This window comes from Lepus europaeus, chromosome 3 (assembly GCF_033115175.1).
Source record: "Lepus europaeus isolate LE1 chromosome 3, mLepTim1.pri, whole genome shotgun sequence".
In the NCBI taxonomy this organism is placed as follows: domain Eukaryota; kingdom Metazoa; phylum Chordata; class Mammalia; order Lagomorpha; family Leporidae; genus Lepus; species Lepus europaeus.
In genome coordinates, this window is record NC_084829.1 from 11,902,680 (window position 1) to 12,190,162 (window position 287,483).

At 47.2% G+C, this 287,483-nt stretch overlaps 2 protein-coding genes across 7 annotated transcripts in view; both read left to right on the forward strand.

The window, feature by feature from the left end:
* The first annotated feature begins 22,278 nt into the window (after positions 1 to 22,278).
* Positions 22,279 to 168,512, forward strand: HIVEP1 (HIVEP zinc finger 1). Of its 6 annotated transcripts, XM_062184604.1 has the most exons (10): positions 25,395 to 25,472; positions 28,421 to 28,560; positions 106,906 to 106,959; positions 132,665 to 137,973; positions 138,070 to 138,468; positions 141,399 to 141,532; positions 142,228 to 142,403; positions 147,321 to 147,422; positions 164,881 to 165,368; positions 166,968 to 168,512. In XM_062184604.1, the coding sequence occupies exons 2-10, from the start codon at positions 28,521 to 28,523 to the stop codon at positions 167,991 to 167,993; spliced, it is 7,728 nt and encodes a 2,575-aa protein (XP_062040588.1). In that variant the 5' UTR covers positions 25,395 to 25,472; positions 28,421 to 28,520; the 3' UTR covers positions 167,994 to 168,512. The 6 variants fall into 6 exon arrangements, with proteins under 6 accessions (XP_062040585.1, XP_062040588.1, XP_062040584.1 ...); XM_062184601.1 differs by lacking the exon at positions 25,395 to 25,472 and adding an exon at positions 22,279 to 22,365 and having other exon boundaries at positions 132,665 to 138,468; XM_062184600.1 differs by having other exon boundaries at positions 132,665 to 138,468.
* A 113,486-nt stretch (positions 168,513 to 281,998) lies between these two features.
* EDN1 (endothelin 1) overlaps positions 281,999 to 287,483 on the forward strand; it is a 5,643-nt gene continuing 158 nt past the window's right edge. Inside the window, exons 1-5 of the mRNA XM_062184606.1 lie at positions 281,999 to 282,251; positions 283,738 to 283,906; positions 285,105 to 285,263; positions 285,410 to 285,523; positions 286,475 to 287,483. The exon at positions 286,475 to 287,483 is cut by the window's right edge and continues 158 nt beyond it. Coding sequence (XP_062040590.1) covers positions 282,188 to 282,251; positions 283,738 to 283,906; positions 285,105 to 285,263; positions 285,410 to 285,523; positions 286,475 to 286,577 — 609 coding nt within the window. The 5' untranslated portion in view covers positions 281,999 to 282,187 and the 3' untranslated portion in view covers positions 286,578 to 287,483. The remainder of the gene's footprint in view (positions 282,252 to 283,737; positions 283,907 to 285,104; positions 285,264 to 285,409; positions 285,524 to 286,474) is intronic.

A 287,483-nucleotide genomic window follows, 5' to 3' on the forward strand; every position in this document is an offset into this window, starting at 1 on the left:
TTTTTTCTACTGTGAATTGATCAGCTAGGACATTTACTTCAAGATGGCAGATTGAGCATGAGCATTTTGCTAACTTCTACCACTCAAATGACAATAATTTTTTGAAAGACACAAACCTACAAAGACTAAATAAATAAGGAGACAACAGCAACAAAAGCTAGGGAGCTGGGAGCAGATCTGTGCAAGCTATATTCTCAGCCCATTGTGGAGAGAGCTGAGAAGTAGCTTGATTAGTTTTGCAAATCTTCAAATAAAGGTCTAGGAAGTGGGTGAGTATTGGGCACAACAGTTAAGATACCATTTGCAACATATGGAGAGCCTGGATTCAAATCCCAGCTCCCATGCGGATCCCAGCTTCCTGCTAGATGCACCTGGGAGGTAGTAGTGCAGGTTCAAGTAGTTGGGTTCCTGCCACCCTTGGAGAGACCTGGGTTGATTTCCAGGCTCCCACCTTTGGCCTGGCCCAGCCCTGACTATTGTAGCCATTTAGGGAATGGACAAGAGGATAGGACATCTGTTTCTCTGTGTGTCTTTCAAACAAATTAGTAAGTAATTGAAAAAAGGAAGGCCCAGGAAGGGACCTCATCAGTACTTTTGGAGGTCCTGTGGCAGCTAGTGTTGGTTAAGAAGCCCCAGGACCTCCAGGTCTCCTCCCTCAGGCCACTGTAACAAGTTGACCGCTGACCCCAGCAGAATAACTGAGATCTATTTCCTGGGAACAGACGCCCAGAGGCTACAGCACTGAAGACAAGGGCACTGCCCTTGAATGCTAAGTGCTAACACTGGCATTATTCCCTGCCCACTTGTGGCCTGGAACACTGGTTGCCATGTACACACCCCCCAGGCTGGTGATCTGCAGGTTTCTCAGGGAAATTAGACTGCCCAAGAGAAAAGATCTGACAATGCTGATTCTGAGAGCTCGACAAGGAAGAACGAGCTCAGGTCAGCAGACACGGAAGTCCCTGGTCAACGAAACAGAACCACACATTCCTCTTGCAATCAGGTTTGAGAGTGCCATTGGGAGCAGGACGAGGATCGCTCATCCCTGATTCCAGTGAGAGACTGAATATAAAAATATAAAAACTGAGAATAAAGCTCAAGTACTAGGATTAAAACATTCAAATAAGAAAAAGATGCTGGTTTAGAAAAAAAATAATATTGTGGAGGAAAAGAACCCTTATAAAGACAGAGTCGCAGAAATGAAAAACTCCATAGAACAATTGGAAGAAAAATGAATTTTCCAAAAGAGGAGAAAAAATAGAAAATTGGGGATAAAAGATAAGAAAAACAGAGAACATGCTCAGGAGGTCCAGCAGCCTAGGAATTCTACAAAGACAGAAAATGAGAGGACATCATCAATAGAATAACTCAACAATGTTTTCCCAAATGACAGGAAATCATCAATGGAATAACAACAATATTTTACCAAATGACAGGACATGAATTTTTAGATCAAATTAAACCACCAAGAGGCCAGTACCAGCAATAATAATTTAAAAAATTAACATCATTGTGAAATTCCAAAGCTCTGACATAGAGAGAATGTGCTGTGACCTTCTAGAAAAAAGAGATTTTGTGAAAGAATCAAAATTCAGGGTGGGATAAAATTAATCAATAGCAATGCTGGAAGCTAGAAAAATTAATTTAATGCCTTCAAAATTCTGTGGACAAAATCTTTCCAATCTATAATTCTCTAGCCAGCCAAGCTATAAACGAAGTGTGAAGGTAGAATAAAGGCATTCTCATGTGTACAATTTCTCAAATAATTTTTGTTTCCCATAACTCTTTCTTAGTTCTTCTCTGGACTATCTGAAATGGCACTCCTGAAATGAGGGGGCAAACACAGACAGAGGAAGCCATGGGATCCAGGAAACGGTGTCCCATGTGAGAAACAAGGGGAAGGCAACCCCCAGGAACACGGTGAACGCGACCTCATGAAAAAGGACAAGTCAGGCCTAGCATGTGACTCCTGAGGCTGTAGATCAAAAAGCGCTGAGAGAGCAGTTCCATAAGACAAAATTCATTCTGTATCGAATGAGTTTGAGTGTAATGGTGAAATTTATCCATCTGGGGTTGAATTAATAAGTTTGTAGAAGGCCAAGCAAATATACAAACCAAGCAATTATTTTCCCTGGGGAAATGCAAAAGGGGAAAATGATCAGAGTATACTACATGGCTTAGCTATGAGTCCTGTCCCTAATAGCACACACAGTCATAGTGACAACGTACCCAGCAAAATCTACATGCTCCACAGGCTCATTGGGGGATGGGCAATGGAAAGGGGCACGGAGGGAGTAGTGATGAAAGAGGGCCAGTGTCTTGTGTTCAGAGTCAGGAGTCAATGGAGCCTGTCTAAAATCGTAGTCAAGTTAGCAACACACATACTCATGGTAGTTAGACATAAAAATGTAACCAGTAAAGAACTGGTACAAAGACTTGCAAATACTTTCATCTAGGAAATGAGAAAAGAATGAACGTGGCAAGAAATTTTGTTTTCCTTAACATGCCTTATCACCATCTGGCACTTTAAACTTTCATTTTAAAAATTATACATCCATTTAAAATACACACACAAGCTCAGGTAAAAATGATATACTCCTGTGGTGGGCATTGGGTCTACAGGTTAAGAAATGGGTTATCTCTCAGCAAGACACATCAGCATACCTGGGTTTGAATCCCGGCTCCGCTCCTGACTCCAGCTCCCTGCTGATGTGCACCCTGGGAGGCAGCAGGTGACGGCTCAGGTGTTGTGTCTTTGCCACCCAGATGGGAGACCTGGATTGAGTTTGTGAATTTGGCTGAGCCTCAGCCCTTGTAGGCATTTGAGGAATGGGCCAGCGACGCCAAGCACATGCACTCTCTCTCTCTCTCAAATAAACAAAAATAAATAGACAATTTTTTAAGAAAAGATTTATTCCAAAAATCTTCGGGAAAAAAACATTTCAAGTGATATGGCTAAGGTGGATAATTTATTTGTCAATGATTATATCTTTCTACTTCTCAGTTCATTCACATAGCAATACAGTGAATGAACTTCAATTAAACAACCACTATGTGCAAAGTTCCACGAGAAAGGTGAATAGGGATGGATACACCATGACATTCATCCTTCAGTTACTTACTAATGAGCATGAAAGATAGGAAAGACATGCTCTTACACCTTTCTAGGAATAAATGAAAAAAAGGACTTGCGTAGAGCTAAAGAATCTAAACATGACGGTATATTGGGAAAAAATGGATCAAAAAAATTCTCCTGTTGAGTGTGGCAATTTGAATTGAGCACTGAAAAAGAGGTATACCAGATAGCCAGATAGTTGAGACGAATGTGAAAAAAATCATAGTTTCGAAGGTGGCAAATCTTTCAATAAACTAGAGGACAAGGAATGAAAATGCTAACTCCAAGAGAAACAGGAATCTTGAGGGCCTTGTTCATACATGTATTCCCAGCCCCCAGAACATTCCCTGACATGTAAAAGATACGCAATAAACATTGGCCCAATGAATGGATTGGTAATAGCAGAGAGGTAAATTAGAAGCTGACAGATGGCCTTGAACTTCGTGTGAAGAAATTTAGAATTCACAGGTAAATAGGAAACTATTTCACAGAGGATTGCCATGGTTGCAGTTTTGAAGGTTGATTTCAGAATAAATGGAAAACATGAGAAATATCAGATCTTTTAGAAAGAAATGAAAAACAAAGGTCTGAATTTTACCCCAGCCCCTAAATTAGAAAGAAAGAGACATAGGCCAGCTATTGTGGAAATTCCATGATTTTGTGGAAATGTACTAAATTTGGGGTTGGAAAATCTGAATTTAAATCCTGTATCTATCACTTAATGGTTGTCATCATCTGAACCCCTTTTATGAACGCCAGTTTCCTCATACTAAGATCAGAAATTTTTTAAAAATATTTTGCCTGTGGTCAAAAGGGTATCAGATAACTCAAGGATATGTAAATACAAAAAGGCATTCTGAATTAAAGTGAGAACAAAAGAGGAACATAAAGCATTTGTCGGAAGGAAACTAGCAGTCCAGGATCCTGCACACAGTCAGGTGGAGGCCTTTGTGAACTATGAAGAGATGAATAAGCATTGGGTATAGTTGACCTCTGACATTTGTGACTCAGCGGAAACTTGAAAGACTTTGCCACCAGTGAGAGGAGAAGGCTTCATGCTGACACAGAAGGAATGGCTGTAGATTAAGCTTTTACGCAGGTTGGTGGTCGAGAGAAAACTAGAAACAGGACAGGTTGAGAATACTGCCTCTGAAATGCTTGAGACCAGAAGCGTTCTGGATTTCAGAGTTTTTCCAGCTTCAGGAAGATGGTGAGGTATCTTGGGGATGGGACCCAAGTCTAAATCTGAATTCATTTATTTTTGATATACACTTACACATAACACATATAATCTGGAGGTAATGTTATGCAATATTTTTAGTGTGTTTGAATTTTGACGGGGACCCATCACGTGTGGAATTTTCTACTTGTAGCATCATGTCAGCACTCAAAAAGTTTCAGATTCTGGAACATTTCAGATCTTGGATATTCAGATTGGGGATTTTAAACCTGTATTTATTGGGCTAGGAAACCAAGTTTAAGAGAAGTTCTATTGAATCTAGGTGGACTTAAGCAAGTATCAAGTAGGCGAAACAAGACTCTATGGAGTAAGAGAGAGGGAGAATAAAGAGAGCAGAAAATGCGTGGATAAGGCCCTGGGAGAGACAAAAGGCCACACACCTGAGGAAGAGGGAGTTGGCCTCAGTGGAGAACAGATCCCACTCCAAGAGCAGGAGAGCAAAGGGAGGGACAGCGAAGTGAAGTAACTGTGGCATCAGGGAGTTAGGGAATTTCTATGCGCAATAGCGTATTAGTCTGTTTTCTGTTACTAACAACACAATACTATAGATTGTGTAAGTTTGAGGGATGAGAGGTGTATTTTGGTTCACAGCTCTGACGTCCAAGGTCGAGGGGACACAGATGGGGCAGAGAGCATGTGAATGTGTCTGTGTGGTCTCTCTCCCTCTTCTTATAAAGTGCCTGGGATTTAATCAGGGGTCCAGGGGGCTCCATCTGAATGATATATTTCAAGGTCAGAGATAGAGTCAACCAGAATGAGAATGACCATCAGATACAAATTTCCCCAACTCACTGAGAGCAAAGAAACACATTAATAGATCACAGTTATCACACGCATAATACATTATTCTTGTTGAGTAGTTGGTCATATAATTTATTCAATGTTTTAAATTTTTGATGAATACCAAAAGCTTGTACATTTTTAAGGGGAACAGTGGTGATATTGAGCATTTTATTCATGTGTTTCTTGGCGTTTGTATTTCTTCTTCTGGGAAATGTCAGATCCCTTCTCTTTTTTAATATAGACATCTTTTTAAAAAATTTCTCAGGGGACAATGCTGTGGCATAATAAGCTAAACCTCTGCCTTCAATACCAGCATCCCATATGGGCACTGGTTCAAGTCCCAGCTGCTCCAATTCTGATCCAGCTCTCTGCTAGGGCCTGGGAAAGCAGTAGAGGATGGCCCAAGCCCTTGGGCCCCTGTACCCATGTGGGAGACCTGGAAGAAGCTCCTGGCTCCTGGTTTCAAATTTTCCCAGCTCTAGATGTTATGGCCATTTGGGGAGTGAACCAGTGGATAGAAGATCTTTCTCTCTCTGGAACGCTGCCTCTCAAATAAATAAATAAAATCTTCTTTTAAAAAAGATGTTTCTATTATTTCCTTAAAAAATGTTTATTTGGGATTGCATTGTAGCTCAGCCTGCAATGTTCAGCAAGTCTTACTGGAGTGCTGGTTAGAGTCCCAGCTGCTCCACTTCCCATACAGCTTCCTACAAATGTGCCTAGGAAGGCAGTTGATGATGACCCAAGTGCTTGAGCCCCTGCTGCCCATGTGGGAGAACCGGATAGAATCCTGTCCTCCTGGCTTTGGCCTGGCCCAGAATTGGCTATTATGGTCATTTACAGCGTGGACTGGTAGGTGGAAGGTTGATCTCCCTCTCTCTGCCTCTCATGCTCTGCCTTTCAAATACATAAATAGATCTTTAAAAATACTTTTTTTTATTTTTATCTACCCAAAAATCAGAGAGACAGAGAGATTTTTCCATTGGCTGGTTCACTCCCTAAATGCCTACAACACTGAGGCCTAGGCCAGGCTGAAGCCAGGAGCCTGGAAGTCCATTTGGGTCCCACATGGGTGGCAGGGATTCAAGCACTGACCCAACAAATTCGGCCTCCCAGGATGCATTAGTAGGGAGCTGGATCAGAAGGAGAGGTGCCAGGACTCAAACCAGTACTTTAGTGTGGAAACCCAGGCATCCCAAGTGCCCATTTAACCCATGGTGCAGCAACGCCTGTCTCCCTTTGCACAGCACTTAACTGAAATGCTTGTTTTTGGTGTTTGTTGCTGTTTTTCAGTTTCTTATACATTCTGGATATTAATCCTTTGTCAGATGCATAGTATGCAAATATTTTCTCTCGTTCTGTTGGCTGAGTGTCACATCACTTTGTTGGCTGTTTCTTTCACTGTGCAGATGCTTCTTGGTTTTGTATAATCACATTTGTCTATTTTTGCTTTCATTGCCCATGCTTTTGGGGCCTTATGGGAAAAAAGTCATTGCCTGTGTGATGTCTTTAAATGATTTCCCTGTTTTCTTCTAGTAGTTTCACAGTTTTAGGTCTTACATTTGGATCTTTGATACATTTTGAGCTTATTTCTATACAGAGAGATAGTTAAGGGTCAATAGATAGCCAGTTTTCTTCCATCAATATTTGCTGAAGAAACTTCTCTTTACCCAGTAAATGCCCTTTCTCCGGAATATGTTTTTGGCACCTTTGTCAAAGACCATTTGTCTGTAGATCTATGTGTATTAATTTATAATAAATCTATTATTGAAGAGTTGTGATTTAAAATATATGATCTCACTAGTCTTTATACACTATCACTGTATTACAAATGAGGAAGTTGAAGCCAAGAAAGAAATACGTTGCCCAAGATGACGGGGCAGGTAGGTTCTTATCTTGCAAACTAAGAAGTTTAAGAATCGTCTTTGGTCAGTAGGGAAAGGACATCACGTTATTTCACTTATGAAATAGGTATTCTTTCTTGGATAGTTTGTTGGACATCAACAAAGCTAAAAGTTTTGCAGGGCTGACATAAAATCAAATTGTCCAAAATAAAGTTTGGGTTTGTAGTATAACATGTCTACCTTGCAATGAATGAATGTAAGCTTCTAGCAATTGGATAGAAAAAACTTTTTCTAAAGAGACTGTACTGGGGCCAGTGCTGTGGTATAGTGGGATAAAGCCATGGCCTGAAGAGCTGGCATCCCATATGGGCACCGTTTCTAGTCCCAGTTGCTTCTCTTCCAATCAAGCTCTCTGCTATAGCCTGGGAAAGCAGTAGAAGTTGGCCCAAGTTCTTGGGCCCCTGCACCTGCATGGGAAACCCCGAAGAAGCTCCTGGCTCCTGGCTTTGGATCAGCACAGCTCTGGCCACTGCAGCCATTGGGGAGTGAACCAGTGGATGGAAGACCTCTCTCTCTGTCTCTACCTCTCTCTGTAACTCCATCTTTAAAATAAATAAAATAAATCTAAAAAAAAGAGAGAGACCTTACTAACACCAATTAAGTATTAAACATATTTAAAACATGTTTTTCTGTTGGCACGTAGCTGGGACTCAAACCAGCACTCCAATAAGAGTTGCTGGACATTGCAGGCTGAGCTATAGTGCGACCCCAAATCTTTACAGGAATCACAGGGTAAAAGTGCATTGAGGAGGCAATGATTTCATATATGGCATATACAATATAAAATAGGATACAAAACTTCTTAAAAAAATAGACTGACATGTACTCTATAGAATACTGTACAGCAGTCATAAACAATGAAACCCGTTCATTTGCAACAAAATGGAGTAATCTGGAAAACATCATGCTGAGTGAATTAAGCCAGTCCCAAAGGGACAAATATCATATGTTCTCCCTGATCGGTGACAACTGACCAACCACAAAAAAGGAAACCTGTTGAAGTGAAAGGACACTATGAGAAACAGTGACTTGATCAGCTCTTGTCCTGACTGTTGATGTACAATGTAATACTTTATCCCTTTTAGTATTTTTTTGTTCTAGTTAATACTATTGGTTGAACTCTGTAATTAACACACATTTATTCTTAGGTGTTGAAATTTAACTGAAAAGTGATCCCTGTTAAATATGAGAGTGGGAATAAGAGAGGGGAGAGATGTACAATTTGGGACATGCTCAATTGGACTTGCCCCAAATGGTGGAGTTAGAAACATGCCAGGGGATTCCAATACAATCCCATCAAGGTTGCATGTACCAATGCCATCTCACTAGACCAAGTGTTCAATTTCAGTTCATAATTGATCACACTGAGAGGTCTAAGAGTCAAAGGGATCACACAAACAAGACAAGTGTCTGCTAATACTAACTGATAGAATAAAAAAGGGAGAGAAGGATCCAACATGGGAAGTGTGATACACAGCAGACTCATAGAATGGCAGATGTCCTAAACAGCACTCTGGCCTCAGAATCAGCCCTTAAGGTACTTGGATCTGGCTGAAGAGCCTATGAGAGTATTTTAGGCATGGAAAGCCAAGACACTCTGGAAAAAAAAAAGAGACCTAAATGAAAGATCTCTGCGAGTGAGATCCCAGTAGAAAGAATGGGCCATCAAAAAAGAAGGTACCTTTCTCTGAAGGGAGGAGAGAACTTCCACTTTGACTAGGACCCTGTCAGAATAAGATCGAAGTCGGTGAACTCAAAAGGCTTCCATAGCCTTGGAAACTCATGACTAGAGCCTAGGGAGATTACTGACGCCATAAACAAGAGTGTCAAATTGTTAAGTCAACAACAGGAGTCACTGTGTACTTACTTCTCATGTGGGATCTGTCCTTAATGTGTTGTCCAATGTAAAGTAATGCTATAACTAGTACTGAAACAGTATTTTACACTTTGTGTTTCTGTGTGGGTGCAAACTGATGAAATCTTTACTTAATATATACTAAATCGATCTTCTGTATATAGAGAATTGAAAATGAATCTTGATGTGAATGGAATGGGAGAGGGAGCGGGAGACGGGAGGGGTGCAAGTGGGAGGGAAGTTATGGAGGGGGAAAAAGCCATTGTAATCCATAAACTGTACTTTGGAAAATTATATTTACTAAATAAAAGTTTAAAAAAAGAAAAAAATAGAATTAGGTTTACAGGAAAGATCCCAAGAGCTCCCTCTGGCAGCTCTCACTGAATGTTTTTACACCTGTGTGGAACATTTGTTACCCTGAGGTCCATGGGTCACATTAGACTTTACTCCTTGAGCTGCACAGTTCCGTGGAACCCACTGCCTTTTTAATTGCATCACCCTGAAAATTATTTTGATTTCCTGGCTTATAAATTGAAGAACACATTCAAAGGACTAAGTAATCATTTAGATTTTGGATTTGTGGAACTGTGTCTAGCCAGGATTGCTAATAAATCATAGATAAATTCCTGGGCTGGTGTTGTGGCACAGTGGGTAAAGCTGCTGCCTGCAATGCTGGCATCCCATATTGGAGTGCCGGTTCAGGTCCCAACTGTTCCACTTCCAATCCAGCTCCTTGGTAATGCACCTAAGAAGGCACTGGAAAATGGCTCAAATGCTTGTATGCCTGCCACCCACGTGGAAGACCCGGGTGGAGTTCCTGGCTCCTGGCTTCAGCCTGACCTAGCCCCTAACTTTGTGGCCATTTGGGAAGTGAGCCAGCAGATGGAAGATCTCTTTCTATGTCTTTTACCTCTCTCTCTGCCACTCTGCCTTTCAAATAAATAAAAATAATTCTTAATAAATAAATAAAGATAAAAGCAGTTTGTGTGTTTTACACTACTTTTTGAAAATGTACCAATCAGTAGCCTCTAGTCATATCCCAGTATGCCCTCAGAAAAGCAATATAAGAAAATGTTTTCATTTTAATTGTTACTGTAGTCCATGCAGTAAGGTTTTGGGGCAAGTGAAACATGATTCTGGGAGACATAGCAAAAATTATATAACACAGAGGGAGAGCACAAAATGCACAGATTGATGTTTCAAATTGATAGTGTCCAGTAAATGCAAGGACCTCAAACATGTTATCTCAGGCTGAAAAGAGTCTAGAATTTATCATCCGAATGTTGTAGCTGAAGATTGCTGAGGTTGGGGTCAGAAATAAGAAGGGATTTTGGGCAGGCTGTCTCGGGGAGGTCAGAATGAAAAGAAACAGCAGGAGGAAGCCCATGGAAAGAGAATGCACTTCAAGGGGAGAAAGCGTGAGAGTGAAGGGGTTTATGTCTTCTATTATCACCAAGGACCAGAGTGGAAAACTCAACCAGTCTCTGAAGCAGGACCAGCAAAATCACAGGTATTTTAGCACAGCATGGACTTCAGTGAGCCATCCCAGCACATTCACTTCACAGGTAGGAACCAAAACACAAGGAGGTGTCAATGCGGGTGGCAGATGGCTCACTTATATTTCTCACTCAAGCCAGAACGAAGCAAAAGCAAAAGTAAACTATGTACAACAATTAACAGACCATGAAGCTCATTTCCCTGGAGTGAGGGTTCACGGGTAACATCCAGAGTTGGTATTAATTAATGATGGAGACTTGGGGTGGGGGGCTATATAGTATACTAAGACAGAGTTGTCTGTCCTAACCAGTCTACACCAGAAGATAGAAAAAGTGTAAAAAAAAAAAAAAAGGCAGCATTTAAAGAGAAGGACATGAGTAATGAGCTAACAGAGTATTCCAGTTTTATCTTAGGTACAATTTTATATTAGGTACAGGATGGGGAGGGGCAGGGAGAGTAAAAGCAGGCCATGATTAGAACGGGAGCAGGGGGAACAGAAGCACAGACTGACTGTGTGCACAGTGGGTGCAGCCCTGAGGCAGGAGTGGAGGCCGCACTGGGGGAAGCAGCCGAAGGCAACGCTGGGACTGCAGACTCTGCTCTCATTGAGACTTGAGCGTCAGCTGGGGAACGCAAACTTCACCTCCGAGTCAGGGCAGAGCTACTGCGTCTTTTCCGGAAGGGAGTTATGTGATGGGAGCATTGTTTTTAGGAGATAATTGGGCCGGCCTGACTGATTAAAAGGTGCCAGGATGCTTGGACTTTTGTCAAGTTCATGTCATGGTGGACAACTGTGCTCTCCCCAGACCCCTTCGATGTTTTTTTTTTTTTTTAATTTTTTTTATTTAGTAAATATAAATTTCAAAAGTACAGTTTATGGATTACAATGGCTCCCCCCCCCATAATTTCCCTCCCACTCGCACCCCTCCCATCTCCTGCTCCCTCTCCCATTCCATTCACATCAAGATTCATTTTCAATTATCTTTATATACAGAAGATCGATTCAGTATATACTAAGTAAAGATTTCATCAGTTTGCACCCACACAGAAACACAAAGTGTAAAATACTGTTTCAGTACTAGTTATAGCATTACTTTACATTGGACAACACATTAAGGACAGATCCCACATGAGACGTAAGTACACAGTGACTCCTGTTGTTGACTTAACAATTTGACACTCTTGTTTATGGCGTCAGTAATCTCCCTAGGCTCTAGTCATGAGTTTCCAAGGCTATGGAAGCCTCTTGAGTTCACTGACTTTGATCTTATTCTGACAGGGTCCTAGTCAAAGTGGAAGTTCTCTCCTCCATTCAGAGAAAGGTACCTTCTTCTTTGATGGCCCATTCTTTCTACTGGGATCTCACTCGCAGAGATCTTTCATTTAGGTCTCTTTTTTTTTTCCAGAGTGTCTTGGCTCTCCATGCCTAAAATACTCTCATGGGCACTTCAGCCATAACCAAAAGCCTTAAGGGCTGATTCTGAGGCCAGAGTGCTGTTTAGGACATCTGCATTTCTATGAGACTCCTTTGATGTTAACACTGGCAGAGCTCAGCTGCCCCTGGGGCCATCTGTGGAGCAGTTATTGGGAAATGGGAAATGGGACATACTCATAGACTTGCTTTCCATCTTTGGCAAATCTTTTGAAGAGGAGTGAGGAAAAATTTTTTAAAATGTCTCGCACTAGTCCTCCACATCCTAGAAAAATAATAATGAAATCTCAAATATTCCAAATGTGAGAAAAAGGCAGTTGGAGCTGAGTAAACAGCAGGATGGTGTTGGCTAAGAGAAAACCTGAGAGAATTAGAAAGGATGCTGTTGAGAATGATGTCAGAACTGTGGGCTACACGTGCTTGGAAAGGGATGGTTCTGATTTTAATCAGAGACTCAGTTCAAGAAGGGACAACAGAAACTAGTAGGAGAGAGATGGCGTAGTAGTCTCCATCCAAATAACTCAATGCAAACGTAAATGTTAATGAAAGTCAGCAAAAGTGAATTTGAGAGGGCACATGTGCCAATCACCATGTCCACAGAACTTTAAAAAATTGTCCTATGTTTAAGAATAGGCTGTTCATTTCAAAGTAAGAAAGAAAGAAAGAAGAGAAAAGAAAGCAGACCAGTAGAATGGCAAGGAGTTTCAAGTATGGAAATGACTGCTTACTTAAAAGCATCCAATTCCATGCAAGTGAGGGAAGGCTGGAGGCTACGGTGTGAAGAGACATAGAAGCAAGAGGTAAAGGAGATACCATTCATGGGAGGAGGGTAGAGAAAGGAGCTACTTGGTTACATATGTACAGATGTATATACTTCCTAAGCACTCATGGCTCTCTATCAGGCTTCCCTAGGAAGTAGATGGTCATTTTCACCCATATTACAAATAAGGACACTGTAAAATGTCCCTTAGTGATTTTACCACATTAAGCTTATGCTGCTAATTAGCAATATATCTATGTTGGAACTTGGCCATCGTAAGAAGCAGTAGCATTTCTTTCTTTTTTTCCCAGAACCTTTAATTTAACCTAACATAATGATTTCTTTGATTTAACTACGACACAATTGTTCAATACAGCTTGATAATTTCTCAGTATGGCCAAGTATTTGGATTACCAGATAAAAATCCAGAAGCTGCAAGGAAATAGGAGCAACAGGAAATGCATGGGACTGGTGCTGTGGTGCAAGAGGCTAAGCATCCATCTGCAGCACCAGCATTCCTTAAGGACACTGGTTCGAGTCCTAGCTGCTCCACTTCCAATCCAGCTCCTTGCTAATGCACCTGGGAAAGCAGTGGAAGATGGACCAAGTGCTTGGGGCCCTGCACCCAAGTGGGAGACCTGGAAGAAGCTCCTGGCTCCAGGCTCTGGACTGATCCAACCCTGGCTGTTGCAGCCATTTAAGGAGTGAACCAGAGGGTAGAAGATTCTCATTTCTCTCTCTCTCTCTCTCTCTCTCTCTCTCTCTCTCTCTTCCTCTCTCTCTACAATTTTTTCAAATAAATAAATAAACCTTAAAAAAAAGAAATCCATACTCTTCAACAGATGCTAATATTTCTGCTCCACCCTAGATTTTCTCATTTACATACTGCCCAATCTTATTTTGTGGTTCTTTGAATTTATAAGAACAGACACAAGAAAATACTGTGTTGTGATTTACTGCAGACCAGTGGATTGACCTTTTAAGAATATGAATCATGGACCATTGTCATAAAATAACATGTTTGGAACCTTTTCTTTTTGTACAATAATTGGCTTGGAGTAAGTCCTCTTATTCTTAATAAGAAAACAGGAGTTCTTATAATAAATTTCACTAGAGATTTGAATGAGAGGTGTAAATTTGTTTACAGTATGTCCAAATGGATACAAGATCACCAGTTGTTTTGAATTTATTTCTGAAATGGTTACTGAGACAGTTAAAGAATAGATCTGAGGAAAGTTTGCAAGCTCACCATCCTCCTCCTCTGACTCAAACTCTAGGTAGCAGAAAACTACGCTTCTAGAAGAATAGAAATAGTAGGAAAATGTCTGCTCTACCTTCCTGGAAATCGCTTTGTTTTGTTCCAGAAACAAGAAGGGTGGACTGTGGAACTTTCTGGAGAACATGGTTACAGAACTGTTGTGTGATCAGAACCCAGAAGGGAGGGACTGTTTTGACTCCCTTGTTACTATGTGAGGGATGGAATTTTGCAACCAGAAGGTTCCACAACAGTTGGGAATGACAGTTGTATGAGTAGCAAACAAAAGACAAATGTGTGTGTCCTGTTACTCCTGCTCTGAATGCTACAGAGCTCAACTGTGCCAAGATTTCCTGCTTGCATCAATATTTTTTATAATTACCAAAGCTCGTGTGTGTAATCCATTAACAGGAAAAAAAAATCTTAGAAGTGTGCTCCGCACTGTCTTTAGGTTAGGCAACCATCTGGCTAGCTGATGTACTCTGCACACACACACACACACACAGAGAATCTTCTTTAAATGCCTTATTGTAACCTTTGCCCCACTTTCAATCATCTGTCATACATCAAGCTCCACCTCCTCTTGCAGAAATGCAAATAGCTAAAATTTGAAATGCAGTCAAATGTGTTCAAGCTCACCCTCAGCAATTATTGTCCCGTCACGGGCGAGGGGCGTGCTCTGATCTTTTTGTTCTCTCGCTGCTCCTTTTACTTGTGAATGAATATTCCTTTTCATCTTCCTTGTGTCTGTGACGGCCGTTCTGTGGACTGCTCTTTCTCCAGCTTCCTCCAGCTTGGACTTGGACTGTGCTGGCTTGGGTCCCTTTCTACGGATCCCCCTGGACATTTGGGCACAACAGCGCCTATCCTGAAAAAACAAGATGCTTGTTAAGTTCAAAATTTGCAAATTTAACCACGGGCTTTTACAAACAGAAAATTAGATGAAACAGCTTCGTACAGCACAGAATGTAGGGAAGGGATGGATGGAGGACTTCAGAATTGTTTACCAAAAGCCCAGAGCTTACAAAACCTCTCAGTTGCAAAATCTGATTCCATGAGCAGTCATCTGGGGAAAGTTGCTTGGAGCCCCACAACACACTCAGAGAGGGAGTGGCTGGTGAGTCCGGGGCATGGCAAGGTTTGGGGAAGCAGAAACCCGAATGTAGGAAGTAGACACTGGGAGTGATGAGGTTGCAAACTGTAGTCACATCTAAAGCTGATGGAGCTGAGTGGTGGAGTTGACAGTTGATTGACAGGGAGGAAAGCAATGTTGTAGAAGGAAAACTCAAAATACTTTCATGTTCCACTGACACCTGTTGCCTGCTCCACACACCTGACGAATCACCTGCTGATACTAAAACTCTATCAATATGGATACTGACCCCATTAGGCTAAAAATATGCCCAGGAGAAGATCTCCTTTATGTATGCTTTGATATTTCAAATATTGGTGGAAACCTCTTTGGAACCCAGGCAGTTTTTTCATGATACACATTTTTCCAGGAACTTTTTAAAGGTCTATTTAGGAGTTGATTTCAAAATATTTTTGCACAAAAAAATGAATCTCTTATTTCCATTTTCCACAAGCTTTTTGAAGTATCCTCATATATGCAGATTTATATTAAAATATGTAACACACATATATTTGTATACATACATAGTTACATATATTGTGGATGTATATATTTTTTAAAATGTATTTATTTATTTGAAAAGCAGAGTTACAGAGAGAGGGAGAGAGAGAAAGATGATGGAAAGAGAGAGAGAGAGAGAGAGAATGAGAGAGAGAGTCTTCCATCAGCTGGTTCACTCCCCAAATTGCTGAAATAGCTGGGGCTGGCCAGGCCAAAACCAGGAGCCTGGAACTCCATCCTGGTATCCCACACAGGTGCAGGGGACCAAGTCCTTGATCCATCTTCAGCTGCCTTCCCAGGCGCATTAGCAGGGAGCTGGATCAGAAGTGGAGCAGCTGATAGTGGCCCTGGTGCCCCTAAGGGATGCCAGCATCGCAGGCAGAGGATTAACTCACTGAGCCACAATGTCAGACCCAAGTCTATTTTTCATGTGCATATAGACATATAAATATAATTTTTTAAACTAGAGATACCATCAAGGAGAGAATTAAATCCTAAAGAAAAGAAGGGGAATTTAAAGAAAAACACTATGTGCTTCATAACTGTGTTCAGGCCCCACCTGCCTTCCCAGATCCTATCCTGCTACAGATGGGAATATAAAGAGAATCTCAGACTCACCGGGAGGCAGGATGGCCTGGGGGGTTAGGCCATGGGCTCCTCTGCAGACTGTCAGGTCCCGGTGAGGCCATTTCTGGTTATACCTCGGTCCTGACACTTAATTTCTCACATCCTGAGTTCCTTCAACAGTAAGACATGGATTATATCAGCACCTGTGTTAGTAGGCTATTGTTTCTTAAAACAAGCTTCCTTTTGGAATAATTTTACGTGTACAGAAAAATTTCAACGATTGTACAGAGAGCTCCATATATCCTCTTTCCCTCATTGTTAACATCTTACGGTACCGCGAGACATCTGTCAAAAATGAGAACCTGACACTGGCCTGTTATTATTAACTGGACTCCAGACTTTATTTGGATGTTGCCCATTTTTTCCATTAGCTTCCCATCCAGGGTACATGTGTTACATGGATTTGTCAGGCGTCCCCTGGATAAGTCCCTGGAGACTTCTTTCAAGGCTTAAATGGCAACAAATGTGTAACACTCTTAGCAGACTGCAGGGCATGGAATAAGGGGTTGGTCAGCACGCAGCCATGCAGTCACAACCGTGCAACACACGCTGTTTTAATCACACTTCTGCAGCATCAGCTCAGCGTATCATGGCAACCCCGTTAAGATCCCAGGTGCATGGCCGGCACCGTGGCTCACTGGGCTGATCCTCCGCCTTGCGGCGCCGGCACACCAGGTTCTAGTCCCGGTTGGGGTGCCGGATTCTGTCCCGGTTGCCCCTCTTCCAGGCCAGCTCTCTGCTGTGGCCCGGGAGTGCAGTGGAGGATGGCCCGAGTGCTTGGGCCCTGCACCCGCATGGGAGACCAGGAGAAGCGCCTGGCTCCTGGCTTTGGATCAGCGCGGTGCGCCTACCGCGGCAGCCATTGGAGGGTGAACCAACGGCAGAGGAAGACCTTTCTCTCTCTCTCTCTCTCTCACTGTCCACTCTGCCTGTCAAAAAAAAAAAAAAAAAATCCCAGGTGCATTCATTTCAGAGATGAGAACATTGAGGCACAGGAAAGTCCGAAGCATTTGTCCAAGATTATGCGGCTGGCAGAGCTAGGCTGCCACCCAGGCCCGCCGGCCCCTGAGTGCTCGCTTTGATCACTGTGGTACCTCGCGGTAAATGCTGACACTCTGCCACGGATGAGCTATCTCCAGGCCAGTGGGGATACCACTAACTAGTTGTTTGCTGGTGCCACCGCCTACTGAGCACATGCCTGCCTTTTTTTTTAATTAAAGATTTATCTTTATTTATTTGAAAGACAGAGTTACAGAGAGAGGTAGAGACAGGGAGAGAGAGGTCTTCCATCTGCTGGTTCACTCCCCAAATGGCTGTAATGGCCAGAACTGAGCTGATCCGAAGTCAGGAGCCAGGAGCTTCTTCTGGGTCTCCCACGTGGGTGCAGGAGCCCAAGCACTTGGGCCATCATCTACTGCTATCCCAGGCCATAGCAGAAAGCTGGATCGGAAGTTGAGCAGCTGGGACTTGAACTGGCGCCCATATGGGATGCCGGCACTGCAGGCCAGGGCTTTAACCCACTGCACCACAGCACTGACTCCATGCCTGCTTTTTACCCTCTTTCATTCAACAATTTTAGCAACACGGGGTGAAAAAAAAATAAGGTAAAGAATTTGCCCTGCATTAGCCAGGAGCACTTGGCGCATTGCTTTTCTTATAGACTACTTTTTTTTTTTTTTTTTTTTGACAGGCAGAGTTAGACAGTGAGAGAGAGAGAGAGAGAGGTCTTCCTTTTCCGTTGGTTCACCCCACAAATGGCTGCTACGGCCAGCGTGTTGCGGCTGGCGCACTGCACCGATCCAAAGCCAGGAGCCAGGTGCCTCCTCCTGGTCTCCCCTGGGGTGCAGGGCCCAAGCACTTGGGCCATCCTCCACTGCCTTCCCAGGCCACAGCAGAGAGCTGGCCTGGAAGAGGAGCAACTGGGACAGAATCCGGCGCCCTGACCGGGACTAGAACCCAGGGTGCTTATAGATCACCTTTTAACACTTACATTGCCTTATTTGTTCCCAGTTACATTGTTCCCACCCTCCCTGCCTTTGACCCTTCCTTTCTGCCTTCCACATAAAATGCTGAAGCCAGGAAACCTCCACAAACCGCAGCAGAGGAGAAACTTTGTTCACACTAGGAAGGAAGATTAACAGCAAGCAAAGGGCAGGGCAGTTGTTGCTGAGAATCAGGGGAGGACATTAAAAAGGAAAAAGATTTGGGGGCAGCAAGAAGGGGAGAGGAGGATGCCCTGGGTATTCTCTGGCGCAGCTCTGCCAGCAGCCAGCCGGAGGCATTGTACAATACACGTGACTGCTCCGGTCCACAACACGAGCAGTTCGTTTTTCATGATGCTGTCTGATGATAGGTAACTTCTAGGCCAAAAATGTCAAATAAGGGGTTTAATGAAACAACGTGAAATCAAGGAAACAGTGCACATGAAATCAAGTGGATATGAAAAGCGTAGGAACTAAACTGAAAAGTGAGTAGGATGCAGAGTCCAACATTCATTCAACAAACATTTATTTCAACACTGTTCTAGAGGGGTTGGGACACAGAGGGGAAGAAAACAAGGCCCCTCTTCTCATGGCTCTCATACTCTACTTGAGCAATAAGAAACATGGAAACCAATAAAACCAGTCCAGCTCTCTGCTGTGGTCCGGGAGGCAGGCAGTGGAGGATGGTCCAAGTGCTTGGGCACCTGCACCCGCGTGGGAGACCAGAAAAGTCATGGACAATGAGAATCACGAAAAAGCTATGTTTAGATTTCCAAAAATTTGCATCAAAAGAAGCTTATTTTTTTTTTTTTATTTGACAGGTAGAGTTATAGACAGTGAGAGAGACAGAGAGAAAGGGGCCTTTCTTTTGGAAACTCCTGGATGTAAATTAACTATTATCTTGTCTAATGTGTGGATTTCCTCTCCCCGCCCCATACTGTCTGTCTCATCACCCCGGTAATTTCCTTTATAACATCTAACACCCTACAATTTTTATTGGTTTCCAGGAAGAAGCACCTGGCTCCTGGCTTCAGATCGGCGCGGTGCAGGCCGTAGTGGCCATTTGGGGGGGGTCTTCCTTCTGTTGGTTCACACCCCCCACCCGGACCACAGCAGAGAGCTGGACTGGAAGAGGAGCAACCAGGACTAGAACCTGGCACCCATATGGGATGCCAGCGCCGCAGGTGGAGGATTAACCAAGTGAGCCATGGCGCCGGACCCCAAAAGCACCTTATTTTTAAACTCCACTTTGCCAGAAACTTTTTGAAGTGTTTTGGTATATTCCAATTGTGAGTATAACGGGGAACTGGAGACCCTTAAATCCTTCAGTAATCAATAAAATGGCTGTATTTACGGCACAACAAATGTATACACCAAGATGGCTTTGCACAGGAGGTTTGAGAACCATTAAGAAGGAATGTTAAGGAATAGAGCACGCAACAATATTTTAAGATGCCTGTAGGATTAATTCTAAGGGGAATCAGAGAGACTAGAATGAATTCCTTTTGGAACTCCAAACACCTGACCAAGCCCCTCTCCTAGGGTGGCATCAACACCACCTGTAATTCCATGAAAAATACTGTTTGCCCTGGATTGAACTGCTCCACCAGCCCTCCCTTCTCTGACACAGGCTCATATGCAGAAGCCCTAACTCCTTACGTGACCATACCTGGAGTTGGCATCCAAAGAGGTAATTAAGGTTAAATGAGGTCGACAAGGCAGAGGCCTGATTCCATAGAATTAGTGCCCTTACAAGAAGAGAGCTACCAAGGAGCTACCCCCTCTATCTTTCTCTGTCCGCAAACACACCCCACACCCAGGAACTGCCAAGCGAAGACCCAGTGAGAAAGCAGTCAATCTGCAGACCTGGGAGAGAGCCCTGGCCAGAAACTCCACCTGCTGAAAACTTCATCTAGGACTTCCCCCGAAGTGAGGGGAACAGGTGTCTGCAGTTTGAGCCCCCGTCGGTGGTGTCGGCTCTGCCATGGGCGCTGACGAGCGGGCTGTTGCACACTGCTGCATTGTCCCACAGCACTGGGTCACGGGAAAAGCTGGAGTTTTTCCTGCATGCTGCTTGCTCCCCAGGAGGCTACATGAGGACGTGGCTTACAAGGAATTCTTTGAGGAACTGTATGTGTCACTTCCATCAGCCAGGTCCAGTCTCTTCCTCCTCACCAAATCGTACTCACGTGGCTTGGAACTAGGTGCTTTCCCATGAAGCGGGAACGCCCAGGCTCCCCGAACAGCTAAGGCTAACAGTATTAGCACTGGCATGCACATGGCTACATCTTCCTACTTCACAGTACCCATGGTTCTTGAAGTCAGTCTCACTGCCCCAACATCCTATTTTCATGACGCAGTTCTCAAAACTCAAAACTGTGAACTTTTAAACAAACTCCTTTTCCCTCCTTTTGTCCCACAGTCGCGGGATGTTGGAAAGTGATTGTAGCCGTTTTTTTCACCCAGGAAGTTTCAAGCCGGCCATCTGGATTCCAGTCACCGATGCACCCTGTACTAGCTCTGTGGCTTCTGGCACACAGTTGAAGCTTTTAGAAACGTGAACCAATTTCAACCTCTGCTTCTTCATCTGTCCTGTGGGTTTATGATGAGGATGAAATGAGTTCACAAGGAAAGCAGACCGCAAGCTCTGGGTAAGCGCTGATCGACGCCCATCGCCACTGCTAACACAACACTACTACGGCTTTGGAGCCAGCTCCCACAGCTATCTGAATTCATGAGCGACAATGACTTTCCTTAAAAAGACCATTCTCAGTCCAGATGTCTCCAAATGCCTACCAACTGTTTGCACCAGGATGCCTTCATGCCTTCCAAATGATGAGGGACTGGGGGCTCTTCTCTGGTTGCCTGTGGCTGCCTGTTGTGCCTTCGTGGCTTGTGGCCCGACAGCCCACTGTCCCTGTCAGCCTGGGCCAGCCCAGGTATACAAGGACATCTCCGGTGTCTGCATAGCTTTTCCGTAGCCGCCTTTTCACTCTCAGAAGCACCGTGGTTTGAGCGTCACTTGTTTCGCTTGGACTTTCTGCTCTAGGCAGTAAACCCACCACCCGCAGTTCCCTTGCTCTGACCTTCCAACTCTGCCCCCCAGGAATGCTGTCCTCAGAGCATTGCCAAAGCCCCGAACTTTCTCTCCTCCCAAATCCGACTGAGAACTCAGCCCCAGGAGGGAACTTCTCTGATAATCCTGCCCTCCACCCAACCAGAACCTTTTCAGCAACCATGTAAATAACCCTGTATAACTTTAATTGGCTCTGTTTATAAGCTGCTTCTTGTATCTTTTTCCCCCCCTCTAGGTATTTTTCCATGTGTTAATCCTGTCTCTATTAATTTGTAAACTCCCAGAGGGCAAGGCCTGAACCCAGGCTGGTGTTGGCATCAACTGGATAGACGGGTACAGCTGAACTGAAGACAGGGCCATCCCTCTTGGCTACTAACCTGCTTTTTTTTTTTTTTTTAATATTTATTTTTTTTAAAGCAGCCTTTGTTAGCATTTTGTCAGTGTTGGTCCTCAGACTGCTAACCCAGCGCAAACACACAACCAGTTTCTATTAAGGTCCAAACAGGATCAAACCCACAGCTCCAAGGTCTCCACGCTGTTAGGGGGAGGGTGTGCGACTCATGCCAACCCACCTGGGGGGTCTCAGCCTGTCGGTGTGCAGCTCACTCGTCCCTTCTAGGCTGCTCTGAGACGGGACTAAGGCTCACTTTCAACACCGAGATCTGAAAGCCGAACAAAGCCCTCGGAAGCAGGCACCACCACCATATTCTAAGTTTGTGGTGTGAGTGAGGCGCGGCGGGGGCTGGGGAAGATGACTTTAAGCTCATTTTTCAGTCCTAACACATGGCACAGGGGCCCGCTCCGCAGGGCCAGGAGCTGGGCGGAGAGTCCACTTGCATCGCAGGTAACAAAGGCGAGCCAGGCGGCCGCGGCCGGGTCCCCGCGGCGGCAGGGGCTCGCGCCCCGGGGCCACCTGCTCTCCGCGCGCGGGGCGCGGGCGGGCTGCGAGCTCGGCTGCCGGCGCCGAGCCCCAGGTAGAAACCCGCGTAGGCGGTGCGCGCGATAAGATCAAAGCCCCGGGCCGGGGCCGGCGAGCGAGCGGGGGCCGGGGCCGGCGAGCGGGCAGGCGGGCGAGGCGCCTCCCCCGAGCGCTTCCTCTCACGCCCACTTCCAGCCGAGGGGAGGCTTCGGGTGTCTGCTTTTGTTGTTTTTAAAAAATTAAAAGTTGAAGCCTCGGAGGAGAGACTTTGGCTGTGGCCGTTGTGGGTAAGTTCTGGTCCCCGTTCTTTTGTCTGGCGCCGAGCTGGGCAGGAGCCCGGGCGTGGCGGGGGGCAGAGCGGGCAGCGCGTGCGGGGATGGTTTCTGTCGCCAGGTCGCCCGGGGGAGGGGGGAGGAGGGGGAGGAGGGAGGGGAGGAGCAGGGGGGAAGGAGGAGGAGGGGAGGAGGAGAGGAGGGGAAGAGGAGCTGGAGGGGAGGAGGGGAGGGGAGGACGGAGGGGAGGAGGGAGAGGAGAACGGAGGGGAGGAAGGAGGGAGGGGAGGAGGGAGAGGAGGAGGGGAGGAAGGAGGGAGGGGAGGAGGGAGAGGAGGAGAAGGAGGGAGGAGGGAGAGGAGGAGAAAGGAGGAGGGAGAGGAGGAGGAGGGGAGGAGAAGGGAGGAGGGAGGGGAGGAGGAAGAGGAGGGAGGGGAGGAGAGGAGGAAGAGGAGGGAGAGGAGAAGGGAGAGGAGGAGAAGGAGGGAGGAGGGAGAGGAGGAGAGAAAAGAGGAGGAGGGAGAGGAGGGGAGGAGGGGAGGAGGGGAGGAGGAGGAGGAGGAGGGGAGGGGACTCGGCCGCCGGACGGGGAAGCCCAGCGTGCGCCCTGGCTGCAGGGCGCAGGGCCGAGGGGAGGGCCGGGCGGCGTGACCCGGCGGCGGCCGGCGGGGAGGAACCTCCGGGATCTCCGCTTGGCGGCGGCGGCGGCGGGCGGGCGCTGCGGGGCCGCGCGCTGGGCGGAGGGCCGGGGCCGCGGGGCCGCGCCAGGGGGGAGCCCGAGAGGAGCCCGGGCCGGCCGCCGCGTGGGAACCCAGGCCGCGGGGCGGGCGCGGACGTGCTGCCCACCGACTGCCCTCCGCAGCCCCCTCACCCCAGCGGGGGCGGGCAGGGGTGGAGCCCTGGGAGCCCCCGGAGCGGTCCCTGGTCACCTGCATTGTTCCCCGGGTTTTGACAGTTCGGATGGCCGTCGCCCATTCACTTGTCCACTGCGGTTCCAATGACGTCTTCACATTCCGCGTGTTTTGGGGAGGCTCCGCTGCTTTACCAGGAAGTCCATACAAGCTACTTTATAACCTAGCTGGGCAGTTTTTCTTTCCTGACACTTACGCATTGAGAGTTGTAGAATTAAGAAAATAAATTGCATTTAGAAAATTAGAAGGCGTCCTAGGAGGCTGTTCAGCGGTGTGTGTGCATTGCAAAGCCACAACTTGAACGTGGGCTTGCTGCCCAGGAGAACGAACTGGGGTGGCGAAATGAACCTCTGATAATTCGAAACTGTACGTGTGGGTTGCTAAGAACTTCAGGGCAGTGCCCAGTCTCTAATAAACACGGTGCTTACGGTGGGTATCTGTGTGGTGCCGGGCAAGGCTGGATCGGTTTGCGTTGTTAACCTCCCAGATGACCAGCTCGCCTCTCTATCCGGATTCCCCACCCCGACTGCCAGGCGGCACGTTCTCATTTGAGAGCATGGCTGTTTTGGGATTCAAACCGCCCAGGTGGGAAGGTGCCCTAGTCTGCTATCGCATGGAAAATTAAAACGGCACATTTCACGGTAGGCTCAGAGCATCTAGAGGTCATTTAAAACTGACTCATGTGGACGGTCCTCGCTCCTACCAGCAAGTCTACTTTTTTTTCTTTAGCAAGCACATTTCTCCTTTTCCGTAACATCCATTGTGGCTACAAGATCGCCCATTACTGAGTATTCCATTTTTAATCACCCCCCCACTCCGGCGCTCTGAGCTTTCCTTAGGATTTCCCTGGTCAGCCTTTGCAGGAAAGAACCTAGACGCCTTTGTGGAAGCCCAGGGGAGCGCAGATGGCCCGGCTGCTTTAGTGGCTGTATGGCCGTCAGCGTTTTTTAATTCCTTAAAAGGGGAAAACAGTTTGGTTATTACTTTTTTTTTTTTTTTTAAGCATCCAATTTTCTGCTTTACCACCATTGCTGCTAGGTTCGGGGCGGCTGGCTGAGCCACTTTTGCCTGCGTCTTTGGGTGTAGCGTGGGGGTCTCTGAGCCCCAGACTCCTAGCATTCTTTGGGTCTGAACCCCGAAAACCGGCTTCGCTAGCCGCCTCTCGCAGAGGTCCCCCACGGCGCTCCTGCAGCCGGGGTCCCCAGCGCTGGTTCCTCGGAAGGGCTCCTCGCTGCCCTCCCTGGAGCTGCGCGCGCGGCTCTCCGGCCCCCGAGGTCCGCGCCACCGCGCGCCCCCAGCCCGCCCGGGCCGGCAGGGGTTAAGCGCGCTCGCAGCGCCGGCCCCGGGAAGCACCCGCGGGCCCGGGAGCGGCCTGTGGAATAACCTTGGCTTTCCTCTCTCTTTTAATAGAACATCCGCCACCCCGGCGCGGTTTCGGTTCAGGGTGAAGCGCACGCCGCCGTTCCACCCTCGACACCGGCTCCCCGCCCCCTCCCGCTCTGTGTGTGTGTTTTTTTTTTCCTCTTAAAGTTGTTTTTCAAAGTTAATGAGTTTCGAGTTTCACAATGATTTTCCCCAACCCTCCACGCGTTGCTGAGGAAACCCCCTTGGGGTCCCCCCCCCCGCCTCCCCATCCCCCGGGCCTCCCCCTCCCCCAGTCGGCCCGGGCGAGGGGCGGGGCTGGGAGACCCCATGACGTCACCGGGCCGGCCCACATCCTGCTTCCGAAAGTAGAGAGACGGTAAAGAGAAACTACGGCCCCGCCCGGCCCCGCCCCCCGCCCGGCCCAACCGCCCCCCGCCCGCGCGGCCCCCCGCCCGCGCCAGTCCCCCCGGCGGCGGCGGCGGCGCGACCCCGGCTCCCGCCCCTCCCCCGCGGGCCCCCCTCCGGTCCCTGCGGCGGGTGGGCGGCCGGGGGCCGGCCCCGCCGCCGCCGGGGAGACCCGGGACCCCCGGCTTGCACGCCCGGCCCCCCCCCCCCGCCCCGGGGCCGAGCGAGCGAGCGGCCGCGCCCGCCCAGCGGGGTGTTCCCCGCCCCTCCCCGCCCCGCGAAGCCCCCTCCCCGCCTCCGCCCCCGGGGATCCCCTGCCGCCCCGCCCACCCGCGGGAAAGCCTCCGACCTTCGCCCTGCCTCCCCCGCGCCGCCGGGCCCGCGCGCCTCCCGCCGCCCCCCGGAGACGCTGAAGGCGCCCTGCTGTGCCCCCGGGGAGAGGTAAAGCCCGCGCCCGCGCGCCCCCCGCCCCGGCCCGCGCCCCGGCTCGGGGTTTCGGCGGCGGGCGGTGCGAGCGCCGGTCGCCGGCCTTCGGCGTGGCCTGTGCCGGGCGGGCGGCGGCCGCGCGCGGGGAGGGGCCGCGGCGGGGCCGGGGGGAGCCCGCCGCAGCCCGCGGAGGTCCTGCTTGGGTTTGGGGTTGTCCAGCGAAGCCGGGCGCGCGGCGCGGGGGTCGCGGAGGTCCCGAGCCGCGGCTGCCGCCATCAGCGGCGCAGCCCCGGGGCCGGCTGCAGCGGCCGCGGCTCCGCCGGGCGTCCGGGCAGCAGGTTGGGTGCGGGCTCCGCGGCCAGGGGCGCTGCAGCCGGGGCGGGCGGGCGGGGGGCTCGCGCGCGCGTGCGTGTGTGCGTGTGTGTGTGTGTGCAGCCGCCGACCTTGCAGAGGGGATGCGTGCGTGCGTGCGGCGGGCACTTGCCACTTCTGCGGCCCGGGCTGCGGTCCTGCGAGCCGAGCAGGTAACGGGGGGCACCCAGCCTCCCCGGGCCCCCTTCCCCAGCCGCAGCCGCGTTGTGCAAGGGTGTGTGCGCGCGGGGTGGGGGGGCGGTGTGCGGGAGAGACCAGGCCTCGGCTGCCCAAACCTCTCGATTTGGTGGTGGCTCGCTTTCCCTTTCGTTCCTTTTTTTTTTTTTTTTTTTGCTCGCAGTGCCTGTGCAGTCCCGGCCACCTGGGGTAGTTTCTTTCCGGGTTGGGAGCGCGCGCCTGCAGCTGTTGGGGCCGGGGGCGGCGGGGCGCGGCGCGGGGCCGCGGTCCCCGCCCGCGCCCACCCGCGCCCCGCAGCCCGCTCGGGGGCTGCTTCCCGAGCCGGCACCTCCATCCCCCCCTCCTCCTAGCAGGCGCCGCGCTTTGTTCCGCGCAGCGTCGCGAGGGGTTTTCCCAGGCTCCGCCCTCCACATTCATTCATGTTTTTCCTCCCCGCGACTGTCTTGATCGTGCCATGGTTTTGCTCCTCGCAGCGTGTGCGTGTGCGTGTGCCGGGGAGCGGGCCGGCCGCCTCGGGGCTGCGGGCTCTGGAAGCGCCCACTTGCCCGCGCCAGGGTGGGCAGCGGCGGCCCGTGACGGATCGGGGATTTGCATATTTTACGCGTGTGCCCCGGATCCCGGGCGGTCACGTGCCCGGGCTGCAGTCGGAGTTCACGCTTTGGAAACTTGGGCTCGCCGTGGTCGGGGGTGCGCTCAGCTCGCGCGGGCCTCGGGTGCCTGCCTTCGCCGTAGCACCAGGGTCTCTCTGGATGCGGTAGCGGATGTTTTTCTGCAGGAGCCACCGCTTCTCCGCGGTGCTGGATGAGCGGCGTAGTTATTGGACCGTCATTTTTCATATGCAGTTTAAAAAAAAAAAAACGCGTGCAGTTAGAAATGCAAATATTTGCTTGCCGCGCTGACAGGGAGCCCTATCAGGAATCAAATACAGAGGTTGACGGTGGCCTGATTGCCTCCTGTTTGGTTGCTGTAATGGAACTCGCTGTAGCATAGGAGATGCCTTCCTGGCCCTGGAGGCTCTCCTAAGGAGAATCGATCCGTCCGCACTCCGCACTCCTGTGTGGCAGGCGAAAACACCCACGCCGGGGTAGTTTGCTCCTCCCAACAGCCTTCTGAGAGGTGGCTAGCGTTTCCTGGTTGAGAAATCGGATCTTCGGAGAGGTTAGGTATCCTGAACAAGGCCACAAAGCCTGGCTTTGAACCCCGGCTGATTTGACACCAAAATATGTTGTCCTGGCTTGTGGCGGGCAGTGTTGGGGCAGCCTCTTGGAAAAACCCCTGGGAGGAGGCAGGCTCTTTCATCATCTCCAGTGAGGAAGCAGTTCTGGGAGTCCCTGGGGCAGGGGGCCTGAGCTTAGATGTGGCCTCTCCCGTGTTGTCTTCTTTTTTAATTTACAAAACAGGCACAGGATAGCTGCCTTCTCAGCTCTTGTCAGAATGAACATAGGTAACCCCCGGGGGAAGTACTTAGACCCAGAGTAAGAGCTCAGTGTCATCTCTGTTGGCTTCTACAGTTGCTTCTGCTTTTTCACAAAAGTCCTGAAGAAGCATTTCTCTTCCATTCCCGTGTTTGCTTAGTGATTAAACATTGTTTCGTGTTTAAAGTCAACTTCATGGGCTTTGCTTATGCTTATCGGCTTTATTGCAGGAAGTTAAAAACTAAAATTGAGACATTTGAAAGCTGACTTGGGAGTGGGTGATTTCTTTTCCTTTTTTCTTTTTTAACGTGTAAGCCAGGACAGATGAGGGTGTGCTATAGTGACAAAACAGTGAAGTCTGTTCTTTCTTCTGCTGCGTGGCCATCTGGGGTTAAGGGGGCCCACTCCGCGATGCTGATGATGGGCAGTGCCGGTGCCACACATGCAAAGGGGGAGGGGAGCTCCAAGGATTTTGCTTCCACGACGGAAGTCTCCAGGCCACCGGCCAGGCTGGTCTCTGCCACTTAGTGAGGCACAGGAAGGCAGAATGTGGGGTCCTCCCTTGAGCCCACAGGGGAGAGCTGGGGAAGCCACGGAGCAGCCGGAACAGCGGCCACTCTATTAACTGAACTCAGAAACCGGGAGAGCCGGCTCCGGCCCCTGGGCTTGTGAATGGGCAGGTGCGCCTGAGACAGCGGGGTCTTACTTTCATCCTAACTGGTAGTGTGATTTGAAAATACAAAGTGAATTCTTTCACTCGCATCTCAGGAAGGTGGTGATTTTTGTTTTCTGTATTCTCAGCGAGAAGGGCCGCCTTTTGGGAGCTGAGCTCTTTGCTGTTTAATTGAAAGTTAATAAACTTTTGAAGCCGCCTTAACTTGGATACTTTTGCTTGAGTTTCCATAAGGCTGTGTTAAGTTGTAACTGTTAATGTGTCTTTTTTCTTTGAAGTTGGTAAAATATGTTTCCTGTTTTTTTTTTTTTTTCTTTTCTTTTCAGCGCATGGATTAATTGATGTACAAAGTTTATGGAGCCATCTTTTGTAACCCACTCTTGCTACAGTTTGTAAACACAACAAGGAGCCCCTGAATCAAAGAAGATGCCTCGAACAAAACAGATTCACCCCAGAAATCTACGAGGTAAGGCTGGGAGTCAGCGTTTGATGGAGAGGCTTTTTGGGACAGGAATGGCAGCTTGCTGGACATTGACCCTGCTTCCTGGCCAGCCCTCCCTCTCTCTCGTTCATGTTCACTTGCCCTGCACGCGTCCTGTCACTTAGGAGATACTCAGGGAGGGTCTGTTGAATGAATGAATTAAATTTGACAGAATTATAGCGCCTTCCCAACCACTCAATGTGAGTAGTAAAGGCAGAGAGAGACTTGAGTGTTTCCTTGCCAGGAAAGATGTTTGGATCAAGGAATCGGAAGTGAATTGTTGCAAGTCTGTGCCAGTTGGATACCAGGAACCTGGTGGGTTTTTTTTACCTCCACCCACACATACTTCTTTGGAGATTTGTGTCTGGACTGCTTTATAAGTTAAATCAACAAGACAAGAAGTGGAGAGAGTTGTAAGTGACATTTACTCAGGTCATTGTGTGCAGAACTCGGAGGCAAACTGAGAAAGCAGTCGGTCAGAAACATGTGAATAATGTACATTTCAGACAAAGACCGAAACGGAAGTGTTTCCCTCTGAGCTGGGAAGAGGTGTCTTCATATTAGAAAAGTAAACATACTAGCTTGTTTGTTGAAAAAGATTTGAATTGTTCTCAAGCGTTTTATCAACTGGGAGTAGCAATTATCTTTTACATGTAACTTGAGTAGATAAGCATGTAGCAGTGCTAAGCAAAGAATTATTGAAGCAAATTATTTCAAACTGATAAAGTCATTTATGAACTGCGGCCACATGTTGCCTAATGACAGGGCTGCATTCTGTGCAGACATTGTGGAGTGCACTTGCACAGACATGGGTGGGTGGCACAGAGCCCTCCCTGCACCAGGTGGCGTGTCACTATACAGAGTACCTGAGGCAGTTGTGACACAGTGGTGTTCAGTGTCTGTATGGACTAAAAGTGCAGAAGCAATACCGTGTGAAAGGTAGGCCATGGGACACCTGTGTGGGGGCGCTTACCGTGCATGGGGCTTGCAGGACTGGAAGCTGCTCTGACTGAGTGAGTGGACGTGACGGCCTAGGCCACGCCTGGTCCCTGCTGTAAACTTTATAAACACTGCACACTGAGTCCACACCACATTTATGAAAGTCTTTCTTCAATAATAAGGTTTCCTTAGCTTACTCTTAAGGTTTTTTTAAGATTTATTTATTTATTTGAGAGGTGGAGTTAGAGAGAGAGAGGGAGAGACAGAGAGAGCGGTCTTCCATCTGTCGGTTCACTCCCCAAATAGCTGCAACACCCAGAGCAAGGCTGATCCAAGGCCAGGAACTTCTTCTAGGTCTCCCACATGGGTACAGGGGCCATCTCCTGTGGCTTTCTCAGGCCTTAGCAGAGAGCTGGATTGGAAGAGGAGCAGCCCGGACACAAACCAGCGCCCGTATGGAATGTTGATGCTGCAGGCGGAGGCTCAGCCTACTGTGCCCTGGTGCTGGCCCCACTGTTAAGTTTTTAACTCTTGTAATAACACTGAGCTTAAAATGAAATGCATTGTATAGCTGGACAAAAATATTTTCTTTATAGCATTATTCTTTAAACATTTTTCTGTATAAGCACTTGTTTATTTCCTTACTTGAAAGGCAGAGTTGCAGAGAGGAGGAGTGAGAGCAAGCATTTTTCTATCCGCTGATTCACTCCCCAAATGATTGCAACCACCAGGGCTGAGCCAGGCCAAAACCAGGAGCCCAGAATTTCATCCGGATCTCCCACCTAGGTAGCGGTAGTGCAAGTACTTGAACCATCTTCCACTTCTTCCCTGGGCACATTAGCAGGGAGCCAACTCAGAAGTAGAGCAGACCGGACTCGAACCAGTGCCTGTTTGGGATGCTGACGTTGCAGGCGATGTCTTAGCCCGCTGTGTCACAATGCCAGCCCCAATTTAAGCATTTTTAAAAATGTTTAACTATTTTTGCTATAAAACTGAGACACAAACACGCACATTAGCCTAGATGTACATGAGATGCAGATCGTCAGTCAATATTGCTGTCTTCCACCTCTGCATCTTGTTCCACTACAAGGGCTCCGGGGCAGGTGGCCCATGGAGCTGCCATCTCCTGTGTTGGCACTGCCTTCTTCTAGAATGCTCCTGGAGGACCTGTCTCAGGCCATTTTGCGGTGATTTTTTTTTTTTTTTTTTTTGTAAATAGAAGGAATGCATGCTAAGATAATGATTAAAGTGTGTAGTATAGCGAGCGTACAAATCAGTAAGAGAGTTACTCATAATCATCCAGTATTACGTACTGTAAGCGATTGCACATGCATAGCGTAGTATCACTGGCAGGGTGGTAGGGCTGTGTGCACCAGCCTGACAAAGCTGGACACATGTAATTGCACAGTGCTGCAGTGGTCGGGTGGCTCTTGTGTCACTAGCATAGCATTTGTCCAGCCTATTCTAATCTTTGGAGACCTCCATCATGTTGTGTGGCCTTTTGTTGCCTGGCATGTTGTTACGTGCCGCAAGACTTTTCACTTTTAGAAATTTTTTCCAGGGGCCAGTGCCGTGGCTCACTTGGTTAGTCCTCCGCCTGCGGCGCCGGCATCACATATGGGCGCTGGGTTCTGTCCCGGTTGATCTTCCAGTCCAGCTCTCTGCTGAGGCCCGGGAAGGCAGTGGAGGATGGCCCATGTGGTTGGGCCCTGCACCCGCATGGGAGACCAGGAGGAAGCACCTGGCTCCTGGCTTCGGATCAGCACCATGTGCCAGCCGCAGCGCGCCGGCTGCAGCGACCATTGGGGGGTGAACCAACGGCAAAGGAAGACCTTTCTCTCTGTCTCTCTCTCACTGTCCACTCTGCCTATCAAAAGAAATTAAAAAAAAAAAAAAAATCCTCCACATCTCAAAGTGCCAGCGGAGCCCTGGGCGCTGATTTTGCAGCTCATCCGTCCAGGGCAGGGGTCCTGTTCCGGTTTGCACAAAATGCAGCAAGCAGGCGGACAGCTGCTCGAGCCAGCTAATGCGAGCCCAAATATTTGTTGAAGTAACGAACACAGGTTTGACCTGAAAGTATTACTCATTAAGTCGTGGAGGGCAAACACTTTGCGTATTTGAAACATATGCCGTGTCGTGGGGTGCATCGCGTACAGGCGCACTTGCCGTCGCGTCCCAGGTCTGCGCTCCGTTCAGCCTTCTGCGCTCTGGGAGCCGGCAGGCGGTGGTTCGGGTGGCTGGATCCCGCCACCCTTGTGGGAAGCCTGGATTGGGTTCCCCGCTCCTGAGTTTGGGCTGCCCAGCCCTGGTCGCTATGGTCATTTAGCAGGCGAGAGATCTCTGTCTTTGTTTGCCTTTCAAATAAAATTTTTAAAAGTTTGTAAGAAATAGAAATAGATAGATAGATAGAAAGATATATGTTCTTTAATATTGTAAGTAAAATGGCTGTCCTGAGAAATACCCGTTGTCAAACCAGAGCGTCTGCTTTTGGTATCAGATGTCCAAGTCGGCAGACATTTGCTGGATGTGTTTATACTCCGCTGTTCTAGGTGGCAGGGATACAGTAACAAAGCACAGACCTTGGAGGAGTAGGGGTCGGGGAGGGTGCGGGTAAACAGGTGAGCCTCAGGGCAGAGGTACTGAAAGCCCAGGCACAGGGGGTGGGGGATCATTTCTTGTCCACTCTGTGGTGGCTGGGAGAAGGAGAAGTGGCATCTGAGCTGGGCTCGTAACGCTGGGAAACGATCCCAGGCTCTGAGTAGCCAGACGGAGCATGTTTCACCCCGGGCTGGGGCTGGGGCTGGGGCTGCAAGGGCCTGGGTACTCCCGGCTGCTCTGCTCAGCCCACCGTGGGGGCATCAGAAGTTCTGTCCAGGGAGAGACAGGGGCAGGGGCTTGGAGTAGGAGAGTCAGGAGGAACCTGATCATGAGTGGTCCATAAACTATGAGTCTACATTTAGGATGAGGAATTCAACTTTTTGTTTGTTTGTTTGTTTAAAGATTTTATTTACTTAGTTGAGAGATAGAGTTACAGACAGTGAGAGGGAGAGGCAGAGAGAGAGGTCTTCCTTCTGTTGGTTCACTCCTGTTGGCCGCAATGGCTGGAGCTGCGCCGATCTGAAGCCAGGAGCCAGGAGCTTCTTCCTGGTCTCCCATGCGGGTGCAGGGGCCCAAGGACATGGGCCATCCTCCACTGCTTTCCCAGGCCATAGCAGAGAGCTGGATGGGAAGAGGGGCAACAAGGACTAAAATCGGCGTCCATATGGGATGCCGGCGCCGCAGGCGGAGGATTAACCTACTGCGTCATGGCGCTGGCCCCGAATTCAACGTTTTAATAGGAAAAGCTGCTGTTATCAGGAGAAATTTGGAATAAATTGGGTTCTAGCCCTTCAGTGAGAGTCCTCAAAGTTGCTTGACTATGGCACTTAACGGGCGGTTAGCCCTTAAAGAAAAGGTCAGAGTAGGTGGGCTCTACAGGCAGACTGAGGCTGGGTCAGTTGGGAGCAGGGACCGCCCATGGGGAAGTGAGGAGGACTTCCTGAAAGAGGGGGTCTCTGAGCCACTTGAACTCACTCAGTGGGAGTGAAGCTTCTGGCTCCAGCTGGGCAAATCTGGATCAGCAGAGGCAAGCAGGAGAAGGTGTGAAGGTGTAGAACCTTCAAGTTGCCACTCAGGGTCTGTAAGTGTGGGCGAGGGTGCTGTCCGGGAGGAGTTTGAGGGGAGAGAGGGCAGGTGAATGCTGGCTGGGGAAGCCAGTGCCTCAGCACAGCGTTTCCATCGCCCTGTGAGCATGTGCAGTACCAGGTTGGTTTTCTCTCCCTGTGCCTGCTGCCTGGGCCTGACGAAGACATCCTTCATACGCTCACATGTGAAATGGGGAGAGAGGAATCAGACAGGCAAGCAGGGGCCCGAGGCAGCCTGCTCACTCTGCCGCCGCCTTAACAGGTTCCACAAAACCCATCACTGCTTTTTTTTTTTTTTTTTTAAGATTTATTTATTTGAAAGGCCAAGCTACAGAGAGGTAGAGGCTGGGGACCAAGAGAGAGGTTGGTCTTCCATCCACTGGTTCACTCCCACAGTGGATGCAGTGGCCAGAACTATGCCTATCTGAACCCAGGAGCCAGGAGCTTCTTCCAGGTCTCCCATGCGGGTGCAGGCACCCAAGGACTTGGGCCATCTTCTACTGCTTTCCCAGGCCATAGCAGAGAGCTGGGTCAGAAGTGGAACAGCTGGGACTTGAACCAGCGCCCATATGGGATACCGGCATTTCAGGCAGCGGCTTTACCCACTGTGTCACAGCGCCTTCCCCCATCACTGCTTCTTCTTCTTCTTCTTTTTTTTCTTTTCTTTTTTTGACAGGCAGAGTTAGTGAGAGAGAGAGACAGAGAGAAAGGTCTTCCTTCTGTTGGTTCACCTCACAAATGGCCGCTACGATCGGCACTGCACTGATCCGAAGCCAGAGCCAGGTGCTTCCTCCTGGTCTCCCATGCGGGTGCAGGGCCCAAGCACCTGGGCCATGCTCCACTGCCTTCCCGGGCCACAGCAGAGAGCTGGACTGGAAGAGGAGCAACCGGGACAGAACCTGGCGCCCCGACCGGAACTAGAACTGGGGTTCCAGCGCCACAGGTGGAGGATTAGCCCAGTGAGCCACGGCGCTGGCCCCCCCGCATCACTGCTTCTTAAGCTCCCTTAGAAAATAGCGTGAGCGTTACGTGTCCTGTGCTTGACAATGAAATCATCATTAAACAAAACTGGTATCTTACAAAAAACCTCAAATGATATGTTCATTGTGCTTGCACGGCAGTTTTAACTCTTGAAATACCACCTTGGGATGGTGTGTGGTAGATCATTCCACTGGAGCGGGTCTGCAGAGTGGGGGATAAGCAGCCGTCTCTGTGCGTGGTGTGAATGTTCCACAGGGGAACGTGTGTGGACACAGGCACGTGTGGCTATGTGTGTATATATGCACGTTAGAACACTGGGTGTAACATGTCCCAGTCTTGGGGTCTGTCATAGAAGAGTATAAAGTTCATGTGGATTGCAGGCTGTGCCCCAGAGGGGAGTGGGATTTGTGCTTCCTGCTCTTAAGAGGTTCCTAAGTAGAATAGTAGGAGGAGTAGAATGGGAGGAGAGGAAATCAGTTTGGGGCATGCCTGAGGCAGAGTTACGCTTTGGGGGGGCCTGGCATTCCGTTCAGTCTCTCCTTGGCCGTGGAACTGGGAGAGGACCATTGTCTTTGATTCCTGTGTCGCATTTGCATGGTGCAGGTGGGTGGAGTGTGAAGGCTGAGCTATCCTTGTGTAAGGTCAAAGCAGAGTTCTGGACAAGCACAAAGAAAGGCGTTCGTGTTGGGCTGTATTTCTGGTCACTTGTGCCCAACACCGAGGCCCAGTGCACGCGTGGTCTTGGAGGACTGAGAGCAGGTGCCATCCTGCCCAGTGGTGGGCCAATGGGATACCTGCCAGCTGCACTGTGTGTGAGCGTGCACACGCATGTGCACGCATGTGTGCCTCTGTGTGTGTGTGTGTGTGAGTGTGTTTGGGGGATGTCCTCAGCACTTTCTCAGGCCCTTGCTTGGACTGCTGCACGGAATGGAGGCCCCACGATGTGCAGGGCCCCTGCCAGTCCTCTTGGTACAGGGCTGTTCTTGTGTTAGGCCGGTCATTATTCTGAGTAGGTTTCAAAGTTTGGGAAAGAAAGGTGTTCCCTGTTGCAGTTGTATTTGAGTCTAAGGTTTCACAGCTCAACTACTTCAAGATTTAAGTCCATGTGGAAAATGCTCATATTAACCTCTTGCAAAACGTATTTGGAGAATTGGACATAGCTGGTTTGGGTTGTATTGGTTGCATGTAGGAGGGTGGTGCGGTCTGGCCACGTGGGGCCTGTGGGTGTCCCTCGGCTGCCCGCCCTGGTGTGAGCGGGGTCTTGAGCATCTTGGGAGCCTTCCCACTGCGGGGCTTCTTGCCTCTCTGGTCTAGGGAGCAGGCAGGCAGGCGGCCTTTTTGTGATTCTTTCTGGAAGGTAGCCCGTCCTCTCCGTCCCGGTTTTCCCCCTGGGTGTAGGAGAGGTCGCTGCCAAAGAAGCTCGCGCCTCTCCCTGGAGTGTTTTCCAACTCTCTGCTTATCTTCTCCGCTTGCCAAGACCCCTGCCTTCAGTCACCTAACACCCGCTCCATCGCATGCCCGCGTCCACCTCGAGTGGGTAATGTTTCCAAGAGTCGGTCGCCTCTGATTAAAAACTTTGCAATAGTGTAGCTTTGTAATTGCCCGTGCAGATGAACCAAGTGGCTCTGAGTCATGTTTGTTCTTTCTGAGTGTCACCATGGGATTTCTGGGGTGTATGCCTTGGGTCCATTGAATTACCACCAAGGCACGGGTTTGGCCCCCTGCTCCGAGTGACAGGCTGTGTGATCTTGGGCAGGCTCCTGGTGTGGGTTTCCTCATGCGTAGAATGGAAGTGAGGATCGGGCACGTGGAAGTGTTGTCCCAGTGCCTGGCACGGGGCTGGCACTCCTGGAGAGCAGTGTCTGTGCATGGCTCACCCTGGGGCCCCGTGTGTTCCCTACACACGGGAATGCCTATGTAGAACCTTGCCCTGACTCTCATGCCTGTGGGAAGCCACACCTGTGTGCTCAGCAGGCATCTCCATGTGTCCCCTTGCTGTCCCCACTTCCCCAGGCTGAGAGGTCAGTACAGAAGATCCGGGAAAGAAGAGACTTGCCCAGCGTGCCCAACGTGCCTAGGGTGCTGCCGCCTTGGTTCTTCCACTGGAACTCATTTGCACCTTGCCTCATTTTCTGACAGTTTAAAATGAGGTTAAACAGAATGTGTGTCTTCAGCTCATATTCAGGAAACTGATCGCTAAAACAGATTTTTAAATATTTTAAATATTTATTTATTTATTTGACAGGCAGAGTTACATAGAGAGAAGGAAAGAGAGAGAGAGAGAGAGAGAGGTCTTCCATCTGCTGGTTCACTCCCCAATGGCCAGGGTTGGGTCAGGTCAGAGCGAGGAGCCAGCAGCTTCATCCAGTTCTCCACATGGGTACACCTGCACTGCCTTCCCAGGCGCATCTGCAGGGGGCTGGATTGGAAGTGGTACAGCTGGGACATGAACTGGCACTCAAGTGGGCTACGCAGGTTGCAAGCGGCTTAACCTGCTGCGTTAGCTCTAGTCTCAGTCTGGTTTGTTGCAGTGCGTGTAAAGGGCCGCATGAGATTGAAGCGAGGTGTTCTGTCTGGGTTCTGAGATGGGCGCCATCTTTGTCCCCCGTTCGGCGGGATGCAAGAAAGCTACCTAGGTTCTGGGGATTAATCTCATTAAATGAATGTTTCTTACCAGTGTGTGGGCCTGCTCAGAGATTGTTTTACAAAATCTGCCATGAATAACATTTACTTGTTGTGCAGGGATTAGCTTGTGGCTGATAAGTAAGAAGCGGTTTAATTTTGCTGATTTTCGTGTGGAAGTCCAGCTGCTTTTGCACCGGTTTTCACGTTTGAATGTTAGATCAGCAGTTCTAAGATGACAGCCTTAGGATTTGGGAAGTCAGGAATCGTACAGGGAAAACAGCTTCCTGGCTTGTGTTTTTTTTTTTTTTTTTTTTTTTTTTTTCCCAGAAGAAATTCTTTCTATAACTGTAGCTAAAAAGGGCGTAAGTAATAATTTAAAAAAATAGTTTTTGCTGATTCAGGTGAAAAAGCCGTTGGAGTTACTGGGAGCTGTCTTGTGAATAGCTGACGTTACCTAGTTTGACTAGGATAAAAATATGAGAATAGATTTAATGTAGCAAGCTTCCCTTTTTTTCAGATAATTACTGTTCAGCTTGTGATGAGAACTTATTTGATGCTTTTGAATGCTTATTATACATTGACAAATGATTTTTTAAAAATAAATACAAAATGTAATAATATGATTAACCAGAGTAGTGACTTTATTTTAGAATAGCTTTGCACAAAATATGTTCTGATGAGGTGTAATTTTGTCTTAGCATAGAATAGAAAAATACATACTGTACATTAAATCTCCTGTCACACACAAACATTTTAAGCTCCACATTGGGAATATAATAATTTGAACAAGGCTAAGATTGGTTCTTGTGTCATGTGGGGGAATATTTTGTGAATCAGCTAAGTGCTTTGTTTCTTTTTTTTCTTCATGTGTTTCTTTAAAAGCTGATTAGCTGTATTCTTCTGCATATTAATTAGCAGTACTCTTTTGCATACTAACTGTATTGTGGCTACAAGAAATGCCAAGGTGTTCTTTCAAAGCGCCTGGTTTCCTGATCCCTGTTAGCTGTTGCTCAGGGTCCCACATAGAATTCCAGCCAAGCAGGGCCGTCCCTGTCAGTGCCTCCGTCATTCTTTCAAGAAGATCTTTCTGACCATTGGGCTGTTGGCTTATACTGGTGGCAACATTGCATTGCTTTGGGCTTTTTTCTTTCTTATGACTTCAAAAGGAAAGGTTCTTACAAGTTTTCCATGTTGAATTTTGTTCTGGAAAGTATTCTAAGGCTGTGCTGCTTTGCAAAAGTACTAGAATCAATGAATAAAGTGATCGCACAGTACGTTGGCTGCTGCGTAATGAAGTAGAGGAGCTGCCCCGAGCGGGAAGTGAAGGCGTGCAGCGTGAGGTCTGCGGACTTCCTCCACAGAGTGCGGCCGCTCTATGCGCTCGGCGTTCCCGTGCACGGCGTCCCTGTGGGCCTGCACGCCCGGAGTATGAATTTAACCACACACACGGATCGAATTGCACCTGTGTGTATTATTGTCCAGCTCTGTAGATTTGCCAGTGAAGATCAGATCAGCATATAACTGAGTAAGAGCAACCCCGATAGAAGTAGGTGAAGTGTGCACTCGGGACAGCATTTGTTAGTTTCCAGGTAAATGGAAAGGAAAAATGAGCTGAGTGATGCACAGGGACCTAGCAGCCGGTGCCAGGCTGCTGGGGAACCCAGGGCATTCTCCTCGATGCGGCTTGTTTCTCGTGGGCTCTCCACAGGAAGCACACGAGCAGGCACTAGAAAGTTCTGCAGCTTGGGATGATTGGCCTCGCATTAAGATGCACTGGCCCGTGTTGTAGGCCTGGGCTCAGGGCTCAGCTCTGGTGCCTCAGTCCAGCTTCTTGCTGATTCAGACGCTGGGAGGCACCAGTAACGGCACAAGCGGTTTGGCTCCTGTGCCCCACGTGAGTGATCTGGATTGACTTCCAGCTCCTGGCTTCGGCCTCAGCTGCAGCCCAGTTACGGGCATTGTGGAGTAGATCAGAAGATGAGAGCTCCCTCTTTCAGTTCTCTCTCTTTCTCTCTAACATGGAATTAAAACAAGTTCATTTTGATGCAAATATTTTTTTATTTTTTATTTTTTTAAGATTTATTTATTTGAAAGTCAGAATTACACAGAGAGAGGAGAGGCGGGGGGGGGGGGCGGAATCTTCCATCTGATGGTTCACTCCCTAATTGGCTGCAACGGCCGGAGCTGTGCCGATCCGAAGCCAGGAGCCAGAAGCTTCCTCCAGGTCTCCCACGTGGGGGCCCGAGGACTCAGGCCATCTCCCACTACTATCCCAGGCCACAGCAGAGAGCTGGACCGGAAGAGGAGCAGCCAGGACTAGAACCGGCGCCCATTTGGGATGCCGGCACTTCAGGCCAGGGTGTTAACCCACTGTGCCACAGCACCGGCCCCTGATGCACATAATTTTGAAATCCACACGTAGATTTCTGATGAGAGGAGATGCCCTTCCTGCAGACCTGTGTGGTAGCTTGGTTCAGAGCGCTTCCTTCGTGTTTGCTCGTCTCCTCCCTACAACCATGTGAGTCGGGTCCTGTTACCGCCCCGTGTTATCTGCATGGGAAGGAGACACGTAACACAGAGGTCACGCAGCTCGGCACCTGTGTCTCCAGCCCCTGTGCTTCTGATGGTCTTGCTTCCACTCACCCATGAGTACCACGTGTAGTTTCGGTCTTTCCCAGGTACCAAGCGAGGCTTGCAACGTGTGCCGTGCGGAGCTGAAGTGGCTGAGGAGGCCATCATTTGAAGCAGGCTTTTTTTTCCCCTTATGATTCTTTAATTGTTGCAAATCCGTTCCATGTGTATACGACTGCAATTCAGTTTGGTGCCTCAGTCAAGGATGTTTCCAGGCGCTTCAAGAGAGAACGAATTGTGGTTCCATCGGAGGTGTTCGCTTACGGAACTTGCCTAGTTGTGTGTCGTGGAGAGTAGAGACATCTTAAACGTGGAGAATGTCAGTATTTAAATGAGAGTTTCACCATCAGAGTTGAAATTTAAGGCATGAAGGCCTGGAAGATATTTCTGGAGGCACTAATGTGAAAATGTTAAAAGTTTAAGCAAAATGTGGCAGGTGAAAGCCAATAAAACTTGTTCATGCAGTATATACAGCAGAAGAGAGAAAAATCTTCCTCCCAAGTGTCTGGGCTCTTCCACAATGCAGATGTGGCAAAACGACTTCCACAGGATCAGTTGCAAAGGAGAATTGATTAGTTTTCATTTTAATTCTAGCAATAGTGAAATCGGTAGTAGACCATGCCTGGAAATGAACCGTGGTGCCCGGCTTGTCAGAGTTTTATATAATATGCCTTCAAGCACAGGGAGAAGATCCGAGAGTAATGTAAAGCAACAGGTAGGATTTCAGGATCACGTGGAATTCCCAAAGGAAACGAGCAGAAACAGCAGCAGCAAACCTCAGTGGAGTAAGGCAGATAGCGTCTCCGTGAGAATCCGAGGGAGGAGGGGTTTTGCCAAAGGGCGGGGGAGATCGGCCGAGAAGTTGATTTGTGTTGAGGCTGTGGTAGGAGAAAGTCGCGGCGTGACTGTTGGTCTGGTGTGCTTGGCGGTAGGAGCAGTTTTCTATGAACTTGAAACTTTAAGGAACGGAAGAAGAAAGGAGGCTGCTGCTTCTTCTTTTTTTAATAGAAAGCTTATATTTGGTAAATACAAATTTCATACGAACAACTTCTGGATTACAGCGGTTCTTCCCCACATACCCACCCTCCCACCCCAAACCATCCCACCTCCTTCCTACTCCCTCTCCCTTCCCATTCTTCATTAGATTCATGTTTAATTATCTTTATATACAGAAGATCAACACTATACTAAGTAAAGATTTCAACAGACCGCACCCACACAGACACACAAAGTGTAAAGTACTGTTTGAAGACTAGTTTTACCGTTAATTCTCATAGTACAACACATGAAAGACAGAGATCCTACATGGGGAGCAGGTGCACAGTGACTCCTGTTGTTGATTTAACAATTGACACTCAGTGATCACGGGAGGCTCTTGTCATGAACTGCCAAGGCTATGGAAGCCTCTTGAGTCTACAGACTCTGACCTTATTTAGACAGGGCCATAGTTAAAGTAGAAGTTCTCTCCTCCCTTTTGAGAAAGGTACCAAGGAGGCGTCTTAGATTCTGCGTGTGTAGTTTCTATTTATAGTAATTATAAAATACCCATGTCCTTCTGTACTGTCAGGTGGGTGATGAATATTTAACGACGATAAACAGGTAAAGAAGCTGAGAAGGTAGATACCACCCTGGAATACAGATGTTTCTCAACTTGTGATGGGGTCCCATCCCGGGAAACCCTGTGTAAGCTGAGTGTATTCTAAATCTAAAGGGCATTTAATGCCCCGACATCCCACACATTCCAGCCCAGCAGCCCAAGGCCGAGCCTCGTCGGGGGCTCCTCCCCCGAGACCCTGGGGCTGGCTGGGAACTGTGCTCGCTGCCCATCGTTGCCTGAGAGGATCAGGGCTCACTCAACACTGTTCGCCTGGGAAAGATCCAAGTTCAGCGTACCAAGAATGGGTTCTACCGAACACATACCACTTTAGCACTTCCTGTAAAATCAAAAACTCATACGTCACCACTGTAAGCTGGGGACAGTCAGTCCTTTAAAATGCAACCCCCACCTGGCCTCAGCATCATTGTCGACACAGGAAGCAGGATGGCAGGTGAAAAGCATGAGACGGCCATTTTAGATGTTCTTGCTGTTTCAGGAAATCATCACACATGAACCGGTCAGCAGAAGAGCCATACGTGTCCATAAGCAAATGACTTTTAGCTGCTTCTTTCCGAACAGCGAATGGGTGTGGCCAGGGGCCGGTGGGGGCGATGTTTACTTTCTGGTTCTGAAGAGCTGTTGGTCTAGGGCAGGGGTCAGTCTAGGGCCACCGTCTGCTGGCCAGATCTAATCCTCCACCTGATTCTGTAAATAAACTTTTATTGGGCCATAGCTCTGTGTTCTCATTTCCATACTGAGTGTGACTGCTTCCCTGTAGTAGTGGCGGAGCGGAGTCTGGGGCAGGGGCAGGGAGCGCCTGGCCCACGGGCCACTCGAGGCCTGCAGCAGCATCCGCTTGGGCCCTGCCAAGGCAGCTGCAGGCAGGACTCGAAATTCAGCCTCCAGCAGGCTAATTTTTACGTCGATAGCTTTGTGTGGCCTGCAAGTGATGTCATAGATACCCAGGTGGCCCTTTCGATAGCTTTGTGTGGCCCGCAAGTGATGTCGTAGATACCCAGGTGGCCCTTGGCAGAAGAAAGCTCCCCCACCCTCGGTCCCGTGTAGTGTAGTGGCTCTTTAACCCTTCACAGAGAGTCTTCTCAGCTGTGTCTAGGAAACAGAGAACTGACTGACTTATAAAGCTCTTTGGGGATAAATGAGAGTGCTCCAGCTTCCTGTAGGCTGCTGCCATGGAAATGAATTACCGGAGAACCTAGAGATGCTGTTTCAGCCTAGGCACCTGCCACCTGCCAGGCAGGGTGCGGGGATTCACGCTTGTGGGGAACAAGCCCTTTTAGTTGCTTCTAAAGTGAAGGGGGGCATAGAAATTGAGTTGATCTTATAAAAAAAAAAAAAATCCTCAGTGATTCTTGATTTGATGCCACACTCGTGGTGTCCACCTCCAAGGCCGGGCTTTGTGGCAGGTGGAGGACGGTCCTCTTCCCAACTGCGCCGGCGCTGCCGCCGTTCGTCTCCTCTGTATTCAGCTCGAGGGTGGGAAGCTCCTGGAAGCCACCATGCCCAGTGCCTGGGCCAGGCGTCGTGAGAAGGTTGATCTCCTGCAGAACGGAGCCGACTTTACCAGCGGCACCTCCTGAACAGTCGACTTTGCCAGCGGTACCTCCTGAACAGTGAGGCCCGACCGGGAGTTCTCCCTTCTGCGTGGAGGGCCCGAGGGTGGCAGCAGCGCAGCTGAGGGGTCCTTGCGTTAGGCTCTGGAATTCGGCCCTCAGTTTGCGGGAAGGCAGTCTGACTTGCGGCGTGCCTGACGTCTCACTGCTCCCCACGACAGTTTCTTCAGTGTCCTGAAAACCCTCGACTCCTCACGGTGTCAGGGCAGCGGGTTGAGAGGAGGTGGCGAGACTTATTTTTGTGTCCTGGTTTTGTTGGACTTTATCTCACTTGTGTTTGAAAACGTGATGCGTAGGGGTAGTCTCATTGAGGTTAACTATTTCAGTAGGGTGAAGTACTTTGCAAAGCAATGCCGATTCTCCAGAGACAAGTTGGGTCCACAGCCTCTTTATTTTGGTTCATGCTCATGCAGCCCATGGCTCAGGAACAGTGTGAGAATCAGCACCTGCTACCAGGCCTGGTTTCTCAGCGACAGGAAGGGCCTGTAGTGGCTGCGATGTGTGCCAGGAACTAACGGCCACCCGGGCCACCGTCGTGCGGAAGCTCCTGTCTGGTTCCCGTGGCCCTGCTGAGTCGTGGAGTTCGGCAGATCTGCCCCTGTCTTCTAGGAAGTTTATAGTTGAAGGCATAAAGACCATAATGGCTTACACATGCAAGTCCAGACACCTGACGAGTGAACAGACACGTAAACGTTCCGTGAACATGCGTGGAAGTGCACGGCCGCATAGCCGAGGGATGAAGCGTGTCACTTGGCGTTCTGTATGTCGCTAGTCTACGTTGGTCAAATTGATGTCATATGTGTGCCTAGCTACGTGTTCAACGTTCACGTTAACATGCTGGAGGGGCTAGGGTTGGCGGTAGGTTAGTGTTTGACAATATAGTCTTTCTTAGAAAGATTACCTTGTTTTACTCTCCAAAGTCGAAGTTTACTGCTCCAGTCGTATACTTTATACTTTTTTTACGGCTTTACTAAGATACAGTTTATGCAATAGAAGTCACCTATCGCAAGTATGCAGTTCAGTGATAACGTGGTAAATCTGCAGAGCCGGGCAACCCTTACCGCAGCTCGGTTTCAGAATACGCCCGTCACTCCCAGTCCCGGGCAGCTGCTGGCCTGCTTTTGGGCTCTTTACATTTGTATTTTCTGAATGTTTAATAAATGGAATCATGTAACATGGTTTCTACACTTTGCTTCTTTCATTTTGCATAACATGTTTTGTTGTAGCATGTACCAGGATTTTAATCTTTTATAGCTAAGCACTGTATGAATAAACCGTACAACGTTTACTTATCCATGCACTAGTTGATTGTTTTCAGTGTTTGGCTACTGTGAACCGTGTTCCTGTAGGCAATCTTGCACAGTCCTGCAGTTAGGTGGAGTGTTGTGGAAACCTTGGCTCAGGTTGGTGGATAGCACCTGCTTTGCCTGCTGTTACTCGAGAGACAGGAGCTCTCTTAGGGTTAGGGTTCTGTGTGATGTGTTTCCTATCCTTTTACTCTGAATCTTGTTTCTTTGAGACTGAGGTGTATATCTTGTGGATATGAGTGCATGGCTTTTTTTTTTTTTTTAACATTTATTTATTTATTTGAAAGGCAGAGTTACACAGAGAGAGAAGGAGAGGCAGAGAGAGAGAGAGAGGTCTTCCATCTGCTGGTTCACTCCCCAGTTGGCCGCAACACCCGGAGCTGTGCCAATCCGAAGCTAGGAGTCAGGAGCCAGGAGCTTCTTCCAGGTCTCCCACACGGGTGCAGGGGCCCAAGGACTTGGCCATCTTCTACTGTTTTCCCAGGCCACAGCAGAGAGCTGGATCGGAAGTGGAGCAGCTGGGACTCGAACCGGCGCCTGTATGGGATGCCGGCACTGCAGCAGGCGGCAGCTTTACCTGCTATGCCACAGCGCTGGCCCCGTGCCAGGGCTTTTTAAAAAGCCCACTCTGGAAACGCGCCTGCTGGATGGGTGCCTCACGTCTGCATTTTGCCTCTGCTTTTCTACCAGCCTCAAACCTTTCTTCCTCTGTGCCTCCTTCATCCCCTTCTTCCATGTGAAAAAAACACACATGCCTTTTTTTTAGTATAAGATTTTAATTTTTTTTTTAAACTAGACTTTTGAAGAATGTTCTTCGTTACGACTCTAGAGTTCAGTCAGTGGTTTAGATGTAACGGTGTCAACTCCGGAGTAATTCTTCCTGAAATACGGGAACTTTGTTTCAGACCTCACCCTTCCTTCTTTCCTGCTGTTACCATCCTATGTTACGAAATGGTTATTCAGGACTAAATTAGTGCATTGTACAAAAAATTTGTACAAATCAGGCAATCTTAGGTTTTTGAAAGAATACAGAAAGGAGAAAAAGACTGTTTTTTTTTATTGAGTTTCGTATCAACCCACATATTTATCATTCCTGGCACTCTTCACTTGTTGCTGTGGATTTGAGTTGGCGTATATCTTGCTTGCAGTCAGCCTGAAGGATTGTATATCACATTTCTTATAAAGCAGGTCTTCGAGCTGGGAAGTCTCTTTTTAAAAAATTCATGGAATGTACAGTTATGAAGAATAGTTTTCTGAACATATAGAATTCTTCTTGTGTCAGGTTTTTTGGGTTGGTTTTAATTTCTTCTGTGCTTTGTCCATTCCATCACCCCCTGAACTGTTATTTCTCATGAGAAGTCAGCTGTTTATCTTAGCTTTCGTTTTTTTTTGTTTGTTTGTTTTGTTTTGTTTTGTTTACAAATCTTTGTGAGATGAATTGTTTGTTTGGCAGTACTTTTGGTTTTTTTTCTCTTTGTCTTCCAACAGTTTGAATATGATGTTGTTAGGTGTGGAGCTCTTTGTATTTATCCTGTTTGGAGTTTTGTTGAGCTTCTTGGATATATAGATTAATGTGTTTCTTTTTATCAAAGTTAGGAGGTTTTTGACTATTACATCTTCAGATATTTTTTTCTGCCCCACCTCTTTATGGAGTTATCCCTTGGTCTGTGTGCATGATTGATTCCAGGACCTACCCACCCCTCTCCTGTAGCTAACCAAAATCAGCAGACGCTCAAGTGTCTTATATAAAATGGCATAGATTTGCATGTAGCCTGGGCCCATCTTCCCATATCCTTTAAGTCATCTCCAGATTTCTCATAACACCTGATGTAAAGTGAATTCTATGTAAATAGTTCTTTATTGCTTAGACAACAGTGACAAGAAAAAACACACATGATCAGTATAGAGGCAGGCTCTTAAAATAATATTTTTTGGGACTGGCACTGTGGTGTAGCAGGTCAAGCTGCTGCCTGCAATGCTGGCATCCCATTTCCGCTGCTCCACTTCTGATCCAGCTCCCTGCTAATCCACCTGGGAAAGCAGAAGAAGATGGCCCAAGTGCTTGGGCCCCAGCACTCATGTGGGAGACTTGGATGGAGTTTCAGGCTCCTGACTTGGCCTGGTCCTTGCTATTGCAGGCCTCTGGGGAGTGAAACAGTGGATGGAAGATATTGCGCGCGCGCGCTCTCTCTCTCTCTCTCTCTCTCTCTCTTTCTCTCTCTTTCCCTTTCCCTCACTCCCTCCCCTCCCCCCCATAACTCTGCCTTTCAAATAAATAAATAACAAATCTTAAAAAAATACTTTCTACCTGCAGTTGCTTGAAGCCGTGGATGTAGAACTTGCAAATAATGAGGACTGGCTGGGTCTGTGTTTGATGTTTCACAGGTCCTGTTCTTTCTCCTCTGTGTTCCTCTCATCAAGGTGTCTCTAAATGTGTGACTCTTGCTTGTGATAGTTGGAATTTGTGGTTGAGCCCCCCCCCCCCCAGTATAGCTTCCATAAATTGTTTTTGTTATTGTGTAACTTGTCCATATTAAAACCCATTTCTGCAAAACCCATTTCCCCCACGTTTTGGGGCTGCTTCTGACGCTCAAATTTGTTTTTCCCTGTTTGTTGATTGTTTTCCCTTTAAAACCCGGGTTCCTGTCACCCTGCGCAGTTGTGTGTTCAGAGGCTGTGAGTCAGCAGAGCTCTCCCTCTGCAGTGCTGGATCTGTGTGTTGGCAGGGAACACTGTCAAGCTACTCACAGCCCCACGTGTGCCCTGGCTCCTGCTTTCAGCCAGGCGCCCTTCACGTCATTGTGTGCGTGAGTGGCGGGTGTTCCCTCTGGGGAGGTGCAGTCTTTGTCAGCCTGCAGCATGGCGGAGACTTTGTTACATGCACCACGCAGCATGTCACAGCTCCCAGAACCCCCTGGCTGATGGCTGGGAACCTGCTGGTCTCTCACTGTCTTGAATAGGACCTCAGCCTCAGGCCAGCACAGCTTCTGACCTCCCAAGTTCTCTTGCTGATGGGACTGACGCTTAAGTGACCGTGCCCTGTGAGCCTGGCAGCACAGCTGCCAGTTTTTTTTTTTTTTTTTTTTTTTAACTCTCTCTCTCGCTTTCATTCTCTCATCTATTTATTTGAGAGAGAGAGAGAGAGAGAGAGAGGGATCGATCTTCCATCTACTGGTTCTCTCCTCAGAAGGCTGCAGCAGCCACGGCTGGGCCAGGAGCCAGGAGTTTCATGCAGGTCTCCCACATGGGTGCAGGGGCCCAGGCACTTGGGTCATCTTTTGCTGCTTTGCCCAGGCCGTTAGCAGGGAGCTTAATTTGAAGTAGAGCAGCCAGGACAAGAACTGGGGCCCAGGTGGCAGCTTAACCCCCTGCTCCATCAGGTGGGCCCCGCCGCTGCTGCTTGTGCAACCTGCCCCTCCTGGTTGAATTATGGCACTGAGAGAGTTGGCACAGATGGCCAGGAGCAGCCCCAGGCAAAATCGCCACAGGCTCCTGCAGGTGCTGGTGTCACTTGGGTTTGAAACCTTCCACCAAGAAGTACTTCCCAGTGTGGGAAACGCCCTGCTTGATTTCCACAGCACCAACAGTGGCTGCTTGTGAGGTTTGTTTATTTTCCCAAAGCTTTAAGGTTGTGATTTGGGTAGAGAATTGGTCCCCTCTTCACTTTGTCCTTGCTGCATTTCCTATGAACGTGTCCTGAGCATCCCCCGGGGACAGGCAACATCAGGGCCTGAGAACATCAGATTGTTACAGTGTATCCAAGACTGCTTCTAGAGACCCATTTGAAAGATAAGAAGAGTGAGGCCATGGCACTTGTACTTGCACTATTTGGAGGCCCTGTGGGTATTTAAAATCCATACCAGTGCAGATATTAACCCACTTTTACATTTAAGCTTTTTCAGTTGTGGGGGAGAGGGAAGCAGGATTTTGGAGTTGTGGGATAAGACTTGAATTCTTCTCTGTGCCCCATGAAATGCTCTCAGTCTCTCCAAGCCCCTGTGTTTTCACCTTCAAATGAGGCTAGTAATGCATATTTTCTGGGTTATCTTGAAGACTAGTTATTGCATAGGTAAACATCTGGCACTTAGTAGGCACAGTTGTTCCTCAGTACCCCGGACCTCCAGCCCCCACCACGGATACGCACATCCAGAGATACCCAAGTCCTTCCGTAAATAGCGTGGTGTTTGCATATAACCTCCACGCAGCTCCTCTGTGCCTTTGTCCTCTCTGGATCACCTGTGAAACCTGACACCCTGTACGTGCAGTGCGGTTTAGGGAACAGTGACAGAGGAGAAAGCTGTCCATGTTCAGCACTGCTGTGTCCCTCCCGAGGTCATGGCTCGTGGCTGGTGGAATCCGTGGATAAGGGGCTCGCAGAGGGTCAGCTGTGTGCAAACACGTGTCAGCCTGCCCAGCCAGCTGATCCACCTCCTCCCTGTGCGACCTCCCTTGCTTCTAGAGCTTTCTCCCCTACTTAGAATATTTGTGTTATCTATGCAATAATTGAAGCATAACAAAGTATTTTTCTGAGAGTACGTTTTGGGTTGGATGATCTTTTCAGATACTCAAATGTTCCCAATGTTTCATAGTGATTTCCTTTCTAATGTCTAAATTTTATGCGCTTCTAAGTGACAATGAAACTTTTTACTGCCACTTTGTGGTGAATGAGTGTGTGTGTGTGTGTGTATGTCTCTGTATAAAGAGCATCCAGTGGGGAGGATTATCCAGCAAAAGAAAACAAAATCATCATCCAGACATTTGCAGGACCTTGTTGGGAGGGGAAAGGCAAGGTCTGCAAAAGAGATGGTGAAAGGATTTACCATGAGATGTCCTTGGGTCGCACTGGCCCGGGGCCCACTCTGTGGCACTCTCAGGCCCTCTCCTGGGCTGTGTGAGCTAATGTGGAGGAAGGGGTGACTTTGCTGACATCGGGGCTTGGTGGCGTCTATGGTTTTGGGGAGCCCATGAATTGGATTCTGGCACAGCCAGATGCTCGTAGGAGTAGCCATATTTTCATAGAATTCTTAGAAGTAATAGGTTAGCTCCTCCTCCTAGTCTACTTAACTCTGGTAGAGAGCACTTATTGCAGAGTGTTTTCTAATGATTTTCATTGCATTTTTAAAAATTAAATTTCTGGGCACTGCCTTTTCCTTGGAAGCCTTTAATTTTCTTCTGAGGAGAGTATTTGTTTTGGAAAGGGTCATCGAGAGTGATTATTGAAAATAAAGTACTGGGGTAGGTCTGAATTTTGCAATAGGGACATTGAGAAACTTGGACAAATAGGAAATGAGGATTAGAGCTCATTCACATTCAAGGGGAGTCAGGAAACCACAGGTTAAAGCCGGGATGAGATCACGCGATGTTTATGGGCAGTCGCCTCACCCTTGGAAGCGCAGCCCCGTCCTGTCTGGGGTGAGGTCAGATTTAACAACTCACACATGCCCGTAACATACATGAGACGGCCGAAGTGCTGTGGCTTAATCATGGATTTCATAAACATTAAATGGTCTTTTAGCACTTGGATTTGTTGCCAAGAATCAAGTGTGGAGTTATCCATACGCTTGTCGGTCTGAGTACTTCTACTAGACACGGATATAAATGTATCTTTTCAGACAGTTCTAGAACAGGTTTATAAAAATGATTATCCTTTCTCCCTCAGGCTTTAAAAATCCATATTTTTGGCAACAATGTCTATGATAAAAATTTTAGGAGTTCTATTAAGTGAAGCAAACATTTAAATTCTCTGGTCTTTGTAGATTGGATATTTTTTTCTTCTGCGCTCAGCAAATGTTTGGTACATAGCCCTGCAAGGCGCTGTGCCCATCAAGGGCTGTGGCGGATACCAGAGTGGCCCTGGCATGAACCAGAGCCTCAGCCATCGTAGTGTGTTTAGTGGGAGAGAGAACAAGGGCCCTGGACTATAACAACGAGTACCAAGTGATCTGTGCCCTGGAGAGGCTGGAAGGGGAGACAGAGTTTTCTGATTCGAGGGGAAAGCTATCCGTTCTACCCCAAATATAGAGAGTTTCTTGAACCAATTCTTCAAGTCCCAGTTTCAAAAAACCTGTAAGCTTCTGAGCTCCCCCCACTGTGGGCACCCAAGAGAGATGGAAGAGGAATTCTGAGGGTGGGAGATTTGGTAGGTGTAGGTTCTTGACTTGTACACTGGACCAAGTTACAGGGTGCTGCACGTAGCATCTTGACCTGACATCACACTGGAGCAGCCTGGCAGTGAACATGTAATGGAAAAAATACCTCGGGTAAGCGTGGTGCTGAGAACACGTTCAGTTTGGGGGAAGTAGCATTTGTATGAATCAAGCCCTTGGTACCAAATGTTTGAAGAGCTACTGACACCTCATGGGTGTGGATGTTATTATTTTTGGTGATAGAAAGTGTGTGAATGCAGCAGAGTTTGCACGCGGGTAAATCTATGCGCACACGCGTGTGGTCTGAATCACATCCAGCCCTGGGCTTGGTCTTTGACAGCGAGAGCTCTGCAGTGCCCCCTCCAGTGAGTTGAGAGAATAACGTGGAGGACATCTCTTCCGTGGCATCACTGACGGATCCTTCTCAAGGAGGGGTGGCGTTTACACGGTGCGTTGTCCATTTCAGCTGTACGCATGCTGCTGTTTTAGGAAGCGTCACGGCCATGCTTTTCTCTTTGAAATGAAAGGATAGTGTTTGAGAAGTGGGTTACGAGGAGGACCAGCTGACAGTAGACATCTGACGTCAGGGAAGAAAGTCTCAATTTCAGTGAAGACTTGCACGTGGGACATTTTGCTTCTCGTGTGTCCCTTGTTCAGTGGACATGGGTTGTTTCCAAAATCTATTTCTGAAGTGAATTTTACTTCCTAATGTTTGCGCTTTTAAGATGATTCTTATTCCCACATGAACGTACACATGCAGACAGGGTGGATCTCTCAGGAGTGATGTGATGGATGGAGTGGGCGTTTGGAGGTGAAGGAATCGAAATATTTTCCCACGGATCAACGTACATTTTAAAAAGGGGGCATACAGTAAATCAAAATATCGAGGAGCATTTTGACCTCTGGAGAGATTACATTCTCAGGTTTAGAGAAGTAGAACTCACAATTAGAGACCTTGTTGTGGCTCAGGGGCTTAAGCTGCTGCCTGCCACACTGGCTTTCCTTGTGAGCACTGGTTCAAGTCCTGGCTGCTCCATTTCCTATTCAACTTCCTGCTTGTGCGCCTGGGAAAGTGCTGGAAGGTGGTCCAAGTCCTTGGGCCCCTGCCACTCATGTGGGAGACCCGGATGGAGTTCCAGACCCCTAGCTTCAGCCTGGCCCAGCCCTGGCCATTGCAGCCATTTGGGGGGAGTGAACGAGCAGATAGATGATCTCTTTCTCTTTCTCTCTCCTTTTCCCCTCTCCCTCCCTCTCTCTCACCTTCTCCTTTTCTGTCTCTCTCTGTAACTGCCTTTCAAATAAAGTAAATCTGAAAAAAATTACCAAGAACTCACAAAACACAACATATGTAAAGTATTTCAAACTGACAAAGTTAAAGTTAAAGGTGCTTATTCTGATATGTAAGAAAAGATACCAGGTAAATGGACAAAGGAAGTTACCAATGATAAAGTAAATATGGCAAAATAATTATTCTTGGTAAAGAAACGTGAACATGGGAACAATGTGGAGCTCATTTTTATTTACCAGTGCTTTTTGAAGAAAGCACACCCAGGGCTGCCGAGGTTGTAGGGAACAGGAATGCTCACGTGTTGCTGACAACAAAGTCGACCTTGAACAGGGTTTACGCTGGGTCTGTGACGCCTTTCCCCAGATGTTCCATTTTTTGAAATTAACCCCAAGTAAATAATTCAACAGAGACAAAAAGATACTTTCTCAATAGAGCTCTGTTTTGGTGACGTCTTGCATAGCAAAATGCTGCGAATGCTGTGGAGACCAGTCAACTGATCTTTTGCACTGCAGACATACAGACAAGACCATGATCACTTGAGAGTCTGGAAGCATGAAAACCGCTTGCCCTATGTACAAGGACATATGGGAATGTAATACAGGATATACGTTTGTGTGGGCTTTTTTTTTTTTTTTTTTTTTTTTGACAGGCAGAGTGGACAGTGAGAGAGAGACAGAGAGAAAGGTCTTCCTTTGCCGTCTGTTCACCCTCCAATGGCCACTGTGGCCGGCGCACCACGCTGATCCGAAGCCAGGAGCCAGGTGCTTCTCCTGGTCTCCCATGGGGTGCAGGGCCCAAGCACTTGGGCCATCCTCCACTGCACTCCTGGGCCACAGCAGAGAGCTGGCCTGGAAGAGGGGCAACCAGGACAGAATCCGGTGCCCCGACCGGGACTAGAACCCGGTGTGCCGGTGCCGCAAGGTGGAGGATTAGCCTGTTGAGCCACGGCACTGGCCTGGGCTTTTTTTTATTTAAAGATATATTTGTTTGTTTGAAAGGCAAAGTGAGAGAGGGAGAGAGGGAGAGAGGGGGAGAGGGGGAGAGCGGGAGGGGGGGGGAGGAGGAGGAGAGAGAGAGAGAGAGAGAGAGAGAGAGAGAGGAAGATTGATTTATCTTCCATACGCTGGTTCACTCCTCAAATGGCTGCAACAGCTGGAGCTGGGCTGATCTGAAGCCAGAGGCTTCTTCCTGGTCTCTCACGTGGGTTTAGGGGCCCAAGCACTTGGGCCATCTTCCACTGCTTTCCCAGGCCGTTAGCAGGGAACTGGATCAGAAGTGGAGCAGCTAGGGTATGCACATGGATTCATATGGGATGCCGGCACTGCAGGTGGCAGATTTACTTGCTAAGTCACAACACTGGCCCCGCTTGTGTGGTTATGTACAAAGGCATACAAAGATGCAGGGTGGAATATATGATTATATGGGCTTGGTAGAATGTTTTTGTTAGGGTGGCAGCAATATGAAAATGTTTGGTTATTTCATCTGTGGATTGAGCACTGGCTATGTAACTTCATTTCATCAATCTGTATCCGGCATTGCAGTTGAACCTGGGAACGCCAGGCTCCCTTGGTGATGTCATGAGGTTCTGTAAATGGGCACAAAAACAGCTAAGAATAGTGCTTAAAAGGGTGGCTTTGGGGTGGGTGTTTGGCATAGCAGTTGAGTTGCCACTTGCAATGCCCGCGTTCCATATTGGACTACCTGGGTTCAAGTCCGGCTTCTGCTTCTGCTTCTGCTTCCAGCTTCCTGCCAGTGCACACCCTGGCCGGCAACAGCTGGTGGCTCACGTAGTTGGGTTTCTGCCATCTGCCTGGGAGGCTCAGATTGAGTTTCTCACTCCTGGCTTTAGCCTGCACAGCCTCTGCCATTGTGAGCATTTGGAAATGAAGCAGTGGCTGGGAGATTTCTGTCTGTCTGTCTTCCTCTCCCATTTTCTCTGTCTTTCCAATACTTGTTTTTTCTTTTAAGTGTAGCTATCCAGAGAAGATGGAAACAGAGTTTTGGAGATGGAGAATGAGCAGAAGTTGGCCAGCAAATGACGAGTGATATGGGAGACAGGGATGTGTGTGTGTGTGTGTGCGCGCGCGCACATTTACCAGGACCAGCTCGTGTCTCGGGTGGATCTCATCGTGAGGAGTAGCAGTGGAGGGACGGGGTGGGGAGGACCATGTCACAGAGTGGGGTGTGTGTCGTATGTGGGACAGAAGAGGACTGCCTCATTGTCATTCTTTGCAACTCTTTCATCTTTCAGAGTAGAGTAAGCATCATCTTGTGAGTGATGCCCCATTCTAGTTGTTGAGCACCTCTGGTTAGGTTAACAAGTATTTGTGACAGTGTCTTTGTGTGTATTTGCTATTGTGGTAATTTATGTACTGATTAATGATTCTTGAGCCCGTACATGGATCAGTGACAAAAACTAGATTTCCCAACTCTTGATCCATGAAACCATGTGCTTTTCTACAATTTGTTGTTGAGCTGTGGGTTATGCTGAATATAAACAGATTTGTGGATAACATAGTTTTCTGTGGTTAGGAAACATGTGATAGGGAAAGAATTTTATATATGAAATAGCTAGTAGTGGTGTCTTGTCATTGTTTTAAAATATTCTTCAACACGAAGAATGAGGTCTAAATGATAAATTCTCCAGTTTATTGTTTTTCTTTTTTTTTTTTTTAAAGCATTCTGTGTAGGAACAAAACTAAGGAACATAATCTATCTTTTAGACGCTAATATTGTGCAGATCCCCTGTGTTTTAATGTTTGGATCTATTCATGCCCTTTCTATTGAAAGCAAATCACAGCTCAGATCTCACTGGGTGCGTTCAGAAACACAGATATTGCCATTTCTCAAATGTGTTTAAGTATTTGAGAGCTGTATGTTGGTGTAATTGTTTGCCTTTAATCCAGTGTGTTGTATGCATTTGGAAACATTTTAAAGATGGCCGTCTGTAGATTTCACAAACTGCAAGGAATTCGTAGCCCATAGAAAAGGATAATTAGCCCCAGACCCCGGAGCCCCCACATGAGGTCTTGCGTCTCTGCCTTTGGGAGCTCTGTAGATGGACATCAGTCTGTTACACAGTTATTACAGTGCGTCCATCCCCTTTGCGATGAGGAGGAAAGCTGACATTCGGTGTCACGCCCACGCGCTGGGTCGGGTCGCTGTCACATGGAATCAGCGCTGTTACCCCTGGTCTTGACTCTTATTGGGCAGTAGCTCCGTGTCCTTGAGCGAACTGCTCATCTTTTCTTGATCTTTGCGATGTATTTCCCTACCAGGATTTAGATTTGTCTCTTTCTACTTCAACTAGAAAAAATAAATGAATAAATAAGTAAATAAAGCCATGTGGTGGCTTCAGAAGCCGGGATTGCCTGCTTCCACTGGAAGGCTGGGTCAGCGAGTGGCAGGAGTGTTGGTGTGCCTGCCCTTGTGTGGCGCACCCCCAGGGAAGAAGACGTACACCTAGACATGCGTCCAGGATGAGATCCCTTACCTGAACTGCCTGGGAACAGAAGCCTTTGAGATTCTGTATTTCCTTTGGGTTTTGGAATAATTGACTTTCCGGGTTGAGCATCTTGGATCTGGAAATCTGAACCCCAAATGCTCCAGAACCCAAACCCGTTTGAGCTCCGTTTGTGTTTTAGGGGAGTTAAGTGGGCGTGCTCTTCTGTTCCTCTGTACCTGGTGTTTCTGCTCCAGTCTCCTTTCATTAAATGTTCCCCCGGCACCTTGCGTTGAAGCCATGCCATTTATCAACTCACAATGTAAAGCAAAGCACAGTTTATCTTGTCTCAAAACCAGCCACTCCTGTGGAAGCTATCCCTGTGACCGCTTTTTGGGGCCGGATCGCAGGAATCCTGCTTCAGTTCTATTAGAACTGGTAATTCTTGCCTTCTGGGGACAGATCATTGTCTCCCCTCGACTCCACTCCCAGGGGCAGCACTTCAAACCGCGTTGGTTCCACAGATGCCCAGTTGGTCGGTAAGCCGTGGGACCGGCTTATGTTGGGGAGGAGGTGGTGGAGGCTTGGACAGCGGAGGTGGAGTGTGGTCAGGGTCCAGGACTGCAAAGAGCACAAGCAGATTCTTGTCCCCAGGAAGGATCCTGCAGGGAATCAGGTTGCTGACAGAATTCCCCGCTGCGGGAGAATTTCTGTGACTGGAAGAAGACAGCTAGGAACAGGGCAGTCTGCAAGCCAGAACCTACGAGATCACCACCCAGGAGCAGCCTGGAACCCCGGAGGGCCCCTCAGTACCTGGCCAGGTGCAGAGAGGGTGAGCCGCTGGCCTGGTTGCAGCAGACTCTCCCCGGCTCTGGCGCGAGGATTCTGGTGCTGGGCAGGCAGGGGGCTGGGAGCCCACAGACGGACGTGGTTTCTGGTGGCGCGTCCGGAGCTGTGATCCCGCTTCCATCTGCGTGTGGGCGTGGGCGTGGGAGTACCCGGGTGTGCACGTGTGTGTGTGCCCGCTTTTGGACAGGAGGTGAGCCTGGCTTTCATCAGTAAGGGCCTTGGATCCCAAGGGAGTTAAGAAACGCTCTGTAATAGATTTCACTGTGCTTGGAGCTTTGCTTTTTCCACCAGGTGGTGCAAATCTTTTATGATGTTCACAGAAGTTAAATTCTCTTAGAAAGACGAGGAAAATTTAAAACAGAATCGTTTTTTCCCTTTAGAGTTTAATTCTGCCTCACTGCAAGGAGGCATTGTTGGCCTGCTTCTTGCTTTCTTCCTGTCTTTAATGAAGAATATATGTATACGTTTGCAAACACTGACTATAGGTCTAAATACTTTGTAGGTTTTTGAGGCTATGTTATTTTGTTCTTTGTAGAAAGAGGCTATAACAGCTAAAAAAAAAAATTCGTTATTTCATGCTCCCTCATGGAATTAGAAATACTCAGTTTTTTTAAAACTTTCATGATGAAGAAATTCGTGTGATTAAATGATTTGAGTTAGGAGTGATGTCACGACATCTTCGCTGCCTAGCGTGTGGCTCTGGGGCAGGTGGGCTGTGATCGGGCGGCAGGAAGGGGGGCCGCTAAGTGAGCAGGTCCGTTGGTGAGCGTGTGCAGTGCGGTGGGCTGTGACGGTGGAGATCTGGTCCTTGGGAGGCGAGGAGAACTACGTCACGGGCAGGATAAAGTCATTTTGCGTTCAACTGCATCTTAGAATTATCTCAGAAACTTGGAAGTTTTTCACTTTGGGCATGCTCTGAATATTTTTGGGAAAAATATTTGAATACACTTGCTAAATTTAGTTAAATACTACGTACACATAAGCAGAGTTGCTTAAAACATGCAATGCTAAAATTAGCCTTTAACAGTTCAGTAGTAGTTTCCCATTCAGATTCAGCTGTTTGTTGCTCAGGGTGTTTATGCCCGTGCTTAGCTAGCGACAGCTGGAACTTAGACCTGAAAACAGTTGAAATGTTCCAGGTTGGAAAGAGAGCCTCCCAGGCAAGGCGCGAGCAGTTTAGGTGAGAACCTGGGAAATCAGGGTGCTCTGATGGCCCCGCACACTCTACAGGTACCCGGACCATGGGTTCCCAAACTGCTTTCATTACCGCCCCCTCGGAGAAGAAAAAATTAACTATTAGTTTAAGATTAAATTAAATTTCCTCCTGATGGGAAGAGTGAGACTTGGAGGAATAAGATTTTGATCACAGGGCTGCACACATGGTCAGAGCTTGGAGGTCTTCTGTCCCTGAGCCTCTGCCCAGACCAGTTTTCTCCCTTGTTGGGGCGACACTGCCTGTGCAGAGCAAGCACGCGCGGCCCCAGCTCGGCCGCACTAACGCCAGCGCTGAGCGTGGGCCTGCTCTGCACTAAGCCAGCGGCGTGGCTGCTGCCCAGGCGTGGCCAGCAGGGTGCTCGCAGGGTGCGTGTGTTTCAGGGCCTGGCCCTGCAGTCCACTTTTCCCTTGAACCCAGAGAGTGCTGGTGACGGCCTGAGTTTCCCCGATCCAAAACCTGAACGCTGCCTTGAATGGTTTTATGTTTTGGATAAACTTTCTCAGGTGGGATAGAGATGGGTGAATGAGTTCCTGTGGTTTTCATCGCCATTTTGAGTATCGTCCTTGAACTTGTGTGTAGAACAAAACCATAGAAGCAGCGGGGAAAGGTTCTACTTCTTTTCCAGCTTTAAGAACAAGTAGAGTAGAATATTGAAAATGGACCATGTAATCCAGCGTTCTTTCTCTTTTTTTTTAAAGATTCATTTTTGATTGATTTTGAATGACATAGTTAGATCTTCCATCTGCTGATTCGCTCCCCTAATGGCCACAATGGCCAGGGGAGCTGGAGCTGCTTCTTTGGGCCATCTTCCACTGCTTTCCCAGGCACATTAGCAGGGAGCTGGATTGGAAGTGGAGCAGCCAGGGTCTCGAACCAGCGCCTGTAGGGGATCCCTGCGTGGCAGGCGGAGGCTTAAGCTGCTGCACCACAGTGCCAGCCCCAGCGTTCTCATTTTAAATATGACTCCAAAAGATAGAACTCGGAGCAAGAGAAGGGTTCTTGGTTCTAAATGTTAGACACGGGAAGGCTTGAGGAGGACTGGCTCCTTTGGAAGCAGAAAAGGAATTCTGATTTTATTTGTTTGAAGCAACAATCGAACCGACAGGTTCTTGATCTGTAGTCGGTTGGTCGGTGGTTCTGTTGTCCTCTCTGGGCCGCTGGCTGCCTGCTGTATCTCCTTCTACATCTCTCTGTTGCTAGAAATACGAGTACATAGCCAGAGAGAAAGTGCATTGCTGACTTTTTTTTAATTTTTTATTTTATTTATTTATTTATTTTTTTGACAGGCAGAGTGGATAGTGAGAGAGAGAGAGAGAGAGAAAGGTCTTCCTTTTTGCCGTCCGTTCACTCTCCAATGGCCGCTGTGGCCGGCGCATCTCACTGATCCGAAGCCAGGAGCCAGGTGCTTCTCCTGGTCTCCCATGCGAGTGCAGGGCCCAAGGACTTGGGCCATCCTCCACTGCCTTCCCGGGCCATAGCAGAGAGCTGGCCTGGAAGAGGGGCAATCGGGATAGAATCCGGCGCTCCAACCGGGACTAGAACCTGGTGTGCCGGCGGAGGATTAGCCTGTTAAGCCACGGCGCCGGCCATGCATTGCTGACTTTTAATTTATGTTTTTAGCAAAAGGATGAGCTGCTGTATATGTGACACTGCAGCCCGCTTTTTCCTCACAGCAGAGTTTGGTGTAGACGCTGTTCAGTCTACATATCTGAATGCCTTTTGAAATTAGTGATGTCATTTATAATATGAATGTAGCTAATTTATTCAGTTATTTCTTTGCTATAACTACTTGGGTCTTTTTTTAAAAAAAAAGATTTATTTGTTTATTTAAAAGTCAGACTTACAGAGAGGCAGAGGCAGAGAGAGAAAGAAGGGGAGGGGGGTCTTCCATCCACTGGTTCACTCCCCAAGTGGCCTCAATGGCTGGAGCTGCGCTGATCTGAAGCCAGGAGGCAGGATCCCAGCAGCTTCCTCGGGGTCTCCCACACAGGTGCAGGGGCCCAAGGACTTGGGCCATCTTCTGCTGCTTTCCCAGGCCACAGCAGAGAGCTGGATTGGAAGAGGAGCAGCTGGGACTTGAACTGGCGCTCATACGGTTTGCTGGCACTGCAGGTGGTGGCTTTACCCGCTGCACCACAGCCACAGCTCCTGCCCCTTGGATCTGTTTTTACCTTTTTTTCATTTTTGTCATTACACACTAGAGCAGTAAAGATCCTCAGTAAGTAATTCTGTGGATTGGTATTTTTACGGCAGTATTTTTAGAGGGTAGACTCGCCACGTTGCCGCCACGGAGCTGAAGCAGGCGCACACTGTTGGATTCTCGCAGGTTCTGCTGTTTCTTGCTGGGCGGTGCGCATCATCACTCAGTCTGTTCTCTGCCCCAGAAGAGGGGACACCTCAGCTTCCTGTGTGAGGGCCTCTGCCCTGATGTGCTCTGTGTTGTCTCTCCAAGGCCTGTACTCAGGGTCCCTGGAGTGTTGTCCTTTTCGCATGCATCCCCGGGGGTCCTTCTCCCTGGGAAGGGGGTACCGGATGGTGTTAATGCTGAGTTGGGATGGTGTTAATGCTGGCTTGGTGTTGATGCTGAGTCCGTGGTGCTATTCACAGGGATCCTACTGTGCTGTGTTTCAGTCCTGTTGCTGGTGCCTGTTCATCCTCCAGAATGTTAAAACTTCATTATGTTATATAATCGAGTCTGTTAACATTTTTCTTATCTTAACCTGCAGTTACAGAAATAGCATCGTAAAGTTTCTTCTCATGGAAATAGGCTTAGATTATCAAACAATATTTTATCAATCCAAATGGCTGGTATTTTTTCTTAAACACTTTCATATCTCTGAGTTTCTTTATCATGGCTTAGCCAGTAGTATCTTTTGTTTCAGTTCTATGTAAAATAATAATTTGTGTTACAGCTGGTGCCTTAAATTCTGTGTAACTGGCATTTCATGCATTTCCATTTTTAATACTTTTCTTTGTATTTTTGTGTATATTTTGAGCCAGGGAGCCTATTTTTTCCCCCAGAAATGAAACCGGCTGTCCAGGTTTGTTTATGAAATGAAGAATCCTTTTCTCACAGAATTTCTGTAAAGTAACTTCCTGTAAATACATGAACTCCTGGCCCGGCCCCCTTGTCTGTTCCTGTGCAAATATGAGCATTGTGCCATGAGTGCGTTGGTCACGGAAGTTTTTTTAAATGACTTCCAAATTCCAGAGGGGTGAACCCAGGTTCACTCTCCTTTAAAGAAAAATGAAGTTGTAATGTTTACCTTCAGCCTCACTTTTGATTCTGAAGCCTCCGTCTTGACCTGTTCACTCTCCTCACAGCCTCAGTTTTGTGTCGGACCTGCAGGTGGCCACGCTCACCGTGGACAGGGATCCCCATTGTCCCCCGGGTGTGCTCTGGTGCTGTGGGCGGCAGAAGTTCTCACAGTGCCACACCTGGCTCGCCAGCACCCCCTCCTGCCTGGGAGAGGCATTTCTAGAACGTGGCCTGGGCCTCCTGGGATTTCCGGCCCATCTGCTGTCTGTCCTCGAAGCAGCGGTGGCAGCCCCAGGGGTGCTGCAGAATCTGGGGTGTTTCCAAGGGGCGGAGGGGGTGTGGTCCCTGCCGGGGGCAGTGAAAATGTGAACACAGGGTCACGCTGGCCCCTCCACTTCCGTATACACTGGAGAGCTTCCAGTGCCTGTGAGTGGTGTAGCCCGTCAGTGGGCTGGCCCCGGCTGAGGCCACTGTTCCCCACCTGTTCACACTAGCCACAGAGAAGGCGTTTGTGGCTTCCTAAATAATGGTTCTGTGACTCCTCCTAATTGGATTCTATATTAAAATTTTATTATTTGGGAGGGCAAATATGTGGACTTCTATGGGCTCGTCAGGACTAAGCAAATATGTGGTTTTTTTTCCTAAGGGAAAATGTGAAGTTACTTCAAAAAGTTTGCGGCAGTGGAATTGAAAGATAAGTTTGTGGGGCTGGCTGTGCTGCTGCATCACCGGCATCCCATATCAGAGTGCTGCCTTGAGTGCCCGCTGTTCCAGTCCAGCTCCCTGCTAACGTGCCTGGGAGGGCAGCAGAAGATGGCCCAGGTGCCCTGCTACCCATGTGGGAGACCCGGATGGAGTTCCATGCTCCTGGCTTTGGCCTGGCTCAGCCCTGGCTGTTGCAGCCATGTGTGGAGTGAACCAGCAGATGGAAGATATCTCTTTCTCTTTCTCTCTCTCTCTCTCTCTCTCTCTCTCTCTCTCTCCTCCCTCCCTTCCTGTCCATCTCTCAATCTCTGTTAACTCTGTGTTTCAAATAAATAAATCCTTTTGCACCCAAATAAACATTTTTAAATTGCATTTTCTACAAACTTTTTGATGTACCCTCACGTATTAGAATTTCTCAACAAAGATTTAGAGTTGGGCATTAAAACAACAGCTTTTTAATGAGGGACTCAGTGAGGTGGGGGCGCCAGGTGTACCTCGGGAACCTGTGTCACTCCCCATCCCAGCACCCTGCTGGCTCTCCTCCCAGTGCTCAGAGCCAAGTTGCCCGTGCACAGCCGGGTGCTCTGCCCGCTCCCCGTGCAGGTCGGGCCTCAGCCCCTGCTCCTCTGCTCCCCGGGCAAACTCACCGCGCAGCCCTCTCGGAGGGGCCTTTCGGAGCCTGTGCTGCAACGCTTGCCTGTAATCCGACCGTAGCGCTAAGTTAAATTTGCTTTGTCAGAAGGTTCGTGTTTATTTGCTAGTTCTCCGGCCTCTGTGGCTATCTTAGATAAGCCGTTGAGGACAGAAGGCTCATGAGGTCACAGGGTGACGAAACGTTGTGTGGCTCTTGGCTTGCTGTCAGCACGCTCAGCTCTGTGCCTGACCCTATTCATCTGCTGGGTGTTGTGTTCACGGGGTCGCTCAGAGGTTGAATTGATGAAGAGTGCGAGGGGACCCAGCGCGGCCACCGTCTACCTCAGAGCAGCCCCCGGGGTCTCCTGGATTGCTCAGTGGATGGAGGGGCAGGACAGCGCTGTTCCACGTTGAGCACCGATGTCTGGGACGGCAGGCTAATCCAAAAGGAAGACAGAGTTTCTGGGCTGTGTGCTGGCATGTCAGGGCTGATTGAGTTGTTTGTATAGTTTCTTTAACCCGTCATGAGTTGGGTACATTTTTAAAGATGCTGTCAGGGCCACTCTGCTGCCACTTCTAGCATGCAGAGTAAATGGTTTCCCCTGGGCTCAACCCAGCCCATTAATTTCTTCAGTAAATTTAGTTAATGCTTGGTAAGGAAGCGTACCCCTCCTGTGTTAAGGGCACCTTTGTTAGTGGAAATTGTCTTAGAGAATTTGTTAGCGTAGTTGTGGCATATAAACGCCTTTTTATCACAAACTTCAAACCTAACTTATTAGGTTACAGTTGCACGGTAGCAGGCGGTGAGCCCTGTGGGTGAGGTGCCTGTGTCCCTCATGGAAGAGCTTGGGTTTGAGTCTCAGCTCTGGCTGCAGCTCCTTGTTCCAGATGCCCGCTGCTGCAGACCTGGGAGGTGGCAGTGATAACTCAGGTGACTGGGTGCCTGCCTCTCACATGGGAGACCTGGATCGAGTTCCCAGCTTCCAGATCTGGTCCTGAGCCAGCCCTGGCCATGGCAGGCGTTAGGGTAGCGAGCCATTTCAGTGGATTAGAACTCTTTCTGTCTGTCTCTCTCTGCGTCTCAAATAAATAAAAACATAAAATGAAACTGTGCTGTAATTTTACTAGTACACGTTTATTAGAATACTCCATCTGTAGTGCATACACGCTAAGAAAAATTTGATAATCCTACTTCTAGATATTTAGAAGCCATGCTTTATAATTATCCTTTAAATTCAACCCACTTGAGATTGGCAGTAAATTTGTATTCTTAGCCTATGGAATTCCTTCCTATGAATGAATGTGACTTTCAGAACAGTGAATGTCCTCTATGAAACATCAAGATAAGAGATGAAGTACGTTTCTAATAGTAGGGGTGATGGCCAACACTCACGGGCTTCTCACGGCATTTCTGGACGTATCCTAACCTCAGTTCCTCATCTGATCCTGCAAGAACTCCTGTGGAACCTTCATTGTACCTGTTTTAGGGAGAGGAAAATTGAGGCCTGTAGGAGTCAGAAGCTGCAGGCCCTATAAGAAGTGAACCTCAGAGCAGAGATGGAGCAGGAGTTCGGGTCTGCCTTGTCTAGAGCCTGATGCTTCATCTCATTCTGTTGCTGTTAAAGGCATGAAATGCTGTCCCGATACTATTTAGCGATAGCGTGTTAATGAGGTCAGAGTGACGTCATTCTGAATACCTGCCAAGTGTGTGTAAATCTTCGTAAGAAGACATTCTGGGGACGTGCCAGTGCAAAGGCTCGCCCTTCTGCAGGGGTACACCAAGCTGCTGAAAGACCGCGCTGTGTTAATTCTTAGAGCACTTTGCCAGAATCGCTGTGGGAGGAAGCAGGAAGTTGCTCAGTTGCCCAGCAGGAGTTTGTGGAAGGTGTCTCTGGGAAACCACCTTGCAGGAAGGCTCACTTTGCCCCAGGCCTTGTACCCAGTGATGTCATGGCTGGGGAGAAGGGTTCAGAATCCCCCCAGGCAGCTAGGAAACTTAGCCAAGGCCGCATGCCCTGGGGCAGCACCGTGCCTCAGAAGCAGGTCTGCTACTGCAGACATACCTGTGCACACAGGTTCGCTGCCCTTGCTCTGCGGCTGGGTGGGCTTGGCTGAGGGTGCAGACGTGAGCCTTTGTTCTCACCCTTCGGTTCTCCAGGTCGTTGTGCGCAGGCCACCTGATTCCTAGGGGCGCACCTCTAGTGTCTCCACTGCCGGAGGTCTCCTGCACACAGGAGCATGTTTGCTTTTTTCTGCAAGCCACTGGGAGGGCCTTTCAGGGCTTGTTTTGGGTCCCTGACACTTGACTTCAGGACTGTACACTCCTTGCTTTTCAAACCCGAGTCCTGAGCGGGTAGTGTAGCTTGGGGCGTGGCCATGGAGACCCTCACTTAACCGTTCACTTAATTGAACGGGGTGCTGACTCCTGTGGTTCCCAGGTAGGAGTTAGGATGTGCCTGGACCCTCCTTTGCTTCACTGGCTGTGTGCCCTCAGCACTTCCTGCCTTTTCTGGGCTTTCTGTTCATCAGTCGTCTCCATCTGGGCCAGTTCTTTGTGCTGGGTGGCAAGTCAGGAGTTCTGGATGTCAGGACTTCGGGGTGTCAGGAGCAGAGGACTGCGGCACAGGGTAGGGCTGCCCACACAAAGGCCTCTCAACACTGAGAACAGCACATTGCAGAACCGGCTCAGTTCTGCTCAGTTCAAGCCAAAAACCAAACCCAGAGCCAACATTTCCTGCTCCTCCTGGTAAGAGAGGGAAACTGCCTGAACGGACAGTGATGCTTGGAAGCACGGATTTGGTCCAGCAGCTGCTCTGCCGTGCCCTGCGTCCCGATGTCTGGTTTCCAGTCTCAGCTCGGGCTCCTGATTCCAGCTCCCTGCTAGTGAAGACCCTGAGAGGCAGTGGTGTTGGCCTAAGCAGTTGGATTCCTGCAACCCGTGTGGGAGAACCGGATTGAGTTCCCAGTTCCTGGCTTGTGTCTTGGCCGAACCCCAGCTGTGGCAGGCATTTGGGTAATGGGCGGGCAATTAGGAGGCTGATAAGTCTGTCTGTCTCTCATTCTGTGTGTCTCTCTTCCTCTCAAATGAATAATAAAAACTTTTATAAAACAATTACATTTTTGGGTCCAGTGCCATGGCGTAGTGGGTAAAGCTGCCATCTGCGGTGCCAGCATCCCATATGGGCACTGGTTCGAGACCCAGCTGCTCCACTTCCAATCCAGCTCTCTGCTATGGCCTGGGAAAGCAGTGGAAGATGGCCCAAGGCCTTGGGCCCCTGCACCCACGTGGGAGATCCAGAAGAAGCTCCTAGCTCCTGGCTTCAGATCTGCGCAGCTCCAGCCGTTGCAGCCATTTGGGGAGTCAACCAGTGGATGGAAGATTCTCTCTCTCTCTCTCTCTCTCTCTCTCTCTCTGCCTCTCTGCCTCTCTGTAACTCTGCCTTTCAAATAAATAAATAAATAAATATTTTTTAAAAATCACATTTTTCTGAACTTTTGTCACCCAAACACTAAATGATCATCATTTAAGATTGAGAAGAGATGACATACATTTTTGCCTTCCAACCAAAAATACCTAGCACCCCTCCCCAAAATCTTGCTTCTGTTTTCCCTCAAGTAATCAGGTGTTCCTGGTGACCCACAGAGTATTTGAGAGCAGACATGAGCGGTCTTTGTCAGTGACATCTGGATACACTCTCTGAAAATTCAATAGTGGGGTCCAAGGTGGAGTGCTTATTTAAAAAAAAAAAAAAAAAAAAAAGCAAAGGCCAGGCTTTCTCCCTCTTAGTATTATTTAACAGAAGAGGTCCTCAGAGCTCAGGAAGCTGAGCCGCAGGTGGATTTTGTTTGTGGTGTTTTCTTCCCAGGCGCCAGCTCACCTTTGAGCAAAACGATGAAGCTGTTTTTCTCTGCTCCGTAATCTGTGTTATTATTTTCTCAAAAGTTCTCTGCTCCATTCAAACCGAAAGTCAGACTGCAAAGTGTTTCTGTGTCTCTCCTGAGCACACTCGGCTGCTTAATTCCTTGCAAGGCGAATGCTAGTAAACAAAAGTGTTCGATCGCTGTGAGGCCTCAGGTTCAGCCAAGCCCTGCCCACCCACGAGAGCCTGCAGAGCCGTGTGGAGGGGGGTCCTCGCGGACCCTTCACAGCCGTGGCATTCACTGCGGGGTCTCAGGTGTCAGATGATAGGAGCATCCTTGAGATGTCTGGCTTAGGATATTGAGAGGAATGGTGCGTATCATAGTGGCCCTCAATAAGGTCATTTAAGGTGAAAGATAAGTTTTTTAAAGTTTATGTATTTATTTATTTGAGAGGCAGAGTTACAGAGAGGGAGAGACAGAGAGAGAGGGGGCTTCCACCCACTGATTCTCTCCCCAGTTGGCCGCAACGGCTGGAACTGTGCTGAACTGAAGCCAGAAGCTTCTTCCGGGTCTCCCATGTGGGTGCAGGGGCCCAAGGACTTGGGTATCTCCTACTGCTTTCTCAGGCCATGGCAGAGAGCTGGATTGGAAGTGGAGCAGCCGCATCTCAACCGGCGCCCATATGAAATGCCAGCACTGCAGGCGGCGGCTTTACCCGCTCCGCCATAGCACTAGCCCCACAAAGAAGGCTTTTAATACCTAAACTTTACCTAGTTCTCTGCGAATGAGCACAGATAGCCAAAAATCTTGTTTTGTCTACTTGCTTGGGTCATAAACACTATGGATTCATGGAAAGAGAGACAGAAGGGTGACCCACCACTGATTGGGGACTCCCTAGAAACCCGTAATTTGCAGATTTCCAGCAAAGAAGTTCCTACTTTGCTGCAAGTGTGAGTGGTTCCATTAAGTGAGCGTCGTGTTTCTACAGTAGCTTATCTGGGACATCAGTACTCTGTTAGGTAATGAGGGAGTATTGTGAAATTTTGCTTCCTTTTTAGATGTAACTGCTGTTAGGAGAAAGGGAGTTGGACTTTGATGAACTGGTTCCTAACAGGAACATGGAGAGGAGCAGTAATCCGGGATGCACGGGGGGGAGGGGGGGGGGGAGGGATCCGGGATGCACAGGGAGATCTGGGATGCACGGGGAGATCTGGGATGCACGGGAGATCCTGGATGCGCGGGGAGATCTGGGATGCGCAGGGAGATCCCAGATGCTCAGGGAGAATGCTTGTGCCTGCGGTGATGCTGGGTCCACTAGGCGCTGATGAGGGTATAGATTGGTCTCCGAGAAAATGGGAGCTCTGCCTGGCACCTTCTGTCCTGTCCTTATGTCCCTGCCACTGTCCCAGACTCCAAGCCATCCTTCCTAGCAGCCCAGTGGCACAATGGAGCCGCTGCACACCCCAGACCCTGCATGGGAGCCCTGTGCTGCTGTGACCGGGAGCTGGGAGTGCTGGGGCTGCAAGCCCCTCCAGGGTGGGTTGCACTGGACCAGGGGATGATCACTGTCCTGGGCAGGAGGGAGGGGCTGGCTGGAGGTTTCATAAGGCTGCTCAGAACACTGAGCAATCGAAAAGTTGCATTTCTGGAACTTCTTGTTTAATGTTTCTGGACTGCAGTTGACTGCGGGCAACTGAAACTTCAGAAAGTGAAACTGTGGATAAGAGGATGCCTGCTGTTTTAGGAAGCCCTGAGGGGCTTAGAATCCTGTGTGTGCTAGATAAGCCTGAACTTCCGCATGTGCAAATGAGGAGGGAGGCGGTGCCTGCTGCTCCTGGTGCTGGACACAGGGAGCCAGCCCCAGGGCCATGCACTTGCTCCCAGAATCTCTGTCCCGGGCCCTCCAGCCTCTGGTTGGGTGGGCCATTTGCGCATCTGAATGGCGCAGGCAGGCGTGTGTCTTCTTGCTTTCCCTCTTTGCTCCTACCCTTGCTGCCAGATTTGCTCCTGCTCTCAGCCTCTGTCTGTTGGTGAAGTTAGAAATGGTGGGGGCGGCCAGCGCCATGGCTTAACAGGCTAATCCTCCGCCTTTCAGCGCCAGCACACCGGGTTCTAGTCCCGGTTAGGGCGCCGGATTCTGTCCCGGTTGCCCCTCTTCCAGGCCAGCTCTCTGCTGTGGCCCGGGAGTGCAGTGGAGGATGGCCCAAGTGCTTGGGCCCTGCACCCCATGGGAGACCAGGAGAAGCACCTGGCTCCTGGCTTTGGATCAGCGCGGTGCGCCGGCCACAGTGGCCATTGGAGGGTGAACCAACGGCAAAAAGGAAGACCTTTCTCTCTGTCTCTCTCTCTATCCACTCTGCCTGTCCAAAAAAAAAAAAAAAAAAAAAAAAGGTGGGGGCAAGGCACCTGGGAACCACAAGCCAGACACTTAGGTGTATCCCTGGCCAGTGGATGGACACCATTTCTAGGCTACTCAGTGAGTGTGTGTGTGTGTGTGTGTTTTATTTCGCCTCTTTGATCTTACCTTTATTGTTGATCGGTGTTCCCAGTGACTCCACGAATGATAGGATTACATACTTGCTCCATCCCGAGACACATGCACATCAATTTCCACCCAACACCACCATCAGCATTTTTCTGCATTTCCTTTGATCTTTTGCATGTGTCCCCCTAAGGCTAGAGTAAATTGATGGGATTTAATACCACCCTGCTCCTCTCTGTGTGGTTGTGCCCCAATTCAGTACATACTGAAATCCATTGGCCATATTTTATTTTTTGATCTTTAGAGATTGTTTTTATTTTATGATTATGCAAATTTAGTTAGTCCCAGAGGGAAATCTAGAAATACTGTCAAAGAAGTCTACCTTCTCTCTCTGTTCTCCAATAAGAAACAATTTTAAAATATCATATTATCTTTCCAAAATATCATATTGTCTTACTATGTGTATGTGTAACATATAAGCTATATGTTACATAGATCTATATTGCTGCATGATTTTTAGGTGAGATATAAGCCTGTAAGTATGAGTGTGTATATTGACTGATAGTTTATATTCCCAAAGGATAGAATCTGGCGCAGTTGCCATTTATGTACCAACAAGCAGATTCTAACCATTTTTACCAGTGGGAAGGAGGCTGTGGGGGAGTCTGGAGCATGAACGAGTGTTACCAAGTTACTTTTTTGGATGGACTGCAGTGTTCATTCGTTAGTTGTGAACCTTCATAAGTTCATATTCACTTTGCTTCTCTACTTTTGTGTAGTTAGCATCTCGATCTGTAGTTACACTTCAGCAGTTTCGGGAGAGAGCCTCCGTGGCTTTCTGAAGAGCTGTTACTTTATATGAACTGGCCCAGATGAGTTACAGGAGGAACTGAGCTCTCTGCTTTCAAAATGAGTTCAGGCAGGGCGAGGGGACTTTCCAAATGAGTAAGGCATGCGGTGGTGGTGTGTGGTGAGCCAGTCCAGCTCGTGGGGACGACGACAGCGGGCGCTAGCTCGTGAACCGTGCCTTTAGGTTGAGGGCAGTCTGGAAACTCTCCGGCTTCGGCTTCCATTTGCACATAGCTGCCGATGAGTAGAGAGATGTCTTTAGATGGCACCAAAGCCGTGGTGCGTCATGCAGACGGCGGATGTGGAGTGGTTGCTCTCTTGGGTTAGCATGTGTTGACCTGGCAAGCACACAGTTCTACATAACGTAGGGCAGCTGTGGGAAACACCTGAAGGGGGCAGATACATATTTTACACCCAGGGAGCGCTTGGTGTTTGTGTTAACTTATTTTATGCCTTAAGTACTATTTTTTAAAAGCCATGCTGCCTGTAGTGCATGAAGCGGTTGCACTCATTTCTGCCCGTTGAGTGTGTAAAGTAGGCACTGACCTGCCTGCTTCCCGCGTCAGAGCTCCGTGGGTCAGTCCCTGGCTCTGTCCCTGACTCCAGCTTCCTGCTGCCACAGACCTGGGACGCAGAGTAATGGCTCAGGGTATTGGGTGCTTCTCTCCCACATGGATGGAGCGCCTGGCTCCTGGCCTGGGCCCGGCCCTGGCTGGTGTCAGCATTGTGAGACTGAACCGGCGGATGGGGTCTCCTTTGTGCACGTTCTCCCTCTCTCTCTCTCTCTCTCTCTCTCTCTCTCTCTCTTTCTCCACACTGCCCAATACATTTTAAAAATTTTAATTCATTTGGCCTGTTTAAAAATCTGTGATGATGACTATGAGTGCTAACATACTTTGACTATTGACTATCTGGTATATTAAATCCGTTATCTCTCTCAGGAATTAAAACCATCTTGGGAGGCAGATGGTACCATTTAAATTTCTTTCTTCCTTTCTTTTTTGGGAAGGAAAAAACTGAGATGAGAGATAGTCACTTGCCTCATATCTTGCATCTGGTAAATGACAGAACCAGGAATCGAGCCTCAGTTTCTCCGAGAGCCAGAGTGAGAGCGAGAGGGAGAAGTGCCTACTAAATCCAGCGCACTGTGTTGCCACACATTACTTTCTTTTCTTGTCCTAAAATGGAAAGCAAGGAACTCATGTCAGCAGAGGAAGACCAGGTAACAATTTTTATACACTAGGAATTTTAGTTGATAGGACAATTGTTCCTATGCTTTGAAAATGCATACTAAAATGGTTAGGAAATGTTACCTTTGGAAGACTTGCTTGGAAAGCAATTTCGTGGAGTGAAGGTGGAGATTCTTATCACTGCAGTTGTTTAAATAATTTGATTTTCATGATTGGAAAAGCTGTGTAGTCCTGTAATTGACCATGCGCCGTTACACCTCACAACTGTGATTTTCCCTCCCAGCAGAAGACCGCTCTCTGACGCTGCTTTAATTTACATTTCTTTCCTGGGGAAAACCTAAAATGCTGCGTGTCCATAGCGTGCGGTGCTCGAGAATGAAGGTTTGCAGGAGACGAAGCATGACGTTATTGTGAAATTTTCCTAACGGACCAGGGTGTTCTGGATGCAGGCGTGTTCTGTGGCCTGCCCGGCTGTGGTGAGCGTTGAGCGATCCTGACTGTCCATTATGGTTTGTTTAAAAAGAAGGGTGGGGTTTGCTTCCAGGCAAAAGAAAAGCCTCAGATTTCCAAAGGTGACAAATAAGAGAAGCAGATAGAAATGTGTCGTGAGCCTCCGGAAAATGATTTATCACAAGAAACATCATTAATTGTAAAGCAACCTGAATGTTAGGATGTAGCAAAAAACATAGAGATCACAGTTTCAGGGGACAGCATTCCCCTGGGAATACTCCAAGGCCTTGGCGGGGCGTGGTGGGGCGCACTCAGGGCTGGGTTCGGGCAGCAGGGGTTCCCTGTCCTGACCCACATGGGGGTGGGGCTGGGACGACAGGCTGCTTCAGCCAGGCTGGGTGTGGAGAGGAAAGCAGACACCCATTGCCTTCTCCCAGCCCTGACAGCTCCCCACGCAAACAAGGAGTGACGTGGAAACAAGAGGGAGAAGGGCGTGGCAGCTTCGGTTCTTCTCCAGAGCGGCTCTGTTACAGGATGAGCGTCCGGGGGTGCGGTGCTGGCTGTGTGTCTGAGGTCATGATTTGTCTAGTCCGGAATCTCACAGGTGGGGTCACAGAAAGACAGTGCACATTTGCATCATCCGCTGTGTGGAGATAGGGGCTGCGGCTGGACAGCAGCGGACACGCGGGTCCGCCTTCCCGGGTCCACTCGGGTAGGGTCTGTGCGTAGCTCGAAGCTCTCAGCAAGGCGGAGTGCCAGCCCTGTATGCATTTACTTTCATCTAGCCGTTGTGATGCAGTCTGAGGTGTTTGCCTGGAAACTGCATAAATAATTGGATTGATAGCCATGATTTACATTTTGGAATGGTTATATTGCGCATCTCTTGCTCCACCTCTAAATGTACATTTCCAAGAAAACGTGTTTTTTTTAACACACATATATATAGCAGAAAAAAATTGTGTGTGTATGTGTGTGTGTGTGTGTGTGTTTATAAATAAGAAATTTTGGAAGGTCCACACTCATAGAAATTATACTCACTTGTAATGCTACCAATAAGAGTAGCTATTAATTTGATGTATTGCATTTATAGCTATATCTGTTTGTGTATACACACACACACACACACAGAGGTGTCTAAGCCTGCCAATTTATGTACCTGTACGTATGCACATATAATTGGACTTGTATAAATTTTAAAACAGTTGGTACATGCTGCATAACTGCCCCAGTGTTGCCCATCACTGGTATTTCTCAGTGTCATTAAAATTTCTTATAGACACCAATTTCAGGTAACTTCACAGTATTGCTTTATGTGAGTTTACTAGCTAACATTCTTTTGCTGTTACATGATTAGTTGTTTTCATTCTGTCTAATGGTTATGTCATGGAATCTTTTAACTTTTCTAATGAAGTTAAGGTATGTGATTTGCTGGCATGGCATATTACTTGGTCAAAACTGTTCTGCTTCACTGTGTTCTTAAATTTGTATTTATGAAATGCATGGAGTTTGTATGCCTTAAATAAAAGGTTTAAAGGGTAAAAAAAAAAGAAAGCAAACTGTAATGCTTGTTATTCACTAAGAGTCTGAACATTTCCTGAGGACTAATATCAGGATTGTAATATTCCATTTTTATAGTTATTCTGCAATAATTTTAAGAAAAAATTCTCTACACTCTAATTCAAAAAGTTTCTGGAAAAATAGAATTAAAATGTTTATTTTGGTATAAGAAAGCCTAAAGTCTGTGTATAATTTGTTCATAATATGCATTTTCCACGAACTCTTTGAAGACCCCTCCTCACATCCATGGGTTGCAGCATTCTTTTGCAACAACATAAACTCACCTTGTAATTCCATTTCCCATGGCCTTGTCAGCAGTCTGCAGTGTTAGCTTTGTTAACCCTGGTTGGCCTCAGCCTGATCTTTCAGGAGCTGTAGGTGGAGCTGCTTCCTGCTCTCAGAACAGGGCAGACCAGCCCCACTCCGTAAGGCCACCTGCTTCCTGAGCAGGCGTTAAAGTGAGCGCTGAGGATCGTACTTAACAAGGCGCGTGCACTGGAGAGAAAAGGAAATTCTTCAGTTAAAATCGTCCTCATGAACTCTGTGATCTTTTGGAGTTTCTGTTTAAAATAGTAAACCTCACTACTTGATTGGAGGAGCTGCTGTACCCCAGGAGAAAGAGCGTGGGCACTGTATTTATATTTTTCTCTCACCAACAACTCGTATGCAATCTAGAAGGGAAGAAATCATCAATCTTTTTGGTTGACTATTTGATTTCTGAACTGGAAATTTTTCTGAGCTAGCACATTTCAGACTATAAATTGAATTATTTCTGGCAGCATCCTGGATTTGATGCAGGAGATCTCATCACCGTGATTAAAAAGCCTATCTCTGCTCACAAAGCCCAGTTAAACAAAATAAGCAAAATGATACAGATAAATATACTTAGGTCATAAAGCCCAAGGCAAGCATCCTATTAAGCCAATGCTGCTTATAAAGCAGGTGCGGTGAGATATGGAAGGGTGTTGGTGCACCCTTTTGGGGAGCTGTACCCTGTGGAGTATTGATGCAGAAGATGAACTGTTGTGCACTCCTTGCTTATACATGTGATTGCTCAACAGCCTCGTTAGAAGTCATGTTCTATGGGTCTAGATTAGATTTAACCGTGATCTGGGACCGAGTTTGGAATAAAAGCTGAGGTGGAAAGGGATTAGCTGGTGAAGAACTGGAAGTGAAGAATCCAGAGCAGAAAACAAGTTGAATACGCTCGGGCTTTGTGAATCCATGAAGGTGAAATGGCATTGAGAAGCTGCTGGGGAGAGCCAGGCACTACGGGGCTCTCCAGAGGGAGAAGCATCTTGAATTGCCTTATTTTGCTGTGTGGAGCCTTCTACTGAAGGGGATGTGATTTTTTTTTTCTTTTTTTTAGGATTTATATATTTATTTGAGAGGCAGAGTTACAGACGGAGAGGGAGAGACAGAGAGAAAGGTCTTCCATCCGCTGGTTCACTCCCCAAATGGCCATAGCAGCCAGAGCTGAGCTGATCCGACGCCAGGAGCCAGGAGCTTCTTTCCAGGTCTCTCACGTGTGTGCTAGGGCCCAAACACCTGGGCCATCTTCCATTGCTTTCTGAGGCCACTGGAAGGGACCTGGATCGGAAGAAGAGTAGCTGGGACTTGAACCAGTGCCCATATGGGATGCAGGTACAGGCAGAGACCTAACCTACTGCGCCACAGCGCCAGCTCCAAGTGTGGGGTTCCTGCAGGTTAAAAGAATAAATGAATCCTCGTGTTTCCTTTACTTAAATTCACAGCCATGAACATCTCGCCCACTTGCCTTATCTGTGCTAGTTTTGTTCTGTGGTATGTTTTAAAGTACGTTAAAGCGGTTGATTTTTGTAAGTGACTCCCTTACTCCATTCTAATTAATTCCTAGTTATTCAGTTGATTTTCTTGGATTTCTCTACTTAGGTTGTCATGCCAGCTGCAGATCAAATGATTGTGTTTCTTACTTCACGGTTTTTCTACATCTTTTGCCTTTTTTCTTGTTTTATTGTACTGCTCAGGCCCTCTAGTGAGTTATTCAATACAAGTAGAGAATCACTTACCTGAAATGCTTGGAACTAGAGTGTTCTGGATCTAGAATTTTTTTAAGAAAAATTTCGTAGTATGTTATCTTGGGGATGGGACCCAAGTGTCTAAGCAGAAAATCCATTTATTTCACATAGACGGAAGGTAATTTTATGCATCATTTTTGATTGTTTTGTATGTGGAACAAAAGTTCGATGGTGTGGAGTTTTCCCGTTGTGGCATTGTATCAGACGTGGTTTCAGGTTTCGGTGGGTTTCCAGTTTTCGGATTAGGGATGCTCAGCCTGTAGTGTCAGGGGAGAAATGCTGACGTTAACGGGAATGCATCTGATTGTTTACAGTTAATTAGGATGATTGCAGTTAATTATTTGTGTTTATTGCTTATATAGCTTTAGAAATTACCTTTTAATTGTTAACTTTCTGAATATTCCACTAAGAAGAGGTATGGGGAGTGTCTATCACTGTTTTGGTTAGATATGTCTATACAGTGAATTATAAGAATATGTTTTTTTCTGATGTCAAACTGTCCTTCCATTCTTGATAGATCTGAACTGGTGGTATTTGCATCATCTTCTGTATCTTGTTTCTACCGTATTTTAGATGCTGTTGTGACTGATGAAGTGCAGGTGCATTTAAAAGTATCACTCATTCTATCATTCTTAAGCCAACAGATGGTAAAAGTACAACTGTTGTCACCTGGTGTACTATACAATTCTTTATTTAGAAAGGTCCTCGTTGCTTGAAATGGTGGTGGATCAGCAATCTAGGTACTTAAACAGACCTCATGCCCACCTCCACCTCTTTGTGGTAGCTTTGCATGTGATTCTGTTGTCTAGGAGATGATATTGATGTTTGCCTGTGTAAACATAAAGCAAACTGGAAGAGGTTATCTCAGCCATCCCTCTGTTAAGCAGACGTTTGTAAAGATGATTGTGTTACAGCCTCCTGGAGTAACGGGTTCGAAAGCCTCACCTCCCAGGGCACAGCTTCCGACTTGAGTACCCTGGGCTGTTCCAGGTTGCTCCCTGGTAAGCTCAGGATGGGTTCAGATGCTTGCCTCTTCCTTGAATATTTGATATTACAGTTCTTCCCAAATAGGTTAGAATGGCAGCTAGAAAGCTTAATAATTCTTTGGAAAGTACTAGGGGAGTTAGCGTTTGTTCAGAACCTCTGCTAGATATCAGTCATCAAGATAGTAATTTTGAGAGATGCAGACAGGTAGGGTTAGAATGTTACGACCCCGAAAGCAACCTGTTGGATCCTCCCATCTCCCCGGCGTGTGTGGGAAGGAAGGAGTCCTGGTGATGAGGCTCATGCTGGTAACCAGGGCATCTGTTTTGCATTGTGCCTCCCTCTATGTTTTTGGGAGGTCTGGCTGTATGCCTTCCTTCCTCTTACAGAATCCACAAGAGAGTGTGTGTGCATTCTAGAAAGAAACTTCCAAACCGAGATGCTGCTGTAACATAAGGGGCTTGGATCTAAGAGCATTTGCCCCATGTCAGCATTCTCAGTGACGTGCAGCATGTGGAAGTTTTATGTATGCTGTGTATTAAGTGTACAGCGGTAATTATGAAAGTGGTAGTTTTTTGAAAATACCATTCACTCCCTCATGTGTTTGGAGAAAGAGAAATATTCAAAGTTAAAGAAAGCTGTTAAGGATGTCTCACTTTAGGGCCGTTCCCAAGTTGACTGGCTTCTTTGATGTCAACTTACAGAATCTTGGAATCATTATCTTGCTGCTGAACGGAGCCTGGCGGACAGTCACTGACAGCATGTTGCAGCCTTTCTGATGGAGCGAGTATTGTGCTGGATGCCGGGGACAAGCGAGTGCACGCAGCGTGCTCTTGCTGCGGAGTCTGCCTTGGGAAACAGATGACCTGGAAGTAAAACCTTACTTCAGGGTTCTCAGCTCCGGAAGAGGCCCTCCAGGAGGGGGTAGACTCCGTGTTCGGAGGTGTGGCAGGCAGCACAGGTGCACCCAGTGTTGTATTGGTGGTGGTGCTGCTGGGACCAGTTACGTGGCCTCTTGGCACCAGTCACACAGGGTTGGCCCATTACGTACTGAAGGAGAGAATTTTGCCTAGCAGGTGTGTATGTGCGTATGTAGATACATGTGAAGTTAGTAGCTTGCTCTGAGCCATTGGCAGTTGTTCGAGATACATGGGGATTCCTACGTTCTTAGCCTATGCTTTTTTGTGTAGGGGTGAGGTAGGGATTCCCACCATACATTTAGAACCAAAAGCAATGAATAATTTCAGTAATTTTTTAAATTTCTGTATTTTTTTTTTTTTTTAATTTGAAAGGCAGCAAGGAAAGGAGACAAAGAGACAGATGGAGAGAGATCTTTCAGCCATGGCTCTGGGTCACTGCTCAAAGGCCTGAAACTGCTGGAGCCGAGCCGGGCTGACGACAGGTTTGGGAACTCAGTTTGGGTCTCCCACGTGGCAGGGACCCGAGTACTTGAGCCATCAACTCCCTTCCCAGGAGTGCATTAACAGGAAGGTGGGTTGGAAGAACAGTGGGTGGGGCTAGAATCAGGCACTTGATGTAGGATGTGGATGACCCAAGAGGTGACCACCCCTGCACCATGTGCATGTCCTATACTTTTAAGTCCAGTTGTGTCCCTGGGTTACCTAAAATTCTGTGCCACAACCCTAGGCCTCAGGATGAGGCTTAGAGCTGTGGCATTGCCCACCCCTCCCACCACATGCTTCCCAGGGCTCCCTACCTCGCACTTAACCTTCAGACATGCTTCTTGTCTCTCACAGGGCGATTCTAGCCGGCACGCTTTGCCCTGCTTCTCCTGACCCTGTTGGGAGGTGCTACAGAACTGTGTGCTGAACAATTAAATGAAAGATTAATCGGCAGTTTTTAAATTGCCCTTGTTTGTGTTATCATTAACCAAGCATGTCCCTACACTTTCATATGTTTTTAAAGATGTGCTGTTTGTTCCATTGTATTTTCACACAAACCCAACTTTTGGATTCCCGTTTTTGTTTTGTTTTTGGAGAAAGCATCCTTCAGAGCTAGCACATGCCTGGTGCTCACCAGCCGCTGTCAGGAGCTTGCTGTTTTGAGTGGAATTCCTACTAAACAACACGTTGGAAAACAGTTTGCAGAATTTGATGTTTTGGTGAAACTCATGGATTAAAACATTTACAGTATTTATTTTATCTATGCAAACTTCCATTATTACGTGGCTGCTGTCAGTCACGGTGTTCTGGCTGGGGAGTAGGCGTGTTCCATCTCTGTGAAGTGTACGCAGGTCACTGACTCTGCTTTTTTAAATATGTGAGAAGTGAACCTCAAAGAACTGCAAGCCAAGCTAAACCTGGTAACCGTAAAAGCATAATCTGTTCAGTTTTTTTCTCCCCTGAAGGATTATTAATTGAAAATTGAATATTTGGTTCCAAAGTTAAAAGAAATAACCTTGACTTTTTCAAATAAATGAAATCTGTGATAGAAACAGTGTGTATTGAATAGTGATTATTTCTTGATAATCATAATGGATTCTTCCTCTCTCTCTCTCTCTCAAACCAAATCCAGGATCCTCATTATCTTAAAGGACTCTTATCTAGAATGCCAGGCACCAAGGGGGGTTGCTGTGATACTGGGTGGGTAAATAAAACGGCAGATCGCATCGGCTTGGGTTCCATTAGGTTATGTAAGTGGACACACGATGGATTTTTAACTCTGATTTTCCTACGCTGCTTTCCTGATCCTTAGAAGGTTGGGAAGGTGTTCTCAAATGCAGAATCGGGAGAACGCACCACTGTGACTTTAAGAAGGAGACTAAGCAGGGAGGGAGAGGGGGTTGTTGTGGCTGCTGACATTTGTGGCCTGCTTTCATTTGCGTAAGAGGTGGCCGGGCTTCTCTGGGCTGCGGTTGCCATGGAGAGGTAGTGGGGGAGGACTCCCAGGACCGCAGCTGAGAGTGAGGCCGCCGCTCACCCACCCGAGCTGCTTGGAATGTGAGTGTGCCCAGCAGGGCCAGGAGCTCAGGTGCACCGCCGGCACACAGATCAGGGATGGCTGACCCGCCACGGCTGGTAACCCCGCTGCGCACCCACCCCTGGGTGTGCCGCCTGTTTGTGCAAGTGCCTGTGGATTCTCTGTCTGTGCAAGGACTGTCACGTTGTATGTGTCCCCACCCTTCCGTGTGATTTCCTACACTTGGTGTTATTCGATGAGAAGAGTTTAAACAATTAAACCAAATGCACACCCTGGTTATCATAATAAACTAACTTCAGTCGGCGTGGCGTGTTTGCACCTAGATAAACGACAGCAATAAGAAGTCAAATAAATTATGATGAGACTAATACACTCAGAAAATCTAATATGGCAGGTTAAACTGTAACCAGAAACGAATGTGTTACCAACCTGGAATCATTAATAAAGCCACGCTAATACGGCAGCGTAGCGAGCTAGCTAATGTAAGAAAAATGGAACAATGAAACTTGTGAAATTTTTTTCTGCATAGCATTTAGCAGAAAACTAGTTGAATGTTTTATAGATAAATAAGTTTGCATCTTAAGAGATGCATTCTGAGAATTTTTATGGTTGCTATTAATATTTTTATTGGGAGTACTTTTATATCAAAGAGAAGCTTGTCAATGAGTTTGTGGTATGCTTGGTCATTTGATGGCCTTAGTCTTGTTTTCTTTACATTAATGGTGAATAGAATACAATGATTATGTTAGTCTTCTTCTTGTGGATGATGCCATTTTTTTTAAAAGACAAATGTGAATGGTAATTTTAACATAAACTGAGCTATGGCTTAAGAAAATTCTTCTAAGTAAATATATATTTTTCTTGAGGAAATCATATCATGTGTTAAATTTAGTGGATTTGAAGAAATTTATTTGACTTTTCAATTTTCTGATGAGATCTGAGAGCTGAATATTAATAGTGCTTATAGTAGTAGGATCGGAAATGAAAGAATACATTATGAGATTGTTACAGTCAATTCCTGCCTTATACATATTGCAGCTTATTTTATTTTAGGAATTCTAACTAGTGGCTAATTTAATCCATGAAAGAAGTACCAAACCAAGTTTTCTTTTTTAAATAAAGATAGTGTTACGTGAAATTGAGGCGGTTACTTTATGTAGAACCACTGGAAAGATATTTATTTGGGAAGTATTATTTTAGGTTAAAGTATTTCACAAATTCTACAATAAGTATTAGAGATTTTACATATGCAAACTATCCCTTTAATAATAACTCTTTTGGTTTGCTGAAAACTCCTTTTGTGTTTAAGATATTGCATGTAAGTTTACTTTTTCAAAATAATATCTCAATGTATAAACATTTATGAGTTATTAGATGCAGATTTTTTTTTTTTTTGACAGAGTGATAGTGAGAGAGAGAGAGAGACAGAGAGAAAGGTCCACCTTTGCTGTTGGTTCACCCTCCAATGGCCGCTGCGGCCAGCGCATCTCGCTGATCCGAAGCCAGGAGCCAGGTGCTTCTCCTGGTCTCCCATGCGAGTGCAGGGCCCAAGCACTTGGGCCATCCTCCACTGCCTTCCGGGCCACAGCAGAGAGCTGGCCTGGAAGAGGGGCAACCGGGATAGAATCCGGCGCCCCAACCAGGACTAGAACCCGGTGTGCCAGCGCCGCAAGGCGGAGGATTAGCCTGTTAAGCCACAGTGCCGGCCTAGATGCAGATTTTTAAAATATATTTTTTTTATTTGAAGGGAAGAGTGAGGGGGGCAGGGTGAGGGTGGAAATCTGTTTGCTGGTTCACTCCCCAGAAGGCTACAGCAGCCAGGTCTGTGCCAGGCTGATGCCAGGAGTCCACCACATGGGTGACCAGGATCCAAGCACCCAATTGCTCTTTATTGTTTTTCAAGGTGCATTAGCAGGGAGCTGGATCAGAAGCAGAGTGGCTGAGACCTTAACTGTTACAAAATAGGATGCCGGTGTAGCAGTGTAGCCCCACTGTGCCAGAACACTGGCCTCTTCAATACAGACAGTGATGAAGTTGATGTTTTCATTATTTTTTTAATTTTCACATTAATTTCAAGTTGCACCTATTCAGCAAAATGCCAGAATTAGTTTTCTGGGTTACTCATGCAAGTCAAAATTCTGTGAGGCATAAAATGTTTGAGTATTTGTTAGATAGTAGTAATCTGTAATTAGTGATGACTACATGCTGAGTACTATTCCAAACATGCTTGTTGCCTTTTCTGAATCTCACACAGCTTTGTTTTCTTAACCCTTTTACAGGTGATTACACTGAGGTTTAGAGGGTAAAATAATCTCCAATGTCACGCTGATAAGACATGAGCCAGAGTTTGGCCCCTAGGAAGTTCTTTACCAATGCACTTTACTGTCTGCGTATGTTAGAAGCATAGTGCAGTCCAATAGAGTGGGAAAAGCTCTTTTTCTCAGGTATTCTGGGATGGAATCCCAACTTTCTGTGTTTTAGCCAAGTGACATAACAGAGGTTATTCTTCTTTATGTCTCAGTTTTCCTTTGAAGACCCCTCCTATACATGGATTTCAAAAATTTTGGCACCCAAACAGGTGTATGTTGTAATTCCGTTTTCCACAAACTTTCTGTGGGACCCTCATGCATGGGATGGTGGTGCTCAGTGCCAGCCCCGAGGGCAGTGGCTGTTGCCAATGCGTGTGACTGCGCATGATGATAAAATGCTCTCAAGACGATAATCCAGACTATGCTCTATTGCTCCATTTGGAAGCAGTTAATAGAAAAAGAGGAGGAATAAAAGGGATGTGATTGAAATGATGTTGAGTCCCTCTTTGGGTAGCATTCAAATATCTATCAGTTTTGTAGCAAGGTTTTCGACTTCAGCTGTGTTGATGATTGTTGGGCTGGGTGTCCTAGGGTGCTGAGCAGAATCTCTGGGCCTGCACCCACCGGGTGTGAGTTGCTGCCACCCTTCTCCCTTAGTTGTAGCAACGTAAATGTCTTCAGTCATTGCCAAGTGCCCTTGGGGTCAGAGGGCCGAGTCAACCCTGGCTAAAACCCCTGATAGTGTTAGGTAGGAATTAAGCAAGCAAATCTACACTCTGCGATTACAGATAGAGGTGACGATGCTGATGGAAAGGATGATGGTGCAGATGCTGTAAGAAAGGGGAGGGTGAGCGCAGGTGCTGGCTTCTGCAGCAGGTGTGGCTGCGCGGGGAACCTGGGATGGGAGGCCCAGAGAGGCCTGGGTGAGCAGACTGGAGAGGTTATGGAGGGTGAATCAGAGGTGTGTGCTAGCGGTGCACTCCCGACAGGGAAGGTTTGAGAAGTGGATAGTGGGCAGTTAGCAAGGCTGGCTCCCCGAACCAGGGAAGCCTCTCATGTGCCAGCCTGGCCGCACCCAGGAGCCACTTGTGTTCCTGGGTGACACCAGGAACACTGAGTGTCCCAGACCTTGAGACATTTGGCAGACCCTTGGTCCCAAGTCTGCTACTGCCGTGTGACCGCCATGGTGATTTGCCTTGCGTTACAGGTCCGCTGTGATGCTGGGGAATGAGAGATCTTGCATTTTGGCAAGGAGCTTGCCTCAGTGTACCCTCTCCTGCCTGCATTCCTGCCCTCGCCCCCTGCCCCATCCCCTGGCTTCTGTCCTGGGCCCCAGAGCGGTCTCCTCCAAGGCACCCACTTCTACAGGACATCGTTCGCTGGGCATCAGAGAATGCTTTTGTTTTCAGGTCACAAATTTCGGGTCGAGAGGGTTTCCAGACAGTGTGTCTCTGGTGGGCAGTGTCAGGCCCTCCCAGACCCTTTGTGTGACAAGGCGTTCAGGAAGCCAGCGGCATGTCTCCCTTAGCAGATTGCCTCAGATGTCCCCAGAAGGTCACAAGCAGAGCCCAGGGAGCTTCACGATCCCTTGCTAGCAGCAGTGGGTAACCTCGCCGAGAGCTGTGACTGCCGCCAAACGCAGGTGCCAGAAGCATTTTTACTGCCACTCGCTTCAGCAGTGCTGACTACGTTTTCCCCCTACGGAATTGTGTCGGTGGCGCGGCGTGTATCTGAGTGTCTGTCTGCGATTTCCTCCGTGGTGATGTGGAAGTCCATTTCTGAGCCAGAACCCAGGCCTCCTCATCCGGAAGTGTCGCCCGGGGGAGACGCACAGGCAGGAGAGGCCCGCCCTGATGTCTTCCTCCCCCTCTCCCTCTGCATTTCCACACGCGAGTGTCCACTCCTGTCCATCAGCGAGATCCTCTGGGAAAGGAATTGTTCCGTGTGTTTTTGCATCCTGGGTCTTCTTCCCAGGGGGCCTTCCTGTAGCAGTCAGGAGACAGATTGGTTCTGTCTCATCTTTAGGCAGCTTAAAACGTCTTCGAGATGGCAAAGGGATCCACACAGAACAGCAAGCGGGAGGCAGCTGTGGGCACGTGGGGTGCGGTAAATACCAGGAGGAACAGGTGAGGTTGTGCGCAGAGTGGGGAAAGGCGAGCTGTTGCTTTTCTGGGAGGTAGGGGGGTGTCAAGCTTTGTCAGGCCCCAAGGCTGTAGGTAGGGTTCTTGATCGATCCTGACGTGGAGTGGGTGGGACAGACCTGGACCCAGTACCATCACGCGTGGGCACAAGATGGAAGGAGTGTGCCGCTGCTGCTGTTGCTGCTGCCCACCGTGGTGTCGCAGGCTGGGGTCAGCAAGGCACCGTCGGAGTACGGGGTATAGAAGCTCACGCGTGGGCAGTGAGGCGTCGGCAGGCCAGGTGGGCGTCCAGGGATGTCCACAGAGCTGGGGGTAAGGCACCGACATCCACGTCGGGGGCTGTCCAGCCCTGAGGGCAGCTCCCGTGTGCCCCAGTTGGGTCCTCTGGAAAGTGGACAGCAGGGTATGTGTGAGTGTGAGTGTGTGTGTGTGTAGTGTGTGTGTATGGTGTGTGTGTGTAGTGTGTGTGTGAGAGAGAGAGAGGATGGAGTGAGTTAATGAAGACCTGAGAATAGTACCCAGCACACAGTAAGCATTTGTATATGAGTTGTTGGAGGTGGCTGCCCACGCCCAGGGGCAGGGCTGCTCACATGGGTGGGGGCCCTCCCAGGGAGGTGCTCAGGGGGAGGGACTTGCTGAGCAGAGCCGGAAGCAGGCCCCCCAACCCCGAGGGGCTGTGGGGAATCCCTTCATGGCAGTGCCTACACACCAGAGCAGGGTTTCCTAGCCAGCATTCTTGGGATGGCAGAAACACAAGTGTGCATGTATGTTCTGTTTGGCTGGTGTGTTTAATATGTATCTTGGGGAGTTGAAGAAACAGTTAACCTGATTAACTTTCCAGAATAATCACATCACGGCTGTCCCTCATGATGTAATATAATAACCATCCATGGTATTACAGCTGCGAAGCACTCTGACCTCTCCTGGGTCCGTTTCCTTTTCGGCTTGTTTGCACCGTGGTTTGTCTAACTCGGGCTCTCTGATGCACGTAGTCTCTCCAGCGAATGGCAGTAGCTGATAAATGATCAGAAAGCTATTTTTGGGTTGACCAGGACAGATCCATATGTATAAAGTTACAAACCTATTAGCTAATAAATTTGCCCAGAGTCCTGGATGGTGTTAGCCCAATGTTTCCCCCATGGAAAACAAAAGGAAACTTGTTCCCTGATTCACATGTGCTGATTTCTTGAAGTGTGTGAGTTTTCTTGTGTATTTAGCTTATGAAGATTTAGGTTGGGAATTTAATGCATTGCAAATGTTATCATAAATATATTTCCAGAATCACTTAAGAATTAAATAGCATCATTTTCTTCTATGAGCTGTTATGTCAAAATAACAGTGAAGACAAATAAATGAGCATGTTTGTATATGTTTAATGGGATGTGGGTGTATTTCGAAGATGTACACAGTATATATATGTGTATCTGTGTGTGTGTGTGTGTGTATAGGAGGCTATATATACACATACAAAATGTATGAACTGTTATTGATTGTTTCTGGGCTAGTAGCTCTGAACAATAATGTGAATAGGTCCCATGTTTTTAAAAACATAATTTTGGGCCGGCGCCGCGGCTCACTAGGCTAATCCTCCGCCTTTCGGCGCCAGCACACTGGGTTCTAGTCCCGGTCGGGGCACCAATCCTGTCCCGGTTGCCCCTCTTCCAGGCCAGCTCTCTGCTGTGGCCAGGGAGTGCAGTGGAGGATGGCCCGAGTGCTTGGGCCCTGCACCCCATGGGAGACCAGGATAAGCACCTGGCTCCTGCCATCGGATCAGCATGGTGCGCTGGCCGCAGCGCGCCTATCGCGGCGGCCATTGTAGGGTGAACCAACGGCAAAAGGAAGACCTTTCTCTCTGTCTCTCTCTCACTGTCCACTCTGCCTGTCAAAAAATAAATTAAAAAAAAAAAGAAAGAAAATATTAAAACAAAACAAAACAAAACAAAAACCACATAATTTTGGGGCCAGTGCTGTGGTGTAGTGGATAAAGCTGCCACCTGAAGCGCTGGCATCCTATATGGGTGCTGGTTCAAGTCCCGGCTGCTCCATTTCTGATCCAGCTCTCTGTTACGGCCTGAGAAAGCAGTAGAAGATGATCCAAGTCCTTGGGTCGCTGTACCCACGAGGGAGACCCGGAAGAAGCTCCTGGCTCCTGGCTTTGATTGACCAGGTTTGGCTATTGTGGCCATCTGGGGAGTGAGCCAGTGCATGGAAGACCTCTCTCTTTCTGTCTGCCTTTGCCTCTCTTTAACTCTGCCTTTCAAATAAATAAATAAATCTTTAAAAAACTATCATTTTATATATTTTAATCATATTTGGCAATGTGTTTTATAAATATTGGTCATTTGAGAATCAGTATAGGAATTTATCCCTGAATGTGTTGGCTGGCCGTAAAAAACTAACTTTTAAATTGATGATTAGCCATTAATATTATGGATCACACAGTTGACTATTTATAAATTGCTACTTATTACCATTTTCTGTTTTTAATGAAATATATAACTTTGTAGTTAATCATTTACATTTAAAATTACAGCATAAAATTAGTAATTGGATGTATTTATGCATTTAACCTACTTTTATTTATCTCTGAAACTGAAAAATTTCTGAACTTTTAATCATATGGGCTCTTTTTTTTTTAAAGATTTATTTGCTTATCTGAAAGGCAGAAAGAGAGAGAGAGAGATAGGTCTTCCATCTGCTAGTTCACCCCCCAAATGTCTGCAATGGCCAGAGCTGAGCTGATCTGGAGCCAGGAGCTCCTTCCAGGTCTCCCACGTGGGTGCAGGGGCCCAGCACTTGGGCCATCTTCTACTGCTTTCCTAGGTGCACTAGCAGGGAGCTGGCTCTGAGCGGGAACATTCAGAATTTGAACCAGTGCCCACATTTGCACTGTCTAACCCTCTGCGCCATAGCGCCAGCCCCTCAGTGGGTTCTTGAATGGAGTTTTCAGTAGCCATTTGCTCATTCATCATACAGAAAAGGTAATACTGCTTGTCATTAATTTTAAACGTCTTGAGATCGGATATTTTAAAGGTACGTGTGTTTTGTGGTTATGAAGCTTTAGTTCTTTCCTGCTTTTGAGTAGCTTCAGGCCATATAGAATGGCTAGAATGGATTGCATTTGTCTGATGCCAGCTTCAGGAGTGTTGGACACCCCACCTCCTCAGTCCAGCACTGCTCAGGACAGAGGTGGGCAGCACCTGTCTTGTCTTCTGTGGTCTCTCACCGGAAAAGGAGACGGCCATGAGGGGTGGGTGAAGGGTGAGAGTGGGTGCTGTGGGAGCATCTGTCCGTGCCCAGCTCCCCCTGCTGAGGCGTCCCTGTCAGGGAGTTTTGGTGCGTTTTGATCGTAATTTCCCACGTAAGATCCTTCTGTAGTGGTGACTAAAACTGCTAGGCTTTGTCTATTGTTTTCACTTTATTTTCTCCCCTCTACCACCTACTTGTCAGTTTTCACTTCCTTTTAAGCTTGGATTCTTTTTGGTGAGGGAGTTATCCTTTGGAAGAAATGAAAGATCAGCCTGACCTCAGAAATGTTGGGTTAAGTTAAAGGAATGTGAAATGGTAGGAAATGCTAATTGTAATATTTATAATGTAGTTATTGTTAGTAAGTATTAAAGTATCCTCAATTTAGAAAGAGGAAACAGGCATCAAATGATTTGGAAGCATAGAATACTGTATCGAGTTTTAAAGGAGAATGCTAAAAAGAATGTTAGTATGTAAATATATTGACATGTGTACATAAATACATGGATGTGTTTATACATGCATGGGTACATGTTTATACTTCAAGCAATTCATGGAAATGGAATTAAAATAGAGTTGTTTTGCTGCAAAAACTTTGAAATCCACGTATGTGAGAAGTCTTCAAAAAGTTTACGAAAAAGAGCTGTGCATGGATTTCAGTTTTTTTCTGCACCAAAAATGAATTTATCTTGACTTACATTTTCCACTGACATTTTAAAATATGCTTGTATGTATTTTCAGCAGGTAGGTGAGTAAGCATTTACGTGCTTTAAGGAGGAGGCCGTTTGTTTTTTGTCTATAATTGCAGTTACTTACATGTATATATTATACATGTCTATATTTAAGTGAATAATATATTTTCTGTAACATGAGTAATGCATGCACTTACGTCTTTTTTTGGAAATCTGCTAGTACAGAAATATATACAAAAAAATTGAACATTTTCCCCTTTTCTTGCTTTGGCTCTTTACCCTGCTACATAACCATATCAATTTCTTGTCATTTCTTTCCCCAGAAATGCTGGTGAGATATGACCATATCAGTTCTTTAAAGCATCGGGTTAAATAATGTATAGTGATCTGTGCCTGTATTACTTTTAAACTTTTGAATTGTCGTACTCAAAAAGTCATTACCCAAATCCTCGCTGTTTTGATCTTCACTTAAAAGTAAAAGCCATCCCAGTAGGAAAACCTCTGTTAGTGACCTGAATGCTTCCAAAATTTGGCCACCGTCAAGCCTCCCGCATGATTTTCCACTCACGCTTATTCCCACATCTGGTCGGTGTCGGTCATTTTCTTGCTGACTTTTTTCTCACTCGAGGTAGTTGTTTATAGAATGCGCATTTGACATAGTCTGAGAACAGATCGCTCTCAGTTTTCTCTAGAGACCAAACAGGGAGGAGCACGAAGCGGAATCTATTCAGATAGGAGGTCTACACTCTGAATTCCCAGTTGGGATCGTGTGCCCAGCCTTGGTCAATCTTCGCTTCTACACCAGCTTCTTCTTGCAGTGTCTCTCTTGGAACAAGCCTCCATTCCCTTGTTTTCATGTTCCAAGGTCGTCGTCATGTCTAAAAATTGACTTCCCAGCCTTCACAAACCACTTCTGGGTCATCATTCTTTTGTCCATTTAGTGATTCCCCTAGAATTCCAAATGCTTCTGGTGGTCCACCTCCCCACCCCCACCATCCACGGGGCATGCACTCCAGAACCCCCAGTGAATGCCTAAAACCATGAAAAATGCTGAACCCTGTACATAGTGTGCTTTTTTTCCATATCCATACATGCTTATAAAACAGCTTAAATTTACAAATAAGGCGTTCTATGAGGTTAATAATAACAACAATAGAACAGGTGTGACAGGATGTGATGATAGAAGTTATGTAAAACTTAGAACCTGTTTCTAGAATTTTCACACTGAGTTTGTGCAGGCCGTGGTTGACTCAGGGCAGGTGGTCTCGTTGCTCCCCGGTTCTGTGTACTCCTCCTACTCTATCCCTTTCTGCACATTCTTTCCCCACAGAAGCTGATCCCACCTTCCTGGAGCTTACATCAGCTCTCGGGCTTTGCCAGTATTTAACAGTGAGTAAATAATTTATTGAAAAGCATTTCAAAAAGAAGATGCATTAGTAGGCATCTGGAGGCAGGAGCGGGAGCCCGGACCTGAGCCCAGGCGCTCTAGTGGGGAATGCGGGAGTCCTAAGTGCTCAGCCCAATGCCCAGCCCAACGCCCAGCCCAAGTCCATGGTTTTGTTGTTGTTTTGTTTTCAGCTTTCTCCTGGCTGAGCTTTGGTTGACCTGCTGACCTGTCTTAATTGTTTCTTCCCACAGCATCGCACCTGCTATTCCTCTCATTCAGTGCATTTTTTATTTCGAGCGCTATACATGTCCGTGGTGGTATTTTCATGTTTAGAATTTCTGTGTCTTTTCCAGATCCTCTATTCTGCATCCTTTACCCTGTCCACCTTTTCACCCAGAAACCCTTGCGCCCTCAGTCTTCCCTGCTGACTCCAACACCTCTGTCGTCTTCAGGTCCAGTTTAGTTTTCTTGTAGTGTTTCTCTTTATTCATGCGTCATGGTTACATTGTGCACATGCCCAGCGATTTTTATTAACATTAATATGTAGAGGACAGCGTCGATGAAAGGTTTTACAGGCTGCCGATGCCGGGTTCTGCCTCTGAAGATCAGGTGGTTACCCCAGCTCGTCTCCGGCGGCTGGAGCCCTCAAGCTGAGGCCTTTAAGGTGGAGGTCTGTGGGCTTTGTCCTAAGGCGTGGCCTCCAAAGGGCCCAGTGGGAAGACAGGAGTTGGCCTCGCCGCCCTGCCTGGCCGCATCCCCCGAGGACTGGCTGCTTGGTTTCGCTCCGTCCTTTCAGCCTCCCTTTGTCTTGCCTTGGAGTCTCAGCCGGCACCCATGCATTCCAGAAACTAAACAAGGATTTGTGAGTTTGATCGCATATTCTAGAATCCCTCCTCTGGGCTCCCTCTTTTCCGGGACGTCCCCCCTCAACTTCCAGCTGTCTCATCTCAGCCTCCTCAGCTGAGCGGGGCCGCTGCTCTCTGCTTGAGCTGTGTTTTCCTTGGACTGGCATTTGACCTTAGGAAAAGGCTGTTTAGAGGTGATCTCACCTCCTTGCATCTCCTCATTAAGAGTCAACCCATCCAGTTTCTGGTGGAATTTAAAGCTCACTTTCGAGCACCCTCATTTTTTTTTTAATATTTTGTCCAGAGTTTTATTGTTATTGTTATATGGGAAAAGTTAATTCCATTTAAGCTACTTGTGGTTATCAGAATCCTAAGTCTTAATTTTTGGGAGAGCCTGTGCCTCCAGATTTTCATCATATTAAATAGATAGTTCTCTAGAGGGCTCAGGTAGAAGTATAAGGTGGATCCCAAGTCCTTCTGGGTCATGAGTTTGGCCGTGATACCCTGGGCTGGGGCAGCAGGGCAGCCGTGGGGAGCTCTCCACACTGCAGAACTCTCCATGGTGCTGCTGTCTGACCCGGGCAGGTTGGTTGCAGAGGGCGGGCTGCTGGAGAGCTTGGCCTCATTGTTCCTGTTCCTCTTGCTGGGGTAGAAGGTGTCACTGTTTACTACGAAGTGTAGAAACCTGCATATTACCATATCCGATTAGCATATTTTCATCTCTGCCAGAGCCCAGGTTCTCAAGGGAGGACACACTGTGGCTCCGAGCTTTGTGCAGATGTTGGCAGCGTCGTGCAGGTCTCTACCAGAGACTGTTGATCCAGGTCTAGAGGTCTCCATGGCGTGCTGTAAACTGAGGAGGAGGCACTGTGGCTTAGTGGGTTAAGTCGCTGCCTGTGACTCCGGTGTCCCATGTGGGTGCTGGTTCGTGTCCCAGATACTCCACTTCTGATCCAGCTCTCTGCTATGGCCTGGGAAAGCAGCAGAGGATGGCCCAAGCACTTGGGCCCCTGCACCTGTGTGGGAGACCTGGAAGAAGCTCCTGGCTTCAGTCTGGCCCAGCTCTGGCCGTTTCAGCTGTCTGCAGAGGGAGCCAGCAGATGGAAGATACTTCTTTCTCTGTCTCTTTGTCTCTGTCTCTCTCTGTCTTTCTCTCTCTCTCTCTAACTCTGCTTTTCAAATTTAAATTATTTTTTAAAAAAGAAAAGACTGCTGTAACCCCTGAAATCGTATGCAAAAGTGTGTGTGTGTATGTGGTGTGTGTGTGTGTGTGTGTCTCAGACTTCCTGGGAGAAGAACCATACTGATGATATTTTTAATGGACATATTTTGAAGTTCCATTTCATTCTCTTCTTTAGTGAGAGCTTTTTAAATTGAAGAAGTGATATGGATCACCACTAGGATTAAGATGTTATGATTCTTAAAACAAAACCAGGATAATGTATCCATATATTTCTGTTTTTAAAAGATTTATAGTTGTTTAATTACTTATTTGAACAGAGTAACAGAGATAAAGGGAGAGACAGAGAAATCTTTCCTCCACTGGTTCTCTGCCCAGATGGCTGCAGCAGCTAGAACTGGGCCAGGCTGAGCGCAAAAACCAGGAGCCCAGGACTCCAGCTGTGTCTTCCATGTGGATAGTAAGGACCACGTACTTGGGCCATCACCTGCCTTCCCAGGCACATTTAGTTATTGTGCCATTTTATTTAAAAAAAAAAAAAAAAAGCGTGTCTGGGCGTATACATATGTACATACATCCACACATGAAAAATAACCTGGAAAGTAAAATGACCACATGTTAAGCAGTGGTTAATTTGAGTTGGAACATTTTCTTCTTGTTTTGTATATTGTTCAAATTCAGAAACTAAAATCTCACCAAATTAACAGAGAAGTCAGGAAAAGCCCAATGGAATACACTTCTCTCCTGGCCCCCTTTCCCTAGGGGGGACAGTGAGCACCAGCCCCAGTGACGTGTGTGCCCTTTGTACACACACATGTACACTCTGGTACTTTTTGATACCAATGGAGGTAGACTGTATCCCAGGGTGCTCATGGAGTGGCCTGTACAGCAGGTTAAGCCCCGTACCCCATGACTGGCATCGCGTGCTGGAGCACTGGTTCCAGCTGCCGTGCTTCTGAGCCAGCTCCCTGGAAAGGCAGCAGAAGATGGCTGAGTGGGAGACCCGGATGGAAATTCTGGCTCTGGCTTTAGCCTGGCCCAGCTCTGGGTGTTGTGGTCATTTGGGACTTAAACCAGCAGATGGAAGATCTCTTTCTCTCTCTGACACTCTGCCTTTTAAATAAATAAATCTTTGGGGGGAAAAGCTCATGTAAAAGTAAAAAAAAAATTATTATTATTTTAAAATTTAAGATATAGAGAAAGCTCCCATTCATTGATCACTATGCAAATGCTTGCAGTGGGTGTGGGCCAAAGCCTGGAGCTGGATACTCAATCCAGGTCTCCCATATGGAAGGCAGGAAACCAGTCACTTGACTACATCCTCCACAAACTTTGGAAGCACCCTTGTTTTTTTGTTCTCTGTTTTTGCTTCTTTTTTTTTTTTTTTTTAATAATTTTGTATCTTGGATGGATTTCTGGTCTTCAAATTCTTTTTTTTTTTTTTTTTTTTTTGACAGGCAGAATGGATAGTGAGAGAGAGAGACAGAGAGAAAGGTCTTCCTTTTTGCCGTTGGTTCACCCTCCAATGGCCGCCAAGGCCGGCGCATCTCGCCGATCTGAAGCCAGGAGCCAGGTGCTTCTCCTGGTCTCCCATGCGGGTGCAGGGCCCAAGGACCTGGGCCATCCTCCACTGCCTTCCCGGGCCATAGCAGAGAGCTGGCCTGGAAGAGGGGCAACCGGGATAGAATCCGGCGCCCCGACCGGGACTAGAACCCGGTGTGCCAGCACCGCAAGGTGGAGGATTAGCCTGTTTAGCCACGGCGCCGGCCTGATCTTCAAATTCTTAAAGGGAGTCCTGCAGTGACCCCCACCCCACCAAAAGGGTTAAGAACGGGGGAGGGGGAGGGGTATCATATTTCTAGAAACACCTTCCTGTTCTGTGCTCCTGTTCAGCTTTGGCGTGTACAAACCTGACTCCTGGTGGCCATGCAGGGATGTTCCCTTTCCTCTTAGGGGCAGTGACCCTCAGGGACCCCTACCCACGGCGGGCTGGCCTTTGAGACGACTGTGCTGTGCTGGCTGACCGTGACGAACACTGTGACAGGATGCTGCTAATACCTTGGTAATGTCTCTTAGCTTCCTTCTGAGTTTCAGATTGGGCTCGTTTCTTTGGTAAACCTTGGCCTTGGAAGTTTTATAGTAATTAAGCCCCCGTTTACCGGGCTCATCCTGTAATCTGGCCCTCAGGCCACAGTTGCTCCTAGTAATGGGGGTGTCGCGTGGCCTGCCTCAGCAGGTGACTCTGTTATAACTGGTGGTGCTGGCTAGCTCATCCTGTGAATGTGGTGCCGTGGTGTCCCAAGGGACAGTTTGTTCAGTGGCCCAACTCGAGACACCGAGAGCGGTGTTCCCGTACCATGGAGCCTGGGCGGATGCTGTGCATCCCCCACACTTGTCACCTTTCCCGGCACGCATGGGGAAGCCGGGGCTTCCAGAGAGAGGGCATCTCCTGGACTGGGGATATGGTGATAAACCCAGGCTTGCTGCTCCAGGCCCCCAGTCGCTGCTGCCTGCTGGCCCATGGTGGAAGAGGGAAGCAGCGTGCTGCGTAGCTCAGGCTGCCTTGCTCCAGGTCCGAGCTCCCGAGGCCACGGCACAGCAGTCTCCGTGTCCCCCAGAGCCTGGCTCCCAGAAGGGCCCTGGGTAGTGACTTCGCCTCCCTCTCACATTTCCAACCTTCCTCCTCCCTGCCTTAGAGAATCTGGGTGTGTTTGTGTCTGTGATCCTTAGAGATCATGGACATGGTGAGTAAGAGGCCGGACCTCGCCCACTGCCCGGTCCGCACATGCCCTGCACCGACTGTTCAGGGAAGAAGGCGATGGAGAGGAGTATGGATGTCCCTTTAAGGGACGAGTGCTGATGCCCCAGCGCCCCTAGAGCAGGGCGGGGAAAGAGGCTGGGTGCAGCGCTGGTGGGGCAGGCGATGAGGGAGAGGCAGGGGGTCACGGTGTGCTGGCAGGCGCACTCCCTCCCCATGTGGCTCTGGGGCCCGAGGCCCTCCCCAAGCCCAGCAGAGCCCCCTTTTCTCCAACTGTTCTTGTTCCAGCAAGACCAGAGATGGGAGAGATCATAGATACTTTAGGCCAAGCCACGGGGCAGCTCCTTGGCACACTGTGAGCACAGCACTGTTTCCCAGGATGAGCCTTGGCCAGGGGCTTTGCAGGTCAGAAGGAAGAGGCTGACCAGAAGAGTCCTGGTCACTGGAGCTGGTCTGACGGCAGAGGTCACTGCACTTGGGTGCCATGTTTTTGCCCTGGTTGATAACAGCACCCTTTCCCCAACATTTTATTATAGGGGAAATTGATGTATTATTTGCCGACAGGGGGCAGCGTGGACAGCCAGCCTGAAAAGCCAGAGGGGCATGCTAGTGAGGTTTTGTAATCTTGAGGGCCACCCCTCCAAGGTCCCTCCCGGCCAGCTGTCCCGCTGCCCCCTCAGCCCTGCAGTCCGGGTGCAGGCGAGCACAGACCGGCTGTGCGTGTGGGAATCCATCACTGGGTTAGTAACCCAGGTTCAGTGGGGCCCGGCACTCAGCGTGTCGCTGGAGGAACACTCTGTCTTCCCGTCTACCCTAGTTACCATGACTACCTCCTCGCATCCGCTACATCAGAGATCATCAAAAATGGGACAAGGAAACCAGTGTTGTCATCGTCTAATAATAATAGCTAACCTGCAGTGAGCAAAGTATTTTGTTGTGACTGGTAGAAACTGTATTAGAAATGTGTATCAGAAAACATGTCAATTCCAGCATCTTGACACAATAGTTTGTTACGTTTAAATAATTTGTTTGTGTTTTCAAACACTGAATTTTCAGCTGGAAAATTGTTTTCTGGTTTAGGGCTGACACGAGTGCAGGTTATTAGCTCTCCTTGTGGTTACTCCTCGTCAGGGTGGGTGGTTTAGAGGGGAAGTGTAATTGGCCGTGCACAGCTGTGACCCGGAGCTTCCCTCCCTTATCTTCCTTAGCCTCCCCAGTCCAGGAGCATCCGCAGCTCCTTAATAAGGTAGCCAGATGCTGCTGCCGCCGCCCGGCACCCAATAAAACCCTGCCTCCTTTCCCCCAACCATTTCCATATAAGACAGTTGTGGATCCTGACCTGATAATATCTATAATTTAGAAAGCATGGCTTCTCCAGGTGGGGTGCGTGTTGGAATCGTCTGGGGAGCTTTACAATGCCAATTGAATGGGTGTGGGGTGCCTCCTGACCGTGACTCTGGGGCTAAGTGACTCCAATATGCAGCAAGTCTGGGTGGTGTTTTGGGGAATGTGTAAAGGAGCATTAAGTTCATGGAAGAGCGGTGCCAAGGGAATCAGCCTTGGGCAGAGCTGCTTGGGCATCTGGGTAAAGACCACCTGTCTGACGCGGTGCATGGCCCGCGGCTGGGCTCCTGTGAGCTCCAAAACAGCAGGATTTGGGGGACGAGACCTTCGCTGTGTTTTTGTTTCTTAGGAAATACGTCCTAATCATAAAAGCCAGTGGTCTTCCTGGCATCCTCTAGGGGTAAATCAACTCAGACCTCCTCGGCCCCTCCTTGCAAGGGCGTGGCCCCACGGGGCTCTCAGCCCTGCGCATCAAGGCTTTCGGCCGAACCCAGCTGCTTGAGACATGTTTGTATGATTACGTGCTTTCACAGACTTTGGGTATATTATTAAGGGACAGAGAGTAGAGATCTTAAGTGGCTCAATGTGACCCACTCATTATGTGTCGATAGATTATTTTCCTGGGCAGTTTTGCTACGAAGATGATCTTCTTAGTGAAGAATCAGCATTTCATTGATCCCTAATTTTAAAGCCTGCTAGAGCTTCTGTTTCCTTTGTGTTACTTCACTTTTTTGTTAGTTTCGTGGTGGACGCATGGTTTGGGAAAAGAATGAGTGAGCACTCTTGTGGGGGTGGGTCATGCGAACAGCCAGGTTAGGCGTTTGGTATTTTAGATGTTATCATGGCAGGTTGAGTTCATTGTTACTTTTCCTGTGCCACCACTCACTGTCGCTCTAGAATGGACTTGGTTTACGTCCAGTTAACCTTTTCCTCTAGCCCACTTTCCTCTAGTAATTCTGGATCTTTTAGAAACCCTTGAGCCGTTCACTAGAGATTAACCCCGACCTCGGGCCTCAGCGTCCCTGTGGCCCCCGGACTCCCAGCTGCCCTCCTGTGCAGCCATCTGCCCGGGGCGCCCGGTCTCCCTTTTCACTTCCAGCCCACCGCCTGCCCCTCCCATGAACTGCGCCCCAGCACCGCCATCTCCCCGAGCTCTTGTCCTTCTACCGGGGAGCCTCCAGCTGTGGCTTCCCTTCCTCACTGCCTCATCCAGGTGGCCAAGCTTTGTGGGCCAAGCACGAGGGGCACAGCGGTGAGGATTGGAGCCCCCAGAGATTCACGGACTTCCGAGCTCAGAGAGGCCTGGTTGCTCTGAGGCAGCGCTTTGACTTGTCCTTGACATCAGTCAGCTCATCCGTCTCCATCAACGGCTTTTCCTTACGTTCACCATTCCCAGGCCCTGTGTACACGCGCTGAACTCCCTTCGCCAGACTTTTTATCTGGCTTACCTCCCTTCCTCCCTTGGTCTCTCCTGTTCCAAACCTGCCCTCTGCCTGTCCTAGAGCCTTGCTCCGTATGGTCCCCATTCCCCCTCCCTGCCGTCTCCGCTCTGCCTTTGTTGGTTCTGTAAACATTGTGGAAGAAGAACACAAGCACTCTCACTCTCCATCACCCTGGGTTTCTCTCTGGCCTTGGTTCGGCCTCTTCTGCTCAGTGTTTTGGGAGGCAGCTCCTCCTCTTCTCTCCCTTCCCCTCACTTCCTCAGCCCGCTGCCCTCTGGCCTTCCCACTTCCCCACAGTGGCCGTTTCATGGCTGACTCCATTGGAGGCCACCTCGGTCCTTACCGTGTCCGCTGATTTGACGCTGAAGCCCTGTTCTCCTGACTGACGCGGCTTTAACCCTTTCTGCTTCTAATTATGTTCAGTCAGTCTCTTTTGCCCCTTTCTTGGGTTTTTCCTCTACTTGCTCCTTAAAAGCTGAGGCAACCTTCTTTCCCACCAGTTATTCCACCTGGACCAGGTGACCTCAAAATTGCTTATCAGAACATTTAAATGTTATGCAGTCTGGTCTGATTTAATGAGTCCTTCTAGAAACCTACAATATAATAGTTCTGTGGTACCGTATCATATGGAGGCACCGTCATTTATTTAATTGGGTGCTGTTGATTCTTTAGCTTATTTCTGTTCTGAAAGGCACTGTGATAAGAAGCATCTACTCCTCTCCTTTCGTGGTCTCAGTATAGATTTCCAGAAGTTGTATTTCTCTAATGAAGGCCCATCTCGGTGGTATGTAGGGTCAGATGACTTCATAGAAATGTGATATTTTTGCTTCCACAAGCTTTATGGTATGGTTTTAACTGTCAGTGATGGAGGGACGTGGCTCCCAAATTCTGTATCTCTAGGTTTGTATGTGGAAATGGCTCTGAGTTCCCAGCAAGCTCTTGTTCCCTGCCCTACGTCCTAATGCCCCTCTTCTGAGGGCCTCCACCCTGTGGGTGTGGTCACACACCTCCTGCACGGGAGCCGCCGCACCTGTTCATTTCTCTAGGGTCCTGCATGTGGGGTTGCTCATCTCTGGTGGAATTCCCTAGGTATCAGCACATCGGAGCTGGTGAGGCCTATGTTCAGAGCCGGATAAACTGTCTTGTTTACAGGCTGAGTGGCTTGAAGGTCTTCAGATTTCAGAATATTTGCATCAACGTTACGGGTTGATCATCCCATGTTTGGGTTGGAGTTGCCCAACTCGCAGTGTTTTCACGTGTTAGAAGTCTTTCATGTGATCTGGAAATTGGGAATTTAGAGTCTACAGCCAACATTTCTTTAAAGCATAGTGTAGCACATTGTCAGGATTTATTTCCACTAAAATTAGGTGACATTTTTATATGAAGGTATTTATTCATTGTAGGTAATTTAATAATTGAAGAAAATGTAGACGGTAACATGAAAACTTCCTACTCTGTGATACCATTCACAGTGTAGCCTACTTCTTCACAGACCTACTAGTGTATATACTTGTGTGTTTGTTTCATGTGAATACATACATCTCCATAGTATAAAATGTTGGGAACTGTGCTTTTTAAGAAATATGCCTTGAGCATTCTTTCCACCAACAAGTATATTTTTAAGACATTATACTTGACCAAATAATATACTACTATATGGAAGGAAATATTTAGCCAGTCCTCTGTGGTTTTTCCCCCTGTCATTGTTAACACAGATGCGGCAGTAAATATCGCAATAGCGTTTGTTAGACTGGTGTTGCGGGTCTTTGCACTGTGTTGAATGAGAAAAAGGAAGACCTTTCTCTCTGTCTCTCTCTCACTATCCACTCTGTCTGTCAAAAAAATAAATAAAGAGGTTTCATGAGGAACACAAGCAGCAGGCAGCCTTTGCTGCTGGGGAAAATGCTGCTCTGGGGTAAGCGGTTCAGACGAGGGCCAGCCTGCACGGGAGCTGCTGGGGAGCCATCGGCGTGGCTCCTTGTTTGGGGGGAGTTAATAGCAGAGCCTGTGGTCAGTCTCATGAAGAGTATCCTTTCCTATTGCGTTTTGAGGGTCTTTTTTCAACACTGAAGGTGGATGTGATACAGTCAGTGCGTTCTGAGTATTACTAAATTTCTCCCTCGTGCTGGTGCTGCTACGAGTCATGGTAACTGGCTTTCAGATACTGAAGTATCTTTGCATAACTGGAGGTGGTTTTCTAACCTGTGAGTGCACTTCTTGATACAGTTTGTCAAACCCTTACTCCTGTAGGACATGTCTGTAGAGTTGGTTTTTCTCCCTCCTTTGGAGACGTTTTGCTTTTTTTTTTTTTTTTTTAAAGATTTATTTATTTGTTTGAAAGGCAGAGTTACAGAGCAAGAGGGAAAGACAGGGAGAGGGAGGTCTTCCATCCCCTGGTTCACTCCCCCAATGGCTGCAGTGGCCAGGGCTGGGCCAGGCTGAAGCTGGGAGCCTGGAACTCCATCCAGGTCTCCCATGTGGGCGCAGGGGCCCAAGCACGTGGGTCATTTTTCCACTACTTGCCCAAGTGCATTAGCAGGGAGCTGGGTCAGTAGTGGAGCAGCGGAGACTCAGACCCATGCTCAGATGGGATGCTGGCATCACTGGTGGCAGCTGAACCTGCTGAGCCGCAGTGCTGGCCCCTTGGTGAGGTTTTGATACCCGGGTCTGTCTGCGGCCATACCACCCTGAGCGCGCCGGATCTCGTCTGATACCCGGGTCACACCAGCATTGTGATGTGCTGCGGGCACCTCCTGTGTTGTATGGAGGCTTTGGAACCCTTTAGGAAATGCTTCATCCTTTAGAATTGGAAAGAATTTCAGTGGAACTGACTGGGCCTGGAACCTTTAGAAAAACTGTATGTTTTCCTGCTTCATCCATGCAGTAACCATGATGGTCTTTCCTCTGCCTGGACCAGTTTGGATAACTGCATGTTCTCCTGGAAGTTTTACTGGTTTGTTGGAGTTTTCCAGTTGGTCGGTGCAGAGTTGAGACTCATTTTTTTTTCTTTTTCTTTTTTAATTTCAGACAGCGTTTTTCCGTTTGAGACACTGATAGTCCAGACTATCATTTATGGCCCCAGTGGTGATAGGGGGAGCCTGGATAAGTAGTTGTGTGCACTGGATGCAATATTTACATTAATCATAGTGAAATAGCTCTAGCAGTTAATCCTACCAGTAAAGAACTTGACCTGATGTTTAATGAGAAGGCGTAGGAGTTGTGCTCTATTCAGTAGTAAAAACAGCTGAGTCGCAGGTGGTGATCCTTTTCAATCAAATGGTACCACCTTTCACAGTTCATTAGAATTGACTTCCTAACGGTATACTAACTTGTATTTAAACATTGCTTTGGGTTGCCACATAATATTTATACCATTTTTAAAGTATAATGGGATGTTTTTGATTCATCTGTATCCTGAGTGATGATCAAGTCAGGGTAATTAGCACATCCATCACCTTGAACTTCTTACCAGCTTGTGTTTTTAAGGCTCAGTGAAGAGCGAGTCTGTCTGTCACCTAGTGAACTGCCAGAGAAGGCTAAGCCCATGGGGCTAGAGGCAGAAGCCGTTTGCGTCTTGTGAGCTGAGCCCAGGGAGCTACAGACAGAAGCCGTTGGTATCTTGGGGACTGGATAGAGTAGTACTTGATCTGAAGGCTGCATTAGCTTTTTTTTTTTTTTTTTTTTGACAGGCAGAGTGGACAGTAGAGAGAGAGACAGAGAGAAAGGTCTTCCTTTGCCGTTGTTTCACCCTCCAATGGCCGCCGCGGTAGGCGCGCTGCGGCCGGCACACCACACTGATCTGATGGCAGGAGCCAGGTGCTTCTCCTGGTCTCCCATGGGGTACAGGGCCCAAGCACTTGGGCCATCCTCCACTGCACTCCCTGGCCACAGCAGAGAGCTGGCCTGGAAGAGGGGCAACCGGGACAGGATCGGTGCCCCGACTGGGACTAGAACCCGGTGTGCCGGCGCCGCAAGGCGGAGGATTAGCCTACTGAGCCATGGCGCCGGCTGCATTAGCTTTTCATTATTAGAATGGAATAGCCTAGAAAAGCAACAGGGTTATTCTTGGCTGATGGTTCTGGGGATTCCCAGTCCAAGACTGGGGTACCCTTTGGCTGGCTGTGGGATGAGTCCAGTGGTTGGCAATGTTGGAGGTTTCTTAGAGGAGGGATCCTGTGGTGGGCCTCGCTCAGGCCTCCTTTATAACCAGTCCTCTGGGGAGAGCTCTCTTCTCGTCCCAGCCCTCCAGCTAGGCTCAGCTCCTGATCACTGTGAGTAGAGTAAGTTCCCACCCTTTGGAGTTTTCTGTCCTCACGAGTGTGTGCAAACCACGGCAAGTGCTCTCAATGTGCGCACTGAGTTGCCCGACTGTGGAAGTCTTTCCTAGTGCTAAAGATGACAACTTGCAAGGCTCTCAGGTGAAGCCACCACTGCCAGTTCTCAGTGTGTGTGCAGGTTCGCCTTTTCGGAGCACCGTCACGCTTGTGTGGTCTCCTGGGCAGGCCGTCATCAGTGTTTGCAGCATCAGCAAGTCACACAGCTCTATCTTCTCACCGTTTTACTAACAGTCATAAGATGCATAGCCGGCGCCGCGGCTCACTAGGCCAATCCTCCGCCTTGCGGCGCCGGCACACCGGGTTCTAGTCCCGGTCGGGGTGCCGGTTCTGTCCCGGTCGCCCCTCTTCCAGGCCAGCTCTCTGCTGTGGCCAGGGAGTGCAGTGGAGGATGGCCCAAGTGCTTGGGCCCTGCACCCGAATGGGAGACCAGGAGAAGCACCTGGCTCCTGGCTTCGGATCAGCGCGGTGCGCCAGCCGCGGTGGCCATTGGAGGGTGAACCAACGGCAAAGGAAAACCTTTCTCTCTGTCTCTCTCTCTCACTGTCCACTCTGCCTGTCAAAAAAAAAAAAAAAAAAAGATGGCGTAACTGTAGGAAGCAGGGCTCTCCCGGCAAGGTTGAGTGTGGCACGGAGGATGGAGTGACAGACCGCGAATGAGTCCTGCAGCCTGGGAGGAAAGAGCTGCCCTTATAGCCCAGGGATCTGGTAGAGCCTGGCTTTGGGGGTGGGGGCGCTGAGCCTGAAGGGAGGAAGGCAGTGGGGAAGGGGGAAGAGGTAACCAGATCACCAAGAGCATTGTGGGCCCTGCCGGGGAATTTGGGCTTTATTGACCTCAAATTGATGCTAACATGGTGGTTTGAAGGATCTGCTAGACTGAGCCGCTCCAGGAGGGCCGTGCTGTTTTCTTTGTCCCTCTACGGACTGAGCATTCCTGGTGTGGAAATCCTGAATCAAAAATACTGCAAAACCAGAAGCTTTGTGAATGCTGAGATGATACTGCCGTGGGCTGTTCCACACCCGACTTCGTGTGACAGGTCACCGTAAACGTGCAGGTGCACTGGAAGTACCGTGTGGGAGTCTTTCCTTCAAGCTGCGTGTGTCAGGCGTGTGTGGAGCACAGCTGAGCTTCATGTTTAGACTGTTCTCCTCGCCAAGATGTTGTGTCACGTGTGTGCAGGTGTGCCAGGGGCTGAAGCACATCTGACCTCAAGCTCTCGAGATCAGGAACCCACAGCTGTACCTCTCCCCACCGTGCCTGACCCAGGGCAGGCGTGAGATACTGCGAGGGCACACAGCTCTCCTTCAGCCAAGGCCTAACAGTTGAGTGCTGGTGCTGAGGCGGGAGGGTCCCTTGTCTGTGATGTGCCAGACCCCAGGGCACCTGAGGAGCTGCTGGGGCAGCTGAGGTGAGGGGCGAGGCCCCCCCAACCCCCAGCAAGGCTGAAGGTGGGTATGGCAGGGACTTACTATAGAAGACTGCTTTTTTTTTTTTTTAAAAGATTTTATTTATTTATTTGAGAGGTAAAGTTACAGACAATGAGAGGGAGAGACGGAGAGATGGAGAAAAAGGTCTTCCATCCACTGGTTCACTCCCCAAATGGCCACAATGGCCGGAGCTGAGCTGATCCAAAGCCAGGAGCCCGGAGCTTCTTCGAGGTCTCCCACGTAGGTGCAGGTGCCCAAGGACTTGGGCCATCTTCTACTGCTTTCCCAGGCCACAGCAGAGAGGTGGATTGGAAGTGGAGCAGCCAGGACTTGAACTGGCGCCCATATGGTTGCCGGTGCCACAGGCAGAGGATTAATCTACTGCGCCACAGCACCAGCCCCTGCTTGATTTTTATAAAGGATTTGGTTTTGTCTTCAATGTTTCACTCTCTTTCCAAGAACTCTGAAAGAAGGGTGGTTTATATACGGTTCTAGGACTGTGTTTATCTGAAGGGGGGAGGCTGGAAATAGGAGAGAGGAGAGAGGTAGAGAGATCCTCTGTTGGTTCACGCCATAAATCTTTTCTTTCTTTTTGCTCAGTGGTTTCAGATTTTGTTTCACAAATAGATGTTTCTTTATAATTAGTTGTCAATGATTTAAATAGATTTCTTTAAAATTTTTTATTTAGGGGCCGGCACTGTGTCGCAGTGGGTTAATGCCCTGGCCTGAAACGCCAGCATCGCATATGGGCACCGGTTCTAGTCCCAGCTGCTCCTCTTCCGATCCAGCTCTCTGCTAAGGCCTGGGAAAACAGTAGAAGATGGCCCAAGTCCTTGGGCCCCTGCACCCACGTGGGAGGCCCGGAAGAAGCTCCTGGCTCCTGGCTTTGGATCAGTGCAGCTCTGGCCATTGCGGCCCACTGGGGAGTGAACCAGCGGATGGAGGACCTCTCTCTCTCTCTCTCTCTGCCTCTCCTCTCTATGTGTAACTCTGACTCTCCAGTAAAAAATAAAGCAATCTTTTAAAAAATTTTATTTATTCATTTGAAAGACAGAGACAGAGGGAGAGATCTTCCATCTGCTGTTTTATTCCCCAAATGACTGCAAAAACCAGAGGTGGCCCAGGCTGAAGCCAGGAAGCAGGAGCTCCACCTGAGTCTTCCACAAGGCTGGCAGAGGTCCAAGTACTGGGGCGTCACCTGCTGCTTTCCCAAGTGCATTAGCAGGCAGCTGGATCAGAAGCAGAGCAGCCAGGACTTACACTCCAATGTGGGATGCCAGCATCACAAGCAGCCCTCAAAGAAGATGTCTTTGCATTGTTTTCTAGAAAAAATACTTATGTATGACATCATACAACATAGGTCTTAACCTTTTCATTAACAACGTCTGTGTTTTAAAGAAGAAAGAACAAGTATAAAAAGTATCCATTTGTAATAGTTGCAGAATGAGAATAGAATGAATACTGTGAATAGCACCTCTCTTGGCCTGCTGTCCACACAGCCTGGCCCCTTTGGATCTTAGGAAGATCCCAGACCCACTCCTGTGTCGCTGGGGGTTGTTTCCAGCTCTGTGTGTTTAGTGAAGTATGTTAGCGTCACAGCTTTGTTTAAACATAGTAAGAATTCCTCATAGTAAGAATGCATTGCTTGAAATTTAGTAACATGCTGTGAATGTCTGCTTTGTTTGTATGTCTATTTTTAAAAATTTATTTATTTGAAAGTGTTACACAGGGGGCCCAGCTTAGCTCTGGCCATTGTGGCCATGTGGAGAGCGAACCAACTGATGGAAGACTTCTTTCTCTCTCTCTCTCTCTTTCTCTCTCTGCCTCTCTGTAACTCTGCCTTTCAAATAAAAAAATAAATCTTTAAAAAAAGAGCTATACAGAGAGGAGAAGAAGAGACAAAAAGAAAGAAAAAGAGAGATCTTTCATCCACTGGTTCACTACCCAAATGGCTGCAGTGGCCGGGACTGGACCAGGCCAAAGCCAGGAGCTTCTTCCAGGTTTCCCAAGTGGGTAGCAGGGTCCCAAGCACTTGGGCCATCCTCTGCTGCTTTCCCAGGTGTGTTAGCAGGGAGCCGGATTGGAGGTGGAGCAGCTGGGACTCCAACTGGCGCCTACATGGCAATGCTGTATCCACCACACCACAACAGCTGCCCCGTGTATATTTAAGTAAATGAGAAGCCATTATTTATTTCTAAATGCGTGGTTCTTTGAGAAATTTTTTCTCAGATCACAATGCGAGGGAGGGCATACTGTCTCAGCATCTAAGACCCCATCCCTCCCCTCACGCGCCCCTGCCCCACAGAGAGGTGTCCCTGCTGCTCGGGGTGGCCCGGGGCCGGGGGTGGGGAGAATGCGGTGACCAAGATTCAGCTCCCAGCTTGCCAGTCCAGCAGCGAGTCCTGCAGTTGCTGTAGTCAGGAGATGGTAATGTTTGCCATTTTTAATAGGAAAGGATAGAAAACGGAGAGCAGCTAAGTCCCTTTCTGAACTGGGCATCCCTGTAATACGTCAGGAAATGTGTGATGGGGCAGAGCGTGGAAGAATATCTCTTGTTCCCGATAAGTATTGCCAGAAATATCAGTGAATGTTCTTGTATGCACCGGCTACGTGTGTGAAAAAGTACTGCTTTCTCTGTGATGCTGGAGTGTGTCTTCAAACCACTTCTTATTTTTTTAAAAGATTTATTTATTTATTTGAGAGGCAGAGTTACAGAGAGGCAGAGAGAGAGAGAGAGAGAGAGAGAGATCTTCCCTCACTTGTTCACTCCTCAAATGGCCATAGTGGCTGGGGCTGAGCTGATCCGAAGCCAGGAGCCAGGAGCTTCTTCCAGGTCTCCCACGTAGGTGCAGAGGCCCAAGGTCTTAGGCCATCTTCTACTGCTTTCCCAGGCCATAGCAGAGAGCAGGATCGGAAGTGGAGCAGCCAGGACTTGAACCAGCACCCACATGGGAAGCCAGTGCTGCCGGTGAAGGCTTTACCCACTATGCCACAGTGCCGGCCCCAACCACATTGTATTTACCAGGAGAATTATAAAACACAAATTACATGTAAACAGAATTTTTTTAAATAAAAATTGACTCCAGCAAAAGCTTTTAATGATGGCTCTTACAAGCTCTCTAATTGATGATTGTGTTTACCTATTGAACTGGAGCTGTGGGTAAAGCATTTGTTAGATGCTTATTATAATATCTAATGTGGTAGCTGCCTAAATTGCTAGTCCCAATTTGTGTAGTGTTATTATTAGGACAGAAAGGTAACTTAATTTTCAGTATTTTGTAAGCAAATATACACTGAAGTCATTTTTATTAGCATTTTGTTATGAGAAGGAACTAACAGAAGGTGGCCAGACTTCCATTTACTGAATAGTACTTATTCTTTAAGTTTGTAAAATCATGAGGTTTTGTTGCTTTGGATCCCAAGTGATTTTATTAACAAAAAGTTGCTTTTATTATATAATGCTGAATTATGTGCACCTAAACTCTATTAAGCATCACCATTGGTACTGTGAATATATATAATACATACTTGTATTATTTTTGATTCTTAAGTTTGGGTGAACTGCTGGCATAGAAATCATAGTGCTTTGGTAATCAGACTCCTTTTTATGTTTCTCAAGGGTTGTGTGTTGACGGGTTTTGTGTATTTACAGTTTGAATATCTACAAGGAACCTCGTGTGTTTCAGTTGAACAAATGTAGGCTTTCCTCGTCCGTTACTTCCGTTCATGCAGATTTCATCCGTGCGTTCGGTCTTTCTCTCCTTGGAGTAAAACCACCGCTGACTGCGGGATCCAGTTTCTGCATCTGATGCGAGACCTCCACTGCCCACCAGACTGGCTGCTGCGGCTCCCCTATTTCACAAGAAATCACTCATGTTTGTAAATTAGAGGAACTGCCTTCTTTCCCAAGGATGTCTGCTCCTCGGATGGTTTTCTGGATCTGATGATTAGCAGGAAGGACGCACAGGGGGTCACTTCTGACCACTGCAGAGATGAGCGTGCCTCCTGTCGCAACACCCGCCCTGCCTTAATGTGTCAAGCTGGTGGATCAACATGAAATTGAAGGACATTTGGTCAAGAAAATGAAGGTTCTCTGAATTTCTGGGCTTCCTGGCAAAACGGGCAGGGAGGCAGGAGAGCTTGAGGCCCCGTGGAGGGGTGTGTGCCTTCGTTTACTTAGAGTGCGGGCGATGTGGAGGTGTCCTCTGCGTGGCCGGCAGTGGTGGATCTGGCGTTGGGGACAGTTTCTGGGGCCGATGGTGCTTATCAGAAGGCAGGGGCTGAATACCTGCCCAGAACAGGACTTTAGCTGCATTTATCTAAAGTGTACGAGGGTGTGAAAAATGTTATGCAATTATTGGTATCGTATCCAGCTTAGTACAAAATACCACTCTGGGAAGTTTAGACCCTTTACCGAGACAGTGTGTGTGCGTGTGTGGAACAATGGGTTAAATTTGGGATTGATTGCTCTTAGTCATCAAATACAAATATCCTCATGAAATGCAAGGTCATCGTCACCAAAGTAGATCCTGCACGTCTTTACAAACTCCAGATGTGCCCGAGAGCCTCAAGTCGAAGAAGAGCGGGCTCTGGGCTTGTCCACTGCCGAGGCAGCCCTCCTGGCCTGGTCAGGACTGCTGCTGGCTTCCACCTGCCTTCCCAGGCTGTGCGCGTAAACTGCAGCTCTGTGGCAGCTTTGTTTCTAGCAGGTCTTCCCGCTTCATTGACACTGAGCTGCGGTCCGGGCAGACACCGCTCTGCCCGCTCCTCCCGGCTCGCCACTGTTCCGTCCTGCGTCCTGTATCTCCTGGGTCCATGCTAGGTCTTAGGCCACCTGTGTTGGGCAGCTTTTCGCCACTTGAGCTAAAACACCCGAGAGGGACCTGTTGGCCAATAAGAAGCCTTGGCCGGGCTCACACATGACACCAGGCAGCTGCTGAGGCTGCTGGGTGGCGGAAGGCCAGTCCCATGATGAGCAGGGGAAGTAGAGAGACACAGGGAGCATGCTCTCCCTCCGCCCGGTGAGGCCTCTCCTTATAAAGCCATCTCCAGGCTCCCAGGACCTCCGCCTCGAGCCTAATCCTATCCAGTGACTTCTCAAGACCCCACCTTCAGACTCCAGGATTGGCGCCTGCCTCTACCCTAACCTGTCAGCCATTCCATGAGACTGTGGGGTTTAAAGGTGTGTGTCAGTTTGGGGGCTCAAATCCTGTTAAAACTGTACCACCATCCATGAACTTTGCTTAGTCTTATTTCTAAGCCAGTAGGTGTTTATTTTAGCGCTTGATAAAAATCCCTACTGGGCACTTTATAAGTAAGAAAAAGTACTATTTTAAATATATTTATTAGAAAACTAAACATTTTTTTTACTTGTGGGCTAGTGAAGGGCACACGCGCTTGCATTATTGGAATAATCATTGCAAGTGGTCTTTGTGGGGCGTAGTTGGTAAGCTGCTGCCTGTGACTCCTGCATCCCATACGGGGGCTACTCCAGCTCCACTCCAGCTCCCTGCTAATGCGCCTGGGAAAGCAGTGGAGGATGGCCCGGGTACCTGGGCCCCTGCACCCACGTGGGAGACCCAGATGAAGCTTGTGGCTCCTGTGTTCTGTCTGGCCCAGCCTCGGGCTATTGCGGACATTTGAGGAGTGAACCAGCTGATGGGCAATCTCTCTCTCTCTGTAACTCTGCCTTGCAAATCAGTATAAATAAATCTTTAAAAAAGAGAAAGTGATCTTTGTGACTAAGAAATAAATTATAAATGTAAAGGGGAGTGTATTCTTACTTGAACAGTTTAAACACAGTTGTTTCATAAATCGTTCAACAACTATTATTATGCATCTGGTGCTGTTCGTAGTAGGTTTGCTTTACTGTGTTCTTGTCTACGATGAATTTACTTACACTAATTTCTTTGTGTTTCTTAGACAAAATTGAAGAAGCACAAAAAGAACTGAACGGGGCAGAAGTTTCAAAAAAAGGTAATGAAAGCATTCTGCATGCAGACATCGTTTTGTGCACAGGTTCTTTAGCATTTCAATTCTGCTAAATAAATCGGCGCAGACATATCATAAGATTAGACATCATTTCAAACGAGTCGGTACCAAAATTTTGTGAACTTTGCCTCATGTGATAGTTTAGGGGCCCAGCATGTTCTGTGGCTGTTTGCCCAGACGTGAGTGCAGGGCTGGTAGGATTGTGAGATACTGCTGCAGCTCTTCAGCAAGTCCCATCTGTAAGCCCATCCCGCAGCCACAAGACCATCGGAATCATGAATACAAGCGGCTATGCTCATGCGTGGGTGCGTGTGCTCACCTGGCGAGGTGTTCTTTTAAAATGATGAAAGTGTAAGACACCCTGAGTGCCCGCTAGTGGGAAAATAGTTGAATAAATTGTAAACAGCATTCCTATTTGGGGTATCATGCAGCTTTAAAAAAAGAGTTAATGACTTCAATTGACAATGACTTATTTTTAAGAGAACCAGAATTAGGGTGTAGCACGTGAAACACAGTCCCTTCCGTAGAACAGATAACAAATTCAAGTATATCTGCTTGTGTACACACACACACACACACGTATGCACAGTTTAAAGGATTTATACACATATATCATGGTGGGAGAAGAGGGACAAGGGAAGATAACTCTCATTTATGTCTTCTTTTTGGTTCACCAGTTATATATTGAGTATGATTTTGTACAAAAAAAGTCAAAACACTAAGCGTGTTGGTTATCCTTCCGAGGACCTGAAGAGGACAAGAGCTTCAGCACCTGGCGGTGCTGCTAGGCAGGGGGACAGCAGAGCTCCAGGCTCTTCCAGAGCAAGACGCATGGCGTGCTTCTCGTAGTGCAGGGGAATGAAGTTGTCTTCATGCCATTCATATGTCACGATTTGTTATTGTTTTTATTTGTTATCTTCTAATTGCAATGGGATACTTTAACAAAATGGTTTAGGGTTCCAGTTGAAAGTCTTTTTTGTTTTATTTATTTAAATATTTTTGTCTTTCTTTTTTTTTAAAAAAAAAGCTTTAATTATTTATTTGAAAGGCAGTTACAGAGGTAGACAGAGAAAGAGAGAGAGAGAGTGAGGTCCTCCATCCTCTGGTTCACTCTCCATATGGCACAATGGCTAGAGCTGGACTGATCCAAAACTAGGAGCCAGGAGCTTCCTCCAGGTCTCCCACACAGGTGCAGGGGCCCAAAGACTGGGGCCATCTTCTACTGCTTTCCCAGGCCATAGCAGAGAGCTGGATCAGAAGTGGAGCAGCCGGGACTCCAACTGTCGCCCATATGGGATGCCGGCACTGCAGGTGATGGCTTTACCCGCTACGTCATAGCCCTGACCCTTTTGTTTGTTTTAAATCTAATTTGATTGCTGACTAAGTTTTCAATGGGAAGAGTAATTTCTTCCATCCACTGCTCCCTCCTTTGGAGCAGCCACAAGCCTCCAAGATTATAGTGTGGGATCCGTCTTCCTAATTATGTGCTGTGGCCTAGCGAGTAAAGCTGCCATGTGCTGTGCTGGCATCCTGTATGGGTGCCGGTTCAAGACCCGGCTGCTCCACTTCTGATCCAGCTCTCTGCTGCGGCCTGGGAAAGCAGTGGAAGATGGCCCAACTCCTTGGGCTCCTGAACCTGTGTGGGAGACCTGGAAGAAGCTCCTGGCTCATGGCTTCGAATCAGCACAGCTCCAGCCATTACGGCCAATTGGGGAGTGAACCAGCGGATGGAAAACCTCCTTCCCTCCCTCCCTCTCTCCCTCCCTCCCTCTCTCTCTCTCTCTCTGCCTCTCCCTCTCTGTAATTCTGTCTTTCAATTAAATAAATAAGTCTGTAAAAAAAAAAAAAATATTGACGTGATCCTGTGCAGTGCCTTAAAGTGTCTTCCTTCTGCATTCTGGATGACCTGTGTGGAATCTGACCCTTTGATGGCATTCCTGCAGCGAAGCCAGGCTTCGGAGGGTAGAGAAGCCTGCACAGCCATGTTGACCCTGGAAAGACTGACCACGGACCCTCCCACACTGCTGTACCCATGGAGCATTTGGGACACTCACATTCTAGGAGCTCTTTTTTTTTTCTTAAGGATTTATTTTATTTATTTAAAGGTAGTGTGACAGAGCGAGAGAGGGAGAGACAGAGAGATCTTCCATCCGCTGGTTTGCTCCCCAAATGGCCAAAAAGGCCTGGGCTGGGCCAGGCTGGAGCCAGGAGCTTTATCTGCGTCTCCTACGTGGGTGGCAGAGGCCCAAGCACTTGGGCCATCTTCCGCTGCTGTCCCAGGCGCATTACGGACCTTGAACCAGCACCCAAAAGCAGTGCTGGTATTGCAGGTGGTGGCTTAACCTGCTATGCCACAAGAGACCTTATTTTTTAACTTCTGTATTCAGTCTTTTCGCATCTGCTAATGGCTTAGAAGTAGCAAAATAAGTGTGAGTTTCTCTTCTTTTCTTTCTCCTGTGGCAAAGCTGTCTCTGAAAGTGAACTAAGTGCCTGAGAGGATGAAGGAAATGGAACAGAAGTTCTGGAGAATTGGATAATGAGGTTCAGAGTAGTGGAGTGGACTACAGCTGGCAGGCCGTGCCAGGCGAGCGTTGTGCGGTACACACCGCTTAGAATGACTGCTTGGCTTTCATTGGCACACAGAAATTCTGGGCAAAATAAAAATAAAGTAGCTTTCCTTCCAGATACAAGCAAGGAATAATACCTGGTCCTCATTAACACATGAGTGAGAAAAAAAAAGTCTTCGAGTAAGAGAGATCTTGAGATTTCTCAAATCTTTTCTTATTGGATTAGCTATTTTTTTTGGATAGGCAGAATTAGACAGTGAGAGAGAGAGACAGAGAGAAAGGTCTTCCTTCCATTGGTTCACCCCCCAAATGGCCGCTACGGCCGGCACACCGATCCGGAGCCAGGAACCAGGTGCTTGTCCTGGTCTCCCATGGGGTGCAGGGCCCAAGCACTTGGGCCATCCTCCACTGCACTCCCTGGCCACAGCAGAGAGCTGGACTGAAAGAGGAGCAACCGGGACAGAATCCGGCACCCCAACCGGGACTAGAACCCCGGGGTGCCGGCGCTGCAGGCGGAGGATTAGCCTAGTGAGCCGCGGAGCCAGTGTAAGATTAGCTATGTTTTTAAAAAAAGAAATTTGTTTCTTCCATCAAAACAAATGCTTAAAAATCTCTGTCATTTGTTATTTTTAGATGATGAGGCGTCATCTATGATAGGTCACTTTTTTGTCCTTTTTTCTGCTATGTGTATGATTTTCATCCTGAGAGTTTGACTGGATCTGACTTTTTAAACATATGCTTGTAATGTGCTAGGGTTTGTCTCCTGGGGGCGCTGACTTGAGGCTCTTTCTCACCATCTCTCCCTTTTTGTAATCGTTAGGAAAAGTAATGGATTCATTTTCAGAAGCATCTAGCTTCTTTTTTAAAAAAAAAAATCACGGATAGATTTAAAATGACATTTATTTATTTATTTTTTTACATTTTAATGGAAGATAAATCTGTTTAATGTTGTATGATAGCCCAGGAACTGATTTTGCCCAACAAACAGCAATAATGAAGTGCGCTAAATTATGTTAATATATTTATTTTATTCCCTTTCTCTCCTTATGAATGAAGATTAGATGACTTTAATTTGGTTTATTTTGATTTTAATCAGTTTGGGAACACATCTAGGCCACAGCTTTCACGTAGCCTCCTAACGCCATCATGTTCTTCCTGCTTCCTGTCTACTTCCTGTCAGCGCTTCGTGCCTGACGCTGGTTTTAGAGCTGGCGGCGGGGATTTGAAGGAAATAGGAGCTGTCCCAGATGTGGTCATGTGATGTAAATAAAATACATCAGCGGGTCAGTTAGCAGGGCTTTGTGTGCTGTCCCGTGAATAGGCAGTAACTGCTACTTGGACACTGAGTAACATAATGTTGGACACGCATAAATTCATGTATGTAACTAAGAGGGACCCCACGCCCCGTGCCCTGTGTGAGCCTTCTGGGCACGTGGAGAGACTGTGTGCTCAGCTGCACACCGTGGTGCTGCGTGGTTTCCCGGAGTCCCTAGTTTTCCTTGGTTGGGGGTGACTTTACCTCCCTGCCCCTGGTGTCTAAGAAGTCATTTTGTACTCACTGGCATGTGGTGTTTCAGGCTTTTAATTGGGTGGGTGCAACATGGCACGTTGCTACTCTCGCTCTGTGTACTTTCCTGGTCACTCGTGTTGGAAGACAAACTTTAGACAGAGTGAATTTCTCAGATTACCTGCACACAGGGTTCATGATGCAGGCGGCACTCAGGGTCGGAGGAGGCTCAGGGAGCTGTGCCCGTCAGCAAGGATCTCTGTACAAAGAAGCACAGCAGAGCCATTCCCTGATGAGCCAGCTGTGACCGTGTCGGCCCTCTTGGGGCGCTGTCCTGACGCGTTTGCCGTATTTGGACAGGGTCTGATCAGCTGGCTGTAATTGGGTGAACGTCAGCTGTTGCGATTGGCTAATGCCTTATTATTTGTTAAAGAAAAAAAACGATACCCATGTAACTCAGGTTTCTATTTGTTTCCTGGTAGATGGTGGTTTGTTAGTAGGGAGCAGGCCTCAGGCCCGCGGCCTCTTCTCATTAACACGAGCAGTGCCCAGCGGGCTTCATGGGCTCTACCGCATTGATGCGCTTCCAGTGCCTTTGTGCATTTTTTATAAATTGAGTTCCTGGTGGCTTTTTTTAAAAAAGTATTTTGGATAAACAATCTACATTCATTTGTGTGTTTTAGTTTTTGGCTTAATTGTTCACTTTTTTAAAAAGTATCTTTTAGTAAACAGAATTTTTTCCTTCTGATATTGGCAGCCTGTTACTCTCTTTTATGATTAGTATTTTTCACCAAGATTCTTGTTTAACTTAGAAAGTTCTTCCCTTCCAAGGCTTTATATGTATTTTTTTTTTTTTTTTGACAGAGTTAGTGAGAGAGAGACAGAGAGAAAGGTCTTCCTTTTTCCATTGGTTCACCCCCCAAGTGGCCGCTATGGCCAGCGCGTTGCAGCGGCATGCTGCACCGATCCGAAGCCAGGAGCCAGGTGCCTCTCCTGGTCTCCCATGGGGTGCAGGGCCCAAGCACTTGGGCCATCCTCCACTGCCTTCCCGGGCCATAGCAGAAAGCTGGCCTGGAAGAGGGGCAACCGGGACAGAACCGGTGCCCCAACCGAGACTAGAACCCAGGGTGCCGGTGGTGCTGCAGGCGGAAGATTAGCCTAGTGAGCCGCAGTGCCGGCCTATATGTATTTTCTTCTAAAGGCCTTAATGTTTTGGCTTAAAAACTAATCTAGGGTTGATTTTTTAAAAAAAAAATATTGAATTTTTTCTACTGTAGTGTGCGTTAGGCTTCCAGTTTGTTTTTCTCAAACGCGCAGTCATTGCCAGGCTGTTCCGTGTCCCTGGAGCACTTAGTGCAGGGTCTCCGTTTCCTGCTGCGTACTCACCTTCCACACATGTGTGCATCTGATTCTCAGCCCTTTATTGTGCTGTGTGGCGAGCTAACAGCACAGCACATTACTTATTGCTGCCTCACTGTACTGATATACAGTACACAGTGTAAATTGCAGATACCTCGGGTTACTCATCTTGGTGAATTTTTAGCTCATCTTTTGCAGTTTTTTTTTTTATTATTTAATAAATGTGAATTTACAAAGTGCAACTTTTGTTGTGGCTCCCCCCTCCCCCAACCTCCCTCCCTCCCGCGGCCCTCCCCTCTCCCACTCCCTCTCCCATCCCGTCCTTCATCGAGTTTCATTTTCAATTACCTTTATATACAGAAGATCAACTTAGTATATACTAAGCAAGGATTTCAACAGGCTGCCCTCACACAACCGCACAAGGTATAGGGTATTGAAAACATTTATTGGAATTTTGTTTGGTAATACATTGATTTTGGAGCAAGTGGACTGTTTCCAGAATTTTCAGGTTTCCTGCCTTTGGGTTTTTCTCAGACACTCATGGTTGCTTTCCTGATAGAACTTTTGCACGTATTTTGCTGGTTGATTTCCTGGAACTATGCTATTTTGTTAGCTTCATAGATTATTTTTCTTTTGTATAATAAAAATTGTTTCCCAGCTCTTGTTGCCAAATAAAAATGCATTGTTTTTTGTGTATTGATCTTATATCTAGTCATCCAGCTAAACTCTTATTCTCAAAATTTGTGGGCTGATGTTTTCTTGGCATAAAAGCTAAGAGTAATAGATATTTTGTTTCTTCCTGTTTAAATCATTGTTTCTCTTATTTCTTTTTCTTGTCTTATTCAGTTGGCTTTAAGAAAATATCAACCAGGGGCAGGCGCCCTGGCTCACTTAGTTAATCCTCCACCTGCAGCGCTGGCATCCCATATGGGGGCTGGATTCTAGTCCCGGCTGTTCCTCTTCCAGTCCAGCTCAATGCTGTGGCCCAGGAGGGCAGTGGAGGATGGCCCGAGTCCTTGGGTCCTGTACCCACGTGGGAGACCAGGAGGAAGCACCTGGCTCCTGGCTTTGGATCGGCACAGCGCCGGCCGTAGCGACCATTTGGGGGTGAACCAACGGAAGGAAGACCTTTCTCTCTGTCTCTCTCTCACTAACTCTTCCTCTCAAAAAAAAAAAAAAATATATATATATATATATGTGTGTGTGTGTGATATATATATATATATATCAGCCAGGAACAATAGTGTTGGCATCCTTGCCTTGGTCTTGATTTTAGAGAAGATACTTTCAGTGTCTCAAAATTAAAATGTTAGCTTCTTGTGTGTGTGCTGGAGAGAGGTCAGTATATTTTTAATCACTTCAGGAGTTAGCTACTGTTTTTGTAAAACAGCTGTAATTGTAAAAAGCTATAAGTGGCTCTTTATTTTTATTGAAGTGTTTTTTTTTTTCATATATGAAGATGATCTTCTGGTCTTTATTCTTTCATTCAAATGTAGAAATCTGACTTGAATGAACTTTGATAAAACCAATTTGCATGATGGTTAATCTTTTCAAGCATGCTGCTAGATTTAATATTTTATTGAAGAGGTTTAAAAATGCATTCAAGCCACATCAGCCTATAATTTTATGTTTTCTTCTAGTAATTTTCTTGCCTGGCTTTGTTTTAAGAGTCAATTGAGTCGAGTAGAATTGAATAGAATAATATGAGGACAACAAACTTTGTTTCCTTGGAGGTGTTTGTTTAGTACTGAAAATGCACCTTTGTGGACAAGTCTCAGCATGTATTTTGACTTTTGGGAGGAGTAGGAGGGTAGATTTTTAACCACCAATTCAATGTATTTATTAATAGGGAATTAGTAAACTTTCTCTTTTCTCTTCCATTGGTTTTAGGGAGTTACATTTTTCTTAGAATTTCTTCATCTTATCTAAGCATTCACATTTACTGGTGAAAACTCATTCGTAGTGTTCTTTTACTGTCTTTCATTGCTGTTGGATCTATAGTTGTGTCTCCATTTTTCGCTGTTCATTTGCGCCTTTTCTCTATCTTGATTAATGCTGCCAGGGATTTGTGTGTTTCGTGCTCTTTTTTTTTCTGCTGCCAGCTGCTGATTTTCTCAATGCTCATATCATCTTTTTCAGTTTCATTACATTTTGTTCTTTGTTATATTTTACCATCTTTTTATTTTATTCTATTATTAAATTTCTTAAATTGGAAAGTTGCTTCATTCATTTTTAAGGCTTTCTACTTTTCTATTAGAATCACTTAAAACTTTTAATTTTCCTCTAAGTATTAGTATGGACTTACCATACACCATTTTGTATTTACTTGTTTTATTAATTTTTATGCTGTTTTCTTCTTTGACCCAACTTGTTAGAACTTTTTTTTCCCACCTGGATGGGGGTTTTATTTGTTTTTGTTATTTCTGACTAAACTGAATTGTGATGTTGATAGTTTATTTAAAAACCCTTTCAGATATCAAATATTACTTGTTCTCTGTTTCTGAATATTGTATAATTAAAATTTTCTAATGCTGTACAAATGTACTCCTAGGCTTATAGTAGAAATTTAGCATTTTATATTTAAAAAAAAAAAAAACTGGTAGCTCAAGTTGAAGATACGTTAAGTGGCCTTCCCCAGGGGAGGTAGCCAGGGAGTCCTGTGGGTAGGACTGCAGCTGAGGTCTGGGACCTGCACTGTGCCCTCCTAATCTTACATCACAGTGTAACGGGCCAGGGGCTATGATCCAGAGGAGTTAATCCCCGGGCCAGTTACTCCCGTTCCGAGTCACCCTTTGGGATGATGAGACTGTGAGAATCTCAAGTCCAAAACTGGTGTGAGGATTCAAGAAAAAACAGTCAGGATTCAGATAGTGGCTGTGGAGAAAGATGGAGATTTCAGATGAACTTACATTTTGACTTTTTTTAAAAAAAATATTTGTTTATTTATTTATTTGAAAGGTGGAGTTGCAGAGAGGCAGATGCACAGGCATAGACAGAGTTAGAGAGAGAGAGAGAGAGAGAATGAGTGAGCTTCCATCCGCTGGTTCACTCCCCAAATGGCCACAATGGACAGAGCTGCACTGATCCAAAGCCAGGAGCCAGGAGCTTCTTCTGGGTCTCCTACATGGGTGCAGGGGCCCAAGCACTTGAGCCATCTTCCACTGTTTTTCCAGGCCATAGCAGAGGGCTGGATCAGAAGTAGAGCAGCCGAGACTTGAACTGGCGCCCACAATGGGATGCTGGCACTGCAGGCAGCGGCTCTACCCACTATGCCACAGTGCTGGTCTCTCTATTTTGACTTTTTCCCCATGTTATTCTGTGTCAGAGGACAAAACTGCAGTTGCCATTATTGTTACAAGTAGCTCTTTCCCTTCCAGTAGCCGTGGAAACGCTCTGACATTTTCTGTTCCAGCCACTGGAAAGTTTATATTTAAAATACGTTCTGTTACTCATCTGTTGTACCCGGTGGATGAGAGTAATAAGACCTAAGCTGGTGTTTGTGTTTTGTATGGCTTAAGAAGTAGGGTAAGGAAACCTGTGCCAGCAGGACCTGGTGATCTTCAGACTCACCGTGAGCAGTCAGCTGCCCGGTAGGACTTTTGTTAATATGAGCATAATGTGTGTCCTGGAACACCACTCCTACCGGCTGGGGGAGCCTGGGGGGAGGCAGGCCCTGTGTACACCTGGCCTGTGCGATCTGGGGAGCAGCAGGAGCGGTGACCTCTCAGTGTGTAAGTAGAGGTGCTAGAAGCTCCTTACAATGCAGATGCATTTCCAAAAAGTAAAAAATACGGTGACTCACTGGAAAACATCTTTAAGTACCACGTAGTACATTTTTAAAAAAGGAAAGCAAGAGTGGATGTTGTGGTTCAATGCGTTAACCACCACTTAGGATGCCAGCATTCCATATCAGAGTGCTGTTCCGAGTCCTGGTTGTTCTGCGTCTGATCCAGCTCCCTGCTAATGTGCCCAGGAAAGCAGCAGACGATGGCCCAAGTGTTGAGGCCCCTGCACCCACGTGGGAGACCAGCAAGAAGCTCCTGACTGTAACTTGGCCCAGCCCCAGCCATTGTGGCCATTGTGGGAGTGAACCAGGATGGAAGATCTCTCCTCTCTAACTCTTCCTCTCAGCTAAATAAATCTTTTTTAAAAAACCCTAAATTAAGGTAGCATAATGGAAAAGTTGGGCAGATTTTATTAAAATAAATAATACAATTCAAGATAAGATAAAATTGTTTTAAAAGTCTGGAAGAAAATATGTACAATAAGCAAAACTGGGTAGCCTTTGTTACATTGTGACAGAGTTGGAAGGGCGTTAACAGTTTATGAATGAAAAGTCGCGTTGCTGCAGCCCGGGGAAGGGCTAGTGGAGTGTGTGGGTGAAATGTCAGCCACAGGGTCTGCCTTAAGGAGCGCACTTTGTTATTTAGTATCCCACGATGCTAACTAACTGAAGTGAATGTTTTGACAAGTTGTGGTCACTGGGATTATATACTGGTTATTAGGAAATAATGGATTTTAATGAGCGTGTTTAATAGGGGTTTAAATAACAATGTTTATAAATTCTACTCTCTTAGTTGAATGTCAGAAAATTCGGCACGTTGTCCTTGTAAAGTCATTAGTTCGTGCATTTATGCAATAACATTTTAGTATGCGCCTACCATTTTTTTTTAAGCCCTGGGAAACAGAAAAGAAAAAGTCTAAGCTCTGAAGGAATCCACCTGCTTTAACCCAGCCGTGGCCCAGATGATCCTAACTTCTGGACTGGCAGAGTAAACACTCATGAGGTTGTGTGTAGACTGGCACTGGTGCCTAACACATGGCCCTTGGGAAAACAGCCACAGGTTTTCTGGTTTTTTTTTTTTTGGGGGGGGGGGGGCAGGGAGAAAAGCATGTTCTTCTTTTGGTATTCTATTACTTAGAAATTCCAGTTAACGTATTCAGGCCTCATGAAGCGTTCTCTTAGAGTAGCAGTGCGTCTGTGAGCTTCACCTGGAGGAAGGCTGCGGTTTCAGTTTTCTGTGTCCTGCGCATGGATTAAAGGTGCCGTGTCATCCCGATCAGTATGTGGGGATTTAATTTAAAAATGACAGTTGCCTCTCAGATAGACTGCACTGGCTCTGTAAGAAAAAATAACCACCCTAAGAATACAAACTGAACATTGTTGGGATGTTATTGTAAGTAAATGTCTTTAAGTATTGTGTCCTCACCACATTTTAATGCAGAATCTAAAAACTGGGAAGACTTCCCTGTTCTCCAGCCACGCTACTGACCGCTGTCTCGTGAGCCGCTTGTCAGCCGTCGTGGCCCACGTGACCCCGCGAAGACTCAGTTCTGATGTGTGTAACAGCGTGTTTCCCTGACTTGCAGGAGGCACGGTGCTTCTGTGTGCCGCTTAGCAGGCCACTGCCAATTAGTTTATGGCCCAGTGCGCTTACAATCGATCACAAGATGCATCCTGATTTCAGAGAAATGAGACATTAAAACATTGGTTTTGAGTCTATTAAATCCGTATTTAAGTCCACTGCTTCTTTTTTTTTTTTTTTTTTTTTTTTTTTTTATAAAGAAAGGTAAAGTAATTATGATGATAACGGGTGGCATTAGCCTCTGAGCCCAGTGTCCCCAAGGCTGTGAGAACCCCGGGGATGGGTTTTAGTCACGAAACAATGATACAAAACCCCAGGCTTGGTGTGTTTGCCTTCTCTTCTTGGGCGACCACTCCTGCCCGAGGCCTCAGTGAAGAGTGCGGCCGTGAAGGGTGGCTGGGCTGCTGCTCGTGGGCTCAGGCCTCGCGGCAGCCTCTCTGCCCCACACTGTGTTTTATGTGAGCTGCCGAGCGGGGCCTCCCCTCGCTTCCTCGGAGGGGGCCGCCACCTGCCTGCCGCTGAAGACGAGGGCAGCAGGAGGCACAGAAGCCCAAGGCCGATCAAGCACTGAGACAGGGTCTCGAAAACAGAGGTTTTTTAAAAAGATTAAAAAGCATGATAGAGACAGAAATCACCAGGTACTGTCTCACCAGAAATATATGGCGTGGTTTTGTTGGCTCACTCCCGAGAGTGCGCTCTGTGGTCCTGCCTGACATGTAGTGAGCATGGCACACCTTGGGGGGTGCCACTTAGGAGTCGGCCCCGGTAAGCATGTGGTGCAAAATTAGTTCATTGAGAGATGATTTGGAAGTGGCAAATGAGATTCGGAATGAGGTTGGGGGCCACGGAAGCGGGCTACAGAACACTGAAATGAAAACAAATGTCTGTGCGTCGTCTGACCCAGCAGCTACCCTCGTGTCAGGGGGGCGTTCCGAGGCCCCCAGTGGAGGCCCGCAGCCACAGAGAGCCCTGTGGGGTGTGCTGTTCCCACACATTCATACCTGAGGCAGAGCTTGCACTTAACAGCTAGGCACAATAAGAGATGAAAAAACGACTCACAGTAAAATAGAGCAACTAAAGCAATCCGGAAGTTTCTGGAATTTTCCATGCAATACTTGCAGACTACAGTTGACCGCAGGTAACTGAAACCTTGAAAGGCAAAGCCAAGGATGTGGGGGACCCCTGCGCTGAGAGGGGACGGGGGTGAGTGACAGGAGTATGGAGAGGTCATGGCCAGCACAGGATGGGGCTGCTGCTCCCTGCTCCCTGTGTCTGTCTTGGCAAGCCCGGCACCACCACCTGGCCCATCGTGTGCCACTAGGAACTGCTCTCAGCACCCTCATGTCGGGACCTAGAAGACTTTCCTCAGTGCCCTGCGCCCCTCGCCCTTTCAACCCCGCAACTGCTTGGTTCAACTCCCAAATGCCTGCAGCAGCCAGGTCTGGACCAGGTGAAGCCAGGAGCAAGGCACTCCATCAGGTCTTCCACATAGGTGCTAGGAACCCACATAGCTGGGCCATTTCCCTCCCAGGCATATTAACAGGCGCCTGGATCAGAAGTGGAGTGGCCAGGAATTAAACTGATGCTTCATACTGGATGCCTGCAAGCAGTGGCTTAACCCACTGGGCCACAATGCTGGCCCCATTCCAAATAAAATGAAGTATTATTTTGTTTTTATGTTAACTTAATTTTTGTTAGTAGTGTCACTATTTTATATTCTAATAATTATGTTACATCATTAAAATATGTATTTGTGTTTTTTAAAGGGCATTAACATTTAGTTTTACTGGAACTAGAACACCAGTGTTAGTCCTGACCCTTCAGTATTACAGGAAACACATGGGGAAATAGTGGTGCAGGTATTCTGTGCCGGTATCACAGTTGCAGCCAGTGATGATGCTGGTGATACAATGATGATAATGTCACCACCAGTAGTGCTAATGATGCCATAGGACTGGAGTTCCAGGCACCACAGCAGGCTCCCTCCACCCACTATCTCACATAATCCCCACAACCCCACCCGGCACAGCAACTGTGTTCCCCAGGCCAGAGAGCCGGTGAGTGGTGGAGCCAGGCTGCCCCGTCTCCTGCAGCCACACAGCATGGACGCCCCCGGGCAGGCGGGCGTCGTGGGGGAAGGGGGTGCACTGTGAGAGGAGCAGGGTCTAGGGTGATTTTCGGTCTTGTCCGCTCTGTGAAGGGCTGTACCCCGCGTGAGGTTGGCCTGGAATGCGTCTTCTTGGGTCTGTCAGGGCTTGCTTGTGTTAGTAGTTTTCCTCATGTATTAAGCGTAAGTTCCCTGGAAGTCTGAGTGTTTGGGAGGCGTGGAGAAGAGTGTTACGTGGGTCTTGAATGATGTGTGACTTTCTTCCTCAGGGACAGGACTGCTAAGTTTTTACCTTCCTGGGTCAATTTTATTTATGACCAAAGTCAAATTCTCTGTTTATTTAGGGTGTCAAAACATACCATGATGGTATAAAGTAGTCTCAGGAAATAGTTGGTTTTCTCCTGTGTTTGTATCATACCTCCCCACTTTCATTTCTAAGAACCTTTCTTGCTGGTTTTGTTGACTTTTTTCTCTTGAGCAGTTTTAGATGTATACTGTTACATATTTACTGTTAGAAAAGAAGGTCTGCCTGCATGTGGCACTGTTGGAGCCTTTAACTCAGGGGTTCTTTGTCTGGCTTTGAGTGGGAGAGGACCCCAGGTGGCGCCCAAGTCCCCTTCTTGCTTATCCTCTCTGTGCCTGGGGTTCTGCCTTGGGATTGCCGCTGCACCCGGGGTGGCTTCCCGCGGAACTCCACGAGGAATAGTAACAAGGCCTTGGCATCTCTTTCGCTTGGTCAGACGTCAGTCATATTTCAGTAACTGCCCCAGCACCACCGTCAGAGGCTCAGCGACGCTCTCCGAGCTGCAGCAGCATCCCTGGCCGACCCCCAGGTGTCCAGGTGCTCATCAGAACTTTCCTGCTCTCTGCTCCTTTACCTGGACTTGCAGGCTGCTGCCAGCGTGGGTTGGACTGTGGGTGCCGTTCCTTCTGGCTTACGTTTCTAGTCCTCCCTCTGCTGCTGCTGCAAGAGTAGTCTCTAGCTTCCTATCAGTGCAGCTCTGTTGTGACAAATTCATTCACATGTCACTTACCAGGAAGTATGAGTTTCTCTATTGCAAAATACTCCTCCTGGGTGTAGAAGTATAGAATTCCAGGTTGGAGGTTTATCCCTTGGTTACATTGTTGTTATAGGATTACAGTGTGTCAGCTTTAGTTATTGTTCCTGTGAGGGTAATTTGGTTGTTAAAATTACTATTAATTCTCCCTTACTGCAAGTCCCTTATAAAGTTCTTCTTGTGTTATTGTATCAACCCTTTGTCTAGTTTATATGTTGCAGATACTTTCTTTGTCATTTACTTTTTTATATTATGGTGTTTGTATATGTATATGACCAGAGAGTTTAAATGCTGTGTGTTCAAATAGTTTTTCTTTTGCATGCCTTTTTTGTTGTTGTTGTTGTTACTTAGAATGTAGTTTCTGGACTAACGTGAGCTAAATATTCATGCAGATTTTTCCAGTCTTTCTGTAGTTTCTTTTCTAATCTTGAGAAATTGAATTTTAATTTGGTATTTGCTTATCTGATTTCGCTTTATCATTCCATGTATAAAACCTGACTCACATATTTTAAAAATTTGTCTCATCCTTTTCCCAAGATTTTAAAATATGACTTTTTTTCACATGTTAAATACATGTACATGATGGGATCCTTTTATGAATATTTATTTTATTGATCAGACCTTGAGAAGATACTGTTTAAAACAAAATTTGATATTTTCATGAAAATATCTTTACATAATCTTTTGTCACAAATTTATTGTCTAAGTTAGAATGTTTATTCTCCCAAATGAAAATTAGTAGCATTGTCACATTTTTAAAAAGAGGAAAAATTGGGGCCAATGTTGTGGCGCAGTGGGTTAAGCCACGACCTATGACACTGGCATCCCTTATAGGTGATGGTGTGAGTCCCAGCTGCTTCGCTTCTGATCCCACTCCCTGCTAATGTGCCTGGGAAAGCAGTGGAAGATGGCCCAAGTCCTGGGGCCCCTGCACCCACATGGGAGACCCAGATAAAACTGCTTGCTCCTAGCTTCAGCCTGTCACAGTCCTGACTTTTGTGGCCATTTGGGGAGTGAACCACCAGATGGAAGATCTTTCTCTGTCTCTCTCCGTCTTGCTCCGTAAGTCTGTCTCTCAAATAAAATAAATAAATCATTTTTAAAAATAAAAAGAGCAAACTCTTCGTTGGTTAAAACTTTATATCAAATTTAGAAATTAGCAAAGAATTGAATTGACATCTTCAAAATACAGATTCTTTCCGGGAGTAAGATGTGTTTCTTCATTTTGTAGCCTTTGTTCCAGAAGAGAAATTATAACAAAACTTTTGAATTTTATGAATGTTTTGAGCATTTGTGCTCCATTTATTTTTATGCCATTTTTCTATTTTTTGTTGCTATTATAAATAGGATATTTTCCCATTATATTTTCTAACTATTTTTAGTGTAAGGGGAAAAGGTTGACATTTGTATTTCTGGCAGACAGCTGCTGCGTGACTGAACTCGTGTTAGATAGACTCGGCATTTGCTCATTTCTTCTGGGCTTTCCAGAAGACCTTTGTGTCCCTGGCAAGTGAGGCTGTTTTTCTCCCTAGTGTCGTCCACCCCATGCGTCTCCTTGTCCCCTGTCTCTGTGGTGGCTGTAGCAGGTGATCTGCAGTGGAGGCTACAAATCACAGTGCTTAATCCAGGAATCCCGTGGCTGCTCCGGGCCTCAGAGGACATCTCTCCGGTGCTTAGCTGTGAGCAATGCATGTCGTTGCCATGAGGGAAGGACGAGGGGTGTCCAAAAATATCCATGAAAAATGCATGTAATGAAAAAAACTGTGCATACATTTCAAAGTCGTTGGCACCAAAATGCACTTTGGGTGCCGTTTCCATGAACTTTTTGAAGCTCTTACATACTGTTTATCATGTGTCTCCCTAGCTCACTAGTTTTGTTTTGGTTTTTCTGATTTCCCTTGGGGCTACTTCTTTGACCCCTCAGCTATTTAGAACAGCACTGTTTAATTTCCAGATATTTTGGGATTTTCCAGATATCTTTCCATTGTTTATTTCTAGTTCAATGTCATTGTCAGAGAACGTAGCTTTATTAAATAGCATATATTTGTAATTTCAATATGTATTAGTTCTCTGTTGCTGCGGGACAGGTAGCTGCACATTTTAAGCAGCACATGGCACCGTCCAGTTCTGCAGGCAGAAGCCCGGCTCGGGTCTCGGCGGGCTGTGTCCCCGTTGTCAGCGGCGCTGCTTCTCCCTGGAAGCTGTAGGGAGTGTTGCCTTCTGTGCTCACTCGGGTTCTTGGTGGACTGAAACCCTGTGGCTGCAGGCATATTCCTTCCTTTTTCTCCCCTTTTTTCCTTATTTCCTTCTTCCTTTATTTATTTATTCCTACTTTTTAAAAATTTTTTTATAATTTATTTATTTTTTATTTGACAGGTAGAGTTATAGGCAGTGAGAGAGAGACAGAGAGAAAGGTTCTCCCTCCGCTGGTTCACTCCCCAAATGGCCGCTACAGCCAGCGCTGTGCCTATCTAAAGCCAGGAGCCAGGTGCTTCTCCTGGTCTCCCATGCGGGTGCAGGGCCCAAGCACTTGGGCCATCCTCCACTGCCCTCCTGGGCCACAGCAGAGAGCTGGCCTGGAAGAGGAGCAACAGGGACTAGAACCCGGCACCCATATGGGATGCCGGCGCTGCAGGCGGAGGATTTAGTCCTACTTTTTAAAAAAATTTATTGACTTATTTGAGAGGCAGAGAGAGAGAGAGAGAGAGAGAAAGCTGTCATCTTTTGGCTTATTTTCCGAATGCCGGCAACATCCCGGGCTGGGCCGGGCTTAAGCCAGGAGCTAGGAACTCAATGCAGATCTCCCCCCTGGGGGTGGGTGGCAGGAACCAAAGTACTTGTGTCATCAACACTCCCTCCGAGGGTGTGCATTAGCAGGAAACTGGAGTCAGGAGCCAGAGCCAGGAACCACACCCAGGTATTCTGATGTGGGACGTGGCCTTTTTACCTGCATCCTAACCACTTCCCCGCTACCTATCCCTCTTTCTTCTCACTCATCCTGCCTGGAATGTGTTCAGGGTGTTTGGATCTGTGGTTTCTTATTATTTCTGAAAAATTCCTGACTATTGTTTCTTCATTTATTTCTACTTTCCCGTTTATTCTTCTACGACTCCAATTGTATATTACACTATTTGATATTTCCTATGGCTCTTGGATGTGCTGTTCTGTTGTCTTCTGTTTGTTTCCGTTGTTTTTTTCTTTTTTCCTTTAAGTAATTTTTGGACCTATCTGTAAGTTCTTTGCAGATTCTTTAGTTTTTCAAGTCTAGTAATGAGTCTATTAAAGACTTAGCCCTGTGAGCTCTGACTGTTATTTTTAGCGTGGTCCTGTCTGCTCCCTGTGAGAGGATATCACCTGTGTTTTCCTCTGGGCTCTTTAGTATGCTCATCAGTTACTTATCTTAAAGTTCCTGTTTGAGAGTTCCAACCCTGGATCATCTCAGAGTCTGATTGTGCTGACTCCTTTGTTTCGACAGTGGATTGGTTTTCCATGCTCTCGTTAGTGGGTGTGGACATATGTATGTATGTGTCCATGCATGGGTATGTCTCCCAGATTTTTACTGGATTTGGTTATTACCAGTCATTTCTGATGGTCATCGGGAGGAAAGCTGAGCCAATCTGTTCATGAGTTGAGCTGGGTTTGGACTTCGGTGACACCACAGTGGCTTCTGCTTCTTCCAGGGGCGACGTGCCATTGCCTTGTGTCGAAGTGGGGGCTGCAAATCTACTGTTTCTTCTCTGTGTTTGTGCTCGCTACTCTGGTTGTAACTGCCCGTACCGTCACTGGGGTCCTCGTCCGTGTCCGCACGGTGTAGGTAATGTGCAGGCTCATTGCTTCACGGAGTCAGAGCGGACGTGTGTAAGACTCGGCGCCAGCCTCCTGCAGCAGCCGCGGGCCGCCTCACCTCATGGCAGAAGGCAGAAGGGCAGCTGAGCTCCTGAGACGAGAGCACCGGTGTCTCCCGTGCTAATGGCAGCCGTGCACTCGCAAGGGAGGAGACCCAGTCACCCCTCTTCCCGCCTCCACGGAGACCAGAGCATTTCGGCGTGTTTTGGGGGGAGAACGTTCAAACCATGCGGTCGGAGCAGAAATCTTTCCCGCTCCTCAATTAGCATTGGACTGTTCTTGCTCATTCAGTGCTGGCCTCCGGTTGAAGAGGTGAGGTTTGCCTTGTTTTTCTGGGCCAACCGCAGTCTCCTGCAGTCCCTGCGTATCCAGTGCCGCCTTGGGGGTGGAAGGCTTGCCCATAACCCGGCTCCGTGGGTTTCTGCCCGTGTCCCGTGGTTGCGTATCTGCTGCCCTTTCTCCAGCAGCTTGAAGCCACCGGCTTTTGCTCTGTGTGAGAGCCCTTGCAGGGAGAGGCCTGCTTTGTGCTGCTGCCCTGGGCTCCTTCCTGTCCCTGTGTGGGCAGCCATGCAAGCCCACAGAACATAGCCGTGCCCACAAGTGGACACTCCCAGGCATCTGCGGTCCAGCTCTCTGAGCCCAGGCTTGTACTCCAGCAGGTGACAGTGTTAGGTGGTATTTCTCCCCTGTTTGCCCAGCTGCCACAGCTTCCTCCCATGCCCTGGCCAGGTGAGCCAGCCACATGCCCCCACTGGGGTCCAGGGCAAGCACAAGGACCTGGGGCAATGCAGGGACCACTTTAGGTTGAATGGAGGAGCAGCTGGGAGGTAGCATTGGTGCTGGGATTTGAAGGTTGAAAACGGTCCCTAAGAGTTCAGAGTACAGAAGCTCTCGGCAAGTGCAAGCCCCCAGGGGCAGGAGGGAGTTGGGCGGGTGCGAGGACTAAGCGTGGCCTAAGCCCCATGAGTCGGGCAGAAGGGGTAGGGGGAGGTAGGAAAGACAGTGATGGTCAGGGGGCTCCGCAGTTGCCGCCCCGTCCTGGGAGGAATGGGAAGCACTTGGTGGTGAAGGGAACGTGGCCTCCTGTTTCTTGCTCCGTGAATTCCAGCCTCTTCTGCTTCGTCTGCAGGGTTCACAGTGGCCGCCTCTGGAATGCTGTCCGATGGCGATCACGGCTCTGGCTTTACTAATCCGCGAATGATAAGCTTCACTTACCATTCTCAGTGTGTGCCTCCTGCGTTTTCCCTGTACTCCTGGTTCATGCTGTTCCCTGAGCGTGGGAGTACACCCCTCTGCCCCCAAGGCAGTTCAGGTCAGGTGCTCCCTCTACCAGGCACCAGGCAGTAGCCCCAAGGTGGCCGTGGAACTCCCTCATTCCGCCTGTCACCACGCTTGATTTGTTTGCTCTCTGTGCGGCTCCTCCTCCTCCCCTTATCTCCTCCCTCACACACGTTTCCAGATCCTGGGCCTCTTTGCTGGCCCGTGTCTTCCCCACGCCCTTCCTCCCTCCCTCCTCCTGCATGGGGCGAACCCCCGACACTGCCCCCAGAGAACAGGATGTCTTGTGGTCCCAGAGACCACCACGCCCAGGGACTTGGCGTTAACTCTCCCCCTCTGTGTCAGACGTGCTGTTCCGCTGTTGGCCACGTCTTCCTTCCTCAGCGTGCCCCAGCCCTGACTCCCAGGGCACGTCACTGCTCCGTGTTTCATCTCTCCGAGCCCTCCTGGCTTCTGGCTCCCCCTTTAGTACCGCAATCGCTCAGGCCCCTCTGTCCCGCAGCAGATTCTCCTTAGCTTATCATTTATTTGCTTTCACAAAAGCAGCTCTCACTGTGTATTCCCAGACCTGCGTCAGCCCAGACCTCTCTCCAGAGGGAAGAAAAGAATGTGCATGTATACTTAATGTCTCATAATTTTCCTATTGCTGTGTAATCTTGGTAATTATTTTAAATGGATGTGTAATGTTAAGTGGTTCTACCATAATTAGCCTCACCATTTCCCTCACGATTCTGCACATGAATCTTGACTGTGAGGTTCAGTGGAGTGGAAAGCGAGTAGATTTTTTTTCCCCCGTCTCAACACAAGCACAGTGCTCCCATACAGAGACAGAAACCTCAGCAGAATCCGTGGCAAAGCTTTGGAAGACTTCGTTGTTCTGAATGAGCTCAGAGGCCCACTGTCAGCGTGTGGAGTTGGGGGTATCCCTTTAACACCCGCACACACTGCCGACAAAAGCCTTCTGCATGGCCCTCCCAAACCTGATGTGTGGCTCTCAGCAAACCCTTCCCCATCGTTAGAAAATTGAGTGCTTGTGTCCCTAAGGCCCGGAAGAGATCTGAGGTTTCGCACACGGATGGATCTGAGCAAAGCTGAAAAGGCAGCTCCCCTCAGCCAAGGCAGACTTTTCAACACACTGGGAGGTTGAGGTTTTCCATAGCCACTCCCTGCCTTAAGAATATTCTCGGGGCCAGCGCTGTGGTGTAGCGGGTAAAGCTGCCGTCTGCAGTGCCAGCATCCCATATAGGCGCCGGTTCGAGTCCCAGTTGCTCCACTTCCGATCCAGTTCTCTGCTATGGCCTGAGAAAGCAGTGGAAGATGGCTCAAGTCCTTGGGCCCCTTTATCCAGTATGGGAGACCTGGAAGAAGCTCCTGGCTCCTGGCTCCTGGCTCCTGGCTCCTGGCTTCAGGTCAGCACAGCTCTGGCCATTGCAGCCCATTGGGGAGTGAACCAACAGAGGGAAGACCTCTCTCTCTCTCTCTCTCTTTCTGCCTCTCCTATCTCTGTGTAACTCTGGCTTTCAAATAAATAAATAAATCTTTTTTTTTTTTTTTAAAGAATATTCTCTGCACTTCTAGCCAGCATTTCGGGTTCTGTCCTGAGTCAGGAAACTTATTTATTTTTAATCTGTTATTCTCCAGAAACAGTCTTGAAAGTTAGCTGACGGTGGTGTTTTCTCTCTTTATTAAAATAAGTTCTCTTCCTCTTTTTATTTGAAAGGCAGGAGACAGAGGTAGACAGACAGATCTCCCCTCTGCTGGTCCATTCCTCAGATGCTCACAATGACCCGGACTGGGTCACGCTGAAGCCAGGAGCCTGGAACTCAGCCTGGGTCCCCCAGCCAGCAGGCAGGGACCCAGGTACTGGAGCCATCCCCTGCTTCCTCCCAGGGGGTGCGTTAGTGGGCAGCTGGAGCCTAGAGCAGAGCCAGGGCTCATACCCGGGCCCTCGGCCCTGAGACCCAGGAGTCCCGGGCGGGGCCCTGACTGCTGCCCCAGTGCCCGCCCCGGCGCTGGTATTCTCAAGTCCTTGGTGCTCCTCTCCGGAGAGACAAGGGCTCTGATGATTATGTCTGTGTCTTGCAAAATAAAGTGCCAGGGCCTCTGGCTTCGCAGCCCTTCAGCCTTTCCCGGGAAGTGGCCTCTCTGCACTTCTCAGCCACCCCGTGGAGAACTCGGGCTTTCCTACGAAGCCCAAGGAGTCAGCGATTCTGACAGTGGTGATGCCGCTGCTCCTGGCTCCTCTCCGTCCCGTAGTTGGGTCACGGACTTTGTGGTGTGTTAGCATCTTCCTGATTTCTGACTCGTTCCTGAGGCACACCGTCACGTTCAGAGTCTTTGCAGCAGCGGCGGACTCCTTTTTTTTTTTTTTTTTTTAAAGATTTATTTATTTGAAAGAGTTACACAGAGAGAGGAGAGGCAGAGAGAGAGAGAGGTCTTCTGTCTGTATTTGAAAGAGTTACACAGAGAGAGGAGAGGCAGAGAGAGAGAGAGGTCTTCTGTCTGTATTTGAAAGAGTTACACAGAGAGAGGAGAGGCAGAGAGAGAGAAAGGTCTTCTGTCTGCTGGTTCACTCCCCAATTGTCCACAGTGGCCGGAGCTGAGCTGATCCGAAACCAGGAGCCAGGAGCTTCTTCCAGGTCTCCCATGCAGGTGCAGGGGCCCAAACACTTGAGCCATCTTCTACCGCTTTCCCAGGCCATAGCACAGAGCTGGATTGGAAATGGAGCAGCCGTGTCTCGAACTGGCGCCCATTAAGGGAGGCTGGCACTGCGGCCAGCGCCTTTACCCCACTATACCACAGCGCTGGCCCCCAGGGCTGACTGACTCCTTTTTTTTTTTTTTTTTTTTTAATCTTTCCCTGCCTTCCCAAACTGGCTGTGTGTTCTCTTGTGAAAGTAGAAAGTTGTCTTTGACCCACCGTGCCTACGAAGCACACATCCAAACTCAGCGCTGATAAAACAAACCAACCAAAAGCGCGCAGCATTCTGGAGTGGGAGCCATCGGCAGAAAGCGGCGTGCTCGCCGTGAGCGCAGGGGAGGCCTGGCCTGCAGCTGGGGAGCTGCACTGGCCCGTCTTCTACCCTTGGCCTCACGGTCCCTCCGTCCTTCTCTCATTTCCTGACGAGTTTTCCTGTGGCCCACCGTACCCACAGCGCAAGTGCCAGCGGTAAACAGCCACCTGCTGCCTCCCTTCCCGCCCGCTGTTTTTCTGCGGTGAGACATCCTGGTCCACCCTTTGTCCTGTCTGAGGCCGGTGGTAACTGCTGGCCAGATGTTGTAGACACGGCCAGCAGGTTTGGTGACTGCACCAGCTCTCTTCTGTGTACATAAGCCGGCAAGAGAACATGACACCTGCCACTCTCTAACAGTTATTTTTGTAATGAATCAAGATTAGGATAAGTTTTTGGAACTACTGGAGACACACCATTCTCTGAAATCCTACGGCTCTGCCACCTGCTCTCGGGGACTGGGTCCCAAGGGAGGCACCCACCTATTGCACCGACTCTGGCCACACCCCTCCCAAATACTGAGAATCAAGGGACAGAGAGTCAAAGTCAGACAGAGGCTTCTACTCACGGAATGCCAGTGCAACATCCATCTCCCGGGGGCCTGGTGCCCTCCCCCATCCTCTGCCCTCCTAACAATAAACACCTCTGCATTTCGAGACTGACTCAAGATCCAAGGTCATCCCATTGCCTCCTCCCATGCCAGGTACACACAGTGAGTGGGCTTTGTCCCTCGCACAAGGAGCATGAACCCTGTTACAGGAGGGAGGTCCCCCGAGCCCTCAGACAGGCTGAGGAGCATGGTGCGTACACCCCCATGCCCTTCCCGTGACATCAAGCAATGGGAGAGCCCTAAGAGCGAAAGAGTAAAGCAAATCCTACCTTAGAAACAGAAATGCTTTTTTTTTTAAGCACAGAAACTTAGTAAAATCATCAAGTTATTAATGCAACAGCTCACACTTTAATAGAAGACAGTGAAACGAGATGAAATCGAAATACGGAACTAAGGGAGCAAAATGAAAACAAAGCAGCATCTGTCCAGATAAGTAAAATTGAAACAACAAGGAGCTTAATGGGCTGAAAATCGAGTTATTGATGTGGGGGAAGCCTGGAGGAAATCGTAGAGAAAGCAAAAGGAAAAGAACATAGAGGTGAACGCAACCTGAGTCCTCCTTAGTGTGACCTGGGATCAACACAGTTCATCTCCCTGGGGAAAGAAGGGCCACAGCATGTACTGAAGATAGAGGAACAGACATTTGATAGAAATCAAGGTGTCAGTAGGCAAAGGAGGTAACAGTTGACGGTAACAATTGGTATATTAGCATCAACGCAGTATTAAGATTCAGAGAGAGAACCAAGGATATCCACTACGCCAACAAAATGTAAACATTATCAACTTTGACGAAGGAGAGATGAGTCAGTATTTAAAACTGGAACATGTAGTTAAAACCTGTTTAAAATATCTGTTCTTTTCCAAGTCTTAAAACACATTTTTAGGAAATTAGCCTGTCTTGTTTTTAAAAAGTATATATTAAGTTTAGCAATTCTTTTAACTTAAACTTCATTTTAAAAAAATATTTATTTCATTTCATTTATTTGAAAAGCAGAGTGATAGACTCATCTTCCATCTGTTGGCTCATTCCCTAAGTGGCCGCAGCGGCCTGTCTCTGCCAGCCTGAAGCCAGGAGCCAAGAACGCCCGCCCACGTGGGTGGCAGGGGCGCAGGAACTCAGGCCACCTTCCACTGCCTTCCCAGGCACGCCGGCAGGGAGCTGCATCGGCAGCGGAACAGCTGGGTCCGGAACTGGCCGCTCAGGATGTGACGTGGGCTGCCAAAGGCAGCTTAGCGCCCCCGCACCAGAAAACCGCCTTCAGAACGCTTCGTTTTAAGTGCAAAGTTAAACTGTACTTTCGTGTTTAAGACGTCTCTTTTGGGATGTTCCACTTACAGGCTCAGGTTTTGCATTTTTCTTTGGAGTACACCACATTCGTCTAATAATAAGTATTAAAAACTTACTCCAAAAAGCGTGTGAAGCAGTAATATGAGCGGAATCTGCCCCAGCTGGGCCTCTGGCTCCGCGAGTCCTACAGGGAGGGCAAAGGTGGATTTTCCTGCAGCTACTGGTGTTTGGGCTCTGCTAACTGCCCCTACCAAGGGCAGCTCCTCCTCGTGTCCATAGTCGTTTTAAGAGCGTGGCCTTTCACTTTTATGACCACACATTTCCCAGCTTTTTGCCACTGGGTGGAGAAACTGCTCACCCCCGATGGCAGTCGCCCTTCTTCCTCACACCCCCTTGCCTGGTGGAGTTAACGAGAGGCATGGCACTCATCACTGGCTTTTTACTCCTGTCCTGGGATGGGAGAACCAGGGGACAGCATCATGAGTGCGTTGACGAATAAAAAAGATTTGCCCAGCATCTTCCTGTGAAGATTAATAACACTGATCACTTCCTCCTCCTCTTATTCCTTCGCTCAGATATGTTAGCCATGAGATACTCCCCCGTCTTCTGGTCCTTCTGGTTACAGTGGGTAAATGTGTGTTTAGTGGAATACTGTATATGTTTGTTGTTGAACTACTATAGGAGAACATATGAACTGATGTCACAACATGGCTAGAATATTTTATTTTACGTACTTTCTAATCCTCAGTAAATGCAAAGTCCTTGTAGTGTGCACATTTTTATCTAATGTGAATTTCAAATATGTATATTGCAACAAATATGTATATTTCAACTATTTGAAAATAATGGAGAGTTAAAGGATCTGGCTTCTCTACAAATAAATAAGGTCGGATAATTTTGTTTAGATCCATCAAGTGGAATCCAAGTACATTGTGGCAAATAATTGCTCAAAAGTATAATAGTTGACAGATTGTGAGAGATCAGTGCTGCCTAAAATGCTAGTTTATTTCCAAAATAGCCAGCAATGGAGGTGGTTTTGTGTCTTGTCTTCTGCTGGAAGGTTCACCTGTTTCTCTGTCTCTGGACCTGCCCACTTAAACACCCATCTTCCTGTTACTTATCGCAAACACAGCCAGGGTTTCCTTTTCAGCTACAGTAGTGATTTCTTTTTAAACCAAGGGCCATTACAGCATTGTGCAGACTTTTTAAACCCCAAATAAGTGCCTCATTTTACTTTCCTAATCCTCTGTTTGTTGATGTCATTGCCATTTTAGCAAGAGTTCGCCACACGTTGGGGGGCACCTGAAGTTTCTGGGCTCTGAGGTTCGTTAGCTGGCAGTCCTCTTTCTCATTAGAGCCCCAGCATCGCCTGTGTAGGAACTTGCTGGGGATGGGTGCGGGGTCTCCTTCTCCGGCCCTCCCGCCGGGCTGTGTGGGCAGGCCTGGGCCCTGCCAGCAGTGGGGAGGCCGGACCACTCAGCTTGGAGACATCTGCTCGGGACCTCCGTTGCTCGTGGCATGCTAGGTGCGGGCGCACCCATTGTATGAGTCTTTCATGCATCCTGGTGGGCAGCGTTTCCAGATCCCTCTCCTAACACCCTCGTGGCGACAGTCTTAACTTCTCAGAAATCATACTTGGTGTAGGTCCAGTCTCACCAACTGGCTTTTAATCTGTCTGTCTTTTTTTTAACAGAAATCCTAGAGGCTGGTATTAAAGGGGCTTCGGAATCCCTCAAAGGTGTGAAACGGAAGAAGATTGTAGCCGAGAACCACCTGAAAAAGATCCCGAAGTCCCCGCTCAGGAACCCTCTGCAGGCGAAACAAAAACAAAACACAGACGAGGCGGCCTTCGCTGCCCCTCAGGGCGCCGCGGGGGCCCCGAGGAGGCAGAACCCCCTCTCTGTGAAGAACGGGAAGCAGCTCACCAGGCAGAATGGGGACGCACCTGCGGTAGCCGCCGAGGACTCCGTGTCCCCCAAGAAGCCCCCGTTGGTCCAGCACGCGGCGGAGCTGCGCAGGTGGAGGTCGGAGGGCCCCGGGCCGGCCAGGGTCGGCGTCCTCGATGGCAAACGGGACTCCCCGGCGGCGGGCGCAGCCAGGCCCGCGGGCAGAGAGGGCGGCGCCTCGCCCTGCAGAGCGCCCTCCCCGCCCTACACCGCGACCGCGTTCGATGTGCTACTGAAGGCCATGGAGCCCGAGCTGAGCACCTTGTCACAGAAGGGCTCCGCGGGTGCGATGAAGGCCGAAAAACCACGACCCAGCAAAACCGGACGGTCGCCTTCCAGGTTAAAAAGCAGCTCCGTGGACGCCCCCGGCCAGCCTGCGCGCGAGTCGGCCGCTGGACCGCAGCCTGCTCCGGGGGCCTCGTTCGCCGCACACGCGGCCGCCGTGCAGCAGGAGCAGGCGCCGGCCCAGCCCGTGGCCCGGCCCTACGGTCGGCAGGAACACTTTGTCTCCCAGCCCAGCCAGCATCACCGACAGCTTCCCGCGTGCTCCGGGTTCGCGGGAGCGCGGCCCACGCTGCAAAGTCGGGAGAACGCCAACCTTGAGCAAGTGCATAACACCACGGTGACGTCATCTGTGCCCCCCCCCTGCCCTTCCAGAACTCAGGTTACGCCCCAAAGCCAGCACCTGGAGGCCGCGGCGCCTCTGTCCGTTAGTCCAGCCACTTCCGCCCAGTCGCCCCCCGCACCCGTTTACAACTCGGTGGTGAATCAAAGCGTCGAGCAAATGTGCAGCCTTCTTCTAAAGGACCAGAAGCCAAAAAAGCAAGGGAAGTACATCTGTGAGTACTGCAGCAGAGCCTGTGCCAAACCCAGCGTGCTCCTGAAACACATCCGCTCCCACACCGGGGAGCGCCCCTACCCCTGTGTGACCTGCGGGTTCTCATTCAAGACCAAAAGCAACCTGTACAAGCACAAAAAGTCCCACGCACACACCATCAAACTGGGCCTCGTCTTGCAGCCGGAGGCTGGCGGCTTGTTCCTGTCCCAGGAGTCCCCCAAAGCCCTGAGCATCCACTCGGATGCCGACGACAGCGGGGAGAGCGAGGAGGAGGGTGCCCCCGAGGAGAGGCAGAGCGACCCTGGTGCCATGGAACTGCAGCCGGTGCAGGTGACGAAGAGGCTGTCAGGCGCTGAGGCTTTACCGGCCTCCAGTTCTGTCCTGGGCCGCGCAGACCGTGCAGTGGACAGATCTGCAGAGTCACAGGCCGCGGCGGACTTACCCAAAGTGGTGGTCCACCCCAGCACCGTGTCCCACGCAAGGACTGACGCCCCGAGGGCCAACAGCCCCAAGCTTGAGCTTGTGAGTGCCCAGAGGCACAAGGAGCTCCAGGTCCCACACGTGCTGTCACCCTCAGCCGGCGCGAGCCCCTTCGAGGTGGACGAGCAGTCCCACCGGAAAGGGGACGCGAGCCAGCCGGAGGGCAAAGCGGACGCTGCAGCGGGGACAGCGCACGCCCAGCTCCAGAGGCAGCAGGCCACCGACTGCTCGCAGGAGCAGCAGGGGAAGCTGCTGAGCCCCCGCAGCCTGGGGAGTACGGACTCCGGCTACTTTTCCCGCTCCGAAAGCGCCGATCAGGCGGTGAGCCCGCCCACGCCCTTTGCCAGGACTCTGCCCACCCCCGAGCAAGACGCCACCAAGGCTGCCGGGATGTCGGTGCCTCGCGGCAGCGCACCTGCACCCTCTGCTTTCCCGCCGGGGGACAGGGGTCAGCTCTTGCCAGGTCAGATGCGCCCACCGCTGGCGACAAAGACCCTGGAGGAGCGGATCTCCAAGCTCATCTCGGACAACGAGGCCCTGGTGGACAACAAACAGCTGGACAGCGTCAAGCCCCGGAGGACGTCGCTCTCGCGGCGGGGGAGCATCGACTCCCCCAAGTCGTACATTTTCAAGGACTCCTTCCAGTTTGATTTGAAGCCAATGGGGCGGAGGACAAGCTCCAGCTCGGACATCCCCAAGTCCCCGTTCACCCCCACCGAGAAATCCAAGCAGGTGTTCCTTCTGTCCGTCCCTTCCCTGGACTGCTTGCCGATCACCAGGAGCAACTCCATGCCCACCACGGGTTACTCGGCGGTCCCTGCAAACATCATCCCTCCCCCACACCCTCTGCGAGGAAGCCAGTCGTTCGATGACAAAATCGGCGCGTTCTACGACGACGTCTTCGTGTCCGGCCCGAACCCCTCCGTGCCCCCCAGCGGCCACCCCCGCACGCTGGTCAGACAGGCAGCGGTGGAAGACGCGTCCGCAGGGGACCACCAGGCGCTCGGCCCCGGGCAGCCCTCGGAGGAGAGCCTGCACGGCTGCCAGGCCGCCGGCGAAGGTGTGGCAGCGGCCAGGGGCAAGGCGCCGGCCCCAGGCGCGCACCCAGAAAAGAAGAAGTCCCACCAAGGGCGGGGGACGATGTTCGAGTGCGAAACCTGCAGAAACAGGTACCGGAAACTGGAGAACTTCGAAAACCATAAGAAATTTTACTGCTCGGAGTTACACGGACCGAAGACCAAGGTGGCCCTGAGGGAGCCGGAGCAGAGCCTGGTGGCCGGCGGCGCGCAGCCTCAGATGCTGCACTACCGAGTGGCCGGCTCCACGGGCATCTGGGAGCAGACGCCGCAGGTCAGGAAGAGGCGCAAGATGAAAAGCGTGGGCGACGAGGAGGAGCTCCAGCAGACCGACGGCGGCGGGGCAGCCCCGCAGAGCTGCGAGGCCCCCGCGTCTCAGAGCGCCCTGGGCTCCGCGCCCGCCGCGGCCCCCGCACGGGAGCCCCAGCGCAGAAGCACACACCTGCAGAGCTCGCAGGTCCAGCTGGCGGCCAGGGGCCTCGACCCGCCCGCGGACGCGAAGCTGACCACCATCGCGGAGCAGCACCTGGGCCCGGCCGCCGTGGACAAAGCCGAGCTGGCGAGGATCGGGAGTGGGATCTCGGTCATCCAGCACACCAACTCCCTGAGCAGGCCCGGCTCGCTGGACAAGCCTGAGCCTTTGGAGGGCGGGTCCCCAATGTCCCTCCAGGAGATGGGCAGGACGGGCAAGCCCGGGGCTCTGAAGGTAGTAGGGGGCTCCCAAGAGGAAGCCCAGCCTTCTCGCGAGGCGGCGCCCCCTGCCCAGCCCGCGCCGGCTGGGCCCCTCAGAGGAGAGCCGCAGGAGGGCTCCAGGAAGATGTCCGGTGAGCGGCACCTGTTGGGACAGCCCTCGAGGCTGGTCCGGCAGCACAACATCCAAGTCCCGGAAATTCTGGTCACCGAAGAGCCAGATCGGGACCCGGAAGCCCAGAGCCACGACCCAGAAAAATCCGAGAAGTTCAGCTGGCCTCAGCGCAGCGAGACCCTGTCCAAGCTGCCCACTGAGAAGCTGCCGCCCAAGAAGAAGCGGCTGCGGCTGGCCGAGATGGAGCGCTCCTCCACGGAGTCCAGTTTCGACTCCACCCTGTCCAGGAGCCTCAGCAGGGACAGCAGCTTGTCGCACACGTCGAGCTTCTCGGCCTCCTTCGACACGGAGGACGTCTCGCCCAAAGCCGAGTTTCTAAATAAAGCGGAGTTTCTTTTGATTCCGCCCGCCTCCAATACCCTGAGCGTTCCCGGCGGTCCCCGGGAGATGAGGCGCGCGGCCTCGGAGCAGATCGGCTGCGTGCAGGCATCCATGGAGGTCTCGGATCTCAGAAGCAAGTCCTTCGACTGTGGAAGCGTGACTCCGCCCCGCCCGGCCCCAATCCCGCTGCGGGAGCCGCAGCCCTCGGTGTCCGCCATCCCCGGGCACGTGCCTCTCCTGGAGAGGAGGCGCGGCCCGCTGATCCGGCAGATTTCCTTAAACATAGCTCCCGAAGGGCTCCCCTCGCCTGCACACCCAGCCAGCACAGTGCCGCTTCTGGGCCCCGCACTCCCGGCACCGCCTCTGCCCGAGTTCCCCGCAGACACCGTGCACTCCCAGGCGCCAGGTAAGGACCTGCGGCCAGAAACAGCGAATTCCGGCTCCAGTAGCATCCTTCCCGGGCAACAGATTTTCGGCACTAATCTGCTAAATCGAAGCCACGCACCCCTCAGCCGCCAGAATGCTCAGGCGTCCCCGCAGGTGTCTTCGCAGGGCGACCACCCAGGTGCAGGTCCTGGTCCACGGGACGCTTCCAAACGCGAGGACTGCTTTGCTCCCAAATACCAGCTTCGTTGTCAGGTTCTGGCTTCAGGCAAGTCTTCCCCCTCCAGTCCCGCACACGCTTTGCCAAATCAAGCCCTGTCCGATCCAGCCGGAGCGGAGCATGGCGCCACGGCGGCGGTGTTACCCAGCGAGTTAGGAGATCTCAGGTCAAGGTCATGTCCTTGCCCCCCACTGGAGCTTGGGCCCCTGGGCGGTCAGGGGCAGAAGGTGCCGCCCTCCTTCGTCCTGCCCGTGCCTCTTCATGGCAGTGTGCCCACCTACTGTTTCCCTGCCCTGACCCCTCTGCCACAAATCCTAGTGACCCAGGATTTGTCCAGTCAGCCAATTTGCCAGGCTAATCCTAGTATTGTGCCAGTCAGCGAAGAGCTGAATTCCGTGCCAAGATCACAAAAGGATGAGCAGACGGCTTTGCCAAACTCCAAGAAGGAACTTGTTTGCGATCACGCTTTCTCAGAGCCGGGCCCGAGTCCTGTCTTGGAATCCTCAGCCCTGACTCCGAAGATGTCCGTGGGCAGGCTTTCCCCCCAGCAGGAGTCTTCCGCTTCCAGTAAAAGGATGCTCTCCCCCGCCAACAGTTTAGACATTGCCATGGAGAAACACCAGAAGCGGGCGAAAGATGAAAACGGAGCCGTGTGTGCCCCCGAGGCCAGGCCGCCCGAGCCGCCGAGTTCCAGAGCTGGCGAGGTGAACAAGCAAAAGAAACCCGTCCTGGTGAGGCAGGTGTGCACCACCGAGCCCCTGGACGGCACCACCGTGGTGGAACAGGGGGCGTTTTCTCAACCTGACGTTAGCGGCAGCACATCTGTTCATTTGACGGATGTTTTGCCCGCTGATAATTCCTCCTCGGGACCAGTAAGTGAATCGCAGGAGTTTGAGAGCATCAAGTCCCCCGCACCCTCAGGAAATTCTCCCCTCCGTCCAGAAACCACTCATGTTTCTCCTCCACAGTGCGCACGTGGTGACCAAGAAAGGAAGTCCCCAGGGGTCCGAGTGACCGGCCCAGATCCAAGGCAGCTACCAGGGACCACTCTCCCATCGGGTGACACCGGGGACACACAGCAGCTGGCCTTCCCCAGCCTCAAGACGGCAACGGGCTTTACGTGGTGTTACCTGTCAAGGCGGAAGTCACTGCCGTGGCCTCAGCGTGACCAGAGGACGTCGGCCTATTCCGACTGGACCGTCAGCTCCAGGGATCCAAACCCACTTGGTTTGCCTACAAAAGTCGCTCTTTCTCTTCTTAACTCCAAGCAGAAGACTGGAAAATCACTGTATTGTCAAGCAATAACCACCCATTCAAAATCAGATCTGTTGGTCTATTCAAGCAAGTGGAAAAGCAACTTAAGCAAGGTACATAAAATATAGCTTATCATCAAATATGGTTACGCAGATAGTTTTTGATGTGTCTCGAGAACCTTTAAATATTTTTAATTGGAAATAGTTTGTGAATGACAAATTGAGCTTTCTGTGTGGTAGTGTTTGAAAGACCAAGTGGTCTAGATTCCCTGACCCGGGTTATGTGGGATGATAACTTACCCTGAGCAGTTTTTTTTTTTTTTTTTTTTCTTAGCTGACTGTGTAAGTATCTACATAATGGTACAGAAAATGCCAGGGTCCCTTTGCTCTTTCTTCTCTATTGAGGTTTTGTTCTTGTTAAGTGAGAGGACATTGTGGTGGTCCACAGAGTTATGGATAATCAGAGATTCTTGTATTTCTCTTTGGATATAAGTTGAGAGCCATTCATACGCCTTCTGGGGTTCTAACTCCCCTCACCACGCCCTTCCTAACTCTTTCTCGGGAGCTCTGAGAATAGTTAGTACTAGAGAGCAGATTCACAAAATCATTAACTCACACCCTTGATAAGTAGCTCTGGTCAATATCTACGGGTTAATTGAAGGTCACGGAACTATAATTTTGGGTAATTTGTGAAATCAGAATCATTAGAATTGTTGGCTTTATAAAATGGGAAAAATCAATTAAGTGATTAAGAACAAGTAAATAGTAACTTTATCATGTTGGACTCTGGACATTGAGAAATATAGATTAAATCCTTGACCCCTGCGGGTCCACAAGTATTTAATGCAGGCTTGTAAGTATTTGCATACCTATCAAAATATAGTAATATCAGTATTCTGACAGAAACATGTCTAGTTCTAAAGGAACCACAGCTGACATTGCCTATGAGGGGAAGAGCTGTGGAAGATTCGAGAACGTCTAAATGTTTAGACTGTCAGTCTGTGTCAGAATACCGGGAGATGAGACCGAGGCTTGAGCATAGGAACAGCTTCGCGCATGCTCCAGAAGTGTTGTGAGACACGGCTCTCCTTAAGGACCAAGTGCCTTGGAAGATGGCTCAGGAAATGCGTATCTAGAGTGGGATCTCAGGAGAGAACTCCAGATGGAAGGTGTGCAGACATCTCAGTGCCCAGGGGTAGAAAGAAGAGGAGGGGGCCCAGACTAGAACCTGGGGGTCTGTTAGGTCTACATCCCCCCAGAAAATGGAAGAGATTTTCAGAGGAAGGGGAGAATCCTGAGAAAGGGCTGCTGTGCACACTTTGGAAGAAGGTATTTCAGGGAGAGCTGTTCAGGTAGAAGGTCAGGTGAAGAGGGAGGCAGGTAGGAGTCTGTGTGGACAGTTCTGGTACCGGTGGACTACGGTGTCTGCGCCAGAGGGTGGGTACTGGGTAACTTAGCCACAGCCCGGATATGACGCGCTGAACCACCGCGAATGGCAAGAACAGGTGGAGTGCTTAGAGAAACGAGGCACCAGCAACACCTGGTCCCTCATAGCGGCGAAGCCTAAGAAAATGACAGTGATTTGGGCGTTCAGCTCATTGATAGCTGGCAAATAGAAACTGAATTTGATCATAAGAAAGCAAGCAGAAGGTAGAGGGGACTTGGGTACGGAAAGAAGGAGAGAAGGAGAGAAGGAGGATACCGTTCAGGGGTGACACCAAGGAGAGAGTTGTGAGCATGTATTTCAAACTGCGGGGAGCCCAGTGTGCGTGGCAGGAGAGCAGGAGGAGATGGCTGCATTCTCACCTCCTTGGGGCTCACGGTCAGGGTCCCTGCATACCGCCTTCCAGCGGAACATGTCCCAGTGGGGACAGTGGCTTCCCTGGGTGCTTGTGTGGGACCACACAGACCCGCCCCTCCACTGTGCACTCCGGCAGCCTCGCTGTCCTAAGGTCATCTCAATGTCATAGTGAGCAGAGCGGAGAGAAGTTGTGCCTTGGGTTGGAGTCAGCCAGAGGACTGGGGCTTGGCCTGTGCTGTTGACCTTTGCCCTTTGACAAGGATCTGGGGACCCCGGAGTATGCTTTCTCACTGGGACATGATCTGCCCGGGTTTCCTGCTTCTCGGCGCGTGTGGGCGGCCTGGCGTGATGAGTGAGGAAGCATCCCATCGATGGTGCAGCAAAATCCCGCGTCAAATCAGAACGCAGTGTTTTTCCTTTGTTCCCAGGGGAAACCGTGTAGCATTGGATCATTTCTGAGTCTTTTCCCGGTTGCTATTGGGCCAAAAACCCGACTTTTCAGTTGACTTGGATCTCAGAGTTTGCAGAAGCCGGGGAACTTTCGAGAAGATAGAGGGGGAAGCCATCCCTGTGATTTAAGCTAGTGGGGAGAAGGGCGGTGCCCCCATAGGCTGTCAGGAGAAGGGGGCTCAGGGGTGCAAGGCAGTCTGCCCCCCCCATAGGCTGTCAGGAGAAGGGGGCTCAGGGGTGCAAGGCAGTCTGCCCCCCCCATAGGCTGTCAGGAGGCATCAGGGGTGTGAGGCAGTCTGCTCCCCCCGATAGGCTGCAGTAGAAGGGGGCTCAGGGGTGCGAGGCAGTCTGCCCCCGCATAGGCTGTCAGGAGAAGGGGGCTCAGGGGTGCGAGGCAGTCTGTGGCAATACGTTTGGAAAAGCAGGTCCAACTATACAGTGCCATCCCTTTAAGAGGGCACAGCAGCTGTAGCAGGAGTGGTGGGTTACACATAAGAAGGAGTGTGCAGTCTGTGTAAAAGTCCCTGTGCCTACCAGGGTGCATTGCAATATCAGTGAACCGTGATCAGATTTTAAGATAACATAAAATTGATCAGTTTTCTACGGCGTAGGCAGGTTGATGACAGGGGAAGAGATTAAAGTAAATGACCTTTGAACCTGTTATTCTTGGAAATGCATTTCATTATGTTAACTGTATCCTCTCTAGTCTGCCATGTTTTAATTTCCAGTGAAACATTAGCATGTGTGTGTTTTCAGTTTTATTAAATTAGTTTCTCTTTTTTTTTCCTTTCAGAGAGCATTAGGTAATCAAAAGTCCACAGTAGTTGAATTCAGCAATAAAGATGCCTCTGAAATTAACAGTGAGCAAGATAAAGAAAATTCCTTAATCAAAAGTGAACCGAGAAGAATTAAAATATTTGATGGAGGGCAAGTACAAATTTTACTTCTTAAATGTACATTTAAACTTACTTTTTAAATGTACATTTGTTTTTATGTGAATGAAGATTCATCAGTGCCAGCTTTACGTAATTGTTGTGAGACTTTTCAGCTTATTAACAGTCCTCATGGCAAAATATGTTGTGTTCTTTTGGGATACGTTGTAGGGCCTGTAAGGCAGCTAAGATCTGCATCTTTGGCCTGCTCCCTGGGCTTCATGTTGACTTGCAGCAGGGCTGGCGTGGAGATGCCCTAAGGGAGATGAACCCACTGCCTATGGATGCGTTTGTGTGTCATGTATGAGAACAAGCTATGAAGGGCAAATGTAGTCACACCGAAGCTCAGAAATATTCCAGAACTTACAGTTGCTGCGCCTGAATTTAGCAGCGGAAAGAGACTTCAAGCCAGTAACTTAGAATTAGGGAAATGTTTGCAAGCGAAGCATCATATTGAGCAAGTTTGTTTGATTAGAATATTATGAATGCCAGTGCAATAATGAATATTAGAATATTGTATTGATATGAAAAACTGAAATATTCTGTTATTCACATGTGCCTACAGTTTTTATTGAGTAGAAAAAAGTTGTGCCTTGCTTTATTTTTTAGGTTGCAATTTTAATCATCGATACTTTCTCTCAAAGACATAGTGTCCAATCTCCCTATTCATTTTTTTTTTCTTTAAATTAGATACAAATCAAATGAAGAGTATGTCTATGTCCGAGGCAGGGGAAGAGGAAAGTACATTTGTGAAGAATGTGGAATACGTTGTAAGAAACCTAGCATGTTAAAGAAACACATACGGACCCACACAGATGTCCGCCCCTACCACTGCACTTACTGTAACTTCTCCTTTAAGACCAAAGGTAGGACATGCACGTGGCTTCCTGGTCCTTTTTATATGCTTTCAGGCAGCAGACCCAACTTTGCAAATTCTTTGACCAAGAATATGATAGTTTAAATACACAAATTTCACTGTAGCTTGTCAGCACTATAGTCTTATTTCTTTGTATGTTTCTAGAACCCCTGAGGGAAGGTTTTACAGGAAGTGTGTGCTAAGCCTAAGACTTGGAAATGAGCAACGCCTCTTTATTTTACTCCCCATGTTACAGTTGGCGAACCCGGTGACTACTGTATTTTCAAACATAACTGGGGGCTGAAGAAAAACATTTTTCATGATCCAGGGAATTCATTTGGATGCTAAAAGATTGAAAAATTTAAAATAGCAACTTTGATAATGTTTACACTTGGGTTTTATTATCTATTTTTAGGCATAGATAGCCATCCCTTTATTTATTTTCAATGATGCATTTTTTAACCCAAAAACTGTTGAATTTCACCTTCAAAAAAGTTTTAAGGTTTCCATGTAATGTTCATAAAAAGATCTCAGGACTGGTTATCAGCATTGTATTTAGCCCCCTTTTTATTTCTAAGTTTTTGTTTAAATTTGAAGACTTTACTACAGTTAAAATCCCTTTACCCGCCACAAGTTTCCTGGGTGCAATATTATAAAATGTTCACTTTCTCCATTGGGCTCCTTCTTCATGCTCCATTATATAACAGCATGTCAACTTGAGGTTTTAGTTTCATATACCACCTTTAAAAACTAGGAATCTCACTTCCACAGGGCAGTGTAGTCATGGAAATGTATGTCTGAAAACATACAAATGTATGTGTGTAAAAAATTTTAATTGGTTTTTATAGAAACTCTTTTTATCCCTTTTGAGTTACCATTTGCTTTTTCTTCCCCCTGATTCTGTTGCTTGTCTTTGCAGTTTTTGTTTCAAAGATCAATACCTTAGCAAAATTTATGGTATATTTTTTGGATCAGATTTATTGGCATTTAAAGAGGGTTGTAACCTAGAACAACTGAGTAGGATCAGATGAGTTCCCTTCAAAAATGCCAGTAGTATCTGAAACAAGACTAATGGGAAGAGGAGACGTTCTTCAGGTAGTCTTGAATAATCCCAGGAGGGTTCAGGAATGCAAAGGGTTTCCAAACTCTTCTTCTGCAGCTCTTGGGTTGAGATGCAGGTCCCCTTTCTTTTTTTTAATTTATTTTTTTTATTTTTTTATTTTTTTGACAGGCAGAGTGGATAGTGAGAGAGAGAGAGACAGAGAGAAAGGTCTTCCTTTACCGTTGGTTCACCCTCCAATGGCTGCTGTGGCCGGCGCACCGCGCTGATCCGAAGCCAGGAGCCAGGTGCTTCTGGTATCCCATGCAGGTGCAGGGCCCAAGGACTTGGGCCATCCTCCACTGCACTCCCGGGCCACAGCAGAGAGCTGGCCTGGAAGAGGGGCAACCGGGACAGAATCCGGTGCCCCAACCAGGACTAGAACCCGGTGTGCCGGCGCCTTGGCTCAATAGGCTAATCCTCTGCCTATTGAGCCGCATCGCCAGTCTCCTTTCTAGAGGGTGAATTTCAGCAGCCCTCCTGCTCGTCAGTGTGGACTCCGACTGGACGAGACGCTTGGGTCGTCTGTCCCAGTGCACTGCCTTTTCACTGGTTTTGGCCCTAGCTATGATTAAGGAACGTCTGTTAGTGTCCAGTGTGAGGCCAGGGACAAATTTAAAAGGCTGATGCTGCTAATAAAAGATTACCAAATACAGAATGTTAGCAAGTATAGGAAGATCTCTAGGTATCATGTGGAATGGGTATTGCTCAATAGAAAGAAAAAAAACAAAAAACAAATAAGGGTTGTTGTTGTTGTTGTATTGATAAAATAAAGGCAAGAATGGAAGGACGGCCCAGGTGTGGAAAGCAAGTGGGACCTGAGAGACGTCTTGGCACAGCCAAATGCTCGGTCACCAAGCAGTAGTTACTTCCCTGAGAGAACGTGACAGCACACCCTGCAGGATTTTCGATGAATGTCTGTTCAGGGCTGGACAGAGCAGAGTCCCCAAAGAGGGGGCATTATCTCTTAGCACTCTGCGTGGCTTACATTTCTCTAATATTCTGCATATCTGAATTCCGTTAGATTTTTTGTCTCATCGGATAAGTCATGTGGAATTGCACGATAGTCATTTAATTGAGTGAGGCTGTCCTAGCTCCTGAGGCTGGCGTAGAACCTCCTGGAAACGCACCGTTCCCCTGTTCCTGGCGTGACAGTGTCCGTGTTTTAGAGTCAGCTTCCTTCCAGCAGTCTGCCTTTGTGAATCTTTGTTTTTTTTTTTTTTTTTTTTACAGGCAGAGTGGATAGTGAGAGAGAGAGACAGAGAGAAAGGTCTTCCTTTTTGCCGTTGGTTCACCCTCCAATGGCTGCTGCGGCCAGCGGATCTCGCTGATCCGAAGCCAGGAGCCAGGTGCTTCTCCTGGTCTCCCATGTGGGTGCAGGGCCCGAGGACTTGGGCCATCCTCCACTGCACTCCCGGGCCATAGCAGAGAGCTGGCCTGGAAGAGGGGCAACCAGGATAGAATCCGGCGCCCCGACCGGGACTAGAACCCGGTGTGCTGGCGCCGCAAGGCGGAGGATTAGCCTAGTGAGTCGCGGCGCCGGCCAAATCTTTGTAACACAGATTCCAGAGCACCTATGAAGATAGCTAAACAATAATAGACCTTTTTGTCCCCTTTCCATTAGGCTGTAGATTTTGCCCGATTCTGACTGACTTTGTTCTCCTAGCCAGCCAGCTCTCATTGACTGTGCCTGGAGATGTAAGGCAGTGGTGATGTTAGGTGCTGCTGTATAGATTTGCTACACAAAGATAGCAAAATGCGCAGCCCCAGAAATCACTGCTTCTGATGGCCATGCCTCTAGACCTATAATTCATCCTTTGTTCCCAGTTTGTTTCATGAGTTTTCAGAATAATTTTAATAGACTGGTTTCCCTGATTCAGCAAGGTCAGTCAACAGGAAACAGCGCGCGTACGTGTCTGCCGCATTTAGCCCCTTTTGTATCCCAACAGCGACGCTATGCATAGCTGTAGGAATTGAGAAACGAAACTTCCCAGCTTCCCAGAAGACTGAGATCAACACTTATTAACTGTAGAAAAATGTGAAGTCCACACATAAACTTCATAATATCTCTAGGAGAGACTTGCATAAGAACTTTTCTCCCGAAGTTTGGCTCATTAATAACCATATATTAACTTCTTAGATAACAAGTAAGCTGCTAAGGCAGTCAACCTAGGGAACAGCAGTATTTTGAAAGAGAACTGTCAGTGGACCTTACAAATTGGTTTGTAATATCATCATTACACTCATGACTCGCAATTGGAAATCTCAGCCATGTTAAGTGGCTAAGCCATTTTTCTAATTTCTTAATAGGACAACTTTGGAGCTTTCACAAAAAAAAAAAAAAAAAAGATTTGAACACCATCTTCTTTTGATAATTGTTAACATTTTGCCATGTTTGCTTCATGTTTCATTTTCACAGTATTTTTAATGTAAATGTGAGTCACAGGCAAACCAGGTACGCCTGGTGTTACCTTTAGACTCAGCAGAGCTGGGGTCTGATGGGTCTCGGGCATCAGTGGGCCCAGGCAGCCTGGTGCACCAGAAATCCTTGAACTCCGAGCTCCACGTTGCCGTGTGGATGCTCAGACAAGAATGTGCTCTGCGTGAGACTTGGCCTGACCGTGTGTTGCCAGTCTCACAGCCACAGTGCAATTACCAAGGAGCTGAAGCACTATCAGTAGGGCAGTTTTGTCTGTGCTCCAGCTACTGCAGATTGAGAACTGGACCAGTGTTTTAGGCTTTCACAGCTCTTCTAATGGCTTAGCCTCAAATACTGCTTTGCCCCTGCCCACCCAACTCTGTATTTAGAATTTGGTGTGATAGTGCCCTTGTTGGTGATACTCTGTGTTCACGTCACCCACAAGATGTTTGGTGACCCCAGAGGAATATGAGCTGTGCCCTGCATTCATGATCACGTGGGTCCCTGCTCTGCTAAAGTGTGGAGAGGTCTATGCAGCTGCCAGAGATACCATTATAATATAAGACAGCAGCCATCATGCATAGCTTTTGATAGGTAGTCAAGCTCAAAATCTTAAAAGGTAAACTCCCAGGTACCAGAAATAAAGAAGAAACCCAAAGCTAGCATGGTGAGCAAATAGTAAAAAAATAATTTCCAAGTCCAGACGATATTCAAAACTAGGTGTCCACCTACAAGCCCGTGTCCTGGGACCGAGGCTGAAGCCCCTGAAATAAGCCTGGTTCTCCTCTCCGGTGACGTTGGCCACATGGGCAGTGAGACCCCCCAGAATGCAAAGCCCTACCCCTCTTCCTTGCAGAAAACAAAGCAGAGCCAAAAAAAAGCAAGCTGGTTCAGAATCTGTGGTCTGCACTAGTGCGACCATTAAGACCCCAGGCAGCTGAACAACTGCCTGATGGAGATGTTTGCCACGCGGGCACTTGCGGGGCACTTAGGGCTCCTGGGAGCCAGCCTTGCTGGAGGTCAGCCCGAGAAGCCTGTGGAGAAACCAGCTAGGGAGCGAGCAGAGTGCACAGCCCAGGGGCCGCAGATCACTGTGCGCCCTCACAGGGACTCTGAGTGAAGGGAGTGTGACACACGAAGAACAAATAAGGAGTGGAGAAGACAAATGGGGAGGCAGAGACAGGCACGCCCCACGTGGAGGAGGCAGCTTTGAAGAGGAGAAGTGGCTAACAGTGAACAGCAGGGTCGTTGCAACATACCGATGCCAATATTTTCTTTGGTCCAGTCATTGGATTTGTGTAACCGCAGTCTATACTTTTGCTTGAAATAGAAATGGGGTTTGCCAGTGTTGACAACTACAACAGCAAAATAATGCTATGTAAGCTTAGTAAACATTCTTTTCCCTTAAGGAAATCTGACAAAACACATGAAGTCCAAGGCACATAGCAAGAAATGTGTGGATTTAGGCGTCTCAGTAGGTTTAATAGATGAACAAGATACAGAAGAATCAGGTAAGGTTTTCTAATGTATTTTTCATCCATGCTGTTTACAATGTCTTATTATTTTTTGCATCTACACTCTTCTTTCTGTTCCTGCCGATACTGCTTAGTCCTGTGTTCATTGCCTCTTAACGTGTCCTGTGCCATAGACTGCACATCAGCCCTCCTGTCCCGAGCTCCTCTTCTGCCCTCCACCAGTCTCCTGCTGTGTGTGTCTGTGTGATGGTACCACTCCACTGCCCAGTGCCCCAGCACCTGCCACCTGCCTCCCACATGAAGTGTCACCCGCTTCCCCTTAAGCAAGAGCTGGTACACCCCCAGCCTCCTGCTTCCAGTCTCTCTCTGCCACCCTCGCACCTGAACGCCATGCACCCGGCCGCCTGCCTTCGCAGCCCTCCCTCCAAACTGTCCTGGCTCCCCACACAGGAGTGGCTCCCCATCTACACCGGCTGAACCCTCACTTTCCTTCCCCATCCAGCTCAGACTGCTTGATGCCTTCTCCAACTCTCCCCTCTCTTGCCATTTGTGCGATCTGGGTTTCCCCTTCCCTGGGCTCCTGTCAGTGGCAAGGTTTCCCCCTGCCCACATTCTCCTGCGGTTCTTTCTCTGCTTGCCCAGCCCTTGCACCGGCGCCCTGGGGCAGAATCTCTGGCTGAGTGGTGTCGGCCTTGTTGCGGCTGCTCTCGGAGTTCTTGTGGATAAAACATCTGTTTGGTTCTCCAGAATGTTTGTTTTTCTGCAGAAGTTACCTGGTTCTTTGTATACAAAATGGTAACACAGCACATATATCTCTGGCAAAATAAACCTGTTTGTCTGTTCTGATTGGTCAGAGAATAGAAACACTTTTTTGAAAAACCTTTCTCTAACCTAAAGGTTTATCAACAAAAGAGAGAATTCAAAAGATATTTACCCACTGCTTTTTAGGGAAAAAAAAGCCCTAAGATAAACATCTATCAGTTTCCTGTGTTTTTCTTAATATGCATTAGTTTGGTATGATAAAATGACGACACCACTGAACATATAGGTAAAAAGTCAAACGCGTTTTGCCCCGCCTGACGATCAGTAACACTAAGCGAGTCAGCCAGGACTTATTTCTAAGTATGCAGAAGTGACTCTCATTGAGCGGCACGGAGCGATTCAGATGTAAAAATCTAGGAGAAATGCCAATGCATTCATTACCCGCTGACGAGGGGAGGCAGCAGGTGCAGGTGGCAGAATGAGACCTCGGTGTCTGGAAAGCTGTGACAGTGCACAAGGTGTGATTACACTAATGTGTGCCCTGACATACTGCACCTCGTTAAGATGAGACTCAGAGAAGTTAAGATGTCTGTGGAGTCCTCCGAATTATCCCACAAGCTGGTGTTTATGTCCCAAATTAGCGTAGAGTTGGTGTAGTCTCCATGAGTTAGCATGCACTGTGTAGATTTAGATGGGCTGGCTGGCTGGTTGACTTACATATCTGTCCATCAGGTTTTTATTTTTCATCCAATTCCAAAAACATTTGGAGCCAGCCTCAGATTATAAATCAACATTGATAGCTTATCTCCCTATTTGGAATAGGTCTTCTGATAAAATGAAGTCATTTTGCTTGCATTCCTCTGTTTTTTTTTTTTTTTCTTAATTATCATGCAGGTAGGATATTCAGTTTCTGTATGATTTGTATGGAACACGAAGGTGTAACATCCAAGTGAAGGTTTGCCAAGTGCTGTGTCATAGTAGGTACCGGGAAGTCTTTATTGCTGCTCCAACAAATGATGTTCCTCTCCTTTTGCTTTATTGCAGGCTTGCAGTGTAGGTGTGGACAGCACAAGCTTGTTGTCTTAAACCAATCCTCTGTCTTCCTTTATTACACTCGTTTGTGCTTTTATAAAAAAAACGTATTTTGAAATTTTTTTAGATTCAAGAAAAGTGCAGAGTCACTTTATTACATGCACTTCTCTATGTACAGCAGAGTTGATAACTGTAAATGTTTTCCTGGGTTTGCTTCAAGTCCCAGCCATGACTTCTTTTGTTAAAGGAAATCAGCTGAATTGGGCATTGCAGATGAGGGTTGAATCCCCAGCCCCCGTCACCAGCCTCTCGCCCTCCCCCATAGGCAGAACTGAATGAATGAGGGGTGTTTCAGTCCATTTAACGTGCCTCTGTACCCTGATGGCTGGCACGTGCTTCTGTTTGTGTGGGGAGCTCAGGTTTATGTGAGCAGTACCGCTGTGTACGTAGACACCCGGGAAGCTGACCTTACTGTGTAATTTTACAATAGTTTCGAGAACAGCATTCCCCTCTCCCCACTCCCTAACCGCGATTTGCGTTGTCAGGAGTTCAGTGTCGCGCCAGTTGGGTGGATGGCAGGTGTGTGCCTTTTCTTTACCTGTGGTTTCCTAATAAGTGCGCTGAGGTTGGAGGCGTTATGCGCTACAGAGGATTGTACTGCATTCAGCTGACGACAGTCGGAGACCCGGAAGTCTGGGGGGGGGGGGGGTGGTCCTTGGAGGGAGCTGCTGTGCGCCAGCCTACACCTGTGCCACCTCGTACCAGCTCCTGCCGGGGCCCAGGGCTGCGGCCTCTGCTCTGTCTGCCCCGGTCACCCCCTCTTAGTCTGACTGCAAACCCCACGCGGTGCTGCTGGTACTCCCTTCACCCCGACTTGGCCCCTTGCCACCACCTCCGCTTGGTGTCCCATGGGCATCTCAAGGTGGACGCCCCCAGGCTCCTGAGACGCGCACTTCCCCGGTCATCTGCAAACCTGCAGCTGCCCCATCAGAATCGTGCTGTCCTCCCTGGTGCCAGCTTTTCTCATTGGCCTTCCAATCTGCCAGTTAAACTGCCGGGCTCTCCCTCCAGCGTGTCTGCAGAACCCAAGCACGTTTAACCAGCAGCAGCAGCAGCCCAGCCAGTCACAGGCCCCATGGCCGCTGCCAAATACCCCTGACAGCCTCAGCCTGCTCCATTTCAGTTTCCAATCCGGCAGCCTGGTCTTTTGAAAACGATGCTGTTCCTCTGCTACCCCCTCCTGTAGCTTCCTGCTTCATTCAGGGTTCTGGTCCCAGCACCCCCTGGAGACCCGCTGCCCACACACCCTCTCGCACCTCCATCTCTGAGACTTAGCCCCGCGCTCTCTCCTCCCTTGTTCACTCGCGGCAGCTGCACTGATCTCCCAGTTCTGTATTGAGCACACCCAGCAGGCCCCCGCTCAGGGCCTTTGCACCTCTTTCCTCTGTCCTGCAACTCCCTGTGCTGGTGTCCTGTTGTTTATGGGACCTCTGGGAGTCTCCCACATAAAAAGCACCCCTCTCTCTTGCCGCCAGCATGATTTACACCCCTTGTTCTGTTCTGTGGCCAGACACGTGTTTGTGTTGTGTGTATTTGTTAATTTAGCAACTAGAAAATAAATCATATAATAGCAGCTCCTTGAGCCTGTGCCTAGCAGGTAGTAAATAGTTACTCATTAAATGAAGGACTAGAAAAAAAAGAGATACTTCAGTAGTTTTTAGAACTTGATATATTAATTTTCCAGTAGATTCCTTCCCTACAATTGAATGGTAGCTATGACATCACAGTACCTTTCCCTGGAAGTCACATTTGTGTTCTGCGACCAAGGTCAGTCCATTCAGGTATTACTAAAGCAACTGGAATTGCGCGTTGGTTATGTATCAGTCACTGATCCCAGGACTAGAAGATTTAAGTCTTCCGACTGCGGCATTGTCTCATCCGCAGCGATGATCTCTCCAGGTTCCTGTTTCTCAGCAGCTCTGGAGGGCCCCGGGGTGGAGGAGGGAAGTTTATTTCCATTTGTAATTATTCGTGTATGTTTTGGGCACTTTAGCGACTGCTCAGTTTGCACACAATTCCTGTCCTCCAGGAGCTGGGATGCTGGGGTGAGCCCAGACCTGGCAGGGTCCCCTTCCCAAGCCAGCCATCAGGAAGGGGTCAGAGGTGGCAGCGGGTGCCTGGGGCACTCTCAGAGGACAGGAAGGGACCTGTGGGGGCTAGGGGGGGAGTACAGGTGGAGAGAGAGGAGTGAGAGCTGGGGTGTGAATGGGACAGAGCTGGCAGGGCCGAGGGTGAGGGAGTGCAAGGCAGCATCAGTGGGGGAAGCAGCCCTGGCTTAAACTCTGTGCATTGATGCTGGTTAGGACCAGAGTCCGCTCCGCACCACTTCCTTCCTGTCCTGATAAAATATTTCAGTGTTTTCATTCTAAATAGTCAGTAGCATAAGAAGAGTGTTTTGGGAGATGCTTTGTTTAGTATCAGCTAAAGAGTTTTAAAGCTATTGCCTCCTTGGAACCATATTGTATACTTGACTTTTATCCTGGATTTTCTCAAAAGCCAGAGAAACCCGAAGAGATGAAATGCAACAGGGCTTCCAATCTGTGGTCCTGGAGTTTCCCTTGCTGGGGTGTTTTTCTCCTGTTTGGTTTGTTTTTGTTTTTCGCTGCTGCCGCTGCTTTATAATAGGAAATTAGGCAGTCAGAGCTAAAGTAAGCATTCTTTTTTTTTTTTACTTTTTTTTTAATTAATTTTTTTGACAGGCAGAGTGGATAGTGAGAGAGAGAGACAGAGAGAAAGGTTTTTTTTTGTTTTTTTTTGTTTTTTTTTTTTTTTGCCGTTGGTTCACCCTCCAATGGCTGCTGCAGCTGGTGCATCTCGCTGATCTGAAGCCAGGAGCCAGGTGCTTCTCCTGGTCTCCCATGTGGGTGCAGGGCCCAAGGACTTGGGCCATCCTCCACTGCACTCCCGGGCCATAGCAGAGAGCTGGCCTGCAAGAGAGGCAACCGGGATAGACTCCGGCGCCCCAACCAGGACTAGAACCCGGTATGCCGGTGCCGCAAGGTGGAGGATTAGCCTGTGAAGCCATGGCGCCGGCCCTAAAGTAAGCATTCTTTCATAGAGCGGCCAATCCCTTCCAGTGACAAGCATGCTAAGCAACCCGCAAGGCAAAGGCCTTGGGCCACCTGGCATCACCACCAGGTGGAGCCTGCCCATACGGGTGGAAGGGCCAGTGCGGGCTTCTCCCTGGCACACCCGGCGCTGGTGTGCATGTGTAAGTGTGTGAGGGCTGACTTGGAGCTCTTGTTCTTCAGTCATTCAATTAAGGGGCACTGTTTCCCCTGGAATGAATTTTGCTCTGGCCTAGTTTCCCCCTTGTTCCTGCTTTAACATTGTTGCACAGGTTTCTCTCTGGAAGGGAACTTTGCCAGTGGAACGGTGCCTTGTTCCTGCTTTAACTTGTTGCACAGGTCTAGTACAGCGAGCCCTTTAAACCCGGAGGGCGTTCCAAGAACGGCAGCATAAGCTGTGGAGCATTCATTTTGCCACCCATTCTGTGCTCCAGGGCAAAATGCAAATTCTGAGACCTGTATGAGGTGTGGAGGAGGTGGCTGACCCAGGATGCTGGAGCAGAGGTTTTCAGAGGGCACAGCTGTGCGTTCTGAGGGGTGGGAGGTGGTCTTCTGCTCCCTCCCGGCACTGCGGGGTCTCTCCGCCACCCTGTGCAAGCCAGGCCTGGCTCCTGGCAGCAGCTGTGCTGAGGCTGTCGCCCCCAGGCAGGGCCTTCTGCCATTCTCTACTCCGCCCCACAGGCTGGCCTGCCTCTCCCTGGCCTGCTGGGTGAGAACAAGCAGTAGGGTCCCGCTGTCCCCTGTGGCTTGTCTGCTCTCCTCTGGGATGGTGGATGGCCGTAACAGGCTGCTGCTGAGGGCCCATGGTGTCATCTCTCACATTTGTAATCCAGTTATCCGACGTTACACCTGCTGCCCGAGGGCCCCGCTGGACCCCACGCTGGGATTCCATTTGCTGCTTGCTGATGGTAGAGACTCAGGGACAGACTAAGGCTTGGCCAGCAGAAAGGTGTCCTGGCGGTCATCACAGTTAGTGTGCTGACCTGTGTCCCACAGTGGTGCTCTAGTGGCTTTCCTGCCGCCGCATGTTCTACCTTCGCCACCATGGCTGCTGAGTGATGTCTGGACTGCCTCTCTGAAAACCGGAAAGACCAAGTAACCAACGAACTCCTTCATCCCCTGGATTTTCCTACCCACAGGTAGAATGTGTCATGTGACCAGGCCAGCAGGTCACAGGTACCCTCCAGGCAGTGCAGTGACTCGAGACAGAAGTAGGGATGGGGGTCTGGCCCAGCAGTCGGGGTGCTCCTTGGGCTGCTGTATCCCACATCAGATTGCCCGGGGGCAAGTCCTGGCAGTGCTGCCAAGTCCCGCTTCGTGCCAGACATGACGGCCTCCAGTGCTTGGGTTCCTGCCACCCACACGGGAGTCGGACGGACTTCCCAGCTTCTGGTTGTGGTCTGGCCCAGCCCTGGCTGTTGCAGTCATTTGAGAGCGAACCAGTGGATGGGAGGGAGAGAGAGAAAGAGAGAGAGAGACAGACTCTCTGCCTGCCTTTCAAATAAATAAAAGTATAAAACATCGTAAGAAAGCCTAAATAGCTACAATCAAGGTCTGGGGTCTGTGTGTCCTTTCAGAAGCTAGGTCTCCGGACACCAAGTCTTGAGCAGAGTGAAGATGGGTGACCCTGAGTCTCCCTGGTCTTGATGGCACACCGGTGGCCTGCTGATCGCATCATGGAGTCCTGTGGTGCCTTAAGAAGGCGCTAAACTCAGCGCATACCCTGTCAGTGCTCCTGGGACACAGCAGAACTGCCACCTACGAAGAAATTTCCGTTATCTCAGACCTGGGGGACACAGACAAGAGAGGGTGTTATTTGAGGGACACGCTTTCTAAATCCAAGTGGAAAAGCCACGCCCCCTGCCAGACCCTGCAGAGCGGCACACAGCAACCCAGGAATAGCGTTTTTAGATTTAGTGCGGAGGAGTGAGGGCTTGGTCATTTAACGGGTCTTCCCTGTAGCACAAGTGTAGTCATCACCAAGAAGCACCCCCTGGCTCTCAAGAGGCCAGCGTTCCTGCGTGGTCACCCTCTGGTGACACCTGTGGGCGCGAGGCTTCCCGGGAGAAGCCCAAGTCATGCAGGGAGCCGCCCCTAGAGGTCTGCCCTGTTTGCTTTGCAGCTCAAGGTTTTCCCCCGACTTATTCCCACTCACCTGCGGTGTCTCCCATGTTCTCCTCTGCTGTGCCGGCCAAGCCAAGCCTGGAGCGCGGGTCCCCGACGGCGTGCCATTCCCAGTCGGCAGGATCTGCCAAAGGCTGCTGTGATGGTGGCCTGCGAAGGCCATAGGCCCTCACTGGGTCTTTCCTGCCTGTTGGCCCCCATCTCGCCCTGCAGCAGCTGAATGCTTGTTCTCAAGGGAGTACATTTGCGGATGCTAAGAAATGTTTATTTTGAATTAAGCAGAGGGAATTGTAAATTACTGCAAGCTAGCCATTCTCAGGCTGACGTTTGGCACAGAGCAGGAGTCACCATGTGGTTTACCGTGCTCTGTGCCCACGCAGTGTCTGTCCTGCAGCCCGCTGCACACGCCCCGTGTTCTCGCCTTCCACACTGAGGGAGCAGCGATCGCCTCCTGTGTCAGAAGTCCTGCTGCTGGCCATTGGCTTTTCTGTCCTTTGATCCAAAGAATGTTTTCCTCATCACAATGCTGCCCTTCAATGCCAGGAATGTTCACGTGCACCCTCAGCGGGCACCCGGTCCGGCCCAGGGTGTAGCAAGTGCACTGTTCTTGTCTAAGAAGAGCCGTAACATCACAGGTCCTAAAACCTGTTTCCCATTTGCCCTTGCCAATGATTTTGGCAAGTTTTATAAAAATAAGAGCAGAGCCTTCGTTTGAAATGAAACTTGGAGAATAGGTTGTCCCTGCGGCCTTCATAGAAACCGTTACTACTCTTTTTAAGGAAAACGCCCATGTACAGCAAGCAGCTATAGCAAGCACACGTTGCAAACGTGTACTGAAATATCTCTGTAGTCCTTAAGAATGCACAGTTACCGTTACTACATGGGACTGGGCGTGTGGATCAACGTGGCCTGTGGCCCTCACAGACAGCAGTGTGCAGACACATTAGAACCCCCAAAACCGAGCCACTTGTGCACTGCACGTGAAAGAAAAAGATGGACCTGACTTTAAAGTAAAGCAGCATTAAGATCTCTGGGAACAGTATGGATAGAACAGGCTTGGTTTACTGCCTAAAATTAACCAGCATTAATTCTGGCCCCTTATATTTTTAAATCATGTTTCCAACTTAAAAACAAAAGCCTGTAGTATTTGCGTACTTGAACAACAACAACAAAAAATCTTCCCTTGGATGCTGCTATCTGTTTGGCTTTCAAAGTAGTATTTGTATAAATAGGAGAAAACCAAAACCAGGCGAAGGGGGCAGCAGGAGGTGCAGGCGAGGTGGGCGCCCCTGGCTGGCCGTGCCCCGCCGCTCCAGCAGGTGGCAGTGTCTGGCAGCAGAGGGAGGGCAGGGTGCCCGGCGGCCTCTGCAGATCACTTTTGAAATCAGTCACCTTCAGGGAAGTTGTTCAACATCAAGTTATTGAATCATTGACTTCTGGGGAAAAAAAAAAAATGGACGCACTGGATTCCTCTTGGGACACTCATAAACTGAAATTTCATAGAAAGGGAATGATTTTATGGCAACATAAAATACCCTCCTGTGTACTGGAAACATTTATTTAGAATGACTAGTGACTGTCTTGGAGGACATAAATGGGACGTTAATTTTTGTTACGATCATTATTATTGTCGTCGTTACAGTTTTGAGGGAGATAGGGAGTGAGCGAGAGAAAGCTCCTAGCCACCTGTTACTCCCAAGTGCCCACAACAGCTGGGGGTAAGCCAGGCCAAAGCCAGGAGCCAGCACTCAGTCCACGTCCTAGAGTGCGCGTCAGCAGGAATCTGAAGTCAGAGCTGGAGCTGGGACCCAGACCTAGTAGACACTCTGGAGTGAGACCCCAGCCTCCCCACCAGTGTCCACACTCCCAGGCCAAACACCTGCCCCATAAATGGGACTTTTAGGAGCTATGTATGTATCTTCTAAGAGATGTATGCATCTTCTAAGCAACTATGGGTTCCTTACATCTCCCTAAATGTCTCTGATGACTGCAGAGGAATACGCCGTAACGTTTGCCCCCCTGGAGCGCTGGGCTGCCTTGTACAAACCAAATGAAGAGAACGGTAGCGATGTTAGGAAAAGATGAGTACCTCTCACTGGACTAAACTGCGTAGAAATTGGGTTTCAGATCCTGGCTTGGATGCTCGCTGGCTATGTATGTTTCTTAACTTCCTGGTGTGCAATGAGTTTGATACCAGGTCTGCGTCACGGTGGTCCTTAGCCGTAGGCATGGTAATGTGGACAGATGTCTACACACGTGGTCCATCAAGGGCCTGGTAGTGAATGTTTTAGGTTTTGCAGGCTGCTGAACTTTGAGAGTACGGTGGGAGAGCAGCCATAGACAGTATGCAAATGAGGGAACCTTTATTCCTAGGGCCAGGAGCTGCAATTGCCAGTGTTTGGTGTGATGGGTACTCAGGGCATCGTAGAGCAGGAGGAGCAGTGTTGGGTGCAGTAGGTGTTGCTGGTGACCTCCCTGGTTGGCCTGTCATGGCCAAAGCACGCCACACTCATCATCACAGAACACCGAATCCAGGCAGGCTGCTGCTCACAGGACTCCAGGGAGAAGGCAGGGACACCTGGACTCTGCGTTGGTGACCGGGTATCTTAAAGGATGCTGATGTTGCTGTTCACTTCGCCAACGCATCCCACCCTTTCTACCACCCCGTTGAACAAACACGGACTGATCTGAAATCCACTTGAGCATTTCTGCACCCAGCAGTGGCCTGCCCCTCTGGAAGGTTCCGGACACTGTGCACTCAGAAGCAGCATTCTCACCTAACCGCAGGGAGGAGACTTGGGAGGAAGGAGCCCCAGTCCCTGCCTCTCCGTCCTCTGCAAGCCGCAGGCCTGTGGCTCTGTCCAAGAAGAAAGGCACAGGGAAGCCCCTGTGTGTCTGGGCACCCACAGCACTGCTCACCTGACCAGAACTTTGGTGTGGTCTGGGCAAAAGCAGATATAACTAGAGTTATGTAGTTACTCTCTCTCTCTCCCTCTCTCTCTCAGACACACACACACACACACACGTGCTTTGTAAAATATATGGTGATCTTTTAAAATTCTTCATATAAGCTGCATAGGCTGAAAATCAGGATGCTTCTTGAATTTGAATATATTTATATAAGATACACACACACATATGTATTTTAAAGCATAACATAGCCATTCACAAGTTTCCAAAGTGAAGCCCTGCAGTATACTTGAGAAATTATTAGTTTACATTCTCCTTAGGGATGGGATTTTGTGTTCTTGTGTTCCTAATCAAACAATTACAGGAAACTGTTCTTGGCTGTACCTATGAGCATGTAACTCACAGGCCTTTTTTTAAAAAAATATTTATTTATTTATTTATTTATTTGAAAGTCAGAGTTACACAGAGAGAGGAGAAGCAGAGAGAGAGAGAGAGGTCTTTCATCCGATGGCTCACTGGAACTGCGCCCATTTGAAGCCAGGAGCCAGGAGCTTCTTCTGGGTCTCCCATGAGGGTGCAGGGGCCCAAGGACTTGGGCCATCTTCTTACTGCTTTCCCAGGCCATAGCAGAGAGCTGGATGGGAAGAGGAGCAGCTGGAACTAGAACCAGCTCCCATATGGGATGCCAGCGCTTTAGGCCAGGGCGTTAACCCACTGTGCCACAGCGCCAGCCCCTCACGGGCCTTTCTAAGCTGGCTTGCTGACTTTAGTTCATGGCTGAATTCTTTCCTATCATGTGGTTCGAGCTTTAAAACCTGACTGAATGGGAAATGGTGTGCACAGACCAGTGGGTGTGAGTTGGAACCTCAGTTCTGACACTTGGGCACTGGGGACCCAACACTTCGTAAATAACTAACTGCGTTTTTCATTTTTTTAAATTAGCCTCTGAGAAAAAGGCAAGTCTTAGACTTTATTTTAATTATGATCCCACGGCACTGGTTTATATGTAGCACTAAGGTAGGTTCTGTTGTAGTGTAGACTGGAGCCAGAGTAGAACCATTGATTTAGTCACCTTGTGTGCAGCTGAATGAGAAGTACAAAAAACAGCTACCAGATAACAGCACTCTGAGGTGGTACAGATTTAAATCATCTGTGGAGGTTAGGGGAGATTTGGGAGAACTATTCCAGGCTTCCAGAAGAACCAATAGAAGTGTGGGGATTGATGTCAAGAATGGAGAGTTTTCTGTTAAAGAACAGGAAAGAAAAAGTGCTTATTGGAAAAGTCTTAATTCGACTATGAGAGTACTGGGAGGTGGATAGTGCACAGGTTTGAGACACCGTATATTGGTATCACTAGAGTGAATTCAAGACCCTGGAAAATAGGTTTCTTTTTTCTCTTTCATCTTACAGAAAAACTACAAAGCTGTGATAGAGTATATTCTGTACCCAGCTTCCCTGTACACAGTAGTGAAATACTTGTGAGCGCTCAGCTGGTTTCCCCAGTGTCCCCGCGTGTCCTGTCCTGACCCAGGGCCCCCTACTGGTTCATCCATCCTGTCCCTGCACTGTTCTCAGTCTGTCCAGTCTTTCATAACCTTCAGAAGGAAAATGGATAACTTCAGTCTGAAGAATGGTTTTCAGTGTGCTTTTATGGTGCACTTTGTGTTGTGATTAGATCGAGACTATGCTGCGCTTTTTTTTTTTTTTTTTTTTAACATTTACTTATTTATTTGAAAGTCAGAGTTAGGGAGAGACACAAAAAGAGATCTTCCATCTCCTGGTTTACTCTCCAGAGGAACACAATGGCCAGGAAAGGGCCAGGTTGAAGCCAGGAGCTTCATCCAGGTCTCCCATGTGGGTGGAAGGGGACCAAGTACTTGGGCCATCTCCTGCTGGTTGTCCCAGGCCCGTTAGCAGGGGGCTGGATCTGAAGTGGAGCAGCCGGGACACAAATCAGTGCCCATTTGGGATGCCAGCATCACAGGTGGTGGCTTCACCTGCTACACCACAGCGCCGGCCCTGAGGTTGACGTTATTGGGAAGGACACTGCAGTGGGATGTGTTTTCCTAGGGCCTCATGTCTGGGTACAGGATGTTTGGTCATGTTGGCCTTTGTCACCAGGCTAAGCTGTCAGGATTCTGTGCTGTAAACATTGGTAGAGAGCTCCTTTGAGGTTAGGCCAATGCCTGGTTTAGACATTGATGGCCCTTGTCTGTGAGAGCACTGTGTTGTTCCAATTTATTAGTTAGAATATCTCCATTCGTTCATTTGTGTGAGTATGGACTAAAAGATAGGTGTTTTATCCTTTGGGTAATACAGTCCAGTACAATTGACTGTGTAGCTCAGCTGGCCATTGGCCACTGGGGATTCCCTAAGGGCTATGCCTGTGCCCTTCTTGCATGCTCCCACTTTTTTTTTTTTTTTTTTAAGTAATTCCTTACTTTCTAGCTCTCCAAGGAGTTCTAGCCCTGAAGCCAGGTGCTTCCCTGAGGCCTTCTGGGTCCTTTTCCTTGGAGTGGCGTTTCGAAGCCCAGATCTGCCTGCTAGGTGGTGCGCTCCTTGCGGCCGGCCTGCGGCTGCCTCTCGCCCCTCTCCATGGGTGGAGCTAGGGAGTGCGAGCGTGCATACCAGCACACGCATGCACACTCATGCCCTGTGAATAAATGAAAAAACCAATTCGCGCAGCACCACCACGTCTGTTCTAGCTCTTCCCGTTTCTCGCTGTTTTAACTTTTTCCATGTCGTCTGAGAACCCTGGTCCTCATCTCCCTGTTCGCATACTTGTTCAGCAGTAGATGAGCGATGCGTGTGCTGGCTGCTCTACAACCTTGCCAGGACATGGTCTTACCATGGCGGCTCCTTAGCGTTGTTGCTTGTGTGTGGTTTTTTTTTCTGAATTTCATTGCTAGTAGGTGTATAATGATACTGCAGTGTGATGTTAAGTTGCTTCTTCCTAAGGATTGATGATATTGAACCCCTGTTCATGCGCTATTTGCCTTTCCGAAGTCTTCCTTTGTGTTGGAAATCTTGCCTTTTTTTTTTTTTTTAACAAATATAGAGAGAGAGACAGAGAGAAAGGTCTTCCTTCCATTGGTTCACCCCCCCAAATGGCCGTTACGGCCGGAGCTGTGCTGATCCGAAGCCAGAAGCCGGGTGCTTCGTCCTGGTCTCCCATGCTGGTGCAAGGGCCCAAGTACTTGGGCCATCCTCCACTGCACTCCTGGGCCACAGCAGAGGGCTGGACTGGAAGAGGAGCAACTGGAACTAGAACCCAGTGCCCATATGGGAAGCCGGTGCTGCAGGCGGAGGATTAACCAAGTGAGCCACGGTGCCGGCCCCCAATCTTGCCCATTTTTAAAATCAGGTGTTTTTTCCCTGCAGCATTTTGGTGGTTCTTCCTGTGTTTTGGAGAGAGCCCCTCTGTCAGAAATGTGCTTTGCAGAAGTCTCCTCCCGGTGCATGGCTTGGGTTTTTCTTTTTTTGTTCCCATTGCTGTTGTTTTTTACAATGTCTTTTGCAAAGCAGAAACTTTAAAAAATATTAATAAAACTGGCCAGCACTGTGGCTCAATAGGCTAATCCTCCGCCTGTGGCGCCGGCACCCTGGGTTCTAGTCCCTGTTCGGGTGCCGGATTCTGTCCCGGTTGCCCCTCTTCCAGGCCAGCTCTCTGCTATGGCCCGGGAGTGCAGTGGAGGATGGCCCAAGTCCATGGGCCCTGCACCCGCATGGGAGACCAGGAGAAGCACCTGGCTCCTGCCTTCAGATCGGCGCAGTGTGCCAGCCATAAAGGCCATTTTGGGGGTGAACCAATGGAAGGAAGACCTTTCTCTCTGTCTCTCTCTCTCTCACTGTCTAACTCTGCCTGTCAAAAAAAAAGTTAATAAAACTGATTTATCAATTTTTTTCTTATTGATTGTGTTTTTGGTTATTTTGGTGCTCAGAATTTTGAAATCTGTGTAGTTTTTTTCTTCATACTCACTTTCCAAGATTTTTTTTTTTAAGATTTGTTTATTTATTTGAAAGAGTTACAGAGAGATAGAGGCAGAGAGAGAGGTCTTCCATCCGCTGGTCCACTCCCCAATTGGCCGCAATGGACAGAGCTGTGCCTATCTGAAGCCAGGAGCCAGGAGCTTCTTCCAGGTCTCCCACGTGGGTGCAGGGGCCCAAGGACTTAGGTCATCTTCTGCCTTCCCAGGCCATAGCAGAGAGCTGGATCAGAAGAGGAGCAGCCAGGACTAGAACTGGCGCCCATATGGCATACCAACGCTTCAGTCCAGGGTTTTAACCCACTGCGCCACAGCGCCGGCCCCACACCAAATAATTTTAACAAGTATAACCATTTCTTGACAGTGTTGTTTGTTTTGTTGTTGAATTATATCAGCTCCTTCTGGTATTGTACATACCAGTCCTTTATCAGTTTCAGTCTCTTAACTGATGTGTGAGGCTATTGCTTTTAATGTTATTCTGCATGTAGCGAGGTTAAAATTTGCCATGTTGCCCACTGTTTTTAATTTCATGTTTTTTCTTTTGAGTTTTCTTTTATGCCTTCTCTCATAATTAATTCAGCATTTATATCATTCTATTTTATCTCCTCAGATTTATCGGATACATTTTTAATGATTTTGGTTGTCCACTTTGAAAAAACGTGTCATGGACTGATTTGTAAATAGCATTCTCACAACTCCTCTGCTCCATACTTTGCCTCAGCATGGCACCTTTTGTATGTACATATGCTATAAAAACGAAATCTATTCTTACTACTTTTGCTCCATACAGTCGATTATCTTTCAGGGCAATTACAACTAAGAAAGAGCGTTTCAGCCTCATGTATTCCATTCCACCTGACTCGTGTTCCTTCTGCCTGAAGACCTTCCTTTGACGTTTGTGGGCAGGCGGGTCTGCTTGCAGCAAACCCCCTCGGTTTTGTTTTGTCTTCTAAGAAAGTCTCAGTTTCTCCTTTGTCTTGAGTTCCTTTCCGTAGGCATGGAAATCTGGCTTGGCAGTTTTCTTGCTGGCACTGTTACTATGTTTTTCATTTGTGGTATTTTGTTTTTAAAGATTTATTTATTTATTTGAAAGTCAGAGTTACACAGAGAGAGGAGAGGCAGAGAGAAAGAGAGAGGTCTTCCATCGGATGGTTCGCTCCCCAATTGGCTGCAACGGCCAGAGCTGTGCAAATCCGAAGCCAGGAGCCAGGAGCTTCTTCTGGGTCTCCCATGTTGGTGCAGGGGCCCAAGGACTTGGACCATCTTCCACTGCTTTCCCAGGCCATAGCAGAGAGCTGGATGGGAAGTGGAACAGCCAGGTCCTGAACCGGCGCCCATATGGGATGCCAACACTGCAGGCCAGGGTGTTAACCCACTGCTCCACAGCGCTGGCCCCATTTGTGGTATTTTTGTGTCATTGGTTTTTAGGGCTCCTAGACAGTGCAGAAATCCCCATCTGATAGTCCCTGCTGCCCACTTTCCCCAGGGCGCGTTGAATGTACCCATTAGCATTACTCTAAATGCTCTGTCTGGTCTAACATCTCTAGTTCTCTTGATAACTTTGTCTCTAAAGAGTGGATTTCTCCTGCCTTTGTGGATGCCTTGTAGTTTGGGGTTGAAGGCGGGACATCTCACGAGAAACACTGGGGGCACAGGTGAACCATTCTTAACCTGGAGGGAGCCTGTGGTGGCCCTGGCCATCCTCCCTGCATGGGGGCTGCCTGTGCCCACAGATACCTGGCGTTCTGAGCGGGAGCTGCATCCCTGGGTCACAAGAGCAGCATCTGTTCAGGTCTGGTTTTAGGTCTTCCTTGTGCCCTGCACCTCCCACTCTTGTCCCCTGTCCCTGTCCCAGCCACATCTTGCCACGACCTTGTTCAGGGCTGCTTAGCTGGGCGCGAGGGGGTGAGGAGGAGGACGTGTGCGTCCCTGGTCTCGTGGAGGCTCAGTCTCGTATGTTTCAGAGCTGGGGCCTCATCTGTCCTTCTGCTCCCCCGCCAGCTATTGTGTGTGCACAGTTGTGACCGTGTCCCTCTGCAGAGCGCCGCGCTGCATTTTTCTGCTGTTCTCTTCCCCGCCACGGTGGGCTTTCAACAGTGTCCTCACGCCAGCAGTGGCTTCTGTTTGCACAGTGGCAAGATGGGCAATGGACCCTGTGGGGTTCTTTTGCCTTCCCGCGAGGCCACTGCTCCTGGCCCCAGAACTGGACCTCAGTGGACGACACTCAGTGTCCTGTGCTGTGAGCGGCTGAGTGAGGTTCGTGTCGAGAGCCAACGAGAGCCGTAGCCCCCGGAGGTGTCACAGTCCTACCGATTCCTTGTTTCCTTCTGTTGACCGTTTGAGCAGAACTCACGTGACCCGTGTCATATCCCAGGTATTTCTCGTCTTTCACTTGAACACAACCACTGCCGCGCCACGGCATTCGATCTGGTAACCAAAGCAGCCGCTAGGTGACTGATGGGCAGGACGGAGGGATGACCCGCGTTCCAGGCGGGATGGGGCGGAAGGGGGCGGAATGCCGTCGGACTGCTCAGAACAGCCAGTGCCCGATTTAAAACTTACGAATGGCTTCTTTCTAGAATTTTCTGCATGATATTTGTGGACTGTCATTGCTCGTAGGTAACTGAAACCAGAAAAAGCAAAACTGCAGAGCAGGGGGCATTACTGTGCGTGTGAATGCAGACTGGGTGACGCCACGCCGTGCTCACTGCATCTCAGTTACAAGGAGGTGGGGAGACGTTTGCATCCCTCCCCCTGTTAACTCTCCAGTGTCTATTAGCTTTCCAAGGGGCTGGGCCTCTAACTTACAAGATTTTGATTAGGTGCAGTTTTTAATCCAAGTCCTACTTAAAATTAGGAGAATCCTGGAACTATTTCCTGTTCCAGCTTGAATATTCCTTGTTAAATCCAATGAGGTTAGGAGGCTGATGTTAAGGATGTTTAGATATACCCCCAACCTCCTTCTTGTGAGAGATTGAATCAGAGCAGAGAAAAAATTGACAGGAACATTTAGGGCATCTCTTGGTTTAAAAAAGAAAAAAGCCTTAAAGAATACCATGCCAAGGCTCAAAGAAACATGCCTGTAGTTCTACTAAAATATTAAAATTATTTGGCTTGCACACACCAAATGCCGTCAACGTTTTATCTCTGTTTTTAATTAATCAATGAAAGGACGATACAAAGAAATCGCGACTAGGAGTCCAGGAAAAGCATAGGCTGAGCATTCGCTCGTGTTTTAGAGATATTTCGGGTACACTGCTTGGGAGCTTCCCCTCCATCTCTGTGTCTGGCCCTCTCTCTGCCTGCGTGGCTCCTCAGGCTCGCGCCGCGCCCCGCGTGCTCACCCCACCTGCCGTGGACATGCCACCCTCCCCAGTCCCCGTTGGACCGCCCGGCTCCTCTCCCTCTCCCTCTCCTCTGCTAGGTGGGGGCTTCTGTGGGCAGGGCCCTTGTCTAGCCTCCCTCACCGTGTCGCCAAGCTCATAGGAATGAAAGTTTGCCCTGTCCACGCGCGGAACATTCTATAATGGACTCTCTTGGTTGTCTCACTAGATGAAAAGCAGAGGTTCAGTTACGAGCGGTCCGGCTACGACCTGGAAGAATCGGATGGCCCCGATGAGGAGGAGAACGAGAACGAAGAGGACGACGAAGACAGCCAGGCCGAGTCGGTCCTGTCGGCCGCACCCTCGGTTCCAGCCAGCCCCCAGCACCTTCCCTGCCGGGGCGGCCTGCCGGAGCCGGCGAGCACTGACGAGGACAGCAGGACGCCCGACTGCTGCTCGGGGCTGCACGCCGACCCCATGGACGTGCTGCCCCGGGCGCTGCTCACCAAGATGACGGTGCTGAGTGCCGTGCGATCCGGCTGCGGCCGGAAGACGGACTCGCCAGTGAAGGCCAGGCTGCCTGCTGCCAAGGACGAGGGCCGGGGGCCGCCTGGTGCAGACCCCGCCCCCAGAGCTGCGCCGCGGTCCCCATGTCGGCAGATGTCCGTGGACTACCCTGAATCAGAAGAAATGCTCAGGAGTCCTGCGGCGGGAAAGGTAAACGGCCGGTTCTGCGCTCATGTGCTGCTTTCCATCCGCTAGGCGTGCAGAACCTAAGGGTCAGGGAGCCCGTGTACCCGAGTGGCTGTCCTTGGCCAAGCGGTTTGCATGAGTCTACATGTCTGCGATATTGTAGGGCAGAAGCCTTTTAGTGTCTGTCAGAGCCTTGTGGAGTATTTTAAGCAGAGTTTGCATGTGGTGCTCTAAGTCCGTGGGAGAGCTGACTGGTTCCGGGAAACATCCACGTTGATCCCTGGTGCTCTAAAATACCTTAAAGTAAAAGACGGGTGTGCCCACTGAACACGGGGCCATGGGGCTCCTCCGTGCCACGGATTCCTGAGCTGTGTGTGCCCACTGAACACGGGGCTCCTCCGTGCCACGGATTCCTGAGCTGTGTGTGCCCACTGAACACGGGGCCACGGGGCTCCTCCGTGCCACGGATTCCTGAGCTGGGTGTATGCACAGTTGGGGTGAGGGTGAGGGTTTGCACTGAATTATCCAGACGTTGTCACTCTGCTTCCCCGTTGACCAGACGTCCAGCGCAGACAGCTGCCTTGGCTTGAGCCATCATGTTGCTTGCCGCAGCCTGGGGAAGCAGACGCAGGCCTCCCGCGAGGCACGCCAAAGGCACCCGAGGAGCTGCTGCCTCACCCCTGGCTGGCTCCCGGCGGCTCCTGGGCTCTGGGGAGAACACTGCTCCTCTCCTTTCAGCTCTCCCTGCTCTGGTGGGCACTGAACATTGCTCTAGGCAACAGAATGTGGTTTGCGAGAAAGCACTCGAGGATAAAATAGAAAGACACGTAAAGGCTTGGGTGTGCAGACTAGCCTGACTTCTTAGACTATAATCATTTTAGCGTTTAAGTGATGTTGATGGAGACGCTATTACGTAAATGGGCGTAGCTCTGTGATAGAGGTATTACCAAGGACAGGCTAGTGTGGATAGCCATCGTGGGTGGAAAGGAAGACGGACAAGATGGATCGGTCCCTGCCAGCCGCATCTTCTGTATTGCCACACGTGCTCTGTTTCTCCATCCTAAAATCTCTCGCACGCCTGCCAGTCCCTGGAAAGTGGTTGTCAGTGGACATTTCATATGAACAGACCAACAGCAAAAGGCCTTTTTGCTGATGTGACAGCCCTATTTCATGGGTAATTAATACTCTGGGCAATTTTTCCCCACTGAGTTGATCCAGCCAACAAATATCTTGGTGCCTGAATGGCGCCTAGTCCCTAAGAGGGGACAGGGCTGGTGGTTCCAGGAATAACCGGCATGTAAGACTATAGTCCTGATCACATCTCACTGTAGTATGTTGAAATCCAGGCAGTTGGCATGAAAAATGAACAGTGCTATACAAACTGCAAGCCACGTTGCTGTCGTTTGCACTAGAAAAAAAAAAAAAAAGGTTTAATTAGAGATACAGTGTTTTTTTAGAGGGACACTTACTTTTACAAATCATAATACAGGTTTTTGACAAGCTTGTAATTTTTATAAACCACAAATATGCACGTGGAGCGAGAAGATGGAGCGAGCAGGGGCGTTTTAGCTCCATGGCTAGGAAAGCTCTGTTGTAACAGAACGGCTCTCTCTTGTCTTTCAGAACATATCCCCTGCGGGACTGCCCGCCGCCAGCCCGCACAGCCCCTCGCCTGCAGCGGGGGTGCCGGCCCTGGCCTCGCCTCGTCTGGACACACAAGAGCAGAAGCAGCAGGCCACGCAGCGCCCGACTCCTGGCTCGCCCTCGCCCTCGCCCTCGCCCCAGACGCACCTGTTCAGCCACCTGCCGCTGCATTCGCAGCAGCAGTCCCGAACACCGTACAACATGGTCCCCGTCGGGGGCATCCACGTGGTCCCCGCCGGCCTCACCTACTCCACCTTTGTACCCATTCAGGCGGGGCCCATGCAGCTGGCCATCCCCGCCGTGAGTGTCCTCCACAGGACCATGGGCACCCCCGGGGATGTGGCGGCAGAAGCGCCCGGCGCTGCACAGCCCCCCAGCAGCGTCGTGCCCTGCATTCCCATCGGCCAGATCCGGGTGCCAGGCCTGCAGAGGCTGAGGCCGCCGGGCAGCCTGGAGACGGTCAGCATCGTGGGCCTGGCCGGTGGCAGCGTGGGGCCGCAGGTACAGCCGCCGGGCCTGGCGCTCAATGCCGTGGGGCTGCAGGTTCTGGCCGCAAACCCTGCCTCGCAGAGCGGCACTGCCCCACAGGCCCACATCCCCGGACTGCAGATCTTGAACATCGCCTTGCCTGCGCTGATCCCCTCGGTCAGTCAGGTACCCGTGGACGCCCACGGGGCCCCCGAGCTGCCAGTCCCCCAGAGCAAAGTGCGCGACACACAACCCAAGCAGACTGATGTAGCCCCCACCAACCAGGGCAGCAGGACCGAGTCTCCTCAGGGGTCGCCGGGAGCCCCGCCGGAGCCACCTGTGCCCGAGGGTGCAGGTACAGGTGCAGCGGGCGCGGAGCACCAGACGCCCCGGCCGGAGCTGCCGTCGGCTCAGGGCCAGCCAGCAGCCCCGGACAGCCAGGTGCCCCGGCCCGCACCGCCTTCCCGCAGACCGCCCGCCGCACCGCTGAGCGATGCCAGCAGTGACGATGAGGACCGGCTGGTGATCGCGACCTAGAGGTTCTTTTTCTATCATTTGTCTTTTTCTAATAACACTTGCAGGTGTCTTTGAAAGCCCTTCTTTCCTTAAAGCACATTTTTTTGACATGAACTCATGACTAATCTTTGTGCAATCATGAACTTTTGACCAATAATTGTTTTGTGTCAGCTCCAGCCATTTTTGTACATGTTGTATAGACAATTGTGCCTTTTAGGAGTTTTATGTTTAGCGACTGTACAGTTTGTTGAATATCTATATACATAAAAAATATATTCTATATGTCGATGAGAACAGGCAGTTACTTGTGTTTAGTAAGAAGAACCTGTCCAATAAATCAGCTGATTAAATTATATGTTGCACTGTTAAATGCGGATTTCTCTAGCCGTGGGGCAGTTTCTGCGTGTGAATTAGTATGTAAACTCCATATTTATTGTGTTCCTATTAGTCTCTGAGAATGGTCTGCCCTACAGTGTAAGAGAGCGACTACACTGCAGACAGATTTTCTGTGTTCCAAAACGTTTCAGTAAAATACTGTTCGCTGACTTCTCCAGTGTTTCGGCTGTGCCTTCTTTACATCACGCGCTGACCAGAGCTCTGTCCGGCACGCAGCCCGGGTGCCGGCCACCCTCCGCTCCCAGAGATGTTCCTTGCTCCCTGTGACGCTGAGACCCGTACCCCCGAAAGAGCCGCAACCCCATTTGTGCGAAGTAATTGTGTAGATTCTAACCTCTTAGAATAATGACTATTTAAGAGCATTTTCTCGTAAGTACATACAACGCGCAGCCCAAAATGGGAAAGGTTCTAAAGTACGAATACGGAGATTTCTGCTAAAATCGATCAGAAAATAGCGATCCTAAGACATTGGTTTCACTGAGACCCACAAAGCCCATTTCTCAGGCTCCAAGCCCCAATCTCTACATCAGCTCTGTGCACCTGGGCGAGAGCTCTGTCCAGCACTAACCCAGGATTGGGGCAAGACTCAAATTCGGACTTGTAAATTACTTAAGTGATTCTTCAGCAATGACGACTTCCTGTCCTGGGCCCTATAACCCCCCTCACTCACTCAGGAATGAGGGGTTGGGAGAACCCATGGTTGCCGCCGGGTGGTTACATTGTCCAAGGGTTACAAACACCGGATCTATGAGTGCCACTTGGAGCTTTGGGATCTGAATACATAGTGCATTAGCAAGGCTGTGTGTTCACTGAGTTAAAGACTGGCTTCATGCTGATGGCAGGGATATGAAGCTGGTGGGACATTGAGGGATGATGGAGTGTGGAGACCCCTCCTAAGCAGCCCCCTGCTTCACACCTGTGATTCTGGGGAAGGCACCCGGCCTGTCCACCTGGCCATCCTCACCCAGTCAGGAGTCTCCAGGATGCACCAGCCTCAGGTGCAAGCTTCAGTTTAGGTTTCTACCTTAGCGCAGATTAAGTAACAGAGTCTTCAGAAATCCTAAGACCACCTTTCTTATTCTGAGACAGACTTGAAAGGAATTTTGGAAACTTCTGTAGTAATTACATTGCCCTATCAATATGGTTGTTGAAGAGGAGGTTCCTTATCTGTCTGAAGTTTCAAAATAATTATGAACGTTTAACTGTGTGCCCCATTGTCTGTTATCCTTTTGTTGTCTACCGTTTTAAGGCAGTATAATGCATATCCTTATGCCTGTGGCTATACATTAAGTATATATCACTTCTCTGAAACCAGAAGTAATGCTCAGAATTTTAGCTGAGAGGAGGGTTTTTTTTTTTAGTTTGTATAGAATTTTCTTAATTTGAAGAATTACTGCCTTTAATCCTTATTGTCATATACTTGTATGCTCCCTTGAAAAATGTCATAATGTTATAATATGCCTTAATCTTATTTTGTACTTTGGACTATCCAAGATTCATTACAGTATGCACATGCCTTTAGGATTAGTAACCTTCTTGCTTTAATGTGGTTTTGCAAATATTTTTTGCTGGTACATGCAGTACTCAACTTGAGTGGTTTGATTCATGATTGTCTAGACAAATGATCGTGCAAAAACGATACACATTCAGGCGAAACCGTACTTGGAATGTTGCATGGGGGTCTTCCACGCGCGGACGCCATGCTGGCAGATTGGCTCCTGCATGGCCGTGCAGTGGCAGTGAGCACAGTTCCCAGGCTGCTGCACGGTGGTCGGTCACCCCGGGAAACCCCTGACACTCTGTAATGCACCAGGTGCAGTCAGTACATGTGCCACCTCAGGACACTTTGGGCACTGTGAGTTTTTCTGGACGTGGCTGCATTGTACATAGAGGCACAGTACGTTTGACATATGCAGCTACAAAGAAAGGATAGCAAAGTCTGAGCCATTATGTTGAGAGAATCATATGAACCAACAAGGGAAGTTGGCTTTAACCCATGTGACGTCACCTCCCCAGGACTGCTGTTCACTTGATATTCCCAAGTGCAAATGACTTGCCCGTGATGTAATTCAGAGAACTGGTCTGAATTACAGAAATTACCAAAAAAGCATTTGTCTTTTAGTCTGTTGTCCTGAGAAGACCCTAATCAGTCAAGAACAAGGGTCCAACTGCATCACAAACCTCTTTGGCAAAATAGATTGCAAGCATAATACATAAAACTCCAGTATCTTCTTACCTGTATCCATCAAAATGGCAGCATCAGGACTGTCAGAAGAAATAGCTGATGAGCCAAAACCACTCTTCTAGTTTCCAAAAACAAATGTGTCTGTTACTTGGAAATGTATTCTAAGGTAACATATTTGGAGGATAGCCTAGGAATGTATTTTCATCTCCCAGTCTCATAAGCCACACAGGAACTGTTGCTTTGGGAATGATAATTGCCCAGTGGTATTTAATGTGGAAGTTTTCTTTTTTATTTTTTTTTTCATAATATAGCCCTGATATTCTTTTCACAGAAACCGTGTGAATGACACTTTTCTCGTGAGTTAATCCCTGACCTGCATTTCAAACGATGAAACTCACTAAGGATGATGGGAGATTCACTCATTTTGTCGGAAGACTGTCAGAGTATTTCCTTCCTGACGCATGCGCAGGTCAAATGATAGCATCAGTGCGCTTGTTGACTTTTTCTGCTTTTAACCTCTTATTTTGAGATGTTTAAGCAACACCAAAAAGGTCATTTCCATTTGAATAACTTGATTTTCAAACCACCTATAAACTCTAAGAACTGGAATCTTAAAAATGACTTCTGGCATTGGAGAATTGTCAAAGAATGTTATCAGGTACGTATTTATAATCTTTTGGTGACAACATCCTGCTTTCATTTTAAAAAGTGAAGAGAGTGAATATGAACCAAGGATAATGAGATATTTGAGGGACAAGTATTTGGCCTGGAGGCGAAGAATCCACCTGGGACCCCGGCATCCCAGCTGGCAGTGCCTGGATTTGGGTCCTGGACGTAGTGCCAGTTCCAGCCTCCTGCTAATTCATGCCTCAGGAGCCAGCAGTGGTGGCACAAGTTGCTGGGTCACTGCCCCTCATGTGAGACCTGGATTCGATTCCCGGGTTCAGTCCAGGCTGCCCCGGCAGCTGTTCTGAGCATCTGGGGAGTGAACCACCTGATGGAAGCACTGCCTGTCTATCCTGCCCTCCTTCTCCCTGCTCTGTCTGCTCCTCAAGTTACATAATCTGATCACTTAAATATATTGGGTTCCCCATTCTTACGTGGTTCACCTAGAACCTTGCCTGTACAGGTTTCTGTATGAGATCCCGCAGGTGTAAAAATTGGAGACCTAACCTGCCCTTGGGTGTTCCCTGTCTTCTGAGTCAGAGGGAGACTCTCTGGCCACCCAAATTCCCTTAATAAAAGTTCCGATGCCACTACTATGCAAGATATATAAGAAATTAGAAGATACGGATTCTACCTCAAAGAAGCACGCCTGCTTGGGACAGTATGAGCACACCGCACCTCAAAGTCCTGGTGTCTTCAGCAAGGAAAGAATGTGGCAGGTTTAGCTGCTGCCTGCGATGTCGCCATCCCGTGTGAGTGCTGGTCCCAGACCTGGCTGCTCCACTTCTGATCCAGCTCTCAGCTAGTGGGCTGGGGAAGTAGCAATGATGGTTCAAGTGCTTGGGCCCCTGCCACCCACACAGGGCACCTGGTTGGAGTTCCAGGCTCCTGGCTTCCACTTGATTTTGCCCTGGCTATTGCGGTCATTTAGGGAATGAATCAGCTAATGGAAGATCGAGCTCTCTGTCTCTCTTCTCCTCTTTCTATATAACTCTGCCTTTCCAGCCAATAAACAAATATTAAAACAAGAAAAGAGGGCCAGCGCCGTGGCTTAACAGGCTAATCCTCCGCCTTGTGGCGCCGGCACACGGGGTTCTAGTCCCGGTTGGGGCGCCGGATTCTATCCCGGTTGTTCCTCTTCCAGTCCAGCTCTCTGCTGTGGCCCGGGAGTGCAGTGGAGGATGGCCCAAGTGCTTGGGCCCTGCACCCCATGGGAGACCAGGAGAAGCACCTGGCTCCTGGCTTCGGATCAGCGCGATGCACCGGCCGCAGCGGCCATTGGAGGGTGAACCAATGGCAAAAGGAAGACCTTTCTCTCTGTCTCTCTCTCTCACTATCCACTCAGCCTGTCAAAAAATAAAAAATAAATAAATAAATAAATAAAACAAGAATGTATGTGGGAGATTGCTGTGTCTTTAAAAAAAAAAAAAAGTACAGAGTTTGGGACTTCAGGAGTGTGTGTTGTGGCCTGGCAGGTTAAGCCTTTGTGATACCAGCATTCCATATGGGTGCCAGTTTGAGACCTGGCTGCCTCACCTCCTATCCACATTCCTGCTAATGTGCCTGGGAAAACAGCAGAGGATGTCCAACTGCTTGGGTCCCTGCATCCGTTTGAGAGACCCAGATGAAGATCCAGGCTCCTAGCTTCAGCCTGGCCCAGCCCCGGCCATTGCAGCCATTTGTAGAGTAAACTAGGGGATAGATGTCTCCCTCTCTGTCTCTCTTCGTGTCTCTGTAACTCTGCCTTACAAATAAATAAGAAATAAATCTTAAGGGGCCAGTACTGTGGCATAGCGGGTAAAGCCGCTGCCTGCAGTGCCAGTATCCCATATGGATCCTGGTTCAAGTCCACTTCCAATCCAGCTCTCTGCTATGGCCTGGGAAGCAGTAGAAAATGGCCCAAGTGCTTGGACCCCTGCACCCGTGTGGGAGACCCAGAAGAAGCTCCTGGCTCCTGGCTTAGGATCTGTGCAGCTCCAGCCTTTGTGGCCATCTGGGGAATGAACCAATGGAGGGAAGATATCTGTCTCTCTCTCTCTCTCTCTCTCTCTCTTTCTTTCTTTCTCTCTATAACTCTGCATTTCAAATAAATAAATAAATCTTTAAAAAAAAAAGAATTTGGGACTTCAGATATGGTGTCAGACGGTAGAACAAAACCACAGAGCCATGTCAACTGAGACAAATGGAAGAGAGAAGATTCAATCAGACCATGAATGAAGATCTACTTAGTATCAACAATGTAGAAAACATCATAACCATGTAAATTTAAAGCACGTTAAATGGTGTCTGTCTTCCAGGAGCTCAAGTTCTAATTCAAGAGTAAGTAAGCAAGATGCAAAGTATCTTGAGTGGCATAAAAGTGATCCAATCAAATGAGTGGAGAGTGAGGGCGGCGGGTTCAAGGAGAATGTTTGAAGTTTGGTTTCCAAGCAGAGGCATGGATGGGAAGAACATTACAGGCAGAAGGAATGTGGAGGACCAATGTTTATCCCTACTATGCGCCTTTACAGTCCCATTGTAAAGACCATAAAGGTCCCATTGTAAAGACCATAAAGGTGTATCTCACATTAGGAAACCTTGTCACATAGATACTGGAGCTGGTATATGAAACCAGGCTTTTGTGGTGCAATGCATTACATATAAGGAACGGTTCAGAAAACGTGAAAGTGTTGAGACCAAGGAGATAAGGAACACACATACAAAAATGGAGATTTTGCAAGGCACTTGACAAAACTGTGGTGACATCATGGACAGCAGGGCTGGCTTGGGGGCTGATGAGCACGGATGTGGCCCTGACCTGTGCAAAGGCCACTCAGCAAGTGAGAGTCGTGTAGGGAAAGGAGCACCAGCCTGAGGTCTGAAGACTGTTGTTACTCTTTCTCTACTGTGCTAGCAGTTGATAGGGGCGTGGCAACAGCAGGACAGGGAAAGGAAAGGTGAAGAAATGCAGAGGAGGGCGGAAGGCACACACAAGCTCTCCCTTGCTGAGGTGGCCCCGGCATCCTTGCTCTACCATTAGTGGACTCACTTCCCAGGAGACATTTGTTGATGAACCAAATGGAAGAGGATCCGTGTCCAGGAAGAATCCACCTGCTGGAGCAATGGGCTGAATAAAGACAGGATCTAACAGGAAAACAGAAGCTCCGGCACTTGGGTTGAAGATTCAGCCATGCCAATTCACTTAACACTTTGGTTCCTGCACAGTTCTGTAGGAGCAGACAGTAGGAATAGACCCTGAGAGCCAGGGGCACGAGTGATCCAAGAGTTCTGGGAGAATCCTCCAAAGCTGGGATTTCTGGACTCTAAGCTTGAGCAAGACACACACAAACGAGTACAGTGTGGAGCCATCAGGGCCTGGAGTCTGAGCCCAGAGTGTTGTCTGGGAGAGTGGTGCACGCAGGACAACCGAGTGATCCCTCACAACATCCAAGAAAGTGGACAAGATCAGGAAGACATTGCTTCTCCCTAGCACAGTCCAGGGACTGTGGAGAAAGAGAGAAGGGACTTTTGTGAAAGAAATCCCATGCCCCCATTACCTCCACCTCACAGCAAGGAGCCAGTGGGAATCCACAAATTCAAGTGTAAGTTCCAAGTCACATTTGCCCAGAAACAGGGAGGAGCGATTTGTCTTCAAGGAACAAGGAAAGATTGCAAATGTTGCTATTATTCACCCCCAATCTGCTACTCTTCACCCCAAATTCTGCAACTATTCACCCCAGTTATTCAACCCTAACAGAGGGTCAGCCAGGAGAGGACAGGCCTGACCATTCCTCCCTCCACTCGGGGCGGGAGCGAGTTCTGAGCGAACACCCCTCCCAAGCACACGTGCCTTCTGGGGCTGGAACCTGCTCAGAGCGGGCAGGGAGGGGCAGCTGGGCAGAGGCCAGGCCTCACATCCACCACCTACCCAAGGAGGAGGACCAACGGATGTCTCTCCTAAAGTCCTGATTGCTCATGTTTCACTTCCAGCCTTTTAGGCATCCTTAAAGTATGAAGTCTCTGTGTGGTTTAACAAATGCTTTCTGATGACTCCGCTGTTGTTCTGAGAGAAGTCAGGGTTATCTCATTCCATCACCTCCTGGGGCAGTAGGTGTTAAGAATTCATTTCAGTCTTATTTCAAGGCGGAGGGGCAGGGAGGCAAGCGAGATCGCCCATCCACTGGCTCCCACCCCCGATGTCCACAAGAGTAAGGGCCAAGCCACAGGACCTGGGAACTCAGTCTGGGTTTTCCATATGAGAGTCAGGGCCCCAGGTACACGAGTCAACCTCTGCCGCCATGAACGGCTCTCCTGCGGTGTGAGATCAAGGGCAGCAATGGAAGAAGTGAGGGTATAGGCTGAGTTTCTGGTTGTTTCCCACCACCTAAGCCATGTGTCCAGTTCTGAAAAGATGTCATTGATTTAGGCACGTATTTTGACATCCCACATCAAAAAGAAAAATGTCTCGGCTTAAAGACATATTCATAAGTTAGTTTTCAAAAGTAGGGAGGTTTCCCTATATGTGTATAACTTCTTTTTAATTTTGAAAAAATTTCTTTGAGAGAAAAAATAGAGACAGAGAGAGCTCTGCTCTGCTGGTTCACGCCCCAGATGCCCAGAAGGGCTGGGTGTGGGCTGGGGATGAAGCTAGGAGCAGGGAATACAACTCAGGCCTCCCGTGTGTGGGGCAGGGGCCCAATTTCTGGAGCCATCACTGCAGCCTATCAGTCTGCATAGCAGGAGCCTGGATCAGGAGCCAGATAGCCCGATGTGGGTTGTACTTGTCTTAACTGCTAAGCTAAAGGCCTCCCCAGGTAAGTTTTCTTTCTTAAACCAACAAGTTACAATTACTAGATTTCAGTTTTGAGATTACACGCAGGTCATGCTATGTTGGTGTGATAATGTGTTTTCACAGAAAAAGAGGGAGAGAGAGAGAGGGCGGCGAGGGGTCTTTTTTTTTTTTTGGACAGGCAGAGTGGACAGTGAGAGAGAGACAGAGAGAAAGGTCTTCCTTTTGCCGTTGGTTCACCCTACAATGGCCGCCGCGGTTGGCACGCTGCGGCCGGCGCACCGCGCTGATCTGAAGCCAGGAACCAGGTGCTTCTCCTGGTCTCCCATGGGGTGCAGGGCCCAAGCACTTGAGCCATCCTCCACTGTACTCCCTGGCCACAGCAGAGAGCTGGCCTGGAAGAGGGGCAGCTGGGACAGAACAGGCGCCCTGACTGGGACTAGAGCCCTGTGTGCCGGCGCCGCTAGGGGTCTTCTCTCTACAACCTAAATGCCCTCAAGAGCAGAGGCTAGGTCAGGCGCAAGACAGGAGCCAAGAATTCAGTCCAGGTCTCCCATATGAGAGAACCCGAGTATTTGGGTTATCATCAGCTGCCTCCCAGGCTCATTAGCAGGAAGCTGGACCGAAAGTGCAGAGTAGCCAGGACTTGAAGCAGGCACTCTAGTATGAACCAGGCACTCTGATATGGAATGTGGGCATCCCAAAAGGAAGTTCATCCCGCTGCTCCACAGTGTCTGCCCTCGTGTGATGGTATTGTATGAACAAGTTACATTATATATAATGCAGTATTTTGCACTGTAACAAGTACAACAAACCCTGTGTGATATTATCCCCATTTTCTGATTGAAAAATTGTTCAGGGTTATACAGTGATGTAAGCAGTGAGGCTGGGATTTAAAGGGCTGTTTTCTTCTACTCTGCCATGCTGCTGTTTGTGCAATGATTTATGGTAATTGAATTCCTTAATATTCACTTCCATGTGAAAGTCTGTTTAGTATTCATAAAACCTTCCATTTACATTTCCTGCAGAAATGAGTGTGTCCAGTGCCATGCATATTTGTATAGATAATAGATGTTAGAACCTTTTTCTATGCCCTTTTCTCACAATTGATATAATAGGAGCCATAAAAAATATTTAGTGGAGAAATATTTAATTTAAATAGCAGGAGGTAAAAGGACAAGCCAAAGGGACGATTCTCATCAAGCAGAGAACTCGTACATTTCCAAGCACATTAGCTCCCAATTGGTAATCAGTATTGAGAAAAATGTCTTTGGTCCGTGTCTTTTGATGCTACAAGATTGAAAGCAAGGAAGCTGAACATGGATTAACTTTGTTTTGGGTACAGACGTGGTTTGAACACAGCCTAACCTATTATGATAATATCATAAAATCCCTGAGTTTGAGCCTTTCAAGAATGCTTCCAAAAAGGAATGGAGCAATTTTCCATTAAAAAATTGATAGGATCATTACTTAAACATATTTCTCCCCCAAGAGGAGGCATCGAATTGTACTTCCTTTTAGTGTGCAAGTTGAAATACAATGGAAAGAAAGCAACAACAGGAATTTAGAAGGAAAAGAAGATATTTGTAAATTCTATTTACAAAATGTGATCTGCTTAGTCAACAAAGAACCCCGTCTAGAACTTCACCTATTGTCTTCTAATTCTGGCTTTGGTTTCTGAAATGTAACACTGAATAATTAAATACATTCTGTGATGCTCAGCTCTGTGTAGGCTTTGAAAAGATATTCCACAAAGAAAAAATAAAAAAAAAAAAAACAAAATAAAAAAAAAGAAAAAAAAATGGAAAAAAAAATAAAAAAAGATATTTCACAAAAACCAACAGACGTGGGTTATTAGTTGGCTTTACCTGAGACAAAACATCTTTCCTTCTTTTGCTTTCAGTAACTTGAAAACCAGTATGTGTAGTTATTTATTTACCTATGAATTTTGCCAAACGGGATCTAAGCACATTGGGTGAAAGACAACCAGGCTCTACATTCCTGGAAGTCAGTCATGAGGAGAAAAGCCAGCTTTGAGATCAATTAGCCAGGCATGCTTCGTTTCCTTTGCTAACAGTGAGGCTTCTTTTGGCCCAATAGGGTCAAACGTTAAGACTGGTCGGGATCCAGCGCTTGTACCCTTTGACACATTTGCATCTTGTTATTTAGGACACATCTTTATACGTTGTGTAGCAAGACATTTTCTGATATTTCTGCCCTAGGAATTGTTCACAATTTCACATGCCAAGAAAATGCTTATTTGTAACCAACCACATACCATCCTAACAGTCATCGACTGAAAACTCCAGTCTTCAGTAAGGAAAGTCCGGCTGTTCTCATGAAATAACTTGCATCATTTCATGGTCTACATGCTTTAGAACTTTTTGAATTCATAATGTTGATGATAAGAAGCTGAATTTCAAAAAATCATCTGTAAGGAGAAAAATAATTTTTCAAATTGACTTAAGAAAAACAAACAAACAAATATCAGACCCAAATCATGAAAGACTTCTTTTTGCTAATGGCCATGAGGTTAAATGCTTAGTGAAAGATAATGTTCTCAGTCTTAACCTCTGCTGGGCACAGTTGTAAAACATTCAGTACATGGGACAGCAGCCCCCTTTGATGCTTAAGCCCCTCTGCGTGCCTTCAGCCAGATCTCTGAAAGTCCTTTAAATGGAGATAAAGATCAGAACTGACACAGGGACCCCAGGGACCTATACTAGGGAAATGTTTTGTTTGTTTGGTTTTGTAACTAAACAAATTCCTTGGAACCCTTTGTTGTCATTTTTCTAAATCCTTCAAAAAAAAAAAAAAAGAGAGAGAGAGAGAGAGAGATTTGAGAGACACAACAGATTCAGGCATCAAAACATTTAGCATGTCTGCTACAGATCAGTCATAGGTTCTTGAGAATTTCAGTGGAAATAGATAAAACATTTCCAGGGCAGATTTTTCGTGCTTGTCTCTAAGAGATGTTTAAAACTTTAAAATGTTGTTATTTAAATGTCCACTCATCAGCATGCAGAATAAACACTGGATATATTTATAAATGATTTGCAATGTAAATGATTTATAAAGGAGTGATTTGTAAAAACTTTCCATCCCATTAATTCAGTCCTGAGTTAGGGGTGACTTAGGTCTGCTTCCTGGAAGGCAAATGAACTTGAGTCCATCTCTGCCCAAGGCGTCTTTCCATGGCCATGGATAGCATTCCTGTGAAAGCCATCTCACTAATGTATGCCTAAATGGGTACAGAACAAAACAGAATGGACTTGCAAAAAAAAAAAAAAAAAAGCCTCAAAGTTTGTAACCTACATATTTCAACAATATTACTAATTATAAGTAGCACTGGTATTCTACAGTTTATCAAAACATAAGCTGAGGCCAGCGCTGTGGTGTAGCAGGTAAGGCCACCGCCTGCAGTGCGGGCATCCCATATGGTGATGGTTTGAGTCCCAGCTGCTCCATTTTCGATTGAGCCCTCTGCTATGGCCTGGGAAAGCGTGGAAGATGGCCCAAGTCCTTGGGTCCCTGCACCCACGTGGGAGACCCAGAAGAAGCTTCTGGCTCCTGGCTTTGCATCAGCTCAGCTCAGGCCATTGTGGCCATCTGGGGAGTGAACTCGCAGATGGAAGACCTCTCTCTCTGTCTCTCCCTCTGCTTGTGCCTCTCTGTAACTTGGCCTTCAAATAAATAAATGAATCTTTAAAAAAAAAAAAGCCGTAAGCTTAATTTTTAGTTCTTGCCTTGAAGCATTACAGATGGAAACAGATAACACAGGGCTTAAGAACGCGTAGCCTACATTCAAATCGCAGTCCACTGTGTGTGAGCTCATTCTCAAGTTGCCTCCTGGGCTTCAGTGTTTAGGGGAAAAGGCTAATTTTAGGGTGAGGGCTTTTGGGAAGACAAAAACAGACAATGGATAAAATGGTTAACACTTCCTGATTCCTAGTAATATCTAAACAAATGTTAGAACTATTAGGGTTTCTCAGTAATTTGAAATGCTTTGCAGTAGAAGTTACTGGAATTCACTCTACAAACACATAGGAACATCAGCCACAGGCGAGACCTGGGAGATTTTTATCAGTGACTGTTAGAAACCACTTTCACCCTGCGTTTAAGTGCTGTGCTATGGGGTGGGCATTTGTCCTAGAGATCAAGGTGCCAATGAAGATGCCCTTGTCCCACCTCAGAGTGCCTGGATTCCATGCTTGCCCCCTGGATACAGACCCTGGCTGCCTGCTAATGCAGACCCTGGCAGGCAGTGGTGATTGCCCAAGGAACTGGGTCTGGGCCACTTTCGGGAGAAACCTGGACTGCATTCCAGGCTCCTGGCTTCTGCTCAGCCCCAGCTGCTGCAGGACTTGGGAGTATACAGAACCCATCTCTCTCTTTCTCTCTCTCTCAAATTTCAAAAACAAAGAGTAAATGATGTGCATAAAAAAGTTTTCAAACTGATTTACAAAAAAAAAATAGGCAAAGCAGAAGTAAAATGAGTAAACCAGATTGTCTCTAGTACTCTAATAGCTTATGTGAGCTGCTTTCCTAGACGCAGAAGAAGTGCCGTGTTCCTCTGTGTTTTCGCCGGCTGGCAGGAGAGAGTGAGGGATCTGTGCAGACAAGGACAGGTTCTTGGTGGAACCCAGAAGGGAGCAGTCCTCCCTCGCGGGCAGTCACACCTGGGCCTTCGGTGGGGCCCAGGCCTTCCAGGGAGCAGCCAGGGGTAGTCTCCTGGTGCTGGAGGGGCCAGGTGAGCTCACGTGGCCCAGTGCCTGTCTGCACCTCCAGTTACGCTGCAGCTGAGGCTACTTGCCAGCACCCAGGAACTCCGCGGTTACTCCCAACAGAATCTGAAACAGCTGATTCGTCAGAAAGGCTTAGGGTTGACCCCGGGTCACTTCGTTGTTTTGTCTTGGGTGTGTTTTTAAGACTCAGAGAATTTCAGGCAGAATAGCAGACTCAAGGTCACTCCTCCAATCTCCTCATTAAATAAGGGAAGAAAGTGATGTCCCAGGAAGGTAGATACTTCCTCCTTCCTTTAAAAAACAGATGCAGAGGCATTAATGGCCCTGATTGGAGCATTAGACGTTGTATACACGTACCTGAGATATCACATTGTAGCCCATAGACAGATACAATTATCACAACAAGGTCACATTGGGGGTGGCTCTGGAGAGTGTGGGATGACATTAGTCCTCCACCCACATGCTTCTCCACTGGAGAAAGTTATTGAGCTTTCTGAACCTCGACTCCCTCAGCTAGGCAAGGGGCATCATGACAACCCCAACCTCAGAAATAAGATTAAAGAGGATTTCATCTCGGGCTTTCAGTAAGGGATCCACAAAGCCTATGGCAAGCATTCACTCAAAGTGACTGCCCATTCTTACTACTATTGCACCATTTGTTACTAATTGGGGGAAACTAAAGATAGGAACTGGGAACCAGGGTGGACCATCCAACATCTCTTCATGCTTGGAACTTTTATTTTTTTAAGATTAATTTGCTCATTTGATTTGGAAGGCATACTGACAGAGAGAAGAAAAGAAAAAGAGAGAGAGAGAGAGAATCTTCCATCTACTGTTTCATTCTCCAAATGGCTAAATGCCCAGGGCTGGGCCAGGCAGAACTCAGGAGCCAGGAAGTCCCTCTGGGTCTCTCACACGGATGGCAGGGGCCTGGGGTACTTGGGCATCACCTGCTGCCTTCCCAGGTGCGTTAGTACAAACAGGTGCTCCAGTGTGGGATGTGGGCTTCAGGCAGCAGCATAACCCACTGCACCACAACACCTACCCCCACGCTGGGAAATTTTGAGTGTAAACCACAATGTGTCATTCCTATGAAGCAACCGATTGATAGCGATAACTTTTGTGGTTAGGAATATTTGTTTTTGGTTTTGTCCGTCTCCCATTTCAGTATTCAAAGTACTTGAGAGATCAGATACAAAACATTTATACCTTACTGTTACATATTTTAAAGAATTTGATTGTTTATAAACAGTGTTCGAAAGGGTTGATTTGTTGTGTGTATGTTTCTTGTGAGTTTAATTTGAAGGTCTTTCTTATGATAAGAAAATGTAAACATGAAAATACAGATACATGTCTATCAGGAAAAATACAGAATACTGCAAGCCACTGAGCTGAGAAACAGCCTTCAGGTAAGAGACAAAAGCAGAAGTCATGAAGGCTCATAAATCCAAGTTCGTCAAGACAAACTATGCTATTCATAATAACATGAATATGTTTAAAAGACTCCTAAGGGCCAGTGTTTGGTGCAGCAGTTAAGATGTTGGGACACCTGCGTCTTTATACAGGAGCGCTGGGTGTGAGCCCAGGCTCCGCTCTGCACTCCAGCTCCCTACTGATGCACACCCTAGAAAGCAGTGGTGATGGCTCAATCAGTTGGGTCCCTGCCATCCATGTGGGAGGCCCACATTGAATTCCAGGCTCTTGTCTTTGGCCTGGGCAGGCCTTCAGCTGGGCCCAGCTGTGGTCTTTGCAGGCATTTGGGGAATGAACCAGCAGCTGAGAGGTTGTGGACATTTGAGAAGTGAACTAGCAGTTGGAAGATCTCTCTCTCTTTCTTTCTTAATAAATAAATAAGTAAATACAACTTAGCTTGGGAAAAGACATTTGCTTTATATATCTTGCAGATAATTCTTATCCAACACATATTTACAATATTTTACAAGTCATAAGAGCAAGTCAAACGACCCAGTAAAAAAATGCGCAAAAGGTAAGAATAAACCATTTGTGACAGAAAAAAATCAAAATGGCCAACAAAAATGACAAAAATATACGCCTCCAAGACAAATGAGGGGAATGCCAATCAAACTGAGACATGGTTTTTAAATAAGCAGATAGGCAAATACTGCATGCACGTGGGTGTGGGTGGGGCTGTGGGGGAGGCGGTGTCTTGGGGCTCAGCTGGCAGATGCAGGTCTGGGAGGATGGGGCCACCTGGAATCTGACCGGACTGCGGGAACTCCAAACACACAGTCTGTGTGCTGTCAATGTCCACTTCCCATCAACCCCAGGGGAACCCTTGCCAAGGGGAAATGAACAAAAACATCCAGTGTGAGATTTGTTGCTTTTTTAAATTGGACATTTGTCAACATCCTAAATGGCTTTCAATAGAGTTAATAACTGAACAAATATTAACATTTTCCTTCTCTGGGGTAGGAAGTAGGATGAAGAAAGGGATGCTTTCGGGGGACCAGCGCTGTGGGGTAGTAGGATAGGCCTCCGCCTGCAGTGCCGGTATCCCATATGGGCGCCGGTTAGAGTCCTGGCTGCTCTATTCCCGATCAAACTCTCTGCTGTGGCCTGGGAAAGCAGTGGAAGATGGCCCAAGTGCTTGGGCCCCTGCATCCACGTGGGAGACCAGAAGAAGCTCCTGGCTCCTGGCTTCAGATAGGGGAGTGAACCAGCAGATGGAAGACCTTTCTCTCCATCTCTCCCTCTCTCTGTCTGTAATTCCACCTCTCAAATAAATACATAGAATCTTTTAAAAAATAAAAAAAGAAGCGATACTTTACATAGATGATCTCTAAGATCATCTTTGAGAAAAAGTGAGTTGCAGAAAAATTCATGAACAGGATTCAATGTTTATTAAAAGTATAAACAGAAATAAGAAAATTAGGGAGCCTGTAGTGTTAGGTAGCAGCATGGAAAAGAGCAGTAGAGTCAACTCACAACACTGGACATCCCAGGAGAGGCCTTGTGTATTATAAAAAAGGTGTTCTGGGTGGTTACATTTTATGGGCCAAACACTTAATACAAGGATACTTCCAAGGTTCATGGAAAATGAGACTGAAGGATAACACACTGGGTGGGCGTTTAGCCTAGCCTTGAAGATGCTGTGTGGGACACCTGGGATGCTGGGGTCAAGTCCTGGCTCTGCTCCTGATTCTAGCTCCCTGCTAATGGGGATCCTGGGAGGCAGCAGGTGATGGCCCAGGACTTGGCTGGGTCCCTGTCCGCCGATGTGGGAGACCCAGATTGAGTTCTTTGCTCCTGGCTTCAGCCTGGCCCAAATGTGGTCTTTGCAGGCAGTTGGGGAATGGACCAGCAGGTGAGAGAGGTGTGCTTGGGAGGTTCTCTTTCAAATAATTAAAAATAATCAATTTTTTAAAATGTAAATGAAAGATAATGCACATTTTCCATGAACTTTTTTTTGGACTGAGTATAGCTGTTTCTACCCATCTTGAGAACAACTGCACACATGTAGACCAAACTGTCAGCTTTGAAACTGATAAAGGCTGTGAGCTTGCTCCTGTCTCTTCCTTGCTTCCTGTCAGTTTTTAATTTTTCTATTTTTTAAAATATGTATTTGTTTTATTTGAAAGGCAGAGTTACAGAGAGAAAGAGAGAGAGAGAGAGAGAGAGAGGTCTTTCATCCACTGGTTCACTCCCCAGATGGTCACAATGGCCAGAGCTGCACAGATCTGAAGCCAGGAGTCAGGAGCCTCTTTCCAATCTCCCACATGGGTGCAGAGGCCCAAGGACTTGGGCCATTTCTACTGCTTTCTCAGGCCATTGGCAGAGAACTGGATCGGAAGTGGAGCAGCCAGAACTCAAACCGGTGCTCCTATGGGATGCCGGGCACTGCAGGTGGCAGCTTTACCTGCTATACCACAGTGCCGATCCCTTGTCAGTTTTTAAAGATTTGTTTATTTGAAAGGCAGGGTTGGGGCCAGCACTGTGATATAGTGGGTAAAGCTGCCACCTGCAACACTAACATCGTATATGGGCACCGGTTCAAATCCCAGATGCTCCATTTCTGATCCAGCTCCCTGCTGATGGCCTGGGAAAGCAGTAGAAGATGGCCCAGTGCTTGTGCCCCTGACACTCACATTGGAGACCCAGATGAAGCTCCTGGCTTCTGATTTCAGCCTGGTCCAGCCCTGGCTGTTGCAACTATCTAGGGAGTGAATCAATGGATGGAAGATTGGTCTCTTTCTCTCTTTTCTCTCTCTCTCTCTTTCAATAAATGAATGAATCTTTAAAAAAAAATTAAGGAAAGGCAGAGTGATACAGAGGGAGAGACAAACAGAGAAACAGGTCTTCCAGCCACTGGTTCACTCCCCAAATTGCTGCAATAGCCAGTGTTGTGCCAGTCCAAAGCCAGGAGCCTGGAGCTCCAACCAGGTCTCCCACATGGGTGCAGAGGCCCAGCCACATGGGCCATCCTCCACTGCTTTCCCAGGCACATCAGCAGGGAGCTGGATCACAAACAGAGCAGCTGGGACTCACACCTGCGCTCATATGTGATACAGCCAGAGGCTTCCTGGCTGCGCCATGATGCTGGTCCCTTCCCATCATTTCTACTTCTCCTGCATGTCCCTTCTTCTAACCAGGCTGAGGCTTGGGGCAGTCCCCCATAAGGGGAGTTCACTTCTGCAGGCCACACACTGCTCAGAGCCAGAAGTAATCTTATTGCTCAGTCTCATATAGCCTTTTATAGATTGGCTCCTCCTGAACTTGACAATAGGGACCAATGGCCTCACTACCATTAGGTACTGTATTTCACCTTCTCATCCTTGGGAGCAGTGAAGATGGAAGCCAGGGGCACAGGCGTTCAAGGCCCAGATTCTCACTACTGCTGCCTTCACTATTGCCATTGTTCCTTACAGACTACACGTGTTTCCCTTAGCAGTATTACTTACAAGGGATGTTTCTTTTTAAGGGAAATGTGTCCATGCCTTAAAAGTAAGCAAAATCAAAATGTAAAAGAAATCTACACTAATGTTAGGCATTTCTCCCAAATGTAGCTACTTATTATTTTTTTAATTTATTTGAAAAAGAGAGAGAGAGAAGGAGAGATCTTCTATCCACTGGTTCACTCCCCAAATGCCCACAACAACCAGCGCTGGGCCAGCCTGATGCCAGGTGCCCAGAACTCCATCTGGGTCTCCCACATGGGGACCCAAGTACTCGAGCCATCTCCTGCTGCCTCCCAGAGTGTGCATTTCCAGGGGTCTGGGATCAGAAGCAGAACCAGGAAGTAGGACTTGAACACAGTCACTCCAATACAGGATGGAGACCCCACATCGCGTCTTATCCACTGTGCCAAACACCTGTTAAAACATAAGATTGTTTTAATCCTTCCAAAAAGCATTGTGTCTTCATATTAAATTCATGATATTAAACCAAAATTAAAATAGAAAACATGAGAAGCTAAATAGCTACTTTAAAAAGTTAGAAACCATTTCTGTGAAATCCAACATGTAGAATTTCAATAACCTTTACAATGACAATATGCGCTCAAGATACTGAATAGCATTTGTGAAATAATGAAAAATAATAATTATTGAAGTGTATGGCTACTTACGATAGGCCAGGTGTTCTGTAGAATATTTTATATATGTAGTTTGCATTAAATCCTTGAATTCATTGTCCTGTACTGCTAAAACAGAATGCCTGAGAATGGGTAATTTACAAAGGACAAAGGTTTATTACTCACAGTTCTACAGTTTGGAAAGTCAAAGATTGAGGTCAGAATTAGTGAGGACCATCATGCTGTGCTGTGCTGTGCTGTGGTAGAAGGCAGAAGGGCAAATGGGCACAAGAGAGCAAGCCAAGCCCTTTTAGAACTGGTATTAATCCATCTACAAAAGTGGAGCCCTTGTGACCCAGATGCCTCCCATTATGCTTTGCCTCCCCCTGCTGTTGCCCTCAGGTTAAGTTTCCAAGACACACTTTTTCAGGGGACACCTTCAAACCACACAACCAATCCTGTGAAGTCAGCACTCCCTTCCAGTTCACTAAACAGAGGCTCGGCGTTCCGGAATGTGAGCCCATTTCCACTGTGTACTAATATCCTCTTTTTTTCATTCATGTTCTTTGCCAGGTGCCAGACCTATCATTGGATAGGCTAAATATATGCATTTTATTTTTATTTATTTATTTTTAAAGACTTATTTATTTATTTGAAAGTCAGAGTTACACAGAAAGAGGAGACGCAGAGAGAGAGAGAGAGAGAGAGAGAGAGGTCTTCCATCTGCTGGTTCACTCTCCAATTGGCCACAATGGCCAGAGCTGCACTGATCCGAAGCCAGGAGCCAGGAGCTTCTTCCAGGTCTCCCACATGGGTGCAGGGGCCCAAGGACTTGGGCCATCTTCTACTGCTTTCGCAGGCCATAGCAGAGAGCTGGGTGGGAAGTGGAGCACCTGGGACTCGAACCTTCACCCATATGGGTTGCAGGCACCGCAGGCAGCAGCTTTACCCACTGTGCCACAGCGCTGACCCCTAATTATGTGCATTTTAAGTGAAAACAAATTCCTTTGTTTTCTTAAGATGTGCATGTGTAATGATTCACCAACTGGAGTCTTCATCTACAGAGGAGAAACAATCTTTTCTTCTAATAAACTATAATTATAAGCATTCAATATTCTTAGAGGGAAACATGTATCTGTTTATGTCAGGTCTTTAATAATCACCTACAGATTTGCTCTAATTGTCAGCTTCTCTGAAATTACTATTATTTCTAAATTTCTGAGCAAGTAATTATAAATAGATGTTTTGGTATGAAAAATGAGAAAGACATCCACATAATTTCCTTTCATCAAAATTTCCATTCAGATACTGAAATCATTTTAGACCACACGCTGGGCTTCAGCCTCCATGCGAAGAACCCACATATTATCCCACGTATTATTTCTCTTCTGGATCACCTGAGCTGTTACTCCACATGTTAGAAATGTATACATGAGATTGATATGCCAATACATGAACATATCTGTTTCTGTTTACAGCAAAGGATCTCTTATTGTGGACGCTGTTTTATGCTGCATGGGCTTGAAAGAATGTATCCAGTACAGGCATTGACAACATAATGATTTCATTAGGATATACATAACTATGGAGCAAAGATTCACGGGCCGATATGAAGATACCTCAGTTTCAGTGCTGACAGCCTGAGGGTACAGAGAACCTTGCTGTTCTGAGAACGTGTAAGTTTAGCTGGAGAATTAGGGTAATCCAAGAGAAAAGTATCTGGGGACTCCCAGTAGATTCTTGAGATATACATCCAAAAGGGGCCGGCGCCATGGCACACTTGGTTAATCCTCCACCTGTGGTGCCGGTATCCCATATGGGCACAGGGTTCTAGTCCCAGTTGCTCCTCTTCCAGTCCAGCTCTCTGCTGTGGCCTGGGAAAGCAGTGTAGGATGGCCTGAGTGCTTGGGCCCCTGCACCTGCATGGGAGATAGGGAAGAGGCACCTGGCTCCTGGCTTCAGATTGGCATAGCTCCAGCCATTGTGGCCATTTGGGGAGTGGAGCAGCAGATGGAAGACCTTTCTCTCCATCTCTCTCTCACTGTCTGTAACTCTACCTGTCAAATAAATAAAATAAATAAATAAAAAGCTTTAAAAGAAATACATCCAAAAGACAACCCATGACTCCCTTGCTGTCTGAACGTGCTCTCTTTTGCTTTGACAAAATACTAGGTAACCTGGAAAGCAGAGAGGCTCATTTAGCTCACAGTCCAAACAGCATGGCGACCTGGGCTATGTCAGGACAGGGCAGGGAACAACGTGGTGGGAGGGTGTGCAAGGCAGGAAGCTGGAGAGGGAGGAGCTGTCTTGCTCTTTTTTTCTGTGACCACTTGCTCTCACAAGCACTAAGTCCTGGAGGGTAGTACTGATCCCTTCCCAGGGCCTCCTGCTGGGCCCACCTGCAAACCATCCACTGCTTCTTACGCTCCAGCACCTGGGACGTCTGGGGACACAGGCCATAGCCAGACCACAGTGCTCACCAAAGTCAGCATCTTAATTGGTGAATGGTGTCACCACTGTGTTCATGTGAGTGTGCGAAGGGGAGCGCTTGTGTTTGTCCAAGGGTACACTTAGTTCTCCCCATGTCATAAAACATAGGAGTGACATCTTGATGAATCATCTTAAATAAAACCCTCTTTTTCTCTCCTGCTAGTGATAATGCATTTTGCAGTGTAGACAAGAGAGGCTACATTTTTATCAGCTAAAGATAGACTGAGATTATGATCAGAACCAAGGTAGAGAAGCCGCACCCTGCCTCATCATTTCTTCCTTCAAAACCTGATTCCCCAGACGCCCAAATCCAATTATTCTGTAGTTTATTTTCAGCTCCTAAGACTCAGAGATTCGACAAGCCTGTACTTGGGGCCCCAAGTCCCAAGCACTTCCTATATTAATAACAAGGAGCAAAGATATTATGAAACAGGGGAAAACAACGTAAGATGCTGATTAAAGCAGAGCTCCAGAAATCAGCTTTCAGGAGCTTGTCACGCGCAGAAGTCAGGGAAAACAATCCACACATTCCGAAGACCTGTTTTGTTTTGTTGTTTTCCCTTTCCTGTTCTTGAAAACCAACACTTCCCTTGTATTTAAATGAAAGGAAAAGTAAGCAAAAGGCGAATCACTCTCCAAAACTGCGTTTGCAACCTCAGGGATGAGAAGCAAAAAGACTTGAGCAACCAGCACACAGAGGGTAGAATCTAGATTAGCAAGTCAGCGAGTGCTGGAGACCCGCTTTTCTACATGGGAGACTTCACATGACATCAGAACTTAGGGTGGTTTCAGATAAAATATTCACTTCGCTCAGGCGTGGAGGCGTGCTGCTCCTTCAGAGCGGAGAAGGCCTGCTGCCATTACTTTGTCTTGGGCTAGGAGACCGAGCTCCCCGTGCAGCTAAGTTCCTGCCACCTGCTGTCTCTGAGCTCCTATTCCCTCCTGCTTCTGAAACAATACATCTGCTGCCTGCAGCGGAAGACTCAGACTCAGAGAATCACAGAGCCTGCGGGGAGATGGTGTGAGGATGAATGTCAGAATGGCCCTGGGATTGCTGCTGGTGTGGCCCCGTGTATGTGTGTGCGGGATCGGGGTGGGATGCGATGTCACTGTAGAGTGGCCTTTCCCCCTCAATGCAGGGAAGGAAGCTCTTCTTAGCACCAAAGGACACCTGGTGTGTTTCAAGGTGAAAATGCGAAAAGGAAGCAGAAGATCAAACCGCTGAATCCTGTTAATGGGTGAATCTCTGCCACAGGACATTGAAAAAGAGAAAACTTTTGCACATAAAGAAAGCAAAGAGAGGCTGGCGCTGTGGCACAGCGGGTAAAGCCTCCGCCTGCAGTGCTGGCATCCCATATGGGCGCTGGTTCGAGTCCCGGGTGCTCCACTTCCTATCCAGCTCTCTGCTATGGCCTGGGAAAACAGTACCCATGTGAGGGACCGGGAAGAAGCTCCTGGCTTTGAATTGGCCCAGCTCCAACCATTGCAGCCAATTGGGGAGTGAACCAGAGGGTGGAAGACCTCTCTGTGTCTTTCTCTGCCTCTCCTTCTCTCTCTGTGTAACTCTTTCAAATAAACAAATTAAAAAAAAAAAAAAAAAAACAAGCAAATATACTTTGAATTAGAACAACTAAAAATGATGTAGGACCAATTTTAAGCCAACATGCAACCAGGGAAACTTGAGCATACAAACCAACTCTAGTGCTATGCTAATCCTGTTGAAAGCGGGGGCACATGAAAGCCAATGATTTCATACACTGTGTGAAGCAGAGGTGTGTTTCTGCTGGCCTCAACACTGCCTGCAGCGCTGACCAGATGCAGCGAGCACTCAGGAGGGGAGCTGGGAGAGAGGAAGAAAGAAGGGATATCTACACGATACAGCTCCTTTCCCGTGAGATGCACTCTGGTTTTAGCACCCTCTTGGGTCTATTAAATATTCCGTGCAAATATCTGGGTTGCAAGCCACATTCTGGAGTTCTTGGAGATAAAAGCCTTTATTTTTTCAGATGAGAAATTGAACAGAGATACCCAAGTTTTAATCATGGAATTTCAACCTCCTTAGACTAGAATTTAGTTTTCCTGATTAATCTTTTGCCATCTTTTCTAGCTTCTCACATTTATACGATAAAACTGCTTAGTTATTGGACAGTGACTTCAAGCCATGTTTTGGATTCTATCTAGCTGTCATCACCCAAAATCATATCCAGGACATGTTGCTGGATACACATAGGAATCAAGATGAATTCTATCTCACTAATTTTGTGGTATCCCTTGAGATTGGACATACAAAAACTGAAAGTGGAATCTAGGCTATGTTTGTCCATCGTGAATAAAGTGAACTAGAGATAGCTAACAAAAACAGGAATTTCGGATTATTAAGCTTGATGTTACTTTAAGGAACTACGGTGGCAGGGATTCTCGACTCAATCGCCTCACCACTCACTAATCTATGAATTCATTGGTGGGTAGAATCCTTCTGTCAGCTCATTTCACGTGGGGAACACGAACAGATCATGTGGGCTTGCCGTTCCTTTGGGCTGCAAGAGCCACGGACAGAGCTTTTCCAAGCAGAGATCCTCATTTTAAATCCCTCAAAGCCTTTGTGTTAAGAGTGCAGTAGATACATTTGTGTTTACGTTGAGGGCTGATCTGAAATTTTCTAGAACATTAGCTGCAAAAGGCGTATATATTAATGGCACTAATTAATAACGTTTAGCACACACGTCAAAAGCTGTTTCTTCATCAACTACTTATAGTAATCATCATTCTAAATGCAAGTCAAACAGACTTCATTCTGAAATTCCAGAACTGCACACAAAACAGGAAATTTTGATCTGTATTCATTGCCCTCTATTAATGTGGTATTCACAAACAGTGCCGTGTGGGCAGAGTACATTAGCATTTTAATTTCATTATGATCAGAACAATGAAGCTATTAATTGTTTCTTTCATTCCCCCTTGTATTGGCCTCTTCACTTTGAACCACAGCCCTTTATGAGCATCATAAAGGACTTTTTTTTAGAATGCACTTCCTGTTTCTTCAAAGCACTTGGAAAAAAATCACCTCATATCCACAAGTGTAATTCCCACCGACAAAATAAAAAACTGTTATGAGTGATTATTTAATGATCCCACACGGTAAAGGGTTTAGCTAAAAGTGATAAGTCTTACTATTTTATTGCAACATTTAAAATTTTCCTAGGAAAAATCATTGTTCATTTAGAAATGAAAAGCAGTAGGGGCCTTTGTAATGTTCCTATAAATTTTCAGGCTAAAGTTTCATGCATTAGCTCTAGGAACATATGTATTTAAAGGTGACATTTCTGAGATAAACATTTTAGAATTAAAACAACAAAGAGACTCCTGGCAATGGACGTAACTGAGTAGTCATGTTGGATTTATGTATTTGACAGAGAGAGAGAGAGAGAGAGTGCTCCCATCTGCTGGTTCCTCCCAAAACGCCCACCAGGGGCCAGGAACTCAGCCTGTGTTTCTCATGGGGGTGACAGGAACAAAGTCACAAGTCAGCACTGCTGGCTCCAGGAAGCTGAGTCAGGAGCCAGACCTGAATTTCTTTCTTTATTATTATTTTTTAAGATTTATTTATTTTGGAAGTCAGAGTTACAGAGAGAGGGAGGGAGGGAGAGAGAGAGAGACCTCCCCTCTGCTGCTTCACTCCCCAGATGGTCCCCAAGGCCAGTGCTGGGCCAGGCCGAAGCAGGCAGCCAGAAGCTGCACCAGGTCTCCCACATGAGCGACAGAGCCCAAACACTCAGCCTGACGGGAGTGGAGCAGCAGGGACAGAACCAGCGCCCTTATGGGCTGTCAGTGTTGCAGGTGGTGTCTTTACTCGCTACACCACAACACAGGCCCCCAGGGCTGGATTTTGACTGCAAGCACTTTGGTGTGGAATGTGGGCATCCTAACCAGAGGCTTAACTGTTGGGCCAAATGCACATCTCCAGCTGTTATATTTAACTACTCCATCACAATGGACACAATTTTCAAAGTAGCTTTGCTCAGTTACTGGACAATAAACAATACAGATCTGAAATCCTTAGGAGACAAAACACCCATGCATGTAGATGACTCTCCCGTGGTCTTGCTGGGTTAGAGAAACAGGCATCAGATGGCAGGGCTGCTGACTAAGTATCTCTAATCTAAAAACCTGAAATCCAAAGTGCTCCAATGGCCGGCGCCGCGGCTCAATAGGCTAGTCCTCCGTCTGTGGCGCCGGCACCCCGGGTTCTAGTCCTGGTTGGGGCGCCGGATTCTGTCCCAGCTGCTCCTCTTCCAGGCCAGCTCTCTGCTGTGGCCCGGGAAGGCAGTGGAGGATGGCCCAGGTCCTTGGGCCCTGCACCTGCAAAGGAGGCCAGGAGAAACACCTGGCTCCTGGCTTTGGATCAGCGCGGTGCGCCGGCCGCAGCGCGCCAGCCGCCGCAGCCATTGTGGGGTGAACCAACGGAGAAAGGAAGACCTTTCCCTCTGTCTCTCTCTCTTACTGTCTACTCTGCCTGTCAAAAAAAAAAAAAATAAAATAAAAAACAAAGTGCTCCAAAATCCAAAATGACTTTAAATTGAAGATTTATTTATTTGAAAGGCAAAGTGACAGAGAAAGAGTGGGAGTGGATGGGGTCTCTTCCAATCGCGGGTTCACTCCCCCAATGGCCACAACTGTTGAGGCTGGGCCGGGCTGGGGCCAGGAGCCAGGAACTCCATCCGGGGCTCCCACATGGGTGGCAGGGGTCCAAGCACCATCTACTGCTGCTTCCCTGGCACATTAGCAGGGATCATGATTGGAAGTGGAGCAGCTGGGATTCCAACCAACACTCCCTTATGGGATGCTGGCATCACAGGCAGCTGCTTAGCCCATTGTGCCACAACACCAGGTCCAGCAGCATTATTTTTAATAGCCAAAAGCAAGTAACAATCTAAATGTCTATCAACTTGCTGCCTGGATAAGCCACATGGGTACAGCGACACAATAGAGCTGTTCATTCAGCAATGAAAGAAATGACTACTGACACCTGCTACAAAATGCATTAAGCTAGAAAAATATGCTAGATGGAAGAAGCCAGACACACAACAAAAGATTCAATTTATATGCAGTGTCTAAAAGGCAAATTTATAGACAGAAAACAGGTCAGCGGTTGCCTAGGAGACCAGGAGCTGGAATTACAGCATTGAAGAGGTTTTTGGGTGGATGGCAATGCTCCTAAGCAGGCTTGCAGTGAGAGGGACTGAATTCTGTAAATTTTCAAAATGTAGGAAGAAAAAGAAATAGAGCTATATTATACTCCCTAATAAAGACTGTAGACACATGGATCTGCCCGTAAATTCACTGCCAGCCAGAATGAAACTCAACACTACTTAAAAGAAGGCAACAAAACCCAGACTCTCCCATTAATGTGCTAGCTGTGTAACACCCACCATGTGTCCTACACGTCTGTATGCACAGATCAGTAACAGTGACCGATAACCAGGAGAAAGCGAAGAAAGCAGCAGACCCGAGAGGACGCAGGTAATGGAATCATGACATAAACATGTGTCAGGATTTTTTTAAAAACCCTTTTCAGGCTTAAAGGGAAAGAGGACATTTTTGAGTGAGATAATTAATGAGCTTCCGTGGAGAAATTCAAACCAGAAAAAAATCAAATCCTTGAAAAGTCCTGAACTAGAAAAGTCAGAATTGAAAATTTCACTGGAAGAGCTGAAACAACAGATTGGAAAATAGAGAAAAAGTTTCAGGAAACTGAAAACTCGTTACACACTTTTCACCTAATGTATCATTCTTCCATTTCCATGTACTGAAAGCTTTTCATAATCACAATTTTCACGCACCTTAAACATGCTTCCTGATAACCTACTTACCTGTTTCCCATTTTGGACACGAAGAATCTTTTCACCTTTATAAGTAATTCTGCAGTAAGCGCTCCCATGTGAATCTCACAATCAACATCTCTGATCATTTCCCTAGGGTAGCTTCTCTGAAGAATGGCTAAGGACCACATGGAATAAATACTTTTAAAAGTATTGACTCATAATCTGAAAATGGTTTCTTGAAAGAGTGTGAAGATATCACCATTAATGTGTAGGAAACAGTTTTCAAGGTTTTATCTTCCCTGGGTGTTGTCATTGAAAAGTAAACTGCCAACTTAATAGGCTAAAATAACTCCCAATTGTTTTTCATTTTGTGTTGATTCGCTTATTAATGAGATCAAACATCTTCCAGTTTGTTTCCTGGATATCTTTCATGGCTAGATTAGTCTACTGTGTTTTTTAATGACAAGCTAAGATTTTGAAGATGAGAAGCAACGGAGGAGGGGGAAAGGCTTAGTGACCCCTGCTAGGGTGTTGAGTGCTTTAATGTTGTTGGACACATTCATATGTAAGTTGTGAGGAAGAGAGGAGGCAAAAGCCACAAGGCTCCAGCTCATGATATAGTGAAAATGACTTCAGACAGGCCCAGTTTTAGAACTCAAGAGACTTTAATCCTTTGTCATAGTTTTTACAAACAAAACACTTTGATGAGAAATCACTAATTTAGCATAGAAAGGAAATCACGAATAGCAGGAACAGCTTTGCATGCTGGGCACTGAGCTGGGAGAGGTGATACGGCAGCCTGGAAGGTTCATGTGTGGCCCCTGAGCACTTAAATGAGGCTGGTGTGAACTGAGATAGTGCTGTAAGTGCAAAAATACACAGCTGATTTTGAGGACTCAGTTTGAAAAAAATACTAAATATATCATCAATAATTTTTTCTTAATGATAATATATTGAAATATTAATACTTTGGATATATTGAATTAAATAAAATGTCCTAAAATTAATTTTGCCTGTTTCATGTTACTTTTTTTTACAGTATGACTTTCTAAAAAAGGTATCATTGTGTATGTGTCTCCCACTGGCCAGCACTGGTCAAGAGAATCATTGAGCTCAGATTTTAGGAAGGCTGTTATAAAATTTCAGTGCTTTGGCCAAAAATCGAAAAGACAGTATGACTTGAGAGCGAATGTACCATGTGATTCAACTGGGCACAGGCAGTGGGACAGCCGTCACCAATATGGCCAGCCAGGAGGTCTCTGAGGAGCTCAGAGACTTGTTCGTAAACTCAGATTTTAAAGGAGCTACTACAAACGACAAACAGAAAGGAACATGGCCAGCTATTGTCAGGCCTCTTCTTCCAGAACTTGGTAGAGGAAGCCAAAGGGCCTTTGAAAACGACATGTGTTCAGATAAAAAATGCATAAGCTAGGAAAGCTGAGAAAACACAAATAAATGAGAGAGAGAGAGAGAGAGAGAAGAGAGAATTATGGAACTCTTATTTTGCTTCTGTTCCCTCTAAAAAGAAGAATGATCTTTAAATTGGAAGGGAAAGAAGTCTGGAGAGGAAAATGAGTTCAAGATAGAAGTGGACATGTAAGAGCCTCTCTAGATGTTATATAAAGAAATTTTCATCTCCAGCTCCTGATGAGTTGCATTTCTGGGAAATGAAATTATTGGCAGTCCTTGGGACTTGACTTGTTCCACAATCAAGCTCATGGAGCTCCTAGACGATCTGTTCCCTGAGAACATGGCCCCATTAGCTGCCACATCCCCAGTGTCTAGAACATCGGCTGACATCTGTCTGGGCAGTAAGTGCTCCATGACTGCATGGAGACAGAGGCCACAGAGCCGCCGTAGGACTGAAATGTGGAAACAGCTGGATCTTTAGCAGGGTGCAAATGAGGATTCTGCTCTCCAGCTCCTCAGAAAGGAATCAGCAGGACATCAATCTGCCCTATCCAACAGCTACTCACAGAGTTCTTTGCCATGGACCAGGCACTCTCCTGGGGAAGTATTTCTGCTCTCCTTTGCAGGGGCCGGATGGGAGCTGTCTCTCTCCCAGGACTTTGAGATATCTCTGCTACGCTGTCACTCTTCCTGCGGGAGGAATTACGTGAGAGTGACTGAGGGTTACTGGTTGACTAATTCGTTGCTTCCCTCCCTTCACCACTTGCCACCCCCCGTCGTGTCTCTGGATTGCTCTTCTTCTGACTCACTGGGAGAAGCCTTCCCCTTGCCAGGGTTCTAATCTTCCCAGGGCCCTGAGGGAAAGTGGCCTTGTTCTTGTAGTTCATCTTAAGCTTCCCTGAGTGTCACGTTCCATTTATTTCATTCAATTGAGATTTACTTAGCAGGGCCGGTGCTATGGTGTAGCAGGTAAAGCTGCCGCCTGCGGCGCCGGCATCCCATATGGGCACCCGTTCAAAAAGTTCCAGCTGCTCCACTTCTGATCCAGCTCTCTGCTCTGGCCTGGGAAAGAGTAGAAGATGGCCCAAGTGCTTGGGCCCCTACACCCGTGTGGGAGACCTGGAAGAAGCTCCCAGCTCCTGGCTTCGAATTGGCGCAGCTCTGGTCGTTGCGGCCAATTGGGGAGTGAACCAGCAGATGGAAAACCTCTCTCTCTCTCTCTTTCTCTCTCTCTGCCTCTCCTTTTCTGTGTAACTCTGATTTTCAAGTAAATAAATAAATCTTTTAAACATATAGGCTAAAAAAAGATTTACTTAGCTTTATGCTATGCTGGGAACTGACAAGAAAATCTTGATTGCACTTAAGATCTATTGAACAGTTTTTCTTTTTCTTTTTTTTTTTCTTTTTTAACTTTTATTTAATGAATATAAATTTCCAGTGTACAGCTTATGGATTACAATGGCTCCCCCCCCCATAACTTCCCTCCCACCCGCAATCCTCCCCTCTCCCGCTCCCTCTCCCCTTCCATTTGCATCAAGATTCATTGTCAATTCTCTTTATATACAGAAGATCAATTTAGTATAAAGATTTCAACAGTTTGCACCCACATAGAAACACAAAGTGAAACATACTGTTTGAGTACTAGTTATAGCATTAAATCACAATGTACAGCACATTAAGGACAGAGATCCCACATGAGGAGCAAGTGCACAGTGGCTCCTGTTGTTGACCCAACAAATTGACACTCTAGTTTATGGCGCCAGTAACCATCCTAGGCTGTTGTCATGAGTTGCCAAGGCTATGGAAGCCTTCCAAGTTTGCCGACTCTGATCATATTTAGACAAGGTCATAAAAGACAGAGTGAGGATAGTAACCAATGATCCTAAGAGTGGCATTTACCAGGTTTGAACAATTATACAGCATTAAGTGGGGAAGAGGACCATCAGTACACACAGGTTGGGAGTAGAGCCATTGGTGGTAGAGTAGAGGTTATGATTACAAAGGAATGAGGCCCAAGTGCACTAGACAGGGCCTAGAACAAAGGACAGAGTCATCATTAGAGGAGCTAAGAAAGGTGCTGTCTAAGCTACAAGTCAGTTTTCTGATTGAGAGGCAAATAGAACCTGATAGAAGGGGCTTGATAATAATCTGGTGGGCTTTAGGCCTTGTAAGTTAAGAGGCCCAGACCTATCTATCTCTTCACATGGGGTATATCCTAAGGGAGGTGTGAACCTCCTAGGGGAAGGCACTCTGTTGACTTTCATTACTTGGCTGGCCTGGGAGGAGAGCTGGCCAGGTAAAGGCAGGGGGCATCTCTAACAAGAAATGTACAGTTCTGCCTGCAATGTTGCTGACCCTACTTGACCATCCCCTCAGCTGCAGTGGTCACTTTGGAAGTTGGGCTGAGTGAAGGGCTTTTCAGCTTAGAGCCAATAAGATCTGTGGCTCTGACCTGGGCATCCTTCGACTCCAGGGCAGGTCCATTTCCAGTGATCCAACTCTTGGCAGAGCTGCCAGGGCTCTTCACAAGCTGACTTCTGCTGAAGCCCAGGCTTACCACATTGAAAGCCACTGCAGTGGACTGGCCTGTTGGGTCTCTTTGAGGGCAGATCACTGTACAGATCAGCCATTAATAGGCCTGCCACCCATTGCTTCTGATGCCGAGCTTTCTTTTCCTCCTGGTTTGTGTTAAAGCAGACCAGAGGATGCAAGTCAAGGGAGTGCTCAAGTCCCATCTCTAATCTTCGGTGGCCTGAACTACAAGTCTATAGTCACAGGCATGTTCTGTAGTAGTTTTTCTAAGGTAGACAATGCCCATGAGGAAAATTATATTCTCACTTTAAAACTTTCTTTCCCTTTGGTCTGAAAGGGAGGTTTTTTCTACTTACTGTATACTTCGCTGATGGCGAAGTGAATCTAGCTATGAGATTATTATTTAAGTTCTTATTTTGGCTATGCTATTGCAGAAAAATGTTAGCCATCTCTTTTATAAGGTCTAAAGATTAAATTGTGCATCCTACAGATTCCTTCATAATAGAATTAGTTTCCTACCTTAAGGAGAATAGAGAAATGAAAGAACAAGTTGGGCTTAGAATAGAGAAATGAGGGAGCAAGTCCTAGATCGCTTGCTGACAATAGCAATATCACATGAATACTTAGCAAACCGTTTCAACCATTAGATAACAACTTAAGAAAACATTTACCAGAAGGTCCAATGCCTTCTATAAATTTTAAGAATCATGTATTTGAAAACACCTCTTAAATATCTAACATGGTGTAGTTTGTTTAGCCAGTAAACTTAAGCACAACCATCTAAAATGTTTTTAGTTTCTTTCTACCAACAAGTCTAAAACATATGATACACAGATTCAGGTCCCACAAATTAAAATGTATCTTTGATTGATTTTAGCAGCTTAAATTTATGGACAATCTTATCTATAAGCCATTTAAAATAAAACTCTTAATAAAATTTCCCCATGTGGACATACAATATGTACACACATATAATATAGCATAATAGACCAATATAGCAATTTCAATAATAGCTTTTAAAATCTTTAACTCTTTTTGTAGATTGCCAATTGATTTGAATTGCTTTTTCTTTTTAGTAACCTCAGTTAACCATACTTTCTAGCCCAGGTACTAAAAGAGAAAAACTGCCAGCCCAGAATACTATATCCTGCAAAGCTCTCATTTGTGAATGAAGGTGAAATTAAGACTTTTCATAGCAAACAGAAACTGAAAGAATTTGTTGCCACTCATCCTGCCCTGCAAAAGATGCTTAAAGATGTCTTACACACAGAAACATAGAAACATGGTCACCAATATGAAAGAAGGTAAAGGAAGGAAACCTCACAGCAAAAGATCACAGGAAGCTCAATTTCTCTTTGACATAGAATTAAACTCCGATGCTCTGTTAAAGCAATGTGTTAAAGTAATCTATTATGTTCTCTTGATGTCTGTTAAATTCTAATTGTTCAAAAACAGCTGAATTTTTATTAAGAGCTATGGGTTATTTAAATATGTGCTTTTTTCAAAAATTTGAATAATCACCTTGTAACAATGATCAAATTTGGTCTATGTTATGTCATGATTTTAAGGAATCTTATTTCAACCAGATATTTTGGATTTTGAGCCTTCTTGGCATTCTTGACAGGCATTCAAAAAATCAAAGTTTCAAACAATCTGGTCTCTAAAATTTCCAGTAAATCCTGGACTTTGGTTTTTCCAGTTTGGGCCCAACTGAAAAAATCGAAGGACCTATGTCTCTCATCTTATAGAGACACCAACAAATCAGTCTATTTGGATTATATTAGAAGGACTGTCAAGATGTGATGTGGTACCAGACTTTAAGTTTCTATAATGGAAAATGCTATTAATACAAATGTTTGAGAATTAAAAAGTCTAATGATCTTGTGTTACTAGACATGATAGTTATCTTAATGAGAAAGCCCCAGAGGCTTAAAGGGTTAAATACTTGTAAAATCCTACAGGTGCTTTCAAAAATACTGTGAAGTAAGCAAGTGCCTCTTGTTGGTTGATGAGTTTATAATTTTAAACATGGCGACTTAAAGTCTTTTGTCATCCACAGTTATATATGATGTGCTGCTCATAAAACTAAAGCGTTGTTGGTTCTGTGTTTAGCTGTCCTCCTATAGGTTCCTATGGACTTTTTCCAGCCACTTTTATTGTATTCAGTACTTTGGGATGGCTCTGTAAACAGTTGAACAGTTTTTCTATGCCAGGAACTTAGCTAAGAATCAGGGATTTTAAAAAATGCATAAATACTTATTCCTTGGCCTCATATGCATGTTGTAAGTATAACTTCCATTCAGGGTAAGAGATGCTAGCACAAGTATATATGTAATGCTGTTGGAGCTCCAGGGAAGAGTATCTAAATCATTGTGATAAGAGGATTACACAAGGTGTCTATACGAATAAGTCAATGTCAGGGTATAAATAAAGAGGGAGTTGAGAGTTCCAGGCAGAAGTGGCAGCATGGATACAGCGAGAAGCCCTGCAGGAGGAAGTTCTGCGAATCCACATGGGGAAGAGTACGTAGCAGGAGGGATATGGCAAGAAACAGTATGGATGGGGCTGGCGCTGTGGCTTAGCCAGTAAAGCTGCTACCTGCAGCTCCGGCATCCCATATGGGCGCTGGTTTGAGGCTCGGCTGCTCCTCTTCTGATCCAGCTCTGTGCTGTGGCCTGGAAAAGCGGTAGAAGATGGCCCAAGCTTGGGCCCCTGCACCTGCGTGGGAGACCTAGAAGAAGCTTCCGGCTCCTGGCTTTGATCGGCACGGCTCCAGCCACTGCGGCCATCTGGGGAGTGAAGCAGTGGATGGAAGACCTCTCTTTCTCTCTCTCTGCCTCAGCCTCTCTGTAACTCTGCCTTTCAAATAAATAAATGTCTTTTTTATAAAAAAAAGAAAAAGAAAAGTCAGCGTGCACATGGTATACTATGAGTTGTGGTGGGTTGGGTCTGTGATGCTATGGAAACACAGGGAGGAGATGCTTAATCTAGTCGTATGGCCTTTCAGAAAGCATCTTAGGATTGTCCAAAGGTCAGGAACACAGAACTCAGCTACGTAATGAACTATGGTACATAAAAGATCCATTTTTCACCTCAGAATCCTCCTGTCAACTGTAAACATTACAGAGAATATACTCTCTTACTGCTCATTTCCCGGAAGGGTTGACCTGGATTCCTTGCCTTGAATAGATTTGCATAAAGATTGGCTGAAGTCTACTGGGCAGGGTGTGGGAGCCACCAGACAATGGAGTGAACTGTCCCTGCAGGTGAATGATTGACAGGGGTGTTCCAATCCCAGGGGAGCTGGGGGGGGGGCAAGGGACCACCTGGACAGGACAGCACAGGAGTTATTTCTGTGTCCTGTGAGATGTGGAGGTAAAGGGCTTCCTAAGATTATTTTTTTTTTTGTATCTTTTAAGTCTTATCTGGGAACAAAACAAAACCCAGAATATTAATTTTGGAGAGTCAATCCAGTGTAGGAAGACCAGGTTTTGGACTTTGGAGACTTGCATTTGAATCTGCTTTGACCTCCAGTTTACTCGCCTGTGAGATGGTGCTGGCAATAATTCTTTTTGGTATTGTATCATCATGTGAGACATGACGGAGTGCTGAGTTCCTTGCACCGTGCGTGACACATGGTACAAAGGCAGTGGGTGCTCGTTCCCCTTCTACCTTCAGGAGCACTTAAACAGCACGCTGTGAAACCCAAAGGAAACATATAAATGCTTCCTGGCTCTTTGATTCTAGAAATCATCACTGTTTTATGTAAAGATGGGTTTAAGTCTATCTATTATGACAAGTTGACCTACGCTCTGCAGAGTATTTGCATGGAAAACATAGAAGCTGAATGTTGCACACATCTGGCTCCCCTGGTGCGTTTTCCAGTGCAGAGCCCTGACTTTTGCTCATTTAGAGGGGGGCTGTGTCTCTTCTCACTATTCCCTGTAGGCTGGCTGTGATGGGACACAGAAACCCATTCTACATTCGATATTCAGAGAGTAGAGACAAAGGTCAAAGTTGGAATCAAGAATCTTTTTTATTTTATTTTATTTTCATTTTTTTTGACAGGCAGAATGGACAGTGAGAGAGAGAGACAGAGAGAAAGGTCTTCCTTTGCCATTGGTTCACCCTCCAATGGCTGCCGTGGCTGGCATGCTGGGGCTGGTGCACTGTGCTGATCCGAAGGCAGGAGCCAGGTGTCTCCTCCTGGTCTCCCACGGGGTGCAGGGCCCAAGCACTTGGGCCATCCTCCACTGCCTTCCCGGGCCATAGCAGAGAGCTGGCCTGGAAGATGGGCAACCGGGATAGAATCCGGCACCCCAACCGGGACTAGAACCCGGTGTGCCGGCGCCGCAAGGTGGAGGATTAGCCTATTGAGCCGGGGCGCCGGCCCGGAATCAAGAATCTTAAAACCAGTTTTGAAGCCCGGGCTTTAGACTGGGAATAAGAGATGGGGAGTGTTACGAAGACAGAGGCCAAGACTCTGGGAGAATTAGAGGGGCCATACAAGTGGAGGCAGGCTTTGAGGAAGACTGGAGACGAGAACCTAGACAGCCATTATCTGAGGTAGCCCTCTTCCCCGAGCCCCATGCATTCCACAAGGTACTCCACATCTACTTCAAGGAGCAAGAGGTGTGATTCTTTTTCTTGATTTTTATTTATTTGAAAGCCAGAGAAAGAGAGAGGGAGAGAGTGAGAGATCAATCTTCCACCAACTGGTTCACTGTTGAAATGTTCTCAACAGCTGAAGCTGGCCCAGGCTGGAGCCAGTTACTTGGAACTCAATCCAGGTCTCAGTGTGGGAGGCAGGGACCCAAGTACCTGAGCCATCAGCTGCTGCCTCCCAGGGCGCACGTTAGCAGGAAGCTGCAATCATAAGCAGAGCTGGGACTCAAATCCAGATACTCTGATCTGGGATGCTACTGTCACCAGGGGTGTCAACTGCTGACCAGGCATCCAGCCCAGCCCATAGGTTTCCCACCAAAACTTCCTTCAAGCAAAAGAGAATGAGCATTTATCTTCATTTGTCTCCCTAAGTCCGGACTATATTTGAAGTCTTCTTGTTTTAGTGAAAAATTTCAACAGAGTTCTGTGTTTTGCTGTATAGAATCATCAGTGTTTTAATAGACCGTCTCCCAAAAGTCTTTACATAAAATGAGCAATCCAGAAAATTCTCTCGTATTCATTTTTGACCTTATATGATGCATGGTACACAGCTTAGGGTATGCCTACCCTGGATGGAGAGACAGGAAATCGGAGACCACCACTCATGCAATGATTTAATTGGTTGTCATTCTTTTGAGGCCTTGAAGTTTATAGGGCAGAGATGAACAACAAGTAGGTGATCAATAAATCATGGTTGACTGATAGGCCCACTCATGATCTTAGTCTAGACATTTCCAAGCACATGACTCTGTTATTCTATTTATTTAAAAATTAAACCTGTTTTTGAACATGTATGAGACATGAGTTATACGATTGGAGAATCCTGAGATGAATTAGCTTGAATTGCATGAACATCATTTCCATTTTTACCAATGACGTGGGGGAAAATCCCTAAGAATCTATTTTGATAATCTATTTCGTTTAAAAAAATAAAAGATTTATTTATTTATTTGAAAGGCAGAGTTACAAAGAGAGAGAACTTCCATCTGCTGCTTCAACTCCCTAGATGGCTGGAGCTGGAGCCAGGAGCCAGGCGCTTCCTCCGGGTCTCCCACTTGGGTGCAGGGGCCCAAGCACCTGGGCCTCCTTCCACTGTTTTCCCAGACACATTAGCAGGGAACTGGATCGGAAATGGAGCAGCCGGGTCTCAAATCAGCGCCCAGGTGGGATCCGGCATTGAAGGCAGCAGCTTTACTGGCTATACCGCAGCACTGGCCCCAACCAATTTTTTTTTCTTCTTTTCATTTGAACTTCATACTTGCCTATGCTGTTGATTTTCACTTTATTTTATTTTCATTAAGAGCTGTTTGAGAAAAGCCTAGTTGGAGATGTAAAAGATGAAATGTTTCCACAGATCCAATAGGAGAAGTTCAACTTTTTCCTAGTTTGCTCTTTGGTAAAGTTTCAGAGGTTGGTGAGATGCCACTAAAACAGGCGTGTGCTGAGGTGCAGGATAAAAGGCAGAGAGAAGGAATCCAGGGCTCCACCCGTGAGAAACGCCTCCCACTACGCTGAAGAAACAAACCATTTCTCCGCAACTCAGTGATTTGGAAAAACACTTTTCTCTGACTCCATCATTTCTGGTTTCCTGGGAGTAAACGACTTTTTACAAACAGCTCTGGATACTGCAGGGGACAGCTTTTCATTTTCTGCCATATCTGGCATACAGAGCCCCTGCTTCCATATTTTATTATTATTATTATTATTATTATTATTTTTAATTTTACTTTTTAAATTATTCCCTATAAGTATTTTTTTTATTTCTGGTATTTTTTTTTTAAATTTTATTTAATGAAAATAAATTTCCAGTGTACAGCTTATGGATTACAATGGCTTCCCCCTCCCATAACTTCCCTCCCACCTGCAACCCTCCTCTCTCCTGCTCCCTCTCCCCTTCCATTTGCATCAAGATTCATTTTCAATTCTCTTTATATACAGAAGATCAATTTAGTATAAAGATTTCAACAGTTTGCACCCACATAGAAACACAAAGTGAAATATACTGTTTGAGTACTAGTTATAGCATTAAAACAAAATGTACAGCACATTAAGGACAGAGATCCCACATGAGGAGCAAGTGCACAGTGGCTCCTGTTGTTGACCCAACAAATTGACACTCTAGTTTATGGCGCCAGTAACCATCCTAGGCTGTTGTCATGAGTTGCCAAGGCTATGGAAGCCTTCCAAGTTTGCCGACTCTGATCATATTTAGACAAGGTCATAAAAGACAGAGTGAGGATAGTAACCAATGATCCTAAGAGTGGCATTTACCAGGTTTGAACAATTATACAGCATTCAGTGGGGAAGAGGACCATCAGTACACCCAGGTTGGGAGTAGAGCCATTGATGGTAGAGTAGAGGTTATGATTACAAAGCAATGAGGCCCAAGTACGCTAGTCAGGGTCTAGAAAAAAGGACAGAGTCATTATTAGAGGAGCTAAGAAAGGTGCTGTCTAAGCTACAATTAAGTTTTCTGATTTAGAGGCAAATAGAACCTGATAGAAGGGGCTTGATAATAATCTGGTGGGCTTTAGGCCTTGTAAGTTAAGAGGCCCAGACCTATCAATCTCTTCACATGGGGTACATCCTAAGGGAGGTGTGAACCTCCTAGGGGAAGGCACTCTGTTGACTTTCATTACTTGGCTGGCCTGGGAGGAGAGCTGGCCAGGTAAAGGCAGGGGGCATCTCTAACAAGAAATGTACAGTTCTGCCTGCAATGTTGCTGACCCTACTTGACCATACCCTCAGCTACAGTGGTCACTATGGAAGTTGGGCTGAGTGAAGGGCTTTTCAGCTTAGAGCCAATAAGATCTGTGGCTCTGACCTGGGCATCCTTCGACTCCAGGGCAGGTCCATTTCCAGTGATCCAACTCTTGGCGGAGCTGCCAGGGCTCTTCACAAGCTGACTTCTGCTGAAGCCCAGGCTTAACCACATTGAAAGCCACTGCAGTGGACTGGCCTGTTGGGTCTCCTTGAGGGCAGATCACTGTACAGATCAGCCATTAATAGGCCTGCCACCCATTGCTTCTGATGCCTAGCTTTCTTTTCCTCCTGGTTTGTGTTAAAGCAGACCAGAGGATGCAAGTCAAGGGAGTGCCCAAGTCCCATCTCTAATCTTCGGTGGCCTGAACTACAAGTCTATATTCACAGGCATGTTCTGTAGTAGTTTTTCTAAGGTAGACAATGCCCACGAGGAAAATTATATTCTCACTTTAAAACTTTCTTTCCCTTTGGTCTGAAAGGGAGGTTTTTTCTACTTACTGTATACTTCGCTGATGGCGAAGTGAATCTAGCTATGAGATTATTATTTAAGTTCTTATTTTGGCTATGCTATTACAGAAAAATGTTAGCCATCTCTTTTATAAGGTCTAAAGATTAAATTGTGCGTCCTACAGATTCCTTCATATTAGAATTAGTTTCCTACCTTGAGGAGAATAGAGAAATGAAAGAACAAGTTGGGCTTAGAATAGAGAAATGAGGGAGCAAGTCCTAGATCGCTTGCTGACAATAGCAATATTACATGAATACTCAGCAAACCATTTCAACCATTAGATAACAACTTAAGAAAACATTTACCAGAAGGTCCAATGCCTTCTATAAATTTTAAGAATCATGTATTTGGAAACACCTCTTAAATATCTAACATGGTGTAGTTTGTTTAACCAGTAAACTTAAGCACAACCATATAAAATGTTTTTAGTTTCTTTCTACCAACAAGTTTAAAACATATGATACACAGATTCAGGTCACACAAATTAAAATGTATCTTTGATTGATTTTAGCAGCTTAAATTTATGGACAATCTTATCTATAAGCCAATTAAAATAAAATTCTTAATAAAATTTCCCCATGTGGACATACAATATGTACACACATATAACATAGCATAATAGACCAATATAGCAATTTCAATAATAGTTTTTAAAATCTTTAACTCTTTTTGTAGATTGCCAATTGATTTGAATTGCTTTTTGTTTTTAGTAACCTCAGTTAACCATACCTTCTCTCAGTTGGTACTGTTAATACATTATTGGCTTCATCTGTTTACAGAGCCATCCCAAAGTACTGAATACAGTAGAAGTGGCTGGAAAAAGTCCATAGGAACCTATAGGAGGACAGCTAAACACAGAACCAACAACGCTTTAGTTTTATGAGCAGCAAATCATATATAACTGTGGATGACAAAAGACTTTGTCGCCATGTTTAAAATTATAAACTCATCAACCAACAAGAGGCACTTGCTTACTTCACAGTATTTTTGAAAGCACCTGTAGGATTTTACAAGTATTTAACCCTTTAGGCCTCTGGGGCTTTCTCATTAAGATAACTATCATGTCTAGTAACACAAGATCATTAGACTTTTTAATTCTCAAACATTTGTATTAATAGCATTTTCCATTATAGAAACTTAAAGTTTGGTACCACATCACATCTTGACAGCACTTCTAATATAATCCAAATAGCCTGATTAGTTGGTGTCTCTATAAGATGAGAGACATAGGTCCTTTGATTTTTTAAGTTGGGCCCAAACTGGAAAAACCAAAGTCCAGGATTTACTGGAAATTTTAGAGACCAGATTGTTTGAAACTTTGATTTTTTGAATGCCTGTCAAGAATGCCAAGAAGGCTCAAAATCCAAAATATCTGGTTGAAATAAGATTCCTTAAAATCATGACATAACATAGACCAAATTTGATTATTGTTACAAGGTGATTATTCAAATCTTTGAAAATAAGCACATATTTAAATAACCCGTAGCTCTTAATAAAAATTCAGCTGTTTTTGAACAATTAGAATTTAACAGACATCAAGAGAACATCATAGATTACTTTAACACATTGCTTTAACAGAGCATCAGAGTTTAATTCTATGTCAAAGAGAAATTGAGCTTCCTGTGATCTTTTGCTGTGAGGTTTCCTTCCTTTACCTTCTTTCATATTGGTGACCATGTTTCTGTGTTTCTGTGTGTAAGACATCTTTAAGCATCTTTTGCAGGGCAGGATGAGTGGCAACAAATTCTTTCAGTTTCTGTTTGCTATGAAAAGTCTTAATTTCACCTTCATTCACAAATGAGAGCTTTGCAGGATATAATATTCTGGGCTGGCAGTTTTTCTGTCTTAGTACCTGGGCTATGTCTCGCCATTCCCTTCTAGCTTGTAGGGTTTCTGATGAGAAGTCTGCTGTGAGTCTAATTGGAGATCCTCTGAGAGTAATCTGACGTTTCTCTCTTGCACATTTTAGGATCTTTTCTCTATGTTTCACTGTGGTGAGTTTGATTACAACATGTCGTGGTGAGGATCTCTTTTGGTCATGTTTATTAGGGGTTCTATAAGCTTCCTGTACTAAGATGCCTCTGTCCTTCTCAAACCTGGGAAATTTTCTGCTAGTATCTCACTGAAAATGCCTTCTAATCCTTTCTCCCTCTCCATGCCTTCAGGAACTCCTAGAACCCGAATGTTGGGTTTTTTAATAGTATCCTGTAGATTCCCGACAATATTTTTTAGATTTCTAATTTCTTCTTCTTTTCTTTGGTTTGCCTGTTTCCTTTCCTGTTCTCTGTCTTCTAAGTCTGATATTCTCTCTTCTGCTTCGCCCATTCTGTTTTTAAGGCTCTCTAATGTGTTTGTCATTTGATCTATTGAATTCCTCATTTCATTATGATTTCTCGTCACTATCACCGTTTCTTGTTCCACTAGTTGTTTCATTTCATTTTGATTCCTCCTTAATATTTCATTTTCATGAGAGAGATTTTCTATCTTGTCCATTAAGGATTTCTGTAGTTCAAGAATTTGTTTTTGAGAACTTCTTAATGTTCTTATCAATTTTTTGAGATCTGCTTCTTGCATTTCTTCTATCTCATCATCTTCATAATCTTGAATTGGGGTGTCTTTTTCATTTGGGGGCGTCATAGTGTCTTCCTTGTTCTTGTTACCTCGGTTTTTGCATTTGTTGTTTGGCATGTTGGAGATATTTGGTTTCTTCACTGTGGTGTTTTTTCTTGTTACACTATGGCTCTATATTAAGTGGACTGTCTGCTTTCGGTGGAGTCTTAGAGGCTTGAGATGAGTGTGGACTGAGAGCTGTGTTTGGTTCCTAGGGTTGAGGGTGTGTCAAAGATGACACTCCCAGGTTAGGTGTGGTAAATCTCTTTCTTTCTTTCTTTTTTTGATTCAAAAGGGAAGTAATTCCGCACAGCTGAATGTAATTGGAGGTAGTTAGCAGGCAAATGATATACCTACAGGAGCCAGAGATCGGAAGCTCTTTCCCAAGGGCCACATGGGGAATCTGTGCTGCCCTCAGTGTGGGCTCCAATTCTCCTGCAGTCTCCCACTGGGTTGCCAAGTTAGATGCTAATCTCCTGTTATTTCACCCCTCCCCCCAGAGTCAGGTTTTCCTGCTAGGCTCAGGGCTGTTGCAGACATGAGGTCGCCCTGCTTATGACGTATGTCCAAAATGACGCCTGCTCTTTGTCTTGCTCGCCTTTGAGGGGTGAGCGGAGAGAGAGAAACTCGTGTCCGTATCAGTCACTTTTTTTTTTGTTTCCTGTCTCTCTTCTAGTTAGCCTGGTGAACTTTTCCCCACGGAGTTTCAAGCCTCGTTCCGTCTAGTCTCCTCTTTCTGCTTGCCCGCTGGTGTCTCGGGCTATTGAGGTTCAGCTCACCTCGTGTTCCAGCGCTGGTGTGTTGAGTCTGCCGCTGGTGTCCCGAACTTGGGCTCCCATGCTCTCCACGCAGGTCCACTGTAAATCACTAGTTCCAGAAGAGTTTCCTCTGCTGTTTCTTCCCCTACTCTTCCTTGACCCTGCAGTATCTCCACTTTTATTAACCTGTCTCTCCCCCCGGACTAATAGTGTGCTCCCTTCCTATTCCGCCATCTTGCCGCTCTCTCCCATATTTTATTATTTTGAGAGGCTTCTTCTGTTTCATAATTTAGGGTGCATTTCTCATTTTCTTGTTATGTTTCCAGCATAGTAGACCGGTTGACTGCTTCAGGTACTGTCCATTCGTAATTATCCCCGGCTACTTGACTTAGGACATTTTTGGGTCGCTTGTCTGCTTTCCACCCCTCCTCTCTTCCCTTCCAGCCCTTCCACGGCAGCAGAGTAGGCTGCCGAGAAATGGCGGTTGCGTAAATGCAGGAGGTGCCGCATGGCCATAAAACGTACACTCAATTTACAAACACACCCGGTGGGAAGTAGATGCAGCCCGCCACCTTGCCCATGGCAAATGCTGTGGCCACTGCTTCCCTTTCTGTCTTGTCTACTCTCTTTTCTGAAAAAAGATTTTATTTTTTTGAAAGGCAGAGTGACAGCAAAAGGTGCACACACACACACATACACAGAGAAGAGAGAGAGAGAGAGAGAGAGAGAGAGAGAGAGAGAGAGAGAGATTCCATCCACTGGCTCACTCCCTAAATGGCCACAATGTCTGGGGCTGGGCCAGGCCAAACCCATGAGCCAAGAACTCTACCCTGATCTCCCACATGGGTGGCAGGTGCCCAGATACTCAGGCCATCTCCTGCTGCTTTGCCAGGTACATTAACAAGACACTGGACTGGAAGTGTGGAGTAGCAGGGACTCCAACAAGGCACCCCAATATGGGATGCCGGCATCCCAGGTGGCGGCTTAAGCCGCTGAACCACAACCCGGGCCCCTACCTTGTCTTCTCCTGACCCATCCTCTGCAGTAGGAAAAGGCCAATGTCAGCAGAGCTGCAGTCACTACAAAGTAACCTAGAAATCAAACATTCTCTCCTCCTTCAATTTTCCAAAAACCAAGCAACCACAGGGCATGCCTTCTCTCATCTCTCGGATGAATGTACATACAGAACACGAGGCTGTGACTGAGTTTGCTTTCCGGGTTCCATAGAAGGGCGCACATCCTCGGATGCTGAGTGTACACTGCTGTCCACCACCATCCTCAGCAGCACGTACCTGCAGGCTCTGGTGTGAGCGCCAGCTACGGGCTCCAGGAGGAAGCCTCTGCCTTCCGATGCTGCTCGGGTGGGATGGTGATCTAACACAGGAACTTCTGTCGCTGAGAGAGCAGCACATCGACAGCTGGAAATAACCTTAGATGGTGATGCCACCTCCCACCCCTGAGCCAGAAAGACCCACGTGGAATGTGGACGCTCTCATGCTGGGAATATTACCCAGGAGAGCGTGTGTGCCGGCCGGAGCTAGGGACACGATGAATGGTTTCCTAAACCTGGGAAGGGGAGCCAGCAGCCCACCTGTCATTAGCTATGGCCTTCACAGCCTGGGCCTGCCCTGCCCTGAGACATTGGGATGGTGAAGCCAAATTTTTGTACCTCCAAGGGAGGGAGTCCGCCTCCGTTAGCTGTCCAGTGTGGCTGTTCATTACTGTAGAGAAGACACAAGACACAAGACACGGGCAAGCTATTGTTTTTCTCTTGCTGAGAAGAGCAGGAAGAGACAAACCAACCCTTCGCGAGATAATTCATCTGCACTTTTGCAAGGCGATGGGAAAACGAGCTGACCCGGGGTTCAGACACTACACTGCGTCACACAGGAGAGAACATGTTCCCGAATGTTCCACACGCCCGTGAAGTTCCCTGTTGAGCTGGGTCCACTTGTGGCTCACAGGGTGCAGGTCAGGGGTTCAGAGAAAATCCCTTCCCCTTATAAACGAGGAATGCAAACGCAGGCCGGCAGAGGGCACAGCCATAGAGAAGCCAGGCACATGCGCACGGCCGAGTGGTGGTGCCGTATTGCGCCATGCCAGCTGCTTAGACCCAGAGCCGCTCACGGGCCCGCCGGGACGTTCTTGGTGTTGCCCACACGTCGCAGCTGTTTGAACTTCCTCCCTTCCCGTTCTTCCTCCTTTGCTCTTCTGTCTTAGTCTGTTTTATGTTGCTGTAAAAGAATATCTGAAATCGAGTTCTTAATGAAACAGGCTTGCATATTTAATTTATTTGAAAAGCAGAGAGATACTTAGAGAAAAACAAACAGGAGTCTCCCATTCAGTTTACTCCCCAGATGTGTGTGATAGTTGGGGTTGAGCCAGACCAAAGCTGGAAGTCCAGACTTCCCACATGGGTGGCAGGGATCCAAGTATTTGAGCCATCACCACTGCTTCCTAGGGCCTACATTATAGCAGAAGGTTGATATCAGATGTGGAGCTAGGGCTGGAACCCAGGCACTCCAATAGAGGACATGGGCATCCCTGGCTGTGTCTTTACTGCTGAGTCAAATGCCCGCCCCTAAAGAGATTTACTTAGGTCGTGGTTTTGAAGGTTGAAGGTCCACAGCAAGGCGGCCCTATATGTTTGGTCTCTGGTGAGGGCTTTCCAGCTGCTTCACAACCCATCAGAGAAGTAGAAAGGGAAATGGTGCTAGGAGAGACCAAGTGGTGGGAGGGTCTCCGCTCTTGTGGTAACTCATCCAGTCCCATGAGACCTAAGCCCTCCTGTGAGACAGGCATCTGGAGGGAGGGTTCCCATGATGGAGATATTTTCCTCCAAGCCTCACCTCTTCAAAGTTCCACCGGGGACCAAATGGACAAATCACATCCAAACCGTAGCTCTCTGCCTTCTCCCTCCAACGTTGCCCTTCTCTTTTCTCAGCTCTTATGTGCCAGGCACTGTGCCCAAGTACAACAGGGGAAGCCTGATGCACGGTGAATTTCAGCAGCATGCGCCTCTTCAATGCTATGAAAACCAGTCCTCCTACCACGGAGACTTTGTTCTCAACTCAATTCTGTGCAGCTTTCATTTTGCATTTTACAAAATGGCTGTTTATTTATTTATTTATTTTTTTGACAGGCAGAGTGGACAGTGAGAGAGACAGAGAGAAAGGTCTTCCTTTGCCGTTGGTTCACCCTACAATGGCCGCCACGGCTGGCGCGCTGCGGCCGGTGCACTGCGCTGATCCGATGGCAGGAGCCAGGTGCTTCTCCTGGTCTCCCATGGGGTGTAGGGCCCAAGGACTTGGGCCACCCTCCACTGCACTCCCTGGCCACAGCAGAGAGCTGGCCTGGAAGAGGGGCAACCGGGACAGAATCTGGTGCCCCAATGGGGACAAGAACCCAGTATGCTGGCACCACAAGGTGGAGGATTAGCCTGTTGAGCCGCAGCGCCGGCCAATGGCTGTTATTATTGATTGGACATGACCTACAGGCCAAGCCTAGTAGTAGCACCCAATTCATTAGTTCACTGCCCTATTGAATACTTATAGAGTACCTACCATGGGTTAAACACTGAGATTATAACAGAAAATAAGTATGCAGAGACTCATGGGCCTTATGTCATTACTTATGCTACTATCTGCAGTATTCATGAACCCTATGGCTTTCCTGGTGAGGGTGCAGGAGAGAGTCATATGCAAACCAACAATAAGCATGCATAACATTGGGTGGTAATGAGTGACGTAAGGAAAAATGGAGTAGTAAAGGTGCATATAGATTGGCCAGTGAGAGGGGTGCAGGCCTTTTGAGCAAAGAACTGGAGCAAGTCCTGTGGATGCCAGGGGTAGAGCGTCACAGCCAGGAGGAATTGAAAGCTAAAGGCCCTGTGGCTTGGCTGGAGCAGAGGTGATGAGGGGAAGTGAGGTTGCTGAACTGGCAGGGATGACACTACTCTCAAACTTGAAGGCCACAGAAAGGCCCATGGCGCTCCCTGGGCCTGATGGGAAGCCAGTGCAGAATTCTGAGCAAGGGTGTACAGGCCCTGACCTACCTACTACACGGTCAGGTTGCTAGCACAGTATTGTGGCTCAGCTCCTTGCTAGTTGTACGGCTGAGGATAATTTATGTAACTTCTGTGTGCCTGCTGTGTGACAATTGTAGCTACCCCTATGGCTCTTACAAGGGTTACAGAAATTAATATTTGTACTATACATATTTTATAATATACATTTTATAAATGTATAGGAGGTCTTTAAAAAGTTCATGGAAAAATATGCATTATCTCTTTAAAGGGAGAAGTGGAAGAGAGAGAGAGAGAGAAGGAAAAAAGTATCTTCCACACACTGGTTCACTCTCCAAACGCCTGCAACAGACAGGGCTGGATCGGTAGTAAACCAGGAGACACGAAATTCATTTGGGTCTCCCATGTGGGTAGTAGGGATCCAAGCACTTGGGCCGTCGCTGGTTGCCTTCCCAGGTGCATTAGCAGGAAGCTGATGTGGAAGCCGAGTAGCCAGGATATGAGCCAGGCGCTCAGATGTGGAATTGTGGGCATTCCAGGTGGCAGCTTAACCCACTGCAGTATCGTGCCCACCCCATATTATCTCTGACTCCATTTTCCCACAAACTCTTTGAAGTAGCCTTGTATTTTAATGTTAATTATTTTTATTTGATTGGCAGAGAGCCAGGATACGGAGAGAGAGGGAACCTCAAATGTCTATAACAGCTAGGGTTGGGTCAGGCTGAAGCTGGGAGCCAGGAACTCAATCCAGGTCCCCGATGTGGTGACAGAGATCCAGCTGCTGGAGCCGTCACATGCTGCCTCCAGGGGAGTCATTAGCAAGAATCCGGAATGTGAGAGCAGAGCAGGGACTTGATCCCAGACACGCTGATATGGAGTACAGGTGTCCCCAGTAGCAGCTTAACAGCTAGGCCAAATGCCACCCCCCCCCCATGCTCATGTATTTTAAAAGGATCACTTTAAACATTTTCTAGATAGCTATGAATTATTTTTCAGCAGTTAAGAAAATGATTCCACTGATGCCACGAGGCATCCATGACCAGGTCAGGATTTATGTCTGGATGTACATGACCCTGCAGTCCACATTCTTATCCCACAACATCACGCCTGCCCCTTTCCCTCCGCAAGTTGGCTGCTGGAGTGATCCTTAATAAGATAGTAATGCTGGGTGTTGTGGATTGACCTATGCCTCCAGCAGAATGCATGTGCTGGAGTCCTAGCCTCTGGGACCCCAGAATGTGACTTTATCTGGAGACAGAGTCTTTGTGGAAGTAATTCAGTTGACATGTGGTCCTTTGGAAGGGCTTTAACCCAGCACAATGAGGATCCTTATCAAAAGGGGAGATCTGGACTCTCTCTCTCTCTCTCACATGCACACACACACACACACAGGCAATGCCATGAGAATATTGGAGCTATGTGTGACTATAAGTCAAGCAATTGCTGGAAGTCCAAAGTGAAGCCTGGAGCAGACCCTCCCCTGGCATCCTTATCCTTACTGGGTTCCATGGCCCTGCCTGCCCTTTAATCATGGACTTGAGGCCCCCAGAGCTGTGAGAAAATGCTGAAGTCATGAGTCTGTGGTCCTATCTTACAGCAGCTCACGTGCTGTGTTTATTACCTACCTGTTCATACATTCAAAGAAGTCGGTGCCCAGATGCTGGGCAGACACAGCACTTGACTCTTGGCTGGGTGAAGGGCGTGAAGTTGGTGCAGCTCCTGGGTTGTTCAGATCCTTTGCCCAAGATTGGATGAGAAACGACAGGAAGGTAGTTACTGCAGCAGTCAGCCACATCGCCAACACCTGGTACAGAAGTACCGTCTGTACTTCACCTGTCAGCACCACCTGGGGTTGCCAACACTGATCAACTAAAACGTAAGGGAATTGGCGCCCATGGAAAAATATGTCACATCCGACTATCAGAAGCATTTAAAAAGATCTGTTCAGATTCTGCTGACTTTTTAAGTGAGATAAATCAGTCCGGATGAGCCGAGATTGCCAGCACCTGGGGGACCTGAGAAGTCTCCTTGTTTTGATTGCCCTGGGTGGTTGAATTTCAGCCTGAGATCTTAATTCCTACGACGACTTCCCTCACCTCACACCTGCTGCAGATAGATTTAGCCACGTTGAGCCATCCATTAAAAAGAAATTGTTAGGCTCTGGGTCCTTATTTCTTCATTAAGCATTTGTGCAATGCAGTGGTATATGAACATGCGAAAAAATATGGTCTTCATGATCACACTGGATATCTTCCCTAAACCTTAATCTGTTCTCTTAGATGACTTACATTCCCTGTGTTAATCCACCAAGGGCTCTTCTAAAAACACTTGACTATTTCCTAGTCACATTGTGAGACATCATTCCAAGTAGAGAGGGCCACAAAGGAAGGTTGCTCAGCAACCTCATTGCTACATCACAATCAGGAATCCAGATTCAAGGATCACGGCTATGGAGCCAGCATTGTGGTTCTGTGGGTTAGGCACTGCTTCCAGTGCTGCCAGCCCATGGGAGCATCCGTTCAAGTTCCAGCTGCTCTGCTTCTGATCCAGCTCCCTGCTAATGTGCCTAGAAAGCAGCGGAAGATGGCCCAAATGCTTGGGCCCCTGCACCCATATGGGAGACCTGGTAGAAGCTCCTGGCTTCTCGCTTTGGCCTGGCCCTGTCCTGGCTATTGCAGCCATTTGGAAAGTGAACCAGCAGATGGAAGATTCTCTCTCTCTCTCTCTCTCTCTCTCTCTTTTTTCTCTCTGTAACTCTGCCTTTCAAATAAAATAAGTAAATCTTTTTGCTGCTTTTTTTTTTTTTAAAAGGAGATTATGGCAGAGAGGGACTGATGTTTACCAATCATCCCTGATGGAGCACTTACCCTGTGTGAGCCCAGTTCCGGTCTTCGGGGACCAGGGAAGGAAGGGATAAAATACCATGCAAAGTAGCAGAGGTGGAAGGAAAATGTGAAGACTGGATTGAAAAGCACAGCCCTGAGCCATGCTCCACATCCTTCTTCCCTTTCTCACTGCTGCTGTCAGATAAGAAACTGCTTTTGATGAGCGGGCATCATTTAGAAACAGAACATTTCTCTGCGACACTGAATTTCAGTCTTTGTTGTGTTTGTGCTTTTCTCTCTTCACTTGTAGCCCGTGATGCATCTGTAGTTTCCCATCGCAAAGATCAGTTCTGATTCGGAAAACACCAGCACCACTGTCAGAGTTTTGGAAACAAAAGCATCTGCCAAAATGCTGAATAAAGGCCTGGCAGATGTGGCATGGCCTCCTTTGCTTCTCCTGTTTGTCATCTTGCAGCTTCCAGGCTGTTCCAGACACTGGCGACCGGATGGAATCATTTGAAGGGGAAAAGGATGTACTTTTGTAAATTAAACACAAACACCAGGAAGATTGATTCCATGCAACTTAACTGAAACCTCATCATATAGTCAGAAGGAGTTCCTTGTCAGTTTTTCTTCAGAAAAATTGAGAATAGTTTCCAAATTTGGATATGATTTTCTCTTGAATAGAGATCCTGGCTGTTAAAGTTTTCCTTGTGTGGTATTCACAAATTGTTTTCCTGCTGCTGTTTAGACATCCGGAAAGGTCTTAGTGCCTGATAAATCGATGCCTCGTTGACAAGATAGACTTCCATGTATGTAGGTTTTTCATTAACAATATCTATATATGCCTCTTGGTCCCTAGAGATATATCTCAAGATTATTCATGGAAAACTCACCTGCTTAACTTACATGAAGCTACGTAGACTATTTCTAAGGGGTCAATAGACCTCTCTCTTCCAAGAATAGGTTGTATCATTTTCATCACTTTTCACTATGTGCACGCACACACACACATTTTTGTGTGTCTATACAAGTGTACTAAGGAACTTCAGAAAGTTTGTGGAACAATAGAATTGAAAATTAAGTTTATGAGCAATCAGTTATGCTAGTGTTTGAGACACTCCCACTCCACTTCAGAGTACCTGGGTTCAATTCCTGTCTCTGGCTCCGGATGGCAGCTTCCTGCTAACGCAGACCCTGATAAGTAGCAGCGATGGCTCAAGGAAGTGGACAGGGATCCCGGCCCCAGTGGGAGACCTGCATTGAGTTCCTGGCTTCTGCCTTCAGCCCAGCCCAGTCCCATCATTGCGGGTGCTGGGGAGTGGCCCACCAGACAGGAGCTCTGGCTCTCTGTCTCTGATTCAGTGGTTCTTTCTGTCTCTAACAAACAGATTTAATATATATGATTTCTTAAAATAGGACTTGATTTTTATGCAAAAATTTTGAATTCCATGCGTAGCTTTTAATAATATGCATTTCCATGAACTTTTTGCAGACTGCTTGTATGCATGGATAACAAAATGTTTTGATTCCCAAATGTACTTACCTTTTAATTCCATTTCCATGAACTTTTGAAGTACCCTCGTGTGTATATATATATATATATACACATATGTTTAAGTAATGCTTACTTTTTCATAAAAATGATGCATTTTCATCATAAATAAAAATTATACAAAGCAGCAAACCACAAAAAAGAAAGTAATGGCTCACACAAAATTGCAAACTAAAATGCCTTCAGAAGTCAAAAGGAATCTCAGTGCTTGAGATAAGCTCTGTGTAAGAAAATCCAGTTTCTCAGATGCCTTGGGACTTTCCACATGAATTTGGGGAAATATTTCTCTATTCTAAGAAACTATACAACACCAGTAATATGATGAATAGCAACCAATGCTCTCCTGACTGCTGGGGGCACGGTGAGGTGAGGTGGAGACTGGCACACCAGAGGGCATGTCCACCTAGAGGGGACAGGTGTTTCTCAAGACAGTTGGCCCCCAGCTTGCCAGGCACTTCTGACTTATTAGACATCTGACTTTTTTTTGCACATGTGCCTACAACTTGCTAATTTAAAAATGTTTTATTTGAAAACACCAGGCAGGCTCAGTGAAATATGGACTGTTGCTCACGGACGGCTATTTGTTAGGGACCATTAGATGGCTGGCTGGACAGAGCTGTGGCTAGGGAACCAGCTAATGATGGCTGCACACTGACCTGGTGATTTGCTGAGTGTGGCGGTGGGTTTCATGGCTGGGGGAACTGTATATGTCACCAGATTTGGTAGTAATATGGCGGTTAAGGGAATGGCCTTCAGAAAAGGAATGCTCCTTGGTTGAAGGCCATCTAGGAGAATTTTCACATTTAAACACACTTAACCATCATTTGGAGATCAGGACTCCAGGTGAGGAAAAGAAACACTTTATTTTATTTCTTCTTCCTACACACAATGTGTGTGTGTGTGCAGTGCAACAATGATCCACCAGCCACTGATACTTTACACTTAAGGAAAAACAAAAATGAGCCTTGGAATGAATGTATTATCATCAAAAATTTGTTTACTTAAGGACATTCAGTTCATTTCAAGTAGCATCCCTTGTAAACGGATTTCACACAGGGAGTGGTGTTACTGTTTCAGCCCTGTTTTTCCTGCTCTTCGACATCTGCCTGGATTCTCCACCAAGGACCCCGGGCTCTCAGTTCCTAAACCCTGCATGTCCATCGAAGGACATGCTGCTCTACTAGGCCCTTGCCATCTATTCTCAAGGTCACATCAGTGGCCTTTCATTATCATTAACTGCACCATCTCAAAAATCCCAAGTTCAAGTGGCCCTCTCTTTGATGACCACGTCCAGACTTCATAGCCTACTTCCCTAATACGCCCACTTCAGCAATTTGTTGAATCCCCAGACACTGCCAATCCATTGATTTTCCTTTATTTTTACAATTATTACTATTTTAAAATATGGCAATAGAGCATAATACAACATTCTTAAATCTACCACCCAAATGAAGACATAGCATATTGTCAGGAACACCGAACCCCACTCTGTAGTCTTCCTCACAACACCTCTTGGATAAGCACTGTCTAGGTTTTGTATCTGGCGTCCATGCATTTCATTTTGTAAAAATTCCTGTACACAAAATTGTTTCATTTTCCATGCCTTTAAATGTGTACCCACTGGGATCGTAGAGACTGTGTCCTGTGATAACCTCCTTTTATTTTCTAAGAGTTGTCCTCGTTAGCCCATAACTCTAGCTCATCATCCTCACTGCCTTACGTAGTTCTATGGTGTGACTACGCCATGACTATTTAAAACATCTCCGTTGATGGACCTTTGGTTTTCCTGCTTGTTTTCTATTTTGGTTGATGCCGCTCTGGGTAGTTTTGTGTCTGCCTTTTTCACACAGGCATCTGTGACTTTTGTCTGAGAGAAATGTCGTGCCATCAGACATGCTTCTGTGCCACCGTGCTGACGATGTCAGATTCCGTTCAAAGTGCTTATGCCTAGGAACTTGCCGCCTTTCTCTCAGTAGGTAGCTCCTCTCCTTCCCTCTTTTCTTACCCAGTCTAGACTTGTCAAACCATCACTAGTGCTGCTCCTTTCCTTCCACTGTGGCCACTTGCCTTTTCTTCTTTCATCCAACTGCCCTTAAAAAGCTCTTTTTTGGCTTAACCAATTACAACAGTCAGAGGATACCTGAGAATATTTTAGACACAATGGGCTGTATGTACAATTATAATAACCCCATAAAGTTATGCTGGGTTGAAAAGCTTATAACCTAGTGATATCATAGCTCTTTTTTTCTAAAAAAAAAAAAAAAAAAAAAAAAAAAAAAAGTTGATTTAATTTATTTGAAAGACAGAGTTAGAGAGAGAGGTAGAGACAGAGAGAGAGAGGTCTTCCATCTGCTGGTTCACTCCCCAGATGGCCGCAATAGCTGGAGCCGATCTGAAACCAGGAGCCAGGAGCTTCTTCTGGGTCTCCAACATGGGTGCAGGAGCCTAAGGACCTGGGCCATCTTCCACTACTATCCCAGGTCATAGAAGAGAGCTGGATTGGAAGAGGAGCAGCCGGGAGTAGAACCGGCACTCATATGGTGCCACAGCATCAACCCCTACAACATAGCTCTTGTGATGTCATTTTGCAACCCATTACCCATATGTTTGTGATGATGCTGGTATAATCACACCTATTGCCACACGGCTCATATGAGGGTGTAGCATTATGTGTACATACATACTGTGTGAGAGTAATAGTGAATAGTACTGGTTTATGTATTTATCCTATTACACTTTGTATTACTATTTGATTTGACGCCTTCCTTTAAAAAAAGTTCCCTGTAAAACTGTGTGCACCTCATGCTTATTGAGTCTCCGGATTGCATCGTTTTCTCCTTTGCTTGGTGTCGTGTTGTTTTGCACATCATGACCCCAGAAGCAATAGGCTTTATCATCCATGGATATGACAGAGCTGCCCAGGTGTGTAGCAGGCTGGGCTGCCTAGGTTTGTGTGTGTGCACTCTGTGGTGGTCACAGAATGGTGACATTGGCTAAGCACACCCTTCTGAGCGTCCCCCTGCTATTGAGTGATACAGGACCATATTCTAACCAAATGTAGAATAACACAACTCTGTGACTGGTGACTGGTGTGTTTCACCTGCACTCCTAGTGAGCGCTCCCCCACCCCTGCCTCTAGCAATCCCACCCTTACCAACCCTCTTCCCACGCATCTGCAACGCCTCCCTTCCTTCTCAGATGCTGACCTTGACTTCCCCCACCTACAATGGAACACAATCAGAGAGCTTGCCTTCCCCTGCCCCAGTCAACCTGCCTGCCTCTCTGTCCCCAGCACTGTGGCGGCCCACCCCCCTGCACCAGTGGACTGTGCGGGACCCTGTCTACTCTGTCCCCAGCGCTGTGGCGGCCCACCCCTCCGCACCAGTGGACTGTGCGGGACCCTGTCTACTCTGTCCCCAGTGCTGTGTCAGCCCACTCCCCTGCACCAGTGGACCGTGCGGGACCCTGTCTACTCTGTCCCCAGTGCTGTGTCAGCCCACTCCCCTGCACCAGTGGACTGTGCGGGATCCTGTCTACTCTGTCCCCAGCGCTGTGGCGGCCCACCCCTCCACACCAGTGGACTGTGCGGGACCCTGTCTACTCTATCCCCAGCGCTGTGGTGGCCCACCCCTCCACACCAGTGGACTGTGCGGGACCCTGTCTACTCTGTCCCCAGCGCTATGGCGGCCCACCCCTCCACACCAGTGGACTGTGCGGGACCCTGTCTACTCTATCCCCAGCGCTGTGGCGGCCCACCCCTCCACACCAGTGGACTGTGCGGGACCCTGTCTACTCTGTCCCCAGCGCTATGGCGGCCCACCCCTCCACACCAGTGGACTGTGCGGGACCCTGTCTACTCTATCCCCAGCGCTGTGGCGGCCCACCCCTCCGCACCAGTGGACTGTGCGGGACCCTGTCTACTCTGTCCCCAGCGCTATGGTGGCCCACCCCTCCACACCAGTGGACTGTGCGGGATCCTGTCTACTCTGTCTCCAGCGCTATGGTGGCCCACCCCTCCGCACCAGTGGACTGTGCGGGACCCTGTCTACTCTATCCCCAGCGCTGTGGCGGCCCACCCCTCCACACCAGTGGACTGTGCGGGATCCTGTCTACTCTGTCTCCAGCGCTATGGTGGCCCACCCCTCCGCACCAGTGGACTGTGCGGGATCCTGTCTACTCTGTCTCCAGCGCTATGGTGGCCCACCCCTCCGCACCAGTGGACTGTGCGGGACCCTGTCTACTCTATCCCCAGCGCTGTGGCGGCCCACCCCGCCACACCAGTGGACTGTGCGGGACCCTGTCTACTCTATCTCCAGCGCTGTGGCGGCCCAACCCTCCGCACCAGTGGACTGTGCGAGACCCTGTCTACTCTGTCCCCAGCGCTGTGGCGGCCCAACCCTCCGCACCAGTGGACTGTGCGGGACCCTGTCTACTCTGTCCCCAGCGCTGTGGTGGCCCAACCCTCCGCACCAGTGGACTGTGCGGGACCCTGTCTACTCTGTCCCCAGTGCTGTGTCAGCCCACTCCCCTGCACCAGTGGACCGTGCGGGACCCTGTCTACTCTGTCCCCAGTGCTGTGTCAGCCCACTCCCCTGCACCAGTGGACTGTGCGGGATCCTGTCTACTCTGTCCCCAGCGCTGTGGCGGCCCACCCCTCCACACCAGTGGACTGTGCGGGACCCTGTCTACTCTATCCCCAGCGCTGTGGTGGCCCACCCCTCCACACCAGTGGACTGTGTGGGATCCTGTCTACTCTGTCTCCAGCGCTGTGGTGGCCCACCCCTCCACACCAGTGGACTGTGCGGGATCCTGTCTACTCTGTCTCCAGCGCTATGGTGGCCCACCCCTCCGCACCAGTGGACTGTGCAGGACCCTGTCTACTCTATCCCCAGCGCTGTGGCGGCCCACCCCGCCACACCAGTGGACTGTGCGGGACCCTGTCTACTCTATCTCCAGCGCTGTGGCGGCCCAACCCTCCGCACCAGTGGACTGTGCGGGACCCTGTCTACTCTGTCCCCAGCGCTGTGGCGGCCCAACCCTCCGCACCAGTGGACTGTGCGGGACCCTGTCTACTCTGTCCCCAGCGCTGTGGCGGCCCAACCCTCCGCACCAGTGGACTGTGCGGGACCCTGTCTACTCTGTCCCCAGCGCTGTGGCAGCCCACTCCCCTGCACCAGTGGACTGTGCGGGACCCTGTCTACTCTGTCCCCAGCGCTGTGTTGGCCCAACCCTCCTTACCAGTGGACTGTGCAGGATCCTGTCTACCACCAATTCCTCTTCTGGGATATTTATGCCCTCCGGCTTACACAACTATGTTTTTTCCCCTCTGATTTTCCCCTCTCCTTTCACATTGCTATATCCCCTCTGCTAGATCTTTCTTGTTAGCCTGTGGGCACACTTGAATATTTCCTATGTTAAAACAGAAAATAGATTATTTAAAGATTTATTTTATTTATTTGAAAGGCAGAGTTACAGACACACACACACACACACAGAGAGAGAGAGAGAGAGAGAGAGAGAGAGAGATCTGCCATTTACTGGTTCACTCCCCAAATGGCTGTAATGGCCAGGGCTGGGTCAGGCCTAAGCCAGGATCCAGGAGCTTTATCCAGGTCTTCCACATGGGTGCAGGGGCCCCAGGACTTGGACCATCTTCTGCTGCTTTTTCGGGCACATCAGCAGTGAGCTGGATCGGAAGTAGGGCGTGCACTGGTGCCCTTATGAGATGCCGGCACTGCTCTCGGACTTCCTGGCCTTCAGAGTTTTGAGCATTAAAGCTCTGTTGTTCATAAATGACCCAGTCTAGGGCATTTTGTTTTAGCTGCTGAACGGACTAAGATATTACACAAGGACCACCTGTGTGAGGAAACGGACGACTTCTAGCACCCAGGAAGCCTTACTCCTGACATTCCCCCGGCCGGTTACCAGATGTAACTGCTCTTGCGACTGCCATCACTTCAGCTGAACTTTGCTTTATAAAACTTCACACGAATGAAAACCTACTGAATGCCCCCTTTCACGTCAGGCTGGTCTCAGGCCCGCATTAGGTCAGTGAGACCCATTCATTCGTGTGTGACTGTACAGATGCCCCTCAACTTTGGATGGGATTGCAGCATCCTGATAGGGCCATTGTAAGTTGAAAGTGCATTGAACGCACCTGACCTTCCGCGCCTCTTGGCTCAGTAGCACAGTGCACTGCAGAGCATTGGGGTTCCCCCTGGTGACCGTGGGGCTGCCTGGGAGAAGATGGTACCACACAGTGCTGTCCCAGGAAGACTCAAATCTAAAATTTCAAGGATGGATTCTACTGAATGTGTATCATTTCTGCTTCATCATAAAGTCAAAAAAGCTGAGATTGAGCTGTCTAAAGTCAGGGACTGTCTTATTTATTAAGTACTGCCAGGGTGAGGTCCCAGTGTACTGTCACCTACAAGATTGATGCTGTAGGGGCTGGCTTTATGACATAGAGGGTACAGCCACCACCTGCATCCACAGCATCCCATTTGGATGCTGGTTCATGTCCCACCTGCTCCACTTCCAACCCAGGTCTCTGCTGATGGCCTGAGAAAAGTAGCAGAGGATGGCCCAGGTGCTTGTGTTCCTACCCACGTGGGAGACTTGGAAGAAGCTCCTGGCTCTGGCTTTGGCCTGGTCCAGTCCTGGCTGTTGCAGTCATCTGGGGGGCTAGCCAGAGGATGGAAGATATCTCTCTCTCTCTCTCTCTGTCTCTCCCTCTCTCTATATATGTCTGACTTACAAATAAATAAGTCTTTAAAAAAATGATTGACACTACAGTAGGGGAGCTAGCAATGTATTGGGGGTGGGTATTAAACAAATCACCACACAAAAGTTTGCTGTTAATTGTGAGGAGACTATAGGATATTGTGGAAGTGGTACCCGAGTGAAGTAAGAGAATGACACCTTCTGGATAGCTTTGTAATTGTCTAATTTCTTGGCTGTCTCCTTACTGGGTGATAGAGTTTTGAGTTCTAAATCTCATTTTTTTCCTGAGTCGTAGCCTCAGAGCTCGGCACAATGTACCTACCATGCACTCAGTAAACGATGACTACTACCTTTCTGGAAACTTCCTCCAAGGCTCTGCACTTGTTCACTGTGACAAAATGGGTTTTGGAGCACCTTGTCCACAATTTATTTGTCCCTGAATAGGTAGAAATCTCAGGTGCAGGTGTGGAAAACATCTTTTAAAGCTTGGGGCAATGCTTTGTGAATACTTCTCCCCCCTTCCTCCCTCCCACCTCCCAGGGGCATGAAGATCTCCTCTCCCAGGCCCCAAGCTCCTTTCCTTTTCACCCTCTGTATGAGTGGACTGTCATGATCTATGCCTTGCCTGAAGCTCTGACACACCAAAGCGTCCACTCTCCCTGGCAGCTGCATGGTTAACAGCTTTGCAACGTCTAGCAGGAACGCTTGTGTGTTCCGTGAAAGGAATTTCAGGCCACTGTGGAAAGTGAGGGAGAGCTGAGATACGGGGCCAAGCATGGCCAAGTGAACTCCATGCCCCACAAGCACTGACGCTATCATAATGTGACATATGTTCTCATACACTATTCTGCATGCCTCTAGCATTGCAAGTAATAAAGCTGTTTTAGTTTCAATTTTCATTTCATATTTTTTTTTAGCTTTTAATTAACAGTAACCATGGGATGCATTAATTGGGTCCAATATGATGTCTTGCTACCTGTGCAGTCATCTCTCTGTATCCTCAGGTTCTGCAGCTACAGATTCAAAAACTACAGATTGGAAATACTCGGGAAAAATTGCAGCTGTACTGAACTTGTACGAACTATTTATGTCTTGTTATTATTTCCTGAACAGCACTAGAGAGCAACTATTTCTGTAGCATTGACATTATACTAGGTATTGTAAATGATATAGGAAGAATTAAAATGTATGACAGGATGTGTGGTAGTTATAGGTAAACACTGTCATTCTGTGCAATGAACTTGAACATCTGAGAATTTGGGTATCCACCGGGAAGGGGGTATCCTGACACCAATACACCCATGGATACTGAGGGACAACTGTACATCACAGAAAGATTCAGAGCTAATTAACTTATCTATCACCTCACCCACTTGGTTCTTTGTGGCAAGAATATTTAAAATCTACTCTTTCACAGGGAGCTCTTTGCCTAGTGCTAGGATGCCAGTTGAGATGCCTGCATACTGCAGAGGAGGGCCTGGGTGTGAATCCAATTCTAGCTCCTGACTCTAACTTCCAGGTAATTCAGACCCTAGGAGGCAGTGGTGATGGCTCAGGTGGCTGAGTCCTGGCCACCCACATGGGAGACCTGGTTCCCAGTTCTCTCTCTCTCTCTCTCCATCTCAAATAAATAAATCTGTCTTTAAAAAATGAAAATAAAGGCTACTCTTCCAGTTAGGCAGGAGGAATATTTATTGCAAAATGGCAAAGAATAGATTTTCAATAGTCTCACCACAAATAATCAAATATTTAAATAAAAAAATAATGGTCTGAAGGCAAATTTGGTGCAAATATTTTAAGAGGCTTGGGGGTCCTGAGCTGAAGGTCCTATAGAATGACTGGATTAGTTCTTCACCATTTCCCTTAACCACTCTCTCCCTCAGTTCTACACTCCCAGGGCGCTGTGCCATTTATGATTCTGTGTCTGTATCTGCGCTCCTAACTCTGTGCCTGAACCCCACTTCTTCCTGCGGCATAGTAGTTATGCTTTATTCCCCCAGACTGGCTACTGACAACACTGCCTAAATTCCATGGGAACGTGCTCCCCAGAAATGGTGGGGAGGAGAGGCGAGAAGTCATGTGAGAGGAAGTGGATACGATGGGAGGTTATGAGCAGATGTGAGGGCCCTGGGCTCTGAGTCACAGCAGACGGAAGAGTATTTGAGGACTAGGGAGCCCCAACCACTGGGGCTGTCAAAGAAATAAAAATAAACAAGCAAACATTTTTAAAAAGAGACATGGGACCTGCCCTGAGGGAATTTACTGCTAAGAGGTGAGGGGATGGGCCGGGGGGGGGGGGGGAGGGGGGAGCAAGTAAGAGGCAGGAAGCTGACAAGAGCTCTGGACCTCCAGAGAGGACCTCTACCCAGCCCCGCGCGGTGGACGTCGGGATGTTTTACAGAGGAAGAAACCAGCGGCCGAGAGGGGGAGTCACCCTGCGGAGACTGCACAGGGGCGCGGCAGGCTCCCGTCTGTGGAATTCCAGCTCCCACACCTTGGCGCCACAGAGACAAGAACATAATGCTGGCTGTTACGTTCCAACATAGAATGGAAACACGAATACAGAAAAGGTAAATTAGTACTCACACACACACACACAAACCCTAATTTTCCGCCCCACTCCCCTCTGCATGTGCACACTAGCAAAATAAAATCCAACACCCCTTTCTCTGGGAAACACTGGGGAGAACGTGGCCTTTGGCTCAGCTTTAATCCCTACGTGGGTTATTAGGCTAATGAATTCCACCCAGGTCTCCCAAATGGATGGCAGGGGCACAGCATTTGGGCCCTCTTCCGCGATCTTCCCAGGCACGTGAACAGAGTTGGATCAAACGTGGAGCGGCTGGGACTCGAACCGGGGTCCATATGGGATGCTGGCGTTAGAAGTGGTGACTTCGCCGGCTGTGTCACAACCCTGGCCTCAAAAGTCACAGCAGATGACTACCATTCATAGGGTCCCATGGCCATCAAAGGTAGGCTGGGTCCCTGTTTTGGAACTCTCAAATTCAGGGTAGTAGTTCTGCAAATTAATGTCAGTTAACTCTTCTTTTCTTACGCTCCCTAGGGTTGGAAATTCCATGTTCCCACATTTCCTTACCTTGACCAGTAAAATATTCCTCCGGGTTCAAACACAACCTTACCTGCTTTAATGGAAGACCATGTCCCTGTGTTGAGTCCCCATTAAGAAGCAGATCTGAAAGACTCTTACTCTCTAATGCAAACTTTACAAATGCCAGTTCTGCTGACTCTTAACCCTAGGGTGTACGTTCTCTCTTATAAAACTATGAACCTCTCTTTTCTGAACTGCGTCTTTTCTAGTTAACACTTTCTGAAAGGAAAACCAAGAATATGTATTTCAGAGAACAAAAGAGCTACTAAGAGTAGCGATCAATTCTCATTATTCATGAAATTCTCATCTTTCTTTGCTATTCTCCTGGTTATGTTCCTACATTGCTGGGAACCCTGAATTCAGAATGCTGGGCAGCATTGTGCCTAGGAGAAACATGGTGTTAGATTCTTGCACCAACATTTTTGTGAATTCCTCAATTATCTTCTTTTACATTTATTTCCATCTCTTTTACGAGTCAGGTTTACCTTGGCTTTTTGTTTGTTTTTTTAAATGTATTTATTGTAGAGACAAAGAGAAAGAGACAGATAGAGAGAGAGAGTTCCCATCTGCAGGTTCACTCCCCAAATGCCAGAATCAGTTGGAGCTGGAGCAGGATTGGAAAGTTTCCCATGGGGTGGCAGGAACTGGATTACTTGAGCTATCAGCACCACTTCCCATGGTCTGTGTTAGCAGGAAGCTGGAGTCGGGAGCCAGAGGTGGATAACAAACACTGGCACTCTGATAAAGAGATGGAGGTGTCTTAACCACGATGCCACATGACCACTCCTTTGTTTCCTTGTAAAAACGCAGCACCTGCTGTATATTGCTGACTCAGCACTGCAGCTCACGTCTGAGCCAAGCTTACCTAGGGCATCTTTTCTCTGTGAGACAGCACAGCCTTATTGCTGTTAAGGACACAAGACAAATAGCACTTCCTCACTGCACTTGGGGCTTATGTGAAACAGTGACATGGCCCACAAATAACGGAAACATTGGAAGAATTAGACAGCAAAAGGGACTGCTATTTACAGAGCAAGAACTGAAACAGGAGGGTAGAAAGCCACTGTGATGGATCTCAGCTGGGAATGTGTGTGCTGGTAACACAAATGTTTCAGCTCTCCGTGCAGGTCCGTGAATCACTGGGGGAAGTGTCATGTGCATTGATTCAGGGGTTATAAATAAATGTTAGCAAGTAGGCAAATTGGCAGATACAGAACTCAGGAATCATGAGAATTGACTGTATTTGTTGCTCTCTATTAAGTAACCGGGTCTGTTGCAGATGATAGAAAGAAGGGTACATGGGCCGGCGCCACGGCTCACTAGGCTAATCCTCCGCCTAGCGGCGCTGGCACACCAGGTTCTAGTCCTGGTCGGGGCGCCGGATTCTGTCCCGGTTGCCCCTCTTCCAGGCCAGCTCTCTGCTGTGGCCAGGGAGTGCAGTGGAGGATGGCCCAAGTGCTTGGGCCCTGCACCCCATGGGAGACCAGGAGAAGCACCTGGCTCCTGGCTTCGGATCAGCGAGATGCGCCGGCCGCAGCGGCCATTGGAGGGTGAACCAACGGCAAAAGGAAGACCTTTCTCTCTGTCTCTCTCTCACTGTCCACTCTGCCTGTCAAAAAATAAAAAATTAAAAAAAAAAAAAGAAAGAAGGGTACATGATTTCTGGAAACCCAGGGGATTTTAAAAAAATGATCTCCCATGGCACAGAACCAAAATAGTAGTTAACTGGCTTAAGGTAGCGTAATGCAACTGCTGGCATCTTCGCAATCTGTCTGCAGCTCTCCTCATGTGAAAAATGACCTGCCATAATCGGCAAGCTTTGTTACCATGTAGAAGTAATTCTATTTTAATAAGAAAATAGATTTATGGCCGGACAATAGCTGTGAGATGAAGCAGCTCAGCATGGGCTGTGAACTTGCGGCTGTCTGCCCCCAGCCTTCCTGCCTCCACTGTAGCTCCGACTTCTTGCTGGAGTGGGAGGTGGGGCAGCCAGGGCCCACGAGGGCTCCTGAGTGCCGCGTTCTTTGCTTGGCATTTCAACCGTCCAGACCAATGAGTCCTTGAATTGAAAGTCAAATCCATACTTAACAGAACGTAAAAAAGCGTTGATTGAAAAGAGGGAAACAAATCTGAACACTGGTGGACAAGGAAAGCTGTGTGGCATGAAATCCACTCGAGATATGCTTTATTGTTCCAATATGCACCTGCTACTCATGTTTAATGACTGAAACTCATTTTTCTCCTCTACTAGAACTAAACTATAATTTGTCTTCTGGATTTTTCCAGGGTCATGCTCTGAGCAGAAGCAAAATGAAAATATTTCAGTGGCTTATTAGACAACCAGTGTGAAAGAAAACACATTAGTTATCTGCAAGTTGAAGGTGAAAGCTATAAATGTATTTCATTACACAGAAGAGGAATGGGCAACATTTAGACACTGTAACCCTGACCTTGTTTTCTTGGAATAACATTGTTATCTGATTTATTCCTTTAGTTTTTATTCAGAGATATCAGTCAAGATACACACAAATGGCAATGTTTTCTTTCTGGCAAGCTTTTATCTTTTGCTTAAATTTAATATATTTGATAGTGAACGTGGATTAGATTTTCTAAAATAGGCAAACACTATTGACAGAATTTCCTGGCTGTTGCCTTATCAAAACTGTAATCTTAAAAAACCATATTGAACTCATTAGCATTGGTATTTAATACAAGAAAGAGGGAAATGTTGACATTTTCCCAAAGGGAACAGTTATCTATATTGTTACATAATCTGTTAGCATGTAATATATAATGTGCATTTTATACATGTATGTATATGTGTACATGTATATAAAACTTCTGGTAGCATGAACATAGTCTCTAACCATGATATTTCTAACATGATAAGATCACCAGATGGGAAAATCTGAATTTTTACTCACTAAGTTTATTTTTCTCACCAGACAATATGTTGTCCAGTGTAAATAAATAAAGATCATGTGATTCCTGAATGATGTAACCAAAACTTGAAGAGGCTGAGTCAGCTCACTTCAAAAGCACAACTGCAACCTTCCTCCAAATTCGGCAGCGTGTAGAATGCAGCAGTCCATGTACTGTCCATGAACCATGCAACCTGGCGCTATGCCGGCCATCTTGCATCCCCTCTGCCCTCCCCCAAAGTGTTAGTGTTTTCATCATTAGAAAAAAAGATGGATGAATCTCTGAATGAAAAGGAAATTGTGTCCGCGAGAATGAAACTGCTTCGAGTTGATTCTTTCACTCAAAACAAGACTAGACAAAACAGGGGAAGGTGCGACTCAGTGGCGTAGTTGGTTCACCGGAGCTGTTAGGAAGCCTGCATGGGCTTTTTTGGCTTTTTTTTTTTTTTGAAAGGCTGTGAGGTGCACCGTTTAGAGCACTGAGAAAATCAACAGAATGTTCTTAGAGAGACTGCACCCAACTTTCTTTTATTTTGCTCTGTTCTCATTAGTAGAAAGTGGTGGCAGGTCACTTTCAGAAGGATTAAAAGGTCAAAGAGCTTGCTGAGGGGCCGGCCACGCAAACCTACAGAAAGCTGTTATCAGAGGATCAGCAAGAAAATAATCTGTGAGCTAATCCCTTGGCTGGGTCCAAAGAAAATCTGCCGGATTTGGGAAGGCCTTTTCTCCCCTGTCCAGAGGCTGTTTCCCACAAAGCCCCTCTCACCTTGCCCCCAGGTCTGATCCTGGGCAAGGACCTAAATTCTTCTCCCTTCAGCTCTCTCCTTTTTACTCAGGGCCCTGGCTCCCAGCCTTGCCCTCTCTCCTCTCGCCTCTAGCATCTTTGCTGGGCATCATCTGATTTAACCCTTGCAGCGTTCCCCCCTCTCTACTGGCCCAAATGTGAACTGGTGCAGGCCCTCTTCTGAGTGGGGAAAAACAAAAAACAAAAAAACAAAAAAACCTACCAGCAGAATGATAGTAGGCAAGAGAGCCTTAGAAATCATGTGGCCTACCTCCCTCCTCTCTCCATCATTTTACAGGTAAACAGAATTCATGGAATTGCTCAAAGGACTGCTTATTCCATGTTGACTCTACCACTGCCTTCAAATTGGCCACAAAGCCCTCTGGACAGTCCAGGCAGTCCTAGGAACCTGAGGCAAGGGTGTTGTCATTGAGTGTCACCCCTTGATATCCAAGGGGAGTAGATTCCTTGACCCCTAGGAACACCAGAACTCATAGCTGCTCAAGTCCCTTATATAAAGCAACTTGAATTTGCATACCCACACACATCTTCCCATACACTTTTTAAAAAGTTCTAACATTTATTTTGCTTATTGGAAAGGTGGAGAGGCAGCGACCTCCCCTCTACGGATTCACCCTGCAAATGCTCTACAACAACCCAGGCTGGCCAAGGACACATCCAGGAGCCAGGACCTTGACCCAGGTCTCCCACCAGGGTGGCAGGGACCCAACCACTGGAGTCATCACCTGCTGCCTCCCGGGGTGCTCATTAGCAGGAAGCTGGAGTCGGGAGTGGTGTTGGGACTTTAACCTTCCATGCGGGATGTGGGTGTTCCAAGCCAGAGTCTTACACATCATGCTAACTATCTAATGCCCATTCCCTCCCCCTCCACAGTTTAAATTATCTCCACATTGACTTAAAATGTTTCATCTATTTAACACAATGTAAACTATATAAATGGTTGTTATCTGTATTGTTTGGGAATATTGACAAGAAATAAAAGCCTGCATATGTTCAGTACAGGTGTAATCTTTAAAAGAATATTTTCAATCAGCAGTTGGTTGAAATCCGTGGATAAGGCTCAGGTCGTGCACAGAGCTCATCATGGACAAGGATGCTGTGGCTGATATGATGCCCACTCAGTGAGATGCACGACATGCATGTTGGATGTTGGAAAACAAGAGTGGTGAGGAGCTGCTTTCTACACAAAACACCTTGGTGTGTTCTGGCCAGGGCATCAGGGAAGTGGACTGGTCACCGCTCCAGAGTAAAGACATCCCTTCTCCTCATCACTGCACTCCCCAAACAGTTGTTCAGTGGGGGCCTGAGTAACCCAGAGACGGGGGCAACCACACAGAGCAAGTGTAGGTTAGGTAAGAGTTTGTGCACTGCGCTAGACAGAGGAACACTTGTACTATCCACTTTCGCAGTTGGCCAAACGGCCCGATACCAAACTTTAGAATAAAGCACCACCTTGTGGTCTCAGGCATTTATTAAAGTAGCAAAATCTGAGAGCTCAGCCTGGAAATGCTCCCTCAGCTGGTGGCAGAGAAACCAAGGCGCTGGGATCTGAGAAACGACTCCCAGGTGGCAGAAACAAGACCCTCCATTCTCCTCGCGCGGACCTCTCGGGGGTCTTGGCTTAGTTAAAAATGGTAGCCCTTTCCATGGGGTGAGTCCCACATTTCTGACACTAAATGTGTACTATGTGCTATGATAGTAACATGTAGCAACCAATTTAACCCTTTCAAAACTATCGGGATGGACAGGTGTTCTGTACAGGGGTTAAGATTCCACTTGAGGCACCTTTGTCCCCTGTAGAAGTGCCTGGATTCAAGGACTGGCTCGCTCCCAATTCCAGCGTCTTGTCAGTGTGAGCCCTGGGAGGCAGCAGGTGATGGCTCAAGGATTTAGGTCCCTGCCACCCAGATAGGTGACCCAGATTGAGTTCCTGGCTCCCAGTTGTGGCCAGGCCCTGTCCTGGCTGTTGTAGGCATTCAGTGAGTGAACCAGTGAATCAGAGCTCTCTGTCCATCTGTCTCTGTCTTTGTCTCTCTTTCTCTATCTTTTTTTTTTCTAAAGATTTTGTTTATTTATTTGAGAGGTAGAGTTACAGACAGTGAGAGAGAGAGACAGAGAGAAAGGTCTTCTGTCTGCTGGTTCACTCCCCAAATGGCTGCAACGTCCAAAGCTGTACTGATCCAAAGCCAGGAGCCAGAAGCTTCTTATGGGTCTCCCACACAGGTGCAGGGGCCCAAGCACTTGGTCCATCCTCCACTGCTTTCTCAGGCCATAGCAGAGAGCTGGATTGGGAGAGGAGCAGCCAGGACTAGAACCTGCGCCCATATGGGATGCTGGCGCCACAGGCGAAGGATTAACCTACTGTGCCACGGCGCCAGCCCCTTCTCTCTCTTTTTTTTTAAAGGATCTATTTATTTATTTGAAAGACAGAATTAGAGAGAGAGAGAGAGAGAGAGAGAGAGAGAGAGAACCTATCATCTGTTGGTTCGCTCCCCACATGGCTACAACATCCAGGACTGGGCCTGGCCAAAGCCAGAAGCCAGGATTCAGGAAATCCCTCTGGGTCTCCAATATGGAGACCCAAATATTGGGCCATCACCTGCTGCTTTCTCAGGTGCAGATCAGAAGTGGAACAAGTGGGACATGCCCTGGCACCCATATGGGATACTGGCAGTGTAGGTGTAGGTGGTGGCTTCACCAACTGCACTGCAATGCCTACCCCTCTCTGCCTATATAAGGTAAATATATATATATATATACATATACATATGCATATGTATATGTATATGTATGCATATATACATATACACTATGTATATAAACACACATATACATATATATTTATACATATACATATATATAATATATATGTATATATATGTTTATATATATATATATATATATATATATATATAGGACCTGCTGGTCCAGTCCCACGTAAGTGAAGGAGCATGGGCTGGAAGTCAGGTCTTTCTGAACAAAGGTTCTGCCGTTTGTTGGCCTCCACGGCCAAGATCAAGGCCAGGGTCCACTTCAGTCTCTTCTGTAAGATTTGGGCTCTGCACTCTAAATCAAACCAGAGCCATCAGAATCCCACCCAGAATTCACTCAGGGTGTGGAATGGAGTCTGTTCTCCAAGGTCTGCACCCTAAAGTGTGGACTTGTGCCCGCCCATCTTCCGGGACAGCCAAAGGCTAGGGACATGGTGCTTTGTCCCCATTAGGAAGTAGTAATTTCAACACATAGGTTGTTTGAAGGGAGGGTTGAAGTAGCTGTTCAGCTAGTGTAGAAGGCAAGACGCTACCATTGCTACAGGCTGGGTGAAATGAGCAGGAGGTCTTGCTACTGCTAGCTATCCTGGGGTGAGCAACTTTGTCTCCATTTTCTTGTAGAAAGATACAGGGTTCTAAAATAGTACACAGCACAACTGCACAGAAACTGTGCGTCAGGACTTCCGTTTTCTCTGTTTCCTTAGAAAGTGTGTTCTGCCCATACTTCCTTCCTACTTTCGATGGACTGTGGCTAATTTTGGTAGCACAATGATGCGTACACAGGGATGTTCAATAACATTTTCTAATGACATTGATCTGGGGCAACATGGTTCTCTGTTTTTCCAAAGGAGATAAATCCATCTAATTCATGGGTCACCAACCCCTTTTTATACACCAAAAAGAATTGCAAAAAGTACTTTAGGGTACTATAAAAAGAGGAAGCATTGTTTATACATTGTCATTCCTTGGAAGGCAAATACGCAACACCAAAACAGTACCTGCTCCTTTCACAAGCTCTCCCACTCTGTTTCTTTCCTGTACTCTCATTTTCAAATCCTGGGTCTTGATCTCTTTGTCAAGCCATTTAAAAAAAAATAGATAACATATGCTAGAATCCACACTAGGACAGAGCTGTTCAATTGAATTCATGACATTGAACGTGATATTTGTGCTCTGCAATATCCCCAGGTGGCATCTGAGCATTTGAAATGTGGCTTATAAAACTAACAGGCTAAATGTTTAATTTGAGTTAATTTGCATCCACTTCAATCTAAGTTTAAATGGCCGCATGTGGTCAATGGCTGCTATGTTGGACAGTGCAGCCCTATGCCATTGTCATAGCACGTTTTTGTTGTAAGCACTGTGGTTTCTCCAGGACACAGAGAATGTATCATAACAGAGTTGTCTTCAACAGAGACTTTACAAGCACATGTATAAAACGCTGTTCTGTGTTGCTGTTCTTGAAAATAGGATCTCATAAAAATAATGGTGTATTGGTTTTAGTGAAATGTATTCTCTCAGAGGACTGAATTTTTTCTTAGCTAATTTTACACTGAATGGTAGAAAAAGCATCCATCTTTGATCCCATGGGAATAAAACCTATTTCTGTGTTGCAAGTAGAAAGGAAGATGTATTCTCATTCTGTGGATATTTTTTTCAGTCAATAATAGAATAAATTTGAATGCATATATTATAATGCCTTCTGGTTATTATGTATTTTTTTAATGTCAAACAATAATAAAAATGCATTATCTCCTTAGAACTAGTGCTTTATAAATAAATGATTTTTCCTCTTATTTTTCATATAAATAAATAAATTTAAAAATACTACCTAAAGTTATCAGAAAATCAAATTAAGTGCTTCTATTTTGTTGCAGTTTCGTTTTTCAAGAGAGCTTGGACTTGATGCAATATAGAAGTCCCCTATGATAGCACATATGTACTATGATAAAGCCAGTCCCTGTTTTATGGGGTCATTTGCCATGTCGGGTGTGCTAGGGCCTATGTAGATGAAGTGCAAGTCTCCTGGCTCCCTCATGCCCACGTAAGTGGCTGCAGCAGAAGGGATGGCCGGCACGGCAAGCTGGACAGGAGGTGCCACGGACCCAGTAACATCCGTGGCATGAGACTGCACAGAGATCTTCAGTCAGGAGCCACCAGAGAGCAGGCAGAGAGAGAAAGCTCTGTCCGAGGGTAAGCAGGGAGGAGAGCAAACCTCCCTGGTTTACACAGATGTGTTTAGCACATGGCCAATTAGCTCTTACAGAGAGAAGGGGACTGAATCCTTTCATCGCAATCAGCTTGACAGCCTTGATATGAGGACATAAACCCTATAACCTGCCTCTCCCTCTTCCAACTCCTTCATTATGGTTCATTTTTCATTTGATTTTATATACAGAGGACCAACTCCATGCTAAGCACAGAGTTCAACAATTTGCACCCGTGCACACACACAACATATAGAGTACAATTTGGGAGCAAAATGTGCAGTCAATTCTCATAGTACAACTCCTCAGGGACTGAGGTCCTACATGGGGAGTAAGTGCACAGTGACTCCTGTTGTTTCTTTAACAATTGACACTCTTATTTATGATGTCAGTGATCACCCAAGGCTCTTGCCATGGGCTGCCAAGGCTGTGGAAGCCTTTTGTGACCACAGACTCCATCAGTATGTGGACACGGCCATAAGCACAGTGGAAGTTCTCTCCTCCCTTCAGAGAAGAGCACCTCTTTCTTTGATGGCCCTTTCTTTCCACTGGGGTCTCACAGAGATCCTCCATGTGACTCTGCTTTTGCCTGATGAGACCACCCATTGCTCTGTGGAAAGGAGAGCATGGGTTTAATTGCTCACTGTTTCCCTTGGATGAAACACAGTTTAGAATCAAAACTTTTTTTTTTTCCTTACTCAGTTTCCTAGGGGACAATTGCACAAGTAACGCTTTGGTGAGAGCTCCGTCATTCTTTCCAGTCTCTCATTCTCCCTAGCAAGAGCTTTATTTTAAGCAGCTTGCTCAAATTGCATCAATATACATGCCTGATACAAATTTAAACCCAATAGACCCAGAAAGCAAGGGTGCGGTGGTGGAAATTTCTCCCGAAACCATGCGACGTGCTCTGTGTAAAGATGGGATGTCCCATCCTCACTGTTTTTCCATAAAAGGCTTGAAGGAAGGAAGTTAACAACCTCAATAGATTATATGCTAAATGTTAAAGCAGTTTATCTGGAATGAGGAAGGGAAAGATCGGGTTTTGAAAGAATTCCACCAACGTATATTCCTTTGTTCTGTAGAGCTGTGTATGTGATGCAGGTGAGACACAGCCCAGAAGCCCTTGTCCAGCAACGCCAAGAGCTAGCTGAAGGTGTGTAGTGTGTAGGGATATTGAAGGGTTGCTCTACTGGGAGTGCATGATTGCAACTCAGCCTCCCTGGGCTCACTCCAAATTCAGGGAATGGGAATGGTCACACTGAAAAGTGGCAAACAGGTGCAGGGGGCTTTGGTATACGGGGTTAAGCTGCTGCCTGCAACACTGCCATCCCACAGCAGTGGAAAATGGCTCAAGGGCTTGGGCTCCTGCCACCCATGTGCGAGACCCGGATGGAGTTCTGGGCTGCTGGCTTCGGTCTGGATCAGCCTCAGCCATTGTGGTCATTTGGGGAGTGACTCAGCAGGTGGAAGCTCTGTTTCTCTGTCTGCATTTCCTTCTCTCTCTCTGTCTGCCTTTTAAATAAATAAATAAAAATCCTTAAGAAGAGAAAGAAAGAGAGAAAGAGAGAGAAAGCGAGAGAGAGAGAGAAAGAAAGAAAGAAAGAAAAAAAGAAAGAGAAAGAAAGGAAGGAAGGAAGGAAGGAAGGAAGGAAGAAAAAGTGGTGAAGAGCTGTGACTTCCCCAGCCCTGGCTGTGTGTACCAGATCTGCCGCCGACTATGTGTACACCGGGAAAGTTGCACCGAGCGTTGAAGAGCTTAACTTCTGGAACCAGACTGCCTGGGTTCCCATTCTGCTTCTGTTACTTCTTTGTTGTGATGTCTTGGGCAAGATATTTTGCCTTTCCACGCCACTGTCATTTCATGGGCAAGGTGCGGATTTGTGTGTACCTGATTCATTGGCTTGGTGGGAAAGACAGGGCAAAAGTATCAGTAAGTGGGTCCCACGGTGTAGGGCATGCTCTGAGTAGTAAAGTGTCATTCAGTTTTTTTTTTTTTTTTTTCCCCAGGGAGGTTAGGAAAGCTGGCTAAACACACTGGGAGGACGTAGATCCCTGTTTGGAATTCACTCTCGCTGGCTGACCTTGGCCTAGCTCGCCTGCCTGTATCATCCTCTGCCTGTGTGTTTCCACCACCCTGCCCTGCCAGTCTCTCTGCCCGCTCCACAGTCTGTACAGAACTCTTTATTAGCCAACCTTGTCCTTGTGGCGGCTTCTGTCTTCCTGATCTAGCGTCCCGCCCCACCGCTTCAGGGTACCTGCAGCAGTTGTGAGTTCTCACACGCGTGAGCATTCCTGTTTTCATTGAGAGATTACAACCTCCAAGAAGGGCCAACAGACCCCGTGTCTGCTAACCCAGCGGCTGCACACAATAGATGCTCAATAATTCCTACCAAATGAGTCTGTACGTAGGTAACATGAGTATGAGGAGTTGTTTTTTTTTTTTTTTTTTTTTTTTTGCTGGTTTTGTAAACCATGAGCTCCTTGGGGCTGGACCCTATTTCATTACTCTTGTATCCCCAAGAGCCTAACACAGTGCCAGTTAGCAGGAATCGGTGTATTTCCTATGTGAATGGATAAATTGTATATAGCAATCCAAATCCAGTTCACCCAAACGCAACATTCTGATTTGAAAATAGACATCATAATCCAGAGAGGCTCTTGGTGACTGGAACCTAATCTCTATGGAGATTGGATTTCTTTCCTTTCTCAGCTGAGAAAGTGTTTACTTATGATGAAAATTCCGTTTTCTGATAGGAGTGTTGCTTCATGACAAAGTGTAAGCTAAGCCTTGTAGGACGGTGATTGTGAAATAATTTGTCTTCATGTTCTTTTTTTCATATTTTTTAGATTTATCTTTTATTTATTTGAAAGACAGAGTTACAGAGAGAGAGACATCTTCCATTCACTGGTTCATTCTCCTGAATGGCTGCGATGACCAGGGCTGGGCCAGGCTGAAGCCAGGAGCCAGGAGCTTCTTCCAGGTCTCCCACATGGGTGCAGGCACATGAGCAGGGAGCTGGATTGTAAATGGAGCAGCAGGTTCTGGAACCAGCGCCCATATGAGATGCCAGCATCGCACACAACCTGCTATGCCACAACTCTGGCCCTGGCCTCACATTCTTAAATATCATTAAATATCTCAAGAAGTTCTGTTTACCTGGGTCATATTTATGACATTAGAAAATAGAACTGAAAAAAATTTTAAAATATTTATTTCTTTAAAATAACAATGATAAATTCAATATAATAACTAAAACTACTAATCTTGGTTAAGCTAATTATATTTTCCTTAATGGGTCTTTTGCCCAAGCATGATTTTGCACCTAATATGTCAGTCATTTGGAAAATGTTGATTTACTGAGTGAATATTTGACCTTTCAAATATTTTTATCCAAACATCACATTTGTTGATAGTGTGGATTTCATTAGAAAAGTCTTTAAAACATTGGAAAGAGTGTAGAGTATTTTATCTTTAGCAACAAATGATATCTGTGATCACAGACAATACTAGAAGACATGTAGTCAAGAGAAGAGACTAATGACAGTGAATCGTTTTTATTGTTGCATTGAGGGCATAAATCGCTTCTGCCCCCTTTTTGCTACCAGTGTGTTGATAAAGAGTACAGTGATTGCTGGCTTGATTAGTACTAAGACTCCATTTTATTTATTTATTTATTTTTTAAAGATTTATTTTATTTATTTGAAAGACAGAGTTACAGAGTGAGTTAGAGACAGAGAGAGAGGTCTTCCATCCACTGGTTCACTTCCCAGATGGCTGCAACAACCGGAGCTGCGCTGATCTGAAGCCAGGAGCCAGGAGCTTCCTCCAGTTCTCCCACATGGGTGCAGGGTCCCAAGGACTTGGGCCATCTTCCACTGCTTTCCCAGGCCATAGCAGAGAGCTGGATTGGAAATGGAGCAGCTGGGACTAGAACCATTGCCCATATGGGAGGCCTGAGCTTCAGGCCAGGGCTTTAACCTACTGCACCACAGCACTGGCCCCCACTTTATTTATTTATTTAAGAGGCAGGAAGAGCTCGTACTCAGCCACTCATTCTCTACTCAAATGTTCACAAAGACTGAGACTCGGCTGGACCAAAGCCAGGAGACAGGAAGTCAATCCAGGTCTCCCCAGTGGGTGGTAGGAACCCAAACACTTGAGATATCACCATTTCCTCCCAGGGTCTACACTGGTAGGAAGCTGGAACCAAGAGCTGCAGCTGGGACTTGCACCCAGGCACTGTGGGATGCAGGTGTTTTACCCAATTATGGCAAATATCAACATTGTGGAAAAGGCAATTAACATCTTAGTATTATTTAAAAATAATTTGAATCTCATGGACCCATCAAAGGATCTCAGAGATGCCTGGGAGTCCACAGACCCCACTTGGAGATTCGCTGCTGCAGAGCACTGTAATTTTAAACTAAAAAACCCCTTGGCCTAACATTGACAACAGTTACAACAAGAGGGTCTTTTAATAAGTGTCTTATTCTGGGGCCAGCACTGTGGCATAGTGGGTAAAGCCGCGGCCTGCAGTGCCAACGTCCCATATAGGCACCAGTTCGAGTCCCGCCTGCTCCACTTCCCATCCTCTGCTGTGGCCTAGGAAAGCAGTAGAAGATGGTCCAAATCCTTGGGCCCCTGCACCCATGTGGGAGACCTAGAAAAAAGCTCCTGGCTCCTGGCTTGGATCTTGGCACAGCTCTGGCCATTGCGGCCAACTGGGGAGTAAACCAGCAGATAGAAGACCTCTCTCCCTCCCTCTCTGCCTCTCCTCCTCTCTCTGTGTAACTCTGGCTTCCAAATAAATAAACAAATCTTAAAAAAAAAGGTCTTTTTCTACATTCCCTGTCCCAACAGGAACAAGTAAGTCAAGAGCAAAATATTACAAGAATTTATGAGATCTGTGAGTTTTAGATCAACATACAAGACATAACAACTACTAAAGTAAGAAAGAAGTCTCAAAATGGGTTTTTTAAAAGTTCTACCATTCTAAACATTTCAGAATTTATGAAGCAGCAATAATTATTAGGAAAATTACAAAGCCTAATTTTGAGTACACTTTTAGCAGCTTTTTTCCTAAAGTTTTATCATGTGTTTCATTATTTGACCATAATGCATCTCTGGGTTACACTTGCATAGGCCTTGATACCATCCCATTTCACAAACGGTAAAACAGGAAAATGGCTTCACCCATAATCACCTAGGACAATGTCACAGTCACTTAAGATATGGGAGGTGGAACCAGGGTAGCCCTCCTGATTAACTTGCCAGCGTCTGCTCTTTTTCACCCAGCTGAATCCCTACGTTGCTTGGCCAGCCAGCCCCAGGGAACATGTCCCATTGTAACAATAACAGAAGATTTCAAAGAACTCAGTGACTTTGAAAATTCTTTAGGTGGAGTTTTCCAAATAACTGGAGGCTGACAGGGAAAGGGTGACTTCCATGAACTTTTCATTTCTGCTGATAGGTGGAAGGAAGTTGAGGCAAAGGAAGAAGCTCTCTCAGCATGGATCACATCACTTGCTAAATTTAGAATTCCAGATTACAGAATCACCCTTGCATGGCACAGCCTTCTAGCCCGATTTCCTGGAGGTACTCATTCTGAAAGTACGAATACACTGTTCCTTCTGCTTTGGGACCAGGGGAGAGGCTTGGGAGAGAAGCCCATGGCTATTGGCCCAGTGTAAGTTAGGGTATTATTTGGAGATTTGGGCAGCATGTCTTGGAGGGGAAGAAGATGTAGATGGGAATGGTGGAGGAGCTGAAGGGAAGGGAAATGGGACCTTCTCTCCCTGTGGAGGCGGAAGCAGTTTTCAAACTTGAGTCTGTATGTAGTTTGTAGGTGATAAACTCTCCACCTGTCACTGCTGTCGGATTGCCATAACAATGCTGTATTTAGGGGAGCCATATTTTTAGCACCCAAAGGTGGAGGAAAATCCTGGAAGAGACGTGAATACCTCTCACTGTATGCAGAAAAGGGCGCTCGTCCTAGGCATGTGAGCCCTCTCTCTTGAAAATGCTCTTGTCAGTGCCAGCACCGCAGCTCAATAGGCTAATCCTCCGCCTGCGGCGCCGGCACACCGGGTTCTAGTCCCAGTTAGGGCGCTGAATTCTGGCCCGGTTGTTCCTCTTCCAGGCCAGCTCTCTGCTGTGGCCTGGGAGTGCAGTGGAGGATGGCCCAAGTGCTTGGGCCCTGCACCCACATGGGAGACCAGGAGAAGCACCTGCCTCCTGGCTTTGGATCAGCGCAGTGCGCTGGCAGCGGCGGCCATTGGAGGGTGAACCAACGGTAAAAGGAAGACCTTTCTCTGTCATTATCCACTCTGCCTGTCAAATAAATAAATAAAAAGAAAGAAAGAGAAAATGCTCTTGTCTTCTTCCTCCTGTTGTTTCCATCACGCTCTCTGTTCTTCAAATCCCGGCTCAGGATTGACATGATTGACAGGTGCCATGTTTCTGGGTGGAGCCTGTCTGACCCAAGCCACCTGGTGGGCATGAGGCAGCATTGACAGGCCTCCGTCTGTACCCCACATCTCAAGGTCTAAGAGAGAGCACAACACACGTGGTTCCGATGCACTCACTCCTTAATATTTGAAGACACTTGCCTGGGTGGAAAATCATTTTCTCAGACAGTGATTTGCTTAGGAATGGCAATGACATTGTCTTTCTGTGCCAAGAATAGCAATCAGCGCAAAAAGTCCCTCGCCCAAGAGCCAGTGGGGAGCGCCTGAGCGTGCTCATACATGCAGAGTCTGTAAACCTGCTGTCCGGGGCCATGGAAATGTCAAGGCTGGGGATGGGAATTCATCCTCCGTTCTGCTACTCTCTGGTTTTCCTATCTTTCCCCTCCCTTTTATGTGATCTTTTCGACTTCTGTCTTTCTCTCTTGGTCCCATTGTTTCTAGCTTCACTATTCCCTGAGTTGAAAGCAAGTGGAAGCCGGGGCCATGGCTCAACAGGCTAATCCTCCGCCTTGCGGCGCCGGCACACTGGGTTCTAGTCCCGGTCGGGGCGCCGGATTCTGTCCCGGTTGCCCCTCTTCCAGGCCAGCTCTCTGCTGTGGCCAGGGAGTGCAGTGGAGGATGGCCCAAGTGCTTGGGCCCTGCACCTCATGGGAGACCAGGAGAAGCACCTGGCTCCTGCCATCAGATCAGTGTGGTGTGCCGGCCGCAGCGCGCCAACCACGGCGGCCATTGGAGGGTGAACCAATGGCAAAGGAAGACCTTTCTCTCTGTCTCTCTCTCTCACTGTCCACTCTGCCTGTCAAAAAAAAAAAAAATAAAATAAAAAAAAAAAGAAAGCAAGTGGAGCAGACAGTTAATGCAGTGGCTGAGATGCTTCTCGGGATGCACAGATCCCATGGTGGAGTGGCTGGATTCAAGTCCTGGCTCCGTTCTGTATTCCAGAACCCCAATAACACACACCCTGGGAGGCAGCAGGTGATGGTTCACACAGTTGGGTCCTAGCTGCACATGTAGGAGACCCAGGTTGAGTTCCTGGCTCCCAGTTTCAGCCTGGTCCAACCCTGGCTGTTGTGAGCATTTGGGGAGTGAATCAGCAGATGGAAGGTCTCTACCTGTGTATCTCTCCTTCACTTTGCCTTTCAAATAAATAAATAAAAATTACAAAAGGATAAAAGATATGTGAGTACTCAGAGACAAAAAAGGACTATAAACTCTAGAGTAGGAAAGAGCCCTGGATCGAGGGTCCAATGACCAACGCCTCAATTTGCATTATTGCTGATTATCCTACACCACAACACTAACTTTTCTCTGCCTCAGTTTCCATTTCAAGCTGAAGATAATAATATGTATTCTGATTGCTTTACAAGATCCTTGTAAGAGTCATTTGTTGTGTAGCACTGTTTGACATTGTATTTACTTTCATTCCAGTAGCCAGCACAGCTACTGGTGCATAAACATTTGTTGAATAGGAAATGTTTCTTAAGATGTGACACTATTGCCCGAATGCTTTTATTATAGTTTTCATGATGACTCTAGCAGCCAACAATGCTCTTGGCACTTCCTTAAGCTCTGGGCGGTATAGAAGCAGTCTGACCTCTACCATGCCGGCATCGCCATCATCTCTTTCCAGGCTGTAGCATCTGCTCAGGTTCTGGGATTCTGTCTCCTTGTTTGGAGCCAACCCTTGCCCAGCAGAATATTGGTGTGTAAATGTGGTAGCTGGAGGGAGAATGGGGGTCCCCAGCATGGCTGGTCTTACCAGTGCATAGCATGCCTTCATGATGTGGAATGGTACAGACGCTAGCATTAAGAAGTCCTACAGTCCGGAGAATTCCAAGAAAATCCCACATCCGATAAGACATAACAAGGTACCAGGATTATGGCAAGAAGACATTTAGAAATGTTCTCACAGAGGAGTCCTAGTTGCACTCTTGCTATAGAATCAACTGTGTCCCCCTAAAATTCTTAACTCTACACTACATTTGGAGACAGAGACTATAAAGGAGGCAATAAAGGTTAAGTGAGATCATCAGGGTGGGTCTTCAATCCAGTGGGGCTGGTGTTCTTACAATACAAGGAAGGGACACCAAAGCTGCTCCCCTGTGTTCAACAAAGGACAAGCCATGGGAGGATGAGCAAAGCGGCTGCCTGCAGGCAGAAAAGAGAGCCCTCCCCAGCAACTCCATGGGCCATCACCTTGCTCTGGGACTTCCAACCACCCAAACTGTGTGAGCATGAATTGACGCTGTTTACACCACTCTATCTGTGCTCTTTTGTTATTGCAGCCCAAGTTCACTCGAGTATATGCACATCCTCATTGCTTTACCAGGGCTGTTATGACCCAATAAACCCATTCTCAGTTGAAAATACCCTAAATTGAAAGTGCACTGAAGGCACTCTCCTACTGTGTGTCCTAGCTCAGCAACCCAGGGCACTGCAGAGCTGCTTTCCCACTGTGCCCACGAGGCTGACTAGGAGTTGGGTCAGTGCCGCTGCCCAGCATTGCCAGAGAGCACGGTACTGCACACAGCTAGCCCAGCCCAGGAGAAGATCCAAATGCAACATCTGAAGCATGATTTCTACAGGATGCTTTTGCACCATTGTAAAAAAAACCTCATATGGCAAACAATCATCAAATTGGGGAACATCTGTACAACTCTGGCACCCATAGGCTCCGTCAGCTCACTTCTGGGTAGCTCTCCTGACATCCATAGCTCTGTCCTCATCCTGTGTGCAAAGGACACTAGGGCAAAGAGCAGACTGAATATATATTTATAAATTCTTTGTGATCCAAACCTGATGGAAGAGAGGACTAAGAACAGCTACAACCCACTGAACAAGTCAAAAATAACTGTAGGAGGCCACTAACTCTTATACTTGCCTGGCCTGAGATAATATTGGAATACTGCATGAAACTCCAAAGAGGGGGAAGGGTGTCGGTCATTCCAGTGGAGCTGGTGAGTGTGCAAACCACATGATTGGACCCATGACGTTCTCTAGCATCAGGTTTCATCGTAATGATATTTCCTAAGTTAGTTTTGACAAATCGCCTCTGTTCACTCCACTGCTTTTCCCTCTTGGGTGTATTAAGCTGTATTGTCACCCACAGTGGAAGAGAAATGGTCTTTTGGGAGGGTGAGGAACTGTGTATCAGCGCAACGAAACAGCAAGTGTGGAGGCAGAGTTTGAGAATTTCAGATCCACTCCCTAAGTTCTAATATTTTGGAAGATTTGTGCTAATGTCTCATTATTTAGCACAAATTTTAAAATATGTAAACATATGTGAATTGAAGGTGAACTCATAATCATTCTTTTTGTTTTAAAAATTTTTATGATTTATTTTATTTATTTGAAAGACAGAGTTACAGAGAGAGATAGAGCCAGAGAGACAGAGAGAGGTCTTCTATTTGCTGGTTCACTCCCTAAATGACCGCAATGGCCAGAGCTGAGCCTATCCGAAGCCAGAAGCCAGGAGCTTCCTCTGGGTCTCCTATGTGTGTGCAGGGGCCCAAGCACTTGGGCCATCTTCTACTGCTTTCCCAGGCCACAGCAGAGAGCTGGATCGGAAGTGGAGCAGCTGGGACTCGAACTGGCGCACCCATATGGGATGCCAGCGCTTTAACCCACTGTGCCACAGCACCGGCCCTTATAGTCATTCTTGATAATGTTTTTATGAAGCACTTGAAAAGCTTATTAAGATACAGGTTCTGGTCTAGTTCCAGGGAGAGCCCCAGTGTTTGTATTTCTTGACAAGTTTCAGGTTATGTCAACGCTGCTGATGCATGGAGTACAGCTGGGGTAGCAAGGCTACAGCATACAGTGAAATAGGCTGGAGGATGAAGCATTAGGATTTGTGCACGAATGAATTACTACGCAGGATCCAGTTGCCACTCTGTTTTGCGATTCACACATCTAGAAAAAGTTTCAAAACCTTGCATTTGGAAGAACTCCATTATGAAGACTGTGAGATGATTTAAACAGGAAGTGCTTGACATGAGTGTGTGCTTAAGAGCTATTGATTGATTGATTTTGGAAAGCACATCTTCAGAGATGCATGACAGAATCTTTCCATGATACAGCACCATCCATCCCTATTTAGGGGATTGGATCTGTGCATTTGGAACCAAGACAGCGTTGAGAGTATCAGGCCTGCAAGAAAGCTTGGCACAGCTGAGACTAGCAATGCCCTAACTTTGCAAATAGCGGCTCCTCTGGGGTGAGCAATCGCTGTAGGATGTGGTAAGGAAATTTCTTTCAGCTGGTTTATGACTGTACTGCTTGGAGTGAAGGAAGGGCATTGAGAAGTTTGGCAAGAGTTGGGAAAGTGGGAGCAAGGCTTGGTAAGTATGTGGGTGTGCTATTATTTGTCTCACGGAGGTTTATGACATGCAAATTCCTGCTGTTGATTATACCTCCCTGGCCCACTCAAGGTTGACTTAAGGGTTGCTTAGATCCCACCTCCCTCTCCCAGACAACAGAGACTTCCAGAGCCAGGCTCACCTGTGGGTGAAACAAGGAAATTCTCTGGGGTCAAGGGGAGGGTAAAACTCCTTCCTGAGGTAACCTTTTGTACATTCTTGGTATATGTGTAAATGTCCTTACACATACACATATGCATTGATGGGAATTAGGTAAGACATCATAATTCATAAAGTGAAATTGAAATTAATTAGAGCTTTTGACTTGTAAAAAATCAGCTTTATCCACTCTCACCTAAACAGCTCTCCCAGCAGCATATCAAAGACTTAAGATTCATAAAGTGAAGTAAGAATACTTGTGGCAGGCTGTGTTGTGGTATAGCACTGCCTACAATGCCAGTGTCACTTATGGGCACCAGTTTGAGTTAACGCTGCTCCACGTCCGATCCAACTCCCTGCTGGTGCACCTGGGAAAGTAGTGGAAGTTGGCCCACATAGACCTGGATAGAGTTCCAGGCTCCTGGCTTCAATCCTCATATGTCCCTTGTAGCCATTTGGGGATTGAACCAGTGGGTGAGAAAGTCTCTTTTTCTCCACCCCTACCCCATCACTTTGCCTTTCAGATAAATAAATCTTATAAAAAGGAGTGTTTGTGTGGAATGTTGGAAATATTGTGTCATATTTGTTGTTAATGGCTTAAGTGAGCACATACTCATGTCAAGAACTTCTTGCTGAAATAATTTTACAATCTTTATAATAATGGAGGCTTCAAAGGGCAGGGTGTATTTGTTCTTTCTTTTTTTTTTTTCTTTTTCAAAGTTAGATTTGACCTTGGAATTTGATGCTCTGTCAGCAAGGTAGCTACCTCTAGCACTGTTGCCAGTGGTAAAAATAGCTAAAAGTTTTACCGGATAACTGAATGGGAGTAGGAATCTCCAGGGTCTATTGGTTAACACTTCTCTTCATGTAATTAAAATTTCCTGGTCCTCTTGCCATTATCAAAGAGTATAAATTTTCAGATGCTAAAATTTGTGATGTTCCATGTGAGAAATTTTGGGTAAGGTTGAGTTTTGAAAATATTTTGTTTCATAACCTGGGTAAGGGCCTGTTTTGCCCATATCTAAGCCAACTTTATTGTTGTTTATAAAGACAAAAAGATGCCAAATTCCAAAATGTGGCAATTAGGAACACCCCTAATGACTTCTATATCCAGCTCTCTCCTTATCAGAAAAGCATTTCTTTAATCTCATCATAAATGTACTCCTTTAAGGAGAAGAGAAATATTCCTATAAAAGGTTTCTTTCAGCAGATACCTCTTTAAGAGGTGAGAATGAAGTCGATTTCACTCTGGGGGGGGAGTTAGGGGCTCCCTATGCACACATTTTAGTGCCTCTTGGCACTTTTGTATCTAAGAACCGAAGGTCCCCAGCATGTTCATTTCCTAGAGCACTATTCCAATGCATAATAAAACCCCATAAGTCATTTCTGCTTGGCTTACGTAACAGATTACGCCATACAATCTGAGCCTGGAAAGTTTGCATGAATCTCTGAGTCTGTTTTGTGCTGATATGACAGAATATCTGAGATTGGGTAATGTATAAAAGAAAAAAAAAATTTCCTTGGGATTCTAAAGGTAGAGAAGTCCAAGGTCAAAGTGCTGGCATCTGTGAGGGACATTGTGCTCTATGATCCCATGGTGGAAGGGCAGAGAGAGGGTGGGAGGGTAGAGAGTGAATCATCGGAATTCTCCTCTCATAAGGAGTCCACTCCCATGATAATGGCGTTAATCCATTCGTGAGCACAGACCCTCATGACTTAAGCATCTCCTACAGGTCTTGTCTCTTAACACAGGTACAATGGTAGTAAAGCTCCCACCATGTGCACTTTGGAGGACACATTCCAATCATAGGCGCCTGGCTATGGAAAATGCCTCTAAAACTGCTGTGTCATTTCTCAAAGGAAGACATAGAAATGGCCAACGGGAACATGAAACCATGCTCAGCATCACTAACCATGAGGGGGATGTAAGTCAAAATTTCAATGAGATGCTGCCCCACTCCAGTTAGATTGGCTATCATCAAAAAGGCCAAAGATAACAAATGGTAGCAAAAATACCGAGAAAAGAGAACCATTGTACATGGTTGATTGGAATGTAAGTTAGGACAGCCATTGTGGAAAACAGGTTAGAGGCTCCTCAAAAATTAAAACTAGAACTACCTTGTGATCCAGAAGTCCCTCTATTGGGTATATGCACAAAGGAAATGCAATCAGTCTTCCCAGAGATGTCTGTGTTTCCATGTTTATTGCAGCGCTATTCACAATAGCCAAGACCACCTAAATGCCCACTGATGAGTGGGTACAGGATGGGACACTCAGCCATAGAAAGGGTGCAGTCTTGCCATTTGCAACCACATGGATGGAGGTGAGATCATTATGTTACGCGAAATAAGCCAAGCACAGAAAGACACATATCACACAGTCTCACTCATATATGGAACCTGAAAAAAAAAGGTGACCTCACAAAGTTTACTACTATAATGGTAATTACTAAAGGGTGGGGGAGAAAGGGGGCAGGGGTGACGTGGAAGCATTGACTACTGCTCCTAGGTAATAGCTAAGTGGGAGTAAGAGGTTCTGGGGTTCTATTCCATAGTAGAGTGACTGTAGATAATGCTAATGTGTTTTATATTTCACTGTAAAGAACTAGAAGATAGCATTTAGGATGCTTTGTTATAAAGAAATGTTAAAATTTGAAGAGATAAATAGATTTGCTTTGATTGGACGTTACACAATGCATACTTGTACCTCGCAATCACACCCCACAAATATGGGCAATTTTTATGTCCGTGAAAAGTTTTTAAAAATAGAAAAATGCAAACATAGAAAGGAAAAAAAAAAGCAAATGAAAAATCAAGCCAGATGTTGGAAGGAAATATCTGCAAATGATTTTGAAAATAAAAGACTTGTATCAAGAAAAATAAATTTCAAAAATTACTGCACTATAAAAGATACTGAGCAGATGAAAGCCACAGACTAGCAAAATACTGTAAATGCAGGAGACACCACTTTAGCTGTCTTGCCTCAAAATTGAAGTTAGGTGTTCACTGACCAGGGCTGCATCACAACTCTCATATGTAACATATATTTAAATCCAAACACAATCAAAGACCAATAAAATATTAATTGGGCCACAGTCAACAAAACCTGGTAAGCTGATTGGCAATTTTACCATATGATAAAATGCACACATCATTGGTTTATTTCTCCTTCATAAAAATATTGCAAAGTCTTGTACATTGATAAAATGTGTCTAGAATGAGCACATTCTAGGGGACTCTGATAGCTGTGTTTTATGCTTACTGAGTGTAAATGTGCATGCATAGGAACCCAATAACAGAATCGTTTTAAGTTTCTGCATTCATGTTAAGTCAAATTGATACACTTCCTTGGTATAGTTTGACTTGGATTCAGTTTGTTTTGTCCTCCATTTTATTTGCTTTGAAAATCTACTTGTAATAAAACAGTTGCTGGTGTCCTTTTTTTTTTTTTTTAAAGATTTATCTATTTATTTGAAAGGTAGAGTTACAGAGAGGCAGAGGCAAAGAGAGAGAGAGGGAGAGGGAGAGAGAAAGGGAAAGAGAGGGAGATAGAGAGAGAGAGAGAGGTCTTCCATTTGCTGGTTAACTCCCCAAAAGGCTGCAATGGCTGGAGCTGGGCCCATCTGAACCAAGGCATGGAGTTTCTCTGGGTCTCCCACGTGGGTGCAGGGGTCCAAGGACTTGGGCTATCTTCAGCTTCTTTCCCAGACACACTGGCAGGGAGCTGGATCAGAAGTAGAGCAGCCGGGACCTCGAACCAGTGCCCATATAGGCTGCTGGTGCTGTAGACCCTTTACCCACTACACCACAGCCCCACTGGTGTCTTTTGTAAGCATAAATGATTGCTGCTGAAGTTCTATTTTCGTACCGACAGCGGTAGCAAAAGGAAGAATTTAAAAAGAACAAAACAGAGTTTTAATTTCACTCATGATTTGTTTTGTGCCTTTGAGGCTGCTTTTTGTTTCATACTAGCCACAAAAAAAAAAAAAAAAAAAAAAAAAAACCAGAAAATTGGTTCTGTTTTTGTCCCTTACCATGTCACATGACTCTGGTGTAAAAAAATTGTGTATTTTGAAGTAGGACGCTGACGTTTACTAGCTAACAGAGGCATCAAAAGAGAGAGCTCGTTGGGTTGGATCCCAACAGTCGTGAAGCCTCTTGCGTGGTCATAACTGCTTTCCAGAGCGTCAGGGATGGTAACTGCAGGGATGTGGTGTGGCCAGCCTGACTTCTCTAACGTTACAGAAATGTCAGTTCAACCCGGGACTCACTCATGGTGAGCCTGGAAAAGCAGTGTTGCTGTGTTATGTCTGCCAGTAGGTCCTTTATGTCTTTATTTGTGGACGCCTTCACTCAGTATTTACTCTATACATAGTGTAAACCATATGGTTTGCAAGCCACCGAGTATGCAAGAATACAGGTGTCCTCAAGAAACAAGTAATTTCAAAGCTAAAGAATAAAGAAAAAGTGCTTGATCTGCCTCTACAAAGAAGAGGAGGTTACCTGTTAAGGAACTGAAATCCAGTGACCCTCAGAATAGCCTTTCCCAGCTCTAAATACCAAAAATAATGGAACAACTTTCTGAACTGTAGGGGGCATGTTTGTGACCAAAACATATTCTGAGTGGTGAAAAATCAAAAAATATGCTCTCACACACTCTTTCATGGAAACAAAGAGATTGAACACATACAACAGCCCACCAGGAATTGAATAAAATTAGAAGCTAAAATTGTGCTAGAAACAGATTGCCAATGAGCAATGACATTAGTGAATTTTTAAAAAAGATGTATTTATTTGTTTGAAAAACAGAGTACAGACATGGTGAGAGAGAGAGAGAGAGAGAGAGAGAGAGAGATTGATTTTCCATCCACTGGTTCCCTCCCCAAATGGCCACAGTGGCCAAGGCTGGGCCTGGCCAAAGCTACAAGCCAGGAGCTTCTTCCAGGTCTCCACAGGGGTCCAAGCACTTGTGCTGTAAAAATCTGATGCATTGTACACAAAAGTGAATATGGATATAAAAAGACTGAAGTGAGTAAAACAGAAATAAATTACTTATCTCATGTAGAAGGAAGAGAAAAGGGTTTGATAATTTCTAAACATCTGCAAACATGTACATGTAGAACAAAGGATAGGAAAATAATTTCTTAGACACAGAACTCAAAGCAAGCAACTGTAAATAAGACAAAAGAACAGCTCATAACAACAACAACAATAAAAATGGTATAGTCCAACTACATCTTATTCTTCCTGTAAATTTCTGCATTTGACTTCCTAATTTAAGATTTTAAATTAAAAATTTTTTTTTCCTAATTTAAGATACTTCCCTGGACCCCAAAGACATTAAAACCTGGGCCTCATTCTTTACTCAGACACAACCAATCCATCATCTGCCACATTTTGTTTTTTGTCTCCCAAGGACATCTCAAGCCATCTCTTTCCTGCCACACTTACTCATTCAGATACCACCGTCTCTTACCTAGGTTTCTACCATAACCTCCCAACTGGCTTCCTCATCTCCTGTCTTGTTCCCATAAAAGGTATTTTCCATAAAGAGAGCAAACTGAGTATGCCATTTTTTGAATAAATTGTCTTTGGCTTCTCATTGTAATGTCACTTTTGTGGTTTGTTAATGATCTCCCTAGCCTGTTATTTCTCTCATTTTTTAATTTTATTTTTATTTTTTTGTCATCTGAGAGGCAGAGAGACAGAGGGAGACAAACACACACCCACAGAGGAAGGGCTGGAGAGAAACAGAGAGAGAAAGTTCCCGTCCACTGGTTACCTCTCCAAATGTCGGCAATGCTGAGTGCCGGGCTCAAGGAACTCAATGCCTCCCACACGCATGGCAGGGAGCCAGGTACGTGAGTCATCCCGGCGCCTCCCAGGGTGTGCATTGGCAAGAAGCTGGAATCAGGAGCCAGAACCAGGCCTCCAACTCCGATACTCCAATATGGGACGCAGGAGTCCCAACTGGCATCTTAACCACGAGGCCAAATACATGCTCCTCCTGTTGCTTTCTCTACCCATAACAGAGCCATTTCCTGTCCTAGATCAGGCTCACTCACCCCGGGGGCTGAAGCATGAGCTGTTTCTCTCTACCTGTGCTCTCTTTTGCCTCCTGTCTCCCACGCGAGGCCAGTTCCTACTCTGACTTACACATTACCTCTACTTCTAAGTGTTTCCCGACTTCCCCATCCACCTGATCTGGTTGAGTTCTTATTCTAAGTGTTCCAGTAGGGCCTTGAACTTCTCCTATCATAGCACTTTTCCTACTTTATTACAATAGCCTGTTGATATGTCTGCAATCCAAACTAGATTATAAACCCCATAAAGCTATGGACCATATCCCCAGGGCAAAGAGCAACCCAGAAGGGCTTTATTATTAAATAAGAAATATTTTTTCAAAAGAAGTAGGAATTTAACCTAAGAAGTTATAAAAGAGAAAAATAAAACAAGCCAAAGAAATCAACGGAAAGATCCAACCAAGAAAGAAAATAATAAATCAGAAAACAGAAAAATACTAATTTTTGAAAGAATACATGCACATAATAAAGTATATAAATCTGTAGAAAATAGGAGAAAAGCACACATGTGACTAAATTTTGTTTGAGAAAACACAAGAACTATCGAGCATATTTAAAACTGTGCTTATGATTTAGACTAATGTTTAAAATGACAATTTTCTTGAATAAGTGCAAATGATTAAAATTGTAATTAAGAAGTCTGAAAATCCCAAGAATTCTAGAAGAACCTGAAAAATTTCATAAATAACTACCTCTTAAAAAGGACATTAAGCTATAAAGATTTATAGCTTTCATATTTTTAAGGAGCACATCATTTCTTTTCAATAAAATTGTCCTGTGGAACAGAACAAGACAAAAAAAAAACTATTGAATGCATCCTATGAAGCTGAAATGATCCTACTTCAAAAGCTGAATAAATAACAGAAAACTCCTTAATCTGAATAGCAATCTTATCTTTCACTCTAACTGCAGAAATCCTTAAAATAATTACAATATTACTTTAATAAATTATCCACCACATTCAAGCAGGGCTGTTCCTGGAATTCAAGATTGGCTTAATGCAAGAGGTTAGCATACTACATCAATGGGTTGAATGAGAGAAAACTTAGAAATCTCATATAGCTGTTTTCACTTCCATGCTAGATAACAATTCTTGGAAAACTCAAACACAAAGGACATTTGCTGAAATTGTTATTGAATATCTGATGGCTAAATAGTAGAGGTGGCTCTCTCGTTAAACTAGGAATAAGATTGAGAGATCCAGTATTGCCATTGTACTTATAGGTATGGCCTGAATTTCAGTTTTGGGTTATAATTAGCCAAAATCTGCTCATAGGTTTTTGCTTTGATTTTTGGCTGCGGGAGACTGAGTAGACAAATGCCTGTTTCAACTAGATTTCTGGCACCCCTGATATTGTGTCTGGTCCAAGATTGTATGTTTATGTAGATTGCCATCACATATTGTCAACCATGATTGACAGTGTCCCCATTTTCCTGAATTCCATTTTGTTGGGATTAAATCTGTTATTCTTATATATCTTGTGTATGAGGCTTTGAGATAAAGAGAACCAACTATAAGTCCCTTTAAGTTTGACAGCATGGTGGGCTGTGCTAATTTTCTCTTTCATATGCTCAAAGAGAAATTTGGGAGCATAAGCTAACCAAGACAATAACTGGAGATGCATTTATAGAAAGGAAAATCAGCAAAGATCATTCTAAACAATAGGCAATGATGATGAGGGCTTCAAATGACTAGGAATAATAAATACAGAGTATTTTCTTCATGCTTTCAGCCATGCTCAGACAGTACTAACAGCATAGTGTATTTAGCAGATTTACATATCTCTGGAAGAAAGAAGGCAGGACTTTGCAATTGTTGTTTCTTGACAAAAGATAAACTACATGGCGAAGTCGTGTTGCGTACAGATGGGAAACAGCTATCACCTGTAAAAAAGTTACTTGAACAAAATGAAGGCTTCACACTCCATGCTGCAGATAATGGTCCCAGCCTAGCAGGCTGTGCTACCCACCAACTTTTATTTTCAGAGAAAGTATGTTCCTTGGAAACTACTCAAGAAATAATCAATCTGCTGATTCTTAACAGGGCAAATATTTCTTATGTGATTCCTACTGTAAAAATACTCTTATCACTCTGTTTCAGGAAAAAAAAATTGGTGCAATTAGAGTACAGGCAGTGGAAGCTGAGATAAGAGAGGAAAAACCAGCGATAACTCTGTCATCCTGCAGCCAATACATTCCACTGTGACATTTCTCGATCCGAGGTTTGAAGATGCGTGTTTTTTTTTTTTAATCAAATGACTTATTTCAGTGTGAAATCTATTCGAAATCAAAGTATAACTGAAGGCAAAAATCTTAAGTGTGATTCTGAAGTTTTTAGACAGCATCTTATTCTAGCAGTGCACAAACCTTTGGCTGACGAGATTATCTTAGTGAAACTGTGCATTACATTGGCCAAATGTCCAAGGCCAAGAATTGCAATGAAAGCATTTTTTTCTCTGCTTTGGTACTGCTAAAAAGGAAGGAAATCTTTTGGGCGACCTTTCCATCAGCAGTCCTATCTTGGTAGAGCTGGCCAAAAACACTTCCTTTCTATCAACTTTGATAAAACGGAGTGTTTATTTAATGTCATCGATGTACAGTGTGGTACCCATGGGAGGAGTCTAGTGGCCAACAGGATAGAGGAATCACCTGTCCTCAACCATAAGGTCACATTTGAAAAATTAGACTGTAAAATTTTAATAATAAAATTGTACGGGCATCCCTCAACTTATAATGGGGTCACAGCCCAATAAGCGCATCATAGGTTGAAAATATCATAAATTAGACAGCATAGCTCAGCACACAGTGAACTGCAGAGTGGGAGGATTCCCTCATGACTGTGGGGCTGACTGGGAGCTGTGCTCCATGCCACTGCTCTGCATTGCTGGAGACACAGCCCAGGAAAGGCCCAAGTTCAATGGTCTAGGGATGGCTTCTCCTGAGTGCCTATTGCTTTATAAAAAACGTTGAAAAATCATAAGCCAAGATACCACAAGCCAGGTATGACTATAATTAATTTCAGATTAATTTTGTGAGCCTAGTGTTCATTCTGTATCGATGATACATGCCTTTGTCTTGCTTTGGACTAAATTAATTTTTCACATTTGGCCTTTCCATAGTCCTTCAAAATGTAGGATTGCTGTCCATCTACTTAATAGTGTTCTAATGCATGAAATCATAAGACAAGGAAAAGCATAATTTCTGAGAGGAAAGTATCATTCTATCAAGATGGCATGAATATGCTAGAGTAATGCTAGACAACCAATGAGCATCAACTGAATAGTCAGACTTAATGAGAGTTCATTAGCAACGGAAGCGTTAGCAGCTTAGAGGTGCAAATTAATATTTAAATCATTAGAAAGATACAACTTTTACAAGTGACACAGCTTATTGTGAAGAAACAAGCACTTTTTTTTTTTTTAATTTTTTGACAGGCAGAGTGGACAGTGAGAGAGAGACAGAGAGAAAGGTCTTCCTTTTGCCGTTGGCTCACCCTCCAATGGCCGCCGCGGCTGGTGCGCTGCGGCCGGCGCACCGCGCCGATCCGATGGCAGGAGCCAGGTGCTTCTCCTGGTCTCCCATGGGGTGCAGGACCCAAGCACTTGGGCCATCCTCCACTGCACTCCCTGGCCACAGCAGAGAGCTGGCCTGGAAGAGGGGCAACCGGGACAGAATCCGGCGCCCCGACCGGGACTAGAACCCGGTGTGCCGGCACCGCAAGGCGGAGGATTAGCCTAGTGAGATGCAGCGCCGGCCAAAACAAGCACTTCTTAATCAATTTGTGGCTGCACAAACTTCTGGTCACAGTTCCAGTGGAATTTATTTTAGGATTTACTGAAAGATTTCCAAAGGCCATCTAATAAGTGGGTAAAATGGTTTATTACAAGGATGGGAAGGGGCTGGTGTTGTGGTGTAGCAGGTTAAGTCATCCATACAGGCGTCAGTGTGCAGCCCCGCTGCTCCACTTCTCATCCAGCTCCCTGCTCATGGGCCTAAGAAAGCAGCAGAAGATGGTCCAAGTGCTTGGGCTCCTACCACCCACGCGAGAAACCCTGAGGAAGCCCCTGGCTCCTCGCTTCCATCTGGCCTAGCCCCAGCTGCTGAGGAGTCAACCAGTGGGTGGAAGATCTCTTTTTCTCTCTTTCTCTAACTCTAAATTTCAAATAAATCAATAAATCTGTTTTTAAAAACAAAATGATAGGAGTGAACTACTCTTTTAGATATAAGCTATATTATAAAGTAGCATTAAGTAAAATAATTAGATTGTATTGAAAAAGTAGAAAAGTAGACATGAAACAAAAAAGATATTAACACACTCTAAAGCTGTGGGGGAAGGGATGGAATTTGTTGTAAATATCGTAAGGAAAATTAACTCTTTGGGGGAAAATACACAACAACCTCCCCTTATGCACCATTGATCAGATTAATATTGAAGAAGAGCTTAAATAGTGCCTGGAACAGTATGCTCTATATAAGTGTTTGTTAAATAAATTAAGATATCAAGACAAATTTGAAAATAAATTTAAAAAAATAAATCTTTGGAAATAAAGAAAATATTGATTTGACGCTTAACTGATTTGGGAACTTCTATTCAAAAAGGTAAAACCTGTTTGGTTACTTTTTGTCCCACAACAGAAAAAAATATGAAGCAATACCTGCTGGCTAAAATATTTCTTAGCAAATGTGGTGGACTAATGTACAAAAAGCTCTTACAAATTAATAAGAAAATCAGTAACATAGTTTGATAAAATACATGAACAGGTAAGAGACACAAGAAATATGATACTCCAAGATATTTTTGAAAATAGTACTTATTCAAGAAAAATTTATTTGTAAAAATTGATTGATTTCAAATAATCCCTATATTTTAGAATATTCTTAATATTTATTTATTTATTTATTTGAGAGGTAGAGTTATAGACAGAGAGGAAGAGACAGAGAGTGAGGTCTTCTATTCATTGGTTCACTCCCCAAATGGCTGCAATGGCCAGAGCTTTGCTGATCCGAAGCCAGGAGCCAGGAGCTTCTTCTGGATCTCCCATGTGGGTGCAGGGACCCAAGCACTTGAGCCATCTTCTACTGCTTTCCTAGGCCATAGCAGAGAGCTGGATTGGAAGAGGTGCAGCTGGGACACAAACCAGTGCCCATATGGGATGCCAGTACTGCAGGTGGAGGCTTTACCCGCTACACCGCAGTGCTAGCTAGTTTAAATGCCCATGGTTAAATCATCGTATAGTAAAAATCAGTAAACTTCTTGCCTTCTTTATACCATGAGTTCATTCTCTGAGAGCAACCTCTTAACTGTTTGTTGCTTCTTGTGTGTGAATAAGAAGCTTAAATTGCTTTCCCTATTGCATCAGTTTTATTCCTTAGGTATTGATATATACAGTGACAAATGAAATGTCAGCTCCCATGGCACACTCTCTTCCCTGTCCCATCCTGCCTGAGGGATTATATCACTTTTAAATCATTACACTAGCATGGACATGTAAACATTGTTCCCTGCAAGACCCAGGAATGTTTTATGATTATATATCTTTTATGGTCTTGTGCCCCATGTCCCTCTGGAGTTTCTGATTATCTTTATTTTTTTATAGCACTAATTGCCTTTATCATATTTTTTTTTTAAAAAATTCTTTAATCATATCAGGTGTGCTAAGCAAATTCTCTTCTGGACTTAGGTCACTGTCCCATAATCCTAGATTTTTCTGCTCTGATCCAGATTGCTTACTCCGCAGAGCTATGTGGAAATGATTCTATAAAGGACAAAGGGTGTGGTGAGGCATTCCAACAGGGTTTCGGGATGGCAAAGGGTTCCAACCGCCCCACAAAGCCAGCTGTTGATCTACGGCAGAAGCTATAAACGTTTGAAGACTTTGTACATGTCACCTCCAGAAATTTCTTCTAAACAAATCATCAGAGGCTGCCATGCAGTTCTATGTAGAAAGCTAATCACTGTAGCGATATTTGTGTGAGGAAGTGGAAGTGGAATTGACACAAGACGGTAAGAGATTATGAGTACGGACGATCCCTGGTTTACAATGGTTCAATTCAAGATTTTTCAACTTTGTTATGGTGCGAAAGTCATATATGTATTCTGTAGGGATTGGACTTTGAGTTTGACTTCTGATCTTTTCCCAGGCTAGTGATATACATGGGATATTCTCTCGGGCTGATGGGCAGTAAGCAGCCAGTCCTTGAAATCAAAAGGGGAAAACCACCGGTCGTACTTTGTACAGTGCACTGCATTCAATAAATTCATACAAGACTTTATTATAAAATGGGCTTTGTGTTAGATGATTTTGCCTAGCTGTAATGTAATATAATGTAATATAATAGTTAGGAGTTTGCGGAAGGCAGGTTAGGCTAAGCAAGGATGTTTGTAGGTTGGGTGAATTAAATGCATTTCTAAATTACAATAGTTTAAGTTTCTGAAGGGCTTACTAGGATGTAACCCCCTTGTCAGTCAAAGGGCATCTGTATTCTGGCTTCACTGAAATTCACCTATAGAGCACTTCTGCAAATTTGCTTTGGGGAAGTCCTCGGAAGAGAGTAGTAGCTGAGAAAGTTCTTCAAAATGTTCATGGAAAATAGAATTACGCTTATTTTAGTGCTAAAAGCAAATTGAAACCCGTGCAAAAATTTATGAAAATGCATGTTATGAAAAGACTATACATGGATTTCAGTTTTTTTGCACTAAAATAAAAATATTTTAATTCCACTTCTATGAACTTTTTCAAGCTCCTTCGTGTCTTCAAGCAGCTCAAACTGAGGTATGATAAGAGGATGACATGATAGCCAAGCCCTTGAATCATGTTCTGCACCTAAGTGGAGCAAACAGTCCACTTTCAAAGTGATCTGCAGATCTGCAAAGGTACAAATGGGCACTCTGCAAACTCAAATACTGAATGGCTTATTATCGCGGAGCTGCCCACATCCACCTGCTGTGTAGTGCGTGTGTCTCGGGAGGGTTACAGGGGCTTTATTTTGGCTGGGATGCTGTCAGGCAGGGCGGGGGGGCACCCGTGGATGAAGGGCTAGTGGGAGGTAGGCAGTTACAAGTGCTGTTGGAGAAAGGCTGCCAGCTCAGACAGAGGCCCGGGACACTGCCTCAGTGCTGAGGCACGGAGGAAGACACTCACCGTGAGACTTCCAGGGAACCCGGTCAGCAGGGGAAGCCCAGGCACCACCTGGGATAAACCTGAGGAGGAAGCATTTGAGGATGAGTTTCCGAGCATCCGCAAGGCTTTTGTAGGGGAACATGGTCTTGGCTGGGGTCAAGGAGGAGTCAAAGGGAGACAGATGTGCCACAGTGTGGTCAGGCTGCTCTGAGTGGAACGGAGAGGTACAGACAAGGGTGGGCCACCAGATCACGTCCCGGAAGGATTCCATGGATGAGAAATTTGGGAGAGTTGAGGGGTGGAGTGGAAAAAGAATTTGCAGAAGCAATGGGATGGAACTGGCAGTCCCAGCAATTTCAATGGAAACTTTGGAAGGAACTTGGGACAATGCCTCTGCAAACTATTGTCTCAGCCGCCTCGGGTCCACCTCATTGCCTTAGGCCTCTGGGGATTTTTGAGGTTGACTTCTTGCACAAGGATGTCAGGAAAAACCCATGACTGAATAATAGGAATTAAAACTTTGTAAGAGAACCAAGTGGTAGGGAGGATGCATTTAGGATTATTTGTTCATTATAGTACCAATGAGAGAGAGAGTCCCAGGGTATTCAATAAAAGACTGAAAAATCTGGTATTAATGGAAGATATTTGGGACAAGCTGAATGCTCAGAGAGAACAAGAAGTCACATGGGACTGCTGAAATTCTGGTTGAGTTCTGAGTCAGGTGGACCAGTGCGTAGATCTGGCTTCCAAGCAGAAGGGGGCTCACAAGTGGCCCACATCTGCCAGAGATGGCTCTGGCCTGGGACTAAAGGAAAGAGAAAGAGCGAATCAGTGAAGGAAGAACAAAGAAGAACATTGGAAGCTTTAGAAGGAGACACGCAGGGTTTCCATGGACCACCTGATGCTTATTGTCATTCTTGGGCAGGATTCAAAATGAGTGGGGTAGTGGGAAGTGACAGTGTTTGCCTGTACCTTTTATTTCTGGGTAACTGTAGGGAATCAATATGCACAACCCATTTTTAGAGAAGAGCACACAACTGTGAAGAAGACAGTCCTATCAACTCATCATCATTGGCATGTGTCATGTTTTCTTGGCCTAAACTTTGAGGAATGGCTCCTGTAGATAACAGAGAATGTACTACATGTTCTGACAGACCAAGAAGATCCCCAAATACTCACATACAGGTACTCCTCATCCTACAGTGTGATCACATCTGCATAAAGCCATCTTAAATTGAGATTATCATAAGTGGACAATGCATTGAAGGCACCTGACCTTCCATACATCCAGGGTCAGCAGCACATGCATTGCAGAATGGGGCTGACTGGGGGCTGTACGTACTGCTGCTGGCTAGCATCATGGGAAGGGATAGGACCGGGAAGGGTCTGAGTTCAACATGCCAAGCAGGGTTTCCGCTGAACGTGTGTCATGTTTGCACTATGCTCAAAAAACTGTTAAGTTGAACCATTGTAAGTTGGGAACTATCTGTGCCCTTAAGCCAGCTGATAAGTTAATTCCAGATTTCTAAGCAGCTCTACTTATTTCACCTACTAAATACAAAATTTTTGGCACACCTATGGAATATGCTTTGTCCAATCTTCAAAAAAAAAAAAACAAACTTATTCTTTAACGTACATCACAACCACATCTCCCAAAACAAACGGAAGCAATTTCTTTGAGGAATTAGCACAAAAAAGAATACGTTGAAAAGCGTGAACAGATTCAAGTAATGGGTGGAGAACAGAAACACGCCCAAGATGTGATCCTCACCTCTGCCTTCATCCAGGGTTTGGGGCATTCAGAGAGCAGCCTTTTTTCCACTGCTTTCCCACTGTCTACCCCTAGTCCCTGGGGTTGCGAGATATTTCTCTCATCCTGATACTTTTTTCTTGACATCCATCATCAGAATTCTCATGGAAAAACCTTTCACCACTGTAAGTCAACTTGGACATAATAGAAGCAGCACAAACACCATGAGATCTTGGAGGACAGGGTAAAATGGATTCTTCTGGACATCTTTCCTGGAAGGTACAGGCTCTTCTCATTCTTGGCCATGTCTTTAATTTCATTTTCTCCATCCTTTCCAGGTCCTTGTTAAAAAGAGAAATGAATGTATTTCTTAGACATTATCACGTGAACTTACCTTTGCATTTTAAACAACTCAGTTGTCTGGATTCCCAAGGTAAATGGAAAGAACAGTAATCATGTAGCTCTGACTTTCCTTAAACTTGGGTTTGGGCTCATGAATTATTTTTCTTACGAATCTTATTGAATGCTTAATTTTATTCCCATTAAGAAGCAAAATGTCATGCTACCAACAGAGCCTACATAATTATTTTATGAGTAGTAGAAAATGAAGAGTAATTCCTCATGTAAAATTAATCACAGTTAAGTTCTGATAACAGCACTCACCTTCTTGTCTTTCCCACGGTCAGGCCTTTGACATCAAGATTTCAATGGCTGTATTGACAGAAAAAATCCAGGACCATGTACAGTGCAGTTAGGAACTTGGGGTTTATAGCAAGCTTGGACTCGTGGTTCAAATAACTGTATAAATGGGATAATATTGCTATTTATTAAAAAAATTTAGCTTATTTATTTGAGAAGCTGAGAGACAGAGAGAACCTCATATCTAACAGATCACTCCCTGAATGCAAGCAAAAGCATCTAGCTGAAGTTGAAGTTGGGGGCTGGGAACTCAATCCAAGTCTCTCATACGGGCAATGAGGTACCACCTGCTTGAGTCATAACCACTGCCTCCCAGGGTCTGTATTCTCAGGAAGCTGGAATTGGGATTGGAGCTGGGACTCAAACTCAAGTCACTCTGATAGGGACATGAGTGTCTTCACCAGTACCTTAATCGCTAGGTCAAATACCTCTCCCATGAAAAAGTGTCTTATCTTCTACGAGCTTCTGTGTGGGTAGGTGAATTTTGGAAGGGTGGATAAGTAAGTTTTGGGTAATGGTCTTGAAGGACAGGATAACCATTTGCCCCTAAAACGATGGAATCATATTTAGTAGGAGGTATTATTTGAGCTTCTTGTCTAGCTTTAAGGAGTGGGCTGGAAGGGAAGGAATGGTAGAGAGGATGTTCTGGACAGAAGGTGTGGCATGGGAGCGTCCTCGGAGATGGACAAGGGGGAGAACCAGAGAAGATGAGCTGGAGTGTGGGAGGAGATGGAGAAACTCAATGATGACTAAGACATTCCTCTCTGCCTACATGTTCATCAATATTAATAAAAGCATTACTTTACTAGATTTTGATATCAGAGGGCTCTTGGTTTCTTAACTGGGGATTTCCTTTCTAAACCATATTCTCAACTTTGCTGCATTAACTCTATTTATTAAACGAGATAAGTCCAACACGTAGAGAGAATCCAAGGTGACACACAAGCCTGATTGTAAGTAAAGAAGGATGGCAGAGTCCAAGGTGAATGTGGCTGGAGTGTGCAGCAGGCTCCAAGGAGGGAGCTGGGTCTGTTAGAAGCTGCTCAGACAACATCACCAATGGGAAATCCTGATGTCAGCTCGGACCAAGTTGCAGGGACTTTTCTCACTAGACCTGTTCAATGCCATGCAGGGTGCTTAATGTGTACTAATTCCAGAATTTGTCGAGCAAATAATATTAAGTATGTAACTGTTATTGGCTGAACTGTGTCTCCCCTGGCCCTATTCATATATTGAAGCTCTACCCCTCTAGTATCTCAGAATATATATTGTATTTGGGATAGGGTCTTTACAAAAGTGAGTAAGCTGGAATGGGGTCATTTAGGTGGGGACTAACTCAAGGACCAGTGCCCTTAGAAGGAGAGGTCGTTGGGACACAGACACTAGACAGGTGCACACAGACAGATGCCCATGCAAAGACTAAGGGAGATGGGTGCCACCTACAAGCCAAGGAAAGTTGCCTCTGAAAAATAACCCTGTTGGCATCTTGATCTTGAACTTTTAGCTTTCACGCTTCTTGATCAAATATATTTCTGTTGTTTACGACACCAGGTCTGTGGTACTTCGTTATGGCATCCCTAGAAACGAAAACAGCCCTTTCCTTATACCGCTGCCCCTTCAGACAACAACGTTGCCTTCCTTATGGTTTCTGTCTATTCCCATGATGCCAACTCATTCTTTGAATGTTCTACATGACTAAGCTAGGGGAAGAGGGGGAAATAAAGTTGAATAAATGCGGGGCATGAGAGGATGGGGAACAGAGACAAAAGTCTACATGAGAAAACATAGGTGAGATGGTGCAAAGCCCATATCATGCAACGTTGGTGAGACTCGTCCCTCTCTTTTCCAGTGACTCAGAGACCAGTCACTACTTACAGAATTTTTCCCTAGTGATTGCACTAGTATTTGAGGAGGTGGAAGGACCCAGGGCACCTCGTTAGCTCATTGTTTCGGAGATAAGGCAGAGGAAAATGCGGTGAGGCAGAGATGCTGAGATTTGGATCCCTGTTAGGGAAATACAGAGATGAGACCAAGAGCTGGAGTCATGGATAATACATCATGTGCTTATCTCTCCCATTTTTGTACATGCCAAATGACTTCAGAACCAACACCGAAGAAGAAAAGGCAGCGGGTTAATTATTGAATGTGTGGAATGTGAGTCCAAGATAGCTTTGAAAGGGAAAAAAAGTGGAGAAGATATTCCAAAAGCTCCGAACAGAACATCAGGTGTGGCTGGAGAGAGTTTTGGGGGGCAGGGAGGAGGTAGAGAGCAGAGGAGAATGCAATGGGAGTGCTATGGGGTCAGCTTTTGGCCATGACCTTGAAGTGGTCTCACCAGTCTAATGGGGACCGAGGCATGGAAGGCACAGCATGACCCCCCGAGGATCCCCTATCCAGTGACACACACTGACAAGTACATTTCAGACACGTAATAGTGCCTAAGGGCCAGGATAAACTCACATGGTGCTCAGCGGGATCCCAGACAAGAGATTCCTTGTTTGGTGCTGGAAGGAGGGAGGAGGCAGTGGAGACCTCACCAAAGAAGGTGATGTCCGAACTGCATCCTAAGAGAAAGCAAGGCTAAGCAAATAACGAGGCAGGTGGAAGTGAATTTCAGGAATGTTCAAGGTCTGTGAGGTGGGAGAGTGTGACTCATCCACAGAACTGCAGGAAAGCTATTGTGGTTAAGGTATTGGATACCGTTAGGGCACCTTAAGAAGTTCATGGAAAATAGGAATAAAGATGAACTTATGGGGCCGGTGTTATGGCATAGCAGGTAAAATCACCGTGTTGGTTTGAGGCTTGGCTTCTCCACTTCTGATGCAGCTCCCTGCTAATGTGCCTGGATGCTTTCCCAGAGGATGGCTTAAGTGTGTGGGCCCCTGCATGCATGTGGGAGACCTGGAAGAAACTGCTGGCTCCCAGCTTCGATCTGGCCCAGCTCTGATTGTTGTGGACATTTGGGGAGTGAACCAGTATATGGAAGATATTCTCTCTCTCTCTCTCTCTCTCTCTCTCTCTCTCTCTCTCTCTCTGACTTTCAAATAAATAAAAGTATGGGGCCAGCACTGTGACATGGTGGGTAAAGCCACCGCCTACAATGCTGACATCCCATGTGAGCACTGGTTCAAGTTCCAACTGTTCCACTTCTGAACCAGCTCTCTGCTATGGCCTGGGAAGGCAGTAGAGGATGGCCCAAGTCCTTGGGCCCCTGCACCTGCATAGGAGAGCTGGAAGAAGTTCCTGGATCCTGGCTTTGTATCATCCCAGCTCTGGCCATTGCGGCCACTTATGGAGTGAATTAGTGGATGCAAGAACTCTCTCTCTCTCTCTCTCTCTCTCTCTCTCTGTAGCCCTGCCTTTCAAATGAAAAAATAAATCTTTACAAAAAAGGAAAAATAAAAAAATGTATTTGAAATCCACGCAGACAAGGAATCTTCCAATTTTTAATGACAAATGAGTATTATGAATAAACTATGCATAAATTTCAAATTTTTCTCACTAAAGTAATGTCTTATTTTTTAAAGATTTTATTTATTTATTTAAGATATAGAGTTACAGACAGAGAGAGGGAAAAGCAGAGAAAAAAGTCTTCCATCCTCTGGTTCTCTCCCCAAATGGCTGCAATGGCAGGAACCGGGCAGATCCGAAGCCAGAGCCAGGGACTTCTGGGTCTCCCACGTGAGTACAGGGGCCCAAGCACTTGGGCCATCTTCTACTGCTTTCCCAGGCCATAGCAGAGAGCTGGATTGGAAGTGGAGAAGCCAGGACTCGAACTGGTGAACATATGGGATGCTGGCATTGCAAGTGGCGGCCTTACCGGCTACACCACAGCACTGGTGTAGCACTGGCTCCAACTGGTTGAATATTGACACAGAACCCTGGGATGTAATCAAAACAGGCATTGTGAATATAGCAGATTAGCACATCATGGCATATGCTTACTAAATGAAGATGGCTCCCTGAGGGAAAAAGTGGCAATGTGTCTTTAAAATTTGTATGTCATCATAACCCATATTCTCATTGATGCTTCTCTCCCCGCTAGGTATAAGAATATAGAGCAGGCACAGGTGTTTCCAGCGGTATTGCCAGCATCCGGAATACTGTCCGGTTCCTACTAGGCTCCCTATAACTGTGCAAACTGGAATCATCTGCACACTTCCTTTAGGCCAGGCACTGTGTCAGGTGACTTCAGAGACCTGTCTCACCTGGTTTCCACGAGAACAAGTCAGGTGTCCCCTTTGCCCCCGTGGAGACAGAAGTTTGCAGAGGTTATCTGCCCTAAGAAAAATAGCTTATAAGGATCAGATCTTGGAGCCAGCCCAGTCCTTCCGACTTCACTCTCAAGATGATTTTCTTGTTTGCTTTGGATTTAGGCAATAATTCCAGTTCTCCAGTGGGAGCACTGGGCCTTGGCTGCTGGTCAATGTGTTGAACTCTTCCATTCTTCTGCTGGTACCTAGCCCCAAAGGCTGTGCTGTGAAATGGCCAAGCAACTGGCGGATTGGTTCCCGATCTCAGCGTTTGCTGATACTTCGGCACATCAGGCAACCTCAGGAGCTTCTAAGCTGAGAGCAGCTCCCGTGGTATCCACGGGTCCCTGCTGACAACACCACACACACTCCCTCCTGTGTGTGCATGCTTCCTGGTGCCGTACGGACAGACTGGAATACTGTCCTGATGAGTCACGTTTGACTTTGAAGCCACTTCTTGCTCAGGCAGCAGGAGAGGGATGGGAAAGAACCTGGGTGTGAATTCCTGGAGGAAGAGCTGTGGCTCACACATATTTCTTTTGCTAAAATTCCTTTCCAAAATAGACATCTTTTACCTGACAGATTGCAGTATTTTTTTCTTTTTTCTTTTTTTTTTGAAAGGCAGAGTTAGACAGTGAGAGAGAGAGAGAGACAGAGAGAAAGGTCTTCCTTCCATTGGTTCACCCCCAAAATGGCTGCTATGGCCGGCACACCGCGCTGATCAGAAGCCAGGAGCCAGGTGCTTCTCCTGGTCTCCCATGCGGGTGCAGGGCCCAAGCACTTGGGCCATTCTCCACTGCACTCCCGGGCCACAGCAGAGAGCTGGACAGGAAGAGGAGCAACTGGGACAGAACCAGCGCCCTGACCAGGACTAGAACCCGGGGTGCTGGCGACGTAGGTGGAGGATTAGCCTAGTGAGCCGCAGTGCCAGCCTAGTATTTTTTTTCTACTGTAACCAAAATTTGCATTTCTTCCAAACTTTGGACTTGACCATGGAGATAAAACATGTTTTACATATTTTTATGTTGATAATATATTTAGTGTGATATTTATGTTATTACATATATATGTTATGTTATTACATATGTAATACATATGTTATTACATATGTGTAATATATATGTAATATATATTACATATATATGTACACATATGGAGAGAGAGAGAGGGAGAGAGAGTGAGAGAGGGAGAGAGAGAACGTTTCCATCAACAAGTTCATTGTTCAAATCCAAATGTCTGCAATAACCAGGTAGCCCGGGCAGGGCTGAGCCGAGGAACCCAACCCAGGTTTCCCACGTGGGTACCAGGGACTCAGCTGCTGGGCCATCACAGCTGTCCCCCAGGAACCGTGTTGGCAAGAAGCTGGAATCAGGAGCCAGAGCTGGGAGTCAAGCTCAGGCATTCCAGTGTGGGCTGTGGGAGACGAGGATGCCCTAACCGGCATTTTAACAGCTAGGAAATGCCCACCCCAAGTCTCTCTTCTTAGTTAGCTGGCTAGATTGCAAAGTGAGGACTTTGAGGAAGAGGTGCATGGCTTGCGTATTAAGGGTTGGTGTGTGTATGCCTGTGCATCCGTGTATATAAGTGAAAAATAAGAATCCTAACACGCAAGGAGTTTTGTTATTTAAACAAAGATGTTGATACACCAGGGCAATTTCTGGAAAGGAGAATTTTCGTTCAGCCAGCATTTTCTAATAGTGGGAAGGGAAGGAAACTCCGGGATTGTAAGTGCAGGCATTGTCCAAGAACTCCGAGTATGTTATAAATTCAATTTGTGCTTACACATATGAGCCCACTTTCCTAACACCTCCTGTAAGTATGTTACTGTGCAAAAGTTGGGAAAACAAAAGCGAATAAAGTGCAGTGCATTCCTTCACACCAAGGAATTTATGGTCTGCAAGGCAAGGCAGGTGAACAACTGGTGATCATAATCGGGTGTAATAAGCGTTATGCAAGAAGTCTGCACCCGGGTTATCACACAGGAGGACTGAGGAGGGGCACCTGCACTTTATCTTAGCCAAAGGGTGGCAGGGCTCAGTACAGGCAACAAGACCAGGCTAGGTCAGTACATACATGGAGGGGGATGAGGGAAGACCTCCCCCAGGGAGGTCACATCCACCTTGGCTCGTCACAGCTTCACTGCAAGCAGAGGGAAACACACACAGAACTCCAAGAGGCGAGAGAGAGCTGGACAAGTCCAAGGACTTTGACAAATCCACATGGCTGGGAGGCAAGGCCATGTGAAAGAACTCAGGTTCATTCTGATGATTGTGGGATGGGAGTTAAGGAGTTAAAGTGGGAGAGGAGCAGAATTAATTTTGGAATTAATTGTGTAAATGTAAATCTGCCAGCATTATTTTTTGTCTCAGTGTTTTTGAATTTTTGCTGATTTGGAATTGATCGGGAATGAAGGTCAGGGACTTGGCTATAGATGGGCATCCACAGCATCTCCTGATTGCTCTTGTTGGTCTCATTTTCTCTCCATGAAATCCTTTATTGGAGCATCAACAAGTTATAAAATGAACTGATCTAAGTTAGCTGTCTTGAATGTGGAGAATGGAGTTTGGAGGATGGAGTTTGGAGGCAGGAAACCAGTTATGAGGTTGTTTGAGTCATTCAAGGAGTGGAAATGCTGCTCGGAGACAGAACTGGTAAGGTCGGAAGGACGAGAGGAAGAGAAACAGGAATCTAGGATGATTCGAGGATGTCTGGCTTTGGACATTTGGAGGATGGTGATAAAACAACAGCACCCACTTATTGAGCACCCATTCCATGAGGGATGGCTCTACAAGCTTTACATTCATGAACTCGTTTGGTTCTCACAACAACGCAATGATGTAACTACTATTTTCACATTTTGTTGATGAGGACATTTCAACAAACAAGGATACGTTGCTTGACAAAGGTCACACAACTAGTGAGAAACAGACTTAGGAGTGCAAAGTTCATAAAGGTCTTAGAGACCAAAAAAAATGGAAACCTGGGGAGCATCTGTTGGCAAAGGAAAGGCAGAAGGTGGGGGGAATTCTATTATGTCAGGAGTCAGGACAGGAAGCACCCAACATTTGAATATTTCAGGAGCCAGTTTAGGAAGAAATGGAGCTGGCTCAGCCCAAGAGGCTGGAGACCTCGGAAGACAATGGTGTGGCACACACCCAGGGCCACCGCGATGGGCTTGCCACCTGCCTTCCAGGTGAGGAAAAGTCAGAGCTGGGACTGGCAGCAGTGTTCCTGGACGGAGCGCTCTTCCCACGACCCTGGGGCTGGGCTCCTGTGACTAAGGCAGCCTTGGCAGGACGAGCCCTTGGGTGTGATGCTGTTTTGGGACTCTTGATAATCTGGAATGGTGAGGAATGAGAGACTGGGATTTGGTTATGACTTAAAATTCAGATTGTCTCCTGAGTATAATGTTGGTTACAAGTCTAATGTCTTCTCTATGGAATCTTTTATTGCAACACTTAATGAATCATAAAATTACTTGTTTTAAATTACAGCTCCTTTTTTCTTTCCACTAAAAACCACCTAGAAAGCATCTAGCAGGTGAGGCAGAAGACCTCAATTATATCCAAAAGAGCCACTGTTAAAACGAACCTGGATGGCCTATGACTCACAAACGTTGCTGGTTACCCTTGTTATTTGCAGTCATTGCTAAGGAAACCTCATTCAGTATTTTCCCAAGAGGGAAGGTCTGCAAACCACCCTGGTCTTCGGGGGTCTCTGCCTTTCTCAAGTCGTTATGCAGCTGTCCGCTTTCTCTCCTTGTGTTGAAATCTGTGGGCTGCAAGAGACCCTGTGCTCTTGCTGGTCTTTGTCCTGACAACCTTGTTGGGGGTCCCTCAGGGTCTTTAATGGCAAAGCCTGCCTACTCTCCCTCCTTGCACTACTCCCGGCCCTCTATATCATCTTTAGACCTGCACTGTATCTCACGTGTCTCCTCCTTTAATTTCTATATGCAAAATCCAGCTTGAATATTTTTCTTTACAATGTTTGGCATTAGCTTACTTGTTTTGGGAAGAATACCTCCTTCTCTGCCTGAATATTTAGATTTTTCTTTTTCTCCATTCTCTGGCAATGTTTGTGCTGAGCTCCCAATTTAGACATCATAAAACCATTGTAGTTATAAAGCCTGCTTATATAGCCCTCTGTATAACTTGTCAATTTTATTTGTCTGTTTACTTGTTCAGCTGTCTCTCCTACTACCTTGAAGAGCTAAAAAGATAGAAATTATGTCTTTTAAAATCCACCAATGAAAATTCTATTTGTATTTCAGGTTCAGTTCTCTTTTCGCTACAAATTCCTAAAGGCAGAGGCGCAGGGATGTTGTACATGCATGGCCCCCAGACAAGAGGCTAGGAAGGTCATAAGGTTTGTCCTTTCTGGAAGCTAACCAGCAAGAGAATGTTAGGTAGCTAAGCTAGTCTGGGGGGTGACCACTGGCCTGTAAACAGGGGATGAGCTGGGAGCTAAGAGATGAAGCTTGGGCATGGAGTTTAGGGAGAGCCTATAAGCTAACAGCAGCCCTGACACAGATGGGAAACTGAAGGGATCAGGCCGGGAGTCAGAGGGAGACAGGGTAGGTCGTGTTAAGGAGACACTTTGCTGAGTCAGGTGTGCGGGGGTACATTTCCTGTGTCGACCATCTTGTGCACGGGCTTCTCTGCACACTCATTTCTGAGTTGTTATCGGGAACATTCCAATGGGACAGAATAAAAACATCTGTGAAAGAAAAATGATCAGAGCCCAAGTGAAACTCTGGCTTCTGATTCCTTTCAACAGCCAATGAAGGAAAATCTGGAATGAAAGCAGACAGATACCACGGATTCCTAGAAAGCAGGTTACAAAGCTTACAGTAAAAGGTACAAATTCCTGGAGACTGCCAAAAGGGAAAGTGCTCATGAATAATGAGAAACTAAAACTGTGAAAAGCCCAGGAGCACTCTAAGCAGTTCCATCAAAAGCAATTTTGAACATGAAGAAAAAAAGATAGAAATTCGTGTAACTAGCGTTAACTATTCAGGGAGAAGTCCTATTAGAGTTGTTTGTAAAAATCTACAAAAATAATGTAAGGAGGGGAATCTAAGTCCAGATGTAAAGATGGCTTTAATTTATTCATAAAAATACTTCTGCAATAATCGGGGGAAAGAAAAGCAAATGTGTGGAAAGAGTCAAGGACGGCAAAAAATAGCTGTGGAAGCTACATTCTCAATGAAGAGAAGCAACACCAGGCCTACTTTTTTCAGCACTGATGTAGCTTTTAATAACAGAAAAATATAAGGCCAGGAGAAAAAAACAGTCTTCCTTTTAAACTATAATTCCTTGTTCTTTTAAATAGCGCGCTCTTTTATGAGTAATAATATCATCTCCACAATAAGCTTTTTCTTACACTCTTATTTAACAACGTCTGATTATTTTTCCTTCACACTTTATCAAAAGCAGGAAACTCCAAATTCTTCCTTTTCTACCTTCTTCCTTAAAGTGTTCTTTTTTTTTAAGACTCATTTTTTCCTTGCATTTGAAAGGCAGAGTGACAGACAGAAATGAGAGAGACAGAGAAAGAGATCTTCCATTCACTGGTTCACTCCTCAGACAGCTGCAACAGCCAGGGCTGGGCCAGGCCAAAGCTCAGAGTCAAGAATTCCGTCCGATGTCCCACATGGGTGGCAGTGGCCCATGGACTTGGGCCGTCCTCTGCTGTCTTCTCAGGCACGGTAACAGGAAGCCAGATTAAAAGCAGAGCAGCCATGCTGGGCAAGCAGTGGCTTAACCCGCTGTGCTACAACGCCAGCCCCTCTTAAGGTGTCCCAGTACTTTCTTGGCTTTGTATGTGACTTTTTCATTTTATTTTATTTTTTTTTATTTTTGACAGGCAGAGTGGACAGTGAGAGAGAGAGAGAGAGAAAGGTCTTCCTTTTGCCGTTGGTTCACCCTCCAATGGCCACCGCGGTAGCGCGCTGTGGCCGGCGCACCGCGCTGTTCCGATGGCAGGAGCCAGGTGCTTCTCCTGGTCTCCCATGCGGGTGCAGGGCCCAAGCACTTGGGCCATCCTCCACTGCACTCCCTGGCCACAGCAGAGAGCTGGCCTGGAAGAGGGGCAACCGGGACAGGACCGGTGCCCCGACTGGGACTAGAACCCGTTGTGCCGGCGCCGCAAGGCGGAGGATTAGCCTGTTGAGCCACGGCGCCGGCCTGTATGTGACTGTTTTGACATCTCTACAGCCCAAGTGGAAATTTCTATAACAAATTTACCATAGTTCAAATGGAAGGGACTTTTTTTACCCTCTGATAATAATCTTCTTCTTGCAAAGTGCGTTTTCCCCACTGCTGGTTTCATAGCATTTTCGGCTAGAATCAGGAAGATCTTCCATGCTTAGCTTCAGAGGCACATCTGCCTTCGCATGGGCGAATCCTTCCTCTGTCAGCCATCTCTGTGCAGTGTCTGCTGTGTTTCTATGTTTCTGACTCTTCAAGTTACCCACCTCTGGCATGGTTTTGATTTCAACAATGGGTGTTTCCCTCCAGTCAACACCCAGTAATTAGAACTTGTATAAAACGGTTCTTCCTCCAACCTTCGTTACACTTCTCTTTCCATTCTGCATTTGACCATGCCTGGGTCTTTTTCTCTGGATCTTTGACTCTCAAAGACGTGCATTTAGACCCCAGTTTATCTCGCTAAACTTCTCCCATCGCTCCATCTCCAGCCTTTGATGGGGTGCGCAGCTTCAACTGGACACTTCTGCAGAGATTTGGAAATGGATTTTGTAATGGAAAAAGGGCAGATGGCAGGTTCATTACGTTGTCTGCCTGAGGACTGATTTCCAAGGCGCCGTATGATGAATAGATGCTAGTTCCTGCTGAGTTGGCTCATTTATGTTTGGATCACATCATGATTAAGAGTTTTACTTTCCTAAGAATTGAGTGTTCACCCAACTTGGTATTCAAGTTAAATTATACATTGGTCACTTTCCTTAGTTAAGACCTTAAGCAAATTAAGTCCTTAATGAACATATTCAGCTCATATGTTAATTTGCTCCTGTTTCTAAGTGATTGAAGGGTAGATTCTCCAAAGGTGGTTTCCCCATGAATTCAGATTCTGCTCTTGGAAAATCATTAAGAATTTATTATGTATTGAAGCAATATCATATTGTATTTCATTTAAAGGAATAAAGTGAGTGTAGATTTGATTGAAAGGAGATAAAAAGCATAATTAGAATATCCTAGGTGTTTTCTGTCCACCTTTGAGAGGTCGGGAAAAAAGTTCCTATAATATAGGAGAAAAGACCAACCCATCAGAGAAGAAAAGTTAGAGTTTGGCTAGAAATTTCTCTGTGTGTTGGGATCCTGTGCTCTTTGCCCTACTTTCTTTTGTCCAGCTCATCATAAAGTGACAAAGTGTCCCTTGAAACAAGGAGGAGTTTGGGAGAGAATTGGGAGCCATGCAGCAATACAGCCGCTGGTGCAGAGACCTGGTCAGTAGTCCCGAAAGATAGTTTCTTCCAGATAATGGACAAAAATAGAATGGACGTTGGGGGAGAAAGAACAGTCAGAAAGAAACAAGGCTGTAAAAATGCTTTATCTAGAAAATGTCAGCCCTCCCTGACTAATCTTGAAACAACTTTGGAAAAAAAAAAAAAGTTTAAACAAACTATTTTGCAGTTGACCAGCCCTTTTCCATTTTGTAGCAAGATTCTGGGCTTTGGGGGAACATTTTCAGTTTCAGAGTTCTCTCATTCATGTTTCCTGCTTCCGAATTCTCCAAGCAGCCCAGGAAAGAGGGAGGGCAGAGGGCCAGGCCAGGACCCCTGCCCTGGTCATTTTTCTCAGCTCCTTCTCCTCCACCACCCCTTGTTCCCTCTCTGAAAGTCAGTCTTCAGTACCGCTTTCTTGACAGTCTGCAGTGGCCTGTCCCAGGCGCTCATTTTATTCTCTCATGCTATTCCATTTTTCTTTTCCCCACAATTCTCCCAAAATAAATCAACATGTAAGGTTGCAACATACACAATATCGCTACTCTTCATTGCTGCCTCTTGTTGAGTTAGAAGGAGGACAACAATGTGCCTACCCCAAGTGAGAACGGCACTTAGGCAAATACCAGGGGTCAGTGAGTGTTAGCAGCATTAACACCAAGGATGCAGGGATTCCTAACTTCACAGCAAAATAAATATTAAAGACATCAATTGCCAGGAAATTTATTCTCATAACCACCCCAAAAGTTTCTTTTTTTTTTTTCTTTTTCATCAAAAGAACAAATGGAAAAAAAGCGCAAATGCCAAATCAAACAAAACCCTTTGTGTTAAACTTATTTTGGAGCTTGTGGAATTAAATTTGCATTTTTAAATGGATCCAAATGCGCCTTTAAAAAAGTAACCCAATTTTTTCCCCAATGTTTTTCCCTGTGATGACAACCGGTAATAAATATTCTTTTCTTTGCCCCAGCATACTCTTATTCGGGATTAAAACGATTATTTGAAGAGAAATTTACTTCGTATTTACTTTGACTACAGTTTAGGGAGGGAAACTTGAGTTCCTTGTAGGTGGATTTCAGGTAGGGAGAATAAAATAACCCTTTTATCAAATGTCTTCTCAAGGAAGAAAGAGATGAGAAGCAATGTTGAAAACTAGAGAACTTTTCTAAAACTCTCTAATGATCTTTTTCTCCCTGTAAATAGCTGAGTCCAGAGAGGAGTTTTACGAAATGTGGTAATGATTTGAGCTCATTTACAATTTTCTAACGCAAATAAAATCCAGACCTTTTAATGGCGGCATAGTCCACACAATGGTTTCTCATAGAGCCATGGCTGAGTTACCTTCCTCTTTTGCTTTGGTCCCTCCACACTCACCCTAAACACACGAGACTCACAGGGTGAAAACTATGTAGACTTTGTACATTCTACTAGTACATTACCTAGAGATGCTGGAAATATATATATATATATATATATATTTATATATATAATATATATTTATTATACATATGTTTAAAGATTTATTTATTTAGTTGAAAATCAGAGTCACAGAGAGAGGAGGGACAGAGAGAGAGAGAGAGACAGATATCTTCCATCTGTAGGTTCACTCCCCAGATAGGCACAATGGATCCAGGAACTTCATTTGGGTCTCCCACATGGGTGGCAGGGGCCCAAGCACTTGGGCCATCTTCCACTGCTTTTTCAGGCTTGTTAGCAGGGAGCTGGATTGGAAGTGGAGCAGCCAGGACTCTAACTGATGTCCATATGGGATGCTGACAATGCGGGTGGTGGCTTTACTGGCTACACCACCATGCTGGCCCCCAAGATATTGGAAATATTGAACATGTATACTACCTATATAATCTTCCATCATCAGTAGTCAGCTCTTCTCACTGAAACTGTAAGTACAATAACCAAACCATCCTGATAAAATTTCTGGCCCTTCTTTTCCATTCTCCGTCCTTTGCCCAGCTCCTAAATCTTCTATTTTTGAAGCTCTTCCCTTCTAGCCTTTAACATCTTCATTCAACCTCTTTCTCAAATCATTTTGCAAGCTGTGCCTTAGTAACTGGACACAGTCCCCTTTCTGTTGCTGTAACAGAATGCCTGAGACTGAGTAGTACCTAACAGAAACACGTTCATTTGGGCTCATGATTTGGAAGGCTGGCAAGGTCAAGATCAGGTAGCTACATCTGGCAAGGGCCTTGTGCTTCTTCAAGCAGAGGAGCAAGTGGGCACACGTGGAAGACACAAAACCCAAGGGCCAGACCTGCCTGGCCTCCTGGGAGAGACCCACTCCCCTCTTAAAGTCACTGCCACAACAGGAATCAAATTTCAAAAGAGTATCAGAAGGGGTGACCTCTATTGGAACCACAGATACACAGCCAGAGGCTTGTTTTGAGTGACTCCATGAAGTAGACTGGATGAGGCGACTCGAGTCCACTTCACTCACCCTCAGGTGGTCTTATTTTTCTCTCCTGCATCAGAGTCCCTTTAGTTCCAGGTGTCGTAAATGACATAGGTGCGAAATTAAGAAGGGCGGTGGGCATTTGGTCTAGGGGTTGGGACATGTGTGGAGATGTCTACCACTCCTTCCTGGACTGGGTCCTGTATGCTCTGCTCTGGCTCCTGTCACCAGCTTCCTGCTAGTGTCTACCCTGGGAGGCAGCAGGTGAGTGTTTAAGCTCCTGCTACTCACAGGGAAGACCTGGATTGAGGTCTGACTCATGGTTTTGCCCCAGCCATCTTCTCTCTCTGTCTCTCTCTCTCTCCCTTCCTCCTCCCTCCCTTTCTCTGTTGTGTGTGTGTGTGCATGTCTCTGTGTGTTCTCTGCCTCTCAAACATGCAAAATGAAATTTTAAAGAAAAAGACATGGAGGCAGCCACTGGCCGGCACATGCTTCTGTGATGTGTGAAATATTCTTACTTTGCCACTCTGTAGGTTCAGATGTATGTGTCTGTGCATCAGTGAAAACCGTGGGGACACTTAAATTCGGATAGGGGATGGAAAGCCAGCTAAAAGACTGAGGTCAGACAAGGAAGCAATAGTCAGGGGGAAAGGTCCTCTGGGAAAGTCTTTGGTTGCGAACCCTATGTTTGCTTTGATTCTGGATGCAAGAGGATCTGTTTCTTCGAGGGGCATTCCTAGGAGTTTTAATGTGAGCTATTTGGAAGTTGTCTTGACAGTAGAGATCGGAGAGGGGAAGTATATCAGGGTTTATTGGCACAACAAGGCACAGCATGGTGCAGGGGATGTGACCTTGCTCGTGTTGGTATAAGTGGCTAGAACATGTATGCACCTTTTTCTTTTTAATAGCTTAGTGAATATATAATAATTAAATGCTTGGCATGTATTACATCATGATTTCATGTACATTATCCAACCACACAAACCATCATTTCATGTGTCTTATCCCTTAGGATTGCAGTGATATAAAATTTCCTTAAAGTTATCCAACTAAAGGAATACCAAGTAAAAATGTACAGGTGCCACAAAAATGTGGCAACAGTTACAAAGGGGGTGTACGAATGACTGAGCTTTGAGGAATGCTAGGTTAAAGAACTGGATATGCCCTTTTAAACCAAACACTCCCTGTCTGATATCATCCTATGGGTACGTGTCAAGGAAATAGGGTTGCATAGACTAGGTTTCTGAATTCAGGCAATGCTTTTACTGTCACTGTCATTGTATTTCCTGCCCTGAATGAACCATTTCTTTGTGAACCCCAGGGAAAAGCTATGTTTGTTCAGCACTCTTGGAGGTGTGCAGCATGTCACAGGCATCACGAAAGTACTGCACGAGTTTTCACAAGAGCATGTCACACAGGAGGATAGAAGACAGTCACCAGCAGGGCTGGGACCAGGCCCTACCTGCGTGGGTGGCTTCACTTTGCCTGCAGCAACCAAGTGCCCCTCTCTGTGCTACTGCCCGGCAATCTAATGCCTACGGTTCTCACTGAGCTACATGCAACATCTCTCACCAAATCCCTCGGCTTGGCAAAGCTGCAAGTTTTCTTACGCACAAGTTGAGAGAGAGCAAAGGAAAGAGTGCTAAAGGCAGTACACTCTGCTACTGTGTAGCATCTGCATTTGGGACTCAGGCTGCTTTATTTATAGATATCTATTAATACACAGAGATACAGGAAGAAATACATAAAAAGCAGCTTTATCAACCCGTTTCCAGCATGCAAATGAAACATAAACGCAAGAAGAGTTACAGAGAACTGTTCCGCTACAGGAAAGACATCTCCACTCCTTCCAGACCCGCTTCCCCTGGGGGTGACCTCTCTGCTGCTTTGAGGGCTGGGGCTGGGGGCTGTGCAGGCACCTCCTTGGCCATCAAGCCAGCGCACCTGGTCCTCTGTCCGGCTTATTTCACCTCCCCTTCTACCTCCGTCTCCAGCAAGGCCTGAAGCTCAGGAAAGAGTGGGAGCCCCCAGCTGGTAAAACGGGTTTGCTGGGGTTCTACCCCCTGTCCCTTGATTCTTGGGGAATTTGCTGTCTGGGAGGCCGGAGCCGCCTTCCCTGGGCTTGCGCGGGGTGTCTTCTTCCTCTCCGAGGAGGAGAAGGAGGCTGAAACCCGAGAGCAAGACTGACGCCCCCTCCCCAACGCGCTCGCGGAGAGACATGGAATCCAAGCACGCGGAGCACTCGCGCCCGCGTCTAGGGCGCTCGGGGGTCCAAGCAAGGCGGGCGACGTTCTCCCAGGAAGCAGGTGGCCTGCCTAGTTTCACCGAGCTGCAAGAGACCCGGCTGGGGGCGGATCGCGGCCCGCATTTTGTGATTTTAAATCCACTCGATTCTAGGGATGACACGGACAGCCGGGAGAGGGGAGCGCGCGGGAAGGTTCCCTCTTCTCCACCTGGGCGCCGGCGCCGCCGCTGGCACCTGCACAGTCGGCCTCCGCCAGGTGGGGGCGAGGCGAGCGCCCCAGCGGGAGGGCAGCCTAGGCAGGACCCGGGTCCCAGGAATCCTGGGGACGGCGGGTGGCCGTTTCCGGGGAGGAGTCCCCCCCCCCCCCGGCCAGGTGGGTGTTCAAGGTGGGCAGTGGAGGGAGGCCTGGGTCTCGTGCGCACATCAGGTCCCCTCGTGTCTCCATCCCCAAGTACTGCGTCCAATCGAAGCCGGCAGGGGGCTGGGCTGAGGCCGAGCGCCCCAGGTCCGGGCCCCCCGGGGATTGGGTGGCAGCACCCCCTCCTCCAAGTCCGACTCTTTGGCAGAGCGCATTAGAGGCCTGAGCCTGCTGCTGTGGCTTGGCGACCTGCGTCTGACTCCAGGGAGGGCCTGGGTGCGGGGAGGAAACCTGAGCTCTTAGGTGGTGAGGCGGTGGCCCGGGAGACCCTCCTGGGTAGAGAGACCCCTGGAAACGGGCCCGCGCGGGCTGCTGCGCCAGGGAGAAGTGGAGTGGAACGAGATGAGGACACGGAGGAAGTGTGTTCCGCGGGGTCTCGGGTGCGGGGAGGCGCTGGAGGAGACTACCTGGACCCACACAGGTCTCCCTGGGGCGCCCTGTGAGCAGCCTGGGGGCGCGCTGGCTTCTGTTGGGTGCCTCGGTTTTCTCACCTGGAAAATGGAACCCCTTGAAAGGGGAGGCGTCCGACGTGGGCGCTTCGCCTTCTTCAGCAAGGCGTGCTGTTACCTGCGCGGCGGCTGCCCCGTGGGCACCGCCAGGGCTCTGTCAAGGTGAGACAGACAGGCAGCTGCTTTGAGCATGTCTACAGGAGAGGCAGGATCCGATCCCGTCCCCGGCCCAACGCCACCCTCCCTGCGGATCACCGGACCCCTTGGGGTGGGGGGGGGCACCCTGGTGGTCCCATGGGAAAGCCGAGGGGAAACCGAGAAGCAGGAACGAGGTCCTGGGCGAGGAAGCCGGGGAGTGGGAGCGGGGGTGGGTGGGGAGGGGGCTGGAGCGCGCGCTCCTTTCCCGCCCCCCCCCCCCCCCCCCCGCGCTCTCTCCCTCCACGTCGCTGCAGCCACGGGTTTCACTTTTTTTGTCCTAAAACACAACTGCAGCCCCTGTGGCTCTTGATCGCCCCCTGGCGTCCCTGTCTCCCCACTTTTCTAAGAGCGGTGCTGTGGGTCCGGGGCGCAGAAGAGTTTGGGGGGGGGGGTGGTCTTCAAATAGGTGGACAATAAAACAAAAAAGGGGGCATGTGTCTGAGTAGCTCTGATGTTTTTAAAACGCCCCTCCCTTGCCAATCCCTCCCTGATCTTCCTCTCCGTCGCCGCGCAAGAACTATAATCCCAAAAGGACTTGGGGGTAGGGGCTGGCAGGGAGAAAAATGCACCTTGCTCGGGCCAGATCGTTGGACCCCCAGGGCGGGGGAGACGGGGAGGCAAGCAGGAGAGCGTCCCCTTGTTTGCCCGAGACATAAAAGGAAAATGAAGTGAACAACAATGAAGAAAAAAAAAATCCCCCTGCACACAACAATACAATCTATTTAAACCGTGGCTCATACTTCTCATACCAATGGTATGACTTCTGCTGTAGTCCCTCTTCTAATTCTTGGACTCCCGGGCTGGCAGCTCGCACAAGGGGAAGCAGATTGCAGCGCCGCACGGGCAGGTTTACCAAAGGTCTCTAATGGGTATTTTGTTTCTGTGAGCCCGCCCCTGAATTGTCAGACGGCGGGCGTCTGCCTCTGAAGTTGCAGCGATTTCCTCTCGGGCCCGGCCTTATCTCCGGCTGCACGTTGCCTGGCGGTGACTAATAACACAATAACATTGTCTGGGGCTGGAATAAAGTTGGAGCTGTTTACCCCCACGCTATAGGGGTTCAATATAAAAAGCCGGCCGAGAGCTGTCCAAGCCAGACGCGCCTCTGCAGCTGCGCCGGGGCGAGTGTCCCGGGTCCTCGCTGCGTCCTCGCGCTGCTCCGCCGCCGCCTTCCGCGCCGCGTGCGCCCGCGCCCCGCGCCCGCCGCCTGCGCTCCGAGCACCGGTGGCCTCTTCTCCGCGGGACCGGAGCTCGGGCCGAGGATCCGAGCCACCAGAAGCGCTGAGGCTGTTTTTCATCGTCTGCTTTTGGGTTCAGCTTGCCGGAGATTTTTTTTTTTTTAATTTTAGTCCTTTTCCAGAATGGATTACTTCTCCATGATGGTCTCTCTGCTGTTGGTGGCTTTCCATGGAGCTCCCGAGACAGGTAGGCACGCGGACTTGCAACCCCCTGTGCAGGTTAATGTCTCTTGTCCACTGAATGCATATTTCTTGCTTCTGTTTTCTTTTTATTACTAACGCTTAGATAGCAAGTGCCTGACGAGCCCTGCTCAGAGCTGCCCAAGTGTTCCAGGGAAAGTAAGAAAATTCTTCCACTGAATACAGCGGAGCATGAAAATGACTTCTGATTTTTTAAGCTGTTCTTGCATAATGCATTGGCCTGGCTGTAAAATTAAATAATGCAGAGCGGGTATGGAGAAGCTAGGACGTAGTCGAGGGTGTATTTTGCCATATAGGTGTTCGTGCAGGTATTTAGAACAAACACGCGCTGTTTCAGCTGTGTGAAAGTGTGCAATATTTCAACATTCCAGCTTGCAGCCAAGAACTTTTATTCAAGTCATTCAAGCAATATGTGAGCAGTAAAATACTACTTGCCGAACAAAGTCTGTTGATTAAGCGCCCCCCCCCCCTCCGCGGGGAGTTTCGGGGTGAAGCAACTTTTTTTTTTTTTTTATTATTTGTCATTATTGACTTTAGAATTGCTTTTGGCAGATTTTTGGCACTCCCAACAGTGTGAGCTCTATTTTCAGTTGTGTTCACCTGTCCTGGGTTGGGAGCAGGGATCATTCTTGGTTACTTAAGGATTTAGGCAGTACCGCGGTGCGTCTCCCCGCCGCCGCCCCCCTACCCCTCATTTTTTAGGGTCAGCGCACTTTTTTGGGGTCTTTTCATAACCCTGACAAAAGAGAAAGGATGTCAAGGGGATGAAAATCCAGGAATGTGTCTGATCATTTGAAATGTACCGAATCGGGCAGATAACTGCACGGCTGTTGGATGGTCGGTGGGATGCGGCAGGGCTGCGCCCCCGAGGGGGAGGCGGTGGATCCCACACAAGCCTGGCGCCGCGGTTCCGTGGATTCTGAATTCCAGAGTCAGTAGCGCTCTCTCCAGGTGCACCGGCTGCTTCTCGGCGGAGCTCGCTGGCTTCTGCAGTGTCCTGCCTGAAGGGGATATTGTAGCGTTCACTTCCCTTCTTCTCCCCCTCCCCATCACTTCCCCAGGGCTCTTTGCCCCCTGCCTAATTTCCAGAGGTGTGGATACCGACCCCAGGCCCTTACACAAGGTGTGAAGTGGCTCATCTCCAATGAGGGAGCGGCTCCTGCTCCAGGAATAGACAGCAGCGATGTATTGGCTTTTAGTCAGCGGCCAGTGCAGAAGCCCACCCAAGCCCCCAGCTGGCGGCATTGCCTTGACGGCTGCTGCAGACGGGCTGGCGAAGTCCCTTTTATCTGTGTTTGTCTCTTCTGCTTCCCTGTCATTCCTGGGAAGGTGGATGAGCCAGCAGTGGGTAGAGAGAAGTGGTGTCAAGGAAAGAGCCCCTTGGCTGCCCCTGCTGCTGCAGCAGGTGCTATGCCGCCCCCGCGTGTGTCTGCCTCGCTAGATCTGGACTGATCTGCGCCTTCTCTCCACAGCGGCCTCGGGCACGGAGCTCAGCACAGGAACGGAAAACCCAGGGGAGAAGCTCCCGGCCAGTGCACCCTGGCGGCCGCGCCGCTCCAAGCGGTGTTCCTGCTCCTCGCTGATGGACAAGGAGTGCGTCTACTTCTGCCACCTGGACATCATCTGGGTCAACACTCCCGGGTGAGTCCCTAGGGGGCGTCGTGGCTCCAGTCATTCCTGAGCTCTGGCTCCGCGGGAGCTGAAGCGCGGGTCCCGGGTGTGCCTTTTTCTGGGGGGAGCTCCTGGCTTGGCTTCTGAGAGTGGCCTTCTGTGTCCTGCAATTAGCCTCTGTGGCGGAGACTGGTCCCTGGGAGACGGGGTGGAAGAGGCTGAGGCCAAGCAGGGAGCCGCTATGCCGAATTGCAGAGGAGAACCCTCCAAGAAGAGGGGCTATCTGAGCAGGCTGTCACCGGGTTTGGGGGAAGAGTCTCCAGATCCTACCTGCCTTAGTCCAGCCTGTGCTTCTCACAGCTGCGCAGAGACACAGGCAGAAGGGCGCCTGGGGAGCAGAATCCAAACCCTTCATCTTACTTCTAGGAAAAGACCTCCGTGTCGGAGGCCACCTGTGCCGGCATGAGGCAGTGGCAGAGCTAGGACTGGATCCTGGGTCCTGTCCCCTTTCTATCCATAGAAAAGCTCATGTCCAGGCAAAGACAGGCATGCAGCCCGCGGGTTCCTCTCCCCCCGCAGAGTGAAGACCAGTTTTAAACAGGGACCCTTTCACTTGTCTATCCCATCCATGCCCCATTATGGAAAAAGAACAGCCAAAACCCAAATCCAATTTGATCCAACCACAAAGAGCCTCATACTTAGTGAGGTGATACTGTCAAGGCATTGGGGGTGGGGGGACTTTTTACTCCTCAGGGGACAATTCAAGGAGTCCCCTTAGAAAGTACCACAGGGTCTCCTGCAGTCATGTGATGTGTGGAAACATACATTGTATCATATATGATTCGCAGGACAATAGGTTTTACAAATCTTATGAGTTATGGTTTTGCATTATGCTTTCTGCCATCTGTCCTCCCAATATACAAGGGACACCAAAGGAAAGATCCCATAATTTTAGACCAAAAACAGCTGCTGGTCTGGAGAAGTGACTGAACTTTGTTAAGAGTTGAAAAGGAGCATCGTTGATCAGCAACTGGGGTTTTCTCCCGGCTGGGTACACACACTCCGGGCCATGGAAGGGCGTGCGGCCACCCTTGAGTCTCCTAAGTTACTGCTCCCAAGTGCTGTAGCTCTGTGTGTGCCCAATGGAATGAACTCACCCCAAAGAACGTGGCAGTTGTAAAGACTATTGATGATGCTAACGTGTTTTCCTCTTTTCTCTCCATCACAGGCACATCGTCCCGTATGGACTTGGAAGCCCTTCCAGGTCCAAGCGATCCTTGAAGGATTTCTTTCCAACCAAGGCAGCGTACCACAAGAACAGGTGCCAGTGCACGAGCTCACAAGACAAGAAGTGCTGGAATTTTTGCCAAGCAGGGACGGAACTCAGGTGAGTAGGAGCAGCTTTGCTTTTCAACAGGGTTACAGCCTCTCAACTTCTTTCCTAGGATAAGGGCACCTCCTTGCTTGAGAGAGAGTAACCGATGTTGAGAGGCAGGGTGAAACTGAAGATGTTTTTCCTGTGTGTTTTCACAGAGCCCAAGACACTATGGAGAAAGGCAGGAACAACCTTAAGAAAGGCAAAGACTGTTCCAAGCTTGGAAAGAAGTGTATTCTTCAAAAGCTGATGCAAGGGAGAAAAATAAGAAGGTAAGAGACTCTGCACAAATTTTATTCTTGGGCACCGATGCTAGCATCCTTTCTGCCCTTGAACCATTTACCTAGCTGGGCAGAAAACCTCCAAGACAGCAAGAAAAGGGATCTTGGAATTCACGAGATGAAACAGAGCAGAGAAATCCCTCTCAAATATTTTCACAAAGCCTTGATTGCTGCTCCCTGTGCTTGGGGCACAGCCCCTTCAGTCAACATGTGGATTTTCCAAACAAAGCATGTCAGAGATATGTCTGTCATTTGGTCACAGTCAGATGTTGCCTCTCGGAGTCCATGTATTTACTTCTTTCCTTGACAAGTTAAAAATCATGTCGGAGGAAGGGCATTAAAAAAAAAAAACAAAAAACAGAAAACAAACTCAAAGTGTCTTGTATCATCAAGGTCTTCAAAAATCAGCAGTTATTCAAATGGCCGAAGGGAAAGTGAAGTCATTAGGCAGGGTTGGTGAGATTTAGAACATGCTGTCTTTCGGGTTTGCTTATTTATTTATTTTAAATTAGGGAAATGCATTTGGTGGCCAGCCCATGTCATTCCAGAGACTCTCTGGGTTTGTAGTCAGTCTCAGGTGGGGGTTGTTGATACCTGTGCTGGCTGTCTGTATACAGGGTCCCACAGTGGTTGAGACTGGGATGGGGCTGCAGAGGAATTGAGAGCATCTATTTTAAAATTGCACTTGGCGCTCAGTTCCCCTTGGCCATGACCTTAAGACCCTCACCTCCGTTCAAAGCCTAGAGGGCAGGCTTTATTTTCACAATGGTAATAGATACCTCTTGAGGTTTTATCACTGCTAGCATGCTGTGGAGGTCGGTGGTAAACACAGTAACAGAGGAACAGATTCCTATTCTTGTGTCAGATGCTACTGTTAGATGCTTCTTTAGTCCAGGAGTGAGTCGTAGCTAACAGTTCTCTTCCCTTGTCTTGGGTGGACAGGTTGGAGGCCATCAGCAACAGCATCAAGACATCTTTTCATGCTGCCCAGCTGAGAGCCCAGCTCTATCGAGAGCAGAAAGTGACCCACAACCGGACACATTGATGACCGATCTCCTGGGCCTGTCGGAGCCGTGTGGCTGACTCTGCTCGCTCGCTCATTCGCTCTTTCTCTTCCCTCGCTGCCTGGGACCAGAGCTGGAGTTGTCTCCCTGCCAGACTGTATCTTCTTCCAGCCAGGTGGAGAACCAGCGTCCTTATTCTGAACATCCCAGGAGAGACCAAGGAGTGCTCGCACCTGTCATCCTTGGCTTCCTGCAGCAGGAACTGCTCGGGTCTCCTCTGTGGCTCGGGGATGGTAGTAGACCTCTCGGAAGGCAGAGACACACAGTGCCTTTGGAGCTGGGGTGCCAGCCTCCAGCAGGATCAGGGTGGAGTTGCTGAAGAAGGTCCTGTGGAAGTGTTTGTGCCTGACCCAGGCACCCGGCACAATTCAGGGAGGCACTGCAGAGTCCACGCAACGATTTTGCTAAGAAATGCACACATTGAAAACACACTCAAAGGACAAGCACTCAAGTTAAAAAGAAAGACTCTTTTTTTTTTTTGATTCATAAAATGCAAAACTGAAACTGTTACTACTGTAAATCAGGATGTGTTTCATGAATGAGTCTACCTCACCGCTATTGCACTCATGACTGCCTCCCCAAACTCTCTCCCTCCTGAGCCCCCATACTGAACTCAAGGAAGTCTGGTCCCACGTTCAGTCAGTGGTGGATTTCACATTCTCATGGTAATCTGCTAGCTCCCATACATCAGGAAAAAAAGATCCTTGATTCAGGAGATTCCCTGACCTTAATTTCTGGAAAAAAAAAAAATGGTTGTAGGGTTGTTTATGAAAGATATTGGAAAGTCACTGCTCTTATGCTTTAAAGCAGGAAAATTGTTGTCCCTTGTGTAACCGGGTAATGGAAGAGGTTGGATTGAATTTTGATGTACTTATTTTTTTATAGAT

Excerpts from the sequence above, each read along its gene's own strand:
- HIVEP1 (XM_062184601.1), top strand. The coding sequence starts at position 28,521 with ATGCCTCGAACAAAACAGATTCACCCCAGAAATCTACGAG. Across the intron at positions 28,561-106,905 it reads TCACCCCAGAAATCTACGAG|ACAAAATTGAAGAAGCACAA; the intron begins GTAAGGCTGGGA and ends TGTGTTTCTTAG. Across the intron at positions 142,404-147,320 it reads CTTCTCCTTTAAGACCAAAG|GAAATCTGACAAAACACATG; the intron begins GTAGGACATGCA and ends TTTTCCCTTAAG.